At 35.2% G+C, this 288,358-nt stretch overlaps 13 protein-coding genes and 1 non-coding gene across 25 annotated transcripts in view; 9 read left to right on the top strand and 5 right to left on the bottom strand.

The window, feature by feature from the left end:
* LOC120635268 overlaps positions 1-37,268 on the top strand; it is a 44,207-nt gene extending 6,939 nt beyond the window's left edge. The window contains exons 1-6 of one of the 4 annotated variants that reach the window (XM_039906257.1): positions 22,922-23,287; positions 25,997-29,298; positions 29,377-29,544; positions 30,618-30,868; positions 31,931-32,124; positions 32,996-37,268. In XM_039906257.1, coding sequence (XP_039762191.1) covers positions 26,017-29,298; positions 29,377-29,544; positions 30,618-30,868; positions 31,931-32,124; positions 32,996-35,484 — 6,384 coding nt within the window. In that variant the 5' untranslated portion in view covers positions 22,922-23,287; positions 25,997-26,016 and the 3' untranslated portion in view covers positions 35,485-37,268. Of the gene's footprint in view, positions 1-22,921; positions 23,288-25,996; positions 29,299-29,376; positions 29,545-30,617; positions 30,869-31,918; positions 32,125-32,995 lie in introns of those variants that run through there. The other 3 variants (XM_039906249.1, XM_039906234.1, XM_039906240.1) reach the window with 3 other exon arrangements.
* Positions 37,269-39,809: 2,541 nt separating this feature from the next.
* Positions 39,810-43,475, bottom strand: LOC120632583 (DNA-directed RNA polymerases I, II, and III subunit RPABC4). Of its 2 annotated transcripts, none has more exons than XM_039902516.1 (4): positions 43,402-43,475; positions 42,963-43,056; positions 42,471-42,563; positions 39,810-39,945 (listed from the first exon to the last, which is right to left on the bottom strand). In XM_039902516.1, the coding sequence occupies exons 2-4, from the start codon at positions 43,027-43,029 to the stop codon at positions 39,923-39,925; spliced, it is 183 nt and encodes a 60-aa protein (XP_039758450.1). In that variant the 5' UTR covers positions 43,030-43,056; positions 43,402-43,475; the 3' UTR covers positions 39,810-39,922. The 2 variants fall into 2 exon arrangements, with proteins under 2 accessions (XP_039758450.1, XP_039758441.1); XM_039902507.1 differs by having other exon boundaries at positions 43,306-43,452.
* Positions 43,476-46,109: 2,634 nt separating this feature from the next.
* On the top strand, positions 46,110-47,139 carry LOC120631455 (ARL14 effector protein). The gene is made up of 3 exons (XM_039901054.1): positions 46,110-46,289; positions 46,376-46,537; positions 46,950-47,139. Exons 1-3 carry the CDS (start codon positions 46,210-46,212, stop codon positions 47,038-47,040), a joined length of 333 nt encoding a protein of 110 aa, XP_039756988.1. The 5' UTR covers positions 46,110-46,209; the 3' UTR covers positions 47,041-47,139.
* Positions 47,140-47,207: 68 nt separating this feature from the next.
* Positions 47,208-53,993, bottom strand: LOC120631448 (nucleoside diphosphate kinase 7-like). The gene is made up of 7 exons (XM_039901043.1): positions 53,942-53,993; positions 53,152-53,429; positions 51,996-52,157; positions 50,212-50,410; positions 48,624-48,869; positions 47,755-47,868; positions 47,208-47,507 (listed from the first exon to the last, which is right to left on the bottom strand). The coding sequence occupies exons 1-7, from the start codon at positions 53,942-53,944 to the stop codon at positions 47,364-47,366; spliced, it is 1,146 nt and encodes a 381-aa protein (XP_039756977.1). The 5' UTR covers positions 53,945-53,993; the 3' UTR covers positions 47,208-47,363.
* Positions 53,994-54,933: 940 nt separating this feature from the next.
* On the top strand, positions 54,934-60,735 carry LOC120631651 (nucleoside diphosphate kinase 7). Its single transcript, XM_039901319.1, has 7 exons — positions 54,934-55,084; positions 55,168-55,448; positions 55,895-56,056; positions 56,483-56,681; positions 58,604-58,849; positions 59,467-59,580; positions 60,523-60,735. Exons 1-7 carry the CDS (start codon positions 55,082-55,084, stop codon positions 60,661-60,663), a joined length of 1,146 nt encoding a protein of 381 aa, XP_039757253.1. The 5' UTR covers positions 54,934-55,081; the 3' UTR covers positions 60,664-60,735.
* A 6,999-nt stretch (positions 60,736-67,734) lies between these two features.
* Positions 67,735-97,548, top strand: LOC120633767. 2 transcript variants are annotated; one of them, XM_039904118.1, is made up of 11 exons: positions 67,735-67,921; positions 80,777-81,017; positions 81,782-81,936; positions 86,516-86,715; positions 87,191-87,719; positions 88,052-88,210; positions 92,886-93,082; positions 93,888-94,051; positions 94,893-95,096; positions 96,133-96,300; positions 97,014-97,548. In XM_039904118.1, the coding sequence occupies exons 2-11, from the start codon at positions 80,921-80,923 to the stop codon at positions 97,460-97,462; spliced, it is 2,322 nt and encodes a 773-aa protein (XP_039760052.1). In that variant the 5' UTR covers positions 67,735-67,921; positions 80,777-80,920; the 3' UTR covers positions 97,463-97,548. The 2 variants fall into 2 exon arrangements, with proteins under 2 accessions (XP_039760052.1, XP_039760044.1); XM_039904110.1 differs by having other exon boundaries at positions 80,773-81,017.
* A 1,190-nt stretch (positions 97,549-98,738) lies between these two features.
* On the top strand, positions 98,739-101,204 carry LOC120630667. The gene is made up of 2 exons (XM_039899936.1): positions 98,739-99,529; positions 99,656-101,204. Exons 1-2 carry the CDS (start codon positions 98,739-98,741, stop codon positions 101,202-101,204), a joined length of 2,340 nt encoding a protein of 779 aa, XP_039755870.1.
* A 5,300-nt stretch (positions 101,205-106,504) lies between these two features.
* Positions 106,505-116,379, top strand: LOC120635016. The gene is made up of 4 exons (XM_039905927.1): positions 106,505-106,665; positions 107,813-108,005; positions 110,070-110,264; positions 116,143-116,379. The coding sequence occupies exons 1-4, from the start codon at positions 106,505-106,507 to the stop codon at positions 116,377-116,379; spliced, it is 786 nt and encodes a 261-aa protein (XP_039761861.1).
* Positions 116,380-119,738: 3,359 nt separating this feature from the next.
* LOC120634571 lies at positions 119,739-195,950 on the top strand. 2 transcript variants are annotated; one of them, XM_039905285.1, is made up of 13 exons: positions 119,739-119,882; positions 143,330-143,521; positions 186,821-186,992; positions 187,275-187,509; positions 188,254-191,081; positions 191,173-191,379; positions 191,462-191,629; positions 191,712-191,847; positions 192,280-192,486; positions 193,269-193,403; positions 193,976-194,259; positions 194,667-194,836; positions 195,469-195,950. In XM_039905285.1, the coding sequence occupies exons 2-13, from the start codon at positions 143,408-143,410 to the stop codon at positions 195,847-195,849; spliced, it is 5,037 nt and encodes a 1,678-aa protein (XP_039761219.1). In that variant the 5' UTR covers positions 119,739-119,882; positions 143,330-143,407; the 3' UTR covers positions 195,850-195,950. The 2 variants fall into 2 exon arrangements, with proteins under 2 accessions (XP_039761219.1, XP_039761210.1); XM_039905276.1 differs by having other exon boundaries at positions 193,236-193,403.
* On the top strand, positions 179,943-180,014 carry Trnaq-cug. The gene has a single exon. It is a non-coding gene; the product is annotated as a tRNA-Gln (tRNA).
* A 1,379-nt stretch (positions 195,951-197,329) lies between the features above and the next one.
* On the bottom strand, positions 197,330-247,177 carry LOC120628688 (adenylyl cyclase-associated protein 2). Of its 4 annotated transcripts, none has more exons than XM_039897253.1 (9): positions 243,610-244,407; positions 229,137-229,393; positions 219,648-219,733; positions 218,792-219,174; positions 217,058-217,207; positions 214,307-214,485; positions 208,321-208,527; positions 201,086-201,229; positions 197,330-199,824 (listed from the first exon to the last, which is right to left on the bottom strand). In XM_039897253.1, the coding sequence occupies exons 1-9, from the start codon at positions 244,376-244,378 to the stop codon at positions 199,735-199,737; spliced, it is 2,265 nt and encodes a 754-aa protein (XP_039753187.1). In that variant the 5' UTR covers positions 244,379-244,407; the 3' UTR covers positions 197,330-199,734. The 4 variants fall into 4 exon arrangements, with proteins under 4 accessions (XP_039753187.1, XP_039753196.1, XP_039753212.1 ...); XM_039897262.1 differs by lacking the exon at positions 243,610-244,407 and adding an exon at positions 230,501-230,726 and having other exon boundaries at positions 197,333-199,824; XM_039897278.1 differs by lacking the exon at positions 243,610-244,407 and adding an exon at positions 247,040-247,177 and having other exon boundaries at positions 197,334-199,824.
* LOC120628712 lies at positions 202,948-205,905 on the top strand. Its single transcript, XM_039897291.1, has 6 exons — positions 202,948-203,271; positions 203,354-203,479; positions 203,684-203,894; positions 203,984-204,270; positions 204,783-205,046; positions 205,676-205,905. The coding sequence occupies exons 1-6, from the start codon at positions 203,098-203,100 to the stop codon at positions 205,853-205,855; spliced, it is 1,242 nt and encodes a 413-aa protein (XP_039753225.1). The 5' UTR covers positions 202,948-203,097; the 3' UTR covers positions 205,856-205,905.
* Positions 247,178-249,803: 2,626 nt separating the features above from the next.
* Positions 249,804-277,628, bottom strand: LOC120629622 (nicotinate phosphoribosyltransferase). Of its 3 annotated transcripts, none has more exons than XM_039898616.1 (11): positions 277,359-277,628; positions 276,977-277,147; positions 276,386-276,512; positions 272,729-272,812; positions 269,121-269,248; positions 265,512-265,974; positions 259,650-259,933; positions 255,928-256,046; positions 253,418-253,579; positions 252,021-252,149; positions 249,804-251,493 (listed from the first exon to the last, which is right to left on the bottom strand). In XM_039898616.1, the coding sequence occupies exons 1-11, from the start codon at positions 277,423-277,425 to the stop codon at positions 251,416-251,418; spliced, it is 1,812 nt and encodes a 603-aa protein (XP_039754550.1). In that variant the 5' UTR covers positions 277,426-277,628; the 3' UTR covers positions 249,804-251,415. The 3 variants fall into 3 exon arrangements, with proteins under 3 accessions (XP_039754550.1, XP_039754558.1, XP_039754565.1); XM_039898624.1 differs by having other exon boundaries at positions 259,650-259,915; XM_039898631.1 differs by having other exon boundaries at positions 259,650-259,915; positions 265,662-265,974.
* An 888-nt stretch (positions 277,629-278,516) lies between these two features.
* Positions 278,517-283,334, bottom strand: LOC120634231 (zinc finger protein 569-like). The gene is made up of 5 exons (XM_039904709.1): positions 282,895-283,334; positions 281,913-282,823; positions 280,594-280,792; positions 279,675-280,019; positions 278,517-278,938 (listed from the first exon to the last, which is right to left on the bottom strand). The coding sequence occupies exons 1-5, from the start codon at positions 283,030-283,032 to the stop codon at positions 278,780-278,782; spliced, it is 1,752 nt and encodes a 583-aa protein (XP_039760643.1). The 5' UTR covers positions 283,033-283,334; the 3' UTR covers positions 278,517-278,779.
* Between the last annotated feature and the right edge of the window lie 5,024 nt (positions 283,335-288,358).

Below are 288,358 nucleotides of genomic sequence, written 5' to 3'. Positions count from 1 at the left end.
TTCAAGCAAATCTTCAAATATTAACGATTTTCCTTCTCTTATTATTAAGAGTAAGTAGTCTAACAAGAATCCAATTCGGAATTGCATTGGTGGTTGCCTGAGCTATTTTATGTAGAAATGTTTAAAGCCTCAAAGCTGAAGCTATTTTTTTAGGTTTGTAATTCTTACTTCATAAAAAAATTACGTTAAAATGTTTGTAGTAAATCAGTCGATTAAGGAGGTTCATTTTCTGACTCAACCCTTCCACCATGTCTCGGAAAGCACTTAAGGTTGGTTTGGTCACGATAATAAATATCGAAAACACTAAAGTAGTGTAATAGTGCGACTCTAACAAAGCTCTACATTCTGTTATCCGCTATTTAACATTACCTTAGCTGACATGTCGTCAGCTGCACTTCATAAAAAGGCACTCACTACAATATTTTTATAACGAGTAAGAGAAGGTTTTGCCCATTTTCTTTTTTATGACATATCTTCATATATATATTTCTTAAGTGCGTGTGTATGTCACTGAACTCCTCCTAGACTTGAATGAATTTTTCGGCATGCGTTTGGGTGGCACCCTGGATGGTTTAGATTCACAAATCAGCCCGACAGATGGCGCTGGGGTCAGCTAGTTTTTATATATTTCATGACATCTTCCTGCTTTATGCCTACGCTGGTCAAAAACCCTGAGCACGCCACACTGCTGACAATGATCACGACAGTTTGAGACAGCAGAAGTCATACAATTCTTGAGCGTCTACCGCTTGCAGTGTTGTTTCTTATCGGAATTTGGTAACCATCGCAGGACACAGATTTTGGTACTTTCTAATTCTATCTACTCATATAATAAAGCTGAAGTTTTTTTAGAATGCGCTAATCTCTGAAGGTTTCCATTGGTTTTCATAAATCTGTAACGTATTTGGAACGTATTAACGTAAACGTTAAGGAACATTATAACTTCAGGAAATGAAATCCCGAAAATGAGAATATAACCGGGAAATTTCCCGTGGGATGGATTGTTTTGCAGAAGAGATCGAAATTTTTTTTTTTTTGCATAATGGTAGCGCAACTAGTGAGAAGCGGTGAATGCGCATTATGTACTTGACTTACTTTTCGTGGGGCCGAGTTCAAATCGCATCATGCACCTCCAACCTTTCAAAGTTATGTGCGTTTTAAGTAACTAAAACATCACTTGCTTCTACGGTGAAGGAAAACATCGTGCCTGACAGTTCTGCATAATGTTCTCAAAGTTGTGTGGAGTCCACCAATCAGCACCGGGCCAGCGTCGTGAACCACGGCCTTAACCCCTTCTCATTGTGGGAGATCAGTGCCCTAAAGTGGGCCGATATGATGATGATGATGAACTGTGAGAATGCTGTTTCCAAGTATTATAAGAATTGAAACAATGGGTACAAAATCTCACAGGCACATAAAATTTCAATTTCCTTTAACGTTTAGTTTGTTATACGGGAAACGTGAGACGGGACGGGCATATACGTGATTTTCGTCGGAGTTGGTGTGCCGACTAGTTTCCAAGAAGGTAAGTATTCAAGTAGGTAGGAAGTACCGAAGTATGCGCGATCAGGGCACCATCCTATTGACAAGGGTCACTATGGCAACGAACGCTAGGCCCGTGGGCGCCGCCCGTCCGGGAGGTCAATAGATACAACAATACCTAATCTTAAGTATATACCTACACTGTACACAAAGTATATCACGACAACTTCGATATATCTGCGGATCTATGTGACGTTCTTATTCGAGGTCCGTAGTTTTGGTCGAGTTGTAGGTCCGTACCTAAATATTTATTCCTGCTTTCATATTGTTAGATAAATCTATATTTAGGAATATTTGTACTTGGAATTACCTTTAGCAGTCTACCGAAATAAAATAATTGTTAAGAGGAGAATAAAAAATAATGAAAATATGTTTTTGTTATCATTAATTGTAACGAGTCTATCTAAAAATTGGTGCGAAATCTGTTTTAAATCTCTAAACTGAACTAAAATTATAGGTTTCAAAATAGTGTTGCGAGATACAATTTAAAAAGGACAGCACCATTATATAGCCTATTAATTTAGTAAAGTTAATGATTTCATAATCGGCATCAATTTATACCTACCCTAACCTAACCTACTTATGTTTTTTATGAGAAGCTTATTATGAAATTCTGTACTTAGTGTAACTTGGTCTCTCTTTAAAGCGTTTTGTAGCTTTATATAACAAAGAAAAATAAAAAATAAACCATCTAATAGACGTTAGTTTAAATAGGTAGGTACCTAATTTAGTATCTAGGTATTATGTAATTTTAACGCTTTCAAATAACGTTCAATACCTAACTAGTAAGTTTTCTTAAATGACTATATATAGCTGATATATCTATAAAGAGTAAGTTCAATTCATAAAATTAGTAAATTCTTCATCTGAAAATTTCTCGGTCAAGGAATGTTTAGTAATTATTCAGTTTATTGTAACGTCATTCGATCTTCTTATTCGATTCTCATATTCAGAAGTCCCGGGTTTTATTCTAAATTTCTCTGGTCTGATCTGGTGTGAGGGTTCGGCCATGGATTGTTAGCACCCTACAGACAAGACGTGCCGCCATGCGAATCGGCGTTCGAACAATTTTCCTGTCATGTGGTTTTCTGCCCGTGTGCGAATCTGCATCAGATTCGCACGTCCAAGTTGATTCATTTTAGATATAAGCACTTAGCATTTACTTAGCTAGGCATACCTACAAGGTGAAATCGGCGGAGCCTCAGGCAAAATCTAGTTTCTAATAGATGCAAAAGATGTACCTATAAATCCCCAGCTAGCTGGATTGCATAAGAAAACATTTGTACAAAACTAGGTACCTCCCTACTTACTGTCTACTTACTAAGTAAGATTAACTTAGTATTATGTACCGAGTGGGCATCAATCATTTAAATTGAGTTTTGTCTTAGAAGTGGTCTAGCTACCACGATATATTTTGAAGTTGTGGTAGCTTTTACATAGGTAGGAAGTAGACGGTTGAGAGAGACTACAAGTATCTAGGTAAGTACCGTACATTAAATTTTGTTGTGAATAGATATTCTCTATTGTTGATTAATTTTCTAATTTTCCTTCTCGAACAAAGTCTGACTATGAATTTAATTTTGTTCGAATTACATGCAAAGGGAAATAAAATGATCCTTCTTAATATCTATTCTTGGAAAATGATTAATGGCTTCCACGGAGAAGCATTTCTCATTATCTACGTGAACATTTTTGTTTCCATATAAAACCATGCGAATCGTTTTTTTTTTGTGCTTATAGTATAATAAGTAAGTGGAAAACCATCGCCTATAAACAGAGCAACACCTCACAGGGCATGCGAGGGGCACGTTCTGCAACATGCCGCCCTGTGTCCATCAATTTGAAGCGTAGTGGTTAAGCCTCATACACCGGCAACCACGCTCTTCAGAAGACCGACTAATTTTCACTTTATTTATTTATAATATTGGAATGGATTGTGGACCAAGAAAGTTGGACCAAGTGGACCAAGCAAAACCGACTATTTACGTAGACTACGTTGTAAGCAGTGGCGTGCATAGAGGGTATGCCACTAAAAAATATCTAAACTCTAAAGATTTACCTTAGAAATCACTCGCAGATATAAGACTAATGCTATACTACCAGTGGCGTGCACAGGATTTTTGACCAGGGTATGCACAAAGGAGGAAGATGCCATAAAATGGAAAAAATCTCCTTTGCATTTATGAGTTATACAGAAATTCTATGCAGGCAGAGCTTTTGTGCATATATGAAGTGCACGCCATTGTATACTTTACTATTTATCATTAATAATATTATGAAAAATATTATTAGTACAATTATCCATCCAACCATATAAAAGCGAAATTTGTATGGTTGGATGGATGGATGTATATTTTTTACGCTTTCACACAAAAATCCCAGACCGATTTGACTGCAATTTGATATGGAGATAGGTAGTTCATACCCTGGTTTAACACATAGGCCGGAATATACGGAAAACCCGCAGCAACTAGCGCTATTTTTAGATTTTAGTTTAGTTTAGAGACATCAGAGTTTAAACCATTATCTTTATTATTTTTCTAGCTGCGGATAACCACTAAAAGTACCTATTTTGGTAGACACCTTCTCTATGCGCCCCTACCTGGCTTTCGTGATCAGCCTCCGAAGTGTTTGATACCTATCAATTCATTCCAAATATTCAAGTACCTAGCTACATCTAAAATACCGATATGAAATAAAACTAGCTACTTAAAAAATACATCTCGAAAGGAATGACACTATTTACGCTGAAGTAGGTATAATACAAAATAACTGTGACACACGGGCAACCCACACAGTCATCACCTGTTTATACCTACTTGTAATAACAAGTTGTGAACGGCTGGTAGCATGCAGCTGCATCAGACATCAGTGCACATATTCCTTCTTAATGAGAACGCTCGGACGCGGTATCTACTTGTTTTATTTAGATATCTATTTGTAGCTTTTATACTTAGGTACTTACATGTCTTTGTTTTTGTTAAAGTTTTAGCGAAGATTCCTAAATTTGCCTTCCCGGTAAGGAGTAAAGTTGGTCACACCCAACCAAAATACTTCTAAGGGAAAAATATTGACCCTTAAGAGCCAAAGCTTTGCCTGTCTACAGATAGCAAGGTACAGGCAATCATTCCGATTCCAGTTTACCTAAATCTGTAAACTAAACTTAATTAACACAATACTTCCCGTAGTACACGTAGGGCTATACCTAGATCGAAATACATGAGAAGCAAAACTGCCGTTATAAAAAAAAAATGCATCAGTATTGTAAACATAATGCGTAATCTGTAATTGAGTTGTGAGTAATCGATGGTAGAATAAGACGGAAAGAGAAGGTTCATAATGAGTTACATATCCCGTAGTGAGAGATATACGATTCTACTTTAGAAGAAAACAATAATGCTTTTAGTTTAAGATTTATATACCTACTACATAATTGGCACTATTGATGTAACGATAACGTTAGTGGGTACAAAACGAGATAAGGCCACATCTCCACAGATATTAATAATACGGATTCCTGTTCGAAATAGATGCGGTAGTGGGAAGCGGAATAGGTTCTTGGAAATATCGGAATGGTAAATGTGAAAAAGTTTGTAACCTGAGGCAGCGGGCAGCGCGCGGTGCGGTGGCGCGTGCTCAGGGGGATTCCGAGAATCGTAATACCGGTTCACGGGCCACGCTGTGTCATTGTTTGTGACGATTGCGGTGCGAGAGAGTAACGCTCATAGTGCGTCCTTGTCTATTGACTTGTTTAGAAAATAATATAATGCACAAACAAAGACTTTCGTGTTTTGTGTTTGATACATGATAGTGAAAGATACCTCCCACCTGCTGGACACAGGTCTCCTCTTTCATAAGCGAGACGGTTTTAGTAGGTACTGATCAAAAGCGGGTAGGCGGGCTAACGATTATTATCATATGTTTTTTTTTTAATTTTTTTAAAACTCCATCTTCCTGGAGCGCTGATTTCCTCCGATGTGGTGGTCGGAGACCTTTTGTATCCTTTTAACATTTAATTAAGTATTTTTATTTGTTTATTTATGTATTATCATATGTTAGTGGTTATTTACCGTAGCTGATGGCTTAACGTGCTCTTTGAGGCACGGGCGTGGACATCGCTAATTATCTAACGCCCGGGCTAGTAGGTACTTACTGAGATTGGTTTTTAAAAGAAAGACCAATTACCGACGTATTTTTAGCGTGACCCGGAAATCAATCCCAGATTCTCATGATCTGTTACGACATGCTAACGAGGCACATATTATACAGCAGAACCTATATTTTATTTTACGCAATAAATATTATGATATGAAGCCTGGGTACGCCGTACGGTAGCAGCGCAGACGAAGACACTATTGTCCAGTTATTTCCACCAGACACTTGTGTGTGTCAAAAAGTGTTCAGTGCAGGTTATTAAATATTACCTATCAGTTTAAGACCAATGTATGATTTGTAAATTTGTGTTGGAGTCTTCACCGGCTGGCCTTGGCGTTCGGGGGTACAGGCCTCGGCAGGCTGAGCCTCCTTTCTAACCGTAACCTAAACACGGTGCCTTCGGTTGATCATTTCCATGCGAGTTAAGCACACTTTAGTCGTGTCGCACTCATGACGCGACATTTATCGCATAACTGACGAGAACAAGCATACAATCTAGTGTCCGAAACTAGGGTTGAGATAGTCGCCAATCATGTGTAGACGATGGTAATAGAGTGGTAGAGTCACTACAAACAGGCAGACGTGACGTTTCATAAGTGCTTAAAAAGTGGGCCTCCTTAAGATGAATGAATACGAATTTAACCCATTTTATTATCTTATACAGATAGGACGAGAAATCGGTAGACAAAATTATTCCGTGGAGCGCATGATAGCCGTACAGAATTAGCAACGGGCGACTATCCCCAGATGCTGTCGAACTAAAAGACAGCTACACCAGTTTCCTGTGTCCAGTGGCGGCAACAAAATGTGCCTACGTATGCGCAGCACCTAATTTCGCAAACTCAGGTTATTACATATTAGCATTTACGCAATATGTTCCTATATAATTAGATGGATGGATAAAGTCTTTATTGCATAAAATTACAAAACAAAAAAGTGACTACAAAATATGAAGTAAAGGAAATAATCAGAAAAAAGTGCGCAAATCTTATCCAAACTTAATGGAAGGACCGTGATAGGGAAATCAGGATACTGCAATAGTAAGACAAAATTTTGCAAGCATGAAGCAAGAAAATGGAAAAATCCTTCTCCAATGCGGGTTATATACATTTTATAGGTAGTATGCAGTTTTGTGAAATTCCTAACGACAAGGTTGTCCACTCAGCTCCGCTCTTACCTCTTGCAAGATAGGAAAATGATTGGTATATGTCGATTGGTATAACTTCCGAGTTTCTCGCCAGCTTCATCTTACCGTAGAGTCTGCCTTCCGAACCGGTGGTAGAGTCAATACAAACTGAGTACTGACAGACTTGTCGTTGCCTAGGCTATCATCATCATCATATTAACCCATTAGCAGCCTACTACAGATTAGGTCTCCTCCCAAATTAAAAAGAGTTTAGAACGTAGTCCACCACGCTTGCCCAGTGCGGATTTGTGGACTCCACACGTCCACAATACACGCCTGTAAGAACATTATGTAGAACTCCCAGATAGGCAGATTTCTTCACGAAGTTTTCCCTTCCTTCACCGTAGAAGAAAGTGATATTTGAATTGCTTAAAACGCTAATAACTTAGAAAGGTTAGAGGTCCGTGCGGGAATTCGAACTCGGCCCCGAGTAAATAAGCCGATTCCTAACCACAGCCTAAACTTCCTAGACTGACTTGAAATAAATCAATTTTTATTTATTTTTTTAGCTACATAGTGACTATTTGTTATAAGTATAATAATGATCATGATGGTATTATGTTTTAAAAGTACCTAACTACATTACTACAACTACAAGTACCATTTTACTTTATATACTTAGCTACCTGGTTACTTTGAACAAAACGTTTTTTACATAACAGGCAACAAACAAGCAAATAAAATAAAGCTTCAAAACATTTAACACAACAGGCTAACCATGGCTAACCGGTGTATAATTTTAAACTTCTCAGAATTACCTGATCTTTTTATGTCCTGAAACTTTTGTCATTCAAGTTGCGAACTTTTAATGAAATATGATTTTGTTCATAATAAGATTAAAAGCAAAACTTACCTATGCCTGCTTTGGTGGGTTTGCTACGTACCAAAACTTGCAGTTTTCACTGATTTTTTTTTTATAACGAGGAGTAAGATTTATTTGAAGTTGGGCACAAGCCCAACTTCAAATAAATCTTAGGTAATTTATAGTGAGACGGTGCACTCATGTCCGCAGATTTGGAGTAAAATAAAAAACATTAAATTGTCTAATTCAGAACCCTTTTTTATTTTACAAGTATCTAACTTGTGCAAAACAAACGCGACGAAATGTATGACTCCGTATAGGCACTGATAAAGTTTCTCACAAATTCTTGAATAGGCAGCCGGGCCTTCTCGAACTCTTTAGTATTTGACATATAGGCTGGAATTAATATTTCGCTATTTGCCGAAATTATTTTGATGTTGGTAATAATTTCGTAATTTTACATTCAGTTTAGGGAAACGTTTAAATTCAGTAAGTAAACAGTAGAACAGAAAATATTTGGAGTATTTTGTCATATCACTAGATTGAGTAAATTGACATGGTCACACACTTGCAGTGAGCATACAGTCTATACGTATTGTATCAATCATGTTAAGCATTACATGAATGAGACATACAATATACCTTACTGCCTACAAAGTTGTGACTAAATTATGAATCGAGTTACATGTTTGTTGACACGAATTCAATAATGGAATCGTAAATAATTTAGGATTTAGTCATCAATGAAGTTTTAACGGTCGTGGAACAATGAGTAAAACAGCAATTACGTAACATAGTCAGGATTGAAAATTAGATAATAGAAGCTGTCATCAATACAAATAAACAAAGCTGAAGCACTCGTTGGAATGATTTTGGTTTAACTGTCTTTTGGCCTAGTCAAGTGACAAGGATTATTTTTTTGTTTTTTATATTCCCTTAAGTTAGCCCTCGACTGCAATCTCACCTGGTGGTACGTGATGATGCATTCCAAGATGGTAGGCGGGCTAACCTGTCGGGAGTATGGCAGTTATATTAAACTCATATCCCTTATCGGTTTCTACATGACAAAATACCGAAACGCTAAATGGCTTCGCGGCACGTCTTTGTCGGTAGTGTGGTAACTAGCCATGACCGAAGCCTCTCACCAGAACAGACCAGCGAAAATTCAGAAGTTTTATATTCTATATATTCCCAAATCGCTCCTGCCGGGAATATAACCCGAGACCACCAACTTAAAATTACAGCGTTGACCGCTGCGCCACGACGAAACATTGCAAGCATATGGCATAGGTTCAGAAGAAGCTAATTACACGTAGTGGGAGAACCGATGGACGCTGGTTACGAATGGCAAAAGCCGGTGGCATTAGGAACTTTGGAACAAATTGAATAGAACTCTTTGGACCTATGTCCAGCAGTGCACGTCCATATGTTGACATGGTAATGATGATTAAATAGGTAACGAAAATAGCTCATAATATGGAAGACATTCCTATTTCTTCTATTTGGATTGTGTTGTTGTGAACCAGCCGATTTAGTTTAGGCTTTGAGCCTAAACTAAATCTGCTGGTTTAAAAGCGGTGCCATTCTTATAACATCAGCTTTATTATTACGCTTAATTCAGGAGCCACACAATTCGATCCAATCGACAAATGGTAATCACAGAAGCTATTTCCAGAACAATAGACCCAAATATCCAAATCCGTAAAAATACGAGTGATTCTTATGTCGTAACTCGCAAAAAATACATTGTAAAGAAATCATGTCGAAAGGTTGATTTAAACCTAGTTCGGCAGCAATATTAACAAAATACCTTACCCAATATGATGGATTCATCATCATCATCTCAACCGAAGAGCGTCCACTGCTGGACATTTTTTTTAGGATTAGGCGCTACGGTTTCATGCTTTTTATGTCGTCTGTCTTCCATGTGGAAGATTTGTGTTATGTTCATTCATTTTAAAAATATTAGGTATAAACTTTTCCGATCTGAGAAAAGAAACTCGCTACATTTGGACATAGGAAAAGACTTACTCGAGTACTTACTACAATTTAGCCAGTTGTGGTATGTGTATGGTGTCTGTAATTTTATGTAGGTAATAGTTTTTACCTACTTATTTTATCTCTAGAATCAGTTTAAATACTAATGTAAGATTAAAATTAAATGAAAAAAGCTAAAGGAAACATTCGTTTATTTAGACATTCGTTTGAGTCGAAGCTAGGAGGAGGCACAGATAGCTCTTAAGGATAAACAAATTACGTACGCACGATACCTTATCTATTTTTATATTACACTTGTTATCTTTTATATCTAGTTTTCATTATCAATGAGCGGTGTAGAGTTAGCAATATCGCAAAAACGTGTCATTTTCCTTTTAAGAAAGCAATTCGCACTTCTAAAGGGTATTTATGTAACTCTTGGTAATCTGTAACTGTATAACAAAAGCAGTGTTATTCGATTTGTGTACACAACTCCTACACAAAATGGCCAGACTTTCAAAAAATAAAAGTTATGCTGTCTGACCCTATGCCGCAGATACAAATGTCATCGTCATTTGAATGTCTGATATTCTTTTACCATGTATCATGGCAGACCATTAATTATGCTACGCACAAGCAGAATTTGAAATCACCATATTATCTACGGTGTTCCATCAAAATTACTGGAGAATAAACAAATTCCCTAATAGCCGACTAACATAGCAGAATCTCAGAAACTTTAAAGCTTTCACGCTTTATCCTCAAATAAATTCATAAAAAAAGAATAAATATAATCCTCAAATAAAATTATTAATCACGAATTTGTATTTCGTAAAACAACCCCTGCTATCCTAATGTTTGAAGTACCTTAGAAGAAGCGTCGGTTCAATCGTTTTTCCAAGTCCGTGGTAGAGTCACTAGTAACAATCAGACTTGGCTTTTAAAACTACACAATGTAAAATTAAACAAGTATCTACATACCTACGTATTATTTTATCGTTAATGCACCGTAGTTAGTAATAGTTTTATTTAAATAGCAACTTAGCGAAATATGATGACGAAAAAGAATGACCAACACTGTACGCATGTCATGGTCTGGTGTCTGGTTAATGTACCTAGTTTAATTCTGGTATTAAATAGGTGCATTAGTTAGAAGGCATTCGTAGGTCTGGTATTATTACAGTATGACCTTTTTAAGATCCCTACCTACCTACCTAACGTAATGGCAAAACGGAACCGATTAAATATGATGACTTTGTTGTTGACAACAACACATGGAAATAGTAAGTCACAGATAATTACAAGAATAATCAGCAGAAATTTATGTAAAAAAGCGCACAGGTTTTTTTTCGATTCCTAAGACTAATAAGGGTGCAGACCCGTACAAAATTGACATGCCTCAACCGATATTATAAAATTGTAATTGTACAGAATGTTATTCTGTAAAATTACAGGAGGAACAATTATTAACTTAAACTGTGTCTACCATTTTTATACACAATGAATAATTGTAAAGTCAACAGCTCCTGATGCGGATGAGATGGATACGGATGGATTCGGAGCGAAACGTACGTATAGGGTGCATTGCCGAAGATCTGTTTGGTGTGGAGTATAAAGATTGAAGAATTTATAAATTACGCCATACAGATTCTCCTGCTTTTTTGCGGAGTAGAGCAAATTAAGATTAATTTTCATAATGAAACCTAGTTAAATATAGGTAATGCTTTCTATATACATATAACTTGAAGTGAGGCCCTAATAAAACACGAGTGCGGCCGTTAATGTAAAATTCAACACGCGTGTATAATATCTTGTAAGCCTCACAGGCTTAAAACTTTGTAAACTGATGAAAAATACATTATTGAACGAAGACTGTAAGCGCCAATAATAGTAGATTGAGGAACTTCCTTATCGTCCTTAATATCTGAAGGATTATATTTTAGCGGTTGGTTTGTCTTTACTTGATTTTTGCAATCTCGTAATGGTAGAGTCGTTTTTTATTTATTTTTCGTTTTTTATTTTCGTTTGAGTGGAATGCTCCGAATTGATCGAGTCTCAAGGTTTAGTTTGTCTAAACTTCTACTGAAAAAATTGTAGTACGTCATAACATAGGTCTTCTCTTATCTTATGTTATTACAAGTATTCGTTTATGTTATAGGTGTGGTATCACATTCTAATCCTAATATATTATCAGACTAACTCTAGGCCTCTAACTTTAACTTTAATCTTAGCTGGAGTGCTCTACATCCAGTATCACAACCAAACAAAAAGGCACCGTGTTGTTCTGAATTCTGTGACTGCGCCAATAATTCGAAAATTACGCAATTCTAAATACCACGGGGGTTACTGGAGAATACATATTACTTACAATATTAAATCCAGGGGTCACAAACAAACTAGGCTCTACGCTGTGGCAATCGAATTACCCCACATCCCAAGTCTATGAAAATTTTCCAGACCTGGAAACGCTATCTTTTAACAAGGAGTTGATGTGCGAACACTTTGATAGGGTTATGAGCTTTATATAACGTGACCGTTTATTGTAACATAACAGGGTCGAAAAGCTAAGAATAAGATTGCTTAACATATTAGCTGAGTTAGTTACTTTGAGTAAAGACTTCAAATTAAAAAAAAAAAAAAAGGTATTGTGTACGCAAAACAATTCAGGTTTATAATATCGATTCTAGTTTTCAAGCTGGAATGCAACACATTAGACGATTTGCTAGACTTAAATCTTGGTAATCAAAATGGCTTTCAATGCCCCAAAACGTTAAAAACTTGACACTTTTCATTAATTTGAGCAAGTAAAAAAGTAAGCAAATAAGTGTTTAATATTCATTATCAGGACTACTGGAACGTTTTTGTTGTAGCTGGGGACAGCCGGACGGAAAGCCTGAGCGGGACTGTCCGCCCAATTTGGAACGTTGGCTTGTATCCACCTAATGATCGGGTAAATTTAAAGACAGATTGGACTTGGAAACGCTTGTTTCGACTTACATGTGGTACGTAATCACAAAAATATTTGTATTTATGTGTGTAGGTGTGAAGAATGTATCTCGGAAGCAGGAACACCCCACCAAACCTGTAATTTGGCAAACTACCAGACGTTGGTCTTAACTCGCTTGTGTCACATCGCTGTATTTGTGATGAAAGCCAAATCTATTTAGAGAACATAACATTTCGCTTGAATAAAAATTTAAGAACTTCAATATCAATAGGAATGTAATAAATTGTTTTAGGAATTAATGTGTATCTATGCTGTTACACATCTCTACAATAAAAGAGTGCTGTGAACTAGGTGTGGTGTGGAAGGTTGGGTTCTATGCTTGAACCGTGATAGTGACTGATAACAAAACAATACCCGTTTGAGTAGTGGGTTTCTTAATAAGCCGAAATGATGCATAATTAAATTATATAATAATTATATTACATTATAGCACATATTTTCAAGTTCCGATGGCCCGATACTTATTGAAATGCTTACCTACTCTAGTAACCTCAACGTTGATTAATTGCACGCCTCGCGTGAGGTGATGCTCTACTCTCGACATATCAAAAAAACCCAGTCTTTCAAAACTTAAATGATGTTTTTTTTATTAGTATAACACTTACAGGATAATATGAGTGCACTAACATCAAGTTAAATAATCTGTCTAGCACATAATATGATATATATTTTATAAGTAATTATTCTTGTTCAATATAGTAAATTATAATAAAACTAATCATTCTTGGACGTTCGTGTGTCTGTGTTTACGGATCCTTGTATCCTTGAAAAAATCCTTGCATGGCATTGCATGGCCGTGGCATCCTTGAAAATGGACGAAAAAATTATCTTTCCGGAATATTTTTTATTATATAAAGTAATGCACTGTGCTGATTCCTAGTTAATATTAGCGTTCTAAGTACTGTTGTTTAATTATAATTTATCAAACACGATTTTTTCTATATGCAAGAGTATGTGGAAAATCAAGATTCGCGCATGCGCTATGTAAATTTCGTCTCATAATATCGCGTGAGACATAAAGATATTAATTTTATTTGTTATTTCATTTTAAAAAACTTGAGTTTTTGTTTTAGGATTTTTTTTTTAAATGTGTATGACCGCTATGAGGCGTGCACTTTTGGATTTTTCAATTTTTTTATTAATACTTACGAGCCTTAGTTGAGGGCGCAGTTGAAATGATAGAGATGGTCAAATTTCTACGAGAAGAACCTTAGACGCCCATTTAACAAAGCATTATGAATGTAATTTTGTCGTAGTGTATCCATAGATACTATTCTGGACTACGATTGACCTGCGATTGGGAGTGTTTTCTGGAACAAAGAGTCAAGCACAAAGAGCATCAAAAGCTTCAAAGAGTCTTTGGGTGTTCTTATTCCAAATCCTCGATCTCTAGCACGTAACAATATGAACACTTATCACGCCTTATCCTATTTTAAATTTTATACTATATTTTTTGTATTCTTTTTGAGCCGGGTATGGGTGATAACAAGCATTTGAAGCTAGCATATAGATTGTAGGTACCTATAAATGTCTTAAGGAAAGACTAGCTAGCGCTAGCGACAGTAAATGGTTATTTATTTGGTCAAGTGGGACTTGGCTCCGCTGACTCACGATTATTATTACCACATTTCGCACATATGTATGAGTTGATGAAAATATAACGTCATATGTCTTTATACAGGTGTTTATACATTAACAATTGGTATTCAAACAACCATTATTTAAATCAGTAAGATTCCAGCCTACAATTCTTCACAGTAAATTCTGTTATGGTTATTTCAGACTTCAAAGTTTGAAATCGGTGCTAATTATTTTTTCATGAATGCAGTGTGTTTACACTGATGCCTTCAGCCGCGATGATTGATCTTTGGTAGGGGAAAAGTTAAAATATTATATACTTACTTACTGAAATAAAATATAGCCTGTCATTCGCATCGGTCCTCATGAAACTTTGTACACATATTCTTGGAAGTGCTAGAAGTAATATAGGATACTTGTTATCCCGACATTAAGTTCGGTTCCTTTGGGAGAGGGGATGAAAGTTTTTGACGATTTTACCACATAACTCCGACAAATTATAACCGATTTAAATAATTATTTTTGTACTATAGAGGTTTATACCTACTATATGTGTTTAATTTTGCCCAAACTTTATGTAGATCTGATGAATGTGGTTAGAGATAGAGGGCAGAACTCCTCAGCAGACAGTAGCAAACCCCTCATATAGCGATACTGAATACTTTAAATTTTTTTAGAACTACAACTGAATTGAATGCCACAACAAAAAACAAAATCATCAATAGCTAGTACACACTTAGTATCAATATAAAATACAAACATGTAATTTTTTTATATTATAGGTAATAAGAAGAATATATATAAAATTCGAAGTCCTGACTGACTGGTATATATATATATATACAACGAAAATGAAAACCGAAATAATACTTCACAGGCTTTAGAGGTAAATTATGTTCTGTTTTTCAGTCTTATCTGTGAAACCGAAAAGCTGTTTTTTCTGGAAAAAATCAGATACAGCCCTAACATCACATGCAAAATTAAAATCCTGTGACTTCTGTCACTTTGTTAGGAACGCGTCGCGTAGTGAAGCTACTATGCGCCTGTCGGTCTTTTATCTTCATTAGGGTTGTCATAAGTACACACTTAGCATTTTTTGAAATTGTTTGTATGGAAAAATAAATGTGGTTCTTTTGATTTTGTAATTTTACAGGGCTATTCCTTGTGAAATATACCTATGCATCTTTCAGTATTATTTCATAATTCAGTTACACGTTGCTTATATCAACGCACAGCCTTAATCGCTTAGAAACATGATGTTTTGACAGAAGTTTCCCTTTAGAACGTAACATAATATGAGAAAGGGATTTTTAATCCACACCTAGGAAGGAAATTAGGGGGTTGAAGAATGATTATGAATTCAAATATATCATTAGGCTGAGTGAATTTATATAATCAGTCTTAGGCATATAGTCGGATATGGGCGGGCGATGCAACGCGGTGGGTTGTGGAATGATAGTTTGTATGGGACTTAAAAAGTTGTGGGTATGCAGACGGAAGTTGCGGAGAACTGTTAGTACTTAGTAGAATAAATAAAGAAGTTATTTATAATAATAGTTAACTGGTCTGGTATATTCCAGAATAATCGGTTTAGGTCCAGCTTGTTTGGCCCATGACTCGCCCAACGAGTTAAGCGTTTCACATGTTTTCGTGTCATGTTTCAATATTTTTTTAACGAAGGTATTAAAATAGGTTTATAACTTAATGGACTAACCATATTGGTTGTGATCAAAAATAAAGAAACTTACTGGTCGTAGGTTAGGATTAGGATCTTATCTTAACAACGTAAAGAAATAATTTAATCGGATTATTGGCAAACAACGTGGCGCGATTCATTAATTAAACATTACGTGAATTCATTTCTAATCAGTGCGTATGACAAAGACTGACATAATAATAACTTTAATTTCATGTTAATATATAGACCTAGACAGTGGCGTGCAAGGGGTTTTGACCAGGGTAGGCATAAAGCGGGAATCAAATGACAAAAAAAAAACTTCTTCTGTACCAGTTATATTTAAATTTTAGGGTAGGCAGTGCTTTGCATGTATGAAGTGTCACTTTATCTTGGCCCGTGTATCTATCGTGATAACGGTTTAGAGTCCGTACAATGAGATTCTGCATCCCAGATAGTAAAGAACTAAACAAGTCATCAACGGTCAACCAAGCGAGTACTTCTTTCGCTTATCAATTAGATACGCGCGTTCCTAAAAATATTAAAACTGGTAATTTTTAAGCAACTTAAATAACTCTGTTGCTGTGGATGCGCCTGCGTCAAATATCGTAATTCAAAGACTAGTAATTATTGAATGAATGAATGAATATACTTTTATTGCACACCACAAAAAGTACATAAAAAAAGAAAAGTATAACAAAACATCGTATACAATTTGGCGGACATATCGCTTTGCGATTTCTTTCCGCCTAAAACTTAGGAAATACGCATGCCTACTAAAAAAGGCTTTTTCTTTGTAATTAGGACTCTTCAAATACTTGAGTATAAAAACTCGCTAGGTTTCCTTTTATGTATAGGTGTCATAATTTTGAGAATGCTATTTCATATACATATTCATATGGTGACATTTTGTATGTTTGTATGTAATGGGTAAACTCAAAAACTTCCTCTATACAATATACTAAACTATCTATTACACACAATAACACATTTTATGGCGAAAATAATTCAAAAATTGAACAGTGCTTAGTTTATTATCACGACAATCTTATGTTGATAAACCTTGCCCTTAACAGCTTGTTATCTGGCCACATAGTTTTGGAGATAATGAAAAATTAGACCTATCTCTTAAATATATACCACCATTTCTGTGGCTTATTTAGGGATATAATATGATATACTTATATATGGTTTCGCGGACTTTTTTATTACAATACGACCTCTCTGGTGTAAAACCGCGTAAAAAGCTGCGCTTTTTGATTTGTAGTGGCATTTCAAGCGATAGGATATATCTAAATATAGATAAAAACACACACTAAACTTTGATTACCTACTTATTATATAGACTGTTTTTTTACAATCCCCTATTTAGATTTCCTGACGTAGATATTACTTAGTTCGATGCTATTAAATGTTAGATAAAGATGTGTTAATTTATAATCGATTCTCACAAATTACTGCATTTCTGGATTATTTTCGACAACACATGACTATTGTAGAGTCCTCAGAATACGCCTTCTAATCTTCCATTTGCTTGAACTTTCATTAAATTCCTTTGCGTTTGCGTGCCATTCATTCGCTATCGATTAGCCCGAGTTGGTATAAATAAGGCGTTACGTAGCCAGTGTACACTGTACAGAACTCCTAACAAGGAGAACGGTGGCGGGGCGCGGTCACAGCACCGCGTCGTCAATTGGCATAGCGGTCAAGCCAGCCAGCCGATGACCTGGATCTGAGGGAAGCCCGACTAGGTGGGGGAATATATGCTCACTTTGAGGCTTTCTCAGTGCGTGTCGCACAAGCCTCATATAGACTTTCTTTATTAACATTTTAAAGATTTTACTTCGATCCATCCATAAATTACGTCGCAGGTTAACGGGGTGGGAGAGGGGGCAAAAAGGTGTGATGCCGTGTTGCACGAGAGCATAAGCTTGTGACGTCACGTCACGTGTCTTAACTACAAGCGGTCCCCCGCGACTTCGTCCGCGTATTGGTCAACGTTAAAAGATAATCATATGCTATCGCGGATAGGGACTTTTAAAGAGGAACAATTCCGTCATACATTGTTTTGGTGTAACTCATAACCCGCATAGGAAGTTCTCAAAAGGAATGTTTTTCCGTTTTTGCTCCGCTACTAATGGTCGTAGCGTGATGTTTTATAACCTATAGCCTTAATCGATAAATTGTTCAGCAGATCCAGAGATCAACAACTTCGCAAACTTTATCCCTTTACTTTAAATTTAAATTAATCTAATATCAATTACCTGCTAATTCTAAAATTAATTTAAAGTAGGTAGGTACCTATAATTAACTAATCAAGATTTGATTGTATATAAAATGTTAGAATTAGTGTGTAATAAACAGTTAGGTACATTTTGACTATTTTAAATTAATTTTAAATTAAGCAATCGAATCGGAATCGGATATGTTCGGCTGTTCCAGGTCTTATTTGTGGGATGTATTCTTTTATTATCATCATATCGGTGATAAAAAAATAATACAACTCACAAATTTTCTTTTATAATAGTGAGCAAATTTCTTAGTCTATATTTAAATCAGTATGGTAAAAAAGTAAACGAGAGCTACGTTACATATAGGTAAATATTGTGTGTTCATTTCAACGCTTGCCACCAAGACGGGTTTCCCGCCCACGCGACTTTATGGCGCCTGACCGGACCAACAATTTACTCAATAGCTACGTTTCCAACGATTCAACGTTTGATGTTATTATTATAGATCGGATGAATATATTATATCATTACCGCTATTATGACTGCTCACTTTTTACTCTATTTGCAATCAAGTAGCATCTAAGATTTTTTCAGAGTTTCTTTATACAAATTATAACTAGGCACCAAGAAGGCTTATTTATTACTGCTTTTTATAGATACTAATAACCCCAAATCGGTTGTCTATAAATACATAACTGAATAAAATGGTTAGGAGGTGTCATTCTTTACCCCATAATTTTCTTCTTTCTTGGAATTCAATACAAACTACCCTGTTACTGTAAGAACTACTGTATAGGTATATCACATAACTAGCTGTTGCCCTCGACTTCGTTCGCGTTTGAATTTGTTTTTAAAGCTTCTTGTAAAAAATAATTGTATCGTTTCTGTAAAAAGACGTATCTTTGTTTTGTTTAGGTGTTGTCCTTCCATTTTGTAAACTCGCCATAACTTCTATATTAAATGACCGATAGGAAAAAATTAAAAAGTATTTTGATGCTATATAAATACTCTTAAGGATATTAAATGAATAAAAGAATAAATAATACTGCGACACTAATGCAACCCACTTTTCGGCGATCGAATAAAATTTAAAACACAAAAGCTGTTATTGCGACTTAACTATGACAGTAAGATATATGCCCTCGTTGACTTTTTTGTATGTAATAATGAGTAGGTACTCGAATCATCATCAATGCATATTATTTATGTACTATCGATAGTTTTCTCAGGGCATGCGAAGTAATGAATTTAATTGGCAAAATTTTACTACTTTGGGTTACATTATTGTAATTAATTTACTTAAGGATCTCTAATTTATTTGAAAACATATTCTAGTCTATGTTACTTCGTGATAGTTTAGCTTTCTTTCCAGTACTTTCGGGATCTATATGGTACAAACAAACATACAAAAAAGTCTATCCTCTTCATAATATAATATAACAAATGTTGTGTAAATAAAGTTCTTATCATTCTGACTACTGTAATAACCTATCAGGTTGTATTCCCCAAAACACGCCTTTTATTTAACCCCAAAAGTCCATTGTTTTCAAATCATATGTTATTAAGATTAGAAACTCCATTTTGATTCGTTTTTTGTGATCACTTCAACCGGATCATTAAAGGATACGGTGGCGGATGATTTGGCTGCCGTTTTTTCTCTACAACTATTAATAAGTAGTAAGATTATGATAAAGGAATCCTTGGCTTTGGCAATGATCGAAATGACGTCACGATTACATAGCGGAAATGACTATCATATCAATATTCGGTATCAAATGCGAGATCTTCAAATTCATTAATTCTTTATGCAGTTCTGAAAAAAAATACCGTAAATTTATAGCTGGTTAATCATAAAAAGCTCTTCAAACTTACTAATATACTCTCTGACGGTAATGGCCATAGGGTTATGAAATGCTAGTCTACCCCCTTATAGCGTTGTCAAGGCCGTGATGTGACATAGCTGGCCAGCAACAGGCAAGAATGCCGACAAAACAACGCAACAAGTGCTCGCGCCCCCGCCTTACTGTCTGAATAACTTCTTCGAAGTGTTATATTTTTACGCGACAGAAGAGGGTAATGTCTTTCGGGTATATGAACGCCTAGTATCTCTATCTATGAATCTGAATACTAGCGCATGCCCGTGTCTTCGCATCAGTAGAGTTTCACGTGTGTTTATGTACTTTAAATACCAGAAGCGAGAATAGTATTTATTTTAATTACACTTTACTTAATACCTACTTTAAAATGAGCATTTAAAGCTCTAAACTTAAATAGTGCAGTATTTTGAAGACACGGCACATTCTTCATTCACCTCCAAACGGTTTATGCAGCGATATGCCAAGATAGCTCTCTAATGGCTTTTTTTAAAGATTTTTTTAAAGCTTGCTTGGTCATATATTTTTTTTTTTTGTTACAATATACTTATAAATTATAGCCTATGTTTTATTCGGATGTATACTAAAAGCTATATTATCAATGAATTTTATTAAAATCCATTCGACTTAGTTATCGCGTGAAAAGCTAACAAACATCCATACATTCTCACAATTTTTATGCGTTTATAATATTACTAGTGACCCGCCCCGGTTTCGCAGGGGCACAATGTAGATACCAATCGGTTTCGAGTGATAATAGTATTATGATTATGATTACTACAATACATGTATCACATTACATATCTTTCAATTTATTGGCACTCTTCTACTGTACTATTATGCGTTAAAACTACGTTTCGAAACTTCCTCTTGAAACACTAGTAGAGAAAACTAAAGTCTAAAATATCTAAGCGTACAAACGGCGAGAGAGATTTTATTTTTTAAGTACTATGAAAAGATAAGGAAGTGGGATAGTAGGATTTGGCGCAACTTGTCCATTTACCTAAACAGATTGATAGATTCAAAAGAATGAGGTGTCGTTGGATTTATCTTGGCTATGGGATTTGGAAATGTCACTGAATTGGTAACGTCACATATAATATATTACATAAAGCTCGCTTCGCTTTAAATGTAAATCCGAATATTTAACAATGATTTTAATTTTTATTATGATAATTTGCTAAGAGGATAGTTTAATATATGATTTTATTCGTTAATTTACCAATCAATTTCCATACTGCAGCATTTCCATACTCATATTATAAATGCGTGCGTCTGTTTGTTAGTAACCTATGTTTTTGTACGTTAATGATTTTTGACATAATTACCTTGCATTTTGGAGACGGACCTATGATACTTTTTATTCCAGAAAAGCACCAGGATAAGGTTTCCCGGGGATTTTAAAATACCCATTTTTTATATATAGCCTGCATTCTCAAGACAGATACTTTTATCTCGAGAACATTTACGGTTCTCGCGGCATATAAATAAAAACGAAACTGACGCGGTCGATTTCACGGGCAATAGTACATTCTGAAGTCCGTTGTAGTTATAAAATAGGCAAAGTGAGTGAGAGGGGTCGAAGATGGGAACAGCTTTTTCCCTCGCTCGTAAGACGTGACGTTGCGCCTTGCGTATTGCGTCCATTTGATAGAAAAGGACGCAATAATAATTTGACAATTATTATCCTTAATCCTATCATCTGTTTTGAAATGTGTTAAGCTTATTAATTTTTGATTGGCTTAACTTCTTGATTGATGTACTGAATATAAAAAAAAACAACCCCCCCTTCCGTGTTGGATCACAGGTTCTAGACCAACAATCGAACAACTTCGCCTTATCACATAGCGCGTGCGTCATCGCCTCCGCTCAACTGATAAGCGCCTTGAATTATCATTGCAAATAATATTATGTTTATACTTACTTTATTGGTACATTCTGACTCGAGTGTCGAGGAGTTTCTCCACTAGGAGTTATCATCTCACAGTTTACTGACTAAATAACAAGATATCCACAATGACGCGGCCTTTATTTGACATCGAGCGAAATAATAGGTAGGTAGGTATGTGCGTACAGAAATTCGATAAAGGGGTCTTAGCGATAGCGAGTTCACGCGATAAGTTAAATATAGGAAAATGCCACTAGGTACCTATGTTATGCCAGCTTCTTGGGAAAATAAGAACTTCAGTCAATAACAAATACCTACTAGGTATATTTTAGAACACAGTTAATGAACTGACACACAAATTACAAATAAAACGAATGTGTGAGGATAATGTTACTGGATTTGTGTATAGAATTTTAAATTATTAAATGATAGTGGCATGTATAGGCAATAATACCCGTTCTAGTCGAGCGCAACCGTTACGAAATCACTGCTGCATGAAAATTATACGATTCGAGCTACCGATAGTCAATAATAATTGCTCGATCCATGGTAGGTAGGTAGGTAACGATTATTACCGACGTAATTAACGTGAGGCTTCAGCAGAATATTAAATACAGCTACTAGGTAAGTACGTATATTATATACCATACAATAATTCATCATGTTTTGAGAGAAAATTATAAAGCAATGAATTCACAAGAACAGCCTGTTGTACCTATTTTTTTTGTATTCGTGTTGACTAAGCAGATATTTTGCATATTTTTATCGTAAATACGCAAAGATGGCACTGTAATCGCAGTGTTAAAGTCCGTGCATAGATACGTATAAATAGATTACGTCGGGCGACCGATCCGGTTGCGGTGAAGGAAGGAGATAGATAGAACGCGCCATGAATCACTTCTTCACAGGAGCGCACACTCGCACAATGCGAGAGCCACGCGGAGGGGTCGCGGGTAGCGCGGGGCAGGGAACTATAGCCGAACGGAACGAAACGATACGACAAAGTACAACTGAAAACAGTTGAACAGACAGCCGCGGCGCGTTAACGTGCGTCGCCCCTTTCTGGAATGTACGTTCAACCGAAATACATTCACGGTTCTTAGATAAAATAGGAAATTACTTACGTGTGAATAATTATCATATGCGAAAAAGAGAGTGGTATTTTTTTGTATAAGTGTAAGTGTGACGTTAACAGGAGTGTATACTAGTGTGTGTGTCGTGGCGTGGATCGTCGCGCAATTATTAACGATGATTCACTTGCGCGCGGGTGAAATGCAGCCTATCGGACTTGTTGACATATGTTCAGGAGGAGTAAACAAATGATATCAAGAATACTCCTAATATGGTGGATTGATTCATACTCCCGCGGCCGGTAAGACATCTTTATTAAAGTAATGATGTACTTATCTACATATTTATTAATCCGCTAGGTATTTATTGTGATTAGAGAGGCTGCCGTATGCCGAATCCGCTAGTCCTATTACCTACTCATTTAACATAATATATCGGTTGCTCACGCTTACAGTGATTTCACTCTTCTTTTTGTATATTTTTGGATGGTAAATAATCGTATTTATTGTTGTTTATTGTTACTTTTATAGCGAACATATGTTTAGTTAGCGATATGTGTTTGGAACTTAGTAATTAGCCTTCATATATTTTAGAGGAGGTCTAAGTTAAGAAAATATTTTGAGTTTGATTTTAATTAATTCTTCAAACCAAATTGTTATAATAAGGCTACATTTGGTTTCTTCGAAAGGTGATTAACTTATTGCGTACCTAACTATGAAAATATAACTACGACTCAAATAAAAATGTTAAATTAACTAGGTACCTACATGGGTAACTAAAACGTTAAGAGAAACGAATTCGCCGTTTTCTCTATAACTAAAAATATAAATTATACCGAATATGTAAATACATGGTAAATACAACAGACAATAAGATAGGATTCAATCATTTTCTCTTTAGGAAATACCTTTACGACTGATTTCACGCTTAGACCCTGAGGTTAAACCTAGTTACACAAATACCTAGATACCTAGTTACTACTATACATAATAAAGATAGGTAAAAGTGACGCTTTACTAAAGATAAATCTGCGTAGAAAATCTTTTATCGCCACATACCTAATATAAAAGTCCGTTAAGCTAAAACTCATTGGTATGGAAACTGCACATGTTTCGTGTCTTACTTAAGAACTTTCAAAGTTTTTGGGTAAAGGGGTTTAGTCTATATAATTACCATGACAGGTTCGATCAGTCTCAGGTAAAATTTACAACTTGCTGTCTATAGACCATTTAACACTATGTATAGATAAGTAGGGGCAAAACAGGCTGGCGGCGTGCTGGCGGCAGACACAGGCGTCGCCAGGGCCGCCTGGCTTGGCGCCAGGCCGGCGGGCGGCGGCCGATCATCGGGATTCCTTTGTCTCTAACACATCTTTACGTTTCTATAACACTATCAGAACGTGACTTTCCGGTCTTACACCTCAAACATGAACTATTATCAGAAACCTTAAACTCCTGGAGATTTTCTTCAAGTTCAAAGCAGGCTTTCTTTTAATATTGGTTATGAGAATAACGTGCATAGGCTCATACACAAAATAATACTTTTACTAGTCTCCAAAAATTGGCACGCTAGAAGGTAGAGCATTAAGCGGTTCAAGTATATATGAACAATCTACTACACTTGTGTGCGTAATGCGTACTGCGCTTATTTGCTCGTTCGTTATAAACGAGCGGAGCGGCTTGCTTGTCTCCGGTTCTCAGAAATTGTAACGCCTTCTTAGAACGTAGCAACGCAGCCCTCTACAAAATGCCTCGAGTGAGCGCAAACCGAGGTCGTCATTCGTACCACTACACGCGTTTGGATTGTATCTAGATAAGCACCCACACATGCAATCAAACATTCTTACATCTCGCTCGTTTTAAGTTTTGATGTATGTATACATAGTACCTAGGTACCTATATTTCGATGTTAAAATGCAATCTCTCCTACAGTATCATACATATTATTTTTCTTCAGTATATGCGAACATCAATATTTTCGATTTATTTAAGTAGGTAAGCCTTGTTATTTTCTTTTAATCTAATATTGAGGATAGACGTTATTATATTCATTAATTAGATATTAATATTGAAGATTAAGAAAATACTGTAGGAAAATACCTATGGGGATATCCTCGTATGTACAGCGCAAGCTTGAGCTTACGTCATGATGATGTCACTACGTACTATTAGACACATAGGTTAGACATAACTCAGAGTAGCACATGCGCCTTGCGTCAAAGAGTCGCCGCACCATGTTGTTGAAATGTTGTAGGATAACATACGCAATGAACGATGATACAGCTACTTTTTTTTAATTACACTGTTTAAGCCGTTTTACGATGTTTGTGACGTATATGGGATGAGTTTTTGCGAGTGGCATTGTAAGACAGCTACCCAGACCACTAAACCAAATAGATACGATATCGAGTTGCATTATTGTTTAAAAAATTATGGAAATAATGATTTTGATTTTTAGTCAGTTGCAATATTTTGTTCTTTAATTCTTAAAGGTTTCTACTGCGCCTAAATAATAAAAAGTTTCTATTTTTCTCCAATTTTTTGTAAAATTTAATTACCGAAAGTGATGTTATTTCATCCTTGAATGCATTATGTGTAAAGCGTTTAAAAGTCTACATGGCACTCTATGGGCAAATCTTTCTATTTTGGACATTTAGTGTGGCTGCTATATATGATGCTCCTGCCCAAAAACTCACTATCATTACCTTGATTTCAACCAACTTTTGACAAATATTATAACAGTTAGCTATTTGTCCAATATCTGCATGCAATACTTTAACAGGCTTCGATAAATAATTAACTTGATATGCTGGAAGCAGTCTATAACTGTCTCTAAAAAATACGATGCCTCCGATGAAAACTATTACCGGGAACCTTTTTTGCTTAGGAAACTTGAAAACTAACTTATTTTCAAACAATTATTTTTCTTTAAGATTGCGTATAGGATTGCACCTCTTACTGTTGAAAGATAGCAAGTTGTAGTTATGATTTATTTTTCCATTTTATTGCAGGTACAAAAGTCGCGTAAAAGATGCCGCTAACGCAAGAAAAACGTTTGGATAATAACTTCTCTAACAACAATGACCACAGCTATCTTCATAAGAAGTTCAAAAAAATGGCATCTACTATGTCAATGCTTCCGGGCAGTTCGATTAAAGCGGAAGAAAGTGGACATCAGGAAACCAGTCTTTTAAAAGTTACTAGTAGTTCTACTATTACCAACGGAAGTATTTCAGCAGCTCACCCAGAAATAGAAAAAATTAAAGATATTATATACGATAAACGCAGCATGGATGTGGAGAGAAATGTACAAACTAATTTTAACGATGAAAACTTTAGATTAAGTGATGTGAATAACTTTGTTCAAATACCTGGTAAAACCAGTTTTTCTGAAGAATTTTTAAATAAGACTGAAACACTTGAAAATGATTTTATAAAGGACACTTATAGTGGAGGTACCGGGCGATATATATGCCCTTATTGTAAAATATCATGTGCCAAGCCTTCAGTTCTACAAAAACATATCAGAGCTCATACAAATGAGAGACCGTATCCATGTATACCTTGTGGATTTGCTTTTAAGACAAAATCAAACTTATATAAACATCGGAGGTCAAGAACGCATGCTTTGCGATTACAAGGAGCAGATATTGCCACTGCAATTAACGATGATGACATGTCGGGTGATTCCGAAAGCGACACGTCAATACCGCCAACGTCCTTGTCAGGTTCAGATAGGGATCAGAGCTCGGATACTTCAATGGTTCGTTCAGAAAAGAGACCTAATGAATTTTCCTCACCAGAACTAACGAATGATAGTAACAATATTTTATTACACTCGATTTCTCATTTAAATGACAACAAATCAAAAGCAATTTACAAACCCAAGTTCAGAGCAGCTTTTTATCATGGAATGGATGATAAAGATAAGATAAAAAAGAGTATTTCACAGAATGCTGACTTTCTTACGGAACATATCTCTAAAATTATATCAGATAATGAGGCCATTGTTGATGTTATTGAAACTCCTTTACAGAAAAAGTATGGCAAAATTAAACAAATTGCGGAAAGTAAACAGTTTTTAAACGACTTAGAAATTACTCCAGATTTAACACCGTTAAATTTAACTAAAAGTTGTTATGACACGGACAATTTGATGAGAAAGAGATCTCACTCAGATAGTTTTGCTCAGACAGTTGAAGATCAAAAACACCCACTAAATCCTGAGGGTTCAATCATAAAAGATCTCCTACTTAAAACTAAAGCTAATGGACTTAATCCTGTGACAAGCGAACTTGTTGATGGGTTGGGACCACTTTATGTTTGTCCTTTATGTCAAATAGTATACAGAAGTGCTGATAACTTAGAAATTCACAGGTTGTATTATTGCAAAGGTGTCCTATCAAGCAATTCAACTGTAGTGAATAATGCTGTAAAAGAAACGAAGAGTGGAAGACCTGAAAATATATTTGTAAGAAGTAATTCCATTAATGTTCGGTTTCCTGAAAATGTGTTGACTCCAGTTTCAAGAACGAATATTTCAACCAAGTCGCCACCTTTAAAAAATAAGCCCGATAATCTTGTGATTTTAAAGTCAGATTGTAATGACTTTATCGCCCCGTTGCCATCTCCAGGACCATTACTTGGTAACACGAGACTTGTAGATACCAGAATACCATCATCTGAATTTAATAAAAAGACTGAGACATTTAAAATAAGGCCTAAAGAATCTAGTCCAAAGAGACGACTTGATAGTAGATCGGAAACATACAGCCCAAGACTCCTTGATAGCTCGTCACCTAGGTCTGCTGACTTATATTGTCAACCTAAAATGAGATGTATGGAAATAAACTCTTCTCTTAGAACAATTGAGGAAATGTCACCACATATTAGGCATAATTCTACATCTCTTCAAATGTTTGGAGGCGAAGTAAAAATAGTCGATCACTCTGGTAGTACTACGACCTTGCGTATTGAACCCAGTAAAAATCAATTATCTCCAATTTTAATACACCAAAATCTTTCACCTTCGAAGTACGCCAATGATTCAGAAGCAAGCAGCGTTGTGGTAAGATCAGGTCTTCATTCAGGAGGCACTATTGTCCACAACCCTCCTACACCAAAAGAAACTAGTAGCACGCCGCAAATACAAACTTCCAGAATATCAGTATCAACACCGACCGCTCAGAACTCAAACTTGCTAAATATTCATGACATAACTCATTTCCAATTTCCACCACTTAGTGCCATTACGGCGTATAACCCTTTGACACTGCCTCCACTCAGTCCATCCTCGTCACCTAACGGCGCTTCAACTATATTTCACGGTGGCAAGCTGATACCTCATGTCCCAGGAATACCCGGTCCAAACACCCCTGGCTTGCTGGTTGGAAACAATAGCTCGCAATTAAAAAACAATGATGTTTTGAAGAATGTGAAGTCAGAGAACATTTCAGACCATAAACCATTCATTATGCAAACTGGAAAAAGCATTACAAATTACGATAGAGTTTTTAATTCTAAAAGTCCAAATATCAAATCCCATTACGAAATAGAGAGGCATAATCAAACGAAAGATAATTACCATGCAGAATTACAAAGCATTTCCAGTGTGCCAATTATAAAAATTAAGCACGTAGACGAGCACGTCGTTGCTACACCTTTTCCAGCTAATAATAATATCAGAGTAGCTCTACGAACTGAAGGTGCCATTAAAAGAAATGCAGAAGGCTTTCCAAGAATGCCAGTATTGAAAGAGAATTCAAATTACCAATTAATTAAAAACAAAAATAAGGAATCTCAATTTCAACCTTCTAAAAATGTCGATAGTAAATCTGAAAATGAAATGAGAAATTTTAATTTCGAAAATCTGATAACTAAAGTAGAAATATACAACAATCAAATTCAAAGTTCTTCTGAGGTTCAGAACAATTTTAATACCCCAGAAGAATGCGCAACACCACTTCAAAACGAAAGGTCAGAAACATTGTACTTCCAAAAAAATTCGGCAGCAAAGTCACTTAGTGATGAAAGAAAACCGAAGTTTTTAAGACCATCGACATTGCCTCTAAAACCTGGCACATTTACTCCAAAGAAGCATCATGGTATAACACCTAATTCAAATACCATGCCATTAATATCTCCTGAAACTCCTCGGCCAGCAAAAGCTTATGGGCAGCTTTATCTTAATGGCAATGCTTATACGTACCTGGGCTTAAAATGCTCAACGAAAGTTTTTTACTGCACTATCAATCGCCCACAGCCAACGTATGTACCGAATCAACATTTCCTATCGATGTATAGTAATTGGCAGGTAATTACTATCGACGTTTTGAATGTAATGTGTAATTTGTTGGTCGATTGTGTGGTAAATAAGTGACTATATTTACAGTTATTATCTGAGCTGACGCCAGACCCGCTGGGACTGTCAGCATCGTCTGCTATGTCTCTGTATGACTCACGTCATCGACCGCAAAACGTTGCTGTCTCTGTGATTAAACAGGATCTTATATTGACTCATTCATCACAGTGGAATAAAAATTCGAAGGACAGCAAACAGGTATACAATCTTATATATTATTTGAGATCTAACTACTATATGTTTGAAAATTAACTGGAGAAGCGTCACACGCTTGTTATCTGGAAACCGCATTTGCGGGTCAACATGAATGAGCATAACATAATATGTTATATTATTTCATATTTAATTTTATCAAGAATCAATGTAGTTATTTTAATGGAAATATTCATCATCGTCATTAGCCTATTAAGTGCGCATTATGTGACACCCAAAGTCTCATAATAAAGAGGGTGTAAAACACACATCCACCACACTGCTTCAATGCAGCTTGGCGGTTATTATAACATGTTAGTGATAATAACCAGGACCGACATCTTAACCTGTTCTGCGCCCACGGGGTTGGACACCGCAATTTCCTTTCTCGGGGCTGGTACTGAAATATTTTAAAAGGACTTCGAGATTCGTAGTTGAACATGCTAACAACCAGATAAAAATGTTAATATAATTAATTGCTCAATAACCTTGCTCAGAATCGGATGTTGATATTTAAAATTGACCTAATATATTATGAAAAAATAATGCGGAAGTGGCCTAGTAGACGGCGCAAATCTGCCAAATACGTTGGTCAAGCGATTATGATTCAATTCGGCAACTTGACGAGTAGAAGAACGACTACGTACTACTACTGCTTGTGCACATTCCGCTTTGACCTATCGTCATGTCTAGTTTTAAGCTCGATCCCTTTCAGTATCAGTAACCGACCCTTATAATACGATAATAGCTACAAAACCAGAAATAGAGCAATGTATCTAATTTTTGTTGTCCTCTCTACAACTTTATGCCCAGCAGTAGGGTTATAATAAATATTATAAATGAGTACCTACATCTTGAATTTATAAAAGATCAAAACAGAGATTCGATTGCAAATTATTTGTGTTTACGCAAATAATAAATTAAAGTTCCGTTAGAATTTGAGCTTATTACCTGCTACTAATCGCGCATGCAGACAACACTATTCCCAGAAAAAAAAATTGGATTAAAATAACGAAGATACAATATAAAAATGATAATGTAAAGATTATTGTGATTTAACTGTTTTGATAAATTTCCAGATAATACCTTTTATGGATACGAAAAAGTCTGAGGAGTTAAGAAATATTGCTGATAACATCGCATCATCCAAAAAAGAGTTAACTGGTGGATTCGAAAGTAATGAAGAGTACACATACGTACGTGGTCGCGGCAGAGGACGGTACGTCTGTTCTGAATGTGGAATTCGTTGTAAAAAGCCTTCTATGCTGAAGAAACACATTCGAACTCATACTGATGTCCGACCTTACACATGTGTTCATTGCGTTTTTAGGTAAATATACCTACTATACAGGGTTACTGGTGAACGTCATCATCCTTTTATGGGATCTTATGAAAGGTTATTAGGGTCTATCGATAATTAAGTAACATCACACGAATTAATTTTTCTTGTCACTGGTTATCAAGTCCTAGGTGGGGCGACAAAAAGCTTGCAATTTAAAATATAGAAGAAATAATTAAACTTAAAACTGAACTTCCTAAATAGTTCTAAGTGCTAATCTTATACAAAAATATAAACCTGAAGTTTATTTGTTTGTTTACTTGAACGCGATGATTTGGGGACCTATTTGAAAAATTATTTCAGTGTTTGATAGCCCATTTATCGAAGAAAGCTTTAGGCTAAAGGCTATATATATCTTCACGATTAGACCAATAGGAGCATAGCCAATAATTAGGAAGTACAATGTGTAACTGTATACTACATGGATGAGGGCTGTTAAATTGCAAATAATATCACTAGTCTAAAATGGACCAATTTTAAGGTTTCATGATTGATCAATATGATCAATCATGAAACCTTTTTTATATATATTAACTATTTGCTCGGCTTTGTTCGCAATTTTAACACTGGCTTTGACACTTTTGTAATTTTTATTTGTGTAAGTCTAGGTCGATCTCGTAATCAGACGATGCGATATGGAGAGAAACCCTATTCGCCATCAGTAATAAGTGGCAAACGAATTATTTATGTTCTTGAAAAGTGGAACACAATAAGCCATGCGACTCAGTTGCATAATAATCTATATATTACAGATGTTTATTAGCTATTAAAATATTCTTAAAGTACGAAAAAAAATAAGTACGTGGACTATTCTTTATTGTTAAGTTTTAAAGTTTCTTTATAGCGACTTTCCAGAAAAGTGCCTAAGTATAGATCAACAATAATAACTCGTACATGCTCTCATTTTTTCTAACAGTATTATTGATCACTCGACACTTACCTCTCCTACAGCCCCTTAAAGGGATCATGACGTGTTACCAGTAACCCGGTATAAATGTTAATTTTATTTTTATAAAAATCATTTATTATTGTTAACAACAGCAGACATTTCAGCTTTAAAACGAAGGGAAACCTGACAAAACACATGAAAAGTAAGGCGCATTACAAAAAATGCTGCGAATTAGGAATAAATCCAAATGATGGCAATGATGCCGAAGGTGTCGAAATGGCACAGTGTTCAGGAGAAACTGATGACGATACTGATTCGGATGGCGATGAAGGAAACGAAGGAGAAACGGAATCTAGCGGTATGTAATTAAAATAATCTCTTTAGACCTTTCCGCATGCTAAAAAGAACATTTCACATTGCACTAAAGAATTAATAATAGATTCTTTAACAACGGCACCGGTAAAGCAATGTGTTACGTTTCGGACGCCGAGATGAATCACAAGCAAATGAGGGATTTTAGAGTAACTCTCGAGCGTAGCGAGGGTGTTGCATCTAGAATCCTGATTATAGCGAGGGTTTAAGAGGTACCCAAAACGAAGGCAGCTTTAAAATATCAGTTGAATACTTTGGCAATAAAATCGGTAAAAAAAAAACCCTCAAAACCAGGGTTTTTTTTACTATACTCTACTCTATGGTTCGCGCTTAACAGGCTCTGGTAAGTAACAGGGATGCGATATTAGACTGTATTAGAATGAACAGACTTAATTCAAATACGCCGTGCAAGATGTTCGTTATTCAAATCATAAAAGCCCGTAGGGAGTCCAGTAGAACATTACTTACCCACTAAGCCTATAGGATGTTTTAACGTACTTGACCTTTGAATACTAAGTAGTAAGGCATTGTCGAGCGAGTCTTGTGAAAAAGTTAATGAATATCCCAATAAGGTTGTGATCGAATTTTCTTTACGCTCATGTTAAATAATGAAAAACATAAAACAATTCTGAAATGCTGCCAAAATTATGTCATATGACTTCTTGGCAAAGACTAAAATAAATTTAATAAATTGATATGAACAACAAGAATGTTCCAATTTCTGGACTTCCTAGTCTAGTTCAAGAACAAGCTAGCCTGTATCGTGATAGTTTTTAAAGATCCTTATCATTATTTAACTGTGTATTGAAACAAACAACATATATCAAATTAATCCTAAGGTTTCAATAATTTTTCAGATACAGAGATTTGTAAATCTCGACTACCAGAACACGAAGCTGCCCACTGTTTGCTTTCTTTGGGTGGTTGTAGACCTGCTACATCGGCCACACCTGGCTTAATAACTAGTGCCAGGCCAACGACGTATCCTTATACACCTATCTCATTAGATAGTGAAGCAGATAATACTTTAGAGAAAGTACAAACTTCAAGGTCACCTATGTCAGATACAATAATGGATGTTGATAATGAGCCAATGGATCTCAGCAGAAATGAATTAAGACCATCTAATAATGCACCAGAAATATTAACTGCAAGAGAATCCAGTGTTTTAGCATCATTAGCTTCAAATACAGCTAAACTACCACAACATCACAGTCAATGGGTTAACGGAGAGCCCATGTTACACATGTATTTAACTGAACGGGCTCTATTAGACTCTAAAATAAAACAAAGTCAGCAAACATGTAATCCTAAAACAAGAAAAATTGATTTGGAGGACTCTATGTATCCTAATAAAGACTTTGAAAGAGGTAATAAAAAACCCTTGACTACTTCTTCAGTAAAAATAATTAGTCTTAACGAGATGAAGCGAGTTCCTGTTACTAAAAATGATAATACTATTGAGGAAATTACATTAAATTCTAATACTAACAATGAAATTAGAGCTAGAACACCTAGTAATCCCTGTGCAGAAAGCAAACACAGCGAATATCCACACGGCCGAATTCAACATTTGAAAACATTAGAAAACTCTCTTCAAAGTCATCCAGATGTAATATCAAGTGATGAAAGTAACGGATGTAAGATTTCCGTGGAGGGAAAAGCACGAACGGATGAGAATATTGAAGCCACTGAAATAAAACGCCCTGCATTAGAATATGATTGTGTGGCATCTATTGCAGTAACCGAAGGAACGGATTTCGATAGTATGCCTTATTCGTCTGAAAAACTAATGGAAGATGATAGGCGTGTGTGTTATTTTTGTAATGAAACATTCACTAAACCACCGAGACCCTTTAGATGTACTATATGTGCTGTTAGTTTTCGAACAAAGGGTCATCTATTGGTGCACGAACGATCAGCCTCTCATAATATTAAAATATCAATGTCCCCAAATTCGGATAACGCTAAACAAGTGGTATCAGACTATTTAAAACATTCCCGAATTAAATCTGTTGACGATTCCATACAAAATCATACTGATATTTCAAGTGACGAAAGCGAAGGGAGCAAGATAATTACTGAAGATCATTTGGACGGTGAGAGAATAAAATTGCCCTTATCAGAGTATGAGCCTGTAGCAACTAAAGAAGTTTCTGAAGAAAAAGATTTCGAGGTGGACGATGGATGGAAAGATTGTGATTTTTGTAACAAAATGTTCAAAGAGCCGGCGCAATTAAAGTTACATCTTAATATACATTACATGGAGAAACCGTTTAGATGCAGTGTCTGCGCTGTTAGCTACCGGACAAAGGGGTATCTACAAAAACATGAGCGCTCAGCCTATCATAGTAATAAAGCTACTAAGAAACCTAATTCAGAAAACGCTAAATATGTTGTTTCAGAATATTTAAAACATGCCCGTGTAAATCCCTTGCAAACTCTTGATGATTCTTTACAAAATCCCTCAGACATATCAAGTGACGACACAAATTTAAGTAATATTCCTTTGGAAGAAAAAGCGAGAATAGACGATAATTCGGAGAGTGACGGCATTAAATTACCCCCAACGGAATATGACTCAGTAGCGCCTAAAGTAGTAATTGGGGTTGGGGGTGTAGCATTCAAGGTGACCAAAGGAAAAGATTTTGAAGGAACTTCTTACTCTCCTGGGAAATTAATGGAAGATGGACGGAGAGTTTGCGATTTCTGTAACAAAACGTTTACAAAACCATCGCAATTAAGATTACATCTAAATATACACTACATGGAAAGACCGTTTCGATGCAGTATATGCGCTGTTAGTTTTCGAACTAGAGGTCATCTTCAGAAACATGAACGCTCAGCTTCTCATCATAATAAAGTTTCAATGACATCTACGTTCGGAGCAGCGACATCTTTTAATCCGCGACCTTTTCGTTGTTCCGATTGTAATATAGCATTTAGAATACACGGACATTTAGCTAAGCATCTTAGAAGTAAAATGCATGTGATGCGTCTAGAGTGTTTGTTTAAACTACCGTTCGGTACTTTTACCGAAATCGAGCGAGCTGGCCTCAGTTTAACGGATATTGACACCACAGATTGCGCAAGTTCGTTAGCCAGTCTTCAGACGCTCGCAAGAAAGCTGCATGAAAAAGACCCTACGAAGTTGGAATATCGAGAACCAAGCGGTTCGTTACCGACTCTGCCTGCAACTGGCAGGGACTCTTCAGAAGAAGAAGATTCTGGTGTGATTATAGAAAAGACGTGTGACAGTGTAAATGATAGTGAGATCATGACTATTGAAAATAATAAAGGTTACGATACCGAACTAAGAGTTAATTATAGTGCCACAGATAATTAGTGCCAAAATTAATTTAAGTAGAATATTTTAATGTGCAATTTTGTTTTTATTTTTAATTTAAAGTGTAATTATCTATACTGAGGTTTAACTCAGATACGTGTAAAAACAAAATGATGCGCTTTAACTATATCCATAACTGTATTTTATTTTAAATATGTATAGTTCTGGAGACTATCATGTAAATATCTCAAATTGAAGTAATTTTAATGTTGTTATATTTGCTTCCATACTAGGCTTAGTTATTGTTATAATATACAGCTCTAAATAAGAGAAATGATATTTTTTAAATGTTCTTGAATTTGAGGCAAGAAACAGATAACTTACAACACATTCAGTTTTTCAAAACTTAGTAATATGTGGTCCATGATTAATGTAAAGAATGCTTAAATATCATTGATACATATTACATATTGAAAAGTGTAGTATAGTTATTACTCTTTTATATATGTATTTTTATAAAATATATAACATAATGTATTTACACTGAAAAACGATTACTTCCAAAATACTTTTATAGTATGATAATGTAATTGGCATATCAACTTCCATAAACGAAATTTAGGTAAAGATGTTTGAAGAGTCTTCCATATCGAAAAATAGTAATTGTGCTAGATATTTGTTTTACACTAGTTACTCTTCAATTGGGTAAATATTTGACTTGTATGATTTTAAGCCTAATCGATAAAAATGACTTAGTGTATGTAGTCTTTTTTCTAAATTCCTGTTTAATGAATATAAATACTAGTGAGGATTAGTAAATTTAGGAATTTATATGAAGTAACTGTGAATTGCCGAAATAAATGGAATTTAGACTCCATTGATGGATTTTGAATCAATCAGAACTGAGTGTCTATAATTCGATTTTCCAAATATAATGCCTATTGTTATTACGTAATTGAAATCATAAAATCGAGTTGAAATGAGTCAAGTTGGAAACTTGGATTCAGAAAGGAAAATATGGATACAGCAGATTATTTGGTTATAGTGGCTATATAAAAGACTTGGTATATCTTAGAATCCACCGCAGTTCGTCTGTTCACAGGAAAGTTAATATAAATTGTCTACATAGTGGTTTATAAAAATCTTTTGAAGATTGTACCTACTTTTTTCACTAGAACTTAAAGTACTAGTTTAGTATTTTAAGAAATCAAAAATAGAAATACAGGATCAAGGAATGTTATCACTAATGTAACTTTTATGTCTATGAAATAACATGTTTTATGGTTCTTCAAGCATGCGGTTATAGGTCAATAGGTAGGTACGTGAAGTAGATCCTCTACACTCTACAGTACATAGGTAATAACCACGAGATAATGTTTATAGAGGAAAACATAATTTTAAGTTCGTAATTAATCATAGGAATTCGCAATTATAATAACGGTTTCCCTCATGTGAGTATCAATGTAACTACACGCCTAAGAACAATTCAAATTGGTTGTTGGCCTATTCGTGCAAATAGCTTCTTCACTTTTCTTTAATACTAACTCAATTCCCTAAGATAATATCTGAAATCCTACGGCTACAACGGTGTTTGTTAATTCAAGTTAGATGAATTTGATGAATGAATTAAAAGATTTTTTTTATTTAGTATACCATGGCACGCAGGTGTAAAGTAACATGAACTATGTGAAAAATATTCAGATTGATATTTGTTTTGATTAAAATAATAGAAGTATTTATTGAGTGGCTGCTATTACGAAATGTAGCCTTAGATTGATAAATTAGTCGAAAGATTTGTTTGGGTACCTTTATAATCTAAAACTTCTGTACTGTGTGTTATTTAATCCTAAGACTCCTTCTTATCTTAAGGAGAAGTTTAAATTTTTTGGAGTGCAGTCTGAACTTAGATCGAGTCGTGCGCTGACTTTGAGCATGCCGTTCCACAAAACGAAGTTTTATACGCATTCGTTCACTGTCAAAGCTACTGAATTGTGAAATGCACTCCCATTGAACATAAGACAGTCGAAGTCATTGGGCATATTTAAAAATGCTGTTAAGGCTCATTATCTCGCTCAGTAAAGACGACAATTATTATTTATTTATTTACTCAATGTATTAGTATATTTATTTTTTATATTTATCAATAGTATTTTTTTTTATTTGCCTAGTCTGGTTTATGTGTCAGTATGTAGATATTCGTATGTAGATATTCGTATGTATGTACTAAATAGTGTACCCCACCTATTTGTTTTCTTATTAGTTTTCCTAATCCTAAGGTTGCCTGGCAGAGATCGCTACTTAGCGATAAGGCCGCCTTTTGTATCCTGCTTCATTCTTCATGTGTTTGTTCTTTTTTTTGTCTCGTTTTTCTGAGTGGTGTACATATAAAGAGTATAAATAAATAATCTTCATATTATATACCTATATTCTATTCTATTGCCTAATTGGCGCTAGGCTTCAATTTTCACATATTGTCATTAGTAACTTATTAGATCAATGCATTGTATAATATTATTGTATTAAATAGATATATATTACATTCGAAGAACCATATTAATATTTTTTGAATTTAGGCTTCATATTGTCTGCCTTTCGTCACGTAACTTTATTACGTTGAATCTTATTTATTGACCTTGCGCAGACGGATCGTAGGTATATTCACAAAAGCTACGATGATAATAAAGCATACAGAACCACGTTAGCTTACCACAGAGGATGAACAAAAAGTAGCCCGTCAATCCGCAAATTCTCAGCGCTAAGAAAGAACATTACTTACTGACTGGTCTGACCGCATCAATGTAGGGGACCTATTTTCTTCGTCTTTGGATTTATCATTCGTCGTGGTCTTTGTGGCCGATGCAGCTTGTCCATGATACATTAACCTCTCCACCTTTGCTCTCTACCTACAGACAATCTTGAATCTAGTTCACTCTGGCAAGGGATTGCCGTCAATAGATTTGATTTGGTCAGCATGCCTTCTACCTTAACGGACAGAACAATGTCACTCGTTATTAAATGATTTTCTCGTCAGGTGATTGTTCGAAGAATTTCAGTCATCGGGTGCATGAAGGACGTTATTCTTGCAATCATCTTTTTAGTCTGCTTGTTATGTAGGTTCGGCACAACATGTCTTCCTCAAAGACAGCCTTCTTTTGGTATTTGCATATTTTTGCAAAAGGCCGCCTGTCTTACATCTCTTAATCGCAAAATCAGCCTGCATGTGCAAACGTATTATATAAGTTATTGTAAATAGAAAGTTCTCAGTGATCTTGATGCTATTCTGGTTCCATTCACTACGTCTAGCGTGAACAAGCCGATACGCAGACGTTGTTCTTGCATTTAGCAGTATTGAGACGTTAGTGCGAAATTCTGTCCTCAAGACGTGTAATTCTTTGGCGCAGCATCGATTTCTACCTTAACACAATACACGTTTTATAAAATGTAGAAAACCACTATTCGTAGTATTGTATCAGCTGGAACTTAGTATATTTAGGTGTAGGCGTACTGTATGCAGTAGAAACCGCTAGTAATATAAATGTACGTTTTGCCCTTAAGTACGCGCTCAGGGGAAAAACAATCATGCGCAGGACAAATGGCGCCCGTTATACGGAAGACTTGCGTAGGTGAACGTTGATGTCACGATTTTTTACATCACTGTTATCTGTTATAATGTAGGTAACCTTTGGAATTTTATTGTATACATATTTTTTAAACTTGGGTGAACAATATTTGCCTACTGCCCATTTTACTGTTTATTTAAAAATATTTTTTATTTGGAATTATTTAAATATATTTATTATCAGCGATGAGAATAGGTAGAGGATTTGAAAATGGATAAAGCTAGTGTTACTTTTAATCTTACATATGCTGTCTCTTACATGTAACGGTAACGACTCTTTTTTTAAAAGGTTCTCTTAAGAAAACGCGTCCCTAAAATACAAATACTTTAATACAAAAGGCTTGAATTACTTTCAATGTTCAAAGTTTGCTTAGTTAATGTAATTCATTGCTTTTAGTACATTAAATATACTTTAGGCTTATAATTATTTCAACTCATTAATTTCCGATATTATGTGTTGCGATTATATTCTAATCCTTTAAATTAATGAATTCTATCTCAATAGTATTTATTGGCAAATCTACTCCGATCCTTGTTTATATTCCTATGTAAGAAACTGTAATTGTTGGTTCTAATGTGAAATTTAACTATATCTATTTTGTTAAAATAAATATTTGTATAGCATTGAAAATGTAAGTAGTTAGTAATGTATAAAATATATTATTAATTATTGTATTTTTATACCACAAGATCTAAAAAATGGCAACTGGTATTATTTATGTTTTATGTATTTAATAATGGTAATAGGTAAATAAATACAAACATGTCAAATATTTGCCCATTTATTGTTTACTATACATACTATACATTATATAGATATTTTATAATGAATAGATTAAAGTAAATGTAAAATTAAATATATATTTTTTTATTTTCTTCTCATCGGGCGTCGAACACAACCACTGAAAACTTTATTAAGAAAATTGTTGATTGATATATTTTGTATAGAAATATTTACAAAAAATATAGAAAATGAATCTGCAAAAATAAAATAAAATTTGTTTGCATGCATCTACCCAAAAATTAAATTATTATAAAAATTGAAACTTTTCTGTTTAGTTTCTTTGCTTGTAGGTATAAAAGTCAAAAAAAAAATGAGCCTAGTGATAATAATTTAAATACCATCAGAATTAAAATAACAAATTACGGGGAAATAGACCTGAAAATAATTTGTTTCTTGTGAATTTGAATCTCTCACTATGTTCATGATTCTAACTTAGGTTTATTGTCATTGAGCAATAATTGCATAAGTGAAGTGGTCAAAGTCCAAACCATCATCATATAGGGGAAGAAAAACCACTGAGGGATTTGGTATGCTGCATAGAAACCATATATGGGATTCACAAGTTGAATGTGCATGCCCCACAAATAGGGTTGCCAGATACAGTCTTATATATTCCTGGACATTTCTGGAGTTACATGGTCACGATCGTAAAAATTGCAGCTATTTATTTTCTTAAAATATATTAGCACAAGCAAATTAACTCTAGCGAGAAAATATCAATAGTTTGATAGCACAATTTTCCGTAAGAAACACTTGGAGCGCCCGTAAGTTCCTTCGTAGCATATTTAGGTTTTTATAGGAAACACTGCATCTGATTTTAGAAAAGTTAGGGAGGTGCCAGACCACCTTGTACCCCACGTCCGCCGTGTTTAATTTGTCAACAATAAAAAAATCCAAACCAGTAAAATATATCAACTACACATATGTACGGAGCTATGTAGATGCGCTCAATTGCTATGCAATAGGACGATCTCCGTCCGAGCTGACACCCATGGTTGCTGATACTGATTGCTCGTGGACAGAGGTATGATTTTTGGAAATTCATCAACCCATTACCGTCCCACTATAGGGCACGGGTCGCCTCAGAATGAGAAGGGTTCAGGCCGTAGTCAACCAAACTGTCCAAGTGCGGATTGGTAGACTTGCAGAGACTTGCTTGAGAATGTTATGAAGAACTCTCAGGCATGCAGCTTTCCTCACGATTTTTTCCTTTACCGTTTACAGCAAGTGATATTTAAATTGCTTGAATTCAAAACGCACATAACTCCGAAAAGTCAGAAGTACGTGCCGGGGTCTCGAACTCTGTCTCCACGATAGGAAAGCCGAAGCCTTACCCACTAAGCTATCATCACTTCAAGTATATAATAGTGATCGAAAAATTTTAAAGCGGATTCAGCAGATTCTTGTGGCGCCCGCGCCACCTGGTTTGGTAACATGATATACCGGAACCACATACTATTCTGAGACTTTCCTGGATTTTCCGACCATCTGGCACCTCTACTTCCTTATACAAGATATTTTCTATACATTTTTGCAGCAGGGTATTACAGGAAAAGTCAAGTATGTGCCTAAATAGTGATTACGTTGGAAAGCAAATCCTACAGAGAAGCCATTAAGAAAACCACAGCTGCTTACTTTCATACATAAACATATTGAAATTAAGCAATCATTATTATACCATCTTAATGGAAAGCGGAGCAGCCAACTTCTAACACTTCTTACCCGTAAGAGATTAATTATCAATTGCTTAGCTTTGTTAATATGTTATAAACAAGTTGGAATACATTTTTTGAACTGATGCATTGTTACATCCAAAATCACTTTTTGAATCAATGTTATTAAAGGATATAAATACTTATCCCCACAAATGATTTCTGAAACTTTGGCAGACATTGTTCAGATGACACCAGTTTAAAAGTTTTTAGTAAGTTAATTGTTAAAATCCAGTTTTTGTTTATAAATAAAGAAACAATAATGGCAACTCAACAACAAGAACCTGTAGGATAGCTGTATGCAGAATAAAGCCTTGCTATTTACTTCAGTAAACTATAAAAGTTTCCTAATTTTATATAACCCTACTAAAACTTTCAATTTAAGTTGACTTCCAGAAAAGCTGTGGATTTCTCTAATTTTTGGAGGTTGTCCATTTATCAATACATCTTTTATATACACTGAACATAGAAGGAGATTGATAGTTGAGCGGTGTGAACTGTTATTACCCTTTGGGATCTACCACTCAGATAACGGGCAATCAAATTAAATGGCTATGTTATTAACGCTATAATAGTTTAGTTTAAATAACAAGGTCTTGTGTTCAATGCAATCAAATGCTTTGCATAGATAACAAAAAAACATCATTGCAAATGTTTCCAGGCATGTTTCATAAAGTTAGTCCCCACATTTTTTGTGCATGATCACATACTTGCCAATTTAATTCAAATTATTTATTTTAAAAGCCTATACTTAAGGTAAAATATTAGCGAAGCATTCTCAATTGTTAACATACTTTCAAAGAAAGTATTTGTACACATTGTGTTAAGAAAACATTTTGGAACAGTTGATGTATCATGACTTAAAATGAGGTGAGTTGCAATTGAATGCTATGTATAAAAAGGGAGTATGGTTTAACTTTATAAAGGATACATCTCTTTGTTCTCTTCTTGTACATAATGCGGTAACCACATTCTCTGCATCTGATTGGATCTCTAGGTTTGATCTCATTTTCCCTGTGGCATTCTGAAAAATATGATTATTATTGGATCTTTTAATTATGATGATATGGACATCAAATCAAAATGTAGTATTTCCTATGCCCAGCTTGCTTTTGTAGGTCACAAATTATATTTTTTTATTACACATTAATAAATTACACATTAATTAATAAAAAAAATATGTTTTATCATGGTATGGCATTTAATTTTCTAGAGACTTAAGAATATCATATATTTAATATTATTTTATTATACTTCTGGCAACTTCATTTGCCACATAAGTTGCCAGAAGTAGGAGTTATTGAATTTGAATTTAAAGAAAGGTTATAAAACTTTAAATTTTATCAATTTATAACAGTTCAGCCAAGTTACAACCCTCTCTTTCAATTACTATAAAGTATAAGAAACATATTGTATTAGTTACCTCCACAAACATATATCATAGGCACTTTTGCCACTGGTGCTTCTTTATTTGTACTTGTGTCAGCCATGGTTTAATTCAGGAGTAAAGTTACTTTCTGAAAAATTATTGTTACAATATAAAAACGGGAAAAAACAGACAACAAACAAAATTTAAGCATAACCCCCTAACGTTTCAGGAAGCTGAATGAACAAAATCAAATGGCCATCTGAACATTGAGCAATGTAGCCGTAAACGGTGCGGCAAATAGTAAATAAACAAATATTTTGTTTGTTCCATCGTTGCTACAAGTAAATGTAAAATGACTTATGGGTTTGATATAGGAAAGGAAGATTTAGTAACTTACTATGATTAAACACACTATCTGGAAAATCTTTAAACAATGGACACTGGCGCTTTTAAATTCTTTTATGATTATTGTAATAAAAAATAGAGTATTAACCCTGTAAATAAGGCCTTCTACTTTGCAACAAGTTTCAGATTCAAAACTCAGAAGCCATCTGATAATTTGACAGAAGTGACAGCCTGTGTTGGAATTAGAGTACCAAAAATTATTATCTATGGAAATTATTACTATACTATTTGGGAATGGTTTAGTCGTAGACTGAGTAATACAGGTGTAGTACTTGCTACATTCCGTTGATTTTGTGCTATTCTCAACAATTTAAATAAAAATAAGCAAAGAAATTGAAACTAAATTTGTTTTTTTTCTAATTACGTACGAACCAAAAGATTTTATAATTATTTCTGGTAAATTGTATGACAAAACAAATGAAATAGTTTATTTGTTCTTTACATTCTTATTCATGTTATAATAATTTATCAAAGTAACATATATTTAGTTTCCACAAAGTCTGTCGGTGTGCGGCGGCGCGGCATCCTTTGTCGACTCCATTTTGCTGAACAAATCTTTGCTTCAGCCTCTTCAAACTTGCGTGTAGGTCAATTTCACAGTTAGCATATTCTTCGCAGTGATAACCCTTTAGTTCAGACCTCTGCCTCCCATCAAAGGGTCGTGGGTTAGAATCCCCGTACAATGTGTACAATTCCCTTTTTAATAAGCATCAGAATAATAATCTTTTCTTGAAAGTTAGCGCTCAGCAAAGTAGATACTACAAACAAAGTATGTATATCAGCTCCGACGCACGACTGGAGTTTACTCCTTAATAACGATTGTCTAAACATACGCAAAAAGAGTTTATTTAACTGAAAAAAGATTAATACCATATGAAAGGGTAAATTAACAAATTAATGAAAATAAGTAACAAAATATGGTTATAAAAAGATTATTATGTCACAAAATCTTTTATGTACAATAATAAAGAGTACATAAAAAATATTTAAGTATGCTAAATAATAACTATCCAAAGAAAATGTTATAAAAACATTATTATAATCAAGAAATATTGTTGATTTTTCAGATAATTATTATAATATTTTAAAAAATTATTCATAAAATAAATAATAATAACCCGGAGGTATTTATAGACATCGAAAACAAAAATTTATTTTTGGTTAGGTTTGAAATTGTTTATTTTACGTGGATGCGCTTGATAATTCATATTGTATTAAATATCTCATTTTATGTGTTGTTCTCAAATATTTGTTCATACATCACATTACATCGATAATTATGCAATATAGAGATTCAGGTGGATGTAGAGTATCAGAACTATTAGGATTAATGTTAGGTATATTATTTAGTTTCCATGGTAACTAGAATAGGTAAAAAAATGTATAATGTTTTCTATCTCACTCTGTCCTATACATTTATGTGTTTGTTTGTTTATCTAGATATTATTCGGTTTCCTTGGTAACTTAAATAGGAAAAATAAGTTAATTAAAAGAAAGCGACGTTGCATGTTCGCGCATCACAGTTGCCGGGCATGCAACGTCGCAAAGCGAAAACGTAACGAGGTCATTCATCAGTAGATTTTACTTCTCACATTTTCCTCATACCGGGCGTCTTATATATGAAAATCGATTCTTAAGGAGTAAACTCCAAAACTTTAACTATTTTTGGTAAATCAATAATTGTAAAATATGTAAACCAGGAGGTAAGTACCTATTTTATCACGGATTGAAGAAATCGAGAGTGAAAGTACTATTAACCAGTTTGACTGTGTACGGTATAAGATGTTAAGCCCTTACTGCATGGAATTTTAAATCCGGGTTCAGGATCAGGTTTAGTTAAGGATCAGCTGTAAAAGGGTTAGTGCAAATTCTAGTAGAGTGCAGTCCTATATATATATATATATATATTATTTGTCTATGGTCGTAAAGACGATATTCCGATCAATACGTGAATTATTTGCACGAGACAATACTATCGATTTTATTTCCTAAAAACCATGCCCAGTGCTTGGAATAGAGACTAAAATTATAGATTATTATATTTATTTTAACTTGGTGGAACAGAGACTAAAATTGAAGACTTTGTTACGATAGTATTTTTTTCGGAACATCTCGGGACATCACTTATAACTACAGTAAAAGAATCGAATTCAGATTTCGTTCAAGTACCGGTATGAAAAAATTAACAAATACAGTTTTTTAGTTTCCATAAGATACGTTAGTACTCTCTTCAGTAGCTTACATTTTTTATTTCAGAATGTTATCACCATCGTCTCTCTACTATGCAAAGATTTATGCTTATTTTTTTACCGGATATACTTCGGTGAGTGTGCTCAGAAACTTCACAATCTTGTTCCCCCTTCCCCGTTTTACCACAGAACAGCGAGACACCGAGAGCGGTGGCATCCTTATGTGGTTGATATCCCATCAACACGCACGAAACGTTTTTTATCCACGTTTCTGATACGTGCCGCTAAGATGTGGAACGCCCTCCCGGTAACTGTGTTTCCTGCCACGTATAATTTAAGTACCTTCAAGGCTAGAGTGAATAGGCTTTTTCTAGGCAAGCGTGCTCCAACCTAGACCTCATCATTGCTTTCTAACGGGCATGATTGTCGTCAAACGCTGGCCTATCGTTAATAAAAAAAAAAAAAAAAAATATTATGTTGAAAAGAGATTTTTTGTAATTAACGATAGTATTGATAGTGTTGTCACGTGCAAAATGCATCGATAAACCTATTTTATAGACTATATTGAGTTTTCACAATCCTTTTTATGATCTGCGACTGTCACTTGTCACTGTATCATTCCGATTTCTGTACCCACCAATGAAGACCCGTGAATAAATAAACATTTTACATTGCCATTTACTGGTAGAAGTAAGATAAAATAGAAAATGAATTTCCTTCAAAACTTTGATCCTGAAACGTCAGCGCGTGAGCGTCGGAAACTAAATCGTAAAAGCTATTTTATGAAGTAAGTTCTGATTTATTATATTTTATTATGGATAGGATAGTACCAACTACATACCTTTTCATAAATTAATGGGGAATATGTTACAGTCGCACTAGTAGCACAAAATATGCAAGCAAGAAAATATACAATGAACGAGGTCTGCTGAAGGTTTCGGGAAAAGACTTTTGCGACTGCTTAGATGAAAAATGTCCTGGTTGCCACTATCCGTGTGTCCGATGTAGTTCAAATAAATGTGGACTTGATTGCAGGTATTTCATAAAGCTAACACTTTACATTAATTGAAGCGGTGATAGCCTAGGTTAGAGTTTCGTTCCTTTCGGGGGTACCGCGTTTTTAATTTAAGCCATTAAAATGTCACTTGCTTCAACAGTGAAGGAAAACATCATGAGGAGAGTTCTCTATAATTAAGCTCTCTAAGGTGTGTCTACCAATCTGCACTTGGCCAGCATGGTGGACAAAAGCCTACACCTTTCTTATTCTATAATACTCTAGAAACCTCCTTATTTAAGGAACATGGAAGAATCTTTTAAATTTTTTTCTTACATACCAAATTATAATGTAAGCAATCTTTTTCTTGCTAGAGTAAAGTATGTTAAAAGAAAAATATATACATATATCTTATTTATAGGTCCTTACTACATTTTTTATCGTGTGTTTTAGAGTCAATAGAAAATGGATGTATGACAAAATTGAAATAGAAGGAAATGATTTTGTCATCAAGAATGTGTATAGACACACTAATAAAATATGATTTTGCAATTGTCAATTCCTTAATGCAGCAGGTACTGGTATGTCATATTATGCAATATTCACTTTTAATTGAATAAAATGAAAAGGTTTAAATAGAAAACTGTAGTTTTATTTTAAGATAACTTTGCAATTTTCTGTAACTTTTGTGACAGCCTCTATATGATTATATCTAGACATATCAATATGATTTTTTTATGAGTTTTAGCACTGCTATTGTCAAATCTGTTTTGAATGCAAATGACAATTAATGTTGGTTGTCAGAAATGTTAAAGAGCTTATGAGCAGTTAGTATACTAACTAACTGCTCATGTTTCAGAATTACTTTCAATCATTAGCCAGCAACTTGAAAAAGTATTCCACTTCCAGCTCCCCATCTTCTTGAAGATCTGTGCAATGCACTGCATTATGTATTATATTTTTCCCATAGAGGGCTCTTATAGAATCTGGATACAGTTGACGGCTTAGATCCTGTAAGGAAGGAATGTTTCATTACCAATGCCATAATTTTCGTATTGAAATACGTAACACTTTCTGAAAAAATGTATGCATGTTAGATAAATTAAATAGCTCTACATATTTAAATTAAAACTTCAAAATAAATTGATTAAGTCTATGCAACAAGGCCTGGTAGCCAATAACCCTTAGGCAATTATATGCAGTGCAAAAAGAGTTGGTGTCAAAACAGTCAGGAAAATTAAATTGGTCATTCACTCACAGGATCCCTTGGTCCACATAATTTCCTAAATTCACATACGCAATTCACACTGGGGTTGTTGCATTTTACCTCCAGAGCAATACATTTTCCTTCTGTCAAATGAATACACATGTTCTGAAACAAAAAAATAATTTATATCAGGTTGTCAAAATGAGCACTTCTGTTTTGTCTATAATTTTATCAATGGTTAGGGAGGGAGGACTAAGTCTTGTTATTTTTACCTTATTTCAAATGAACTGGCAGATTTTCACATTTGCTGCAGAAGATATTTAAAATGTGCCAACCACACTAATGTAAGGATCTGATATAAGAAATTTTAAACCTCATCTGTTATTTATGAGTGCTAAGAAATAAATGATTGATAATAATATACCTACTAATGGACATATTTCGAATAAGTTGCTGTGATATATTGCGCGCGATTAATATTAATTTTTTAAATTAAATTTATTACATCTACTTCTCCCATCAGATATCTAAAAAAATCGTACATTAATTAGGAGAACACACCAAGCCGAATTGAAAAAGTAATTGTGTGCATTCGTCTCACTCTGCCCAACTGTGGAGTTGCCGGGTAGAAGCAGGTGAGTACCTAAATGTTATGAATATACTCACATTAGTTATTTAATCGTATGTTATATCAAATGAAAGCTTGTTTTATTTTGAACACAGTATTGCAAATGCGAAATTAGAATTCCACTCGTAGATCCTCCGCGCTGCTCCTATGTTCGCGCGGTTAATATGATTAAGTACATATTACCAACTGTTAGTGATTAGAACCGAGGCCTACGGCCTAATTTCCCTGTCCTTAGCAAGAAGGTGTATTATGCTAACTTCCTTATTCTGGATTTAAGTATAAATAAAATTACCTCATATTCTGGCAATACTCCTTTGTAAACTTCATAAAACTCCTTAGCATTGGAGATCTTCACAGAAAACATGGCTATAGCTGAAATATAAAAATTTGAAGAGGTTGCGATTTGTTCTAAGATTGCTCCAACATTGCCATCAATCATCACGTGTGGCTTAATAATACAACAGGTGCAGTTTTTGAGAGTCGCTCGAAAGGGGATTCTACGCAGTCCATTTTCATATCCAAAAAATTTGTCTAGCATCTATAAAGATGTTTTTTTTTTAACTTGTGTTCAATATTTATTTACTAAAAATAAGGATTATTCTTCAAAACAAAAGGTAATGTAATGGTCAAAAGGCCACCACCATGGACATTTTCGACGACTAGCTCTCCAAAGCAACGGCACACGTGGTTCTGTGGGTGGTCGCATGTTCGATTTACCTGCTATACGCGCTGTGGAAGATCGATGGATCTTGAGGACTTTTCAAACATAAGGATTTGGCTAATTGACGCGCTGCAGCCGGCGCTTTTGGAGGCCAATTCAAAAGTACACATAATTTTGACATTGTTCATCTCAATATCATGACTAAAGCCATATTAAAATATTAATAAATAAATAAATATAAATATACTACGACAATACACACATCGACATCTAGTCCCAAAGTAAGCGTAGCTTGTGTTATGAGTACTAAGATGTCTGATGAATATTTTTATGAATAGGATACATAAATACTTAAAATATACATATAAATACCCAGGCACTGAAAGACATTCATGTTCATCACACAAATATTTTGTAGTTGTGGGAATCGAACCCACGGTCTTGGACTCAGAAAGCAGGGTCGCTGCCCACTGCGCCACTCGGCCGCCGATGCCTCAAATTATCTTTAAAGGGTGTGAATAGAGGACTGACCAACGAAACGTCGCATCCTAACCGTTGGACTGCCGATGTCTGTTTAGATTGGTTTAGAAATATGTGCTTCAGCTGAATTTTTAGTAGTATTTTTTATTAGGTCTAAATTTTTATCTTTTAGTTTAGTTTATTTATAAAAGCGATTTTGATTCTTTCTTATACTTTTTGATTATTCTTTTTGGAGCAAAATTAATGGTTCATCATCAAATTTGTTAATATTAGTGAAATCGGCCAAAAATAATGGTCGGCAATTAAAATTAACATCATTCCTTCCTTATCGACTGAGATGATAATTGAAAAATGGAATAATCTTATGAAATTAGTGTATTGTCATCTGTCCTCGATGCATCTAAAAAGTTTGAATGAAATCAGACCGTTTGAAGAGGGTTAAAATCAAGTCCAAAGGAGTCGGTTACAAACAAACATACAGATGTACATCATCATCACATCAGCCCATTACGCCTCCTACAATGAGAAGGGGTTAAGGCCGTAGTCCAACACGCAGGCCCAGTTCGGATCGGTCAAACATAACAAGTAACATATTAACATATTTCGTACAGTGTATAATTAGTTTTAATGTAATTGGTGTTCATTAGTTTACTGATGTGTGGAAGCTGAAGAAAGTTTATTATTATTATTATGAAACTTCTAAAAAGCGTGTAAAAAAAAAAACGAATCCGCCACCAACCCTAGAGGCTTCTTCAAGAGTGACGCATCCATGTGCAACATTCTTGAGCTTATTTTCCCCATAGAGTCTTCGAAGCGTGCCGGGTGCTGCCGTCTCCGGGTCGGTGGTGCCTAGGACATCGCGCCATTTTTTCACTGCGTTGGGTGCAACCAACTCTAACCCGATGACTTCGCCAGTTGTTACGTAATTTATTATAATTCTGGAAAAAGCTAACGGTATTCAGTGATTTTATTACACTCCGAGTTAGCCCCTGACTGCAATCCCACATGCAGGGCTAGTACGGGAAGGAGACAATTATATACCCGGGGACAGGATATAAATTTACCTTCTCCCACAGCTTTATCAACTGTCAGACCACTGGCGCACAATTAGAAATAATCACTATATTATAAATATTATAAATGTCAATGTAAGTTTGTTTGTTACGCTTTCACGCAAAAACTACTTAACCGATCCTCATGAAACTTTGTACACATATTCTTGGAAGTGTTAAGCTCGGTTCCTTTGGAGGAGGGGATATGAGGATTTTACACCATAACTCCTACAAATTATAACCGATTTAAATAATTATTTTTTTTAATATTTTTTAGATTAGAATTTAATATTTTTTAGATCTACAACTAAATATTATATTTAGTTACACACATCAAAAAACAAATCAAACGCAGGCGAAGTCGCGGGCAACAGCTAGTATCCAAATAATATATGTGTGTAATAAACGAGGGTACACTTCTCCTATTCCATGTTCCAGTGATTTAGCAGGTAGTCACGTTAATTATATCCCCTGTCAGGAGATATAATCGGGGGATATAATTTTTATCTCTCGCCCGTGCTAGCCCTGCTGGTGTTAAGTGATGATCCACTCTAAGATGGTAGTGTTTATATGCTGCTTCACTTTCAGCCGAGTTCGAGTCCCTGCTCGCACCTCTAACATCCTCATGCTACAACAGTGAAGAAAAACATCGTGAGGATACCTGCATGCCTGAGAGTTCTAAATAATAAGTTCTAAAATAATATTCTTAAAGGTATGTGGAGTCCGCCAATCCGAACTGGGCCTGCGTGTTGGACTACGGCCCTAACCCCTTCTCATTGTAGGAGGGGTAATGGGTTGATATGATGATGATGATAGGGCGTGAAGGAAGTACATACAAACTTACAATAACACTTTCACGTTTATAATATTAGTTGGGATTTGACGGACCAAGACCAAGGTGGCTTATCAGATGGTAAGTTGAAACCAATCGCCTATAAACAGGTCAACACTTCGCAGAGCATATAACTATGCTGCCCAATAAACTGTGAAGGGCAAGATTTAAAATCTGTTTTCTTGATATTAATAAAAATAACATTACACGTTCCATAACATTTAGTTTATTCCAAGATATTTCGACGATTTCCCTGACGCAGCGGTGAACGCTGAGGTTTTAAGCCTGAGATTTCGGGTTCGATTTCCGGCAGGAGTTATTTGGGAATTTATAATTTCTGAATTTTTTTCGGTCTGATCTTGTCTTGTTGGAGGCTTCGGCTGTAGAGAATTACCATCCTATCGACAAAGACGTGCTGTTAAGCGATTTAGCATTCCGGTACGATGTCGTTTTTCTAAGCGACGTACCGGAATGTATAACTATTGGGGGTACGGTTAAAGTGTAACATGTACTCCCTAACAGGTTAGTCTGCTTAGACTGCTTCATCACTTACTATCAGGTGAGATTCCAGTCAAGGGCTAACTTGTAGAGAAATAAAAAAAATAAACCGAAGGTCGGTGTGTCAATAAAGTTTCTTACGGCAACATGTTACTCGAGGCGACATTCTGGTATAAATCCATAGCAAAATCTTTATCAATTTTTCCATTTTTCATACGTACGATACGGAATCCTTTTTTCATTATGAACGTTATGATCTTACCGTGGGCGCTTGGTGGGACTGGTTTTATCATTGCGAATGTGCTGAAATTTAAGTTCGATGTAAATAAGTTCAGCGCCTTTCTAGTAGAGGTGGACAAAACTCATACTGATAGTATTAGGTACCTATAGTTGTTAATCTCCATCTAATCTTTTTTAGTTTGTTTATGTGAACGCGCTAATTGGAACTAGGTAGGTACCAGTTTGATTTGTAAACGGTTTTTTCTTTAAAATTATATAGCCCACTTCTTGCTCCTTAAGACAAGCTTAACCGTTTATAAATTCCATTCCCAGGAGGTTCAAATAGGGGATGAAAGTTTGTAAGATAATCTGTCACTTAAAAAAGATATATCGATGAAAATTTGACAATTCAAATACATGTTTCAGGATTTATGAAACTTCATCCCCCACTTTGTTCTACCAAATAAACTTTCAGTTCAGTTCAGTTTGTTTGGCACCTATTTAACACGATACTCGGTAGATAACAAATCTTATTTTGCATTCGCTATAATACGCTACTACACTAAAGCGGGAGGGGCAACGTGGTTAGTCGGGGTATATCGTGAAACTGATATAAGTAATTGTACGTTGGGAGAGGCTAGATATATTTACTAGCCTTTCCCGGCTTAATTACCCGATTTATAAAGTTTTAAAGAATGTCAGTAACATAAATAATGGGACACTTTTTATGGGACTTTCTCTGTCCACAAAAAACTGGTAACCTTTTGTTAAAATGCCATAGATACTCGTAATACGGAGCATTAGGTACTATAGCCAAGAACAAATTAAAGCAGCTCAAGAATCAAGATGTTAGTTGTGTCTCCTGGAAGACCGGTGGTCAGACTCAAAAATCATCGTGAAGTGAGGGAGTCACATACACACAGAATTACGAAAATCTAGAAATCGTGTACTCGACTAATATTGAAGCAACAGAAACCAGTCCACTTGATTAGTCTTTCTCAAAAAGGTGGTTAGTCACTTGAGTCTATTTAGCAGTTGATAAAGTGGGAAAATGGAATGGAATGAATAAAATTTTTACCTTTGATCGTTTTGGCAAAGAATCTTTCGTGTCGCAGGTGCGCAATCTTTGATATATAACAATTTAGAAAATACATTGACGATATTTCCTACTTGCAGCATTTCCTGTTTTAACGGTGGAAGTTGAACTCGCTTAACTAAGTTGACACCTTTTTTGGGATCGACGATTTGTACTGAATTATCGAACGGGTAAAAATTTAACACCAACTCCCTCATATCATCCGTTTCTTCATCGAACATTTCACATAAGAAAGTATATTTGTCAAAATAATCGTTAACCTGGAAGTAAGGTGAATGGATTAGTTTTAAATACATTACTTCGGTATACTTAGTATAACGTGTTTGCAGCAAATTGCGTGTGTAGCAAAATAATATAAATTAATTTCACATAAAATGCCTTTAATTAATTCGGCATTAATTTTAGTCAACGAACTTAGAATTTTTTCAAGGTTTCCAAATACCTGATGGTAATTGGTAAACCATCGCGTATAAACAAAGCAACACTTCCCCTGAGAAGTGTTGCTTTGTTTATACGCGATGGTGGAAGGATCCCGTTCTGCAACGAGCCGCCCTGTGTCCATCAACCTGAGGCGTAGGTGTCAAGTGCTTGTAATTCCTGTAATTACACCGGCGTCAGCACTCTTTAGAACACTGGATTGAAACAATGCTGCTTAGCGGCAGGAATAAGCATTGTAACTGTGTAGTAGGTACCTACTTCCCCGGACGAGCTCGGCCACAAAAAGCTCTACCTACTGCTACTGAAAATTGATTTTAGTATTAAAGGTTCGTACCATTTCGATTTTGTAACCGTTGCCAATTTCAGAACGAATGCAAAAAATTGGTATTTAGACTAAGAATATTCTCAGCAAAAAATCTTGTAATAAGAACAGAAAATCTGAAACAAATCTTTATAAATCCTGAACGAGGTCTAAGCTGTTAAAGAATTCAAGCACGATTTACGATAAAAATTAAACACGCCTCACAAACACCACAAATCTGAGTCATAAATATTACGGTTTCAGCATAGAAATATTTTAAATATGTTTTTTATATAGAGATTTCAGATTGTACGACGTAAGTCACAGAAATCACAGATTGAAGTTGTGATTGTAATAATAAAGACAAATTCGTAAGGATTCATATGTCATGAGTTAAGCGTGTTCTAACAAATAAACTTTCATCCCCTATGGGTCTGTAATTTTGATAGATCGTGGGATATATAATTTACTATTTTAACTTTCAACCTTGGTACAAACTTGAACAAAATATGCACTTTCATAAACACATCCATCTCCTATTCAAACCCTCTAGGCTGAATATTATAATACTCTTTGCCACTGGGATACAAAGAGAACTTTATTTTAGGCGTTTCTTATGTAGATTCTTTTTATTTCCCGTAGGCCAAGGTAGAAACTTCGAAGAGAAAAAAACTAATCTCCATGTGTAATTATGGACCGTTGAGCTGTTTATGTTCTCGAAAAGCCAAGAAACATATTCACCATAAATAGTCCTTTTCAGTTAGCTTACAAATACAGAGCTTACAAACATATTATATCAATAGTGCTTGTATATTCATCGATATCCAATGCTAATTCAAATCTTTGTTATCACCTACCAAATCACAATACCAAAGTGAGTGTCAAAGCGTAGTGTTTGTACACTCTTTGACTAGGGCAGTACTAGTTTTTGACATTTAAATTTTTTACTTTAAATCTTGTTATCTATATCTAGTCTATGGTGATTCTAAATTCTAATTGGTTTGAATTTTGTAATGTTTGTTGTGACTTGTGTTGTTGCCTATTTTTTGTAATTAAATTTTGGAACACGGGTTTGATATTTTATTCAAACATAAGTTTTATAAGTAACTTTATAAACAATAGGATTACCTTGTGTTTTGGTTAACTTAAAAAGTTTCGTAGTAACTAGATAAAATGGTAATAAATCTTGTGTGCACATTATTATTTTTAAAAGTTCTGGTTCCTCGTTGGTGCAAACTATTACTTTTTTTGTTTGTCAGGAAGGTGCCTATAAAGATAAATATTCATTTATTGGGGAATGGTACGATAATCAAGCTAGTCTCATTCGCCGGTTCAATATTTTCTACTACCCTACTGACGACACGGTTGAAATGTACGACCTAAAGAATAGAAAGACTTTCCTGCGGAGAGTCAAAGTAAATGGTGTTACTCTAGACAGTTTTTTCATTGGATCCACATTTCCAATATTAGGGCGATTGGTAAAAATTGTTGACTTTGCATGTGAAGACACAAGAAAGAAATTATACAAGGATGTGCAAATGTAAGACATCTATTTCAGACTTATTATTTTATTTATTTGGCTATCAGAAGCTGACAGTTTCATCCTTGTAAACATGGGTCATAGTGCCATGTTTCTATGGCCTTAAACTTTCCTCAGATAATAGGCTTGCAGGATGGGCATGTTAATATTTACATAGCACTGGTTGCAGAAAGCATTATTATTAGTATGTAAATGTAGTATTAACTTACTAACTCCTTAGCTTCATAGATGGCAATTTAGATATTTATTAAAAGTCACCTGCTGATGATGGAAACATAATTAATTGCAAAAAGTAGTTGTTAATTCAGAAGATGGTCTATCCCCTTTTAATTTCATTTTCATTTTGTTCGGCCATATTTGCAGTTAAGCAAAAAATATCTTTACAAACTTTCTCTTTCTTTACTTAATATAGGAGTATTTGTAACAGAAAATTATTTGGATTCCAGAACATTTGCATTCATCAAACCAATGCCCACTAACATAGCTGGCAAGATTATAACGCATCTCCATGAGAAGGGCATGAAAATAACTAAGATGAAGAAAACAACCTTTGCTGTTGATGATATAAACTTTCTTTACCGTAAGCAGCTGACTGATGCAACATTTCCGTGAGTTATACATATTGTTTTGCTAATAATACAACAAATAAGATGGAAAAGATGGAACCCTTACAAAGTTACTGTATGTCTATGTCAGTGCTGGATTAACCATGTAGCAAGAGTAGCAATTGCTACAGGCCCCTTGTGAAAGTGGGTCTAGTATATTTAAACCCACTCACCACTGCCTAAGTATAATTTTTTGTCAACACTGCGTTGTCTGCTTGTTGAAGTGCATTGTCCGTATGGTGATGTGGTAGGATTAAACGCGATGCCAAGTTGTAGACTACTTAAAGATGCATTGTACACTTTAGTAACTCGATGACAGTGAATCGAAAATTTGAAAGGTGTTGAGTCTATAAGAGAGCTAGACACTAACATTGCAGTAAGTTACATAAAAATTTACGTTGAAGCTACTATAGAATAATTTATTTTCAGATTCCTTTTAGAATATCTGACTGGGCAGCAAGTGTATTGTTTAGAACTTGTGGGCAGAGAATCTGTGACTGCATGTATCAAAATCCTTGGACATAGGGACCCTTTGAAAGCAGAGCCTGGCTCTATCAGGGCATTGTATGGAACTGATGCTGTAAGAAATTGTGCACATGTTTCCCCCACTCCTGAGGCTGCAGTAGAGGTAATATTTGCATAGACAATTTTTGTTTTATTTAGTTAACTGAGATAGAAAGTGTTTGGTAAAACCATAAACTTTGGACTGCCTTACTAATTTGTTTGTAATGTATTGCTGCAAATTATTCCGCAAAAATATTGACAGCTTTAAAATTTCGACCATACTGTTTCCGCCCCTTTTTTAATAAGTTATTTTATACTGAAATAAAAATTTAACAAGCTTTATTTATAATGATTCCAAATTTTTTACATATTTATTAGTTACTGAATTATGAATTTTGGCAGATACACAAATTAGTATTATCAATATTATTACCATTTTGGTGCACAATATTAATAATGAAATGGATTCAGGAGCATTGTATTATTTAGGAACTAACCAATAGCAGAGGCAAGCGAAAAAAACTAGAGTTGTCAGCCTATAATTTGTAACAAAACATAGTTGATTCCATATAATATGATAAAACATTGATTCTTTGGACACTTTTCTATAATTTAATTTTAAAGGCCAATTATTTAATTAATGATTTATTATCTGCAGTTAAGGTCATAATCATAATTCACATTCTTATGAATTTTTAAGATGCAATATTATTCACTAATAAATGAATGGTTCAAAAAAACTAAAAAACACTGTTGATATAAAAAAACCAAACTAATATATATTTTTTTTTAAGCGTGATTTTTAGTTTTCTTAAACTATTATTTTACTAGAGCCAAATTAATCGGTAACCCATGCACCATCAAATTTGTTAATATTAGAGAAATCGGCTAAAGATTATGGTTGGAAATTAAAATAAACATCATTCCTGCCTTATCTACTATAGATGAAAATTATGTAAACATACAAAATATATTTTGCTAATTTAAAACCTTATCAAATGAATATTGAACTTTGTTTGAACGAAATCAGACCGTTTGTAGAGGGTCAAAATCAAGTCCAAAGGAGTTGGTTACAAACATACAAACATACAGGTGAAGCTAACAAAAATCGTGTAAAAATGTGTACAACATTCATCATATTTTATTGTTATGTGGATATTTTATTTGACTTTTTTCGACCATGACGCGGCGTTCGAACGGTCCTGTATGTAAATTCAGAATAAAGGGGAATTTTGATCTAGTGTGCATTGCGACAACGGCGGTCTCTCAAGGTCATTGAATCGTAATTTCTTTTCGTCAGAACTACTGTCTATTCTGTGTTATGGTCGTGGTCATCACGAAGATGCTGTTGTGTTACCTGGGTCGCCCAGAGCATTTTTACTTGATCAGGCCATCGCATGCGTAGGTGTGTTTTCCACCTTGCGTGCATAATAAGGTGGCCGTTTTTATCGCTAAGACATATGCCCGAAGAATTTCAGAATTAATCTTTGAACCAATCTCGAGAGAAGTGTCCCGGTAGGTACCGAGGTCTTTCAGTATATAGACGTTATGCGAAATCTTATCTACGTGACTCCAACCTTCATCCTGCAGCACAGCTTCATGGAATCAATCTGTTTAGAGTTTTGACTGTCACAAAGTCTTCGTCCCCGCCATAGAAATCTTAATAACAAGACATTAGGAAAGCCCTTCAGCACTTTAAGAATAGAAAACACTTGTCACCGAACGATGGCTCCCAGCGGCCGCACCATACCTCTAAGCGTAGGTGCACTCGCTGCGAGACATACATTTTTTTTCACAACCGGACCGCTTTTTACAGTAGTTGTTTTGAAGCGAAAGTCACTAACTGTATTTTCCCCGCAGTATCTTTATAAAAACCTTTGAAGCCTTGGTAACGTTCCTGACTTTAAGATACAATATATGTGTAGATCTATTAAACAATAAACCTTGTGGAGTTCATATTTGTGTGATTAATGTATTGCAAGTATCTCTTTACAGCAGGAATATAAATAAACATCGCGCATTATTATGCTAACTTTACTTTTTCAGGATTTGGATTACGTGTTTCCACCGCCCCCTTTATCTTCTATACGTCTTCGGTTGACAGCTACTCTGTCCAACTGCACCCTATGTATAGTGAAGCCACACGCAATACGCGAGGGAAAACTAGGGACAGCCTTGGAAGCCATTGACGAGGGGGGCTTCAATGTTACAGCGCTAAATATGTTTATGGTTGAGAATATCAATGCTGGGGAATTCTTTGAGGTGTACAAAGGCATCGTTCAAGAGTACCAGGTAATTCGGCTTAGACAAAATTGTTCATTAATGCAGGCTGCAGCGGCCAGCAAAAGAGGCATTGATAGACGATCGTGTAAATGTATGGGCTCGGCTTCGACTCGACCCACATTAACAAGTTCGCCTATCAATTAATGCGTGCAAATTTAAGTTAAGTACCCACCCAACACATGCAGTACGTTTTATTTAAGAATACAAGATAAAATAAGTTCATCACTCTTATTTTGTGGTTAATTTAAATTTCATAAATTTATTTTATACTCTAAATTACTGTCTTAGACGTTATTCCGTACATTACGACACGAAAATGTTATTGACCCTAACTTGACACACTTTTTACATCTTTCTGACTCCCATCACATAATGTGATATTACATAGTCAAATTGTTGAAGATGAACTTCAGATTTATAACTGTGACGTCCTGTAAGCTAAGCTTATAAATTCTTCCCCTCTTTTCACACGATGTCATAGTATTAACTCCCCACTTCTTCACGTTTAATATGCGACGTTATCTATGGAAGGCCCCTACTTTCAGCCTTCAGTATTCGAATATGACTAACAGGTAGGCAGGTTTTAGCTAGCAGCAGGTATGGTTATTTAAATTTATTTTTTTCAGGGTATGGTGGAAGAGTTGGCCAGTGGTCCCTGTGTTGCCATGGAACTCGTTGCCAAAGACAAGAACCTTAACACAGCTGTGGAATTTAGGAAATTGGTCGGACCTACAGACCCGGTATGTTATCAGGGTTTGAGAATATCTTTCTGTAATATAAGCTAATTTCACTTCCACAGTCTATTAGTGTTCTGCTGAGGTCTCCTAAATCGTAGGAGAGAGGGATTTATATATAAGTACCTGCACTTACCCCAAATCAGCTTAGTTACTATAAGAAGGATTGGGTAATTAACGTTTTTCAGGCATGGTGTGGTAATATGCTTTCTTAGGTTCTAGTAAATTTTTATCAGAATCGTTAATAGGAAGTCTCAAATCTTAAGTCTGAATTCATAGTTCACCAACAATTTTATTTGAGTTAAATAATATATTAAAAGTCATTATATGCCCGTTAGCAATATTCTTATCCAAAATCATTAGATAGAAGATTTTTCATCATCATCATATCCGCCCGTTACCGGACCACTTCAGGGAAAGAGTCTCTACCCACAATGAGAAGGGGTGAAGGCCGTAGTCCACCATACTGACCCAGTGGACCAAGATTTTTAGTATCTTGTCGAAAAGGATGGTTCTTTAGTGGTAGTAAAGCTTTTTGTGAAAGAGCACGTCCGGGGAATCAATACCGCTATGCCTATATCTGTGGGACCATTCCGCAAAATACCCCTTACGAATAAGCAAAACAATTTTGCAAATCCGTCTATATATGACGGAGTAATGCCCGAACATACCTACCTAAAAAAATAAATTTCGAATCGTTTACCTTATTGAAGTCGGTTAAATAATGGGCACCAATGTGAGACTTGACAGCTGTCAAGTTGATCTATACTGTAATATCAAAAAGCTGAGATTGTTGGTACGCGCAAATGACAAGCGCGATATTAGAGTACGATTTGATAAAATAATTTTACATTAGATCACCCGTTTATTGAGAAAGATTCCTAGTTCATGTAACACAACAACTCATAATTTATTTATTTTATATATATATTGAAATATTATTTGCAGGAAATTGCCAGGTTACTACGCCCTCACACCTTAAGAGCGAAGCTGGGAAAAACGAAAGTGCAAAACGCAATCCACTGCAGTGATTTGGCCGAGGATGGTTTGCTAGAAGTTGAATATTTCTTCAAGATTTTAAATCTTTGAAAGCCTGATTAGTCTCTGAGACTTATCCGTGAAACCGAAAACCTAATAGTCTTTGAGTAAACCACTGCCATAGTTTTTACTGAAAGAAATCAGATATAGCCCTAACGTGAAAAGCAAAATTAAAATCACGTGACTCCTGTCAGTTTATTAGGTACGCGTCGCGTAGGGTAGGTACTATGCGCGTGTCGGTATTTTATCTTCAATAGGGTTGTCAAAAGAAAAAACTTAGAATGTTTTGAATTAGTTTGTATGTAATAGTAAATATGCTTCTTTTGATTTAATATCTTTACAGGGTGATTTCTTATGAAATATACTTCTGCACTCTTCAACATTATTTCGTAATTCGGTTTAAATTGAATATTGCCAGTGGCACGCACTTGGGCATTGTTCAACCTGGGCATAGAACTCGCAAAATAGGTAGGTCCAAAGTGACATAACGTCGGAATAGTTGAGCAGAGTTTTTGCACGTTCTGAAAATATAAAGGTGCTTTCAATTAAAGTGTGGCACAACCAATGATTAAGGATTATTAACAACGGCCCTAAACATGTAGCTTAGGCGTGCCCATTCGCTATTCAAATATCTACACTTAAAGTGTTTTTTATTTCATTGCTCATCAGAATTTAAAGAGTTATTTTGTTTATGATGTTTTATAAAAACTAATTTGCGTAATGCATTAGCGGAAGTCGCCATTTAAGTATCGTTTTTATTCTCTATGAGTACGCTTTTTTAAATTTTGTGGCCAATGTGCCACATGTGCTATACGAGTGTCTGTGGAATTTTAATAGAGGTTCTTTGAAATCCAAGTTTTAGTAACATGGATACTCGTTTAGCAGCGTTACACGTTTAACACCAAAATAGCGTAAATAACCATCAATAGCCTTTAAGTTGCACAGAGGATTTTACTCCCCGTTCTCCATTTTATTCCCTTTGTCTCTTATGACTCCTGTGGGAAGAGAAGGAGTGGTAACAACTTCATTCTAATCTGCCGTCACCACACGTCTATAAATGGTAGATGAAAACAGATTGGCAGCAGCCTGTGCAGTGATAAAATGATTTATGAGGTTGCGACCCAAGATGTACTGATCCTTGACGATGTTCTATTATTGTGTTCCTAGTCATATTTATCTATACAGTCTTTCCTACGATTATATGTAGCCCCGCAGTACGATAAAATCGGGCTGTATGCACTTTGGCTTATCTAAGTGTCATAAACATATGAGTTGGCATTATATGAGTCGTGCGGGTACCCTTACTCGTAGACGTAAACTGCCCTTCCGTAAATAAATAAAACAGTTCTTACAATATGATTATATTTTATTTAATAATAGTTTACAAAGACATTATCGTGCACACATTAGGATCCGCATTACAATATAAGCAGTGCGTTCTTCGTTTTGTTCATTCTCATACAACTGACGAGACACCTCGCTTCCTAAACACAAATACAGCAAGAGCGACTTTTGCACCTCACATCATCGCATCAGGTATGCACCAGATATATAAAAGTCTTAAAAATTGTAAATAATCTTGTCTACGTTTAAAATATTGGAATGGACGTTCCAATGTAAAAAAAAAAAAAAAGTGGAAAAAGTATCCTATCCTTATATCTCTTAGTATGAACTCAAGTCGTGCATAGTTTCATTTGAATTCATGTAGTAGTTTAAGCGTGTTGCGCGACCAGACAAATACACGAATTAAAAAAAAATACAGTTTTGGGTCAATATCGGTTATAGAGGCCTTAAAAAAAATCGTACCGTTGAGTATATATACAGGGGCGTGCAAAGGGTTTTTGACAAGGGTATGCATTAAAAAAGCAACAATATAAAACAACGAACAAAAACACTACGGGTTTTACAAAATGTTTAGGTGAAGCAATGTTCTATTACACCCATCAAATACACATAGGTACATCGCTGCTGCTTAGTCGTGAATCGGTATCGTAGTGTTGGATTCTGATTAAAAACCCTAATAAGCTCTGAGGGTAGGGTATGCAGTGCCTTTATGCATGTATGCAGTGCACGCCACCGGATATATATGAGATTCTATTAACATATTTGGAGGTATTAAGGTTTTGGTGGTCTTTTGTGTGTGTGGTGGTTGATAATAGCAAATAACTCTTAAATAATTCAATAAGCAAGATAACTTATTACCGCACATAATAACAGGAAGTACGTTTTATTTATTTTTAAAACCTATTATGTAAAATTACCAAGGTTACTTACGATACACCTGAAATCCTAATAGGTATTGATTTCGCATTAGCTCGGACCGTTTCAAATAATTGATAATTGATTACCATTTCAAAACCAGTAGGTAAGTGTCAAACACTGAATGCTTTGATTAATTTCGTATACATTGCATGCGAAAACATCTAGCTAATACTATTTTAAATATTCGAGATATAGATCACGTCACGTAAAAATACCGCTGCCTCTTTATGTAATTATTTACTACTTATTAAGTGTAATTAATATTAAATGTAGGTTGTGTAATAACAGGTAGTCCAGGGGCATAGGAAGAGGATAAATAAATAAATATATTTATTGACGTACTTCTCTGCCAATATCCTAATGTTAGGTAACAACATTTAGGTATGTAATTATATACAAGAGATACGAAACCGGGAATGTCGCAACGGCTGAGCCTAGCGGAAACCACGCCAATATCCTAACTCCGGGTAGGTACTATAGCAAACCGAATTCATTTGGTCCAACGCGCGATGCGACTATTGGATTGGGGATCTTGTGAACCGGAGTCAACCATGTTAAACTAAAGAAGCAATCGTTATATAACATAATAAAAACAAGAGGCAAGCATTTATTCTCACGCATTGTGTAAATCTTTTGATTACGAGTAAAGTAGTTAGATGCAACGTCACATAAAAAGAGCGCTGGTAATCTCGCGGTGTTGTAGCCAATTTTTACATTTATGGGTAATGTAACGGTCAGCACTCTTTAGTTATACATGACGCGAGTTACAGATATTTACTATTCATAAATAATTGCACGTATTTGTTTTTAGTTAAGTTTTGAAAATATTACGCACAAAAACTTACTGTAAATAAGTAACTTACTTATACATAAATCAATCTCTTACATAAGAATAAGTAAGAGATTGATTTATGTATCAAATGAACGAATATTGTTAGTAGGTATATAGTATAAAGATGCATTTTTACAAATTTGAAGACTGATGAATGTTAATCAAATATTAAAAAGCGATTTTACTAAATTATTATTTTGTTTTATTAAGCATTTATTTATTTATTTATTCCCAATCTTACATTATTGTCATTACAGGAAAAAGTTATCCTAATAGGACAATGCAATATAAATTTTAATAATAAATATAACTATAATGTATATGTAAAAATTCAAATCGCTATATTTGTGAGTTCACTAAGAGTGCAACAAAATAAATCCGTCTTCTCGGCTATCCCATTGAGGGTACGAAGTGCGCGCGTCAGTGGCGCCTCCTTCAGTAGCTTGGTGCCCCCGTTCGCATGCATCCATTTTAAATTAAACACGCGAATCAAAAGTTAATTTAAACTGACAGTCTTATTTAAAAGGATGGCTATGGTTTTAGAACGGTAAAATTACTATTTTTGATTTTTTATAAATAAATTAAATTCAAATTATTTCGTTCACTTAAATTATACTAAATTGACATCGATAGATCTATTAACAGTGCTTACTTCTTCTACAAATAACGTAGTGAGGATGGCGCATTGACCGATGATCCAGATACCGTAATTGTATAAATTGCCCACTACGCAGGTCGACCTTCAGTGTTATTTTTATGTGACACCTACTTTATCAGGAAGGGAGGTGTTCACTTGTAAGTATAATATCCACGTGCCTTACGATCCGTTTTTGTGATATTTATATTCAGGTATTAGATACAATTTGTTATTCTCTTGCGTTTGTTATTTTAATTACGAGATTGAGATCTCACCTGACAATGCTACGGCGCCAGACCACGCTAAGCTTGGACCAGATAAGTTTTTCCGAGACAGTCAGAGATCACAGTAAGAAAAGTACTAATCTATATCGGTAGGTATATCAGAGTTTTAATCCATAGAAATTCGCTCCATATAGAGCATCTTACTGGAACGCTATAACAGTTGGCGGTACGACTTTGTCAGTACGGTAAAATTAGCCACGGCTGGAGCCATCCATCAACAAGAAACTGGACCTCGCCAGGAATCAAACCCACGACCGTCTAATTTATTAAGCTGCAGCTAACATGTTTTTTGTTAGTAAATAATTATTTTTATAATGACGTAGTTAGTAATTATGTATTCGTTTTTGAATATTTAAGTAGTTAGCTAAAGATAGTTCCTTAATTTGCCACAATTATTGGTACTTAGGTAAATAAATGATGGTAAATAATGAATGCATTAAATGATAAAATAGTATTACCCAAGGGTCTAAAAGTCCGTGTGTCTTGTGAATTAGTACTTAAACATAGTATATTAAAATAAGTAAACCATTTCAAAAGTTATTGGTTATAATCTATTAATTAAACTATTGGAAAGTTTTTACGCGCTATTTTGGTCGGCGCATGCTCGACTAATTTCGAACCTGTCCGCGATCGGTACATCAAAAGCATTGCCTTAAATATATAGTTCTCAGAAATAGGTAATTGAGATCATTTAGTAAAGCCCTCACAACCTTGTTTGCCTTTCTAGGTCATCATGTATGAATATTAGATTACTATTTTCTTCCCAAGCAATGCTCCGGACCTTTTTCTCTACAAAGACGTGCCGCTAAGCGATTTAGTGTTCCGGTGCGATGTCGCGTGGAACCAATTACGGGAATGACTACCTTACTCCCTAACAGGTTAGCCCGCTACCATTTTAGACTGCATCATCACTTACCACCAGGTGAGATGGCAGTCAAGGGCTAACTTGTAGTGGATAAAAAGAAGCCTTTCCAGGTTCCTCGCAGATGAGATCAGTCTATTCAACCATTTTTTTAAATTGTTTATAACTGGCAAATTGGTTGCTACAGCCTTACTGTGTGTGGGATGAGAGGATGAGGCGAAGAAATAGGGGGAACATCCTTCTAAGGGCGCCTGCTTCGAAACTTGTAACACTTAAGGTGCCTTTAGGATCATAGGGATGGTTGGACTAAATAAAATGTACCCTGAAACTGACTTTACGTCATCTTGACATTGGAGCTACTTTCGGATGACGTAAAGTCGGGACCTTTATCTGGACTGTTCAAGACGCTGCGCTGAGGATGCAATTGTGCACTGCCCTCGAATCTTCCGCGATATTTTTTGGCTGACCTAAAGTTAGTTACGAGTTTATGTGAATTCAATAGAAGACTGCGGTGAGTTAGCATGGTAGGTGGAGGTGCAAACGTCTCGGAGGGCCACCTTACATCCCGCCAAGTAAGTTTGTAGATACTGTAGGTATAGAACCTACCAGGTAAAATCCGAGCCCTTAACCGTGTTGGGATAATTTGTTGTTCGTCGTGAGCACTGCTACAAATAGTTTAGACCTGCGATGGCTAACAGCCTAGACATTATAGGCGTAGCTTTGATGAGAAGCATAAAGAAACTATTGCTCGAACGCATGGACATAGAATTTTGCATAAGTTAGCGCTGCAATCTTTTTTTTATAGTATTATTGGCGGACCAAGTATATGGCCAACCTGATCGTGGCACACTTCACAGGGCATGCAAATACCATACCGTGTCCATAAATTTGAACCGAAAGTTTTAAGCCTCATGTGGCTGTAATTACACCGGCAACCGAGCCATTCAGATAGGAAAACAGCCGAAATAAGCATGGCGACGTTTCTTTGCCGTAGGGTGGTTTTACATCCATAATCAGTTCTAATATTAGTCATTACAGCAGCTTTTTAGGGACAAGTTTGCCTATGTTTAAACCATCGGGGATCGCAGGTGTTCTTTTTGTAGCATCGAAATTTTAATGTTTGTATTCGTGATAGTTTATTTTAGTCACGAATTCGCACTGTCCTTTCCCGTTGTCTAGCCATTGAACATAAGAATGTGGAATGAATATGTTCGCTGGTAACGCGATCTTCTCCGCACGGTCTTGCGACATTAGCGGACGTATCGACACGTATGGATTATAGATTGTCCATTCAATGCTATAAACAGGCACACTTAATCACATACATTGGATCATGCATGTTGGCAACAATGACATTGTTTGTGATTTGCACTTCACGGTTTGCGCCGCTTTAAATGACCGGACCGGAATCAAGTTAGTAGGTATAGTCACAGTATTTGTCCCAAAAAAAGCATGCGTATTGCCATTTTTAAATGGCCTTCCAAAACGAGGTTTTCCAAGCGTTATTAACGATATCATTGGCGATGATCCTCTACAAATCCGCTTTGACTCCGACAACTCTGAAACGATAATGTTGATTTAGTGAAGTAGGTAGACAATAAAGGGCTGGTGTGATCCACCTAGCAGGAATACATACAAGAGCATCTGTAATAATCATGTGAGGGACCTTTCTCTGCCCCGTGCGAGATGCCATGAGATTTTGTTAATATGCATTTTGTTAATGCATTTAACGGGTTAACGGATTTATTAAAAAAAACTTGTAATAATTATTTTTATTTATAACTGCTTACCTACTAAATTAAGCCCAGATTTAATACGATACATCCTAACGTTAAAGATTTTATTATGAAGAAGATTACTTTGTTTGATAAAATTTGATATATTCAACTTATTTATCTTAGTTACGTCCAGTCGGATTTGTATTGTTATTGATACCTGTTTACTAAGGAAAGTTATAACTATATTGTATAATATCACGTAGCGTAAGACATCGGGGCTCAGCTATGGCTAGGTACGAGTACATATTAAGCGGCAAAACGAATAAAAAAACAATAGCTTTAGGTCACTGTACGCACAAGAAACTATTGCGGTCGGTATGTTTCATGCTTTCACTGCTATAAACTTTGGCGATGCTTTGGTACGATATGCCTGTGAATGATTTCATGCTTCGTAGTACGAATGCCGCTTGACGTCAACTATGATGGTGGGAAGTGCACGGGGTTGCGGGTGCGACAGTGTCGCGTAAATCTCCTCGCAACGGGCACGCGTGCAAAAAGTAACGCAAGCGCGCGTTCCGTACTCTACATAGAGACAGTTTAAAAAAAAAAACACTTTTGATAGCCGAACAGTGAATGTTTTGATAGAAAATTTGCAATTTATTGAAAAGTGAAGTTAATTATTTCGATAAGGCTTATTTTCTATTTGCGAATGCGGTAAGTGTGATTTAAAAAGGTTTTTTTTATGATTTCCTGTAATCGAAATTGATAAGATTTTTTCAGCGACTTTTAACTTTATACTTAAATATGTAGCTGCAACTAATACAGTGTGATATTTTTTCATTTTAAAATATTTAATTAAGGGAGCTTTTATAAACAAAACATAAAGTCGATGCGTTACTCTAGCAAGTTTTATTACTTTTGTAAACATTATATGTACATTGTAGTATTTACATTGCATTTTCCTAAATTCTTCTTTCTCATAGAGTCAAACAATGATACTACTATAACTTAAATAAGGTTATCTAGGTCCGTCCGTAACTTTTTTAATACGAATAGCTTTACTTAAACGCTTAGTAGAGATTTTTATAACGATACGATGCTGTTAATAACGATACCTACCTTTACTACCTTACGGTTGTAAATAAATTCATATGTAGTTTTTCCGGATTGTAACTATGTTTCAAGCTGATTTAAAGTATACAAAGCATATAAATAAATAAACATATACAACATATCAATAATGCAGTTAAGCATAAGTAGTTTCAATGTCAATTCAGTATTATTTTCTAAATAAATTATGCTAAAATGTTAATTAAACATTGGGAAAATGTTAAGGCTGTAACCTTAGCTCTGTTAGAATGGCTTGAGAAAAGATTGCTAAGTTGCTAAGGTGTTTACGGTAGGTAATCTTGAAGATCAGGCAAATTTATTATCTAATATTTTAAACCTCATTAAAATGCTAATTCAAAAATTCTGTATTTATGGAAGCCTATTAGAGGCACTTATGAAGCGATCATACAAATATGTTTCTAATAATGTGACCTGAGGTTAATTAATAGAAACATATTTGTAGGTACTACATTCGTTAAATGAAACCTAAGAGCTCACAAAAAACTAATCCGGTATTTTTTTGTTATAACCATCTCACACTTCACAGCAATTAATATTCAGCTATGAAGTTAGTGCTATTCATACACAAGCATTTTTACTGTTTTTGCAATCCTCTATAATATAATAGGATTTTTCCAGAAATTTACATTTTATATAAACTTATTGAAAACATCTCAAGGAATTAAGTTTGTATACCTAGAATTTAAGAATAAAAACATAGCTGGGACACAGTAAATATGTAAACTTTAATATATTTACTGAGCCCGGGATTATTATTATTATTAGTAGTACAAAATACAAAGAAACACATTTATAAATAAAAATCTAGTTTAGGTGTGCAAAGGCGGTCTTATCGCTAAAGCGATCTCTCCCAGACAACCTTTGGCGATAGTAGTTTTTCGGATCGCACGGGATCTACATACCTATTATCAAAACACACACCTTTTAAGGTCTGCTCCTGAGTAGGTACTTATTTATACTATGATTACTATGTCGAGAGTTGCCCATAAAAGGGATACCGGTGTAGCTCGGTACTGACTCTTGTAAACAATTTTCCAATTTCCTTTAACTTAGGCGTTTCATCGAAAGCAAAGAAAAATTAAAGTATCTTTTTAAAGTGGAACTTTTTAGGCTTGGCGGAGAATAGTGTAGGAAGGGAAAATTGTTTAAGCGTAGTAAGGGTAAATATTAACATGAGCCGAAAGGCTAACCTTGAGTAAATTTACTATATCAGCGCACCAACATATGAAAATAAACCAAAGAAGTTTCACCAGTATCGCGTGTTTACACTTACGGCTCCTGTATACCTAGATACCTACAAACTTAGTTTTTGTTTTACAATATTTTCTAGAGGTTTCCGTTAAATACGTAGGTATATTGAAATAATAAAAACTATGCCGTTTTTAATTTTAAACAGCTCACGTTTTTATATGTGGCATTTTTACTGTAAAGTCATCTACTTAATTTATTTTCTACTATAGCACAATTGAACGACTATTTACTAGTAGTTACAATGATAAATAACTAGCTCTAAAGTTGAATATTTGTAGATAATTTAAAAGAAGTTTTTCTTGAAATCAGGCAGCAAAAGTATAAGTAGTTAGACACATGATTTTCTATAAGTAGTTAGACACTTAACTACGATTTTTATTTTAAAATTAGGTACCTAGCTACTTTACTAAATAATTTGAAACGCGTAATTTAACGAGTATTTAGCGAGAAGGTACAGTGATTAATAGCCAGCTCTAAAGTAACTTAAGTTAGACATTATCTAATTGATTCTTTCAAAATAGGTTTTCAACGAACGACAATTGGTAAAAGCTTTAATTATTGGAACAGAGATATTTTTCAAATTATAGGTAACATAAATAATAATTCGGCAGCATCGATTTTTTTTTTTCGAGTAGGTAAGGTAGGATAAGGTTAACTAGGATTTTCATTTTGTAATTACCTTCTTACTTACCTAACTGATTAATTTACTACGATAGAGTAATTTAACGACTATTTATGAGTAGGTACAACGTACATACAGCCCATACAGTTGGAATCGAGTTGGAAATGAATCGCTGATTTATAAATAGATTTCATCAACAATCTTGATTTGATAAACTTTTCATCCGTGCCTTGTTTGAATAAAAATAACGTTTTAATTAGTTTTTTTTAAATTAAAAGTCACATTTAACATCACTAGGGAGATATGTAACTGACGCGTGTGTGCGTGTTGCGTAGGTAAAGGTCGTGAGATGTTCAGGTCTCTACAAAATATGCAATCCTTATTTAAATTATAAATGCGAAAGTGTGTTTGTTGGTTTGTTTGTCTTTCCTTAACGCCCTGTCTTACTTAGCAACCACTTGATTTTTGGCATAGAGTTAGTTGAAAGGATGTAAAGTAACACAGGTTTTTTATCCCTGGATTTGTAAAAACCATATTCAAAGCGGACAATGATCGCGCGCAACAGCGCTCAGGTTTTACTTATTAGCAACTAGTTTTCTAGAAAAGGCCTAGAATATAATAGAAAAAAACTTTATTGCAACAAAACAGAAGGAAAAACACAAAGAACGGCGGCCGTATCACAAATAGTGATATTTTAAAGGCAACCTGAGCGTGCGAAGCCCATGTAAAGGTGCAAAATGGGTAAAGTAAAAAAAAATATATATATAGGTACATAAAATAAATTTACATGAACATACATACTATATTTTCGTACTAACTACAAGAAAAATTTATATTTGTAGTACATATATGTTATCATAAAGTTACACAATACTAAACTACATACTCGTAGATACGTAATAATTTTTAAGCGATGTTTGAAAAGGTGAATTTACTCGGAATGACGAATTTTCCTGGGGACTGGGTTCCACAATGTTACAGCTTTAACAATGAATGAATCGAGGTCTATGTTTGATGCGTGGTTCCCTCGCTGCGTTAAATAAGGTTGCACTCCCGAACGAAAATGGAGAACTGTACCTACTCAAGAAGCAGAAGCGTGCTTTCTTCATTTATTTTTTCTTCTTTTGTTTTTTTTTAATTTGCAGGATATCTTCTGGTAATATTCTCTAGATAGATCACGCTATTGGGGATGGCACATCCCCAATAGCGTGATCTATCTTAAAACGATTACCCATTAAAACGATAGGGTCGTTAAAAACCATCAAAACATATTGGAATTTCATTACTTTGGTACCTACTTAGTTTTCATTTTCTGTTAAATAGGCGTTTCTATTAACAGCTATTATTAAGTGGGCCCTAATTCTCTTTTTAATTCTAGTCGTTACTCACGTTTACAGTTTACGACGTATAAATTGACAAACTTTTTGCAGGTTACAGTCAAAGTTGACGATATTTTTCGCTGCGCTGCTCTTTGCGCTGTTTTCTTTTCATTACATTAGGCTATCGGAGCTACCTACTGAATCATGAATAGAATTCGAAGCTTGCACAGTAGTGACCTGGTAAGCGCAGTGGTCTTACGAATGAGAGGTTCCGAGCGCAAGGTCTATTTGGGTATAATTTCTGAATTTGCTCTGATCTGGTCCTAATTCTACCTCCATACCGGTAAAAGCGTGCCACCAAGCGACGATGCTAAGTAGAAACCAAATAGGGGTATAACTGCCATTACCCTACCAGCTATTACTTGTAGAAGAATAAGAATAAATACTAAGTTCCTTAATATAATTTGATACAGGTCCATCTTTTTTTTTTTTTTTTTTTTTTAACAAAAGTGATTTAGTAACACTATCATGGGAAGATAAAACTAAATTAACAATCACAGGTTTTTTCATTGTTGTCTTTACGAAATTTAATATCACATTCTATGTGTGCAGTGTGTCTAGCAACTGTTGTCTACCTACTTATTCTGCGTTTAGATTCTATGCCTTTAGGGCAGTCGCACTAATCACTATTCGAGTGCGTTGGCAAACCTGTCCTGTAACTGAATCTAGCATTCAAATACAGGACAGTCATACTATACAGGCTTAGGTACATACAGGCTTCGGCCTACCTACCTGAATTCATTTATATCAAGTAGACCAAGTATATAAGCTCTTTTAAAACGTCAAGTCTCTGTTTGTGACTCTAACACCGGCTCGGAAGGTAGATTCTACCGATTAGTGCCGGCATGAAACTCAGCAGATTGCTGTTTATTTAACATCATTTACAGTTACTATCTTTGTAATTATTCTATCTTGTAGGAGATGAGAGCGGGGCGACCTGCTTCCAAACAAAATTGTTTTTGAAACTTAGGTAAAGGTAGATCCTATATTTAATCAATACTCCTAGTCCAGTGGTATTGCTGTGATCAATAATATTTACCTTTAAGGTCATATTGCAAATTAGCTAAAATGGGGGTTTATTATGTCAACTCATGGCGTCCATACACGGGCAATCAGTCACATAGCAATCTGTCGCAAGCGACAACGTAAGCAATGGATTGCACATGTAGCCCATAAACCAATATTACAAGCGATTTCGAAGATTGCATGCATATGGCGCACTTCCAGCTTTGAGTAAACTCGCGTAAGTCTTACTAACTCTTGCAGAGTTCCTTGCTATATGTTTAGATATCTGGTAAAAAATTGCAAGACTGATAGAGGTATTATATTTATAATGCGTTTGTAATTGCTATAATTTTAGTTTGAATTAGCTAAAGTTAATAGGGTATTTCATTCTCACGAACCTTCTGTATTGCCGAGTCCCGTTGCAAACGAGGCATATCGATCGATCGTTGTATTGGATCCCCGTGAATGGGGTCCTTTAGGCAAGGTCCTTGCCCGCTATTTAATGCCAATAGCCGCACAACTAATAATTTTATTGTTTTTATTTCGTAGCTTGTGACCATTACCATAATAATTAAATGTCAGTTTACATAATAGTTAAATGGTTAATGGGGGTAGGTATATAAGACATACTTGATATAATATTGAAAAAAAAATCCCACTCACTTTCATACGTACCTACTCACTTAAACGTGTAACTTTTCAAATCATTACAATGAGATTTATCAATTTTTAGGCTTTTTTGTATATTATATATTATATAATTATTTCTTTAAATCGAGTACAAGGATATTGTTAACTATCGATATTAATTATTATTCCAAGTACCCTCTTTCCAACTAGCTTTATATTATAAACGACTTATGAAAATCAACTTGAAGATCAAACCATAAAGATTTCTTGGGTCATTAATCCAGATTTGTTACTACATAATGATAAAAAACAGTTTGAAAACACAATTGGACTACCAAGTCCAAAAATGGAGAAAAAGAAAGAAAAGAAAGAAAGAATGAAAAGTAGCGCCACGTACCAACGTGGCGCTACTTTTCGGGCAGGATAACGTATGTCGGGTCCGCGAATTATTGCTATGTGTCATATAAATGAGTTGGACACCCGAAAATAAGATTTTTCATATATTTTACCTAAAAGGCAGCTTGCCGATTGCGTATCAATAAAATTTAACGCTTTGGTAGTTGCGAGGTATTCATCACGTTTGGAGATGAACGTATAAATTCAATTGGTAAGTAATTATTTGGTTGTTTCAATATTCAATAGCACTTAGGAAACCTTTACCGCAGAGGAGAACGTAAGTTTGCGCAACATCGTGCCGCGCTCGTAACGATTCGAACGCAATTGTTAGACGGACATTTTCTCATCGTTATTTTATTGAAATGTTTTCATATTAATATTGGCGTCTGAATGTAATAATATATTAAGTCATAATATTATTATGATTCGTGATATTAGTTAAACTCAGGTTACTTGAGGTACTGTATCTTTGGTCTAGTGGCGAGCAAGTTCGACTGAACATATTGAAGTCTCGGGTAACGGGTTTCATACCATGGTCAGGCCAATAAATAGTATTGGGTTTTTTCTATCAAGTCTGAACAGCAGCCCGGAGTTTGGAAATTGGCGGTAATTCACCCCGTGCTTTGAAGAGCACGTTATGCTGTTGGTTATGCGACTTATCTCTTCCTGGTCGTGTCGAAGCTGCTGACTGGACTATAAGAGCGAGGGTATAGAGACTGCATCTGTGTTTGCACTTGTTAATATCTCCTGGAAAATCTCTCTGGAGATTGGCCATCATGGCCGATATCGGTTAGGGAAATACTCGGTGTGTTATATACTTAGGTTATACCTACTTACCTATTTCATGGCCCTGATTATCTGTGAGGTTAAAGTCACACATTGCATTATTGGCGTCTAATTTGGTGTCTCAAAAAGCAGTTACTAGTCGTCAGATCTAGATATCATAGATAGAAGTATCTAGATATAATTGTTGTTATTATATCTAGATACTTTATTTAATTTACTTGACGGCCAACTGGCGCAGTGGGTAGCGACCTTGCTTTCTGAGTCCAAGGCAGTGGGTTCAGTGGCAACTGAAAAATGTTTGTGTGATGAACATAAATGTTTTTCAGTGTCTGTTTATCTGTATATTAAGAGTATTTATGTAAATTATTTATAAAAATATTCATCAGTCCCATAGTACCCATAACACAAGCTACGTTTACTTTGAGGCTAGGTGGCGATGTGTGTATTGTCGTAAATGTGATAGTTATATTCTGTTTTCCATCCCTAGGTGGTGGTGAGTCTAGCTCTAGAACCCTTTATCATATTAAAAGTGGAGGCCTTTGCGACATGACATTAATAGGCTGGGTATTATATAGGTCGGTACCTATTCGAACCATTATAATTAATTCTTGTGGTAGAGCTTTTTGTGACATAGCTTGTTCGTGGAAGTAATACCGACATGCTTAGTTCTGCCGCCAAGTGCATGCATGTTTAGATTCTATGCCCCTAGGGCAGTTGCACTAATCATTCTTCGAGTGCGTCGGCAAACCTGTCCTGTAACTGAATCTAGCTTTAAATACAGGACAGTCATACTATACAGGCTTAGATACATACAGGCTTCGGCCTACATACCTGAATTCATTTATTTCAAGTAGACCTAGTTTATAAGCTCTTTTAAAACGTCAAGTCTCTGTTTGTGACTCTACCACCGGCTCAGAAGGTAGATTCTACCGATTAGAGCCGGAATGAAACTCGGCGGATTGGTCCTTTTTTAACATAATTTTTTAACAGTTTAACTATTTTTTTTTTTTAATATTAATAGCGGGCAACAAAGGAGCCACCGATGCGTTGCCAGCTTTTAAGGAATTTGTTTATCCGCCTCTTGAATAACCCTAGATTTTATTTTTGAGGAAACACATCAGATGGGAGATTGTTCCATAATTTGCAAGTGCGCGGTAGAAATGATCTGGTATTACGAACAGTAGAAGAATACTAGGCATCCAGATGATGAGGGTGGAATTTATTTCTACGACGTGAGGTGCGGTCATAGAACAGGGAAGGAGGTATCAACGCAAACGACTCTTCGGAACACTCTCCATTATAGAGTCGATAGAACACACAAAGGGGGCTAACATCTCTTCGGTGCCCCAGGGACTCCAAACTGCAAGTCAATTTGGGATTGTCAACAAGTCGAACTGCCCGCTTTTGTATCCGATCAAATGGAAGGAGTTAGTAAAGAGGTGCCCCAGCCCAAAGATGCGAGCTGTACTCCATGTGAGGTTGTGCTTTATAGAGCTATTTTTGTAATTTTTCTATCTTGTAAGAGATGAGAGCGGGGCGGCCGGCTTCCAAACAAAATTGTATACGGCCTGAAGGGCGTGGTTGTCGGGTTAATAACAGGCGCATGAGGCTCAACAAGTACTTAACTGAGTTTCTTGTCGGCTCTTCTTGGTAGAATCTGCTTTCCGAACCGGTGGTAGAGTCATTACAAACATACATACTTGACGTTTCAAAAGTGCTTATAAAGTAGGACCACTTGAAATAAATGAATTTAGAATTTAGAATTTTCAAGAAGCCCACAACAAACTTAGCCGGTTGTTAATTTTTTTTTGATATCACCACCATATATAATATATATTAAACCATTTGCTTGATTAGGCAATAATTAGTACAATTTATTTTTTTCGATATGTGAATAGAATTAGAATTCTGTTTTAAATTCACATAATGCCTTGTGCACAGTGTACAAACTCTTAATTTATGAAAAGCGAGAATTTTTTTTTATCTATCTGTTTACGTTGCGCACTGAGGTTGCTTCACAAGACTGTAGATAGGCATAACACAGTGTTCCATATAAATATTTATTTTGATGATTACATAATTTTTATTTAATATTAATATCAAGTTTGTCATGTTATATTTACTATCACTTTGTTTACTTGAAGTTTGTAAGTATTGATAAATAGCACACGAAGAGGCAATGCAACCAAATACTCACAGCGTTCTATTTAGATTGAATATATATTTCAACTATGATATACGAGTAGGGAGGTTAAAAGATCTTGAAAATAATTTTAACCATCAAAATAAAAAGTTTATCACTTAATAATTCTACCCTGGAAGCATAACCATAGTTATATAGAGGGCCAACTGTCTCATCATCGTCATCATCATATCAACCCATTACCGGCCCACTACAGGGCACGTGTCTCCTCCCACAATGAGAAGGGGTTAAGGCCGTAGTACATCACGCTAGCCCAGTGTGGATTGGTGGACTTTACACATCTTTCAGAACATTATGGAGAACTCTCAGGTATGCAGGTTTACTCGCAATGTTTTCCTTCACCGTTGAAGCAAGTGATATTTTAATTGCCTGATACGCACATAACTTAGAAAAGTTAGAGGTGCGTGCTACGAATTCGAATTCAAAATTCGAACTCGCCCCCCCGAAATTGAAGTCGAAGTCTACTTACTGGGCTATCACCGCTTCCAATTGTCACCGCACCGTTGCCAAATAATTTCACCAAAAATTTCTAAAGAGTAACTTTGAGTTTTGGTACCTAGTTGTCTAAAATATAACATGTATCTCTCAAATTTATAGGTCATAGTCATAGTTATAGAATTGCAGTTCACGTTGCGTTAAAATACTCTAGATGTAATCCAGCCGCTGAGAGAATGCGGTTCTTACGTCTATCAGGCGGTCATCACATAAAAATACTATAACGTTGATATATCTATGAAAGCGCAGTATAAATAAAAATGCATTAAAATTTTTTTTTTATCATTTATTAACAAACAAAAAAAACTGTAAGTTGATATTAATTACACAGTTTTCTATGATAATACAATAATTAGTGGGGTAAATACATAAAATATTTTTAACGTAAATCAACGCCACTTCAGAGATCTGGCAAGATCGCTGTTCAACGGACGAACTACACTAGAGCTATAGTCCACAGCCCATGTTTTATATAATTGAGGCGTCGTGACAAGCGTTCCAACAATCAGTGCCGGCAGCCGAACCCATACTTCCTGCCACAGGTTACTATTACTAGCAATGCCAACACGCACCCTCCTGCTGATCATAGGTACCTGGTACCTATGATCAGTGCTAACTACGTCGTTTTAAGTGACAATGTGAGTGTAGTACACTCTTGTACTTCTTATACATTGAAGTGTCCGTTATGTCAAAACAGCTTTTTTGTAAGTAAATGCAATATGAATTATTGTATTTACTTAAGAACCCGTTTCCAAAAGTTATAGGTATCAAAACGCACTAATCCTTATGGTGCGCACTCATATACCTATACCGTTCGGTTGCGTTAAAATTCAAAGCGAAAATGCAGTGAAAGCCTAGTGGTAAGAAATACGGCCTCCCTTTCGGGGGAACTGAGTTCGCACGCCGACGCACACCTTTAACTTCTAAAAGCTATGTGCGTTTTTAATTTATACTATTATTTATATTATTTATTTATACTAACCGTGCAGTTTTTCTAAAAAGAGTTCTCCACACTAGTACCAAAGGTGTTTGAAGTTTACCAATTCGCACTTGGCCAGTGTGGTGGACGACGGCCTAAACCCTTTCCTATCTGTTTTGGGTTAATAATGATTTGGAAAGGGGTTATTGGGTCATTATATAGGTCTGGTATCCCTGATCCAATTCGGAGATTATCCACAGCGTCCCATATGCCTCGCAATCATTGTAGAGTCGTTTTGGAATGTCAAAAAACTTTAACGTTAGAGCAAAATTAAACATTTTTTGAAAGTTCAAATTCTTGCACAATGCTATAGCCAGCGCTCTTGGGTTAAAGCTCAGCTTACACTACAGTTTGTTTTATACTAAAAACCGAGTAACGTTAGGAACGTGTGAATCTTATACTTTTGTGTTCAAATTCAAATTATTTTATTTGCATAAAACATTGTAGGTATACATGTTTAGTCATAATATATGACATGCAAATCTTAATTTAAACAAATTCATTTATGTAATAACTAGAAAAGACATCAAAATAAACAAAATCAAAATAATCTGTCATAATCTGTCATAATCTGTCATAATCTGTCATAATCTGTCATGTGTGTGTTACAGGATGTCTATGACAAACTGTGGGCCCCTAGGAATTAAAATCCTTAATGTGCTATTTTGGTAATAAATAAAACGACACTGCGTAAGGCATTGAACAAAGCTTATAACCTTTAAAGGTTATAAAGGTTATAAGCTTTGTTCTACGCTTACAAAGCATAAAATACAAACATTAAAGGTGGTATTAGGTCTACCTATCTATCTACTGAATCTGTGTTTCTATTGAATTCCATTGAAATGTGAAAGTAGACTTTTTACTGTAGGTAGGTAATGAGGTAAGTAGGTAGGTATTACCTAATTTATAAGTTACCTGAATAAAAAGATCGTAATCGGTTATGACCATATAATCTATTGTATAACATGGCCACTAACATGACCACACGACACTATAACAAAGCATTGCCGGTTAGAACGCGTATTGTCTCATTGCGATTGTTAATGAGTAAATATTTTAAAATATTCAGACCAGTTTTAATTGGTATCAACCGGCAACATGGGTATAAGCAGCACGATTTGTGTAGCAAACTTAATTGGGAGTGGTGCTTTGAGAGCTTCTGACTTCATGCTATACAATATCCCTCTATGTATTTAATTTATCCGTAATACAGTTTTTTGTGAGAGAACTCGTCCGGAAAGTCCTACCACCATGCTCGTTTCTGATGCCAGCCAGCATTGCTATATTTCGGTCAGAAGGGCGTGCTTAACGGTGTCGTTACAGGCACTTAAGGCTTAACAAAGGTATTAAACTTAGGATGATGGATGTATCTTATATGCCCTGCAAAGCGTTGACCAATTTATAGGCCACCTTATTAAATGGAACACCATTGCGTGGTACGTTTATTATATATATAAAAAAAAAAAACATTTTAATCATGTCTAAAAAAAATCGCGTATTATAATATAATTGCGAGAAAAAGTTTCAAATAAAAAGGTACGACTACATTCAGTAATCGGTGCATGGTGATTGTTGACTGTAAATCGCGCCCTAACCGGTTAAGGCGCGTACCACCTACTGTGATTTAAAATATATTAGGTTTTTATTAACATTTGAAGATACGTAATTTAGCGGGCCTTCCTGTGCAAGAGAATAGCTAATAGTTACTTACAACAATGTTAGCAAACAACGTTTAACTTTGACTGACCGTATATCCGGCATTAAACGATGATAACGAGTACTAATATTGCCATTATTAGATAATTCACCTGTAAAAACCTCAGCACATTGCAAACATTACCTACTTGTCTAAAATGTTAACGGAAAAATACCAATGACAATGTAGTTAATAGATAGACTTACCTACGATTAGATATTATAGTATGTATGTTGACCTACCACTTAAATAAAAATGATCAATAATTCAATATTTATAAATTAGATTGCGTACCTGACCGAGTGATTGGATTGACTTAATTATATGTCTATGAAGATAGAAAAAATGTGATAGAAAATTAGGTACCTATAATATTACTAATATTAGGTGTTAATTCTTGTAGGATTTGAGGCTGTATTTTTTGTAGTATTAATTGACAAACCAAGCAGATGAACCAACCGGTGGTATATGAAAATTTAGCGCCTATAAATACAAAAAGTCCTACAAAGTGGCGCCCTGGGTTTACCTACCCTGGGGTGTAGGTTTTAAGCTTTATTTGCCTGTAATTATACCTAAATATTGGACAGAAATAGAAACTTATCGCGGAGCATAGCAAATTGAGCGTAATTGTCATAGTATGTAATCATACCAGCAACCACACCCTTTAGACCGGAACGCAGAATTTCAACAATGTTGCTTTGCGGCAGAAATAAGCATGGCTTTAGGCTTTATGGCTTTACAGCCTCGGACGAGCTTTGTCACAAAAAGCTCTGCTGACGGTGAACGGTGCAAACTTTGCACTTTCACGGTATTCAAATCAAAATGTAGACCTATCACAGGCACTTATGAAGCTTTTAATACATATATGTTTATATCATTGTGAGGTTATTGTGATAACTACATTCGTTACATAAATTAAAACTAAAGCTAGGATTTCCAAACGCACCCTGAAATAATGCTTTGCGCAATTCTAATCGGATTTTCTTTTTCAGGTAGATCCCCACGTAACACATTTCCATGCATCAAGAACACCAACCAGTGAGACTATATGCGGGGGATTGGATAACTAAACATTTTCCCACGTAGGACCGGCCTTCGTGTGGATACAGATTTTTAGACTGCGTTCGTACTACAAGCAAAATGCAGTTCATACGCGCCTTTTTCAAAAGGATCACAGATGATCTGAAGCAAAAAAAGCTAATACCTCTTAAAATACTTTTTTTCGTTCACGCTTCTAGTAAGTATGACTTGGATTCAAAAGTTTTCTTTAGCAATTAATAATAATAATAATAAAGATAGTTGACTCTATACCTTCATATTTTATTTAATATTTAAAGAATAAAGTTTTCTGGAGAAATTCAACTTTAAAATTTATATTACGAATGCAAGAAATTATACATTAACATTCAGGTATTTGGTTCTTTATTATTTTACGAAAGTACATGTAGTAGAGTAGTTGAAAATGGAAAAAATAGAGATACTACTGCTCTTTGGATCCGGTATGACGTCTAGAAAAATGTGCCAAAGACAAATTATTATAAACAAAGTATAAATATTTATTAAAATTTTATGGCACTTGTTAAATATGTATGTAAGAAAGACTACGAAGCGAACATTTTCTACAACTATTATTTAAAAAATTTTTTTCACATACAATTAAGTCAATTCAAGTTCGAGAAAATTTTGTTAGTTAACAATTGTTTTAACTTATTGAAAAATTAACTTTATGTAAAATTTCGAATTCAAATATTGTAAAATTTTTTATAATGTTCAGAACACACCATGATTTTTTCACTTAGACCATTGAACCTCAGAACGTACCAATTTTTAAATACTATGGCAAGCAATGTGAATGTAATTATATCAATAGTTAAAAGATGGGATATCCTTTTACTTTTAAAATAATTAAATTTTTTACATTATTTGTCATAATAAAAAGAAACAGAGATATTCTGTAAAGGATAAAGTGTAGTTTGTTTGTCAAAATTGGGTATTTTTCAGCTTTGTTCGTCTTGTACCCGTACCTGACAATACACATGCGTGAGCTGGGCATCAATGTGGAAGAGACGGCCATCATGTCAGCCGTAACTCCGGTCGTCTCTATAGTGATGCCCCCACTCGCCGGCATGCTGGCTGACAAGATAGGAAACTTCAGGGTTAGTTAATAGGTATAACATAATACAACTCGATTCTATAGAAGGTTAACTACCTACTACCGTCTACAAGCTTCTTGTGTTTTGTGGTTTACTTTGTAAGGATGATTTGTGCATAATTTATCGACAGACGAAATTACAGTGGGATTTATAATTTAAAGCGGTAAGCACCTCTATCTTTTCAGAGTTATGCGCGTTTTTAGTCACCTGCTTTAACTCAGAGTTCCCCTTGTGGGCTCAAGGCTGTGTGAAGTCTACCAATACGCACCTGGCCAACGGGGTGGAGAACGGCCTAAACCCTTCTAATTCTGAGAGCCCTGTAGAGCAGTAGATATATTGCTCCCCGGATAAAGGACAACTCGTTATCTTCTCCCTCTTGCGCACAGGTGGTCACTTCCAAATAATAATGTAATAATAAACAGGGTTACCTAAACTTCTCATATTCCCCGTTTGCTTTGTGAAATTGACACGTTAATTTTATCCCTAGGTATAATTTGAGGATATCATTTTATGTGTCCTGCATAAGCCGTGTTGTAGCGCAATTTGTCGATAATGATGTTGATTATATTTTGTGCCTTTGCCATAGTTGTTGATAAATAGGTAGATCGCGGTTCTTCCATAAATCTACGTTTGAAACAGTCTAATTAAACGAGGCTAATCCTCAATGACAGGGAATAATGTCCGATTCTGATGACAATGGCCATTACCTTGTATTGTGTTCGTATGATGGCAATGTCAAATGTCGATGTTGCCCCGCTCCTATGTATCTGTAGCCTTAGTACAAGTTTCGCTGGTTCGCAATCGAGGAGTCGGTTACGCATATCAAACTCACCGTAAAATTAAATGGGCCTTATTCCACTCGTTTTAGAGTCTCAACTCCTGTACTTCTGATTTTTTTTTTATTTTACAAATGCCACACAGCCCTAGCATCAGAATTTCAGGCAAGTTAGAGCCTTAAGTTAAATTAACAAGATCTATTTTAATCTGTTGTTCAAGTGAAAAAAGTAACAAAAACGACTCCTCAATTGCGAAAGAGCAAATCTTGTACTAAGGGCTCTGTACATCACGGGCCGGCAAATCGACGGCAACGCGACGCGACGACGCGCTTGCGTCACACGACCATTGCCGGAAGCGACACTGACTTTTATTGGCGTATGCCTACATTGGCCAGGGATCATTGCTTTTGTGAGCTCGGTACTTTATAACAATAAGTCTTAGTAAGGCTGGTTACAGAGCAATTCGTTTTGTCCGTACGGACTGTCGGAATACGATCCTTTCGCACACATCTCGTAGTTGTAACTTGTAGTAAAGCTTTTTGTGACAGAGCTAGTCCAGGGAAGCACTAAAACATGCTTATTTCTATCGCTAAGCAGCATTGTTACAATGCTGTGTTCCGATATGTAGTGCGTGGTTGATGTACACAGATTGGCACGTTGCAGGACATGTTTCTTGCATGCATTGTGAGGATCTCCCCTTTTATGGGCAATGGTTCTCAATATGCAATCAGGTGGACCATATCCTTGGGTTGTCAATTTTTACTATAAAAAACAAAACGTATCGCTGAGTCCGTATTGTACATTGCCTCAAAACCACTGTAAAGTTTGCTGTGTAAATGCTATACGCGGGGACGGATTCCGTACTGAGCTATTCGCATCAATGCTATATGATCTCTTCACTTGTATCCCGTTCAGGAGGTCCGAGCGTTCTATAGATATAGAGCATATACATTGCTCTGAAAGCAGCCTTATTTCAATGTATTGTCTGCACAATTATATAATAATACGTCGTTAGGTGCATAGTAACGATTTCGTAATTAGCTATTTGCTGCCTATGTTTGCTTTAACAATACTTTATGCTTTTTACTTATTGTTATATGTGCTGATAAATAAGCTATACTATCATATTGCAAGTAACAAAGATTTGTAGGACACTACTTGGGGCTTACCATTATCGCTAAAAGCAGTATTATTTAAACTGAAGGTGTTGACGTATCAAAAATAAATGCAATCGGACCTAACTCGAAATAGGCTTGCATGTTTATTACTAGCCATTTCTCTCACTTTGCTTCTTAGCAGTCATTGAGATATAGTAATATACTTTCGTACTATTAATGACCATGTGTGTCCGTAGCCTTACAAAGTAGGTACTTTTTTAAGAATCTATTGCAGCTATTGTACAATTTTTATTAATAAGTTCTCGCAATTATAATCTTATTGCGTAATGACACACGGCACGCAATTAATGTTTTTCCGTGAAACACGGTGTTTGCTGCTGCGTCTGTATTCACGGTTGTCATTTGTGGACAATTGTAGCCTTAGTACAAGATTTGGTCGCTCGCAATCGAGTCGTTTTCGCACATCAAAATCTGAATCGTCAAAGAAAAATCACTCGTTTTAGGTATTAGATAGAAGCAGACGTTACTAAGTCGAATTCCATGATATTCAATGAATAGGTGCTAAGAAGCAATTACCTATTCATTGTTAAGTCAATCTCTCCTAATATATGTCAGAGCGAAACGTGCGTAGAGCATTGCATTTGCAGTGCATTGCCAAGGATCTTTTTGGTGTGGAGTGTAAGGATTGAAGAAGTTGTCCTGGATTTGGCGGAGTGTAGCAAATTGAGCCTAATTTTAATAGTACTCGTTTTAGGGAATCCTGATCTTCTGTTTTTTTTACAAACGTTCTGTCAACAGCCCGAGCTAAAGAGTTGTAGGTAAATTGGAGTTTTAATTCTAAGCAAATAAGACCCATTTTTGTCGGATGTTCAACATCCGAGAAAAATTTATGTATTCCATACTTGAAAACGACTCCACGATTGCGAGCGAGCAAATATTGTACTAAGGTAACTGCAATTGCAGCCGGCTCGATCGTTTACGCTGATCGTTCATCTTAAATACTCCATCCTGTTATTCGTTTAGTAGTTAAACGAATAACACGTTCGCTGTTTTATTTACTGAAATATATTTTGGTTTTCAGGGTTCCATACCCATAGGGTAAAATGTGAATCTATTACTAAGACTCCGCTGCCGTCCGCCTGTCTGTCTATCTGTCTGGCTGTATTATGAACCGTTATAGTTAGACAGTAAATTTTTTTACAGATGATGTGTTTCTGCTGCCGCTATAGCAACAAATCGTAAAAATTTAGGGAGCTCTCATACAGTACAAATGATTTTTTGCCGTTTTTATAGACCCTAGAACCATTCTTGCGCGAGTCCGACTCGAACTTTGCCGGTTTTTGTTCTATAATTGATATTATTTATAAAATGTATAAACGTGGAAGTAAAAAAATTGCATTATTGTTTAATCCACCTGGGGCCAGTTTTTCCAAAAAACCTGTTTTTAAGCGATTTAGCAAGACAGGTACTTAATCCGTGTATTTAAACAAAATCACTTTATGTAAACAGTCTACAAATTATTACAGAGTGCTTGAATAATAAGAAAAACAAGCTTTTTAAGGTAAAAAAAATAGATATTCTTCGTGTACCTACTTATGTAGGTACATTTTTAATTATTTTGTAATCATACTTTACTGATTAAGTGTAAAGTATGATGAACTATACCTATATAGATTTTAATGATGTCAACTATTTATAGAGCTAGGTGCTCTATAAATAGGTTATGAATATTTTTACAAACAGTTAGGTTAGTTCTTCTTTGACGTGTATATTTCTGTTTTTTACGGATTAAGTAGCAAGGTTATTACTTCATGATAGGACGCGATGCCCTCGCTAACTCAAACATATTAATCTATTAAATAAATAAACTAACTATTATCAAGCAAATTTTTTTTTATGTAAAGATTCCATGTTGAAAAAGATTATTTAATTTACTTGAAATAAAAAAGGCGACATCCGACAGTCTTTTAATGGATCTCATGGTCTTTTACATTTTGGTATCGAAATATCTGATAACCTTTAGTTTTTCCGTTCCTAGTGCAATCAATATAGAATGTAGGATGTTATTTGCTTTGTGACTACACATTAGTCGAGCTGTTAGCATGTTCCATTCGGTCCTGGGTTACATTCCTAGGTCGGCTAACAATTATAAGATATTGGGGTTTTCTGTCAAGATCATCTCAGAAGCAGCCTAGAGTTTATCGCAGTCTTTTAACACCCCAATTCTGGGACCAGGCCTGCTCTCTCATAGGAGAGACGGTTGCAGAGCATAGACCCACCACACTGTTCCAATGCGGGTTAGTGGGTTATAACCACTTACGTGCATTCCGAGCAGAAGCCGATGCTTCTCTTACTGTAATTCCTTTAACAGAAAGTACACAATACCTAATAATGGCCGACCCGGGATTCGGATCCAAGATCTCGTGACCCGTAGTTGAACAGGCCGTGGGTTCGATTCCTACTACTAGAAAATGTTTGTGTGATGAGCATGACTGTTTTTGGTGTCTGGGTGTTTATTTGTTTATTCTAAGTACTTATGTATATTATTCATAAACATATTCATTAGTAGTGTATTGTCGTAGTATATTTATATTTATTTATACTTTATCTTTAACCTACAGAGAGGAGACCTGTATCATGATGACTATGAAAATATAATGTGCTTATTGAATGTTTTTTTTTCTATAGTTACTCTTAGCGGTATCCTCTGCACTTGGCGGGGCATCAGCTCTGTTGCTGCTGGCTGTTCCAGTGGGACGCATCACTGTAACCTTCCCCTCTGATGTTGACCTGCTGGCATCCTGTGATAGTGGTGCACTACGTCTGCAACAAGTTCGGGATTACCCTTGTAGCCCTCTTCATCCTTTTGCGTATGATGTAAACCTAACGTGAGTATTTTGACTTATAATGTATTTTTAGAAGGAACCTTCTACAAATACATTCTTTTCATTGATTACTTACTATAAAACTAAAAAGGACATACACAATTTTTAATATATAGTACATACTTATTGTAACATAAGAAACATCCTATAACGAGTGCCAGCGGCACGGTATATAATCATTCCGGTTATTCTTAATGCTAGCGAAAAAAATATTCGTTTATGCATTAAATCTGATCAAGTTTTTAAACCTTTTTATATTTTTATTTTTTATAAAGTAACACATCTCATTTTAAATATTTAGGGATGGCCAATGTAGTAGTTACGATAAAAATTGCACAATGAACTAAAAATGTTTTATGCAATAAAAATGCTTTTCAGTTTCAGTCCTAAAAAGATAATTTGAGTAAATAAAATAGTTGATACAAACTAACTTGGTAGTTTTAACTGCTTAACGTGTCATATCTTAATGTTTTCACAGAGTGTTATCGTGTGGTTTTGTTTGCGAATTGCCGCATGAAGTTTCTTCGGAAGAAACAGAGGCTATTGTCCATGCAAATTCCTACGACGTGCATTTGAAATCACAAACTGAGTCACAGCGCCTTGTGTACCGCAACACGGTTTCCTCATTGTTAGCTCAGAAAGAAAGGCCGATAAGAGACCACAGCACTTCGCGGATCATGACTAACGATCCATATTTTAACTCCACCGCTACTAAAGTGGCTGGTAATAGAATATTCTTTCCGTCACCCCAACTTTATCGAATAGATTGTTCCCATGACGGAAACAATGCGACATGTTTATTTGGAAGAAAGAATTACATCAATGACTCTATCGAAGAGGTAAAAGAGATGACGACTTTCCGCATACGAATCACTCACGACGCCCAGAAAAATGCTGCGGAAGTGCGTAATTATTGGGTGAATGCTATATCTCTTAGCAACGAAACTAAATTAGAGGAGGATTATGAGGAAATTGATCCAATAATGTGCAAGAATAGTTTTGATGAGGTACCTATATTACTTTGAGCAATTTTGTAACGTACTTGAATTAAATTGTAGTTAGTGTTGAGTTGATTATGAATGTAGAGCTAAGCTCAAAACGGTCATATTGGATCATGTATTAATAATTTGTCAGAGGTTTTTGTATTTTTAATTTATACAATTAAATATCACTTCCTTCAACGGTGAAGGGAAACATCGTGAGCAAACCTGCACGTCTGGACTTTCTCTATAATTTCTCAGTCAGCCTAGTAGACCTTCTCATTCTGAGTGAAGACCCTTACCCTGTAGTGGGACAGTAATGGGTTGATAATGGTTATAAAGATGAAGATTTATTACAGGAGCTCAATGGCGACATAGTATGGGTTAATGCTGCCTCAAAAACCTTGAACCAGTGTTCGGTAGCATGCGCTGCCACTGCACCTAGAAAAAGCCTTTGCGACAATCGGCAACAGCAGATTGAATTGGACCCATCGTTTACCTTCTGGGCGTACTTGGCTGTAGGTTAATTCAACTGTTATATTTTTAATATAAGTAGTTAATAAGTTCACCTATCACCTTTTTTTACTGGTAATAGATTAACATATTGTTTGTTACTGGTGATAGATTAAAATATCCTGGGATAAGCAATATATGGATGCATTAGCTTTATTCGTCTTCAATAATGCATAAGCTGCAATCAAATACTACCTACATAAATCTTTACTAACATACGAGTATGTATAATGGAACGTGCTGGGGAAATAAACGTGTCTGTCTAATTAATTTTATAAATAAATATATACATAATAGAAGAAGCTATGTACCTACTGAAAAGTGGTAAACAAAGTATTGTAATAAATAATAGAAACTGATAAATAATATTAAAAAAAATAAATATCTTTACTTGGAACAGTTACAATGGTAGTTAAAATACTGGCAAGGGTGGTATTCCAAAAATAAAAACTGTGCTGCACGTAGAATATTAATTAATTGTTATTAAAATCTACAATCTAGTTGATTGTAGATTTTAATAACAATAGTCTTAAGTTTCGGTTTTTTAAAATCTCGCGGGTATCTTTTATTTTCTCGGGATAAACACCTTTAGACCGGAGTATTACATACTTAAACACATATACACAAACACTTTTATATCTAAATATTAGTAAGGATGCTTGAAAGTTTGGTAGAGCACCGCCTTGTACAGATTGGGAAGCGGATATCTTGATAGGAAGATTGCCGGCTAATCGACAGTAACTGCGTAATCGCGAACTTGATACTCAGTCGGCTTGCGGCCTGACCCATTGCCACTGTCCCCATTCTATCTCTATCGTCTGCGGTTTAACGGTGTTCCGCGACGTTGAATAGGCCAAATATAGCGCGGCGAAAACATATGAGGGGCGGCGGGTAGCTATTGGGCTGGCTACCCGTCACCATACGCCGACTCTATACTGTCTGAGGGGGGGGGGGGGGGGGGGGGGGTTCAAGATGGGCTGACCTCGTCTCGTCAGCGCGGGAGCCCCAGCGATCGGTTGGGGTTGTTTTACAGACGTCTCGGAAGTAAACAACGGTTTCCCCGGGCGTCTAACAAAACCAAAAAGAGGAACGTATACCCGTTTAGTATAGGGGGGAGTCCAACATAACCTCCGTCCTCCCCAACGGTTGAAGGTAAAGTAAAGCTTTCCACCACGCCAAAATAAGTATACCATTCGAAGAAATGGCATAACGACTAATTTTGAGAAACTGTCCTAATGAAAATGTTCGGATGTATCTATTAAACCAAAAAAATATCACATTTTTGCAGAAATTTAAGGTTTTGCTGATATCAATTGCACACTATATTAAAAAAAAAAATCATGGCCTTACCTTTTCGTGACGTCGCGTCATACGCAACTTAGAGCTTATATCGTTAGTCCTTGTTCTATAACTAAAGATTATTGATTTTCGTATTGATAGCAAAAAACTTAGCAATTTCTAGTTTGAAATAACAAAATACGTACGCAGCGATTTTCCAAGTTCAAGCCTTGTTCAAGCGGTATGTTTATATATATGTGACGTCATAATTTTGAATTCAGCGTCTCACCTGCCCGGATGGCTAGATTTTGCAATTTTATTTATTGAAAATAAAAACCAATCGCACTTCGAATATAAATAAAAATATGTTTTTATAATGCATGAATTTAAATCTATCATTAGTTAAATACAATATTTTAGACATTCTTTGGTACTGTCATCACATCTGTTACAGCACAAGGGCAATGGGTACAAAAAGAAACCAAAAGTCAACCATGTTTACTATGTCTGTTGTTTTAAACTATTGACTAGTCAACGTCATTGTATACGTCATACACTGCTTGCGGCACAGGATTCCTCTTTTATAGGAGAGATAATTTTATTATCTTAGTGTTATGAGTATCACGCTAAGATAATAAACGGGACCGAGGACTTAACGTGCTCTCCATGGCTGCTGTTAGGATATTTTCTACAGAAAAACCCTATAGGTTTTCTATTAATTCCGACTCGGGAATCGAACCCGTGTTATCCGCTCTTGACCATGGCAGTAACAAACAGCATATAAGTGAACAGACTTATCAGTGATTATTGTTTCTTGTTAGTAGGTTAGGTACCTACTTAATCAATCAGTGTCATTAACGAAATGAAACAAAGAGCGCTATTGAATTTCAATAGGTTTTTGAGTTGCGGACCTTGAAGTAAAGGTCTGAAAATACATGTAAATATATTTAGGTATACCTATTTATATGACAATGATTAAACTTGTGTAATGTGTATCAAGTATTGTGATGGAGGCGTGTTTTGGCACGTAGTTTTGCATAAAGTCACTTTTAAGATATTGGAATTTATACTATGTAAAGATAATAAAAAGCTTTAGACCCAATTCTGTAATCCAGGCAGACAAGTTCGTTGGCAGAAGCTAGTAACTTATATTTGAAGAAACCTGTCGTTTGGAGGGCTGGTGGCGGATTTTGGAAAAGCTTAATTTTATATTAATTTAATTTGATTTAATTTTCATTGAATTACATTTTTTTCGGGACATATTCATATCTTCTAAGTTAATCTATTTATCTTGATTTTATTTCATGAAATTTGTAAAATGGTTTTATTAATGTTTATGGGTGAAGCCTGAAAAAAATGACTATTATAGTATTATTAGTAGCACGACCTCAGGCTAAAATGATGTTGATGATTACAATAAAGATATTTTTGTGATTTTTGGGAGTTGAGTTCTTTCGGCTGAACTACGTCCATATACTTAGACCTGTTCAGTAGTTTACTATATTATGCATTATATTACTAAAATCATGGCGTAGTTTCGTTCTCGGTTTCGTTGACGGCTTGTTCACACTATGTTATGGTTAGATAAAACTACTCGTACTTATTTGAAAAGAGTTGTAGGTACCTACTTAGTTCACGATAAAAAGCCAACATCTTACGACAGTCCAATTGCTTAATTAGTGGGACATGTTTACCCAGTTTTTTTTTACATTTTATTTTTAATCGGTTTCACTGGTTATTATTTAACTTGTTGCGAAATATTCAATGTAATGGTGTATCACTGTATGTGTAAGCTCACACGAGCTAAAGGCCGCACATAAGTACTCTTATTTTAGCTGTTTCATAATTGTATAGACGAGACGTGATCTACGTCGACCTTGTCCCCGATGTATGAGAGCTTGAGTCTGGGTTTGTAATGAATAGGACCATATACATTCTAAGTTTCTGCATTTACAATCACAGCCGTTAAATTTCCTTAAATTAAGATATCGTGACTCGGAGAGCATGTAGTCTCCCGAAACAAAGGTCGTTTTTTTTTCTGCAGAAAGAGACTTAGCCATATCCATGCATTATTTATCCATCTCCAGCCTTTTTATGTTCCCCGTGTCAGAGAACTATAGTACTGTAAGACAGAGCTTGAATCCTGGCGGGCCGTAAGAAAATATCGCATGCTATTGATAAGAGCTTGGACCCCCTGGATTTCGGGTAGGAATTTCCTAGCAGAAAAGCATGAATCCGAAAAAAAGAAGGTTATCAACCTTGGCCCGAGTCATGGAATGTTTACCTATTTATTGATTCTTCCTGACGAATGAGTTCCCCGTTGATCTAAACCAGAAACGTGAGAATCTTATAGCTACTTGTTTATCTTATCAGATTTTCCAGCATAAGGTACTTACTTTTTCTTAGTTTAATATACCTATAGGCGACTTGAAAATGAACAGAAATATGTTTTTCAATTTGGTATAAAGTTATACCATTGCAAAATTGATTGATCTTAACGCTCTCCCACGTTCAGTGAACTAACAATGTTATTGTGTATTCATCTTATAATATGGCGGTCGATAGCGAGGTGTACCAACGTGTGCCTACACTACATACAATACCTACAACAGCTAGAAACGATTTATCACAATAAAATATTTCTGAATGTTATTACGCATTATGTTAACTAAGTTAACTAACTACTTAAATATTATATTAATATTTAATATATTAAATATTATAACTTAAACTCTCTTTAGTATTACTTAGTGGTCATAATTCATAGGTCAGCTTCAATAAAAGTGTTAATTCAAGTTAAAAGAATGATTTTAGGTATCATATTATTTGAATCAAAATGCAATAAAAAAGTGCTTTAAGTTCATTCACTTTGCCTGTATGTCTGTCTGCCTATCCATGTGTCGTTTAAACGGCACGAAATAGCGATGACGATGCAGTTTTTTAAATTACTTATTAGGTAGGTACTTCTCGGCGAATTTATTACATACCTATATTTTACAGAGGCGCTGCAATCAAGTTTAGTTCTAAATCTATCCTATAATTTTTCTGTAAAACTTGTTTAATTTTTAAGTAGGTACGACATAATTAAACCAAAGATGCTTATCCGCAAGTTTGTTTACATCTAAGTTTTTTTACTTTTTTTTTTACTCAATATTTGTAACAAAAATGAGGTTTACTCCATTTATGTTATCGTCAGTTATATTGCAACCATGTTATAATAAGCGTTTAAGAACATCATTTCGCATTTGAGCAGTGTAAAAGGTCTGCTCTAAATCCCTTACCCCTGTGGGAAAGGCGTAAGGGCATTTGCTGATGATTTGCTTATGATCTATGTACGCGAGATTATGAAGTAGGTATATGAAATTATTTGATTAATAAACATTTGCAAACTTTGTGTTGCAGGTTCGTGTGTTTATCGGAATTATCGGAGGCACAGCGTTCGCAATGTTCGAGGGAGCAGTGATTGCAATCGTGAGGGATCAGAGGGCAGATTATGGCCTTCAGAGAGTCTACGGCAGTATAGGCGGCATGATTTCATCGCCGCTCTCCGGATTACTTATTGACTATGCCAGTAGAGGGAAAGGCTATACTGATTTCAGGTAGGAACTTTAGGATTATAATTACTTATTGTTGAATAATTAACGATTATTTTTTTATTCATCATCATCATATCGACCCATTACCAGCCCACTACAGGGCACGGGTCTCCTCCCACAATAAGAAGGGGGTTAAGGACGTAGTCCACCACGCTGGCCCAGTGCGTATTGGTGGACTCCACATACCATAAAGAACATTATGTAGAACTCTCAGGCATGCAGGTTTCCTCACGATATTTTCCTTCACCGAGGGTCCTCCAGTTCGAGGGAAGCCAATTGCCAAGGTCCAAGCTGGTTTAAGTTGGCGGCCTCAATCAGATGAGACTCATAAAGAGTTTATCCTCTCCATGCTCATTCCACATACACTGACGCATTCGAATTTTTTTTGCACACAACTAAAAGTACCTACAGCAAAAAGAAAAGTATAACAAAACAGCGTATTCAATTTTGCGGCCTTATCGCTTCATAGCGACTTCTTCCAGGCAACCAATGGCGAATAAAAACAAATACAGAAAAATATTTCATAAAAATATTTAATGTATAGGTAACCCTATATTGGAAGAAAAATTCAATCGTTTCTCGTTAGTCTAGTAACCCGGATTTTTTGGAATACGCTATTAAATAAATAAAAAACTTTATATTAGTTATATAGGTAAATATTATGAAAGTATATTTCTGGATATTCATTAATTATATAATAATGCATATTGCACAATATAGCATATCGGTTACTCAATATCTTACTTGTATTTACCCTAAAGAGTTTCAAAATGTATCAGATTTAAAAAATTACGTGTTTTCATTTCAGACCGGCTTTTTACCTGTACGCAGTTCTGAAGGTGCTCTCCGGTGTTCTGATGCTGAGTATCGATCTTGAATTCAAACAGCCAGCACAAAATCTCCTGGAGGATGTTATTACAGTATTTCGGAATGTTGAAATTGTGGCGCTCTTCATTGCTTGCTTCGTTATGGGTAAGAATTTGTTTTTTTAGACATTCATTTATCTTAAATTCTTCAGAACATTGTTCCGTGAATTGTTGAGGTACTCTGAGGACTGAGTATATTGAATAACCTTTATTTCAATATTCGCAGAGTACCACTATAGTATATTATATTAATATCATGCATTTTATAATGTTTAAATGTCATCTTTCATTAATTTGTGTTATAGTTATCTACAAATCATGTAGTTCCATCTAGTTATTTTTAGTTGCCCTGCCGTATTAACAAGGTGTTATAATAAATAAATAAATTTATTTGACACCCAGTCCCACAGACACTATGCATCCAATGGCTTAATGTGATTTGGATTTTTTTGGAATATGCTATAAAATAAATAAAAGACTGTATAATATTTCGTTATTCAAATAGGCAAAAAGATGGCACTGGTCTAAGAAGAAGCCCAAAGCAGACTTAGTCGGGTTTTTTTTTGTTATCACCATCTTCAATTGTAATTTGAAAATATTTAAGAAGCAACCTGGTTAGAGCAATTGTTCACACCCAAGCTTTTTTATCGTTCCGTTATCCTTTACATTATGAGAAATATAGGGATTTTTAGACTACTAACTAGTACTAAAATATTTAACAAAGTAACCTTTGCACTAAAATAAAATTTAAAAAGTACAATAAAGGATAGGTTAGGGATGCATAAATTTTAGGTTAGGAACGACAAAAAATTTAAATTGTGAATAAAATAGTGATATGGATGATGCGGCCACATAGAATTTAAGGTTGCGCTTAAGTTTGCAACGTCATGGCATCAACCGGTCATATCACGTTCTTAAGTATAGTATGCATGTATTCTTAATTCCAGGTACCGCGTGGGGTTACATCGAGAGCTTCCTGTTTTGGTTGCTGCAGGACCTGGGCGCTTCCCGTTCCCTGATGGGCATCACCATCACGGTTGGCGGCGTAGCTGGGTTGCCTCTTCTTGTGCTCTCGGGGCCCATCATTAAAAAGCTTGGGCATGCCAACGTTCTGTTTATAGGGTTCCTCTTTTATGCTATCAGACTTCTTGGTAAGTGAAATTTTAGTTCATTGAGCGAGATAGAGTTTAGATGTTTAATTTTTATGTGCCCATATGTGTAACTTCAAATTGAGGTAAAGCCGAAAATCTTATACTAATAAATAAAGCTGGAAGCGATGATCTCAGAAAATATTGGTCGGGTTGAAAATTTCTTTCGGTTGGATATTATCAGTTGGATTTATCGAAGAAGGCTTTATATCATCACGCTGAGACCAATAGGAGCAAAGCACCAATGAAGAATGTTTCGAAATCGGGGATTTTCTTCCTTTTGTTATCTTCCCCTGCGTGTCTAGTTCTAAAGAAAGTCTAAGTTCTAAGTTCTAAAAAAAGTCTGCCACAGCACATGTCTATCTTTTAAGGTTGACTAATACGCGAAGGCCCGCTTTTAAAATTATAAGTAGGTAATACAAAAACGTAAGGGAGGAAAAATTTAAATGCCCACTATAGGTTACACTAAAAATTGAGTTAATCTTACTTATTTTACTTTTACTTTTACTTTTAACTTAAATTTACTTACTATTAGGATTAATTTACTTTTAACTTAAAATAGCAATGTTGGATGTACGCTAAATAATATACTTACCTACCTACTGATAATAGATGAGTTTAATATATCATCTACCATTCCGTGTTCCTACTTCACAAAGACGCATTTTCTTTATTTTACATTAAGGTATGTTTATTGTATATTTCCTGACTAAAATAAATCGATGTGTGATACATATGAACTGTGTCTTACATATATGAAACTTAACTGGCTACGAATAAAAGAGTAAACGAAAATGTGTGCTCGCATCTCTCAGCAGTAAATGCAGTAATATATGAAACTTGACTCTCTCTCTCTATCTTCACTAACTTATATCTCCCTCTGAACTTTCGTTCGCCTCGCCCGATCACACATTACGTAACGCCTCGTCACGCACTCACCAGCCACGCACTCGAAAGTCGAAGTTTTACATTAAAAATGATAACTTATTTTTGGCTAGCCCAACTTCTATACGGCGTTGAACCTTATGAATTACAACAGGTTACTCGCTGATCTACAACCCATGGCTGTGTCTGGTATTCGAGGCGTTAGAGTCAGTGACGTCATCGCTGTCGTTCACGGCTGCCGTCACGTACGCGGCTCGCCTTTCTTCCACCACCACTGACACCTCCGTACAAGGACTACTGGGAGGAATTTATTATGGAGTTGGTAAGTTCAACTACTTAACACTTTCATCAGTGAGATGTGTAACCTGTTAAAGTATAATTCCCATAGGTCTGGTTTCGATTAAATAGCCCGCCAAGCAGTATTTGGAGCATTGGTGTATTGTAGACCCTCAACGCTACTAAGTTCTTGTTGTCTGGAGTAGATCAGCTATTTTTGAGATTAGATTAGGCGATGAGTTCGCCTTTGCGCACATATGACTATATACCAAGTATTACCGTTTGTTTGTTAACCTTGTTTTCTTTCTGTATGTGCAAAAGAAATAGTAATAGAACAAAAATATATTAAGCGCAAATGCGGTCTTATAGCTTTAAAAGATCTCCTCCAGGCAGCCCTTAATGAAATAAGCAAATAAATGATTATGGAGATGCAAAATGTTAAAAATATGACATTTAGCTGTTCTGGAAATTATCTCTCACGGAAAAACTGACGGACGACAATAAATATAAAGTAATAATTATTTAATTAACATTATAACATTTATAAGTGGCACTTTGGAATCTTACACATACATTTTATTTATTTGTGTTGATAGGAATGCCGATTAAAAATATGAAATCATATTTTCATTTGAACTGCGCAAAAATTTGAATTTAGTTTTATTGGAAATTAGATAGGTACTATAATAGTACCTACCTAAAGATCTAATAACTTGCTATTTATCTCTGAGTAAAATTTCTTTCCTATTTATTTTCCAGGCAAAGGTTCCGGTAGTCTTATCGGAGGTTATTTGATGAAATTCTTCGGTACGAGACCTACGTATCAACTTTTCGCAGCTGCGATGTTTGTCACCGGTTGTATCTACTACCTCTTTAACCAGTTTTATATCCGAAAGAGAACTAAACTCGATAATAGCGACATCTGTAAAAAGAAGCCTTCGTTAGACATCGAAAGTCGCGACACAAGCCACGAAGTTACGAATAAGGAGTCCGAAAAAGCAAATACCCCGCTAGATGTCGCTAGTAAGAATGAAGTTATAAAGAATTGTAACAATGAAACAATTGAAGACTCAAATAAGCTGACAGGCCCGACGCTTTTATTAGTCCCTGAAGCCACAGATGGCAGTAGCGACTCTGGATTCGATAATCCTGCGTATAACGAAAATGATACCGAAAATGGTGCGAGAAAGATCGAGAAACCTATATAGTATTTGAAATCATGTGATAATATTGTTTTAATTTAAGACTACGATTAAATAAGCTTGAGTTATTTCTTAGGTCTTTGTAAATTACTGTATAAATTGAATAATGTCAGTTATTTATTATTAAAGAACTTTATACCATTCGTGATTGATTTTTTAAAAACCTAAAACTTAATAGTATGGCTTTCACCATGCCTTGTGAAAAAAAGTTGAATAGAGAGTTTTCCGTCTCCGGGCATTGTATTAAAATTTCTGATGCTGTTATACCAAATCTTTAAAAAAAAACTAATATCATCAAATACCTATAAAAGCCCATTGTCGGACTGAAGGCCTCTCTCAAGGAGTTTCTCCCGTCTCTCGCATTTTACGCTGGGCAGACGAGTTGGAAATCACAGTAGTAGTAGTAGTAGTACAGAGCACATTGCTGCCCATCCTCCTTATATTCCCTTAGTCACTCCATACGACTCCTGCGGGTAGTGGCCAAAATTCTGATGTGGCGACATCACATGGCAAAACTAAATTGGCAGGTCTAAAGAAGTGCTGTTTTTTTACTCAATATCTCCTGGATTGCGTTTTTGGTTATTATCAAGTGTGATTTTTAACTATTTAGGGTTTCGTACCTAGGATAGAAACTATACAACATTAAAAAATATATAAAGTTTTTTGGACAGTATTACACATAATAGTTTGTAAAGTATTATCTACTGCTGATTTTTAAAAACTTTGGTAGTTAGTTCGTATTAATTCGTAGTTAATTTTTACGTTTTGGTTAGAATACTTATGTATTATTTAGTATATATAGTAATTTTTATGTTTAGTGAGAAATGAACAACTATTTATTTGTAATCTGTGTTAACCTTATATACCTACACCTATCTCAAGCTTTTTCTAATGCCGTAACGTTATAGGGTTCTGAACCGCATTTGTTTAAAGGGTCACGATAAAATTTTTTTATGAAATAGGTATGGCTTATTACCCTTTTCGGACACGAACATTAAATAGCTTATACAAATAAGTGAAACTTTCTACACAGACGTGGTCGCGAGTGACATTGATTATCCCGCTAATAGTGTAAATTTTACCCAGACTTGGGTCATCTAAATCGTGCTTCAGGCGTTCTACATACTGCAGTACCGCTATAAATTATCACAATTTTGTACCGACTTGTCAATTCAAAAACTAACTCGTGCGAGTGCTTTTAGTAACACCAAACATTTTCAAATTAGACTTCGAGTGGAACACTTGGGACAAGTGCGGTTCAAATGCATAAATAATATTTAAGATGAAATCGAAAATAGTTATTGCTACTTTATGTGTTTTTCTATGTGAATACAGTGTTAGCGCTTTAAGTTTTCCCGGACCTCGAGTGTATGTAGTTACACCATCAACGCGAATTCTGAAAAAAGATGAAGGGAAGCCAACTCCATTTTACTATCATAATTGGATGAGAAGGATGGATACAGGGCCAGACACTACAACAAGTACAACCACAGAGCCCGCAAAGGTGAAGACTCCTGATTTAATATTTGCAGAATTTGAGTCTGATGGCTCTCAGCAGAAGTCAATAAGAAAATTACTGGAAAATGAAAGAACCTATCCAAAGAAAAGTACCATGAGTCCCATATATGTACCTGATGATGAAGAAAACAAAGTCACACGTGTTGTTAATTATGGGTTGCCGGTTAAAACAATTAACCAAAATGATAGCTCCACCGAAAATAATAGTTATATTTTAATGTCACACGATGAATATAATAATAATTTTCCCGATCCAGAGTATGTAACAGCTTCGCAACCGACTTTACCAACGACAGCAAAAATAACGACAACTACTCAATCACCAATCAATATTCAGAATATATGGCATGTGATTGACAGTGAAAAAGCTGATAAGTATTTGAATAAATGGGAAGAAATATCATTTGATCCTAAAACTGGAGAAAATACCAATATCGCGGCTACCGACCATGGTAGTGGGAATGAGAAAAATCACCGACCAGTTACCGATGAAGTTTTCAAACAAGAATATGACGATGACGATGTAAAGATTGATGACAATTTTGCATTACCAGGGTAAATAATAAACATTTGATAGTATATTGCACCAAACTATAACTTGGGAATTTTGCGACTTTTCAGTTAATTAACTTCTTTAAAGTTTATAAATATGTAGTTCTTAAATTGCTTTTTTATTTGCAGATTTGTCACAAATCCTGGAAATGGAGCCGAAAATGAATCTAGAGCTATACGGACGGAACAAAATATACGATTTCCGTACGTTAATCTTAAACCATTCCAAATGAAGCCATCAAAGAAACCTTTACTTAACAATATATCAAATGGTAAAAAGAGTAATTTATTTACATCTTTAGATAACTTCTACGATTTAAAAAGTCCCGTAAGAGGAGAAGCTCAAGATATCGTCCCTACAGCTCCCATTGACCGTTACAATCCAGCCCAACCATACTTACCGCAGCAGAAATATGGCAGCAATTTGTCAAAACAGTCAAGCCCAGGAAAAGCAACTGCTAGCTTAGTGCCCCCGCCTCCACCTCAACCAAGCCCAACTGGTATTGATTTTCCAGATCCAATTAGTTATGAATCTTTTCCCCCCTATGCACCATCTGGTCCTGATTTCGGACCAGCGCCTGCACCTGCACCCCCTGTTTCTGTATCGATAGCACCTTCAAATACTGTAGATTTCGACGCATCGGTTCCAAATCCCAGTGATGATGGTCCTATAATGGATACAATTTATCGTTATAAACCTTCATCTGCCATTGGCGATAGTGATAATACTGCTCCTATGATGAACACAGGATACAACTACAAACCACCATCCGCCCCCACACCTCAATTCTATCCTACGCCTGTACCACCGAGTAAACCGTTTCAAGGCTATTCATACAATAAACCCAGCATGACTTCTGATACCTCTCCTATGACAGTGGCTGATAAGCCTGAATTTCAGGGATATCATTATAGTAAGCCAGTTTATCATAAACCGCCTGTCGCTGACATGCCACCGCACTATGGGTCCCACCCTACCTACGGTCACGACGGTTTCCCACCTGTTACATATGAACATGACGATTCACCTCCTCATATTTATGGACACGATGATGCTCCTCCACATATTGATGAAGACGACTATTCTCCACCTCATAGTCATCATTCTGATGACGATATGACTTACAGTAGTAAACCATACGGCGATGTTAAAGGGGGAGATGATATGAATGGTCATGATATGGGTATGAAGCCACCAGCACCACCGTCACTTAATACTGATGTTAAACCAGGCGCTTACGGACCTTCACCGGATGATCATGGATTTCCAAGCGATTTTCCGACGGACTTCAAATTCCCTCCAGATTTTAATGATCATTATCATGATCATGAACACGAACATTACCATATCGTTGAACATCCGACAACAACTACGGAAACGCCTCGAGTCAATCGATTTAGTTACTATTACTTAGGAAAGAAATTGTATTATCTACCATTGTATTTTAGTGTGTACTTTATAATTTATGTAGGTGCTTTAATCATAAAGGCTGTATTGAGACACAAAATTGTATACCCTAATAGTTGGAGACCAAATACTACGACATCCACTTTCTTTTCAAAAAGATCAGTTGATCAATATCTTTCTCATGAAAATCTTCATGACTTAACAAAAAAAGTTACTCATGCCATCTCTACAGCCGCAGAAAAGTATATGGATAATAAAAACTACGAATAACTATAGAGACATAAATAATTATAAGGTAAGAATGTATATAAAATCATAGGTTAATAAGAATTATGAAATAAATGTGCGTTAAGAACTGGACATATTTAAATGCACGTTAAGCATTTGCTTGTTATATTTATTTAACATTTGAATATTTGTTCATTATCTTAACGTTTGGTTAGTTTGACATACATGATTTATTAAATAAAGTATTGATTTTTATTTCTAATGTTCCCTTTCCTTTTTTATAACTCTCCCTTCGTGCTATAATTAACACCTTATACTATAAATCCGCCATATAATATAACCAAACAGTGGTAAAGTTTTTTATAATTTTCTCCTATTCCTGTTTTGTGGTGTAAAAATAAAGATTATAAATATTAAATAATATTTTCATTGTATTACAAGATAATCTTCTAAATAAATAGGTCTACATAGGTGGCATTTAAAAAAAATCTATTTGAATAGTTATTAAGTTAACTTAAATATTATATAGTGTAGATATTTTTTTTATCTGCTTTGACATAGCTAGTAGGTACCAGTACTTCTGTTGTGAAATCCGGACCTATACTAAACTAGGGTCTAGTTTAATATAGGTAATGATTTTTTGTATAACAGAATGAAAAGCACAAAACTACTCTCGGTTTAAAAACCTGTTAATTATAATTAACACTTTATTTTATTAACAATAATTGTTTTGGTTATTTTAATATCAACTTTTTGATTATATATATGTAATTAATCGTTAGCTGTAGGTGTTCTTTATTTTGTATCAGTTAACCGTCTGTACCGTAATTTATTGCGTGCTGCGGAGGTTAGTAATCAATAGCTCCTTAGTTACATCTGTTTACTTGAAAAGTCACATCCAATTAGCTTGAGCAGATGATGGTGTCACATAACCTAGGCCAGGTTGGACCTGTTGCCTGGTCCTGGGGTAGGTTATTGACCGAGCGAAGCAAGTTGTTCTGTTTTACTTGTCTTAATAGAAAACGTCTTAAGTAACTTGGTATTCAAAAATATATACTTAATATAATATTTACCCTATTTTGATAGCTTATTGGCAGCAAGGTTACATAGCTTTATAGAGAACATTAGTGAAAAATTACAAAAAGTCACTATGCCCGAAGTTTTTAAAGTGAAAAATCTAAAATAAACGTTGTTGTTTCGGTTTTATGTAGATACTTAATTATAATATAAATCATGTCTTTCGGGCAGTTTTTAAGTTCAGTAATAATTATTGACATGAAGACTCGTTGTTATCGAATCAGTCCAAATATCTATTTACATGTTTAGTTCCAAGGTGCACACTTGTTGCGCGAGTCGAAGTCTATTTTTATAAGCTAGTTAAGTGTGGTCGGAAGAAACATTTTAAACCGACCACTAGAATATTTTTTTTTAGAATAATTAACTGACAAAATTCGTTATTCAAAATTAATTTATTTCAAGTACTCCTAGTTTATGAGCACTTTTGAAACGTCAAGTCAGTCTGTTTGTTGTGACTCTACCATCTGTTCGTAAGGCAGATTCCACCGAGAAGAGCCGGCAAGAAATTCAGCAGATTGCTCTTTTCCAACATTATTTTATAGTGTAACATTCTCTAGATTTTTTTTATTGTGAGAGATGAGAGCGGAGTGGCTTCCAAGCAGCCTTGTCGTTAAGGAATTCATCAGTCGTGTAATAACCACGATTGATTAAAAGTATTTTAATATAATTGTTTAAACTTAGCTAAAGGTAGATCTAATATAACCTTTTTTCTTCTTATAAAAGATTTCTGTGCCTTTGTCAGACGATATGCAGATATCACTAAATTATGTCAGTTTGGATGAGTTCATATGGATTTTTTTTATAATGTTATACTAATGTGTTGTTACATGGTGTATAAACATACTAAATGTGACGTCAACTACGTAAAACCACATATTGCGTAAGTATATTTTAAGGAGACTTATTACTAGGGGTGCAGAAGCCTAAAATAATAAAATAACGTAGGTAAAGGAAAAGGTTACCAATTATACAAACTTTTCATATCATACCTGTATTATCCTGCGGCAAGCTTTCAGTGTTTTTTAATTCCCTAGTTAGGTATATTACAAATGTACTATTTTTTCAAACCTTTTAAATATTTATGGCGATTTTAGAGCTCTTCTGCCTCGAAGTATAAATATCTATTGTATGCGACTTCCGTCAGGTATTCTTCGTGGTTTTGGATTTGCCGCAGAAAATAACTATTTTCCGGGCTAACAAGTATCCCATGTTCCATGATCATCACCAGGCTGCATGTTGTCCCTCGAAAAAATTAGTCAATATCGCCGTAGCTGTTAAATCTTGCATAGTTTTTTACTTATGTTTCGTTTTTTGGAAAGATTTCCTGGAAATTTTTCGGGAAAGTATCATCTGTGCCTACTGGTCTTAAAGATATCTTTAAACCAAATTTCATCAATATCGATGTAGCAGTTGAGGAGAACATTGGTAACAAACAAAGAAGGAAATATACAAGCAGCCACAATCTTGCATGTAGGGTATCAGTATAGAAGCCATCATTTAATAAGTTAACGATACAGTTTGAAAGTGTAAGTAAGAAAGATAACTATCGACACTATGATTTATGAAGCACGAATTTGATGCCCCATACTAACTTTTTGGTTTCACAATGTTAAAACTTTTTCTGCAAACCACATAATAGCGCTGGGTAGCCAACGTTGACCTAAGGAGATAAATAGGTGGCCTGACTTTGGAAATTTGGAAGATAAAATTTGATATTCAGTTATTTTTTTAATAAATACACGTAATATATAAGTATAAAATATACATAATATATATAAATTATAAATATATAATATAAATATATAAAGCTAATTCTTAAATCGGTTTGAATTTGCCGGAGTTCGTTTGCAATGTTTCACAACATCCTGTGAAAACATGCTTGCCTGTGAGGAGACATAATATTCCCTGAGGAGTGTGGAGTTTACCAATTCGCACTTGGCCAGCGTGGTGGTCTACGGCCTAAGTATATCATCATCATATCAACCCATAATCGAACCACTACAAGACGCGGGTCTCCTCCCACAATGAGAAAGGTATAAGACCGTAGTCCACCACGCTGGCCTAGTGATGATTGATCGACTCCACACACACGCCTTTGAGTATATTATGGAGAAACTCTCAGACATGCAGGTTTCTTCACGTGTGCCCGAAGTGGGCCGGTAATTTCTTGACAATGAAGAATATTGAATGAATGCTGATATCGAAACTATATTTATATTGCAGAAAAGAGCTGTACGGTCAATATATAAACTTAAATCACGCGAATCCCTCCGTGAGAAGTTTAAAGAAATAGGCATACTTACTGTAGCTTCACAATATATTTATAACAATATAGTATTTGTAAGACAACAATTAGTCTAATTATTAGTCTTTATAAACAAAAAGTGGACATAAACAGTCGACTTACAAGAAATGGTCACAAATTAGTGTCATCTGCATATCGTCTGCGTAAGGTACAGGGATCATTTGTGGGATTGAGTATACGCTTTTATAATATGATTCCTAAGGTGATTTTGGACCTGCCAATGCACAAGTTTAAAGAATTTGTTAAAACACATTTATTACAGCGAGGTTACTATACAATTGATGAATTTTTTAATGACAAGGTTGCTTGGAAGCATCCGGCTCCGCTTTCAGCTCTCACAAGATAGAAAAATGAATGCTAAAATGCAAAATGTAAATTGTTGATGTTGGAAAAGAGCAACTGCTGAGTTTCTTGCCGGCTTCTTCTCGGTAGAATCTGCCTTCCGAACCGGTGGTAGAATCACTACAAACAGACAGACTTGACGTTTCAAAAGTGCTTATATTAGGCCTAATTAAAATAAATGAATTTAGAATTTTGAATTTTGAATGAATGAATGAACATACTTTTATTGCACACCACAAAAAGTACATTGAACAAAAAGAAAAGTATAACAAAACAACGTATACAATTTATACAATTTGGCGGCCTTATCGCTACATAGCGATTTCTTCCAGGCAACCAATGGCGATGATAAAAAACAGTTCCAGAATAAAGTTAGGTGGTGCATAAATACATATACCCCTAAAATACATATTTCATAAAATAAATATTCCAAGATTGCATCGTAGAAATTATTGGCTAATAGAGAGTTTTTATATACTTAGCCAGTTCCATAATATAAATATGTATTTACTAATAAACTTCAATTGACTCGAACTCTAGCGTCTCTAGCATAACTTATAGTTAACTTTCTGCTTTGCCTTAAAGCATTTCTTAAAGTCTTTGAGACCTTCTTGTTAATTTAAGTTTGTATTTACTATTCTGTAGAGTAGCAAATACTTAATCACAAGCCGTACATCACTAATATTATAAATGCGAAGGTGTGTCTGCTTGTGTTTTATTTATTTATTTCTTGATAGAATTAAGCACATACGAGTATAAAGAATGTACCCTGGAAATACACATAGGACGAAATTTCATCCCAGACAATAATTATTTATTAAAAAAAATACGTGAATGAAAATCTACTGAGTATAATAAAATTCTACATAATTGCAAATATTTCATCTGAATCGATTGAGATGAATCATAAAATTAAGTAATCAGTCAGAATTATGAATACTTATTTTCTGCTTCAGATACATACAATTTAATCCTCTAGACTGTGAGAGGGATACCTGCGCCCAGCAGTCAGACACTGGTCTTAGGGTGGTGATTATCATATAATGTAATTTAAAGCTAAAAAGCTGTATTAACCGTAAATCTACCAATCATTTTGAAAACTCGAGTCCGTTTGAAACAAAATCGTCGTGAATAGGCCATAACAAACTGAACTAACAGGTGCATCTTACGTCTATATTAGCAATTAAATTAACTTTCTTTTTTTCATAAAACATTTATCACGGAGTCTCCAATCCTGTAAATTTAATTTACACACCACTTAGAGGCACCATGCGCATCGTGTATTTACAGAACTCATATTTCAGTCTCGCCCTACAATCGGTTAACTTAGACGATTCATTTTGAACCAGTCAGTCTGTTCGACATCATTCAGTACAGTACATCCTGTAGACAATCTTTATTGAGATTTAAAAAAGTGATAACGCGTTCAGGAATGAAAAGTTTAAAGCTTGGTGGTACTGAAGGAAGAATTTAATTTCGGTTCTAAACTAGTATCTTGCTCGTTCGATATTCGAAATTTAGTCGGAATGAAGTGGTAAAAACTCATTTAAAGTGAGCGTTCCAAATTTAAGATATTCTAGTTTATGTTAAGGCTATAGACATTACGGTGTTTATTGATATGGCCAGGGGTTTGATAGCAATGTCGTTGCACGGGCTTGTGATAACGGGGGCTGTTGCGTTAGCGCTTTGGGCGTCAGGGGTGGCCGCGGGTGCTGCGCGCTACGATACTGCGACACCGCACACGCCGCCCGCCGCAAAGTACAAGTACATTCCTTTGCAGTAAGTTACTTTCATTATTTTTATGTGATTTTTTATAATAGAGTTCAAAAACTCCTGCGGAAACTGATTAAATTCTCGATTAAGATCCGTCACCAGGATGCATCTTTCTTTCTTTTATCTTTATGCATAATTTCACTAAGATCCAAAAGCTAGTTATTAATATTGATAAGAAATAAATATTAATAATTTAAAAAACTGTTCCCCGCATTCTTCGGCCGCATTTATTACGGTCGTTTAAAAATTAGCTCAATGCCAAAACTTAAGTTGAGTTTAGTTGCGCATTTTCAGTATTAGTAAGGATTGTATCTTCACATTATGTCTCCAATAGAAACGCAATATTTTTATTTCATCAAAATTGATGATAAATTATGAAAATGAAGCTTTAATTATTTAGTATTAAAAAAGTGCATATATTAGCTGCAGTTAAGGTTCTCGTGTACAAGCAGTAGCGTGTATATAGGGTTATGAACTATGCGGCAGATGAATCTAAAAAATCTGCAGTACGAATTATAAAAAGTTAAGGGTCGGTATTGTATGAGTTATTAAACGCCACGATTTTTTCCATTTTATATCATCTTCCCACTTATTGGATACTCTGTAAGTACGTAGTACGTACACTGTATGAACACACATGCTTACAGTTACGCGTTCGCTCATTTTGAAAATCGAATTGAAGACGCTGGATTGCGTACAAGAAGCTAGTGAACAAGGCTATAAGGCATACAAATCAAAAAGAGTTATAGCTCTACATTTTATAGTAATAATAATTGATTGACCAAGCAGATGGCACACCTGATAGTAAGTGGAAAACCATCGTCCATAAACACTTCACAGAGCATGTAAAGAGCACGTCCTACAACATGCCGTTAAGTGTCCATCAATTTGAGGTGCAGGTGACTGTAATAACAACGGCAACCACGCGCTTCAAACAGGAACACAGTTTTGCAACATTGCTGTTTAGCGGCAGAAATAAGCATAGCAGTAGAACTTCCCCGGACAAGCTCTATCATTAGAAACTCTACTACTACTTATTTTAGGATATGTTAGAGTTAACACTCTATGTGCTAGTTGGTTTAACCGATAATTTGCGGTTAAAAGATAATGATAGAGATAGGAAAAACACGTGAATATATGGTTTTATTTGAAGTTCCAGTGACAATGGTTTAGAAGAAATACCCGACGGAGATGAAACAGAGGATGATACTACAAGTTCGGGAATGCCAACGTCTGAGCTGATCCTAACACTATTCCGTACAGCCTTAGATGTTGTCAGAAAGATTAACAAAAATCGTGCCACATCAGCCTTGCCTACGACCGCTAGCAACAATACCGCCATTCAGGTTTGTAATATTCATTATTAAAATATTAGCAATTTTTCGCTTCTTAGTAACTTAACTTTTTCTTAAATTCTTAAATTTAAAAATAAAAATCTGAATAATTAAAAATTAATGCCTGTTTTACATAGGTGCCTCTAGCTTTGGATTTTCTAGTTAAGTACAAAAGTAAGTTATATCTTTATAACTTACTTTTGTATACAAATATTCTTCTTCTCTCTATACATTATTTTTATATCTATTTATCTATATAAAAACGAATATATGTTCGTGCGTGCCTCTCAAACATTCGAAATAAAATAGAATAGGGGTAGGTTCAAAAGAGATAATTAGAAAAATAACTGAAAATACCACCAAATCTCTTGAATATGAATTCTTGATTCGGATTAGTGAATATAATGAAGCTCTCGTGGTACGTTCACCGAGTTATCAAGTATTAAATAAAATCTTATGTTCGAAGCGAGAGAAATTTGGTACATTATGTCCGATCATAGAAAACGTAACTGCATTCGATTATTTCATAATTTTTAGGAGAAGATTGGCTTACACCTCCGAAAACACGTCGCAAAAGACTATTAGAAGAAGAAGAAGATAGATCTAGATAGATCTGGGAAATAATCAAAACCCATAACCTATTGGTTAAATAACGAGCATGAAAGATAGAGATTACAGAAAAAAAAGAAAAAAAAAAGAAAAGATAATTAAAAATAATGAATTAATTAATTTAATTGAAATTATTTAGAATCTTTTTGAGAAGGCCGTAGTGCCGTTCTTGAATATGATAGCCATAGTAATACATTAGCTAGTGGCGTGCACTTCATATATAGATAAAAGCACTAGGTACTATACTAGTATATAGTACGGTCGCTGAATGTATTTCTTGACGGGATTTTACTGAATTGACGATGTAACTTTGTTGTTTTGCATTGCTTAAGAAGTTAAGAGATAAAAATATTTGTATTGTTTATTTAATATTTGTTTTTAACTAATGTAGACGCACGGTTACAACCTTAAATGTCTGTTATTGTTTCATAAATGACCATTGAATGAATGACGTCTACCAATTGATAGACGTCCGGACGAATTCTTTCAGAGTTTAACTATTAGGAAAATAGATATTACGATGTCGTCTTTAGATTAGAAAATACATTTTATTAATGCATCAAATATTTACTTATTATGCTAGGACTTAAATCTGATAATACATCTAGTTTATTGCAAATTTGAAAATATATTTAGAAAATGTTTATCTAATAAAGTTGTACAGGCGGTAAGAATAGTAACCAACCATGAAAGAGGGGCATGCTAACGGCACTGTCTGAACTAGGTGACCGGGTGTCAACGCTAATTGTTCACGTTAGACGGTCAGGCCGGAACCCTTGTTTAGACATGCAATTGTAACCTTCAGCTTTGCCTTGAGTAGCGTGCGATGTGTATACACACATTTTTTGGAGAGAACAATTTGACCAACAACTATTTGATCGAGAACTATTTGATCTTATGTGCTCTCAGCTACTTAAAATAAAAAAGCGATGCATTCAAAGGTTCTGCATCGTCATGTAGTCAATATACTAGCTCTAACTTCATAGCTCAACATTAACTCGACTGTGAGATGGTTATAAAAAAAAAAAAACCTGGCTAAGTTTGTTGTGGGCTCTTCTTAGACCAGAGCGCGTTTGGAACCCTCCTAGCTTTAGTTTTAAGTTAATGAATGCAGTTCACTAACATTAATGTTACATGTTAAATGTATAAACGCTTCAACGTGCCTGTGATAAGGTCTACATGAATAAAACATTTTTCAATCTGAATTTGATCTGGAAAGCCCTTTCGGCTTCTGTTTTCCCTTAAGTAGCTCCAAATCATGATCAAATAGGTATAATCTAAGTAAAAAGATCTTTATTATCTTGGATCATAAGGATCATTATGGTAAAATCAGCCGTGATTTTATTAATAAAACTAGTAAATAGTTGGAGCTATATTAATTTTATTCATTACTTATTTTGTGTATGGGTGTGATACACAATGAATCATGTCGCAAGGATTAAACATTGTCCCATCCCATTGTTGTAGTTGCACCGAAAAACCGCTGGAAATGGCACATCAGGCTCAGGAAGAGGATTTGAGGACTACTACGATGAGCATCATTATCATGAGACCACGACCACTGAGAAACCATTGAAGCAGGGAAGATACACTGACCCCTGGGCTGGATACTACGACTGGATCATCAACGAGGGCTCCTTCAAGTTCTGGAGCGTCTTTCAGGTGAGATCAACATCATATCAACCTATTCCCGGCCCACTTCAGGGCACGGGTCTCCTCCCACAATAAGAAGGGGTTACGGCAGTAGTCCACCACGCTGGCCCAGTGCAGATTGATGGACTCCACACACCTTTGAGAGAACATTATTTAGAACTCATAGGCATGCAGGTTTCCTCACGATGTTTTCCTACACTATTGAAGCAAGTGATATTTGAATTACTTAAAACGCACATAACTTAGAAAAATTAGAGGTGTGTGCTGGAATTAGAACTCGGCCCCCGAAAGTAAAGTCGATCTCCTACCCACTGGGCTATCACCGCTTTTAACAGGTGAGATGATTAATTGTAAAAATAGTTTTTAGTGGTAAATTACCATTGCTCATTATTTTGACAACATTTGAAAATTTTCGGAGCTGACAGGATTTGAACCTGCGACTCTCTGGCAATCGCGGCCTGAGTGCTTTCCATATAAAGCTATGTTTATATGCATTTTAAAAGTTATAAAAATTGATAATTCCTCCACGTGTAGGTACAACTTTAATAAAAATTATAAAATCATTTGAAATCCTGGTTATTAGCTATTAATGTTGTTTATTAAACTTACACTTTTTTAACAGTTAGGATCGCCTAGTTATTAAATTTAAATCATAGGAATCAAACACGGTTGTGACAGTCCGTTACAGTCACAACCGTAGTGTCCAGGGTTCTTTTTTACCGTTACTCACAAAATCATCAGCATATATTGAGGGAGTTCCAAAATCAACAATCATGGGCCGCTCGGATCACAGCAAATTTTGAATTTCGGGTGGTAACCATTTACCATAATTACCACACTTGTGAGATAACTACAAAGTGTTTTTTTAAGAATTCTACGTAATCTGTTTATTTAGCTGTCATAAACATAATTTTCTAAGATTGTCACAAAAATGTTAGGTGAGCAAATAATTCCGACCTTAAATAATTCATTGTAGCGCATCGTACCGAAAAATTATCATTAGCCCTGTTTGTTATTTACCGCAAAAACAGTAATTCCGTTGTTTTATGGTTTACTTACCTAAGACAAGTAGAAGTCTATGGCTTTAGCAATGACATAGTTGTAATACGACGACCGTAAGTGGGTACATTACATTATGATGTATGGGAGGAAGTATTTTATGGCGACCTTGCGGCTTGCACGTCCCAACATTGTCACCAATTTGTTTGCTTCTGAATAAGTGCTTTAATATAAAGGACGGATTTATGTAAGTATAGTTAAACTTCATTTTCCCGTGTAGTTTTATTTTCTGAGATTATATTTTGCCTTTATATCGGAAACACGTCTTTAATGTTACGTTCGTCGGGAGCGTGATATAATTTTCACGGTCATATTTTAAGTGTTTCTTCTTTGTGTCTTCAAGCGTTTCCTGATATTTTTTACAACCAGCAAAGTGGTGTTAAATTAGCATGATGTGTTTTTTCCTGTACCAGCCCGGAGCCAGAAAATTGGCACTGACTCTGGTGTCCCGAAGAGCATGTAAAGCCGTCAGGTCCCGATTATTGTCACTTGTTATGTTTTTTATTTATCAATAGCCTATAACAGTCCACTGTAAGAGTTTGCCACGCTGGACAGATGCTGCTGCGCGTTCTCCGTTATATCCACTTAGTCACCTCGCACGACACCCCCCCACCCCCGAAAAGAGGAGGAGTGGTGACTGTAGTCTAATATGCCATTTACCACACAGACACCATCTTCTTGAAGGTCAATTTAGTTAAAGTCAGTTTATCATACTTTTTCTTGTCCAAGGCTAAATTGGATAATTCTCCGGCCGTCTGATTTCAATCAACTCCCCTATACTTCATAGGCAGGATTATTTTCGTCTGCCAATCCCTCGGTATCCTGCAATCTTCCCAGTTACAATGGCTTATAACAGTCGATAGCTATCATGATATGACCGAGGTATAGGAACTCTGTTTGATGGCTTCGATCAACTCGGCGTTGTTCTGGATGTACCCACTTACGGAAGCTTCCGACAATAATCATCTTCTAAATTTCTTGCCAAGTGGAAAATACGTTCCGAACCGGTATTGAGAAATATACAACTGACTGAATTGGTTCTACAAAAGAAAGCCTGTAAGGTGCTTACTTGAAATAAGGAATAACTTTGACATCTAATTTATCATAACCTACGTGATACATTTTTCCTTAATATCGTTGATGGATGTTAGGGAACAGTAGATTATTGGTAGCCAATGTGTACTTAACTTAAAGGTACTTACCATAATATTATTTTGTATTACAAGTGTATAAATCTTATATACATACGATTTGCTTAACGCTTGAGGCACTTAGGCACTTAAGATGCGTGATGTTATAATGCAAATAGACGTTTCAAGTTATCCCATTAATCTTTCGCTCATGAGCATATTATTTCCGTATCGATATAAAAGTTTATCTTCTTGAGAAGTCAAAAAAGTGTTGTTTCCGAAAGAGGCTGCACAGCGAACACGTATGAGTGACTCAGAGCGTGCGGGTCGTGGTATTGAACTTCACGCGCAGCCTGTTTCACTCGCGCAGATAAAAACTCAGCGTACACGTCATAGAGTAAATACTTAAACATACCATAGATTTATAGAAGTTAGCATGTTTTTTTTATAGTAATTTATAATTAACGGATCAAGCTGCTGGCCCGCGTCGTAAGTGGATAGCCACCGCCAGAGCAACATCCCGCTGGGCTTCCTAAAAAGTACTGCCCTCTCTACCTGATCCGAAGGTGTGAAGCCTCATGATTTACATCGCAACAACGCTCTTAAGACCGGAATACAGCAATGCTGCTTGGCAGCAGAAATAAGCATGGCAGTAATACATCCCCGGACGAATTTTGTCACAAAAACCTCTACTATCCACTAATAAAAAGCAACTATGGATATAGAGGTTGCATGTTAGATTCCCGAGTCGGTTGTAAATGTATAAAAATAGATCTAACTAGGAAATTTGTGTAAACAACTCCGCGAGCCTCGGAGAGCACGTTAAACAGTTGGGTCCGGTCGAACATGTGATGATATTCATTAAAACCCGCTACATTGAAACAGTATCCAAACTGCTACTACGAGAGAGGAGGTCTCTGCCAAGAACAAGCGCAATAATAGTATAGGATTTTAGTAGTAGCTAGTTAGAGCTTTTCGTGTCTAAGATCGTCCGGGACTCCTACTACTACTACAATTACTATCGCTATGATTGCTTCTGCAGCAAAGCAGCATTGCTGAGCTTCGGTCTGAAGGGCGTGGATCTGGAGTAATGTAATTGCCGACATTCGATCTGTCTCTGGTCGATGGACACAAGGCGGCATTTTGACGGACGTTTTCCTAGCATGCCCTGCGAAGTGTTGCTCATGGCTCATTGGCTCAAGTGTAGGTGTAGGTTTTCCACCATACTATCAGATAGTTTTGCTTGATTCGTCGAATTATGTCTGTTAAAAAGGTGTGATTAAGTCATGATCCCATGCTACCTTGAAGTAAATAATCCTAGGTTCTACTCAGTGGCGTGCACAGGGTATCAATGAAGACGATATAAATGAAGAAAATACCCAGTACGAGTTATAAATACTTAAGGGTTGGTTTTTAAAACTCTCTCCTTAAGTTTGTTTAAACTCTTACGGGAGATTTCCTTCATTTTATATCATCTGCATACCCTGTGCATACCCTCTATACACGCCACTGGTTCCAATTCCGGTCACTTTAATAGTTAAAAGAATCTCTTAGTCCAGGAAAACTCACGTTACATAATAAGCAAGCGTTTCTCACGTGTCTATGTCATCAAATGGGAATTCATGGGAAACAGAATATGTGTGACAAAGTGTGTTTATTGCAAAATCTTGTGAAAAGTTATAATTTGCTGCGTAGATAGTGGAAAATACCGCAACACACTATAAATTATTTATTAATGATCTTTCTAATGAGATATATCGACTTAGATAGTATTCGTAGCATTGGATTCGATAAGATAAAGTTTATGTTATGATACCTCTTTATAATTATTAATTAGTCGTAGGTAATATGTATTTTGGTATTTTTTTTATTGTTTATAAAAAATAAAAGGACTTTTTTAATATGTTATATCTATAATTTATGATTTTACATTAATTAAATATTTTAAGGTATTTACATGTACAAATACGCGTGGACACATCAAAAAATCTATAAAGATTGAAACAGCGATTTATAAGTCTATCAGTCGTTTGAACGGTACAAAAATCAGAAGTAGCAAAAAAAAATTTCCCATGTTATTCTTATGGAAATTAAACAAATGCGACGAAGATAATCTTAATATAAATAGTAAGGGCTCACATTTTCACAGAAATTTTTTTACACCGTAAAGATACTTTTGAAATTTTTTTTTGGATCACCCTAATATATACTATGACAATACACACCTTTTCATCTAACCCCAAAGTAAGCGTAGCTTTTGGTGTGGGAACTAAGATGACTGATAAATATTTACTAGAATAACATACATTATTACTTATAATATACAGATTAACACCCAGCCATTGAGAAACATTTTGTTTACCACAGGAGCATTTTCCAATTGTGGGAATCGAACCCACAGCCTCGGATTCAGAAAGCAGGGTTGTTGGCCAATCGGCCGTCAATAGACCAGTCGGTGTCGAATCTGTCAAGTTCACGTCTCTAGGTCAGACAAGTTTACGTACATAAGCGAGTTACAATAACAATTACATAAGCCAGGCAGAGATCGCTGGTAATTATTATATACACGATGTGGTAGTTAAATTATTAAAGATTGCTAGATGATTTATTCACATAATTATGCAAGTTTGCAATGACAATGAAATCATTAGATTTCGCAATTGTTTATTGCTGTTTATATCACAAAAAATATGCTAACCGAATATATATAAAAAAAATACCGGATCAAAATTTTTGTTTTATTCCACTACAAGTTAGCCCACGCAATCACACCTGGTAGTAAGTAATGTAGCAGTCTAAGATGGTAACGGGCTAATCTGTAAGAGGGTATGGCAGTTCTATTAAATCTAACCCCTAATCGGTTTATACGTGATATATGACCAGAACGCTAAATCGCTTTGCGTAACGTGTTTGTTGGCAGCCACGGCCAGACCAGACCAGAAAAAAATTATAAATTTCCAACTTGTCCCTGCAGGCAATCGAAGCCGGGACTTCCCTCTTAAAACTATAGCGCGTAACCGCTGCGCCAACATCAAAACTCAATACTTGCCTATACAATAAATATGGGGGAAGTTAACTAAGAGATAGCTAATAAGCTCTGGTTGCAACAACGGGAATTCGTCGATTGCGCGCGCTTAGGAATGTTGACTCAAGTCGATAAATGGGTCACCGACTTTAGAAGTCCGAATTTAGCCTCCGTGTCTCGTAGAGCAAGTTACGCCATCGGTCACGTTTCGATACCTATTAACATTTCTTTATATATATAAATGTCAACGGTTTTTGACTTAGTGCCGCCAACCTGTTAAAGAAATAGATCAGCGTGGTGGGTCTTAGTTCTATATCACACTAGTGGTGTAACGTTAACTCGCTAATAACGATGATTAAATATATAAATGTCATCTTCAATATAGTTGTTCAAATAGCAACCTGTAAATTTTATATATGTGTATAACTAATGGTGCCAATTATTTTATTGTTCATAAATCATTATATCTATCTGGACTGATTTGACATATATTAAAATATTGCTATCCTTTTCCAGGACATACATTTTGATAAGGACATCATTATTTTTGGCCAGTTCATTTAGGTGTAGAGATTCTCAATTCAGTTACATAGCAATCTCTTCCATGCAGCGTAACAGTAATAGCGATAAAGGTTTATATTTTCATGGATTTATATTTGTTTTTCCTTTTCAGCTCTTCACAGCGGCGGTGCTTCTCTACGCGTGCTTATCTGCCATCTATTACGCCAAATTCAATCCTATCATTCCGGATTACAGTTTAGAGTACGATGACTATTTCCTAGAACGTAATTCAGGTAGAAAAGCTAGAAGTATAGACCCCTCAAATACCCTTTCAGGGCTAAGTTGGATAAATCCAATAACGTTTCAGTTCATTCTGGACGCGATATCGAACCATTATGAAAATCAATGACAATACATTAAAATAAAAAAATAACTTAACGTAAGTCATTCCAATAATATACCACTGCTGGGCACTTGAAGTAAAAAAAAAAGTTACACCTAAAGAGTAAATTTTTCATGATTATAAAATAGTTAACAAATGACGTGACTTAGTATATGGCTGGATTTAATACCGTTAACGAATTCAGGCAGCCGTACAGCGTTTCAAACTTGGAACGCTTTGGGGTTTTAATACCGACCCGACCTTCAGCGACAGTTCGGAGGCTGTCAAAATTAAATCCCTTTTTACTTCTCGGGTCTGGGATTAATAGGTAGAGGTTTTAATGTTAAATTTAAATAAAGTTCCGTTCTATATAGGTAAACGACAGCAATAGCTTAGATTAGATAGTCGAATGTAAGAAGCTTTTGTTAACCTGTATTAAACTGATCCGATTCTATGGAACTTTGGGAAAGCTCCCTGTGATCACTTATTGTTACTTTAAGATTATTTTATATTTACCTAGATAAGTAGTATAGTGTGTAGTCAAAAATATGCTCAATTACGTAGATCTTCTAATTAGGTAAATAATTCATTGCATGCTCAAATCTAGTTCCTAGGTTTTTTCCTTCTTTATAACTAAGCTACGCTAAGATAAATTGTTTATTTCAAGACCGGAATAAAATCCAAGTTTTTTTATTTACACGTAGTTTTTTTTCTGTTAAGCAAATTGCAACATAACGAGATTGTGCGTATTAAAAACTTTAATTTACATATACGTGGAGTGAGTTATTTGGTAGATTAAACTAACATAAGACGAGGTTGTGAGTTTAATGCATGACTAGCTAATATTGTTCCTATGTATGGAGCAGGAAGCATAAAACAGGACCGATAAGGAATTCCAGTTTCTTTGAACGTGTTTATTTGTGCTGTTTGTGTTGTGCAAAGAAATTTTACGACTTCTTTAAAGACTTGGTGAAGTTACTTGAAATATCTTCGGAATGTTTCTTAATATGTTTCGAGTCTTACCTGCTTTAAGAAATATAACGAAATGGTAGTTTCTCTGAAAGACCGAAATTTTAAACTATTCGAAAGAAAAAAAATCCCGAAAAAGTTATAAAATTATTAAACTGGCAGATTTTGTAATCTTAAAAATTTAATTTTAGATTTATTTTACAACGACTTGTAAACAACAAAATTCATGCCTCAGTTAAAGGTACGAAAGTTGTAAAATACGGACTAAAAGCATTTTGTGACGTAAATAAGGATCCCCAATTTTAACACTAACAATTTAAAATAATATAATTTAACATTAATAATGGTATCAATGTAGAATAAAGTAGAGCAAAAAAATTAGAAGATACCTTAAAGCATAATACACAGTGGACAATATGTTCGCAAAATAAAGACATAATATCAACAAATGTTTGATGGTTCACATATAATAATGATACCCATTTACGCTTGTGTAAATACGTAGAAACTCTAATTTGCTAAAGTATGTAATACATACTACATTATTTTACGTTATACATACATGCTTTTTCAGCAGCACTAATATATTGCTTGATTTTCATAGCCAAATAAGCTTATCTCTAGACAATGCGCGTCAATACGATGAAAATAATGCGCTTCTTTTGGCGGAATACACACACGTACATCGCAACGCGACCTGGCATCTATCTGGTGGAAAGGCAGCTTTAAGGCTGGCAGTGGTCGACCCAGGGTTCGACGGCCGGTCGCTCGGACTACTCTAGGATATTCACAGGATGTCGCTAACACCGCCAGGCAGCGTGCAACGTAAAATTACTGAGCATTGTTATATTTACGTTTTCTTCTAACTGTATGACTTATGACTCATCTTTTTTTATCTCCATCTTAATATATATAAATCTCCTGTCACGATGTTTGTCTGCGATGGACTCCTAAACTACTTAACTGATTTGAAATTAAATTGGCACACCGTGAGCAGTATGGTCCAACTTAAGAGATAGGATAGCATAGATCTTTAATTATAGTCGCAATTTTATTTTATTGCAAATTATTTGTCTATAATTAATTTACAGTCACATGTTTTATATATATACTACTATACTCATTTAAGGCTTAGCGATACTGAATACTTTACAAACTAAATCAAACGCAGACGAAGTCGCGGGTAAGAGCTAGTATAATATAAATAAGTACAGTTTCCAACGCAAATAATTTATTGTTATACATACTAACGTTTATGTTTAAAGTTTTATTAGGCTTTTATGAAGATACTTACTACTTGTAACTTATTGTTAAGTAATCTATTTTATTAACGGAAAAGGTCATAGCTATCATCGCAGTGTAATGAACTTATTTCATAAAAGTTTGCTACAATGACAATTTATTTGTATACACATAGTAGCAAAACCCAGCTTCTTAATACACTTTATACTTTTTATACGTAACGTAAATTTTGACAGTATTTGTCTACAATGTACTAATAATTTTAAGTCACAAATTGTGCTTGTGTATAGATATCACATATTAGAGATTACGTAATAGGGAGTCAGGGCCGAACACATTTATTACTTATCTTAGCAAATAAATAAACCCTGCCTCATTCTCAATTACCTAAGACAAGCGAATACCCCAGACAAACAGACTGACAAAAAAAAAACGTATAAAGACGTTTAAACGTTCTAAAGACGTTATGTTATAAATTGACGGCCGATTGGCGCAGTTTGCAGTCCTTTCTGAGTCCAAGGCCGTGGGTTCGATTCCCACAAATGGAAAAGTTTTGTGCGATGAGCATGAATGTTTTCCAGTGTCTGGGTGTTTATATGTATATAATAAGTATTTATGTATATTATTCATGAAAATATTCATCAGTCATCTCAGTACCCATAACACAAGCTACGCTTACTTTGGGGCTAGATGGCGATGTGTGCGTTGTCGTAGTAAATAAATTATAAATTAGTATATAAATTATAAATTATTAAATTATAAATTATTAAATTATAAATTATTTCAAATAATAATGATTATGAGCTTAATTAAGACACTTAATTTTTATTTATTTCTATTGACAAGTTAAGATAAAAAAAATACAAATCTGTTATCAGTTCAGAACTCGGCCAACAGATAACGTTTCGCATCGCGGGCGATTATCGAGCGAGAGAATATCAATTAGGCTATCTCACGCTTCAGCGGTAAACCACAACAGTTTCCGTACTTATGCGGTTCCCTATCGCTTTGCGTGCGCTTCTCTTAGCTGACGCGACACCGTTACGTCCGAGAGTTGGGTATTGCTGTGGTAGAGTTGAGGTTGTTAGTGCATTTTGCTTTGGACGGGTTGCCGCGCCAGTTCAACGCTCAAGCGATGCGCAAACGCACAGCCTTTAAGGCAGTTATACCGCGCGGTTGTCTTGCATTCGTTCAAACAGTACCCTAACGCGATTAACGGGCACACAGTTGTTTTACGAACAAATAAACGAAGTAAGTGAAACAGTGTTTGTTTAGTAACAAAAAACTTCCTGGGAGTGCTGAGCTGCTCTATTTTATGGGTAAGTCATTCCGAATTATTTTTAAACCTTAGACATAACAGTCCGACATTTACTAGGTCAAAAATAAACACATACTAGTATGTGACAAATCTTCATATCCATTTAAACTAAAATGGATAACTGACATTGAGCAGAAACACTTAAGTTTTTGTATGTTAATAATAAATAAATTATTAATTGCTGTACATGATGGATAATTAAAACAACAATTAACTGCTAAAGGTTCAAATATGTGGATAATCCAATCATCACGTAGGTATTAATTAATGTTAACGTAATTCGTGAGTATAAAACAGTTCATGGTGTTAATGAACTTTAAAAACCTTTACGTAGTGTAAACCTGTAGGTAGTTATATATATTTGAACATAACCTTTAGCAAGTTTTTCGTACTGGCAAAAATACCCTGCCTAACTAATCAACTATCCCGATTTTAAGAAGTGACCTAAGCTTTAGGTTATAAGGTTTTATCTAGACTGTATTTATGTCGATAAAATTTATGATTATCCTTCCTATAGGTGTGATCGAATCAGGTGAAGCTTGACAATATAAAATAAAATTAATCAACATAACAAAAACATAAAACATAAAATAAGTTAAACTTTACTACATATTACTACTATTTATTTTCATAATCTACATACAACAATATAGTGGTATGGATGACGCCTGACTGTATCTGGTTAAGGTTACCGTATGATTTATGCAATTGCAGTTTCATTAAACTTCATGTCCATCATACAAGTGGGAGTAACATAAATATTTACTTTATGATCGTAATGCCTATATCAGTTGAGAGTAAAGTGTGATATAAAAATATAAAAAAAAGAAATACAGTAATAAGCAAAAACATTAAATATACAATAATTACAAGTTAGAAATATCTGACTCCATGCAGCTCGACATGTAGTTGTTGTATATATAGAGCTTGTAGATTGGAGAGTCGTATCTATCCATCAACGCCTTCAGAATATTGTTACTGCTTACCTATGCTCTTTTCATCAAGGATGCTATTCGTTTCCTTCTGATCAAAAAAGTCATCGGTATAAGCTCTCGCGAACATTACAGAAACACTCCAATAACGCGGTATATACTCATAGTATATTTATGAATAAACTTACCTGTAACTACGAAGTAGAAGGCCTATACTCTCAGCACGGCTATCCGAGGCAGTAGACAAAAATTTTTCCCTCGATTATATCCACTCATGCTAAAGCACGGCATCACGGGAAAGTCTATTATTATAATAAAATAAGTTTATGATTTGCGTATTATTTTCACCTATGCGCCCATGCTCGGAAAGTGAATTAAGTTACGGCAGGGGATACATTTGGTCCTTTTCAACTGGGAAAATGCTCTGCCCCCGTGCATGTGTGAGACGGTGATGATAAGATACCATTATGCATAAAAGTGAAATTATAAATTAAATAATAAATACACGCGTTGTATAATTTCCCTTGAAAAGACATCAACGAACCTATTGCTCCGTGCATGCGGTAAAACTTGATATCGATACATTACTGTGATGTCAAACAGGTTTGCTTGTATGTATATGTATAATATATTTACACTCTTCATCATAATTATTCATATTATCACAGTTATATCGTAATTTATCAATCGTATAATATGTAAAACTGGCAGCTACGATGTTGTGCTCGCAGTTTTTTTTCTGTTTTACCGTTTCTCGCGATAGACAAGCATTAAGAATGTAGCCTAAAACATTCCTTGCGAAGCCTTCCTCCTGATTTTAAGGTAAAAAAAATCGTCTGTATTTTCGTTGTCTTTTTGCGGTCTCTGATTTGAATCTTGTACAGATTCTTTTATAAAAAAAACTGTCGTCATCATCAACATTCTTCTCAGATTAGGTCGCGTTTGGATTCTCCCCGTTACTTTAGTCTTTTAAGACCAAAACCAATTATCACCGCCTCCAAAACCAATTATGATGCATGGAACCTCTCTCAAGGAAGATCTAAACATGATTGTCTCGATTTCTTTGCACTGAACCATTCCATACAAAAGTGGCAATTATTTTAAGTACCTGATACTAGATATTTGTATGGAAAAGTATCTATAATCTTAGGCTATCCAAATCCTGACTGCTACAGTAGTAAAACGCTAAATGTATTTTTCAACTCGTAATAGGTAAAAGTACGAGTATAGTGATGAGTGATGATTGTTCCTGAATAATCCATGAATAGATGAACGTTAGTAAATTTAATGGATGGACGTTGCTGGATCCCGACGCGGTGGATGGATGACATTAAGCGAGTCGCAGGGAGCCCCGGTGGACCCGATTAGTGGCACGAAACCGCGGTATTTGGAACTCCCTACAAAATACCTATGTCCAGCAGTGGACGTCCTTTGGATGACATGATGATGATGATGAGATTGGACGTGTTCATACGGTATCTTGTAGGGAATTGCACGATTTTGTGCCTTGAACTATATGAAACTTTTGAAGACAAAATATAAACGATTACTTGCTACTTACTCACTTGTTGTGATTTGAATTCTGTTCTGATCAGTCCCGTATCAGCATTTTGGGACCACAACGTTCATATCGGCTTACTTCCGACAGCCGTGTCTGCTTTGCGATTCGCTGATAGTCGGTGATGCTATTTTGCCTGAAAAATATAGCAAAAAACCTGCTACTGAAACTGAAATACAAATAGGTACACCGTATTCAAGTCAAGAACTAAAATACTTTATAAAATTTATACCTTTTAGAAATCTTGATTGAGAATCCTCAAGCACTACTTGCCCTTTTAAAACAAATTTTAAGGTTTTTTTCACTTAACGATAACAAGTTAGCGAATAACCATGATATAACCTGATGGTAAGTGGCAACTTTTTACGGTAATGGAAAAGCCCTATATTTCAGTTACATTAAGTTGAATTCCCTAATTGGTGTAGAGGAGAATGCCCGGATGTGTCTATAACGAGGATCAAGGCAATGCTTAAAGAAGTAAAGCCTAATCTAAGGAGATTCCGAGGCATACATCAAGCGTTCCACAATAGTTATCACCTAAGAGTTGGTGTAATGTTTTTTTATATGAACATCGAATGATTTACATTAGGTATTTGATATAGGCGAAGTTTAGTGAAAACGGGCCAATTATACCTAGAACGCCTTGTTGTATAGCTTAGCTGGTAGAGTGGTAAACTATAGCCACAGTTTAAGCAAAGAGGTAAAATAAATCGTACAGAGTTCTGACGAAGTCTGCTAGACAAAGCAATTGTTTGGTAACCGGCTAGAGAGGAAAGAACCCTTACTGGCCTCAGTAGTACGTGTCCTTTATTTACAAAGCCTCTACATATTACTCTACATGCTGACCTGACACTGCCTAGATGATGTCGTTATTTACGGCAAATATAAAGCTACGTCAAGCTGCTGAATCCCTTCTTTAATTATACCAGACCGGATGTAGGATATTTAGATATTAAAATACTAATCAAATCCATGACCCTACATGTATAAAACCAACGCGCACGCCACTGGGTCACAGTCGTTATAAAATAAAACACGTTTAAATAGGAGATAAAATGTAATCCAGCTAAATATAAGCACAAGAATATAGAAGTGCCGTTATAAAACAGCCAGCACGTTACAATAATTAAAGACCGGTTAAATTTATTTCATCCGGTGACTCATTCTATTGCAGGTTTTATTCTAAAGAAGGCACATCGTATATACACAAACAATTAATCTTAAAATAAATAACTACTCTAAGAAACAAATTGTTTGTTATTGTTAGGTTTTTTTAATTTGATTAGCTAGTTGGTACCTAGTTAATGGTTTGAGGTTAACAATTTAGTTTAATAGTTAATCAAATAGACTTAAATACCTAGAGTTAAACAGCGTCGACTTGCATTGTTTAATTTAGTTGCTGATGCTGGTTGTATATAAACATACTCCTCCATCAGTATAATATAACAATTATGAGAATTCGATCTCAGGAGATGTTCTGTCTGTTCTGGAGATGTCTGATATTATTCTAAAGAATTTAAAACACTTGTACCATGCTGCCACAATGTTTGTCTGCTGGTTTAGCTAACGTACTGCAACTCTCATGCCAGTTTTCACCAACGACGAACAAAGTTATTCCTAAGTAAGCAATGCCTAATCAAAGAAGATTCCTAGGCATACATTTACCGTTCCCCAATCGATTTTCTAAAGTTGTCGCCAGGTTATTTTAACTTAGGTAACCTCCTATCGTTTTATCTTCGTAAGAAATATATATACATATATACTCAATAGTTATGATAGAGTTAGGGTTTTAGGGCATACAATCGATACACAAATGTTTATACCGACAACAATTTGAAATTGACGAATTGATGGAATGACATGTTGCTTATTTTGTCTTTATTGAAGTTATCTATACAATTTTATGCATACAAGCGCGTCGTAAGGAAATCCTGTGATCAGTCAAGTCCGGAAAACGTAACTACTATACCATACATTATTAAGATATCATCTAACTGCTCTTATATACTTGGTGACAAATGCACATATATTAACTTAGAATATTTGTAGCGTGTTCAAGGAATCTGTTTACGTTCCATATCGGCCACTTGAACAAACCCAAATATAAATATTAGTTGCTATAAATGTACCACAGATGAGGGACGGTCACACAAGGTTTTGCAAGTGTACGGCAATAACGAGCTGGTAAAACGCATGGTGCCGTGTGGTGACCGATCAGAATACATTTGTAACCACTCCTCCTCTTCCCGCCTAACGTTCGAGGTGACTAAGGATTATAATGGAAAACGGGCTGCAGCGTGTATTATTATTATTATGCTTAAATTATTTATTGCACACACAAAAGCAAAATACAAAGAAAACACAATAGATAAAATAAAAAAAAAATCTGTGCAATTTATTCACACACGGCGGAAGTGTAACTTCTGAAAAGTAGCCTACGAAAGATTGAGGTGGATGTAGAGTATCAGAACTAATAGGATAAATGTAAGGTTTATTATTTAGTTAATAGGTAAAAAAATGTTTAATGTTTTCTATCTGTCTGTCCTATACATTTATGTGTATGTTTCTTTATCTAGATATTATTCGGTTTCCTTGGTAACTTAAACAGATAAAATAGTATGAATGTTTCGGTCTCATTCTTTGCCGGCTTCATCCTACACATTTTTGTAATTGTATCGTACCTGTCGTTTTATCTAAAGAAAATATTCTAAAGAAGTTTCACCTTAAAAAAGTAATAAAAAAAACTAGTTTAGGTGTACCAAGGCGGTCTTATCGCTAAAGCGAACTATCCCAGACAACCTTTGGCGTGTACTACTACCGTCTACTGCGATCAACCGTCTGCCCAGGTGATTATGCGAAAATTCTACCCTTTCAGAGTGTGTGCAGTGGACTGTTAAAGGCTATTAATGAACGCATGGTAGAGGAATACCAGGCATCGAGATGATGGGGACGAAATCTGTTTCTTTCGTATGTTTATTCACTAAGCCACAAAGCGACTTTCGTTTCTTTTTAGGTCACAATATTATCTATACTTATAATAAAACTGTAACAGGAAGCTTTCTGTACATTTAATATATTTTGAAAATTTTGACCGGGGGATTCCTTATAATCGATATTTTTGTCTGTCTGTCTGTCTGTCTATCTGTGTGTACTACTAAATGAACTACTAAATGGATTTAAATAAAATTTGGTATAGTGGTAGCTTATATTCCAGGTCACCATATAGGATACTTTTTATCCCAATATACAATAAGTTCCTCCGGGTACACGGAATCACGCGAAAGCGTGATGCCCGGACAGTGAACTACTAAATGAAGTACTAAATTGATTTAAATAAAATTTGGTATAGTGGTAGCTTATATTCCAGGTCACCATATAGGATACTTTTTATCCCAATATACAATAATTCCTCCGGGAAATGGGAAGAAAATTTTTCTAAGATTGAGAAGTTGCGCGGGTCAACTAGTTTTATGAATAAACAGACTGATACAATTATCGCTTAAAACAACAAATTACTAATATGGAAACAAAACCAGATATATCTATGTAACTATTATGTAGATAGCTAAATAACGGTCATTTCCCGTTGGAATACTCTTTTGTGTTGACGATGAGAAAAGGCTTCCGGTGTTGAGAACAAATATTTCGAAATAAATAGCATTGTTGAAAAATCCGCGAAATTGATATTATTGATTAAGATTTCCGTATTTCATTTATTTAGAGGCAGTTCTGTAGGGAAATATAAAAATTTACATTTGTAATCGGGTCGTATTAAGTGAGTTTGATAGAATCAGTCACACCTCGTATTACGCAAACATAATGAATATAGGTCGTATACAAGGTAACACGCTAATATCCCAGATGTAATATTTAATTAGGCAGGTAATAAAGGAAGTAGTTAAATATTAAATGTAGATGATGATTCTACATCTACATTCGGCAGTTCTATCATCCCAGTATATAAATGTTTGTTGGATTATATCCGTAATTTTGGTAATTTATTAAAACAGCAGATCACAAAAACGATTTATGTTGCTTGAATCATTATTATCACGACAAAATATACGGAAAGATTTTACCGTCTCACTGGATTTCTGACCAAAGTTAAATATCGAGAAATGAGAATAGATGGTAAACACAAGTAGGTATATAATATTCTTCTGAGTAGGAATATATTATCCGTACATTTTTAAAGTAGTAGTAAGATAACACTAAGATATTAATGTATAATACAACCCACCAACCTGCATTGGAGCAGCGTGGTGGGTCTATGCTATAACTCTTTTCTGTGAGAGACGGGCCCTGTGCCCAGCAGTGGGACGTTAATAGGCTGTGGATGATGATAGAATAACTCTCAGTGTGCATGGCCTTGATTCTTATATTAGAATGTAAAAGTTTTTCACAAAATTCTGTGACTTAAAAATTGAAGACGTATCATAAGATTCATCACATGAATCATTTCGTGCGTAGTGCTATGGGAAATAAGGGCCCTGTATAATAATTATCCACCCTTTTAGCTCTTTGATACCACATCAACACATAAAAATGTAATCAAGCACAACGATCCCCAAAAAAAAAATTGAACTACATGATCCTCTTACTTTTTTTTTATTGCATTATTTGTCAAAAGTTTCTAACGCGAAACGCACTCCAAATATAAATGACTGGTACAAATGTATCACTTAGAACGCAATCTAATCTCCGAGGCACGTATTCGAAAAAAGGGTTAATTTAATGTTTAATCAACTGGTCCCATTCAAATGTCTCATCCAATATAGAAACAGAATAAGTAACCAACGTTTCATCGGCTCGTTTTATCGCCGACCTTGACGAGAGAAATTCTTAAGCTTTTTTCATTTGTTTTTGCGATGCGAAATGAACCATTTTTTTTAATTTTTGTTTGTAAATGACACGAAGATGTTTTACGGAATGTTTTATGTAACGTTTTTATCTGTAACAAGCGTCTTGACTTTATACCTACTACAGGACTGTAGTGTCTTTATCCTCTATGCCTACAAGCATAGCTTGGTATTTGTTAGTTAGATTGTAATTTTACCAACTGTTTAGAAAGCTTTTAAGAGCACGTTTGGGACCTAAATGAATATAAAAAACCGTCACGAAGTTATGAACGGAAGTTGATTCACAGCGTGTATTTTTTTAATTAAATTCTATTTGTAATGGTTGAATAATTCGCCGTACTTGTACATAACATTTTTTGGTTATCATGTGATATAATGTAACATCTAAACCACTTTTTTTTAACCTTTTTGTAAAAAAGACATAATATCAAATACAAGATATTATCTCTTTTTTACATACTTATGAAGACGAATAGGTACAGGTCTCAAATGGTGATTTAATTTCTTTTTATTTTGCGCCCCATAGCGAAATTTCAAAAAAGAGCCACAAACATGAATTAAATTAATATATAAATAAGAAGTGTTTTATTTGGTTTTTGTTAATTATCGAATCGCAGAAAGCATCTCTAACTTATCCAAGTAAAGTAATATTTTAATTGCTTTAATGGTAAAGAACGTTCTCCAAAATGTTGCAACAGGCATGTGAAACCCACAAATCTGCACTGAGTCAACGTGGTTGACTACGGCTTCGTAGTGGGCCGTTAATGGGTTGATATGATGATGATAAAATCTTATTGGTTGAACAATTTAGTATCTTTGCATAAACCAACTTCAGCGCAGACTTTATAATATTACTACCATACTAAGCTTAGAAGTTGGTCTACTCTTAGCTTAGTACGGCCAACTAGACAAAGGTCTCAATACAAACAATAACAAACCAACGATGATAATCGTTATACGTTTATTAATTTGTAATAGGTATTTTACACATTAGGCACGCTATGTTAATGACAGTCATTTAAATGTCCCTGGTTTACCGTGAGCACTACTAAATGGAGATCAGTATCCGTTCAGTCCTTGTTATAGATTTTATGTTAATAACACAATAACATAGCTTACATATGGATATTTAGTAAATAGGCACTCAATCATCATACTCATCGATATTAAAATTTTTAGTTTGCCTTGACCGGAGTTTTAGTGCAGTTTTAGTAAAATTTAATCGAATCTAAGTGTTTTGCAGTATGAACAATGATTTCTACGTGATCAGAACTAACGAGATCCCTAGAAGAACCAGTGTTATTGACATAGCTAAGCGAGTCGCGAATCTGAAGTGGTAATGGGCGGGCAAATAGCTCGGTCAATGAACTTTGGGATCTTAGGGGGCTAGAATGACGACCCGCATCGGTCAGCGCAGCGTTGTCGGCCCCTAATAAGGTGGACAGATGACATAAAGCCGCCCAGGACCGTGGATTTTGTAACTCCCCACAAAATACCTATATCAAGCAGTGGACGTCGATGGTTGAAGTGATGATGATGATGGAGACGTGTTGTTGTATTCCTCATGATATTTAATTGCAATCTAATTTCTTCGGGCTTGCTTTATTAATACTATAATTTCTTTTCTCATTAAATATATCCCTCAATACTTCCTGTCAGGGGATATAATAATCGTGCCCACCTGCTATATGTAAAGCATGGGAACAGGGAATAGGAGAAGTTTACTCCGGTTTGTTATTACACACTTTTTTAATTGGATATTAATTCCACTTGTGCGCCAGGACTCTGAGAGTTGATAAAGCTGTGGGGGAACATAATTTTTTTATCCTTTCCCCGGGGACATAATTGTCTGCTGCCCATGCTAGCCGCGCTGAAATAGAAACATTCATAAAAGTAACATTCGATGTATCTGAAATAATAAGATTTAGTCTGAGAATGGTTTCGCAAAGCAAGCCAGAAGATAAACACAACCAAACGAAAGCAGTTTTGTAAAGTTTTTTGTTTGCATGCGGTTAAAGTCTGTATGCGCTGTCTAAATACTTCGGCTGGCCAAGTGCGCATTGGTAGACTTCACTGTGTTTTGAGAATGTCGTAGGGAACACTCAGGCATACAGGTTTCCCCGCTATGTTTTCCCTTAACCGTTACAGCAAGTGATATTTTAATTTTTTAAATGAAAAACACAATATAATATTATATACTAAAAAATATTGGTTTATAGTAATCGAAAGAAACTCCTTGCGTTAGCATTCTGTGCTTTGATGCTTAAGGTCCCACGGGAATTAGTACCAAACTGGGCCATTGCATAGCGTGGTCGGGCACAGTTTTAAATATTCTAATAATTTTATTTAGAACCGTGAGTGAGTCGTCGATCAAAAGAAGCACCTAGTAAGTCAATTTGTTGAGTTAACTTGTTATCAAAACTTTAATTGATTCCTTTAGTGAATGAATTACTCTAAATGTCAAGATTATATGCGCTAAAATTGGGTAGATAACATGAGTAGATACATTTTATTTACGTTTCCGAAAAAACTTAGAAGTGAGGTCATAAAGATATACGAAATATTTATATTTTAATTGTAGATGCGTTAATAAGGAAGTTCATCTACTTAGATCGCTTCGTGACTTAAGTAATTCCGGAGGATTCCCTTCTCACTTGCCTTTTATAATACATTCAAATAACAATCGTATTCTTAGCTCGATCTAAGAATTAAGAAATCATTGTCATATTTCTGCGTCATGATTCAGTTTACTTCCTGCCTGGTCGAGGCATGGGCATGTTCAACTACGAATCCTGATTTCTATTACAGGTCAGACCAAAGAATGCAATTCTTAAAAAAAATGGTAGTACAACTAGCCTATACTTAAGAAAATGGTGATATACAGTCAATTAAAAACCTACCAACCTTTGAACCTAGGAGCTAGCTGGTGGTCTATGCCGTAAAATCCTCCCTCTTTTAAGACAAAAGACGTATGCCGAACATTGGGACATAGAAATAAGATTATACAACGTGTAAATGAAAACCGAAATAAAACTTCAGAGGCTTTAGAGGTACATTAACTACTGTATCTAAGAATTATCTGTGAAACCGAAACGCTGATCAGTTTGAGTAAACCATGCCATAGTTTTTACTGAAAGTACCTAATCAGACGCAGCCTTACATCACATGCAAAAGTAAAATCAAGACTCCCGTCATCTTATTAGGTACGCGTCGCGTAGCGTAGGTACTATGCACGTGCCGGTCTTTTATCTTCAATAGGGTTTTCATATTTAAACACTTAGAATGATTTTAATAAGTCTATATGGAAAAATAAAAATGTTTCTTTTGATTTAATATAGTTACTCAGAGTGATTTCTTATGAAATGTACTTATGCAGCCTTCAACAGTATTTTGTAATTCCGTTACACGTTGTATAATAATATCTATTATAAAACATGATACAAGAAATATAACGAAATTCAAATCCGTATATACAGTTTGAAGTTTTATTATTGCATTATTATTAGATACTATTTTAATTATTTCTAAACAAAGATATGAGATTTTAACGCACCTAATAGGTTACTAACGCCCTAATACTTAATTCTATACAAATATAACATGCATGAGAAAGAAATAGATTTTTCCTCTAGATACTCTAAATTGTACAACTTATTAGAAAATATTGTCCATTATTTTATTTTTTCGAAACGAACTAAACTGAACCTTGTGAAATCAATAACATATCCGTCTTTTGCACTATAGCAAAGCGAAGTTCAAATAATGTTACTTATTATCACAGATCTATTCAATGTTAATGTCAATGTACCATGATATTCCACTTTACAGCGATACTTTGTAATCATTACTTTTTCTCTTACGTCATGGGTACCTTATTGAATGGATCATAATGTACAGTTAGTGGGCATCGAGCAATTTGTCACGTCATTGCTGTGATGAATATGGTTTTGTATGGTTGTCAAATAGTTTCTTGACACGTAATACTTGAAATGTCTTGGCTTACAACTCTGGAAATGTGTATTCATAAAAATATTCGATATGCAATAATATATATATAATCAACTAGCCGTTTCCCGCCCGCTTCGCTGGGCGAATTGAAAAAAGGAAATAAATTACATTTTATGTTTCATTTTTTTTTTTTTTTCATATTTTTATTATTCTCCTTTTTTTTTATTTTTGTATGAACATAAATAGGCCCCGCGGATAGAACTGTAAGCATCGATATTGTTTAGACTTACTCAAATTCCAAATTCCATCGATTTAGCCTGTATCTTTCATCCAGGTGATTTTTCTCACTAATATTCATTGTAACTTTCAATGTGCAATCATTATAACATTTCCGTGCCTTAACACCCACCCCCGCGAACCTTATTGGAGGTGATTTTCAGAAGACCATTTTCATTATATATATATAGATAGAAGAAGAAGAAGAGATAGATAGAAGACAAATTCTATAAACAAAAATGTTCATAAACATATTCGTATATTTATTTCATTTGTAATTTTATTGCCATGTCTAGATTGTTTACGGATTGTTATGAGTTATATGTTTATTACCTCAGCGAACAGAGAATGTAAGGGTGCATTTTTTATTACATATATAAACATATATAGAGTTATTATCACTCGTTAAAGCTCACTACCGCATTGGAGAAACGTGGGTCTTTGCTCTAAAACCATCTCTCTTATGGCGGAGACCTGTGATGGGACGAGGATAGGCAGCAGACAAATAATGAACCCTTTTTGGACTTCAGATTATTTATACTTAGCTGTAAAAACTTTTATCATTTTAACTGTATATTTTCTGTTAAGTACTCGCTGTAATTTTTCCTTGTTCAATAATATAATATATAATAATAATAATTACTCAGTCACACGGTTAGAATACTCATAGACGTAATTATAATCTGAGCACAATTTATTTAACATTTAAAGGAAACAGTTTGAATACTAAATATTTCTCACATATTTTACGTAACTTAAATCAACAATGCATTCGCGTCAATTTAAAAATAAACATTAAAAAAATTATAATATAATAAAATTAATATAATATTAAAATGGCGCTGTTTAAAAGTAGGACGAATATATGTTTTGTTAAATGTAACTAACATTTACTTGTATTTATCGTTATAGGTATATAATAATTAATAAAATATGTCTTAACTGTTCGGCTTTACAAGTTAAACCTATAAAAAGCTCCTTAATTGATTAGATGATTGCTAGGCTTAATATGTTTCGTATTCAGGCTTGTTTAAAAAACAGAAATGCACTTTAGTTTTATAAAACTCTGTACCTGCATAATTAAGTTGAAAACGTAATTTAATGTTAAAAACGCTCGTGTAGCCAAGGCATGCGGTAAACACAGTGTAGTTACATCACTTTGTAATTGACATAACAACCTGCATGCTAGAATTACAGCCGTGACGTCATTGCCAAGGTCTATCAGCGTCTTGAGCCACCGTACGGATGCTGAAGGCTTCGATATCAGTACCTACCGATTCGTGACCGAGAAACGAGGAAATGTATATGATAACCGTTCAGAACTGAGACACTCAAAAACCTTAGTGCGAAAGAATAATATAATTCGTTTCGTAGTAACGGACAATTGTAGCTATATCTGTTAACCAATTAAAAACTAGGACATCAGTTTGCGGATCGCTCAGGACTAGTTTATTTACTTAATCAGGATTAAGAAAGAAAAAATGTTCGAAAAAGATATATTATTTTAAATTGAAAAGCTCTTCCTTATTTCATTTTTCAAACCTTAGTTATTTAACATTTAACTAAGCTTCCGACTTTGAAACTTAATTAAATGAAAATAAATAATAAATAAATATTGTAAAGTTGTTTCACTTATTATGTAGAGTGGTATCACCAATCAACCATTGATATTGAGTTCTATACGCAATGAGATCTATCTCATTAGGCACTATTATAAATAAATATTGTAAAGTTGTTTCATTATATATACATTTTTAACCCACAATTTATTTTATTTTATTTTTTTATTTGTAAATGTGTTTCTTTGTATTTTGTTTTTGTGTGTGCAATAAAGAATTTAATAATAATAATTCAGCAAAATTGTATGAAAGCACTGACCTCATAGAGTAACAGTCTGATTTGATAACTTATTTTTACTTTTTTTAATTAGCTAGGTATTTTAGAATTCGATATTTGAATTAGGTATCAGAAAACATTGTTAGAAACCAGCATGCCTAAGACCGTTGCAATCTGACCAGCGTGGTACACTACGGTCTAAACTTTTTAATTCTAAAAGGAGACCCGTGTCCTTTATGGACTAATCTATGTTATAAAATACCTTAGGCGGCTATCACCCTTGTGGGAGAAGACCCGTGCCCTGTAGTAGGCCGGTATTTGGTTGATATGATGATGAAGGCGGCTGTACTTTTTTTAATAATGTGAATTCGTACACAAGTGAAACAGCCGCGGGTGAAGTATGGTTATCAGAAAATTTTGATGACGATGATATTAGGTAGGTACCCAAAAAGCAGTATAATATAGAGTTATAACCATAGTCATTATAACAGCTCTGCTAACGTTTTAAGTTTTTAATTCTTTTTAGTATGCTTTTCGTTCCAGTTGGGTACCTATGTACCTACTTATATAATTACCAACAGTCTAATATTAATGAGGGACTAGCGGTTGTGCACGACATCATCCACGTATGTATAAGTAAATTTTTCCCGATACACATACTTGAGATTTATGTACTAAGCGAATGAATTTCATTTCGTGTAATTTCGTCTGCTATTTTGCACAATATGAACCGGCGCGTCCCACCGCCCGCCCGCGCTTTTGTTATTCACTCCGTTTTCGCTAAGCGTTCTTTCCGACTTTCTTTTGTTTAGTGCCCAAGGGTCGTTGGCGTGACGAAATAGCTTATACACCTAATTCGAAAATAGTGTAGGATTGGGTAAAAGATTTTTTAAATACGACGTGTAGTTTCAACGGTTAGTGCGATCAAATAAAAATTAAAACAAACAAACTCTTTAGCTTTGTTATATAAGTATAGATAATATTCTGTGGTTTTTGTGCTGAATGTAACTGGCCAAAGTTCCTCTTGTTATATGTGTCGGCGCAGATTACTTGGCGATTATGTTTTATGCTTCACGGTGGTTGCTCGTGCCGTTCTTTGTTATACTTACATTATTATGTCGTACGACGTAACGACTCCACGACGCTTTGTTTTGATTCGTATTTATTGCAACCAGTATCGCCATACGTTCTATTTAACAACCTAACTACCCACGTATACGATCACAATCTGGACCCTAGCTTATCCGGCACCCCCTTTAACACGACATGTCTGTAAATATTTTTTTGGCAATCTTCGCTAATGTAGATAATGAATGATTTAACAAGATATAAGAATCATCTTATCATAGGATCTTTAATTTGTAGATCTACAAGGAACTAGTAAAAAAACAGGATTATAAGTAGTCTGAAGCAATACTCTATAATCTGACAAATTCGTCAATTCGAAAGTGCCCTGAAAAAATGTTTTATAATCGAATTAATGTTACCGAAGGTCCCCTGTATTACTACTTTACTTTTTACTGTGACAGTTTGGTTTATAGTACATCCCGCGGGAACTGTAATTTTTTACAGCATAAAAGTATAATATGTGTCTTAAATTTTTAATCCAGGGTATAATCTATCTCCATTCCAAATTCAAGTCAAATTGGTTTTTTAGTTTTCGCGTCAAAGAGTAGCAAACATCTATCCATCCATACAAACTATGATATTTAAAGTATTAGTAGGATACATACGAATGTGGGTTTGTCCCAACGTTGCGGCCGGCCTCCCCTGACAGGAGATGATAGGATTAACGTGTCCACCTGCTAAAGCACGAGAATATGGAATAGAAGAAGTTTACCGCCGTTTATTATTACACTATGTTATTTGGATATCATTTCCAGTCGTGCGCCGAGGCTCTAAGAGTTGATAAAACTGTAAGTGAATATAAGTTTTTTATTCTTACTCCGGGGAGATAATAGTCTCCTGCCCATGCTAGCTGTGCTGTGTTAGGTCGTTCAATGCTAGTACGTGTAAAAAAATCGTTTTACTGACAAGAAACTCTGGGTACTAGGTCGGAGTAAGTAATTTGGCTCTCCTCCCGTTCCTTGGAGAGAGCACTTAAAGTGAGAGAACGTTTGATAAAACTTTTCAGAATAAAGCGTAGGCTTTAGCGAGCTTTGCATCCCTCTCTCAATCTCAATGTGAAACCAGCATCTGTGCCCAGCAAGACACTTATGTTGATGATGATGGCGAGCTAATAGGAAGGCAGGCTGCCCTCTTGCCTCCCACTCAAACTGTTCTCTCTCTGTACTCCCACTGAAATCAACCGGGGTCGATTTAATGAATGAATTAATGTTCATTCATAAATTCGATTTAATGAATGAATTAATTAAAATCGATTTAATGTTCAATAATCGGCTCCGCGTAAAATTAAATAAAATATATATCAGGTTATCCTGCTATCTCAGACTGCAACAACACTTATCCCCACAGGTGAGATTTGAAGCAAGGATTAATTTGTTGTGGAATTTGCTTTAATCTGTGGTAATGAAATCGGTGACAGCAAAGCCACTTTACGAGCGAAAGTATTAATAAGTACTTAACTATGCCTAATGATACTAGTTTTTGTCTAGTGCGACTATTTAGATTTAGAGGCCAAGACTCGTGCACCAAAACTTTCTATCATATAGTTTTTACACAATGAATATTATTAACATGCAAATTTTTATCCGTCTATGTTATCATTTACTCCATTACTAATGCTCCCACATGCTTTAAGCACCGTAGTGGTCCGAATTCCGCAAGAATTCGCGTTACTTCACCTACATAGATTTATTTATACGCCACGGATCAACACTTAGCCGCGGTTACCAAGCCTGACCTACTTAGCCGATGTATGCAAATATGATGGAAAAGTTGTAAAACTATGAAAGACATAAAGTTCATTGATCTATGTATGAATAAACGAATGGTTTAGGTTTATTTTTTAGATCTACGAACTTACATATAATATATCAAAAAGTCTTTCATATGAACTTTCTGTATCCGCCAAAATATATCAAAGCGATATGTTTTTTTCATAATTGCTGAATATAGCTAACTGAACATACAAACGGTTTAGGTTTATTTTTTAGATCCACGAACTTACATATCCTACTAAATAATATATCAAAAAGTCTTTCATATGCATTTTCTGAATTGGCCAAAATATATCAAAGCGTGATGTTTTTTTCCTAATTGCTGAATATAGCTAACTGAACATACAAACCGTTTAGGTTTATTTTTTAGATCCACGAACTTACATATACTAAATAATATATCAAAAAGTCTTTCATATGCATTTTCTGAATTGGCCAAAATTTATTAAAGCGTGATGTTTTTTTCATAATTGCTGAACATAGCTAACTGAACATACAAACCGTTTAGGTTTATTTTTTAGATCCACGAACTTACATATACTAAATAATATATTAAAAAGTCTTACATATGCATTTTCTGTATTCGCCAAAATATATCAAAGCGTAATGTTTTTTTCATGATTGCTGAATATAGCTAACCGAACGTACAAACGAACAGGCACACTTTCGCATTTATAATATAAGAATGGATAATCGTTATCATCTAAGATGTCCTATTTGATTAAACCAATTTTACACAAAGAACATTAAAGTAATTTATTTACTTTTATTAAGTTTTTTTAGATTATATAATGCACTTTCTTCATTATCATCATATCAAACCATTACCGGCCCTCTAAATAGAGTACAATTCTCCTCGCACAATAAAGAGGGTTTAGGCACCGTAGTCCTACACGCTGGCCCAGTGCGGATTGGAAGACTTCACACGCATTTGAGAACATTTTGGAGAACTCTCAGGCATGCAGGCTTCTCACGATGTTTTCCTTCAACTTTAAAGCAAATGATATTTAAATTGCGTAAAACACACATAACTTAGAAAAGTCCTTACCACTAGGCTATCAACGCTTTCAATGCCTTTTTTTAGGCAGTTAGTTTGTTAACACAGTAATAATTCAATATGTTACAATAAATATTCCTTTTGGGCGTTTTCATAACAGAACACATTGATTCACACTGACATTGAACGAGCTACAAGATCTACGGTTTCAAAATCTTTGAACTCTGTAGGTTACCAGCAGCGCTTTGATAGTATTTCGTTATAGAACAACGTGAAAACACATGGTCAGTTGGAAAGGAGATACCTACTAAGAACTAACTATAAAAAGTATCAAATATACTATACTAGCTTTTGCTTGGGGCTTCGCTCGCGATAAGTTCCATTTTTGATTTGGTAAATTTTACTTACAAACGGGCAGACAGGCGTGCCGGCAGGCGGGTAGACAGGCGGGTAGACAAGCGAAACGAACATCAAACAATCAGGAACTTTCATATAAATTTTCAATCCCTATTTAATGTCTTTGGGGGTGGAATCTTTAAACACGTATTTCTTTATATTAAGATGTAACTGGAGAAATAAATTGATAAATGAAAGATTTTTTATAAACTTTCATCCCCCCTTTTACCCTCTTAGGGTTGAAATTTTCAGAAATCCTTTCTTAGCGGATGCCACGTTGTGTATCTGAATACTATCTGTGTGAAAACTTCAGCCCGATCCGACAAGTGGTTAGAGCTGTGTGTTGATAGATCAGTCAGTAAGTCAGTCAGTCAGTTTGCCTTTGCGTTTTATATATATAGAAGATGCAGAGAAATTATTCTGTTTTTAAGTACAAGTAACGTATATTCAAGTTTTCATAAAAAAGTAGGAAACCAAAAAATTAAATCTTAGTTTTTTAGATAATAACGTAAGCTTAACAATGCTTACCGTGGGTACTTTTAAACATTTTGTTCAAATGCTATCAAACTTCGGTAACCGGAGACAAGACCAGACAGAAAAATACTAGTAAGATACGTACTCTTTGGTCTCTACCAGCAGTGGCATAGAGGGTATGCACAGGGTATGCATAGATGATATAAAATAAAGGAAATCTCCAGTACGAATTATAAAAAAGTTATGGATAGGCATTGTAAGAGTTATAAAAGGCCTACCCTTAAGTATTTATAACTCGTACTGGAGATTTCTCTGTGCACGCCACTGAGTTTCTGCAGATGCAGGTCAAGTCCAATATCTCACGTTTGCACACGGCAGCAGGTTGCCCTGCAGATTCAAGTCACTTATCATTTCAAAAAATATTAAATCACTAGTAACGAACCAAAACGCAAGCATTTATTCCACGATTACATTTAACATGGACCAATTAAGCTCCTTGGTTATTAAAGAAGTTGAGATATTTTAATTATTTGTAATCTGTTTTGTTGCGCAAGTGTTTATATAATATTCTGTCGCACGATAATTATTTAAAAGAACTGAGTTTTTGCGAAAAACTTGGACGATTGTAACGGAGTTGCAATACTTATGTATTTATTAGATGTACCTAAGCTTATCTGCCAATTATTATCGGTTCCTTCGCTATCATGTCTATCAAATAAAGCATATTTGCCTATTATAATTTTCCTTTCCTTTATCATCATGTGAAATGTAGCTATAACTTCGTAGACAAAATATATACCTTAGTAGACAGAAAAATATAATAGATGTGAAATGATGGGGCTGAATTTTTGAATTGATACCGCTCAGAAATTCGAAACTTAATAAATGGAATAGAGATTTTGAAGTCAGCAATGTTGCCACTGGTGACGTATCAATTAATGTAGGAACTATGTAGTAAGTACATATCCTCTGTACCAAGTCGCGAAGGTCTGATAGACAATCAGCGTTTATTCTCACGGTGCGTGAGTCAAGAAGTCTATAAGTTGCTAACTCATTGCCCAGAGCAAGGTTCCGTCTGCTTGAGTAACGATACGTGCTAACGATGCAAACTACCCGCCATAATCATTACTTTGTAAGGGCGTTATACTTTGAATTTAGAACTTTGAATAACTTTGTCACTTGTTCGTTGCGGTCGGAAAATTTAACGTTCCTTTCTCCAATCAACCAACGTATATCGCTTGACTACATGATCTGTTTTTGTGGTAAAAGCTGATCTAAAATTTGGTAGATAAACTCATACCCCTAATTTAGTTCTACGTTCTTTGCGGCATGGGATCAGTATGGTACACTACTTTGCCTATAACGGTCCACTGCTGGATTGACGCCTCTCCAGGTAGGAGGTATTCACTATAATCCCTACGCTGAGTCGTGCAGAGGGGTTGGTGGTCATAGCAGCATAAAGATCGCTGCTGCCCGTTCCCGGTTATATTCCTTTAAGCGCCTCGTACGACACCCTCGGAAAGAGGAGTCGTGGTGACATATATTATGTTCTGCCACATGCTAAATTTAATCATCATCATCATCAAATTCTTAGCATTTTTACACACACTCAGGCTCCTCCTCTCTTATGAAGGGAGAGATTTACAGCTCAAATGCTGCTCCAATGCCGGACTTCACATATATATATAGAGGTACATTCCGAAACTGACCTGTGACGTTTAGCCATTTCAAATTCAGTTTGATAACATTGACTTTCCATATCAGCTAACCCACGTTATTGTTAATCTATGGGTCAGGTTTTAGTCTGGGCATTTAATATGCAGGAACGAAAATCTAAATTCGACAGATTTACTTTACTCCTCAGTTTAGTTTGTTTACTTGGCACTGGCTCAGAAATAGTATAAAATCATCATAATATAGTTAGGCAATCTTATTTTATTGATACTTTAATACGCAATCAGCATAAACTGATATTGCTATGATCCAATAACCTCAACGTGCCTTCCTGATAGCAATCAACAATTAATTTGTACATAAGTTTTTATGTCCATTTAATAAATAAAAGAGACTTTTTCGACAATGATTTGTCGAAAAAACATCTATTGAAATGCCATTGAAACGTTATCGGCTTTAATAGAAAAAATTGGCCGTGAATATATATTGAGGTCGAAATATATTTAGTATGGTCTGTCTTTATTTGTAAGGAAATTATCAAAAAACGGTTAAAATATCGAATTCTAATTGTTGGTAATTTGTGTTATTTTTCAACCCTGGGGAAAATAAGTAATAATTTGACTTCTTAGTCACTCAATCTGTCCGTGTCTTATGAGAATATATATCAAATGTTGCGTAATTTTGCAGCAATAGGACCCGAGTTTAAATTTGTTTAAGACCATATCAAATGTTCCGTAATTTACAGCAATCATAATTTCAGGTTCTCATAAGTTTTAAGGGATTACTGAGCAATGCCCCGATTATCTATGGTATTGAAATCTTCTGTTCTTATGGTATTGAAATCTAAAGCTTCTGTTGATTTTGACCCTGGTAAGCTGTTCCTGAGCAGGAGAAGAGTCCAAAACTGTCCACCTATCGAAAAAAGGGGTCACGTGTTCAATCCCCGGTAGAAAATTTGTGAATTTATAATTTCACAGTGTTTCTTGTTTGGTCTGGTGGGTCGTCGTTTGTGGCTAGTTACCACCCTACTAACAAATACCTGTTGAGCGTTCTGATATGATGCCACGTAGAAACTGATAATGCCTTATAAGGTTAATCCACTATCTTTATACCTTACACAGCATTATGTTTATGATGATGCCTAAAGTAATATTGACGTCTAGATGAGGTCGCTAACTTACAGTAGCTCTTAACGTCTTTTAACAAGGTACTGGCAATTTATGGGTCACAAATAGCAATCTTAGTATAAAAAGAATTTAAAGAAGAACGAGCAAAAAGTGCTGATCGCCTAGTGGTCGGCCTCTCTTACGGTGGTACTGATTTCGTTCCCCGGTTTAAGCGTAGGTAGCACCATTAACGAGGCAGATAATAGCATATGGTATCACCCTTAGCCTATTTACGTCCAACAGCTGGGTAAAGGTCTCCTCTCAGACACCTGACATTGGCTAATCTCTGTAAAGCCAGAAGAGAAAAAAAAAAAAAAAAAAAAGGTCTCCTCTCTCATAGGAGCGAGGCACGCATCATACCTGTTTTTTTATTTCCATACTTCCCTGCTTGTTATTTCAATTGTGGATTTAAAACTCATTACCAACTAAGCAGCGTACATGATAAACGTATAACTACTAAGTCACTTCAAAGCTGTTAAGTACAGTTATCCACTTGTAAAAGCGTCCTTGTTACTCGTATTTTATTAGCGCGGGGTTTACGACCGATCAAATCGAAACCGGTTATCAAGCTTCGATTGTTACTTATTTATGTAAATGAAACAAATAGGGGGACAACCGGATTAACTGGGTCTAAGATGGGACCCGTTAGATGTCGCGGTATCAATTTTACCTATTCAAATCGTTTTGAAATTTATATGTTTTTAAAACAAAATTCTACTGCTTCTGAGTAAACTTTCACTTTTTCTTTAACAGTATATTTACAGGACTTCTGATACATAAAATTAAGCTGTGTTTTTTTGACTTGTGTTATTACGTAAACAAATGTTTAGTTTTTTAAGTAAAGCATGTTTTAAAGATAGAATAAAAGCAGTGTGTTAAAATAAATAAAAACAAATAATTTAAAAAGATGTTTTTTCAAATTAACCAGAGTTAGGAAGTTTATTGAAGTCGAAGTTTGGATATTATAATAATTGTAAAAACCCACGAAAGTTGAGCAGCACGGCTAGCCTGCGCAGGAGACAATTATATCCTTGGGGAAAGGATATAGATCTTCTCCCACAGCTTTATCAACTCTCAGAGCACTGGCACACAAGTGGAAATAATATCCAAATAATATATGTGTAATAATAAACGGGGGTAAACTTCTCCTATTCCATGTGCTTTAGCAGGTGGACACGTTAATTATATCCCTTGTCATGGGATATATTTTTTGTCTCCTGCCCGTGCTAGCCCTGATGTAGTAGAGCTTTTTGTGACAAAGCTCTTCCGGGGAAGCATACCGCCATTCTTATTTTAATAATAAAATATTAAGTATTGCTTTGTTTACTGCTTTTCCGCTTACTAGCAGGTGGGCCATCTGCTTGGTCCAACTATTAGAATGGAGGAATTGAGCTCTAAATCTCTTTATCCTACTAGAAAGGAGGCTTAAGTGGAAACAGATTTTAGTCAGGCTATTGCCGATAAGATTTAAAAGTTACTGTCATAGGCACATAGGTTTATAATTAACACAAGTGCACACATGCACCTTACCGGAAAGTCGTTTCGTGCTCAAGGAATGTTTTATTTCACATCCATTTATTGACAATGCTAAAATACAATTTTTCTGATGCACCACACGTCCTCCATTCATATTAACAATGCGAGGCATGGGTCTGTGCCCACGAACAGGGATAAACTGGCAATTACTTGCAACGTTATTGTAATAACATAAAGTTATGTTATGAAAATGTAATTTTTTTATGACATTCTGGTAGTATTTTAGCATTACACACAAAAAAGTATCCTGATGCGTAAAACTCCAGTGTCCCCTCCCTTTAACTTTTCGGAGCTACGTGCGTTTTATAGTTAAATGACACTTGCTTAAAGTCGTAGGAAACATTATGATGAAAGTTGCAAATTCAAGTTCTTAATAGTGTTATCAAAGCCGTATGAAGTCTAGCATCCGAACTTTGCCAGCATAGTGCCCAGAACGGCACCATAGGCAGCAGACAAAAATAAGATCCCTGTATTAGTTCCCCTGACAAGGGATAAAATTAACGTGTCCTACCAAATTACGGCAACAGGGAACGGGAGAATTTTAACCCCGTTTATTATTGCACGTATATTACTTGGATTTTATTTCCGTGCGAAATTTTAATATGATTCTACTTTTTCAAAATGTAAAATATAAAGGTCATTAAAGCTGATGTAGAATCTGCTTCCATAAATAAGTTTAAAGACAACTACCTAAATAGCACCTGAAAAAATGTGTACCTCAGTACGGTTTGCTCATATTGGTCATCATCACCATATCAACCCAACATCGGTCCACTACAGAGCACGGGTCTCCTTCCATAATGAGGAGGGGTTTAGAACGTAGTCCACCAGCTGGATGGATGGATGAGAATTTATTTTTAATAAACATACTAAACCAACTTTTTTTCTTGTTTCAGTTAAAAATACCATGTGACGAAATAGTTTCCACATGTAGTTCACACTAGGGAGTGAGGTGATGGACTAGTGAGTTCAAAATGCATACGATGGACACTTTGGGCTACGGCCATAAGAAATACCGGCCTCCGCTCTCGCCCACCAATTTCTACCACCATGATTACTATTCCCGGCACACTACTCTTCGACCGCAGGTAAGTCCTTTTTCAAACTTAAATGTCTTCAAATAGACGTCTATGTTAATATGGCCGGTAATTTATCCTCCATACCATACTCATACCTTATAATAAACAGAGTGATAAACAATGAAGTTTATTCAGGTACATTTGTAAAACAATATAAATAATACCTATTGCTTTGATACATTTTGATAACAAAACACTGCGGCTAAAACAAGAATATTGCAATTTAGTTGATGTGGCGGTCGCACATTATCTATAGATTAACTATTTACTTTAATAATTTATTGTTGTTTTATATAAAATTTATCCTTCACTAGAAAAAAGTACCTAACCCACTAAAACGATGAACTATTCTTATTCTTCAGACTTTTTAATTTTAAAACCATAAGCTCACTCTGACATCTATGAGTAAATACTTACTTTGATAAGGAAGTAGATACTTTAAATCTTCGAAGATGATAATTTTAAAAAGCGAATTCCATCGATATAAATTCGGTCTGGCGTTGAGTTGATAGTATATGTATATTCTTTTTGAAATAAGATGTTCGCCTGCACTGTTTGAATACCGCTTTAAATATTTGCAAATCACTTCTGTTTATTACGTCGTCAACTTACAAGTTCGATGAACTGATGATTTCGAATAAGAATGAGAACATGGTAGAATGTTTATTTAAAGCTACCTTTGCTAAGCAAAGCTATAATTGATATTTTAACTTAATAAACCTACTGAGAATGTTCTCCTCAGATTAAATTACATCGAAAAAATCTTTTCGGCTGTTATATCGATTAAAAAACGTTTTGGCTAGACATATAAACTATACAAATTTGGACAGTTGTGAAGTATGTCTAGCCAACATCCAATTCCATTAATTGTTTTAATGCCCAAACTGATTTTACGAGATAGGTAGAGGAATTTGTAAGTAGTTTTCTTAAGTACCTACTTTTAATAGCGGAAAAAACTAAATCATCACGACTCATTTTTTCCGTTAGTATAAAGAGGGCTTTGCAAGGAATGTTATTGGCTTGCTTATATCGAGGGAAACATGAAAACGAATGAAGTAGCGGGTAACTGGAAAAGTCTTGGTTCCTGTCTTATGTCGTACCCGTCCTACTTTGTCGTATAAAATAGATAAAAAAAATGACATTTAATTTTGTTAGTCACTTTTACGAACCCTTTCTCAGTAAGCTAATCGCCGACCGGACAAATTCCTGACATATCTACCAAACCGTAGTCTTTATTTGTTTATCATAACCATATTTTTTGTTTTAATTATTGCCATATGCATTGTTAGATATTTTTTGAAGAATTATATTTTACTTGCTCCAAATATTAAATCGCTTCTTTACATATTTAAGGGTTTGTATATATTAAAGGAAATGGTAATTGACGAATGTTAAACTTAATCAAAGCATCTTACGAGAACTTAAGAAGCCGTGTGCAAAAGCTACTTTTTAACGAATTAGCCAAAACAAGCTCACTTAATAAAATAAAATTGGAGTAAGTACCTGCCATGCGTTCATATTATGGGAAGTGTTTCAAATAGATTTCGTGTTCAACGTTAGGGCCGTTGGGACGGTCCCGTTAAAAGAACGGTATCCAACAATAATGTTAAACTGAATAGAGCCACTAAACCACTTCCGAAAGAGAATAAAACTTTAGATATTTTATCAATGAAATAAGATAATAATAGTAACTTAATTTTGATCTATTTCAATAATGACGCAAGTAATGTTTCTAACTTCGGTGAGAGTTGTAGGGTGCCTGTTACATACAGAAAGTAAATAACTAATCACTACAAGAACATACATAAAACTATTGGTATAATAATAAAAAAATGCACCGTTCAGCTTTTTATAACTTGAGGAAAAACGGTAATATTCACGCGCCAGTGATCTATATCATTTCATATGAAGATTTTTAACCGCTATACTGGCATCGTGATATAACGTACCTGGTGCTTACAGAAATAATACCTAAGAACTATCTAGACGGTATGGATGATAGTTGGATGGTATTGTTAAATCAATGCACTGTTTAAAATTGATAGTTAATTTCTGGGTTCACTAATACTTCGTCATAAATCGGTAGTCGTCCTAATATTGAAGTTAACAATACATAATGAATTGCCAGATTCCGAACCTTCCAAATCGAAAATTATAAGACCACGTATTATCTTCAGGCCATTGCGGCCAGAGCGGTTATATGCCAATCAAAGTTCGACAATTTTGTTAAGCATAAATATAAAAAACTCTTCAATTTATGTGTACCCAAATATTGTACTTTTTCAATATGTATATATACTATTAATATAATTATACCTTTTGTTATAGTTTTATAAACTGCATTTTTTAAACCTGCATAGCTAATTGTTGATTGTATATCCTCAGACTCAACATTGTAAGACCTCTTATTTAAAATATATAAAAATCACACCTACCTGTGTGGAAGAGTTTTTTTGACAGTTATTAAAATAATAAATTGTTAACAAGAGGCTTATTCAGAATAATTTATGTAAAAAGAAGAATTCTAACTATACATTTCCTTATTACCAGCAATCTTGAGTGTTATGACGAATTCGTGAATAATTTCGGTAGTAATGACCATAATACAGCCTACGATTACTCAGCCTCTCTTAAAACAGATTTTATTAATTCAATTCTATTCGCAAATATATAACTTGCAAAATGTAGATGAAACAAGAGCTAAGCAAAAATCATGGTTTTCACGAAAAATATTGTCATTATTTTTTGGTTTTGCTTTCCAAATTCAAAATTAAAAAGCTTGATCTGCAAGACTTGACCCTCGAGTTGCGTTTCATTTGAACTCTGGATAATTAAAATATTTTTTAAGTAAAGTTTTGGATTTAAGCTGACATTTGTACCCATTTGCATTGTTGTAATTTATGTTTTGATAGTATCCATTCTATTCATATTTTAGTTCGCTTTATTTCACAATCATCTTCCGAATAATATCCCTCTGCTGGTCACTGGCTGCCTCTCTCATCGGAGGAGGTATTTAGAGCTTAGGCCCATAACGCTGTTTTAATTTAATAATAATAATAATAAATACACTACGACAATACACACATCGCCATCTAGCCCCAAAGTAAGCGCAGCTTGTGTTTTTGGTACTAAGATAGCTGATGAATATTTTTTTTATGAATACACTTAAATAAACAGCAATTATAGCAAAGTAAACATTGGTACCTAGTAACAATAATAGACGACAATAGATTTGCCATTGCTACGATCTATCATCTACGACGATCTCAATTTAAAAACAATACCTAGATAAATACATTTTTACAGATGATTACAATTATATGGTTAATAAACGATACAGTTACAAAACAATTAAAATCATGGAGCGAGGCCAAGTGTACGCTATACGACGTAGAAAATAAGCAAAACATGAGTGATGTAATATAAAAATGAGATGCATTAAAGCATTAAGGGGCTGCCGCGAAAATAATTTCAACCAATGAGAATTATATGTTTATTATACCGCAGCGTACCGTCGGAACCTTACATGGAAAACTTTACTAATCATTATCGTCAAACTGGACGACTTCGTGGGTACAAATCCTTACTAATATTATAATAAATAATAAACTGTCGTCGTTTTCTTTTTGTTTGTTTGTGCTCCTTTCACGCCCTAACTTAATCACCAAATAACTTGAGTTTTGGAATAGAGTTAGTTGATAGGACGGAGAGGACCTATATATTACTCTCCCGGCTACTTTTTATCCCAGGAAAATAAACGGTTCCCGCAAGATTTGTGTATAAACGCAGATGAATAACGTGGGAAACAGTAATCTGATTGCTCAGCACCAACAAATTGACATATTTAACATAAGTTTAGCTAGGTTCATAAATTATATTCGGACAAATTCATTGATATTTTCTGTAATGTACATCTGTAAGTGACTGAGTATACGTTTTGTCTAGCTGTAAGTTTACTGAGGATATAAATAAATAAATAAATAAATAACCAGCTAGTCAGATTTATAATAAACAAGCAGTTGCCCGCGTTCTTCGTTCGTTGCTTAGTAAGGGAGTGAAGAGACATACTATACAGGACAAACAGACATACTATAGCATTTATAATATTAGTATGTTTTATTTATCGGCGCCGCCGCGCCGCCTTAAGTGCGCGCAAGCGTTTCTGGGCGTCACGCGATGATGCGGCCAGGCTCGGATCCGCAGCTAAAAACCCAGGAAGCCTGCCTCGTGCCCGTGATGCTGCTAATGAATATAATGAATAATGCTCTTCCGCGTGTTTTACTAATTAAACAACGATAACACAACGTATGGCCCGCGCGAATATGCGATCCATAGCGCGACTGACCGTAAAGGCTCGAGCTTTTAATGGTGCTCTGCTGTAATTATATTGCAATTCAATGCGATTAGTAAGCGGAGATTATTCGAGAAAAACTCGTGTACTTTATTATACATAGCGGTTTATTGAGTGCATGTTGTTAATATGTGGTATTTAATTCATTTTGATTTTAATTATGTGATTGCTACACCTTTTAACGCTGGGCACAGAATTCCTCTCATAGGAGAGAGAGTTTCACAGCATAGCATAGTATAAAACCCAAGCGTTGTCTGTGCTATAACTACCATGTACTGTGATCACCAACCCGTATTCCCAGCGTGGTGATTACGAGCAAACTGCCGTTGAAAGAGGCCTTTATTCCAGGGGTGGACTTTTATAGGCTGTTGATGATGATAGGTAAAACCCACCCTGCTGTGGTGGGTTAATGGGCTTGAACGACTATTATCACAAGTAAGTAATAATAACCGGGACCCACGCTTAACATGCTCTCTAAGACACGGGGGTTTATACTGCAAATTTCAAACTCCAGGCTAGTACTTATTGAGAATTCTTTAACATAAGAACCCAATATGCATTCAACAATAACTTTGAACAATAAAAAAACGCTAACTTAAAGTTGCAGTAAGTAAAAAGTATGTTAAGCCGCACTGGAGTTGCCTTAATTATAATTATACCTACCTCTGTTTTAGATACCTACCTCTATATAAATGATAAGGTCTAGCAAAGCACAGGATTACTTACCAGGCTCTAAGTTCTACGTGCAAAAGAATCGGATGATGATTTAAAGTTATAATTACCGCGTGATCGACTATCGGCTTAACAAGGCAATGAATAATTTGATATGTTAATTGACGATTGATTAAAGTTTTTATAGAGCCGTTAGAAAAAAAAAAGATCATAATCTAAGTTTTTTTTTTTATATATCTCGATGGTATATATAATTTCAATGATTAAACTGTCTACTTAAACTAAATAACGACTGCTGCAAATCGGCGGGCAGCAAGACTAGGCAAGTCGTGCCAGAAACACGTCCTGCAAACTGTGTTAAGCCTAACTTGTGTGTGTTACCACTGGCATCCACGCACTTTAGACTAAAAACATAGCATTGCAAAAATGCTGGTTAGCAGCAGATATAAGCATGGCCGTTATACTACTCCGGATTAGTTATGACACAAAAAGCTCAAAATACCTACAGCTTCTTAAGCTATCACAATCAGAAAGCACAGTTATGCCGATTTTCAATGTTCAATCCATCCGTAATCTCTAGATTTATTACTTAGCAACGTTGTTATTCCCAAAAATAATCCATATAATTTTTAAAAAATAACAAATTTGCTAAGCAACTATCAGCAGATTACAGATAAATTGATTATAGAAAACGGACGTTAGAAGGTTTCTCTGTAGTCCTTTCTCTAGTTTATTTTTTTGTAAAAGTATTATCTTACTCCTACAAAAAAGATTAACATCATTGTTGGTGACACACTAAGAATAGTAGGAAAAGCTTTGTCGAAACCAAAGACGCTAGGGTCAAGGGTCACGGAACGGTAAACCTGAACAAACGAGGTGTTTTGCAAGTTAATTAATTTTTCTCCTATATCTAACGGGCTTAGTTTAGGTACCAGTCGGGCAGCGGTAATAATAAAGTTGCGTTAAAAGAGACTGTTAGTGGAAACGGGTGTTAGATTCGACTTTCATTATGGTCATAAAAATAAGAAATACTGGTAACATGAACGAAAATAGTGGTTTCGGGCGATAGGTAGTTTATAAAGAAAAATACATTCTTTTTGGTAGGCTAACTTGGGTATTCTTTGGGTTGTAAAGATTAGGTTAGGTTATAACGTTACGCTGTTCTTTTACTCCTCCGCCACTCCACATCCACTCACCTGGTGGTAAGTGATGATGTAGTCCAAGATAATAGCGGGCTAAGCTGTTAGGTTAGTTATATATGTTTTTAATACCACTACAAGTTAGCCTTTGACTTATAGCCTTAGATTGTAACAAGTGAACCTGTTAGGGCTATAGCAGTTATATTAAAACCATACCCTTATTTCGGTTTCTACGCGTCATCGTACCGGAACGCTTAATCGTTAGGGCGGTAACTAACCATTGTCAAAGCCTCCCATCCGACCGGACCAGAGGAAATTCAAATCTCAATTTTTATTCCGCCGGGGATCAACTCGCACCTCCCATATAGCTATAAGTTAAGATAGCGTAATTATATTGTACTGTGAATATATTTGAAGTAGACGTCCTTTTTTGCCATAAAAGTACAAGTAGACTTAATTCAACACAAATAAAAAACGAAATCTTATCTGTTATTCAGATATAAAAACATATTAACAACTACAGCAAGTTTATTGCATTATATCATGATGATTGGTATGATTTATCAGAGGTAGTCGATCTGAATTTGTTCTTGTGCTTTTCTCCGGTGCCGCCAATGTTCACGGTAACCATCACTAACTATCATCTGGCAATGATCTTTACCTAAGTGCCAGATATAGAGAGAGATTAAAGTAGCGTCATAGGTTTAAACTCTATATAACTCTATGTTGTAGCTACGGGTACTTTTAAAGCGTGGTATATATTAATACGCTTTAATGAGGGCGATTCATGTCATACACGAGCTTTTAAGATTATCAGTCGACTGCTGACCTTAGCAAGTGCATAAAATTATTCTGAAATGCAAATCAACTCTAATCAAAGTATGAAAAATAAAACGGGGCACGCGATTTAACAAACTGCGCCTTCATTTAAAAAATCCTCGAACGCGAGCTCATATAAACGCGAGCTTATAAGAAAAAAATATTTTAAAGCTAACAAGCACGAGAAATGCACTTGTAAGTTGTAGCTACGGGTTCTTTTGAAGCGTGGTCTATTTTTACACACGCGATACGTGTAAGATTATAAGCGAGGTTGGGCCTAGCTTTTGTAATCGCAATGCAGTATTACGTGCGCCGTCCAGGTTTGCCTTGCACTTGGAGCGTCTTCAGTGCAATAGCCGCTGTGGCCGTGGCGGCGACGGAGCCGGTCTCGCCGTGAAACGAGTCGACCCGCTCGAGGCTGTGTGGCTGGCATTTACGAGAGATCTTACCCGCTTTGTTTACAATAATTTAGAGCTACATTCATGCATCTGTACTTACTATTATAAAACTGTTGTTAGTCTATGTTCTTCTGTTGCTTTGGTAGTTGTTTTTTTTTGGATTATCTATGTCTGCTTACCATTACACTGATTTAACAACGTCATCGAGGAGTGGGGCGAGGGGCATTGATCTGGTGGAAAGCTCCGGCCGTGCCTAGTTAACACCCTACCGAAAAGTTTCGGTAACAAATATGGGTATGTTTTTAATAAAACTGACATACCGCAACCTAACCTAACATAACCTAACCTAACCTAACAGGCTAGCCCACTACCATCGAAGACTGTATAAAACTTAAGTACATTTAAGTAACAGTAAGGTGTAATTTCAGTCAAGGGCTTGTGGAACGGAATTAAAAAAATAAGAAAATAGGAAAATAGGATTTCAGCCCCATGGCTTGACAACACCGGGGGAACATCAACCTAATGGCAGTCCTTGACTTGAACTGAGGATGACGTTGATTAATCATCGTTCGTTAGACTAGGGATACACCTCTGAGAGAACGTATAGGTCCCAGCTATACTATCACTGTGATAATAACGGCGTGATTAGGTTTTTTGGCACACGAAAATAATGGATTTATTTTGTAGACCTTGACTGCACATACAATCTCTGATGAGTGCAACCGCTTGCCTAAGTGTCTTAGGAGATGAAACTTAACCATGTATTGGCCTGCAACCTGGCAAAACATATAAACTCGATCTATAACTGAAAATAAATAATAGGAATTGTTTAACATTAAATATAAAACAAGCTCATTTTATTAGTACTTATATATACTTGTATAACTACAACTCGGTGGTTACCGAACCGGTAAAAAGACTTCATATACACTAGAAAATACCTTATCTGCCTCAAATCACCATATTCTAGATATTTGCTAGAATGAAAATGTTAGTTCGCAAACAATAGCCTTAGATTTAATAGAAGTTAGAATAAGTTATCATGAAAACTTACGTCCCATCCAAGATAAAGTGAATTTGTCATTTTGCATAGACAGATATATTTTGCCTACTTAAACTATAGTAGCTTCGTCAACTCAGTACTTAAAGGTTTAGTTTGAAGTAACACTTGGGTTGCAGATAAATTGGCTGGGTTGTGTTTGTGTGCTAAAGCGTTCCCGTGACCTAGTCACCAGGCGATGAGTTGAACACCGTGGGGTCTTGGTCGTTAAGAGTATCTACTGCATAACCACTGCACCTCCCCGTGGTGTGGTGGTATCCATAAGATCAAAAGGGGATACAGATGGTAACAGATAGTTTAAGAAACCAACAGCAACCTAACATTAATATACCCTCTTGTTATACAGTTGTCAAATGATGACATTTGGTCGTCACATATAAATGTCGTTCCTTCCAAGTTGTTTCGTTCACTCACCTTAAAGAGTCTACACACCGAAGGTTTCGTCAGCGGCGAGTTTGCCGGCGGCATCACGTTACAAGTTATAAAACTTCCGAAATCGCCGAGCAAATGAGAGCGTAAATAATTAAATATCGCACTTTATAACAAAACTGTTTGAACTCAAAACAACCCATATTTAAAATTAAAAAAAAAATCACTGGCTTCAGTCACTAAAAAATAATACGCTACGAAATTTTTCGTTTTACGTTGCTGTGGCGGATAAGCTTACAAAGAAAAGTTCTAATATAGTATTATTCTCATATAAACTTATGAATCAGGGAAATGAGGCTACTTCATAACTCAAAAACGTGCCTTAGATGCACGTTTTTGAGTTATGAAGTAGGGGTGCAATATGTTGCCACAAGTTGCCAGGAATCGCGGGCGCTAGCTGACAAAAGATTCTCATATAACAAAGTCACCGACATCAAGCCTCGGGGCTGCGACGGACGGGTCGGCTACTTCGGTGTGCAGACACCTTTAGGTTTCGCCAAAAATTGCACAGCAAGTTTGTTAAATTATGGGATCCTTTTCCAATATAATTTCACGTACAGATTTTCGGTAGATAACAATTTAAAATGCCAAACATTTTTTTGCTTTATTCGTTAAATAAAATCACAACCATCCTCTCAAGATACGTGCTCAGGAACTTTGATTCCTCTTATAATTATCATGTGTGCATCGTACAAAGTAAACATCGGGGCATGTTATTTTAAAAATATTTAAAAGTTGCAATTCCCCGGACTGGTTCAGGAGTGTCCAGTTAAGATCACTGGGCCCTTTTTTTTTTTTTTTTTAAATAAATAAATAAATAAATATACTACGACAATACACACATCGCCATCTAGCCCCGAAGTAAGCGTAGCTTGTGTTATGGGTACTGAGATAGCTGATGAATATTTTTTTTATGAATATAATACACATAAATACTTATAATATACAGATGAACACCCAGACACTGAAAAACATTCATGTTCATCACACAAACACTCTCCAGTTGTGGGAATCGGGACGGCCTTGGACTCAGAAAGCAGGGTCGCTGCCCACTGCGCCACTCGGCCGTCCCTAAATGGATGATGAGAATATTTGCTTTTTTTACTTTTGCTACTGTTCAAAGAGCTGCTGAACGCAAATATTTAACGATATATTTTAATACTGTACTGGCTTTGGTTATGGGATAAACACCTAAGTTGTGACTATCACATTGTAATTAAGTAACACAATATTGGATAGAAGCAGGCGTTAGTTTGCGGAATTCCATGATATATTATGAAAATTAAGCTTATTTTGCTATACTCCGCGAAAGCAGGAGAATCTGTAAGATGTATCTAATTTATAATTTCTTCAATCTTTATACTCCACTCCAAACAGATCTTCAGCTATGAACCCTCTACGCACAACGCTTAACAATTATTCATTGTAAAGTCAACGGTACATCATGCCCAAGGTCGGTTTGTGTTGAGTATAAAGATTGAAGAAATTATAAAATACACCATACAGATTCCCTGCTTTTTGCGGAATATAGCAAATTAAGCTCAATTTTCATAACGCGATATTGTATTGTATTGTTATTAACGGAATTTCGTTAGTTACAAACCTACCAACTCTCGTTCGAACTGCATATTCTAACCAGTAGTGGATAAGTTCAGCTAAAGCAAGAAAAAAAAGCAAACGATTGAAGAATTCTCTAATAAATTGTAACTATGCGCACGACTGACTGACGACAGACCGAGGTGATAGTTACTCTAAATAAAAGCTCTAATGTGTCAAATAAATTGGCTAGTTCCCTAATAATGAATTAGGGTGATAACAAAACAATGTATCTTCGTCATTAGCGAGTACTTCCTAACAATGGTCATAAGGAAAGTGATCTCTAAGTGTGTTAGTGGGTCCTACCTTTCTCTTTGCAAACTTAGATTCGAAAAAAAAAAAATTCAAGCTGAACTAGTGATACAGATAATTTGTTTGATACTTTTTTTTACTCTGTAACAATTTAGCGTTTGAGTGCGATCTTGCTTGATGATAAGAGACGATACAGTCTTAAATGAACTCACGTTAAGGGCTTGGACTTTTTTATGAAAACCATGATCCTTATCCGCTTTCTACGACTGAAACTTGATTTAGACTTCCTCTCTTGCGCTGCTATATGTTTGAGTGGAAAGTCTTGCGATCGATGTGCGGCGAGCGAGAGCTATTTGGAAATTTTTAATAACTGAATTTCCTCTGATCTGGTCTGGTGGGTGGTTTCAGCCGTGGCTGCTGCGAAAGCCAAGGACTAATACGTGCCGGTACAATGCCGCGTGGACATTGATTATATTGTATGGGTCTAATATAACTGCCCCACCACGTGAGATTGGAGTCAAAGGCTAACTTGTAGTACTAAAAAGTCGGTAATTCGCTCGGCAGGGTTGCAACTATCAGCCGAAATGTTTCCGTTTCTGACAGTTTCTTGCCAAGAATTTCATAAGCGATGAAGTTACAACGACCTGTCAACTCCATTGATTTAGTATGTTATTGGTCATCTCCTTATAGAATTTGTTTCGTTAGGTAAATATACCTACAACGGTTGCTGTCAAATTATTAGTTTTATGTAAAGACGACCGGTTGACAAACTGTTTGAAAAATACTAAATGAAATTACTGGACTACCGTTGCACCCATAACGGGGACATAACCTTCGTCCTGCCCAAGGGACAGAGATAGTCATAAAGATTTTCCGCCACGACAATAAAAAAGATAGTAATAGGAATTACCAAGGAATGAAAAGTGATTTTCCAATTTGCAGATGAAAGTAACCAATCCGATCGGCTTAAACAAAAAAGATGGATACTACTTCTACTTTTGATATTTTTGCTATACCTCCTGACATTTTCTTGGTAGAATCTACTTTCCCGCCTGCTGCAGTAGCTAAAAGTTAATAAAAAATTAAGTCGCAGACATATAATTTTTAAATATAAAAGTACCTACCTACCTATACGCTTATACTGACCTGAAATAAACTTGAAATGAGTGTATCAAATATGTTTTATTTCACTTTGAAACGTAATATCCAGACAACAGACATAAAAAGTGCGAATAAAAGAAAATTGCAAGAAAGGGAGTTAGGACCACAGACAGCCATAAAGTTGAGAAATAAAATGTATAAGAAGCAAATAATAATGAGCGTGCAGAGCACAGGCAGTGCGAGGCTTTGACCGATCTGGGTTCAATGGTCGCAGATAGACCCAGATCACGTTAATTAAAGTGTCCGCTCTCGGGAATTTTCTGCGAATGCATAGAACAATATGTATGCATCGGCCATCGAAAACTATACAGTAAATACAGATGGGTAAACAATTCAAGTGGTGATAGCCAAGTGGGTAGGATTTCGAGCTCAGCGCATCTTTTCTAAGTTAAAAAAACATGCCTGAGAGTTATATATCTCCATAATGTTCTCAAAGGCGATTGAGTATCTTAGGAGAGCATCCTATGCACCCTTCTAAAAAATTTTCTAAATTGGTCTGGGCTTCTTTTCCTCAAGGTACAACCTAGTACGAGAATTAGGCTTTGGAAAGACTTATGAAAGACCTCTACGTACTGCGGGAAAATATCTCGACCAATCAAAAATTGCTCGTGGACAAAGTCGCGTGCATTTTCAGTAGTAAAATAAATTTCGAATGTTATATAGCAATTTTATAAGTGTCAACATGTTTATCGCCCTAGAGGGAGAAATAAGACCTTTATGTAATTGCCAAAAAATATTAGGAACCGAAATTCCCGTGCTACCTATCCATTATATCAACCCCTTTGTATTTTCTTCAAAAAGGGTGCGAGTTTTCAATATATTTTTTATATAACAAAAGTTAAGTTGGTCTTTGCTTAAATTATATCAAAAACTTAAAAAACTATCTCAGGTTTAATGAGTCAGGTGCAGATAGCTTTATATAAAAACAAAATGTTATGTAGATAACGAACATAATTCAACCAAAATATTTGTCAGGTTTAAAAGAAAGAACCTTTTTATATATGCTTTTTAATGATCTACAACTTCTTGCCGTTTTGCTGGAGATAGCATACACTCTGAATTAACACAAACTTCTTTCTCCCAGAAAATTAAAAAGTTCCCGCAGGAATAACGTCAATTTGATTATAACTGTCGCACTTCTTTTTTTTCTGGACTCATTCTGAAGTCTTCGCGACGAAGTCGAAGACAGAAACTATTAAATGAATAACCACGTAGTTGTGCGCATAGTATTATAACTCACAGGTGCATATTCGAAGAGCTTTGTATGGAACGTGTAATTTGCGCTAATAAAGAATATAATCAGCATCTCATTGTTTATTTATTGATTGTATGAAACAATTATTATTCTTGATCTTTTACAAATCTATTGAACATAATATTATGAAACGTATTAGGGCAATTCGAATCGCAAAGTAAACAGTTTTATTTCCATGAAAAAGTGTTTTTTACTTCGTTCTGTAGAATAGTTTGCCCGCTTTGAGAGCTGACGCCCGCGTATACCCGGGCTTTGGATGTCGGCTTTTAAATGCAGGATTCTTACTGAGCAAATTGTAAGGTATACTTATAATTATTACCACAATATATATTAGGATTAAGGACAAATAGAGGGTTACATATATTATTCATTTACGAAGGGATAAATAATTTACTAAACTATACCATATCAGAATTTCCTTGCGGCCTAGAAATACTGACGGCCCTTGTTAACTTCTAAAATATGTATACTAAATAATTTTCAAAAATTGTATGTATTCGTATAAAAAATGTAAATAATTACATCATGAATATAATTCGAAACGAAATCTTTTGTACGTATCATGTGGGAGTTACCGACACGACAGCGTGAGAATTTCGATTTTACGTGGGTCAGATTTGGTTTTATCGTTGTATATTACTGTAAACCTTTTGGTTGGTCTTAAACTTCCGCCTTTGCCACGCTGATACTGACCATTATGAAACGTTATGTTTTATGAAAACGGGAACTTTTGAGTAAAAATTATTTTTCTCAAAGAGCCTCTAAATTATTTTATCAAGATTAATATCATCATTGACTGCTGATATACTAAAATTGTATTCGAATATTGTATTGAATAAAACAGTGCGTACACAAATGTAGTTAAAACGCAGAGCACTCTAGCTACTTTTATAGAATTTTCTCATACGCCGTTTAGGTACCATATTCTGAAAAAAATTACCGAACGATAAGTCTCCGAGCTATAACAGTGGCCTATTGTCATTTCACTAAAGTTTCGCATCTAGTTCATCTCTTAGATATAGATATTTTAAGCAGTTTCCTTAAGAGATGGTTACAATACATAATTGTATAGCTACCTATGGGTCTTTATTTTTTTATTCCGTATGTAGCTACCTACAAGTAGAGACCTAAGTAGGTACCTACATATCGTATGAAAGATCGAATTGCAATGTCTTTCGTAATTTACTTCGGTAATATCCGGTTTAGGTATTTTTCTTCGTAATAACATGCCAACTTTGAGCCGCCATTCATCTTTCAAAAAACGAGCTACAAAATAAAATGTTGGAACGCAAATCGAATTCATTTTTGCCCTTTTTGTTAAGGGTATAAAATGATGCTTCACACAATAGGTCGTAAATTTTCATTAGGCACCACATTATTGTATTCGGACATTCCAAATTTTATTTCATATTTTATATTTTGTTTGTGTGTCTGTCATTTTAATTGTCACTTATCAAATATATTTCATCTCCCGCTTAGCGGAATTACATGGATCGTTTTTTTGATGTTATCAATTTTGTTATGTCACGATAATTTTTATGGCAAACTATTACTTTGGTTAAAAGCTAGGACAGCCTAGTGGGTAAGGCTTCGGCTTCCCTTTCGGATGACCCGAGTTTACTCACTGGCACATATCTCTAACTTATCAGAGCAATGTGCGTTTTAAACAATCACTTGTATCACTTGCTTCAACATTGAAGGAAAACAGTGTGAGGAATCATAATAAAGAAGCTTGTAAAAATCACAGCAGCATTTGGATTCAATTCAATATTTTAGAAATTTATACCGACCATTCACCCTGGGTTTGATTACTTCCTGCCTTATTCGTTCTTAGCAACCTCACCAAAATGCTCCAAAAAGAACAAAAATCCTGTGGGCGGACGCGAGGTCAATGACCGAGTCCTTGACCTACACACGCTCGACCAAGGGCTCTCTTGAGGTCGTTTTTTGTGCTCAAGAAGTATTAGATTTTTTTCCGATATCTATTGATAACCTTTTTTACTCTTTCACATTCATAAATCTTCTATATCAATCTTTTTACACCAATACAAATGGGATAGAATCGTATTGAAATAACAAATACGATAAATTTTTCGTTCAGTTTTTAGTACTAGTATTTGTAGTTAGGTACGTAGGTAGGTTTTTATCGTTTCACTACTGGAGAAAAATCTTTAATAAAAATAGACTCGCATACTGAGAGTATCGTTAATTGGAAGACATGTTATAATTCGAACTTATAATTATAATCCTTTCTCGAAATTAAATAACAAGTGACTATTGTTTATAGCTGGTCTTCTATCACACACAAAATAGTGGAAGAGCTTTTTTTGATAGAGCTCGTCCGGGGAAGTAGGCACTACCGCCATGCTTATTTCTTTTTCTTTTTAATCCACTACAAGTTAGCCCTTGACTGCAATCTCACCTGGTGGTTAAGTGATGATACAGTCTAAGATGGTAGCGGGCTAACCGGGAGTATGTTAGTCATACCCCTAATAGTTCTCTACGCGACATCGCACCGCAACACTAAATCGATTAGCGGCACGTCTTTGTCGTTAGGCTTGTAACTAGCCACGGCCAGCCTGCCACCAGACCAGACAAGAGAAAATTCAGAAATTATAGATAAATTAAAAATAGCCCGTACCGTCCTACATAAATTCACAGCGCTCACCGTTGCGCCATGGTGGTCGTCAATTTCTTCCGCAAAGCAGCATCGTTGCACGTGCGTCTTGACATCTAGCCTCAGGTTGATGAACACAGGCTGGCACGTAACAGGTTGTGCTTATTCCCTGCAAAGTGTTCTGTATATAGGGGATGGATTTACAATCAATTAGAACTGTCAAAGTCAAAGTCAAATATTTCTTTATTCAATTAGGCACATAGATGGCACTTTTGATGCGTTATTACAAAATGTGTACATAGCAGTGAGTAGTGATGCCGATAACTACAATCGTAAACTTAAAACTAAAGCTACGAGGGTTCCAATCGCGCCCTGGTCTAAGAAGAAGCCCACAACAAACTTAGTCGGGTGTTCTTTTTGTTATCACCATCTCACATTGTCATTAGAAAATGTTTAAGAAGCAACCTGGTTAGAGCAATTGTTTACACCCAAGCTTTTTTATCGTTTACGTAATCCTTTATACTATAATAGGACTTTTCTATAAGCTTTCGCTTAATACAAACTTTGAACTTCTTTAGTGACATCCCCAAGATATCAACCGGTAATTTATTGTAAAATTGTACACAATTTCCTTTAAATGAATTGCTTATTTTGTGTAGTCTAGTGTACTGCACTGCAAGTTTATTTTTGCTTCTAACGTTCAAATTATTGCAGTCACATTTTCTTTTAAATTTTGATACATTTTTGTGAACAAACATTAAATTCTCAACTATTTATTGGCTATAGAGTGTCATTATTTTAACATCTTTGAATTTATCTCTCAATGACTCTCTCGGACCCATTTTATAGATCGCACGAACAGCCTTCTTCTGCAGCACGAAAATAGTGCCAATATCAGCAGCATTACCCCGTAGTAAAATTCCATATGACATAATGCTGTGAAAGTAACTAAAATAGACTAGCCTAGCAGTTTCTATGTCTGTCAGGTGGCGTATCTTCTTTACTGCATAGGCAGCAGAACTAAGCCTGTTCGATAAATTATTTACATGAGGGCCCCATTGAAGTTTAGCATCTAGCGTTATTCCTAGAAATACTGTTGTATCCACCGGATTCAATTCCTCATTATTAAGTAGTATAGTGGTTTTGATTAACATTTGGTATTGTGAACTTTATGCACTTAGTTTTATTTCCATTTATTAGCTTCAAACCATTGTACTACTTTAAAAAATCACCTTTTAGAAATGACCATGTTTAAGGAGTTTCCACTAAGAGGTATGATATACCATTTCAATAATAGTCCTCTGCGATGGATACACGTACACGGTAGCCTGTGATGATGATGCTGACCGAATTTCGGAGACAATAAGTCTGTGTGGTAATTGTTCGTACATTTCTCGGTTTGAGCATTTGAGACGACTCGTTGACGTCACTACTCTCGACGCCTTATGCGTATGGAGGTGACCCACATTTTATACCTAAATTGTTTATGGGTGACTTGGCGATTGGCGGAGAAAGTGGCCGGATGAATGAAAGTCTATATTCGTCTACCTATAAAGTCTGAATACTTCTTAGGTATATACGTATGTCGTTTACAACTGTGATTGTTAGAACCGTAGAGAGTCTATCGTCATCGTGTTCAAAAATATACAATTATTATTAGATATCAAACAACTTTCTTCGTTAAAGACGTTTTAGTAAACATTCTGTTCTTTGTAGGTAAACAAACTCGTTAGACAGAACAAGTGTGAATACAGGGCATTAAGCATACCTACATACTAGGGGATTGCTAAGTTAGAAATTAATTACTTGTGTCCTAAACCAAGTACTCACCGAATACTGATTCCCGATACAAACTGTAATCATAAGCCTTAAATAAATATACCACAGTTAACACAGAAGGATAAAATCGTGAGGATATCTGAATGCCTGAGAAAATGGTACAGAAGTAATTTCTAGAATTGAATATTCGCTTATATAGTATGATTCCTAAAGACCTACCAATCCATAAGTTTAAACAAAATGTCAAAATACATCTATTACAGCGAGGTTACTATAAAATAAATGAATTTCTTAACGACAAGGTTGCTTTAAAGCACCTGGCTCTGTTTTCATATCTCACAAGATAGACAAATGAATGTTAAGATGTTAATTTTTGATGTTAGAAAAGAGCAAATTTTGAGTTTCTAGGCGGCTTTTTCTATATACAATCGTCCTACGAAACTGTGGTAGACTCACTACAGACAGACGGATTTGTCGGTTCAAAAGTGCTTATGTAGGTAAGCCTACTTGAAATTAATGTTATTTTTTTAATGTAATATAATTTATTTTCGAAGGTTGTGTGTTGTGAAGTCCGCATTTCGCTATCGCGCGTCGCGATAAAATACGGCCAAAAGCCTGTTCATTTTCAGAGGAAAACGCAGGAAAGAAAATCTGAGGATTATTAATATAAAAGATAAGCTCTTAACATTGTGGTAGTGGCGGTGGTACCAGCAGTGGCTCGGACGTACGGCACGGCACGGCGCGGCGCGGTGTGACGCTTCGATGCGGCGACGAGCATTCCCCGTTACTTGACACACTGTCGGCTGGCTCACAGCCAAAGCCTTTAGCCGGAGGCAGCCAACGACTGCAAATCGCTATACAGGACGTACTTGCAATAAAAAACCTTGTCACTGTAATGGTTTATGTCCGAAGTTAATCCTTACTCACGTTATAAATTCGAAATAAAATAAATAAATAAATATACAACGACAATAGACACATCGCCATTGTTTTTGTAATTTTTGTAATTATTAATATGTATGTATATTCTTAGAGTTTTGCGCACCGCTATAAGGATTCATATGTGAGCCAATTCTTCATAATGGTTGCCTGGAAGAAATCACTATAAGTGATAAGGCCGCCTTTGTTACACAAATTTAATTGTACCTTTGTTGTTATTGTCTCTTTTATTTATTTTTTCTTGTGTGCAATAAAGTATTTTTGATTGATTGATTGATCGCCATCTAGCCTCAAAGTAAGAATAGCTTATGTTATGGGCGCGAAGATGATTCATGAATATTTTTATGATTAATATACGTAAATACTTATAATATACTCGTAGGTACAGATAAACAGCTAGACACTAAAAAACATATCATCATCACATAAGTACTTTACAGTTGTGGGAATCAAACCCACAGCCTTGGACTCAGAAGGCAGGGTTGCTGCCCACTACGCCAATCAGCCATTAAAAAGTGTGTGTTTGTCCTTCCTTTACACCGTAACTAAGCTACCAATTGATTTGATTTTCGGTATAGAGTTAGTTGAAAGGAAGGAAAATAACATACTTTTATTGCAGGAAAATAAACGATTCCCAAGTAGGTAATTTGTTAAAAGCGTAACAAACGCGGACAAGAGGCGGGCTAGTAAATACTACAATAAATCTAACTCAAAATATTTACAGCTCAAAAGATTATCCAATGGAGCAACCGAATGTATCTTTGTGAAATTTAGAAGCTCAGTATTTGAATCTGTCTTTAAGAAGCTCCAAAGATAAGAAGGCAGGTAACTACGAAGTTGTAGCAAGAAACTAATTTAATGAAAATAATATTTAGTTTATTAATTATCATCATAAGTGTTTCCCACCTTTGCCTCTTTAAGCTGTCAGTCCTGCGTCGTGTCGGACCCGTCCTATAAAAGGACTATGAAAGAAAAAACAGAGAGTGCATCTGTGTCCAGTACTCACTGCACAGCTAGCATGGGCAGCAGGGCTAGCACGGGCGGGAGATAAAAATTATATCCCCCGATTATATCCCCTGACGAGGGATATAATTAACGTGTCTACCTGCTAAATCACAGAAACATGGAATAAGAGAAGTTTACCCCTGTTTATTAATACACATATGTTGTTTGGATATTATTTCCACTTGTGCGTCAATGCTTCGAGAGTTGATAAAGCTGTGGGAGAAGGTAAACTTTTATCCTTTCCCCGGGGAATTGTCTCCTGCCCATGCTAGCCGTGCAGGAGACAATTATATCCCCGCGGAAAGGATAAATATTCATTTTCTCCCACAGCTTTATCAACTCAACTGTGTAGCAATCAATGCAACATATAAGATGGCGTAATATAGCTTTGCAATTGTTAGCGTGTTCTAACTAGGAGAACTAAAAATTTTATAAAATATTGATATATTTTATTAAATTTTTAGTTCTCCTGATATAAGAATCTTGATCTAACTTTATGATCATTAATAAAGCTGAAGACTTGGTTTGAATCTATAGGACTGGTAATACCGATTAGATTGTATGTAGTAGTAAGCACTGGCGCACAAGTTGAAATAATATCCAAATACTATATGAGTAATAGTAATAGGGGGTAAACTTCTCCTATTCCATATTCCCTTGATGAACCTGCTAAAGGTGGACACGTTAATTATATCCCTTGTCAGGGGATATAATCGGGGGATATAAATTTTTGTCTCCCGCCCGCGCTAGCCGTGCTGATGCACTTTAATATCCCCCGCGCAGTATGATCTCTGGAGATTGCCCACAGTGACTGCAATCGATCAGGGAAACTGTTTGTTTTCTATTAATAAAATAGTAGGAATAATTATAATGAACTATTAAGAAGTGATAGCATAGAGTTAAGGGCATCGGTTTCACTTTTAGGGTGACGAGTTCGGATCCCTGCACGAACTTCTAACGGTTCTAAGTTAGGTGCGTTTTAAGCAATTCAAATATCACTTGGCTTCAAGGTAGACATCGTGAGGAAACCTGCATGCCTGAGGGTTATCTAAAATGTTCTCAAAAAGCGTGTGCAGTCCTCCAATCTGCACTGGGCCAGCGTGGTGGACTACGGCCTAAACCCTTTTCATTGTGGGAGGTGACTTGTGCCCTGTGGTGGGCCGGTAATGGATTCATATGTTGGGCAGGGGGGTGCCCGTTCACACGAAGTTAGGTAAATGAAGGCTTGCGTATGGCTAGCTAGCCATTCACGCAGCAATCGGATGTTGTGTTAACTACGTCTACTACGGACGTCAGTCTTTATAAACACGTATACGTACAACAGTTAATCCCACAAATTTCCACTCATTGCAAGCAAGAGGTATCGGATACTTTTATTAAGGTAGGTACCCACTTACCTTATTAAAATTACCGTAACAAGAACAATATACGTAAGTAAAGTATAATGAACTTAAAATTTACTGATTAAAAAAATAGTTCTCTTTAATGCACCTACACAAACAAAACATTTTAAAACTTCAAGGCGCGAGCTACACTGATTTTTTTTTGCTTCAATATTATACATAAAGTTTTAATTAAAATAATTAATTACGGTGTCATGAAATACCCCTTTTTTAAGAATTTTTGGAAATAAATAAAATAAACATTAATATTATACGTGAGCGAGACGTGGCGCGGACGTGACACGCACACCTTGATGTTTTTCATTAAAATTTTGTACTTAAATTACGTACATGAAAGTAAGACACATTTTAAAACACATCAAAAGGCGCGAACTTGACCCCCATCTGTTTCGCGACCTCTTCTTTGTCATAATCCTCACAAATATTATAATTGTGAAAGTGTGTTTGTATGTTGTTTTGTTCTCTCTTAACGCCCTATCTAAGCAAACAATAAACTTGCTTTATGGCATAGAGTTAGTTGAAAGGAAGTAGAGTAACATAGTCTACCATATATTTATACTTTGCACGCCAATCTTGGCTGAATATGTAGATCACGAATTACGCATAACATCTATGTTTTTTGTACCATGTTCATAAAAAAAAATTAATGAATAATAAATATATCTCAGGAAAACAAAAGGTTTCCAAAAAAACCCGGGCGATGTGTGCGGGCAACAGCAAGTGAACGATATTTTCATATATTCTACATGGACACATTTGTGCCGTGTGGTTGTGTGGCTCGCGCCTAAAGTCAGCTCGCCTTCGTAGGCGTTTCATTATTGGTAATGGAATGGATGGAAATGTACAATAATCTATCATCTACAAAATGTTACAGAACAGAATTTTGTGTATACATCGGACATTTATGGATACATCGGTGTGGAACATCAAATTGGATACGTCAACTATTATAAACAGTTAGGATACAGTTAGATCATAACAATAGACAGAAAATATGAAGCTAAACTAAATATTGCGTAGAATAAAACGACGCAGAGCTCTAGAATTATTGGTACAGTTACTGCAAGTGCTCAGTCAATGGATATAAAGCACATGAAGTTATAATCTGTCAGGAATGTGGATGCGAAGAAATAGTCACGTCATTATAGTAATCAATGTGCTATCTTCAATGGCTTGATGGAGTGGCCGTTGTGCTGCATTCCACATTTTTATGCACCTACATTCCTCGCGGGTGACAACCGTTGTATACAGATGGTGTTAATGGTGTCGAACACCATACTTTACATTTATTGGAATAGATTTCCAGATTGGAAATACTAAGGCTGGCATTCCATCATAGATGTGCTAGGATACTTACGAATAGCAAAGGAAAATTAGACTAACTAAAAGAAAAGTTTCATTTTCATATTCAATAAAAAAATATATAACGTTAATTAACTTCAAGCACTCAATGAGCACTTTTAAAACGTCAGGTATGTGTGTTTGTAGTGATGCTAACGAGAAGAAGCAGGCAAGAACCTCAGCAGTTGCTCATTTCTGACATCATAATATTATCTTGTGGAAGATAAGAGTGTCGCTAATTGTTTCGCCTTGGTTAAGCGAAGCTGATAGGATGAATTGCTAAAATGAACTTATTAAATAGTTCCTAGTATTTGACCAATGTTATAAATGCGTAAATCTCTGCGCAAAATAACAGACAGACTTAAATTACTTTTATTTTTAGTTGTATAACTAAAGATTTGCCATCGCATAGTTTAGCTACCTCGCAAGTCCTTGGTGGAAACCCAGCCTAAAGGTAGTGGATGTGTGTGCTATGGATCACATAATATTATGTAATTATAATAGTACTACGATGGTATATAGAGTACCTAATACTCGTATGGACAATTTTACTATATAGGAGGCTTCCCTCATATTAGAAAAAACTTTTTTTTTTTTTTAATTATTGAAAAGGAAAAATACAAGGTAAATAAATTATTTTATTATAATGCTATTTTCAAATTATTTTGATCTGTCTAAACTATAATTAAATCCATCCAAATTCGATCCAGCCGTTTGGGAGTTAGGTGACTAACAAATGTTAAGAAGAATTATTTAAAAATATTAACATTTTATTTTGATAAAGACAGTAATTATATTAATTAATCAATTATATTACACAGTCAGGACTGTGCCATATTGACATATGCAAGAATATTGATATATATGAAAAGGAAAACGCCAGTCTTATTGTTAAAGAAATTTTAATTTTAATCTGTAACATCGTGCATCGGTGTGAACACAACTCTTAAATAAGACCACACCACCCTACCGATGACCATGAATGTATGAGGCCTTTACTAAGGTGTTTATTTCGCTGGACCTTCTAAGACTGCCCTTTTAGAAACGACAAAAGTAAGTGGTAAGTGGTGCTTATGACGAAACGATTCTTTGCGGTACTTTAGAATATTCTTATGTTTCAAAATACCTTTACTATAGACCTTTTGAAGGGTATTACTCTCTCCGTCTCTCTCGCTGGCAATATTGACCCGTTGTCAATTGTTATGCGCACGATCGGAGTTTTCCTGGAGTAAACCAGTGGTTGACTATGGAACGCAGCAGATCTTTCTGGTAAAATGCCGATATTTGAATTTAGTGTGCATATTTTTGTTTCTTCATTAGAAATATCAATGACATCTGCAAATATGTTAACATTGTAATTTGTATTCGTATTAAAGATACAGTAGGTACGTATAAATATAACGTAAGTATATATATATAATGTAGCAGAATCCATCCTTACTTCCTTACTAATATTATAAATGCGAAAATGTGTTTTTTTGTGCTCACTTTACGCCCCAACTGAGCAATCAATCGACATGATTTTTAGGCATTGAGTTATTTGAAAGGCCGGAACGTAACATAACACATGAAAACAAACAGATTTCCACTGGATTTGTAAAAAACCGTAAAAAAACAACAGTAGTTTTAAATAAATTGTAATATTCAACATGAACATCATGACAGGCTGTCATTGAGCTGGTTCGAAGTGCTTAGTCATTCCGTAATCTGGTAGCGTCGAGTGCGAATGACTGTCCAACAAAAAGAAAATAAAAGATTAAAACCAGATAAGAAGTTACACCAGACAAATTACCAGACAAATCATGCTAAGATGAACAAAATAATATGTAAAAAGAATAATTTCACTGTTTCTTGGTTCAGCGTTCTTTATATATTGTACGAACAAAAAAACCTTTGCAATTCACGGCAGATGTGAAGCTTTTGAAAAGTAGCCTAAGATTTAGAATGAGGTGGATATAGAGTATACTTCTGGTATGAGGATTTTTTTTAATACCGTATATATGCTTAGCATCATTACTTCGTTAGCCTGTAGGATCATTGCTTGAAACTGACCTTCTCTATTAGATGATTCAAATTCAAGACCATCTACGCTGCTCCTATACAAAATGTCGGTCTGTTGGTGAGAATAATGGCACGGGGGTGAAACAACACTTTTACCCTTAGTCCTACTAATTTAACCCTAATCAGTTTCGTATTAATTGATAGAAAAACCCATGTACTCATGTCTCTCATCGCACTAAAGCTATAAAAAACATAAGACATATATTACTTATAATTCAGTTTCCACGAAATGTGTAGGTACGTATTGTGTCATTCTCCCAGTATCTTAAATGCGTTTGTTTTTTTATCGTTACCCATTATCAACTATTCTAAAGAAGCTTCACTTCAAAAAGTGTAGTTACGACCAACAGTTTTATATAAACCAATATAAAAGTGATTGTTCAAAAGAAGTTTCACTCAAAAAGTGTACTTAGTTACGATCAACAGTTTTATATAAACCAATATAAAACTAATTATTCATAAGAAGTTTCACTTCAAAAAGTGTAGTTACGACCAACAGTTTTATATAAACCAATATAAAACTAATTATTCATAAGAAGTTTCACTTCAAAAAGTGTAGTTACGACCAACAGTTTTATAAAGACCAATAGAATGTGTCGTAGAGAATATACCCTGGGTAAACGCGTACCTACTAATTGACAGTGTTGACTTGACGTTGAGTGATCGTTTGGTCACATCAACTATTTTGGTACACTGCAACTTTGTATTAGTTACGTAGCATATAATGTGTTCACCTCGCAGAATATAAAGGTTGAGTGGGACATAGGTAACAAACAAAGTAGCAGACACACTTTTGCATTTACAGTAATTAAAAGAGATTAATTGTGATTAAGAAGGGATAAAAGTATTACGGATTAATACCTTTATCCCTTCTTACTTACTTAAACCAGAAAAATAATTTACTATTTATTGCCTTTTTCCCGCCTCTAAAAATTATCACTGTCCTCTGAATTACTGATTCAGCTACTCTGAACAAGCATCTGAAAAATACTAAAATCTTTTCCGACATATATCTTTTTTAATATTATAGTTTTTTCGATATCCAATGCAACCCTAGCAAATAAATATTCATGTTTTTACCTAATCTAACAAAAGCGCATTGCACATCACACTAAAACTATAGAAAATAACTTGAAATATTTAGTTAGTAGGTACCTATTGATAAAAAAGACGAACTAGTTTATTAGAAGTTGCGGAGGAATACGATGAGGTGGGGGGGGGGAAAGTGCGGAGGGGTTTTAGTGGTTAAGAATCCCACACAATCCGAGCAACCCAAAAGAACCCAATTCAAAATTGAAGAGTTCATTCAAGGAAAATCTAAAAGTTGTTATTATGAACCGAAACACAGATACTTACCAAGGGTTCAAGATTGGGCTTCTGTAAGTGTATGCTAGCCAAGGATAATAGCTTCGTAGTTTTATCACCATTAAATTTAACGTTAGCCTTGATATGGTTCAAAGGCTCGGTCATGTGAATTACACTTTTTGTTATGGTTAATTATATCTATCTACGGATGACAGACAATCAAATATAAAGTTTTTATCAAAGTACAATTATTTATACCAACGAATGTATTATGTTATGCTTTTTGTATTCTGTAGTTATTTAGGTTCCAAAAGATTATTACCCTTTTGTTGAAGATATAGGGAACTAATCTTTGTCTATGTTTCATTACCTACTCATATTTTGTAGAGGAAAGATTTATTTGTTTGTTTGTTTTTATTCGATAAAGAACTGAATCGATTTAGATACATCCTTCACCTACGGTAGGGAAGTTTACGTCTATGAGTAAATAAGTTTTAAAATAGTATTTCGTTACGACCGGACCTTTACTTAACATGGGCAACAGCTAGTACAAGACAATTTAGCAAAAAGTCCATAAGTTGGATACAGACTTGTGAAAATTTTCCAAACTAGCAGGCTTGTCGTCCGACATGAAATGCTTATCGCAGCACCATATGGGCATCACTGTAATATCTATTATAATCAATACTATTATAGTATTGCTGACTTTTAAGATATTTTACTTACCCGCCCAATAAATAAACAAAAATTATAGAACAGGGTGTACAGGTTAAATGAGGAATTCAAACTGGAGGAAACGACAGTTTTTCTAGGAATAACGTTAGATTCTAAACTTCAATGGGGCCCTCATGTAAATACGTTATCGAACAGGCTTAGTTCTGCTGCCTATGCGGTAAAGAAGATACGCCAAATGACCGACGTAGAAACTGCTAGATATATTTTTGTTACTTTCACAGCTTTAATATGGAATTTTACTTTGGGGTAATGCTGCTGATATTAGCACTATTTTCGTGCTGCAGAAGAGGGTTGTTCGTTCTATCTACAAAATGAGTCCGAGAGAGTCATTGAGAGATAAATTTAAAGATTTTTAAATAATGACAGTGTATAGTCAGTACATATTTGAAAATTTAATGTACGTTCATAAAAACATTTCTAAATTTAAGAAAAAATGTGACTGCAATAATTTAAACATTAGAAGTAAGAATAAACTTACAGTGCAATATACTAGGTTACATAAAATTCATAATTCGTTTAAAGGAAATTGCATACAATTCTACAATAAACTACCAATTGACATCTTGGAGATGTCTCTTAAGCTTATAGAAAAGTCCTATTATAGTATAAAGGACTACGTAATCGATAAAAAAGCTTGGGTGTAAAAGCTCTAACCAGGTTGCTCTTCTAATAATTTTAAATGACATTGTGAGATGGTGATAAAAAATACACCCGGCTAAGTTTGTTGTGGGCTTCTTGTTAGATCAGGATTCAGGACGCGTTTGGAACCCTCGTAGCTTTAGTTTTAAGTTTACGAATGCGGTTATCGCCATCATCTCACTACCGTGTAATTCTTATGTACTTATTCATATGGGCCTACTTGAATAAAGATATTTTTGACTTTGACTTTGACTTTGGTTAAATATTTGCGACAGGAATATCTGGACTAGCGATAGAATACCAGGCGTCCAGATGCTGTGGATAAAATTGTATAATATAAACGAGCGAAGGAAGGCAAATCTTTAGATTAAGATTGGATATAGTATAACATTTTTTTGTATTAATCAAAAACGAGCAAAGAATGATTTGTAAGACCTCCTATTTTTCTGTTAAGTGATAAGGATAAAGCTCATTGTTAATGCTACACAAAAGGTATGCTATGATTCATTAGATTCCCATGCTCATTCGCCGATCGTTGTTTTTGCTCCACAAAAAATAACTGTTATCAAAAGTATTTGCATTGTTCTTTCTGGATATTTCTAGTATGTCTCGTGTTTTGTTTTTATATGTGGCACATTTTAGTGCAGTAGATACTAAATGGATAGGTATAAGAGTATTGATTTAGTATGTTACTGTCAAGCACACTGTGTAAAAGGAATTAGAGAAGTTGGAACTAGTTCACCCAAAGACGAGGTTATAATTGATTAATTAAAAGGCGTTTATACCTTAAGTATTACAAAAATGATATACGCCCACGTTTTTGTTCTGCATATGTGTCCAAGTCGCTGCGACTCGATTGATAATCCGCCAAGTTGCAGTCTAAATGGCGGTTTTCCGTGGATTTTCCGGTGCGGGATCGGCACTCCAGCATGTTCGGAGATTTTATCTTAACTTCCAATTCGGTCTTCTGAGCTATTAGCTCCGTCCAATATCTTTTCAACAGCGCAACTTCTGTTTTTGGTTTAGGATTGCCCGTCGACAATTATTTTTTAAAGTGTTCGCCTGTTAAGATGGACTTCAGTTTGGTAAATACATAAATAAATGTATAGGTTATTATAATTAAAATATAGGTGTGTTACATAAGAGTAAGCTGTACTTCCATTGTACACTTCATGTATCGTATGTTCACAATCATAATTTATGGTACATTAATAATAAATAAATAAATAACATACCTATATTGTTATTATAATAACTAGTAATTTTAATTATAATAAATAGGAAGTAAAACAATTCAAAAATACCTCGCACATCAAAGCAGTCTCTATTTTTAAAGAAAAGTATGATGCACCCAAAAAATATACAATATACTTTTTGTGGAAAAAAAAAAACTAATAAAAAATTTTTTTTTGTTTTTTTTGTTTTTAGGCTTGTCTTTGATTTAACCTTCTCCCGCACTAGTGTGGATTGGAACGTTAAAGAGAGAGACCCCTGAGCCGCTATTACTCTGAAGCTTCTGTCTACATTTAAATAAGTAAGATACTTTATCAGATGGATATCGTAAGTGACTATCTGAAGAATTTCTTATGTTCCACTAATATTACTAGACAACGCAATTTCATATAAAATATTTCGACTTCTGGAGTAGCAAAAGAAAAACTGACCGCCATCTTAAAGGTTTGGGTTACTAAGCCTATTGCTTTCAAAATCAATACCTGAGCACCACCACAAGCGCGCGAGAATATTTACGAAGCAAGACGAGTTAATTGTAAGACGCGATGGGGACATTACAAAATATTTCAGCATTTTATATCTTATGAAATGTTTGTTTTTCGATAATTAATTCGTATCCTACTGTTTTTTTTTTAGATAAATCAATATGGTATTAGTCTCTGTTATCTGTTAGTCGGTCGATATAGGAACTAAAAGTTCATATATATAATTATACCTACTTACGGAGTTAGAAGAAGATAAGTCCTGTCATAAAAAATACTTTAAGATTATTGTCTACACTGATAAACATGCCCCGGAAGCGCAGGTTATCACGACATCCATTAAAATTTTCTATACTCAATTCATTTCAAAATTAGTCGTCTTTGTATTTTGATATCAGCATCAGACATGTAACAAATTAAAACTAATTATGATTCCGTGTACTGAGTTGCATGCTGGGTTTTCCAAGCGTTTTAATTCCACAGTACAAGTCCTAAATTATTATGATTGGATATCATTTGAAGGCGGATTCTTTGGCCCAAAAATGCCGATTCGACCCTTTCCGAACCATTACTCTGAACAAGTGACTCTGAACAAGCAGAATTTTTGGTACTCCTCAATAAAAGTGTATTTGATAGAGAATCTTTTCAACCTTTGATAAAAATTAGAAGAGAAACGTGCAGCGCATTTGATAGAAGCTTATCAAGCACACCCGCGTAAAGTGCAAGTTACTCCATGGTACTTATCCCTACTTACTTATATTATAATGCAATAGTGCGTTTCTATGCTTTTTATTAACTTTAGAGTTAATAAAAAGCATAGAAAAAAAAAGAAAAACAAAAAAGAAAAACATAAAATAAATCATAAAAGAAAAACATTCCTCGCCTTCAAAGCCATCCACATAGTTTTGCCTTAATTTTCTATTACTGAAGGTCATCACTTAGATCTATCACTGTTTTATAGTTCGGGCATATTCAGAGTTCGTCTGTATTCAGGCTAAGTGTAATGCCCACCTAGCTATTTAACCTATGCCAAACATTCCTAAACATGTTTGCATAATATAATAAATAATACTAAATATATATCTACACACACCACCATCTAACCCCAAAATACGCGTAACTTGTGTTATGGGTACTAAGGTGAATGATAAATATTTTTATGAATAATATTTATAAATAGTAATAATATACAGATGAATACCCAAACGCTGAAAAACATTCCTTTACCAGTTTTAGAAATCGAACCCACATTCTTTGACTTAGAAAGCAGGGTGACTGCCCACTGCGCCAATCAGCCATGGAATCAGAAGGATTTGGACCGTAGTCCACCACGCTGGTAGACTAGAAAAGTCTCAAGCATGAAGATTTCTTCATGATGTTTTCATTGTCAGCTAAAGCAAGTGGCATCGATTATTGATTTGCCTAAAATGCACATAACTCTGAAAAGTACGAGTAAAAGGTTGCCGGATTTAAAACTTTAAACGCGTTCTCGCTTTAAATGGAAGCTAAAGTCCCACTAGACCATTGCCACTCTTAAGAATATTAATAAAATCAAAACTCGTTTTAAAAAGATTAAATTATCTAATATGGTAACCCTGTAAATGATGTATCTCCTCGATGAAACAATTTTCAATGATACCATGACTAACGTGTTAGTTGCCGCGTCAAAACTATTACGTGCTCACCCATGACCTGGACCAAGATGCGAAGAAACCTTGCTCAATAATTGCAGGTGTAAACATAGTTTTAATTGACGAGAACTCATTAAGAATTCGCGGGTTAAACAGCGTTTGAATAAGCTAACACCTCGTTGAACATCTAGGAGAAACTTTTAAAGTCTGCTAAAAGCTTTTCACGCTTCTTTCGAAACTTAGCAACACTTCCTTAGTTTACGTCGTGCAATCATCTATTAGTAATCAGAATTTGATTTTGGTTAAAAGACAATGATTATGTGACAATCGTTATGGCGGTTGAAGGGAGATTTTTAAAAATGTTTGTCATCAATGATTATACATACGGGTGACAACATTAATATTTCAAGACCAGGTTAGGTTCAATAACAAAGTAAAAAAACAAAGGCGATAGATATCATTAAGTTGCAAAGTCGATCTTTATAAAGCTAAGTAGGTCTTTTGGTTGCCAAATAGCTGTCGTGTTTTCAAAGAACAATTTTTTTCCTGGTGATCTGTAGCCTTTTAGAATCAACCTCGAAAACCTGTAAAGGCAGTATATATAGGGCACTGAATACGTGGTATAGGGATTATTTCTCTACTCAGAATGCTAAATCGAATAAGCGAGTTACTTAGTCCGGATATAGATAAGGGTGGTCTCGGTCATTGGACATTAGGTAGCTGCAACGAGGTCCTGCGTGAGGTTACATACCGCAAGGCCACCCGCCTGTTATACACAAGTAGGTATTATGCGCATCTTGAAATAACTAGCATAATGTTATGCAGGGATATAAGGGCTTCGTTGTAAGGGAATTTAGATAGATAAGTATTTACTCCTTCATATCTAAATCGAACCTGAATTATTACGTTCTACTTTATGAATACGTACACATAAGAATACATACGTATACATATACGTAAGTATATACGTTCGTATACATATGTTCATAGGTAGTAGTTCATAGTTCATTTTCCCCATTTTATGGTAAACGTTTAGAATATAACAGGTTAAATAATTACTGTCAACTGCTAAATGGAATTAAGTTGCTAACTGTCTGTTCGAGAAACACTTCTAAAGTGGAGTGGTTTTCGATGCTTCAATATGAGTCATGTACAAGGTTTCTATATGTTCTTAATTCTGTGATTTCAGTTTTTATTTAGTTAAGTTTTTCTGTGTAATTTTTAACGTTTTACAAGAAGAAGAAACACTTGCACGTATAACATACAGGAAAAGAAACAGTAAGGAGTATACAGTTCACAATGTAGACATGCAAAGGCAGCCTTAGTGCCAAGAGTGTTAATAGAGACTGCCGTGCATACAGGGTATGCACAGGGTATGCACTAAGCGGGCATATGGTATAACATTTAAAAAATCTACAGTAGGAGTTATACAAAATGTTGTAAAAAGCTTACCCTAAAGTTTTTATAACTCGTGCTAGAGAGTTTCTTCACTTTATATCAAATTCAAATTCAAAATTCAAAATTTCTTTATTCATGTAGGCCTATCACAGGCACTTATGAAGCGTTCATACATAATTGTTTACATAATTGTAACGGGATGGTGATAACTTCGTTCGCCAACTTAAATCTAAAGCTACGAGGGTTCCAAACGCGCCCTGGTCTAAGAAGAGCCCACAACAAACTTAGCCGGGTAAATTTATTTTTTTGTTATCACCATCTTCCAGTAAATTTAAATTAAGCTATGAAGCTAGAGCAATTCACACCCAAGCTTTTTTATCGTTTAAATAATCCTTAATGTTATAATAGGATTTTTCTGTAAGCTTACGTTTTATATAAACTTTGAACTTATTGAGAGACAACTCAAAGATTTCATTTGGTAATTTGTTATAAAATAATATACAACTGCCCTTGAATGAATTTGCAATTTTGTGTAGCCTAGTAAACTGCACAACGAGTTTATTTTTGCTTCTAATATTTATATTGTTACAGTGCATTTTCTTTTTAAATTTTGATATATTTTTATGGACATAAATTAAATTTTCATATATGTACTGACTATGCACCGTCATTATTTTAACTTCTTTAAATTTATCCCTTAATGACTCTCTTGGGCCCATTTTATATATCGCACGAACAGCCCTTTTCTGCAGGACGAAAATAGAATCTATATCAGAAGCATTACTCCATAATAAAATGCCATAGGACATAATGCTGTGAAAATAACTAAAATAAACAAGCCTAGCAGTTTCTATGTTTGTCATATGACGAATCTTTTTTACCGCGTATACTGCAGAACTAAGTCTGTTCGCTAAATTATTTATATGTGGGCCCCATTGAAGCTTAGCATCTAAAGTTATTCCTAAAAAGATTGTCGTATCCACCAAATCCAACTCCTCATTATTAAGTTGTACAATGGTTTTTACTTGTTTAACATTCGGTAGTGTGAATTTAATACTCTTCGTTTTTTTTCCGTTAAGAGCTAAGTTATTAGCCACAAACCATTGTACTACTTTAGCGAGACATATGTTTACATCGTCAAGATTTTTTTCACGACGTTTAATTTTAAACATCAATGATGTATCATCAGCAAACAATACTATCCCGTGATTGTCCTCAGCTAGGTAAGGAAGGTCATTCATGTAAATGAGGAATAGGAAGGGTCCTAATATAGATCCCTGGGGGACACCAATTTGCACAAATGACCCGTTAGACCGCTTTCCGTTCACGTCAACTTTTTGAATTCTATCATTAAGATAGGAAATCATTAAATCTAGAGCTATGCCCCGAATTCCATAGTGGTGTAGTTTCCTGATTAATGTTTCATGTTGTACACAATCGAAAGCCTTGGACAAGTCACAGAAGACGCCAAGTGCGTCCCGTGACTTCTCCCAGGCTTCAAATATATTTTTTACTAACTCAACACCAGCATCGGTTGTTGAGCGACCCCGTGTAAAACCAAATTGCTGCCCGTGCAATAGATCGTTCTTATTAAAAAAGTGAAGTAATTGATTTAATATAAGTTTTTCAAAGATTTTACTGAGAGTAGGTAGTACAGATATTGGTCTAAAGTTAGAGGGGTCGGTAGTACTACCCGATTTGAACAACGGAACTAGTTTGCTATGTTTCATTAAATCAGGAAACACACCACAGTCTATACAATTATTAAATATGAATGATAGGTCAGGTGCAATTATATCAATCAAAGACTTTACAACGTTAACGGAAATGCCCGACAAGTCATTTGTTTTCTTATTATTTAATAATTTAAATGCATACCCTGCTTTAAATGCATATCATCTGCATACCCTGTGCATACCCTCTATGCACGCCACTGTTGATAGATTTACATGAATACCAAAATGTAAAGATACAAATACATATATTATTTAAATAAATATACGTAATATGTAAATATAAAATATGCATAATATATAACAAACATTGTTAAAAAAAACATTGTAAAACATTGTTAATTGTATGTTATTAATCTTCTTATATATATAAGAAGATTTTAACATACAATTTAAAAGAAAGAAGGTAGTTAAGTTTGGACAAGGTTAGTCTAGCAGTTTGTTAATAAACAGGGAGAAGCTTGAAGCAGTATTAGGTATGTAAGTTGGTAGATTGTATCGTTTGCATAAGTAAATTGAGCTAGGAGGTGGACAATGGACCCAAGAGTCAAGTTACTAGAACACAACACAAGAGCATACAAATAGGGCCTGTACAATGTAAATAGCTAACAAGTGCAGAGTAATTATACTAGCTGTGGCCGTTTAAATAAGTAATACATAATTAATCATGTATGCCTAGATTAGGTACATAGTACCCAAGTTTGCTTTTTAGTGCACACCTATAAACGATGCGTTAATAGTAGATTGTTAAACGAGACGGAAAACACTTTATTGACGAATGGGGTTTGTTCCAGAGTTGAACATTTATATCAATCGCGGGGAAAAAGAATAATAGGAAAAAACGAGAAATATTTCTGAAAAAGATTTCATCTTTTTTTAATCATACTTCAGAATGATTTGTTGTTTTTTGATGGCTTCAGAACAGACAAAGATCACTACTCTTACAAATTAAATCTTAATATATATTATAAACTAATTCTTATTTATAATATTTATTAATGAATTTTGAATTTTTGAATTTTTTGAATTTTATAGCATAAATTAAACCAAAAAGTTCGTTCATGTGCCAACATCATCGGACTACATAATATTCATAGATACCTACTTCTTTGGCACTGACCTCTATTATAGTCTAGGTTTTGCGTGTCCTGAAGGGAAGCAATTTTAAGCTAAACTGTAATATTTTTTGAAAGGCCTTAAAGGACTTAAATCCATGGCTGTAAAATAAATTAAAAAAAAAGGAGAGGAGCAATCAAAAAACAACAACTTAAAAAAATAGTAAAGTATGAGATGAGACGCTGTTCCGACTGTTCTCTTTTTGAATTACTTTACCATGCGTGGAAGAGTAATGAAGTGTGTTCCGCCCGAAGTTTAGACAAACGACGCCAATTTTCCGAACATGAGATATGAAAAACATATTTATTGTAACATTGAAATCTAATCAAAGCACGAAATATATATATTTGAGAACGACAATGTTCTTTACGATAACCATGCCGTAGCCAGAAAGTCAAAGTGGTAAATACATTTACTACTTTGACTTTCTTGGATCTTCACTTTATTTTTGAGAGGATATACAAAAGGGCTTCCAATTTTAGTACAGTTAAGTCCTCATGTGATACAGATTATACCCAGTTGCGTGCACTGGGTTTCTTACCAGGGTATGCATACAGCAGGAAAATTGCATAAGACGGCAATAATCCTCCCTCCCTCCTATAAATTAAATAAATAAATAAATATACTACGACAATACACACATCGCCATCTAGCCCCAAAGTAAGCGTAGGTAGCTTGTGTTATGGGTACTAAGATGACTGATGAATATTTTGATGAATAATATACATAAATACTTAGAATATACATATAACACCCAGACACTGAAAAACATTCATGCTCGTCACACAAACATTTTCCAGTAGTGGGAATCGAACCCACGGCCTTGGACTCAGAAAGCAGGGTCGCTGCAAACTGCGCCAATCGGCCGTCATCAAATTTTAGGGTAGCCTATACCTACCAAGTAGCTATAGGTAATGTGGTTATTTTGGTGGCCTACCTGAGCACCTACAGTCTTAAAAAGAGCGGACGAGTTGGCACGATGCCAGAAGTAAACGTAGGTACAAGACGTATCTACTGTAATGAAATAAATTAAAAAAAATCTATAACAGCTGGCAAGGGGTAGAAACTAGTAAAGTAAAATATTAATTAAGCCTACCCACCATCCTCAGCCCATTTATGTCTTGGAGTATTTACCCACCACGCTGCTCCAATGCGGTTTGGAAGTGTTTAATGATTAATTATCTTATTATAATTACCTTGACGGGGTTAGACAACTTCCTAATGTGGTCTGATACTGGAAATTACTCGACAGAAAAACACAATAACCACCAATCAAACCGGCCCGGTTGAATCCAGGACCTCGTAATGCAAAGTCGAACACACTGAGTAGGTTATTTTGTCCACGAGATCAAAGAATGTACCGAATTAGATGAGTAGGTAATTTTTTTTATTAGCTATTTTAATCTGTTCGACTATTTTGTCATGATGTGATATGCCAGTCGCCGGAATACCTAGAGTCTCCAGCTTACTGTTTTACAAAAAATATTTTAAGCCTTGAATGTGGTCAACCCTGTTATTTGCATTCAAAGGTCACTGTGATATTATACTTGCATAATAGAACATGTTGTTGACTAAACAAAAGATTTCGAAACAATCATTGATGCGGATTATAGGTATAATAAAAATAAAAATAAAAAATAAAAATAAATTATAGGTATGTCACGCTAAAATTTCAGCTCGATCGGTGCAGAACTTTTTGAGTTTTTGAAGCGTACACAAACCAACATAACATTTTAATATACATATATTGATTCTACCTAATACGCAGTGCGTAACATTAAGTATCTGAAAATATTTTGGCGTGGCCCAACCATCTCCCATTTTAGCTCGTATTTTAGCAAGTATTAATATTTATTCCTGTTATTCGTCACATGCTGCAACGGTTCCATGGTGTAATGGTTAGCACTCTGGACTCTGAATCCAGCGATCCGAGTTCAAATCTCGGTGGGACCTTCCTTTTTTTCATGTTTTTATTTAAATTCCAAAATTATTTGGCTCAGACCAAAACATTTAAAGCAATTACTACCACAACTTAAAGCGTAATCAAACAGAGCAAAGATTTAGTAATCAAAACTTTAAATAGGTAATAAAACTGAATAAAAATTCAAAATGTTACGTTAAATGTTACATTTCTTGCACTTAGTTATTAACTATATAATTATAACTATCTAAATGTAAGTATAAATAACTTAAATTTTTACTAAGGAATGCATCGAAGTATTATTTATAGAACCCTATTTTTGATGTATTGTTTAATTATTACCACGTCGAAACCGATTAGAGTATTGGTTTAATATAAGTGCTATTACCCATTCCCCAACAGATTAGCCCTAAGATCTTAATCTACATTATCACTCGCTACCGGTGAGATTGAAGTCAAGGTCAACCTAGTGGAATAAAAAATAATCATTATTTTACATATTGGTATGAGCTTTCAAATTTCATGTCGCTTAATACAGAATAGCTTAAGGTGTTACGACTTACGATTTACCATAGCTTAATTCTACATTCAAACATTGCTAGTCCAAACTCCAAAGGTCTAAACTTAGTTACCAACTTAAAGTCAAACTCAAGTTTAATACACTTTGCAAGTTCATTGACATATACCTAGATGTAGTAAGAATAAGTAGCAATGTACCTATTTGTAAATAGAAAGACTCCACTCTTAGAGCTGAAAGGCTTTTTGCTGAATGAAATTTGAGCCTTTTGACCTTATATTATGACACAGATTTCTTTAAGTTGTTATCGTAGATGTGACTGTCTACAATCGAAATACATCTATCATCAGTCTAAACGTGATCAGATATTCTAATTAGGAACTCTCTTTAGTATAGATTGATTAGACCACATAACGACGCCGGTTCGATAATATACGCATGTGGTACATTTCAAAACGAAATTTTTGCAACATATTGGTTGATTGTTTTTAAAGATTGTTTTTAGATGAGATAAATTATTTATTTGTGTACAGAAATGCTTGCAATCATATGAAGTAATTATCGGCCTCCTACAAGGCACAGGTAAGAGACCTGTGCCTCGTAGGACCCACAATGAGTAAGGTTTAGGCCGTAGTCCACCACGTTGGCCGAGCATGAATTGGTGGACTACACATGAGTTAACACGATATTGTGGAGACCTCTCAGGCAGTTTTTCCCAAGTAATTTTTCTTCACCGTTAAAGCAAGTAATAAATTTATAGATAAATATACTAAGACAATTCACACATCGCGACCTAGCCCCAAAGTAAGCGTAGCTTGTGTTATGGGTACTAAGATGACTGATGAATATTTTTTTATGAATAATATACATAAATACTTAGAATATACGTATAAACACCCAGGACCTGAAAAAAATTCATGCTCATCACACAAACATTTCCCAGTAGTGGGAATCGAACCTACGGCCTTGGGCTCAGAAAGTAGGGTCGCTTCAAACTGCGCCAATCGACCGTCGAAATATTTATTTTAATTGCTTAAAATGCACATAAATGATTACAATACAAAAATATAGCTAACCTGGGTTCTGATTCACTATCAGAACCTATAAACTTTTGATCTCAAAAATAAATCACGGAACTAAAAGATGAAAATCGTATCTTTTTAGTTTTAGCTTTGTTATAGTTTACATAGCTAAAACTAAAAAAGCTACGATTTCAATTCAGGTCAATACTAACCACAAATTCAACTGGAATCGATATTATGTAGATACCTACGTTAGACAAACTTTAACACTCAACACTTCTTCCAATCCATCAAAGCATTTGCGCCTGGTGTTTTATAACTTATATTAAAGGAGAATTGTTAAATATTAGTGGTTTCCACACAAACACATGATTTGATATCGGCAGTTCAAACTTTAACACTCAACACTTCTTCCAATCCATCAAAGCATTTGCGCCTGGTGTTTTATAACTTATATTAAAGGAGAATTGTTAAATATTAGTGGTTTCCACACAAACACATGATTTGATATCGGCAGTTCAAACTTTAACACTCAACACTTCTTCCAATCCATCAAAGCATTTGCGCCTGGTGTTTTATAACTTATATTAAAGGAGAATTGTTAAATATTAGTGGTTTCCACACAAACACATGATTTGATATCGGCAGTTCTACTCAATGTTGTTACAAATGTTGAATGAAGATGACAGGACATTGGCAGAAATTGAAAATACGAGGGCAGGGTCTCTTAACTGGTTGTCAAAAATAATTTTATCGTAAATATTATATTGACACATGATAATTATATTACGTGATTTCCCAATAATCTAATTGGACCGCACGGCTACGGTTCGCTCTCGTCTCCCCTTCAGCGGAATTAACGCACGTCTCAATATAATTTACTGTCTTAAAGGTGAATGCCCTTATTATATAATACTTTCGTGTGAGGTACAATTATCCAGAGGATATCGGTAGTGTCTTCGAAAAAAGTAATTGTTATAATTACATAAGTAACGCGCCTCCTTTTATAATGAGACGTTTAAAAATTTAACAAGTTTTAATTTGAGTATCTATTTAAATAATGTCAATAATAATAATTATTTACACTCCCATGTTCAATTGAATCATGAATAAAAAATATGTGTTATTAATTTATTAAGAATAGTGTGTACTGAGGTTAAAAACACAATAACTGACACTGCGGTTGCTTGATCTTATGGTCTGTTTGGCAAAGAAAAAATTAAAACGTATAAGCTGTACTGGAAACCTGCATGCCTGAAAGGATAACATAATATTCTTGAAAATAATATGAAGTACAGGTTTGCACTAATTTAGCGTGCTAGACTACGACCTAGACCGGTATTATGGGAGGAGACCCGTGCTCTGTAGTGGGCTGATAAAGAATTTAAAATGATGATGACTATTATGATGATGATGATGAGCTGTGTACACAAAATATCTATTATACAGATTTGCGAGTAAAACAATTGATTTTGTAAAATTAAATATTAGTAGAGATTATCACGATTTCTGTTAAAGATGTTATGGAAACATAAATATTGATTTTTCACATTTACCAATAAAGGCTAATTGTTGACCCAGTTATTAATTATACATACGCAAGTAGGCGTTTTTTTTTCAGTATCATAATAGTGACACAATTTCCCTGCCTTTTCCACATGCCTCCTTTTCGTGCCTGGCCAAGTTAAAAATCCTGAACACTATATTATTTCTCAGAGATGGTACTTATAATTTTCATAAATCTGAAAACAAGAACTAATGAGCACCTCCTCTGTTACTTTGTTACCTCTGACGTGAAGGTATCCTCTCTTGTGCATTATCCTGTTCCCACAAAAACGCTAAACGTCTCTAATGGACATCGTGTAATTATTCCAAATAAAAACCAAACAGCCCCAAATATTTGTCTCATCGTAATTCTGGCCTTGTTCTTATTATGTTACGGTGCTCTACCAAAAACTATAGGAATGCAAAAGTATTGCAAGCACGTCAAATCGGCTTCACTCTTTATGTACCTAATTCGCTAATTAAGTTAAGTATGTCTGTCCGAACCGACTGTTCTTTTCTTTTTATTTTTACCCAATTGCGAGGGTATGGATGGAAATATCTGCCCGTCTGTTTGTGTCATATTTAATTCAGAAACCCTGTTTATTTCTGATAAAACCTTATATAATCCCTTAATATTTCAGTGTTTAGTCAGTGACCTTTCGGTTTTATAATGATATATGTACAGAATTGCGATAACGTACCTCTCTAGTTTTGATGATAAACGGCATTAAACGACAGACATGATGAGTGGTTAGGGAAATACCACAATGGATGGCCCACCGTCGGCGATTCCCAGAGCGTAGCGACACGGGTACGCTATTCTTGTTCCCATCGGCCTGGCACGGTAATGACCGAGCGAAACTCAGGCAATTTTCGACGCCGGTATTTGACGAGGCCAAATTTAAGCGTTTCAAGATTTACTACGAACCTCCTAAATTATCTTCTAAAATATGTCCGCGCTATAACTTGATAAAGTACCTGTTCTTTGAATATATAACTTACGTGAAATAAGTTTTACTGCTTTGTTGTGTGTGTCCTTTACCACGAGAGCAGTGGCGTGCATACAGGGTATTCACAGGGTACACTTAGTGAGCAGATGATATAAAATGGAAAAAATCTCGAGTAAGAATTAGAAAAAACTTAAGGCATTCATGAGTAAAAAGAGCCTACCCATAAGTTTTTATGACTCTAATTATAACTCTATTAAATTTTATATCATCAGCCATGTTAGTGCATACCCTATATGCATGCCACTGCATGAGAGAGGAGGACGTGTGAGTGGGACAATAATGGATATTTAAGGGTCCAGAGGCGATTAGAACTTTCCAGTTTCTGCAATGTTTGAAGAGCTTTAACTAATAAGTACCTATATATATTAGCTATCTAGGTTAGGGCGCGGCGGGCGCCTTGACAAATTTCTTGACTTGTAAGTGCGTCGTCGCGCTGGCTTAATAAGGTTGGGAACCTGTGGACTATCACATTACACTGCTGAATTTAAAGGCCTGAGCCGGGAATCCTTAGACCAGTGCCTGATTAAAGGATAAAGATTTTGCTACGAGGCCCGCAGCAAAATCTTTAAAAGAGCCCTTGATCTGCTATGGGTTCCTAAATACAATAAGTATTCGCTATCTATAGGTTACAATTTTGTGGGTAATTAATAGTGTAGTTAATTTCTATAGGCGTTGCTGTGCGCGTGTGCGTGTGTGTGTGCGTGTGCGTGGCTGTCAGTCAGGCAGAGATCAGCGGCATTCAATATGCAGGGCCCCCTTTCGCGCGGGGCCCGTAGCAATTGCTACTCATGCTACGTGGTTAATCCGGCACTGCATAAGACGAACACACTAGAGCATTTACCTCAAAGGCAGTTGAAGGAATTTCAATGGTACCTACGTTGATTATCACCGGATGTTTGTAGTACGTTGGTTTATCACTCTAGTTAAATAGGTATGGCAGTGGCAGGCCAGTGGTTCACAAATGGATAACATATTTGAACTAAAAATAAATACGAACAGAGCCATTTATGAAGTCTTGTAAAAACCGTAACGAATGAATGATTAATGATTATAGAAAACGATAGTAATTCGCGTAGGCTGTTGTTATTAATTTATCTATTAATTAATCCTAAGTCTCTACACGTTATTATATAAATCAGCTTTTTTGTTATACAACCTAATAATAAAGGACATAAATGGAGTGCGAGAGACGATGTATTAACATAAATTTGCAATTTATTTTATTTTACAACTGTATCGGTTGTCGCTACTCATTTTTTTCAAAGGTCGCTTACTGATTCAATATGCTTTTATTAAAATTATTTAGATATACAATATTTTAACAACACTTTATTTCTATATAATCAGTAGTAATTCAGTTAGGATAAACTTTTTAATATGCCATGATGTTAATACTCAATGGGCTGTTTCTATAATCGTTTTTTTGCGTACAGTTGGAAGTTCTGGAAGTTCTGGAACTTGGTACTTCTTCCATAACAGGACTAGTTTTTTTTACAAATTGAAGTCAAAAGTGAGAATGAATACCCGAGAACCCTCTATAATTTTCTGAAAGGCGTGTGAAGTCTAGTCGGCCACTTTAGGGCCGACTGGTGGACTACGTCCTTAACCATTCGCAATCTGAAAGAAGTCACGTGCCGTGGCTGGTAATGGATTTATGGGAGGTTCAATTACTTTTAGTGATAAGGCCGCCTTTGCACCCTAGCACTAAGTACTATTACTGTCTTCCTTGTATTTTTCCTAATGTGTTGTGTCGCAATAAAGTTTTTCTATTCCATTCTATTCTATAACTATTTTAAAATGATAAAGTTAATCTGACATTGGTAAATTGACTTCCTATAGCGCCGACAATATTAAAATCTTTGCGATCGTGATAAGTTCGGTTTTGTTCAACAGAAAATCGGTCTTACTTTTCACAGAAATTACTTATAGCTTGGCAGATTTTTGTAAATATTATAGTAAGGGAGAAATCGTGATAGCCCAGTGGGTAGGACTTCTTTGCTTCAACAGTGAAGGTAAACATCGTGACTAAACCTGCATGCTTGAGAGTTCTTGATAAAGTTCTCAAAGGTGGGTGGAGTGCATCCGCACTGGGCCAGCGTGGGACTACGGCCTTATTACCTTCACATTGTAGGAAGAGACCCGTGCCCGGTAATGGGTTGATATGATGATGATGATTATACTAACTATAATAGTACGTAGGTTATTTATGTTTGTAGTTATTTTAATTTACTGTCATTATTTAGCTATAACAATTAGCTTCGAATAAACAAATAAACCTCAATATTCTTTTTCCTTTTCTTTATGACAAGACCAATGTGGCTTCCACATTTCAAAAGAAGCTTTACCAGCCATTTACAATTTCAAAATAGGTTTTACTCTTCAATTAAACATTATTAAAAACTAAAAGGACCACTGAGGTGTCCTTTACAACCGTCCACCAAAAGTTATAATTTACAATACAAATGTTAGATTTTTTATTATAGTAATATTGTTTCTTTTAAATATAAATATAACCTTAAATAAACTATTTAAAACTAAATAAAATCTAAAACGTCCTCGAAACCACCGCAGCGAGGCACAGTTCCTAAGATGCTGGCAGCATTGCCCCTCTGGATGGCCAAACTAATTCGTTGGCCAAGGTAACTGCCCGCTCTAGGATCACCGGTAGACTCTTGCCTCCGGACCTCACGGTCCCAAAGTCTCTACTCCAAATAATTAGCTTAGAATTTTTTTTTTGTTTTCAGAGCGAATATCGGTTTGCCGGCGGGGGTTACTCGCGCGCACCGAGTAGCGGACGTAGCAGCAGCCTCTGCTCCGCTGCGCTGGTGGGCGGAGCGTTGCTGGCTGCTGTTGCTGTTCTCGCGGTTGCTGCGCTCGCCTTTTATATGGGAGCGTTACGACCAGATAACGGTGAACGTAAGTTATAATATTATATGCTCATACTTTCTGCATCTAATAATAGTATTTGTAGACTTATTGATCAGTACTTTAGCTCACCAACGATAGTAGTAGACAATGTATCCTCGTCGTCCATAGGATACATTTGGTTGTGGGGAAATAAAGGGTTCCTGCAGGATTTCTAGCAACATCCCGCCGGTGAGACGTGCGCGGGGCGGTTTTCGCGGTTTTTGGACATAATGCCCTTCATAAATAATGGCTAAATGAGGATCCTTTATGTTCTTTATTCAACGCTTACAGCAATAATGACGTTCGAGGGAACGTTTCGAGTGACGCGAGGGGACGTGTACGGCGGAGCACCCGACAGCCCGGCGTGGAGGGAGCGAGCTCGCCGCTATGGAGCGGCGCTACGGCAAGCCTTCGCTGGGCCTTCCCCCCTTCGACAAGCCTTCGCAGGAGCTCTCGTCACAGGCTTTGGAGAACGACGTTTAGATGTTAACTTCAAATTGTATTTGGATAGGCGAAAAATACCCAGGTAATTTTATAAACGATGACTTTTTTACGTCGACTGACACAAAGCTCCTCAAGCATTCTCTCATGGGAGTACCCAGCTTTTGGTTTAGGTAACATAATCCGCGGCCATTTTGTTTTCATTTTTTTTTAGAGTGCCCTCTCATGCAATACCTACCGACAGTCAGAGATGCGGTATGACAGTGGTAGTATCAATTCAATCAATTGAGGTCGTTTCGTGCAGCAGATTTTTTTTCTTATAGTTACAGAAAGTATCGCTGTAATAGTTTCAGCTGTTTCGAAGATTATCCCGAAAAACTTGGACATACAGACTTACTGACAGAAATGAAGCGGGACTAAAACGCTATTAACAAACAGTCTCCCAGAACCTTTGAAAACATGAACATTAATATCCCCGATAATTTGTACTCACAAGTTCACGGTAATCTAAAACCCGAAAATAACCTTATTAGACTCTAATCGTATTCTAAGATAGTGACATTAAACTCAACACCCTGTCTAAAAGATATGTCCTAAAGTACATTTTGTTCGCAGTTTAGATATTAAAGCCATAGAATCAATCTTTACTAGAATTTCATTTTTTTTTTAAATCCTCTTAGGTAGATCAATAAGAACTCTACAGAAGCTCTACATTTTATCGTACGTTGATTTAAAACTATTATTAGTATAGATTAAAAATTACTTAGATAAATATTTAATTGGGATTATTAATAAGAATACTTGAAATGTATTTTTTTTATATTTACAGTTCCGTAACAAATATAGAAGAAACTTTAAAAAATACACTAATTCAGGACTTGATATCAAAGCATCCAGCGTTCGGACAAATTAAGATAGATACGACTAGTATTGTGATAAAAAGGGACTTAGAACATACTTACCACTCAGAACAATATGTAAAGGAAGCTTTAAATGAAAGTATGGCAACCAATAACGCCAAAATTTCAAGTTCTCAAAATGCAAAAGACAAAACTTTAGAAAGTAGAATAGGTGTAGTCCGCAAAACTACAGTTAAACCAAATAGACCTATGAAAAAAGACGATTCAGATGAACCTGATATTGACACTGATAATATACCAGTTTTACAAGGTTCCTTTCAAATAACTAAAACAGAAGCAGATATAACAGAAAATAAACATAACTTGAATCCAACCCGGATTGAAGAAAAAAATAATCACAAGCAAATTACGACTGTAAGAACTACAACCACTAAACCTCCTATCACTAAATTATCAACAGTTAGAACGACAAGTACTAGAAAAACTTCCACAACAACACAGAAAAGTCGACCACTTACTATAAAATCTATATTAAATATAAAACCAAAGACTGATACGACCAATAATAAAGAAAAAGGTACAACTACCCGCAAAACTGTTATTACCACACCTACAACTGTTAGAAGTAGCTTTGCAACTAAACCTACAGTGACATCAACTACAAATATAGGCACAACAACGAAAAACGTATCTCAAATTTTATTTGATCTTCTTACTAACGAAAACCACGATAAAGATTTACCAAAAATCGATACGCTGTTTACAGTTCCTCATGTAATGGACAATGAACCGTGGAGACCTATAACAAGGCCATACTACGAAACATCGAGTGAACAACCGGTATTACCTGATGAAGAAAATGTCGAACAAGGTGCAGAAGATAGAATAGGAGTGGCCGAAGTAGTTGAAGATGTATCCTTATTAGAAAGTATGCTAAGCTCCCCAACACCTGCAAAAAATAGAGAGAAAAGTACTCGTCGACCTGGAGGGCTTTTTAATATAGACCCTCATTTAGCTGCTGATGTATATATCCCTAGTCCAGTATACACAAGTTTTACAGTTCCTACTTATGCACCACCCGTAAAAAATATGGAAACTCTAGGTTCTAGTTATCCCAAAGCACACCCATTACCTGTGGATAAAATTAGTGGTGCAGTGGAGGTTATACCAGAAACAGTTTCTAAAACAGATGACAACGATGGTAAGCCTTTTGAAAGGCCTCCAAAAGATAAGAAAACATCTGTGACCATTAATGTACTACAATTTGATCAACTTGATAATAGTACGGAAGAAGTATCTATAGATGGTGCTTCGATAGTAAAGAAGCATAATACATCATCTGTAAAAAAATCGTCACAGCTAAGTACTACAACAGAAAGTGTAAAAGTAACTACCACTTCAAGTGTTCCTATGATAGAGATTTCCACAAGACTACCAGTTAAAAATAAGACAAGTGAACAAGAGAATAAGAGAGAAAACACTACAAAGCGCCCAAACAATAAGGTGTCAATTATACCAGCAACTGGCCTACCACATCATACTTGGGAACTTGTGAATACTTCAACAAGTAATAATGGTACATTGCATAGAGTTTCTCCACAGAAATACTATAACGATACTTTACAAGCTATAATCACACAAAATGATGCTACCTCTCCAAAGACAACTCCAAAATTCCCTAGCAAGTCTTCCATACTGCGAAATTTAACAGATATAATTAAGCGATATTCACAAAATACGACAGAGAAGCATACAGAAATTTCTACAGAACGTACTACTTTGAAGCCAAATATGACATCAAAGAATACAGAAGACGAATATCGTCAAACTCGTAATGAAATGACTGGATCAGTCGAAGTAGTTTCCGATGAAGAACTTGAAATTACAACCGCTAGAATAATAACGTTAATGCCAGCAAAGTCTAATTTAGGAGTAAATCGGCCCCTCCGACCAAGACCAAAATTTGAATCACAAATGAATAAAGAAAGTAAAAGGAGTTTTACAAGTACCAAAATGAATTCTGAAAAATTCAGTATAAACGAAAACATTGATGAAATAATATATAATTTAACGGAAATTATACCAGAGGCTTCAGAAATCGTAACAACCGCTACTAACATTGATGATGATGGAACCAAATATCGTAGACCAGCAAATATTGCTGAAAGTTTAAATCATGACGATGAAACAAAATATATTAGGCCAGTGAATGTTGGTGAAAATTTAAAAATCCCCTTCAGTGCTGTAGAAGGACCTGTATACAGCCCATCTAGTGGTAATAGGCTGCCTAAGTCAAATGAGGATTACTCATCTGTTGATCGTAACTTCAAGATATCAAATAAATCACATATTCCAGAAGGTACATATCGAGTTTCGTACCATGTTACTGGAAGCGTTAGCAGTAAACAGGCGGACAAAACAAAAGATCTACCTGCATATGAGCTAGCATTGGAGCCTGATGTAATATTAGAAATACCTGCTAATCAAACGAGTACTTTGACTGTAGATAAATTAAAACAGCTGGCTAGTCTAGCTACCATCTCGGATTATAGTAATAATAGTTTCGAGCCATTTCGAGCCCCGGCAGGCGTCATTTCGACTAAAGCAATTCCATCAAGTTATACTTTGAATCAAGCAGGATTTAAAATATTAACCAAAACATATAATAAGGCACAATCTCCGAAACAAGAGGAAAATAGTTTCGACGTACCAGATAAAATATACAGTAAGCCAGAAACGACTAAGTACACGAAACCTAAGAAAGAAAAAGAAATCAAAGACACCAAGGTGGTTATTGGTAAGCCTTTTTTCGAATATATTACACATGCAAGTCCCTAATTTGCAATAATTTTATTTAATGCTACCTATTAATCTATATCTATTACCAGATGACTGTAACAACTCCACATCATTTTTATGTGCTAGTGGTGCATGTATTCCCATGACATCACGTTGTAATAAATTACTGGACTGTCCGGGAGGAGATGATGAGCTCGCATGCTCCTGCGCAGATTATCTACGTGCTGAGTTTTCGCAATCAAAAATATGTGATGGTTTCGTTGACTGTTGGGACTACTCTGACGAAATTAAGTGTGGTAAGTACTTTAGTTAAATTTCCCCTGTAATCAGTGTTCATTTCACGATTAAAGTACAGATTTAAGTTCAAAAAATTTTTAGACTGGTGTGCTGAAGGTCAATTTGTGTGTGCAAATGCTAGGCAATGCGTAGAAATGACCAAAGTCTGCGACGGGACGCCTGATTGTCCCCTGGGCGATGATGAAAAAAGCTGTGTTGCTTTGGGCGATAATATAGAAGACAACGAAGTGATTCCTTATAATGAAGAAGGTATTTGAATAAAAATTAACTCTGGTCTGAATAGCTAATAGTAAAATACGTGGGTTTATTTAAAAGTATACGCTTCTTACAGGTTTTGTAATGGTGCGAAAACGTGGCGTGTGGGGCAGGTTGTGTGTAGAAAGCTTCAATGACGTAGTTGCGCAAGCGCACAGCACTCTTAAACTACCTGATTTAGGGAGGGCTGTGTGTCGAGCTATGACTTTCCAGTAAGTTCCCATTTATTCCCTAGTCTGTCAACGCACAATATGACTTATCTCATACTTATCGTCCTTGCAAACGTTTGATATTATTAAGTTAAGCTACATAAGCCTATTTGGAAGAAAAATCTTAGTATGGATCTACACTCTGCTTGGTCGAAACGTGAGGCTATGAGGAATATACTCTTCCACATTACATTTGTTCAGTTTACCGCTAAGCATCGCCTCGTTTCTTTTGGTTTCTGACAAAAAACAGAGGTGTATCGAAGGTGCGGTCCTCAGTAATTTATTCAAGTCTCCCTCATAGTATCTTGTGGAGTGTGAATCCGTGGTAATAATCTCAATCTGTCCAGTTCTAGTTATCCCGAATATATCCTATCTATGAATTTCCTGATAACTAGAGCTAGAGCTTCATATTAAACACGATCTTAATGTTTCCAGCGATTCACCTTGGGTGCGTGAGGCGCGTGAAGGTCGGAAAGTGAGTACGATGGGCTACTGGGAAGTGTCGCACAATGCTCACGCGCGGGCAGCTGACACACGTCTTACTTTCCGTCGCTCATCGTGTGCCCGCCACCGAGCATTGAGGATTCGCTGCAAAGACTTGGATTGTGGTATACGACCGCACGCTGATGCTCAGCAACCAAGGTATTTTCCTTAGGCATGTTTTTTTTACATAAACTTACAAGAGTGTGCTGTAGCCATTAGAACCGTCGTCATTTAAAAATAAAACTGGATGATGATAATTTTGACTCGTAAGTACTTGAAGCTATGCTGGTTTGTTATCCTAGTAAAGTAAGCAAAGATTATATTAAAACTTCTATTGTTTCAAAGCTTAAAGCTACGTTTTACACTGGTCGCTCTCTTGTCTTTACATAATGTAATCTATATAACCCTTAGGATATGATAGGTACAATCAGTGATGGCGAGGTACGTTCTGTTTGAAACGGTGTAGGGCTGATTTTCTTCTCAAGTTTATCGTCGGCGCCGATAGGTCAGTGAGTAGGTATTGAACTAACCGTTGAAATGCCACCCTTTTGCAGGTTGCTATGTTACTGGTTGGTGAGACTGCGCATGATAAACCAGTAGTGTAACTATGTAAGGTTATTAGTGGATAAGGGGGGGGGGGCCCAGGCGTGGATTGTTCAGGGTACATAAAATTAATCCGGTACTGGATGAAGCTGACGCTTGTCGGAGCTTGACTACGTGACGTGCGTGAATACCGCGCTGACCGTCATCTCTGTCGGTCCGCGTGAGAAGAAAACCAGGCTTGTAGGGCTAGCACCGCGGGCGAATTATCTCTGCCCTTACTCATATATTTTGCATTGAGATAGACGAGGTATGGGTAGAGATAACTCTTTCGTGGCGCGCATGCTAGCCCTATTGGTGTTGGTTAGGGCAGTAACTCACGAGCGCGTGCGGTGGGGCAGGGTGGTGGGCGGCGGCGGAGCGGCGGCAGGCGCGTGGCCATGGCAGGCGGCGCTGTACCGCGACGGCGACTTCCAGTGCGGCGCTACGCTAATCGCGACGCAATGGCTGCTGTCTGCTAGCCACTGCTTTTACGAGTGAGTTTTTCTATTTTTTTAGAGGGAACAATGCGGGATAGTGATAACAAAAATATTAATCAGCCGGCTTAATTCAGTGCTTAGTAGCTTTTGTTGTAGCTTTACAATTTTTTGTACAAAATAAAATATCTATCTACCTATGAAATAAAAGTTATAGATATTTAGATAAAGATTGCTAAGAATTTGATTTATATCGAAACCAAATAAAAAAATATTTATTCAATTTCCTAAAAAACCTCTTTTAATTAAAATTTTAGATATGCAATAGGTCCTTATCTAAAAAGAAGCTCACAACAAACTCTGTATTTGAGGTTTGCCATAGAAGATAAGTTTATATAGAAGAGAATCTAGAAAGGGATCTACCTACTTATATTTATCTCTTGTAATCAATCAGCTTTCTTACCGGTTCACTATATTTTCCAACAATTGCTAAGATGACAACTCCCACAATCAAAGTATGCGTTTTGTTTGAAGACGAGTTGGCAACTTGTTGGAAAACTCAGTAAATGAGTTATTGCACTCCGACATACATACTTAGATAAGTCTAAAGGTCGGTATTCAATTATTTTCAGAGCCACAGAAGCTCACTGGGTTGCGCGTCTTGGAGCTCTGCGCCGTGGCGCGTGGCCAAGAGGGCCATGGGAGCGGATAACGCGTGTGCGTCAAATCGTTTTGCACCCGCGATACGCACCGCGCGGCTTCAGAAACGACATCGCGTTGCTGCGCGTGGAACCCCTGCCGTTGCACGCTCGTCTGCGGCCGGCCTGTCTGCCGCCACTGCGCGCACAACCGCCCGCCGGACATCATTGCACGGTCGTCGGTTGGGGACAGCTATATGAACATGAACGGGTGTTCCGTGAGTTCTTATTTTCGTATTATAAAGTTTTGGTGGGCTCGTAAGGATTATTCCTATCTGTCCCCCTGTCCTTTCACAGGCAGGAAACAAAAAATATATCCCCTCAGATAAAGTTAATATGTCCACCTGGCAGGTGGCAGGGAAAATGAATAAATAGTTTACCCTCGTTTATAGTTTGTTGCATATGTGCGCCATTTCTCAGAGCTGATAAAGCTGTGAGAGAAGATAAAATAATAGAATCCTTGTCGCGGGGAGAAAAATGTCTTCTGCCCATGCAGGAATAAAAAGTTCGATCTGCCCCCCTGGTTTCATAGTTAAAGTCAGCTCTACAGATCTCATCCTTTAACTCTCTTTTTAATGAGGAGAAACATGGGATATAGCATTCATTTGAAAATTTCGTGTTACAGCGGATACATTACAAGAAGTGGAGTTGCCGGTGATATCAACAGCGGAATGCCGTAGACGCACGAGACTGTTACCCCTGTACCGCGTCACCGACGACATGTTCTGCGCAGGGTACGAGCGCGGAGGTCGAGACGCCTGCCTCGGAGACTCTGGTGGACCGCTGATGTGTCAAGTGAGAAACACCTCCACACCATATTATTATTTATTTATAGCTGTTGCCAGCTTCTTCATCCGCGTTAATTAAAAATCTCATGGGAACCATTGGTTTCACTGGGATAAAAAAAAGCCTTTGTTAGGTAATGTCCGTTCATTCAACTAACTCTATGCCAAAAATCAAGTTGGTGTTTTGCTTAGTTAGGGCGTAAAGCAAAGAGAAACAAACAAACATACTTTCGCGTTTATAAACATAGTATGCACTACAAGGTAGCCCTTAACTGGAATCTCACCTGATATCAAAGGATTATGCAGTCGAAGATGGTGGCGCTGTTAGGATCATCTTAGTAGCAATAAACTAGAAATGTTGTGTACGCGTCAATATCAATTTGGCGCCGCGAACCTGGTTTGGAGCACAACCATTATTGTTACCCATTTGCAACAGTTAGAACCTTTATTGTAGGTTTTAAACTACATTGCCTCTTACGCTCTTAAACAACCAAGTATACGCTGTTTTGCACTGCATCATCCATCCATACCACCAGGTGTCATTACATTGCAATTGCAGATTATGCTTGATTCTTAAAATAGCAGTAGGTACTATAACAAAAATATGTTTCTTTTAATAATACAATGCAAATATATTTCCAGGAGGCAGACAGATGGTACATTTATGGCGTCACCAGTAACGGGTACGGCTGTGCTCGCGCCAACCGACCTGGCGTTTACACGAAAGTATCGCACTACATTGAATGGATTGACAGTATGATGGACACTTACACTCCCAAACATAACGACACCTTACCGTCGTCCGATGAGGAATCCAACGAAGACTTTTACACGGACTTGGAGGCAGCGGAGAACAAGAGAATACACAAACCATACGATGCGTGTCGAGGCTTCCGGTGCCCACTCGGCGAATGTTTACCTGCATCTAGTATTTGTAATGGATTTCTAGAATGTTCCGACGGTAGTGACGAGTGGAAATGCAGTGGTCTTGTTACGAATTCAACTAGATTTAACCCGGACTAAATTACATTTATCATCGTAGCTTTCATAATTATAATTATAAGCCAGTAATGCTAGATTAACTTCGATTTCGACTGATACTATATAAGTAGATATAAGTAATGATATTTTAATTGTCGAAGGTGAATTTTGAACTTTTCTATAATTTTCTTTATTTAATACTTTCTATGCCATAATTAAAATTGGGCTTTGTACATATAGCTTTTAAATATCTTTAGCCCAAATTTGTATTGAGTACGGCTATTATAAATTATTTATTAAATACATGGACTACCTTTTTCGTTTGAACCTTTCATTATAATTTTAAATGGACGATGTAGACCATGTTTTGAAATAAAATCGTGAAAATATTAACCGTTTATTATTGAACATAATAACCTCATCGAGTTCCAATTGTGCCGGCAGATATAGCTCGCTAGTGATTGCTTTGGCAATAAGCAACGCCTGATTAGGCACGTACCTAGGTACACATATTGATTTTAACTCCTTTGTACTCGTAAGCAAATTTCTAGACTAGACTACAATAACAGATCTAAAAGTATTATCCTTTTTTGCAAAGTTTTTACCTGTGCAAATAATAGATTTGCTATCTGATATTTTATTTTAGTGTTATTTAGATATTTCTGTAGGTACAAAAGAATCAATATTTGTAAAAAAAACATTTTTCTCATCATCACGGTCGGGCGTTGGCTTTTTTTTTACTAAATGTGGCCAGGTCATGACCTTGTGGCTTCCACTCTCATAGATAAGAAAGTTTATTAATTATTTATTTACAAAACTTAATTTTTATTAGAATTATTTTATATTAGAATGATTAATTACAACACCTCTGTCCTCACCTCTCTCGCAGCAAAATGAAACCTCCTCGCGGCGTACAACGAAAAACAAAAAAGAAAAGACTTCACATCCGCTTTATTAGCCTCGGAAGGCAGAATGAGTGCTAGCCGTAAAGGGGTACCGTGTGCGTTCTGTGCGGAGTCGCTTGTTGTTATACACGGCCGGCAAACTACGAGCACTATACTACACTACACTACAATATTACTTGATTCGTAAAAAGCACTAAAAAAAAAACAATAATAGATATATTATATATATATAGAAATCAGCTGACACATTTATAATTGAAGATTATGTTATAGGAGTATAATCCTATTACATACTCTTCCCCGCCACTATTAATAATAAATGTAATGTAATATTATTTTTTCATCAATAGCTAATGTCTTAAGTACTTACTTTTCACAACCGTTTTATATTTCTTCATGCACCCACACTTCTACACCCATTCGCAAATCACATCAAACTCAAAATTTACCTCTCAACTAAATACCAGTCTGCGCTACGACTTGGCAGGACATAACATAGGATAAAGTAACACTTAAACCTGAAAATCATGGAACGAAATTGGAAAGGGTTGGTGAAATAAAAAACGCCTACGCTTAAAAATTATTTTAATCAGACAAAATAAATTAAAATCTCCAAAATAAGAATGGCATAATAAATAATTACAATTCTTATTAGCGAAGTCACAATTTGACGAAATACAAACGATACTGAATAACAATATTTTTTTTCCTATTACAATACTTCGATTAATACAATTATTATTAATAATTATTACGATATTCAAATTATAAATGTCCTAATATAAAATATGCACTTAGAACAATCGCATAAAATCTTCGATGGAAACCCTAATTGGCGATACCACAAACAAATATTTGTTGGAATACTTATATGAATCAGGTAATAAACACTGCTCATTATTATAAATGTATCCTTATGTTAAATTGTTAAAATGTAAATTATGAAGATATAAAAATTTTTGACGCCTATTTTCAGCCAGGTAACTAGCTCAAACATTTTTTTTAAACATTTGCTTATGAAGTGGCTCATAACACCATTTTTAGAACTTTAAATCGCAAATGAACTTTACAGCAGTCAGCGCAAACACATTTTTATCGTAGTCTACCTAAACAGTCTACTAGTGTGTTTTTACTATTCAGATTTCGCAAGGGGTATTTTCATATTAACACAATTAAATGAAACGCGGTTTTACAAGAGAATGTTAAACGAACTCTCGGCTCTATTAAAACCCACACCAACAACTTGCGCTGCAAAATTTACGCTTCTATCGACTTTGATTAAAAACTTCAAGCGCTTATATCGTAAATTACGATGCAAACAAAAACAATAAAGTTCTATGTGGTTCAGTTAACAAGACGTTTCATCGAAAATATTATGGAAATATTTAAATAAGTAAAGTTAGAGAAAGCTCTTACACGGTCGACGAATCGGGGGTTTTAGAATCACTCTATTTAAGTTACAAATAGCCACATTGAAAATGCAAACTTACGACATAATTTCGAGACACACACACCTTAACATCGAGGGACCGAATATTTAACGCAACAAAACGACAAACAGACGCCGTAAGAGCTATATGTGATATGTAATATTGACCATTTACATGTTTAGATCAACGAAGAAGTTTTATTATTATATTTAAATAATGTTGAATTTCATATCACTAAGCTTTACCATCGCCTTGAAATAAATATAAAAAATACTGTTTAATATTATTTTAATTTATAGTACCAACAAAATTAAATCTTCGAATGAAGTACACAAAATATAATTAAACTGAACAGTCTCCTTTGTTTCCAATTACGTTGTATCCCAGTTTAGTATTAAGTAGGCTTCAACTGTATGAAACAAGTTAGTGTCCAGAAGTAGCTAGATGCAATAATTGTTTTTTTGTTGGATAAATGATTCAGAGAGGGTTAAACTGGAGGGTTAAACATTGAATTATAAAAGCTCAGAGATCATCATTATAATTATGTATTTTTAAAGGCTAAATAGCAATTAGAATCATACAAGAGAACGTTAAAAACTGTTAAAGCACTGTACTTATTAAACACCTGCTATAAACACGGTAATGTATGTAACTAAATAAGGTGTTCTTATTCGGTCCCTGGGCGCTTACACCTAATCTTACGCTATATTAATTCCCCGTACCAAACGGTACTCCGAGCTATTTCACATGTGACGTCTAAAAAAATATCAAATACACGAATAAGGAACATCTTTACATTCACATAAAGGCCAATAAATACTTGAATGATAGTTATTTCTACGTCATATTGATTTATGTATACCTTAAACTCTAGGATCGAGTGTAATGAGCAAGAAATTATTATTTATGATAGAACTCGTATGAAGGAATTTAGACTGATTATTTATGATTATCATTGATGCGTCGGGAACTTTATAGCATTATTTTTTACACAATTTATCATAATAAAATTGGTGTGCATAGATCTTTAGACGAGATACTCGTGACTCGTGAACTTATTGATCTAATCGGTGCAAAATATACGAAATATTTTCCTATAAAATGTTCTATTACACTTCTAGGTTTCTGCCCACTTTACAAGACCATTTAATAACCGTTTAGACTCATAAAAGTAATACAATGTTAGACACAAATTACTGAGTAACTGTTTGCTTTGGGCTGTTGGTTTTTTTTTTGTAACTGAAAAGGATTTTCCTGTTTTGAAAGTTCTTAAAGTCCATTCTTTTAGCATAAGTTAAAAGTATGGACTTTAAAATATTTTCAAAACACATAATTTTTTATTTCAGTCCTAAAACAGTCACAGGAGTTTGCGAATACAAACTTAACATTTAAAAATAAAATAAAATAAAAATAAAATGTATTTATTTATTTTACTACAAAAATAATGACGTTCACATAAAAAGTGTCCTTTATAAAAAAATAAAGTTTTAACTTCTAGGTCACGGTCAGTGGATAAAAACCTTTAAGTTAGATATAAATGTATAAAATAAAGTATATTGAGTTCCCGACCGAGGATGAAGGGTCGTCGAGATCTAGCCCTTGCACTCGACGGGCGTCGTGGACAGGCCAGTGGGCGGCTTGTTCAGCACAGTCTTGAATTGCTCCGGTATGGGATGCTCCGCCTACAAATAAATTGCTTTGTGTGCAAAAAGAACGTCTTCAACCGCACAGAACGATATTTTGTCGCTGTACTGAAATGTCATAGGTCTTTTAAATGGAAACATTAAAGATATTGTAAACTTAGTAGGTTCAAAACGTGTTTTATTTAATATCTTATTTAAAGGATTTTGTTATCAACACTCTGAAATAGCCAGTAGCTCTTAATATACTACAAAGGAAAAAATAAACTGCTTTGTGTCACTTGCCAAGAATAAAATCGTTTGAATAGTTTTTTTATGATGAAATATACAAAGGGTGACACAATTTTTTTTATTCCACTACAAGTTAGCCCTTTTGTACAATCTTAACTTGATGGTAAGTTAGGATACATTCTAGGAATGTAGCGTGCTAACCTGTATGATAGTTATACTAAATCCATACGGTACGGTAAACGCTACGGTTTCTACACGGGATCGTACCGAATCGCTATATAGCCTTTGTCAGTAGGGCGATGTCTAACTATAGGGAGCTGGCTTTCGAGAACAGCTGGGCTAGGCAGGAAACAAATTATATCCCCCGATTATATCCCCTAATATATCCCATATTTGACGTGTCTGCTAAAGCACGGGAACAAGGAATAGGAGAAGTTTACACCCGTTTAACATGACACATATATATTATTTGGATATTAATTCCATTGGTGCGGCAGTGCTGTGAGAGTTGATAAAGCTGTGGGAGAAGATAATTTTTTATCCTTTCTCGGGGATATAATAGTCTCCTGCCCACTGCTCCTGCTAGCCGTGCTGACTCGAGAAAATTAAAAAAACAATAAATTTCCAAAATGCCCCCGCCGGGAATCGAACCACGGACCACCCACTCATAAGACCACAGCGCTTACCACTGCGGCATAAACTGTCAGTGTGTGATACTTCATTAGGTTTTAGCTACCTGTTATTATAATATGATTGAGCTGTGTCATTTATGACAATGCAATAATGTGATTATCTTAAAAAAGGTTAATGTTTCCTTAGGACTACTTTAGTGTACCTACTATCCAAACTACGGTTCGGTTATAGATTTGCATCTCCGGAAAAAAAAAGCTATCCTTTACCCATATTAAAATGTGCCAAATTTCATCAAACAGGAAACAAACAAACAAACAAACATACGTACGTAAAATATGGATAATCGATCACATTTCCACTAATCAACGGACACTATTAATAAAAATAGTGTAATTTGATTAGCCGCAAGTAATATAAACAAGTGATATATGCTACTCACGTAGTCGCCATTAGCTTTTGGCACGAGCACATTCATCTCCGAGGACTTAGATGACACGATCTCCACATCCAGCGAATCCTTGGAGAGATAGATCTGGCACCCGTCGGTCTTATCGATCGACACCGTGGGCACCTTGCCTAGTACCTGCATAAAAATCATTCATCAACATCATCATCCTCTTTTTGACTCACCCCTGCTGGTCACAGGTCTCCTCACCAAAGAAGGGAGTTACTTTTAGCTGAGATTCTCCAAATAGTTAAAAAAATAAATAAATTACGACAATACACACACGTCGCCATTCTAGCCCCAAAGTAAGCGTAGCTTGGTTATGTGTACTAAGATAACTGATAAATAATTTAGGAATAATATACATAAATACTTATAATATATTAACCACCCAGGTACTAAAAACGTTCATCACACAAACACCTTTCAATTGTAGGTTGTACCCACAGTCTTCGACTCAGAAAGCAGGTATACTGCTCTCTGCGCCAATCGGTCGTCGAATCCGTCGAATATCCGATTTTGGAGATGATAATAGCCAGGACCGATATTTTATGGGGTGGAATCGCTGAGTATAGAAAATTAAGCCTAATTTTCATAATTTAACACCTCCATCGTACGCCAAACTATATAATAGCTCGCAAAAAATGACGATATGCGTCGCACCGCATTGCGAATATCGTCTTTTCATTGCTTTAGTTCCATTTATATGGATCAACACACATACAGTCGAAGAGCACTGGACCCGAAAGAAATAATTAGGTTAGGCCATGCAAAAGACACTGCTGTGGCACTCTATTCAACGCCTGAACTCTATTCATCCTATTCTATACACCGCGTACACAGTTCCATGTACCTGAGTTGGTAATATCAAAATTCAAAAATTCAAAATTCAAAATTCATTTATTTCAAGTAGCCTAATACAAGCACTTTTGAAACGTCAAGTCTGTCCGTGTGTAGTGACTCTACCACCGGTTCGGAAGGCAGATTCTACCGAGAAGAAGCCGGCAAGAAACTCAGCAGCAGTTGCTCTTTTCCAACATCAAAAATTTACATTTTACATTTTAACATTAAATTTTTTATCTTGTGAGAGATGAAAGCGGAGCCGGATGCTTCCAAGGAACCTTGTCATTAAGAAACATCATCATAATCAATTGTGTAATAACCTCGCTGTAATAAATGTGTTTTAACACATTCTTTAAACTTATGCATTGGTAGGTCCAAAATTACCTTAGGAATCATATTATAAAAGCGTATACTCAATCCCACAAATGACTTCTGCACCTTTCGCAGACGATGCAGATGTCACTAATAAAAAAGTAGTGCACCTATTATTATGGCCGTAATCTACTTTTGAAAGGGATTAACTTAAAAAAAAAAATCACAATTCGAAATGTATCTACGGGCACAGTATACGGGTACAGTCATTGAAATAAAGTATGCTGCGCTAACTTTAACTCACCGAGTTTCTAGAAACTGTAAGAATATTTAATTAAATTCCAGAGACGGACCTCCGTTTACTTACATAACAAAATTTCAGTCAACACGCTAAGATTAACCTCAAGATTTGCGCTTAAACCTAATCTTAACTTGCAATCTAACATAATAATAGAAGCCTTATGAAATTAGAAATTCGCAAGATCAGTGACCGTTCCAACGTTAAATGAAGAACGTATATTTCCATTTGATCTTTTTAAGCTCAAATGAAAATATAAAGCAATTTTGACTAAAGTAACTATAAGAATAATCCTGGACACCTTAAATTATAGTAGGAGAGAAATAGACAAAAAATAATAAAACAACCTCTTTTTTTAAGATGCAGAACTTTGATGGATAATTTAAAAAGAATAACGTCTCTGTACATATTATCTGTCATGATTTGATATATTTTCTTTTCAGAGATTTCGAGCTGTTTTTATTAATTAAAAATCCGATGTACCACACAAGAAATAGTATCTGTAGCTATTCTCTTAAAGGTTTTATCGGTACTATAGCTTGTAACTTAAACAATGTGCGCAGAAAATATTCAACAAGTTACCTTGAATAACGAGATAACAAATGGCGCTAAGTCTACATTCGTAAAGAACTGGGAGTACGTTTTAGATCATTACGGGATACCGTATTGTCAATATGCCATTAAAATGTTTTATGCAATTTATACACACTACACTTTTTTAAATGTTGTACGTATTAATAATTTAAAAATACAGAGTGATAAATCTTAACTACTTCAAATTCGATGATATCTTTACCATTTCTACACAGGTGTTATTTCTTGTTAAATGTATTCCGACGGTAATCTTCATGCACAGATTTATAAAAACCATTTACACAAGTTGTCAAGAAAGAATGAAATTAAAGCAATTGGAGTATGAAGAGTTACAGCTTCAGGTCATTAGCAAATATTTTTGTAACTTCATAAGTACCTACCGTTTATTTTTATATGGATTACTAGTTTCTAAGATTGGTTTTTAATAATGGATTTATACGCGTTTAATTTTTTCTGCTGTTCTGATTTAAAATCTAACTCTGTTTGCTAAATTTGCAGCATGATTGAGTAACAAAAGTGCTATAGAGCAAACTGATTGTCTACAGATTCAAATAGTGCAAACTAAATTATGTGTACGCGACGCGGAGTTTGCAGAGCGCGGAGAGTTGTTACGAAGAAAAGCAGAAAATCTTCGCAAGGTCCGTGCACGAGTTCAAGAGATTATTGCCGATGATAAAGAATTCAGAAACGCTATTAATGGCAATGCGTTGTGGGATGAAAATGTTTTTCCCAACAACACTTTAGCATACGAAGAAGGTATATAACGATATCAGCTTTGTTTAGTAATGTAACTAATGCATAAAAAATAAGGTTTATATAAATTTGTTTTGCAATATCTCTTCCAGCGAGCACAGAGAGCAAATTTATAATGGAATTGCTAAAGGAACTGAAGTACGATCACGTTGTAGTACCAGGGTTGGATTCGGAAATGCTAAGTTGCGGAGATCCTTCGCGCGAGATAGTCTCTGCTGAGAACAGTGTCTACTCTTCGGCGGACGAAGCAGATTGCAAACAAGACTGCCACGTGAAGATAGTCAAAGTGACTAATGTCTATAGAGTAGCGTATCTACGGCACTTTATCAAACAAAAGCGATTGCGCCGCGCGAATAGACAGGCACTTTTGAGAAAAAAGGTTTTTATAGTGCGAGTTTCTTTTATTTTATATTATTTATTTGTCCTAGACAAATCTAGCACTTTTACTTAAATATAACTTAATTACTATAGGCAAGCAATGCTCGACATAATTCCTACATATTGGCACAAATCCAACATATAACTTTCGCCACTTTAAGAGTCTGTTGCTCCACATATCAGAGTCAGTTTTCCCGGATCCGGAATCGTAAGATCCGTTAGGAACATGTTATTAGATACAGCGGTTCACACAGCAAATTAAACGTGTTCTCTCAAATATTGGACGAAGCTTAGCGGAAACAAAAATGGGACAGCACTCAGTGAGAATTTAGTTGGGGCAGGCTGCGAATCATTAAATGTACATACCCTACATTCTGATACAGATAATAAATAAACGGATTATGTAGGGCATTATCGAATTTACAGTGTGTGTGGTACAAATATTTGCGCACTGCCGAGGCACTCACTGATATGACATGTAAATTACTTAAATACAATAAAATGCATTTTCAGATGGACAGTATCAAGAAAATTTTGGATGACTGGCAAAAAACATTAAGCATGGTGATAAATAGTAACCTATCATTGGTAAATAATTCGCCGCAAGTTGAATTGGCGTCCCAGGAAGCAATGGGCGATTGTTCGAAGCCCAATATATACAATACTTCCGACTCTGATAGTGATTTCATCAACAGCACCGACAATTTCCATGATAACTACAGTCTTAGCTGGACACAGAATCAATACTCGCCCATATATGCTTACAACAGCTACGATGTAAGTATAACATTTCTCGCTATGTATTTTACGAATTATTAGAAAATTTAAAAAAAAAAAAAACTAAATTCAAAATTCATTTATTTCAAGTAGGCGTACCTTATAAACAGTTTTGAAACGTCAAATTAGGTATTTGAAAGTCATTAGGGTGTTTAACTACGGAGCACAAGGTCCTGGAACCCGGGAACTATCCTGTATCGGTCCAAAAATTGTTAAGTATTGTGATAAAGAGTTTTCATTACCAGCCCGGAATTAGGAAATTAGCAGTGGCCACCCTTGTGCCTCGGAGAGTATGTAAAGCTGTCGGTCTCGGTTATTATCATTAACTTGTGAAAAAAGCCCACCAACCCGCTTGCAGTAGCGTGGTAGTTCTATGCTCTATAACCGTCTCTCCTATGAGAGAGATGACCTGTGCCCAGTAGTGGGACGTTTATAGACTACGGATGATTTAAGCATATTCAGAGTTGTTTCAGTAAATGTCTTCGTGCATGTGAAATTTGCGTCGGCTCTCATGAATTAATAGCGACGCAGCCGGAACCTTCCACGTTGCGTTTGTCCCAAACCATTCATAAATTAAATTTCTAGATGGGTACGCTGCGCTTAGTGAAATTAAAATTGATTTATTTCAGGAGTTCACTGGTGAAACACAGAATGTCGCCAGAGAATATTACGATATTCGGGACTACGAAATAAGTAAATGTCAAGAAGAACAACATGACTTCAACAAAGGCACGGGAGTACTGTACCTAGTCCCGGAAGAAACGAGTAGTCAGATGGAAATCAAGGAAATACAGAGCGATGCCGAATAAATGACGAAACGACATGGTTTACAGGATTTTAAAATGTGTTATTTATGTGATTCCCGATAAAATCAAAATTAAACGTGTCAATCAACGTATCAACGTAATCAATTATTATTTATTACGATACATGCAATATTAACGTAGTAGGTAGGTATCTATTTTTTGTAAATAAGTCTGATATAAGTTTGGGCAATACTACTATCTATATATTTTATTGTAAGTTTGTTATATGTATATACTATATTTGTATATATAGGTTTATGCATATTTATTTGCAACACAGTACAGTTAAATGCACCACCTACCTCTCTTCTTGAGCTGTTTTTAACGCCTTTGGTTGCCTGGAAGAGATCGCTATGTAGCGATAAGGCCGCCAAATTGTATACTTTTTGTTAAATTTTTACTTTTAATTTGTGTACAATAAAAGTGTATTCATTCATTCATTCATTCATTCATTCATTCATTCAATACTAGACCAGACCCAGTTTTATATCATATTCATCATCAGCATCATCATATCAACCCATTACCGGCCCAGTGCGGATTGGTTGTAGAGTCCCAACACGCATTTAAGAACATTATGTAGAACTTTCAGGCATGCAGGAAACCTATATCACGATGTTTTTCTTAACCGTTGGAGCAAGTGATATTTTTATTAAAACGCACATAACCTAGAAAAGTTAGAGGTTCGTGCTGGATTCGAACTCGGCCCCCCAAAATTGAATCCAAAGTCCTAACCACTGAGCTATCACCGCTACACCGCGAGTTCTATATCACCAAAACCTTATCCGAATAATACTATGTATTGTTGAAAACTTGAATGAAATCCGAGGGGTCTTTGTGATAAGTACTACAAAGGGGCAGCTTATAGAAACTTTTCTCCAAGAGATATCCGTTCCGTTATTCTTGAGAACGCTTTTAAATATATAAACTCAGAGGCTCTACTTTGCTAGTGATATTGGAGTGATTTTTCAACAATGGGTCACCATTCGACGCGACGCATGTGTCATGACGTGATGGTAACATTGTAATTATAGCGATAGTATTCCATAACGTCTCAAAATAGTGGAAATTGGAAAACCTACACGACACGGGGCAGCACTTAATATTTTAGATGAAAGACCGTTAGTACTATTTAATTCATTCTCAAAATTGCTTGGTGTTTGATGGTTTACATCCATCCATTCTTCTGGATTATTTGCTTGCCTCGTTGCTCTAGTGATTAGCAAGTCAGATTGCAGATCACGAGGTCCTGTGTTCGATCCCCCGGTCGGGCCAATGAAAAGTATTGGGATTTTGTTTCAAGAGATCTTAGTACAGAAGTTTGGCGATGATTCACCCTCGTGTGTGGGAGAGCACGTTAGGAAACTGTCGATCCTGAGTACACTATAATATCTCCCGCGTGGTTAAAAATCTCTCTGGATATTAACCACCGTGGCGGAAATTGGTAAGGGAAACTGTGACGTATAATTCGCTTGCCAAAAGATGATTCCTAACGGCTGAACGCTCATCTCGCGAAATTATTTCATCCAATTGTCAGCGAAGGCGCTGTATCCGCATATAATTAACATTCTAATTAGAGTATATACTGAATTCGTCTAAAACGCCACACATTACATTTACTGACGCAACCTGCCCTTAGCTGCCATCCCACTAGATCGGCGAAGTCTGCGAGTTCAAGGTGAGTGGCCTTTCCTAATGGATAACAGGATTTTAAGGACGATTTATAATTAGGTCACTGTTTTTTTTTCAGTAGTTGGTAATATTTGACAGGCAAGCAGATGGCCCAGCTGATGGAAACCCACCGCCTATAAACACAGCAGCACCTCGCCGGTCATGCAAGGAACATGTCCTAAAAAATGCCACTTTGAGCACATCAATCTGAGGCGGAGGTCAATCACACCGGCAACCACGAAAACCGTTTGCTTTAACCGCCACAACCATGTTCCATGATGAGATTTACCGCTGAACTAACGCAAACAAAGAGTAATTGTGATATCTATTTTACATGGGAGTACCAAAGGTAATCATGATCACTTTAATCACACGCTTTATGTCTTTCGAAGGAAGTTCCAAAATCAGCTGTCCCAGGCCTCTTGCTTTCTGGCGGCTCCCAGCGGATCGTTTAATGTCGTCTCCGTCTGTCCACCTCGTTGGGTTCCGCCAACGCTACGTTTACCGGTGCGGGGTCGCATTCCAACACCTTGGGTCCATCAGTTCTCCGATCTATGTTCCCTGCCCATTGCCATATCAGCATCGCGACTCGTTTAGCTATGTAATAGTTTCTCTACGGATCTCCTCATTTCTGATCACGTGGAGACACTCCTAACATAGCTCTATCCATCGGCCGCTGAGTGACCCCTCTTATGAGGCCCATGAAAAGCAACCACGTTTCCGTTTCAGACTAACAAATTGTAATTGGTATACCTACCTATTGTACATGGAAGCGCCATTAGTAGTCAAAGACTTACCTGCATTTGCACCGACTGGCAGTTGACGAACTCCACGCTAGAGACGAGGTTGTCGAACACGACCGCGCACTTGGTGCATGAGTCCAGTACCACGCCGTTGATCTTCCCGCGCACGGTCAACGCAGAGTCGCGGCATCGGAACATGTACACCACGTTGTTCATCTCGGCGTTCTCGACCACGAGGTTCGAATTGCCCTTTTGGTATTCCTGAAAACAATGTGTTTATTTAGAGGCATAATTATAAAAGGCCCGTTTTCATTAAACCTAGGAATCGCCTTAATCGGAGGCCTAGTGAAAGTGATTCCTAGAGAAAAGAGTTTACCAACTCTTTATGTGATGTCTAACGACTTTAGGCGCCGTCTAAAGCTATAACACCGATTCGACGGATCGAAGCTTACAGATGACAGATGAAAAATATAAATTAGTTTTTTTTAATAACCTTATAGTTTTTTATGGACTATACAAAAATGAATAGTATGATAATAAAAACACAAAATAACACACCTTGTGGCAAGGACCAGTTAGGTTATTTAACCTCATTTTAGTTGCCTAGTGGTGAAAGGTAAAATATCTGCCTAGGAATTTTCTTTAATCAGGCGTTACTTACTTAGGCATTGCTTTGTCCGTCGTTTGTGAAAACGCGCATTAGTGTACAAGTACCTACTCCAATTAGATTTTTCGGTAGAGGAATATAATATGTAGGATCTAATTTCCCAGAAGATGAATATTTAACTAAAAATCATACTATTCGACAAGCTAAAAAAGAACAGGTTCTCAGTTCTTGGCCATCTATACTTAAAACCGTACTTAATAGGTAGGTACTTATGCCCAATTGGAGCGAGGGCTATAATATAACCTTTAACCTTTATAACCTTCTATATACCTTTGACTTGTATTATTTTAAGACTTCTATTGAATCTTTTTTACTACACGCAATGAAAAGAGTCAATATTATCAATCTGCGCAAGAGTCAATATTCTAGTATGAGTATTTGTCAATATTATAGTATTAATATTAAGATGTTTTATTAAAGTAATGATTTTATAAATAAAGGTACAAATATTTCGTAGCGAACCCGGTAGGCAGACATTGGCTTGTCTAAGGTTAAAGGTTATTTTAAAGCCCTCGCTCCAATTGGGCATAAGAACCTACCTATTAAGTACGTTTTTAAGTATAGATGGCCAAGAATTGACAACCTGTTCTTAGCTTGTCGAATGGTATGATTTTTAGAATAGAATAGAATAGAAAAACTTTATTGCAACACAACACAATAGGAAAAATAAATTTAAATTTTAGTTAAATATTCGTCTTCTCGGAAATTAGATCCTACATATTTCAAACTATTCATACTATACCTTCAAAAGAAGTTTTAGTTCGTTAGTTTGTAAAGAGGAAATCGAGCACCAAGAACGACCCATATAAATCAAAAACTCAAAGGGAACCTGTCTAAATAAAAACTTTGACGTTATAACACACTGACCTAATATGAAAAATGTTATAGCATCATATATTTTGTTTGCATAGCAGATATACCGAAAGTATAACCTACTTTCGTAGATTATTATTATTATTATTTAATAGCTAGTACGATGATTAATTTCATTTCGGACTTTTTAATACTACAAGATAAATACTCTCGAAATCCACTTGGATATCTCACAACCGGCTAAGTGCAAGTTCGACATGCACAAGAAGGGTTCCGTGAAATTGCGCTAAATAGTATTAAAATTATTAAGATCGTGGCGTAATTCGGTAATTACATGTTGACTGAAGTTACAGGTCCGCGAAATTTGGCATTTATATTTTATCCATGTCACGTAAAGCACGTAAATCAGTAGTTCCCAGTTGATATCAGTAGCACCTGATATTAAGTAGTTTATATGTTTAAGCGCACGGCCTACATTAAAGATTTTCGGTCTGTCTTGAATCGTAAAAGGTAACATTTCGAAACCTACCGCCATGCCTAATATATGGAGTTGCTCACTTAAGCTTGCTTCACGTTAGAGAAACATCGTGGGTCTATGCTCCAGATCCCTCAGTCCTGAGGGATTTGACATTAAATAGACAAATGTTGAAAGTTTACTACATTTTTTTTGACACATTATAAATTTTACACTGTAAGTAAGAAACATACATAAATACTTATTTTAAAAGCTTTACTTACTAAAAAGAGGGTGTGGCATAGTTCGACGCAAAGAAAGCTTCTTACTTTCGTGAATTTTCGATGGAAATATGTGAGATATGGCACACAGTAGACTTACACTAGGTCACCCGTACACCATAGGCGTGCGGATAAGCGATGCGAGAGATCGAAGTAAACTTAGATAAGATACTGAAGCGATCATGTTAGTAGGATAACTACAATACATAAATAGTAAGCAATGGCGTTGACTAATTTGAGTCGTCTAGACCTCTAAAAGTTACCGTTCTTGGTATGGCACACCAAGAACAACAATAATGAGAAACAATATCAACTTGTTTTGAAAACACTACGATTAACGTCAACACGCGAATTATGATTGGAAATTTATATTATAAGCGCTGTTTGCCTAAATAAAAATAAAAAAATACCCCATTGGATCGCCACAAAAACATTTGCACACAATTTTAGCTCATATTTCATAAAATTTACTTGAATTCGCTAGCTAGTCATCTGTACGAGCTTCAACTCGCAATCTTGCATTTTACGTCCATACGAAATTATTAAATAAAATAGATTGTCTCTGCTAAATAAATTAAAATTTCTATGAGTGAAAGCAGTAAGAAAAAAAACCCTTATAAGCCGATGAGTGTGAGCAAGACAAGGTGAGAGAACTTTGTACACGATCGTGATATTTCGGCGCGGCGCATAATGTCATTCTATCGCGTTCGGCTCGTTGCTATCACAAAGTCTACCTGCAAGAGTATACAAGCACTACGTAGTACAACTAGTGCTTGTATACTCTTCGTCAATACATTATTAAGCAAAACTTAAAACATTGTATTTGTTCCCTCATTGCTATCAATTATAAATTATTTTATGAATTGCATTTCAAAACAATTAGGCAAGCAAAATTAGAAAGAGATATTTATTACTAAGCAAGCCCGGCTTTTGACTTCTATGGTAGTAGAATCTCCTCTAGGCTCTGATCATAAGATAATCTAGTGATTAGGGCTCCGGCTGCCTATGGGGGGTCCCCTGAGAGTCGTCATGCCTGAGAGTCCTCCTGTCTGATCTGTTGGGAGGCTTCTGCCATGGCTAGTTACCACCGTACCGACAAAGACGTACCGCTAAGTCATTTACCGATCCGATACGAGTTTACATAGAAACGAAAAAAGGAATTATTTTTATTTAACTGCCATAACAGGCTAGCCCTTTACAATCTTAGACTGCATCATCACTTGCTGCAGGTGAGAATGCATTCAAGGGCTAGCGTGCATAATATAGCACAAAAAAACTAGTCAAAGTTGTTCATGCGCCATTCAACCGGGATCGTACAAGTTTCGTTTTTGTATGGCCGTCGCAAATCCTGTTGAAAATGAAATAGCATTTAATGTTTTCTACATTTGTATACAAATAAACGAGTAAAAGTAGCCGTTTGTCCAATTTTGTTGAGACCACCGGTTTATGGACAGGTTTCAAGTATTGGACACAAATAGCTAGGTGCTGTCTGACGGACCTTTCACTGTTTTCAATGACGCTGCGAAAGAATCTAACAGGTTCAACTTTTCCCACAAAACTTTTTATAATATTAATAACAATAATTTATTTTATTTACTTGGTTTTAGCGGCGATAACCCAGTGGGTAGGAGCCCGAGGTCACTTTTGGGGGGGCATAGTTCGAATCCCAGCACGCACCTCTTATTTTTTTAATATGTGCGTTTTAAGCATTTAAAATATCACTTGCTTCAAAACACCATAATATTCCCAAAGGTGTGTGGATTCCACCAATCCGTACTAGGCCAGCGTGGTAGACTGCGGCCTTAACCCCTTCTGATTGTGGGAGAAGACCAGAAAACCCTGTAGTGGGCCGGTAATCGGTTGAAGTGGTGATTATAATGACTGGATTGTAAAACAGTTCGAGATAACACCTATTATATAATAATAACTTTAAGGAATAAAAGAAAACTGATAACACTTTTTCGCATTAGGAGTAAAAAATCGAACTTATTCTAATCGAACAGTAGCCAAAATCTAGTCTTAAAAAAAGTTTTAAAGTACCTCTAACGCCCGTTTTCACTAACGACGAACAAGGCAATACCTAAATAAGGAACGATTAATCTAAGGAGATTCCTAGGCATAGATCAACCCCGCTCACGAATAGTTATCACCTAAGAGTTGATAAAACATTTCTTTACTATAGACATCGCCTTAATCGATAGGCACTCGATTAAGGCGATGCCTAGATTTAGTTAAAATACTTTTGTTGTACAAAATACTTTTTTTTTTGTACCTCTAATACTATTTGGGTAGAGACAAGTAGTAAAGATAGTAATCGCGGAATTTAGAGCAAAACATTTTTAAAAACCCGTAGCGTAGTCACAATGACCCATTTCTAGTCATCTCACGCTAATACGGGCGGCATGTCGAGTGCCGACGCCTCCGGTTTCGCTGTTATAAACGGCGCGATGCTCCGTCCGTCACAGCTGCGGGTTTTAAAAGATATTGCGAAAACCTTTACACTGAAACTACGATGTTCTACTAAAGGTTTTTTTCCAACCACTCGCTCGACTATGCCTTATTACAAGACCTGTTACTTAATACATACATCGTAATTTTTAGAATGTCGAACATCCACAGCCCTTTAAAATGTCCGATCCATAGTAACTCTAGGAAATATTCAAATAATTGAAGTTTACTATATCACTTATATAGAATTAAAACATTCATACTTTCAAATTTGTAAGCAGCTAATCAAATTCAATACCGATGCATTTTCTTGAAACAAACGCAATCGATTCAAGAGATATCGTTGTAGCACCATGGCGCTGACACTCGATATTGGATGTTTCTTAAACAGCAAACTATTAATTTAATTTGTTATAGCAATGAATAGTAGACTTTGGTCTATGTGTAGGCTCCATTATTTCTAAGTTGTCTTGTAATTCAAATAATCATTTCTATACATTTTAAAATAAATAATAAATAAATAAATATAAATATACTACGACGATACACACATCGCCATCTAGCCCCGAAGTAAGCGTAGCTTGTGTTATGGGTACTAAGGTAGCTGTTGAATATTATAATGAATATAATACACATAAATACTTACAATATACAGATAAACACCCAGACACTGAAAAACAATCATGTTCATCACACAAACATTTTCCACTTGTGGGAATCGAACCAACGGCCAATGACTTAGAAAGCTTGGTCGCTGCCCACTGCGCCAGTTTTTCACTTACATAAACCAACTAACTATAGTGTTTGTTTATGTAAGTGTAGTGTTTTCGTTATGTTTTATTTATTATTACAATTTGAAATTAACATTAGATTAAAAATTAACAAACAGTTTGTTTATAACATTATAAATATTTTAAAAAAAAGGCTATACAACATGTAACGAAATTATAAAATACTGTCGAAGGGTGCATAAGTATATTATATATCATAAGGTATACTCTGAAAAATATGCAATCAAAAGAAGCATATTTGTTTTTCCATACAAACTAATTCAAAATAATCTAATCGTGTGTACTTATGGCAACGCTATTGAAGATAAAAGACCGACACGCGCATAGTACCTCCGCTACGCGACACATACCTAATTACGTGATAGGAGCCACTTGGTTTACTTTTGCATGTTATGTTAGGGCTGTATCAGATTTATTTCAGTAAAAACTATGGCAATGGTTTACTCAAAAACTATTATCGTTTCGGTGTCACGGATAAGTCTCAGAGACAGTAAATCATGTACCTGTAAAGCCGCTGAAGTATTATTTCGGTTATCATTTACACTTTGTATATTGGCAAATACATAGATCGCAAAAGTGTACTTACAATGACCCACTTCTTGCCGTCTCTCGCGAAAACAGGTGGTTTGTCCAGTTTGCCGGCTCCAGGCGTCGGTAGCGCCTTAGACGGCACCGTTGAGTTTGCTGCTGCCTTGAAAGGCGCGGGACCTTGACGCAGTTGAGGGTTCTTGTGTGTTTGCATGTCCGACGTCACTTTGCGTAGTGCTGGGGAACATTGGGACACTTGAAAATGACATCAAACTAATCTAGTTCATACTGGGTGTTTGAACTAAATGTTCTAATATCACAAAGTATCTGTTTGTTTTTACGACATCTGTAGCGTAGAGTAACCGGTACGGTCTTATGAGGTCCGGCAGGGTGATTACGTATCTCGCGACAGCAATGCAACAGGCGTAAATCTTGCAATCACTGCTGTCAAACGTCACTTTTCCATACAATAAATAAACAAAAGTGACGTTTGACAACAGTGATTGCAAAATTTACGCCTGTCGCATTGCTGTCGCGAGATACGTAATCACCCTGCCGGATTGGTCCCCCTAGCAGGGGAAATTTGTGAATATTACATTTCTGAATTTTCTCTTATCTTGCCTGGTCTGATGGTATAAAGACCGCAAGGCGATTTAGCATGCCACGTAGAAACCGATTAGGGATATGATCATACCCCAAACAGGTTAGCCTAGCCCGCTACCTTCTTAGGCTCTTAGTGGGATTCTAATGCGATTTTGCATATAAATAGCCCCAATAAAAAACAGATACGAACGTAGACGATGTTGTAGGCATCAACTAGTGTTACTATCATCAGGTTTTGGTTTTTAAATAATACTTGGCTATAATGTTGACAATTTGCATAAAAACGGGTACGTTATAACACATTGGCATATACAACACAAACAAACATTTTCCTTTTGCTGTGTACCCTCATTAGGTGCCTGCCTACCCGCATTAGAGCAGCATGGTGACTCGAAGCCCCAATTTCTATCATAAATCATATTAAATTATCTATTTTTTATATATTAATAGATTTCACCAAGATAGCAGGAACAGAACAGCTAGATATCGACAAGATTGAAAAAGGTGGGAGGAGTCTTTCACCGCTCATGGCGTTTCACAAATACAACATGAAGGAAAACAAAACACCATTAAAATAACACATATTACATATATATTTAAGTTACTAGTTTCAGAGCATATAATTTTACAATACGTACGTAATATTAAGTTAATTTCAACTATCACAAAATTTGTGATTGGAAAAAAAAGCTATTTTATTTATTAATTTTGGCAAGGTTCTCAATAATTTGATTCATTTTATTTTAAATTAATTACAACTGAATGTTTGAATATAAAAAAAATAACTAAATAACCTCACTAGTGAAAAAACGTGAAAGCTTTTAACGCGATGAAATTGCTCGCAAAACAAAATAGTACCTACCCAAATTTATTTTTCGTTACTGGCAAGGCAAGTTTTTACGTGAGTGGAATAAACGAGTTGATTCCCTCTCGAACGTATAAATCGAATAACAACATTCTGCATAAAAATGTATATGGATTGGAAAGCAACGTAAAATACGAAATTTAACATTTAGTTAACTTTTCCATTACTTTTAATCTATCTGCAAGGCTAGAGTGGGCAGGAGACAATTATCTCCCCGGGGAAAGGATATAAATTTACCTTCTCCCACAGCTTTCTCAACTCTCAAAGCACTGGCGCACAAGTGGAAATAATATCCAAATAATATATGTGTATTAATAAACGGGGGTAAACTTCTCCTATTCTATGTTCCCGTGATTTAGCAGGTGGACACGTTAATTATATACCTTGTCAGGGGATAAATCGGGGGGACATAATTTTTATCTCCTGCCCGTGCTAGCCCCGCTGTGATAGCTTATTGTTAAAGGAAAAACAACGCGAAAATTAATAACAAAAGTTACCTAAACTAACTCCATACTGACCACCAAACCGTACTGGGCCAGCGTGGTGGACTACGTCCTAAACCTTCTCACTTTGGGACGAGACCCGTGCCCTGCAGTGGGTTGATATGATGATGATGATGACTTCTAATTGATCACCTTAGTAATACGATCGTTATTCATCTATGTACTCCAAATACAATTGGAATTGTGGTTTAACAAAACCATACTTAATATACATGTACATAAGGCCGCCTTTTGTATCCTGCTTCATTCTTCATGTCTTTGTTCTTTTTTTTTGTCTCGTTCTTCAGAGTGGTGTACAAATAAAGAGTATAAATAAATAAATAAATAAATACTTTTTAAGCAATCATAATGAATGAGATTTGCTTAAACTTACGCCGCTCCTTATGGTGGTGAAAGACAATTCAGTCTTATATGGTAGCTAAGTTAGGGCAATAATATTAATCTTTGCGACACTTTTTTATCGGTAGGTTGGTAACTAGCCACGGCAGAAGTATCTAACTTGAAAAAACCCGGATAAAAATCACAAATCTCCCCTCTGCGGAGCGTCGAACCCAGGACCTCTCATTTATAAGACCAAAGCGCCCACCACTGCGCCAAGAAGATCGTGAGATACACAATTAAATAAAAAAAACTAATTTAAAAAAAAAAACACGCACTCTTTATATAAAAACGACAATTGCATACATAATTCAATTATTCGATCTTAAGTCAACAAAATAAATAAGAAAAAATACGCTAATTTTCAAAAGCAACAGATCCTTGGTGCTGCAATTATTGCACGCACGACAAACAAGAATTGCAAGAACGGCTTATAAGCAGTGGATAAAGAGATACTCACTGTTTGTAATGGCTTCACCCTTGTTGATTTCGGCGAAAAGAGCGCTTCTGTCATCAGCTGTCATGTTGGCGAAGTCCACTTCGGGCAACGCGGGCGGCGGGGGTGGCATGCCGCCGAGGGGGGGTGGAGGGGGGGCGCCAGCACCCTTGCCTGCGGGCAATGACTTCGTTAATCGAGACTAGCAACCGTTAAAGGCTTAAACAATTTGTATGTAATTAATTTATGTAAATACAGCAATGGTTTATTCATTTACTGTATTTAATCGACGGAACCTTTTTTTCTTATTTAATGTTTCGAGCTCCGTGCCTAAACTGAAAATGTTAAACTCGTATTGGAGAAGGTTTTATCCATTATAACTGACATCCTCAACTAGCTAACTGCCACGTTGACCGCAATATTTTAATAATAATATAAGTATTCATTGTAAGAAAAAAAACTCTTTATAACAGAAAGCTGATAATTAATAAATAAATATATTATGACTGATGAATATTTTTATCAGTAATATACATAAATACTTATAATATACATTATATATAAGACACTGAAAACATTCATGTTCATCACATAGAGATTTTCCAGTTGTGGGAATCGAACCCACGGCCTTAGCAGGTTCGCTGCACACTGCGCCAATCGGCCGTCTAAATACCTACCACCAATCGACGGACTGGGAACGGACATAAATTAGCGACATCTGCATATCATCTGTAAAAGTGCGAAAGGTTGGGACGTTTTTATAACATGATTCCTTAGGTAATTCTGGACCTACCAATACCAATGGATAAGTTCAAACAGTTCGTACAGCTTTAAGAGACTTTTACTACTAGGTTTTAATGCTAATTAAATTGTACGAACTTTATGACGTACCTAACCTATTTTTTTAAGGTTAATTGCTTGGTGTATTGATGTTGATAGCGTGTCTATTACAATTTGACAAATTATTTTTTTATCTTATTCATCAATTTTAATTGGATTGGTCTATTTTTTTCATCTTAACTGACCAAGCTATCGAATATATTCGCATAAAGTTTAGAGAAAACATTTTCCTTTATCCATTGACGGTCATATAAAACTTCCAATTTACGAGCAATAACCACAGTTTATTACTACGTCGATGACTTTCGATCCTTTAGTAAACATGCTCTTATTAAGAATTGGATCTGAAGTAGTTTAGGAGTTTTGTAAAGTATAGCATGATATTAGTTGTACGAATGAAACCAAAATAGTTTACTTTCTACGCGATTTTTTGATAAATCTAGTGTCTTACAACAAATTTCATATAACCTTAGCAATTAAAACACTCATGTTGAATTTACTTGAAACGCATGAAACTTTTATTTTTTTTAATTCTCTGCAAGCTTTTGACTGCAATCTCACCTGTCGGAAAGTGGTGATGCAGTTGAAAATGGCAACGGGCCATGTGTGTGCATGTTAAGGGTGTGGTAGTTATATTAAACCCATACAAATAATCGGTTTTTACGCGACATCGTACCGGAACGCTAAATCGCTTAGCGGCACTCTCACAATCGCTTAGTCGGTAGGGTGGTTACTAGCCACGGCTGAAGCCACTAGACCAGACCAGGGAAAATTCAGAAATTATAATTCCCAAATTGACCCTGCCGGGAATCGAACCCGGGACCTCCCACTTATAACCAAACTGCTTACCGCTGCACCAGGGGGTCGTCCGAAGACAACGAACAAGTTTCGTAATGTAAATCCGACTTTGAAACTTACCAGACCAAACGAGTCCAGTAGTATGGTACTGCTTCACATACGCCTGCAACTCAGACAAAAGTTGCACCCATGCGCGACACCATTCAACGTGGGTCTTGTCTTTCTCTTTCCACTCTTTGAGCACACGGTTCGTGTAGAACTGGCCAGCATCGTTCATCTCCTTCACGTAAGGTGCTGGGGTGGGTGCCACCGCGACCCAACCGAGAGCGGGCACGCTTTCGGATATAGCGGAGAGATGGTTGAAGAAGTTCGAGGCGCGGTTCTTTTCGCGATATTGTTGGATTGCGGAGATCTTATCGCTGGTCGACTTGAGGAGTTGAACCTGTTCGCCATCTGATGGTTTGGACCGGGATGCTGCCAGCTGAATGTAGCGGAGCTGTTCCCTATAACAACGTGTTAAGGTTAATAAAATGATAGGTTGCCTGCAAATTCCTTTTTTTAACAAACAAATAAAAAGCAGCCAAGTTTAATAATATTAGTATGGATACAAAATATTATACATTACAGCCCGACCTAAAATAACAGGCTTGATAAATGACGGCTGAGAAATACTTCCGAAGTGAATGGAAAATTAGATTTCCACCGAGAATTTTATACTTTTCTTTACTTTACAAATTAATTCATGAAACAGAGGTCTAATTCATATTAAACTCATGAAAACGTCCAGAGCGTATTGGAAGGTTTATAAATAGTATTTTTAATTTTTATCAAAAAATGTAAGCGTTAGTATGATTAAAGTAATGCTTACCCCCTTTACTTTTGCCTCTTTTAAGAGGCGATTGAATTTTTGAGAAAATGAAGCAATTTTCGATTCGTGGTATAAAAGATTTTATGTTATGAGTTATCAATATCTTACTGAAAAGCGTCGTTGACCAGGTTGGCGTGTGTAGCGATGTCTCCGCCGAGTTGCTTCGACAACTGCAAATAAGTCTGCAGGGGACCCTACAACAATAGAGAAATTTAACATTAGTACTATTACATATATATATATTAATGAAAATGAAAAAATATCTATTAACGAAAAAAAGAACTTAACAACTAATGATATATCCGTTGGTATTCAACACTAGGTAATCCTGTATTGTGGTCGCATGTTAAGCATTTAACAATAAGAACTACAGTTGTAGCCAGGAACGCGTTGCTCTGTTTATTAGCGATGGATTTCCATCAGCTAATCCCATTGCTTAGGTATGAGAAATACCCATAAATAAACACCCAAGTTACCAAAAACTAGTCCATGTTATCGTTAAAGTATAGTGGACATTATGATGAAAGATCCATCACGTAATTTATCACGGGGGCATAAAAGCCTTTGGAGCGAATACGCGACACTTGAAATGGTTTTCACAACGTTAACAATAGCCCTATTTGACTTTAATACTTTCAGTATTCGGCTACAGAAATATCACGCTAATCTAAGTTAAACTCTAGATACTAAGACAAATCTAAAAAAAAAGCTTTTTATAAGTGGCAGTTTCATAAAAATTGGAATTACCTCTTACACGTTGTAAAGTTATTGAGAAAAGATAGAGAGAAAAAATTGTTAAACTAGCTAAACAACGTTTATTGGGACGGCACTGTAAAGGAATACTATAAAATTAATGCTTAAACACGTTTTTCGCATTCCTTTCTAAGTTTATTGCCAACATCTTAAGTGAGATTAGGTTAGGTTAGAACATAAATACTCATTTAGGTTTTATAGGAAAATAGCTCGGAGGTTTCTACTGTCTTAGTTTCCAATTATCAGCTCCTTTTTTTTCGAAAGTATATATAAATTAAACCGCAAGTATAAGTCTGTTTTTTCATAGAATCTCCACTTCAGCAGTGCCAAAATATATATTGAATTGATAATATTATTACCTACTTATTACCTACCTATTGGTTAGGTAAAATTTTTTAATGCTTTTAAAGGATTCAGAGTTCCGTTTTACGAGATAAGAACATTAAAAATGTATGTATTAATAGAGTTTGAGTTTAAAAAGCAACTTTTTTTATATTGGCATAGCTTGGCTGACATAAAATATCAATACCAATATAGGGATTCAACAAGTATCACAATTAATTCACAATTAAAATTAAGTTGTCATACTTATAACACCACTTTGTTAGCGTCAATGGTTAAAAGGGTACACAAGCACATTTTACTAAGGTTAAGTTAAGGACACAATCAAATACAATATTGTATTTAGGTCACTAAGTCCCTCTAAGTAATAAAATATGCAATTAGTGTTGTGCGAAGAAAAAAAACCGATTATTATTATGGTCAAAGTTACAAGCTTTTGAATAAGTATGGCCTTGTTATATAAATGCAAATCCGTAATTGCACAATGTACTTTTGTAATACATACTTGTAATTTTCTCTCTGACACATACATATTTTGACTTTGCGAAAGTGGCAGCATTGACCATGCACTTAATAGCCCTACTGAGACTGGTGTTTTATGCTACATTCATAAGCTTTTTGTTACATAATCAATTTATTTTTTACATGAATTGTTTTAATCTATTTTCGAAATTAAAAATAAGTAAAACAAACAATAACTTCATATAAAAGCTTCACTAGTCGCCATCGTGTCCAAATGTCCAAGAAAGCCTAACCATTGTAGATAAAATCAATCGGCGCAATGCTTTCCGCAGTTAAACAAGGCGCCTCATAAAACAAGTGAAAAACATTTCCACATCGCTTGCGAATGTTTCAAAGTGAGCCGTAATAAAATTTGCAAGGCGCTCACTCCGTTTGGCGGCTATATAGCTTTTCAGATGACGTGGTAATGTATACGAATTGTGTAAACAGGGGTCGGCTATTGCGGATGAAAATGGCTTAGCCGGATACTTTTTGCACACAACAACAGTCACCTAATGAATAAAATTAATCAGTGACTTTCACGAATTATTAATATAAATATTTCTGAGTAAGACAGTAAATAAAGTAAACACATTATCTAAGCAAGGGCGCTTGTTTTATTGGCTATGGGGATTATGGATCAACCCGTATTTTTGTATTTTTTGTATTTGCACCCCCCATTTTTGTATTTTCATTATTTGTCAATGTTTAAAAGTAAAACATTATAATATAGTAAAACACATTCCATTTGGCGGCTATATATCGTTACCGAACGCGAAGTAATTGCGTAAACAAGGGTGACTATTGCAGATATTAATTGATCGGCGCAATATTTTTTGCACACAGAAACAGGCTTCTGTTAAGTAATAACACATGACTAAGAAGGCATTGATGATTAGGAAGAAAGTAAAGCCTTCTGAAAATATTCAAATTTTGTTCCGCTAGGTGGCTATCAAAACAAATAAAAACTGAATGTATGGATTGGTTTGGATTTTTTGACGATCTCCCGTCGACAAAGACGTGGTTTCAATAGGAGGTCCCGGGTTCTATTACTGGGAGGCTACGGCCGCGGCTAGTCACCACCCTACCGACAGAGACGTGCCGCTAAGCGTTTTAGCGTTCCGGTACGATGTCGCGTAGAAACCGATTAGGTGCATGGGTTTAATATAACTGACATAAGTACCTATCCCTATACTTACAGGTTAGCCCATCTTAGACTATATCATCACACCACCAGGTGAGAATGCAGTAAAGGGTTAACTTATATATAGTGAAAAAAAGATTAGTAAATATTCCAAATAAACTCAATCCGTTAGCTATATCAAGTTACAAAACCCATATAGACGAACTAGTAATGTAAACAGGGGCGGCTATTGCCTCTGGAAATGGATTGCCTCGATACTTTTTGCAAACACAAACTGGCGCCTACCAACCTATATATTTTATACCTAAAAAATTTACATAATATCACATCATTAGTGAATGTTTCAAAGTGAGAAACAATTATAAAAGTTCGCTTTGTTTTGCGGCTATATCACGTTACAGACGAAATAGAAAGCAAACAAATTGGCGATTTAATTTGATTGGCGGGATAATTTCTACATAAAACGCTTTAGAAAGATTGATAATTATTCCTCAATTTTTCAAACAAAATCTACTATCTAAAAACAGTAACATCCGATCTAAACATTTTCAACAAAACACGTTGTGCAATATTTATAGAAATGGTTGCAAAAGGCAAAACTTCTACTCCATCCGATGTTATTTCCATTATGATATGACCAAAAACTAAACTTTTGACTAAGTACCAATATTGATTGTTTTATACTTAATTGTATGTTTATTTTCTTGTGACAAACACACACTGATTCTCCAAAATATGTTCTCTCCGCACGTTTCGGCCCGATTACGAAGTATCCTCGAGAGATGTTGACTCTTCTTATTTTATCTCCAGATTTAATAGAATAGGATATTTTATATGAATATTTTACGGTTGGTGGTGAGTTGGGCAAAAAGAAATACTATTAAACGTTATGAAATAAGTAAAGCTCGTAACGCTCTATTCGAAAATTGCGTGTTGCCACACTTATGCATCATAAACATGATTGCTAACTATTGGGCTCATAAAGTCCAGAAGCTAGCTATGAAGAAATGAGGAGAGCCTGTACCAAAGCGTAGCTAAGCGAAGCTAAAGTGGCAGTGGGAGGAGCACATAGCTTGGACCAATGGATGTCGGAGTCTCACGGTGCTGGGTTGGCGACTGCACACCAGAACTGCAGAGTTGGTATACCGCCCAAAAGGAGGACAAACGGTATAAAAAGATTCCGAGGGAGTCGATGTATACAATCAGCATAAAAACGTGGCGAAAGAACTCCTTTCCTGCAGTTGAGATCGATGATTATAGCGCTCCATAGCAACTGCTATAGACAACATCGTAAAGTAAACCAACAAGGGTGGTTATTTCCGATACCAATTGATTATTGTGGCGACACTTCTAAGTACATAAACAAGGCGCCTCATCGCAAATGAACGATTTTCTTTTCCTTGTTTTACTAGTGAAATTCATACATAAATACATAGTTTATTATCACTTGCGAACTGCGGACCTATTTTCTTTGTAATGTTAATTGTAGGCCAAAGCGTTTTTTGAGACCGACATAGATAACTGAAGAAAAAAAATATCTCACTTGAAAATTAATTTACGCAGGCTATGTCGTAGGCTATGTCGTGACTAGGATGATTATGCAAGTAAAAATAATGCTTATTGCAGAAGTTTAATTAGTAATATGTGTGTAAGTAGTTACTAAACTATTCCGCCATTGGGACTACTAATGGCAGTACATTAATTAAGATAATTAGATTTCCCAGTGTGTGCCCGCCCATTAATTAGCATTATTAATTTACTAAAATACATTGGCAATTTTTACATTTTCCAATATATGAATCCGTGGCTTTTTAAATATTTTTTCACAAAATTTAATAGAAGATCATCATTAAATCACTATAAACTATAAGAAAAAAAAAATTACATGCAATTTGATGTAAATTGTATGTAATGTATGCCTGGCTGTGCAGCGCGGAAATGTTCGCGGGTAGACCATTACAGTAATTCGTTTAGTTAAAGTAATATTATTAATGAAAAACTTATAAATATTAATTAATAAATATAATTATCTAATAAATATATTAATCTTCGAATCCTGATTAAGTTATAAATTAACGAATAAATAAAAACCCGCTTAAGTTATTGATGTTATGTTACAATCAAACGACGGATATATGATGTTAAGTTGATGTTGTGTTACAAAAACTACAACATGGGATTGGCTACTTCTGTAATGATCTGCAACCAGTAGTATAAAATATAAGTAGAGGTAATGCTATTTACAAGCATCGATTTTCCTATCGCTATAGCACAATGATTTCATGATACAGCTCTATGTTCTATGATACCATAGAACTCATTTCACAGAATACATTTGCATTACTATTTTCCAAAATGTGCTTTAATCATAATAACAAAATGAAAGATAAAGGAATGAAATAAAAATTAATAACTTTTTAGTTAACGATTAGTGAACGTCATAAAAGGCTACAAAAGATAAATCAAAATTCAAATATACTATTATTTTGTACCTACTTATCATTTATTATAATTTTTTTTATAAAAACAACATTTAAAGTTACGGATTATTTCCAAAATGAGCTTAGTCTTTTAACAAACTGTGCCAAGTCCACTAAGCACACGCAGGAATATACTAACTCAAAACAAAATACATAAATGAAGATACTATGAATAGGTGCGATTTTTTTTTAAAGTTAATATACCTATTGAAACAACAAAAATATGAAAGAAACCGCTTTTTGCCATAGACAAAAAATCAACAAAAATATTAAAAAGTAAATAATACATTTTGGAATTGAACTCTTAATATAGCAACTAAATCTATGCGCACGCGTATGGGTATGATTACGTAGGTGAGAAATGAAAATAGTATAGATCTTCAAATGATATCAGCAGATAACGAATTAAAACAAAGCCTTGACTTATTGTTGAGTCTATTGGCTTGACTTTGTACCCGCTTTTTTATTACGAACTGGCTACGGAACAATTAAAGGAAAAGTAAAAGTAAAAGTTCGTAAGAAAATAAATGTTTAAACTGTTATGCATCGGTTTTTACGCAAAATCGTACCAGAAAGCTAAATCGCTTGGCAGTACCTACGTCTTTGCGTGAAGGCTAGTTAGTAACTAGCAACTGTCGCAGCCACCCACCAAAATTAAAGATTCCTAAATTGGCCCTCCCGGGAAACGAACCTAGAACCTGGCACTTATAAAAACTATGCTCAACACTGAATCAGGAGGTCGATGAAACATATATTTTTTATAGATAAACATTGATTTAAATTATTGTTACTTGTATGAAACTTTTCGCTCCTTCACAGTAGCTAGATCCGTTTCCGATACAATTTCCTTCTTCTACAACTTCCGTTTCATCTCAGCGGTTCTTTTCTCATAAATACCTTTGATATATAGACATTCTACTACACAGTATAAGAAATAAGAGGCTTACTTTGGTATATTCTGCAAGATAACAGGGAGCTACGAATGTTGGGGGCTATACTACTTTTGGGTCCCTACTGAAAATTACCGTTGCAGTATTCCTTAGCAGGTTTCTACTGCTATCCATGGTATCGTATGGTATGGCAGAGGTAGGGAGATGACCCATTGACCTCAATGACGCAACCTTTAGAATTATTTTAGGAGTTTTTTTTCTCTTTTTTATATTAGTACGTTGCTGTAATATTTATTGTAGTTTATAAAGCATATTAATATTAAAACTCTGCCTTTTCATACAACCTGATGTATTCTTACAATACGATACTATGTTGGCACCTACTTTCTGTCAAAATAAAAAAAAACTGTTACAGTAATTCCGTTAAGGAGGTGAGTAATTGAATTTCGGATAACTATAATTTGTTTTGCCAGATAATTTACTAAATTGAATAGCATTTTAACGAAAGTGTAAGTATAACGAAGGTATTTTGATATAAATATGGGTGCATTTTCGATACACTTCAGAATTGCATGAGACTCAGACGATACAAAGTTACCTAAAAACCTAATGTATACGCGTTCGCGCAGCTCAGAAGACTGAGAATACAGTACTTACGCGCAATCTAAGATGATCCGACTGAAATATTACACGAGTAGGTACGCGGATAGTTTCTGTAATTCAATGGCATGTACCTACGTGGAAATGCAAAACTCTCAGAAAAACTACTTCAGGTAGTCTTAAATGCGATAAAGAATTTAAAAAAATAGCACTTACTATTTGCAGTATGCAAATATGGGACGAACAAGTACTCAAGAACACAAATACTATCAAGTTTCTACAAATAAAGCAAGAAATAAATTGAACAAGACATTTTCTACATTTTCAAGTATTCCACAGTTGAAAAGTGTTCTCCAGTCGACATTGGATAACGTGAAATTGGATAATTTAAAATAATAAAAAGCTTCGAGGAAATGTCGGATTTCAACTTGGATAACAGAACTCTACGACGGAAAGTTTCAAGTACGAGTACCTAGCACAAGAGAATATCTCAGGAAAAAAATTGTTTTGTGTAATTTTAATGAGAAAAATTTGCAAGATATTATTTTCAGCATATAATAAGCAATTAATCAATATTATTCAAGTCGGATATATATATAAAAACTAGCTGTTGTCCGCGACTTCGTCCGCTTTTGTCTTTGTTTTTCGAAAGACATGTGCGTCATAAATGTGGCAGCAATTTATGTATTTAGGATAGCTAAGCCTGGTGTAAAATCGTCAAAAACTTTCGTCCCCTCTCCCGAAAGAACTGAGCTTAACCCAGATAAGCCTACTGTCCTATATTTAGGACAGTAGAAATAAAAAAAAATATCAGAATACCCTCTTTATCTAAGATTATTTAGTCTTATGATTTGCAGTAAGAAACGTGTCAGCTTTATTAGAAAAAATAAAAAGACAGTTATTTTAACAGTTTTTACCTTATATTTTACCTTATAAGTGTGTAATAAAAGTGCGTTGCAGACATGGCAAATGACAGGTATGTATAAAAAGTTATATTTTACTCGTAAGTTGTTTTTTTCTGTGTTAATATCTAGTTGATAACCTTAACTTTTGTACTAAATAAATATTCTAGCAAAATAATATAAATAAATTACGTATAACTTGTTACAAATACTAGCGTACTATATATAGGACAGTAGGATAATATACATGATTTTAGTACAATAATACAACTTTTTCTTTACAGACCGTTAGCTGCGCATGAAATTTTAGATGCTTTAGAAAATGTTTCTGATAATGAAGAAGATTATAGAGAACGACTGATATGTATTCTACCTCCTCCTGTTGATCCTGACTGTCTCACTGACGAAGATTCGGGTGAAGAAGATAATGTAACTTTGAATAATTTGCCACGAAACATTCTGCTTCAACCGGCTGAAGTAATGATTCAAGGGCAGATTATGGTGAGTGATACAGAAGAAGAACCTTCTGATTCTACAGGTCGAACTAAACGTAGGCGTACCTACGAATGGAGAAAACGGGACTTGGCAAAAAATCCCGTGAATTGGCCAGATGTTCAAGGCGCTTGCCAAGATAAGCGCCCAATTGAGTGGTTTGAATTTTGATTACAGAACGACACATGACAACACGTTCATTATTGCTAAATGGCATGACAATAATATATTCAGTATTGCTTCTAATGCTGTAGGAAAAAATCCTAAACAATCTGTCAAACGCTTGTCACAAAGTGAAAAGAGAAACATTGTCATAGAAGAACCACATATGGTGTCCATCTATAACAAATATATGGGAGGAGTGGATCGGTCTGATGAAAATATTTCACATTACCGAATTGGTATACGAGGTAAGAAATGGTACATGCCGTTGCACACATGATTGATCTTGCCGAACATAATGCATGGCAGTTATATAAAATAAATCATGGAAAATTGGATCATCTTGGCTTTCGCAGAAGGGTAGCAATTGCTTTGATTGAATCAAACAGAAAAAATGCCAAAAGAGGGCCTAGCCGACCCTCCCATCATGAACATGCTGATAGTCGTAAAGACCAAATGAATCATCTGGTTATTCCTCAATCGAAGCAAACACACTGTCGTCAATGTCACAAAAAATGCTTGACACGTTGCAAGAAATGTGATGTTGGAGTGTGTGTCAAGTGTTTTGAAACATATCATTCATAAATAGTGTTAATCTAGTAAATTACATATAACAATGGGTAATATAATCAATAGTTATCTAATAAACTACACTTTTTGATTACATTCTGTTTTGTCATAAATGGTCTTTTATTTCCTCTTATTATCCTACTGTCCTACATATAGGACGGCTGTTTCCCTGAAAGCCTTACACTTAATTTTTTTTTCATAATTTTTTTTATGTTGCATAAGATCTAATAAACTAAATAATGTAACTTTTTTCAAAATTTTCAGAAAATTTTAGTTTCAGGCTTATCTGGGTTAATTTCGAGATCAAAAACATTCTATATTACTTCTAATACCTTCAGGAATATGTGTACAAAGTTTCGTGATGATCGGTTTAGTAATTTTTGCGTGAAAACGTAACAAACAAACTTACATTCACATTTATTATATTAGTAGGAAGTAGGATTTGCCATAAGTCTTTTAAATTATAAGGGCCGTACCGTTTTTGACAATCACGTCCCATATTGCGCTACATATCCCGTTACTGCGGGTATTGGGAAAATCCGGGCAATATACCCACAATAAAGCCAAAGTACCTACAGTATTAGCCCAGTGTTAGAAAAAAAGGCGCTACCTACCTCCGTACCTCAGAGCGCATGTTAAGCCGTCAGTTCCTGCTATAATCACTAACATGTCATTAATAATCGTTTAAGCTTGTTAACCCTCAATGAAGCAGCAAGGTATAGGAGGCCGTTGCCCAGTGGAACATTAAAATTATATCTAACCTGCATCAAATCCTGGTATCCGTTGATACTCATATTGTCAGTGACGATAATCTCAACTGTCAGTGGTAGTGGCGGAGGAGGCGGCGGGGTGGCGACGCCGGCGGGTGATGGTGCGGGGGAGCGGGGCGGGGTCGGCGTGTGTTCTCGCAGCACAGGCAGACGCTCCAAGCGCAAAGTCACTAGCTCCAACCGCTCTATCAGAGCCTCGAGATCTGCTGCCGGGCTTTGAACCGCAGCTGTGTGTTCCACTTCACTTCCTAGACAACGAAACAGAAAATAAGATATAACTGTATGTACTAAAACAGATTCATTGAGCGATAAGAAAGTCGTGTAATGGGTGGTTATAGCGCAGGTTTGAGATGCGCTGTAAAGTGTGATAATCGCCTAGAATATCTCGCCTACTATACTTCTAAATATAATATTATATTATATTGGAGTACTTGCATAGATCTAACTTTCGTTACGAGAACGAAGCGTGAGACAAAAAACGTTACAAATAACGAGTACGAAAATCACGTTACAAAACTTTAGGGTGTAAAATTAACAAAAACATGTTGATTCAAGAGTCCTGAAAAATCTAAAATGTGATCATAGTAGTATTTCAAAATTATTAAAAGTATAGGTATTCTTATCACTTTCTGATATTTAAAGTACACAAACTTGGTCAAACAAAAGTAATTAGGACATATAGTTTGAAAGTTTTCTCTACAACAGGTCGGCTAACATAGATACTACAGAGCGCAAGGTGGCAGGGCCCGGCCCTGAGACTGCATATGACGCTGCAAAACACTTCTCACTCAACTCACTTCAAGAAATCAGTTACCAACGCGACAAAGGGAGAGAGGGATTAAATAAAGTAAAAAAAAAGTGTAAATGCATCGTAGGTGGAAGTGTCGTAGGTTATAAAGCATAAATTTAACGCTAAACAGAAGAAACAAAAACTAAGAAACTATTACTGTCCGTTAAAATTAAGAAGAGTAATTGTGGAACAAAAAAACTTGGTAATAGAAGGTAATAGGTATGGTCCCAGTGCATCTGTTAATTTGCTGTAAAACATTACGGTATTTTTTCTGTTATGAATCAAACGCATATAAACAGTTGGTTGTCGCGCCTGGGAAACTCCGTCAATTAGACAAGACGCGTTCAGCATCCGTAACGTTAATTTCTATAGAATCAGTTTACGTTTTTGCTCATAAAAAGTAAGTCGATTTTAGAGAGGACTAGGCTATCGATAAAGCTATCAAAGATATATTGCTTATTGGCCTATATCTTACCGAATACGTTATCAAGAACGTCGTTAATTTCAGAAGTCAAAAACTACGATCATAGTATAAATAGTATCACAATTACATTAGTGTTCATACCAATAACACTTTCATCTATATCCAAGTGCTTTTCATTAGCTTCGACGACTACTTCATTGACCGCACCCTCTTCATCCACCGTGTTTCTACGCGTTTCAAACATCTCTATCAAATTTCTCATACTCTTTTCACTGTTGTCTGCCATTGTAATAACAAAATACCACTTATTACGACAAAATAACTAAAAATATTATTAATTTACTGCAGTTAGTTTTATGTATCTTCAACGGACACACACACTATCTAATGACTAAGCTGCAGATATGCTGCGATAATAAAACCGGGTACTGACAAAAACGATGATAAAGCAAAGTTAAACGATACATTAACAAATAATGCTCTCAAACTGAAAGGGACGGAAAATGATTAGTTCGTCATACACAAACAAGTACTAAATAACGAATGTTATCAAACTTATACTATAAATACGAATGGGTGTTTGTTTGTCAGTCTGTCCCTCTTTCGCGCATCAATGGATCGACGTGATTTATTGCATGGATAAGTTCCTAAAGCATCGGAAAGGAATAACATAGTAACGCGAGCCAGTATTATATAATATTATGCACATATGTTTTAAGTTACATTTGTAGTTTTATATTTTAAGGGATAGAACAACTATATCGTATTACGAGCATATAAGATCGATTGACCTGTTATCGTCAGAATAAAATAAATGACTACTCAATCTCTGCTAACTCACGAAAAATAAGAAATCAGAGAGACATTACATCAGAGCCAAGATAGTTACTAACGTAATCTACTATAATCTGTTGGCAAACTGTCAAGTCTTGTTTGGTTACCTCCTTGATAATAATATGTTTACGGCCTTCTTCTCAATGAAGTTGTATATTAAAACGTGGATATATTTTTTACATCATGCAGGTTACACTGCTATTAATATAAAGATAATAATCGTCACACGTTAATTTGTTTAACTTTTTATACTGGTAAAGTTCAGAATTCACTTCAAATATGACAATCAAGTACGAAGTAATAGGCCTCAGAGATAGCACGATATTTACAGGATTTGAGCCCATCTAATACTGAACATTAAATTAAACATACACGTAGCTTTGGAGTTCTTTTTTCAACAGAATTAGTGCCACAGTAGGTTTGCCACAGATTTAAGAATGCAACGAAGGCGAATTCACTGGTATAAGTTAGTTATAAATGTAGCAATATTCAACGAAGCGATTTCCTGAAATTCGTCAATGCTCGAGTCACAAATGAAGTTATTGTTAAATTGTAATTGAAATGATTCATTAGCACATACAGTCAAAGTATGAGCTAAATGAAGTCGATGATGATTATTTTTTACTCTCTGATACTTAATTAGATAAATATCTCTATAATGCAAATCTATAGAAGTATATTTACTTCTATAGATTTGCATTATAGAGAAATCCGTGATGAAAATATTTTTTCACCAAACTAGCCACTTAACTCTGTAGTTATAAATGCTAATGCATTAACCGCATACGGATCGCAATGTTGACTTTACAGATAATGTGACAAGAGAATCAATAGTTAAGTACTTTATTAAAGTCATAGTATTGTTTACTTCCATGTTCTGCAATTCTAGCTAGTGACAAGACCTAACTTCATCAACAAGGTTTGCAGTTTTCTGGCAATATGAAATATCACAATCAGCCTTATTAATGAAAAAGTACCACTGCAAAGCCACAAACCCTCTCGCCTGTATAAGATAAAGAACTGCTCGCTGCTCCAATGCGGATTATTGATCGTGAGTATAATTGCAATTAAATTAAATATTATGAAAATTAAGTTTAATTTGCTTATATTCCGCGAGAAGCAGGAGAATCTGTATGGTTCAATTTATAACTCCTTCAATCTTTATACTCCACACCAAACAGACTTTCGGCAATGTACCCTCTACGCACGTTTCGCTCCAAAACCATGATCGTCATCCTCAGATGTTGACTTTACAATGAATAATTGTTAAGTAACTTAACAATATAATGGTATTCCGCAAAGTAACGCCTGCTTCTTTTCAATTCAACTAAGGATTTAATTAATACTTAGTTGAATTGAGATGTTTGTGCTTCCTATTTTATCTTTAAACATAGATCTGCTAATCTTGTTAGTCCTCATGGTGTTATGATTTGATAAAACTTATTGGCTGATTATTTTATGGTTAATGGCTCTGACTATTCTTTATTATACATAATACATTATTTCCGTTGCATTAAACTAAGGCTTTGGGGAATACGCCTCGAAGAAGGATAATAGTTTTATTATGTAGTATCCGGATCGATACATGTGGGTCGCTACTCGCTGGCTCATGTCCCGTTACTTGTGAATTATTAACTTTACTCAGACTTTATTGAGGTTGCCATCACTATAAGCGTCCGTATTTATAAATAAATTCACGTTTATTATATCTTTAAATAATAAAAAATAATTTAAAATGCATTAATTTCAAGTAAGCCTATTTTATAAACACTTTTGTTTACTTGATTGTTGCTATCAATAACTATAAACATTTACATCGATACACTTTAGCCTGATTGAAAGACAACCTGCAACCCAAACGGCTGAACGTTCGAATTCGAATCTGTTCGAAGTTCTGATTCGAATTTTTGGGAAAATATTCTTTGAGCACCTTAGATTCTACTCCCAATGAGGTTCAATAGGGGGTGAAGGTTAGTATGAAAGTTTTTCCTTCTTTGTTTCCATTAAACATGGTTTTTTGGTTTTCAAAATTTTTGAAGTTCAACGCGGTTTTCGGAATTCTTTACATTGGATATAGAGACAGACCGGTTTGAAACATGTTGAAAACGTAACCGAGTCGAACAGCTGGTTAGGACAACGATATAAACAAGTGAACAATAAAAATAGCACATAAACCAGAAGCTTTAAAACAAAATCGAAGCTAATTTAACACTAGACCGTGTTCCCGAAGCGACGTGCAAAAGGTAAAATCTGGTGTTATTTTCGTATCGCTGCACGGCCAAGGCCAGTTTAAAATGACTAACGCGTAACGCTCTTACGTAATTTTGTATACGAATGTAGAACAAGATCAATCCCCTATAGAATTATATCAGATTTTCTAGTTATATTAATTAGCTAGGATTCGTTCCTAACTAATATTATAAACACAACCACACTCACAACACACTCCACAACACACAACTCCTGATAGACAAAATCTACATCGACGCTAGTAAAGTCGCGACAAAAGCTAGTAATATTATAGCATCGAGTGCGGAGTGAGGCAATTGACGAATTCGCCGAATGTGGCTCGAAATTCCTGTGGAGTTAAACACCCGATCGATAGCGTTTTGACAACATGATACATAACTGGAGCTAAGCTACTTCATGTGTAGGCATAGAGGGTAAATAACTACGTACTTAGTACCTAATATTATAATCTATACTTACTCTTTGCTATAAAGTTGGTGTCAATTGTCAACTGGTGGCTTTTACTCCGTGAAGGACAGTTTTTTCGTATTTTTTTTAAATACAGAACTCGATTGTTGTTTCCGAAATTAAAGAAGAATTTATTTTATTTCGGTTAATTATCAGGATGCTAATATATAGGATGATAAAATCGGTTTAACTCTTTCGCCATGCGCTTGTAACAAAAGTTAGTTTTATAAACCCCACGGGGACTTTTCCTTTTATTTTCCGTTAAAGAATATACAATAAAGGGACTTGTCAGCCCTGGAAAACACGATAAAAATTCAGAAGAAACACAGACGAAGTCGCAGAACACATCCTATAAACATTGCAATAAGTAGTTATTCCGTGTTTTGTCACACTCTGACATTTAAAAGGTGCTGTAAGTTGAATTGTGACAAAACACATAAAAACTATTCCTTTTTTTTTCAGTTTATTTGTAAGGACTCTAGTCTTTATATATATATAAAAAATCAGATGTCGTAGGAACATAAGTGTCCCCAAAACCTAAAACAACAAATTACAATCTATATATAATACTTAGCAATAATATAAATTCATTAATTGCTTTTATAAATATATTTGCAAAGGAGATAATATATTGCATCCTCTAGGATACATTTTATACCGGAGAATTATTGTTTGCACTCCGATTTCGCTGGCATCAGTACTATATCTAAGTGTTATATATAAATTTTGTCTGAAAACGCGAAATTCTAACGAAATAATTAATATCAAACTGAGACACATCAAAACGTTGCTTGGGGTTTAACTAGTAGGTACCTACCAAATTATAATAATTACAGACGCTGCGTACATTAGCTATTTACTCTATTTCCGAATTATTTCAAACATCAAACATTAAATATATAAATAAGCGAACGTTTTATTACAGAGGGTATTGAGAGGAAATGGTTGGTTGATATTGGTACTTAGATAAAAGAAATGCTCCGCGGAAATCCAGGCTTCTATACAAAGGCCGAGAAGAAAGCCTTATTGATCGCGATTCAAGGACAGGTCGCTCTTAAAAATGATATGCTGCCGATTTATAACTAGTTAAACTGAACCAGTCTGACGGTTTTCAAAAGAGATATTATTGAATGTTTACAAAAGTATTTGTGGAATGTACCTGTTCTCGTTTATAATGGATACCTAGTTATCAATTGAATTTAGTTTAAAAGTTAAAATTTTAATATGAAACCTCAGTTAGTCATAATCACGTTTCTTATCTGTCTGTCTATCTGTCCACCGGTTACCAGGCTGCATCTCAAGAACCGTGATAGTAACACAGATGAAATTTTCACGGATGATGTATACTAAGAAACAGGATATTAGGAAAATTAATTTTTAAGAGGGCTCTTGTACAACAGACATGATTTATTTTACCGTTATAGATATTGGTACCGAATGCTTCGCCTCGCAAATGGCTGGTTTTTCTTAATTTACAATAATAAACCTCGACCATGGGCAGTGGCAATAGCCCAGGGGGTAGGACTTCGACTTCACTTTCGGGAGGCGAGTTCGAATCCTAGCATGTATCTCTAAATTTTCTATGTGATGTGCGTTTTAAGCAATTAAAATATCACTTGCTTAAACGATGAACAATAACATCGTGTGGAAACCTGCATGCCTGAGAGTTCTCCATAAAGTTCCCAAAGGCGCTGCAGAAATTTCATATCATTCATCAATATTATTTATGAATGAATATTAAAAATAAATAATACATATTATTATGAGCTATGAAAACATTCGAAAAGGCCCCATAAAACCCTCGTCTTATTGCTCTTCACGAATGACAAAGAAATAAGTGTATTAGGAAAGGCGTTAAACTCGATAAAATGTAATTTTACGAGTACAATGCTTTCACACCTACTTTACTGTGACTATACAAAATGTACCTATGTATGTTACTATTATTACCTACTCTCTCATATCTGTATCCTTGACCTAGCATTTTTATGTTAATACTGAAAGATTGTTTCTCGAACAACAAACAAAACAAACAAAAGAAACATACTCAAATTCGCATTTAAAAAAATAGTAAGGAAATTAGCTATGGTTTTTATTCCTGACGGATGCTTTCTTAGATGGTAGAGCTAATCGGTTTATACTAAATTCATATATTAGTAACCTCTTTCTGTGATCTTTTTACCTACACATAATATTTAAAAACATGATAATCTCTTTGTTTCGGAATAAACTTTGTTGCCTATACCATCATAACAAATAGATTCTCAAATTACAAGTTGTGGGTTGATTGAAATAACACAACTCGTCTAAAAGCTTGCACAATATAAAATCAATACTAACCGCGTAGCCAATTACAAACCGCAAACACACGTATTTGTGACTGTAACGTAATAATTGTGAGGAAATCGTAAAGGTTGGCGCTAAATACTATACAGAACGAACCCCTAAAGCTCTAAGTGGCTCTAACATTTAATTTACTAACTTACCAGACTTGGAAGATAAATAAATATTACTTAATGCCCTATGTTTCAGTTTTCGTTCAGCAGAATCAGCTAATAGCTTAATTAAGTAAACGAAAAGAAAAGCTTTACAGGACTCTCCAATGTCAGTCAACGTTTAATTAAAGAAACTTACTAAATATTACGTCAGTCTCCTCGTTAAACGATATTTTTCTTCTTTGCCACAGTAGGTATGTACTTAAAGAAGTACTTATAGCAAATTTCCGCCGTACTAGAAAATAACATAATTTCCCTCTCTCTTTAAACGCTTACATGTAAGCTGATATCAGCTTTTATATTTTAGATAAATACAAATACTGAATACCTATAATATGTGTTTTTATCTTTTGGTTAAATTATACTTTAAATCTCTTTTTAATACAATTTTACTTAAAAACTGTTATATGGATTGATTTTAGTAACATTAAATTAACTAATGTCTGTATATAATGAACCTATTCTCGCATACTTTATAGACTCTCTGCTACTTAGAAATATAAAGGACTTTTATATTCTCTTACAATACACTCATTTTCATTCAATAATCACCCTTAACGTACTATTTCTGTAATTAAAAGTAGCCTTTATAAATCTTTGTATCAATCAAGGCATCCTGCCTGTCAAAATTAATTGAACTGTCCTAAACTTAGATTCTTAACATTGATTTAATATGTTAGTACTATGTGTAAGCTCAATGGTTCTAAACATTAGACAACCAGGAAAAAAATAATTTTAAAATTTAGGTATAGACATGTGAATGGCATTAAATAATCATATTATAAGGTTAATTATAGGCAGTTATTACGAAATTATGGATATACGCTGCTGGTTCTCGCTCATGTTGTCCTAATCCTATGGTTGCCTGGCAGAGATTGCTACGAAGCGATAAGGCCGCCTCTTGTATTCTACTTGTAGTGTAGAAATAAAAAGTATCCACAAAAAAACGCTTTTTCCGTATACATATAGGTGATGTACATGTCTAGATGTGAATACGTAGTCGTATGAAGAACATGCGTGCACGGACTACATAATAATAAGTTAAAGTGGGAAACATCTGTTCATGATTGTGTGCCATGTGTTGTGGCATAGCTATATTAGGAATTCAGACTTTAATTAATTTAAGTTTGACTATTTGACTAAACGTGTCACGCTTGACCTGCGCACACGCCTTTGTTAAGAGCGGCCATTTTGGCCGGTTCATTTGCTTCCGCTTGTCACTATCCAACGCTACGTGAACTCGGCAAAACATTTTTTCCATTATATCTAACGTCACCTCACTCCACTGTTTTTAGAAGCACATGCTATTTTACAATCCAGTTATCCCTTTTCTGGTCTACTTCTTAGTCCCACGTAAATATTTAATATTCTTCCGGACACATGATTTTCTTCCTCAGCATTGAACAGGTACCGAATTTCTTTAAATAACGTTAAACTTCTTGGCCTGACCTAGGAATCCCCAGGACCTCGGGAGCAACACTTGAACATACGTATATTATAGCTAGTCTACGCGCTCATATACTCGTATGTCTATGGTCCATCCAATCCCATTTTTTATTTTCCTTTTAAAGACCTTTTTACTGACGAAGGTGGGTCATATGTTTTTAACGACGTAACGTAACGTGGCATTACCTCATGTACGTCCAAGAGGTAATGTCATATATTGTTTTATTGGAATACTGGTGAAACATTGCGTGAACTAGGCACATCTATAAGTATATAATAAAAATATAGACATTTTAATTAGGATAAAGTAGGTACCTACTTACTTTATCCATTGGCATTTTCATTAGAAGCCACGTGACCTTGGTCGCTCAGTTGTGCCTACCGAGTATCAAGAGTCAAACTGCCTCTAGCTAATTACGTGCCTCTGGGGACGGGGGATGTGTTTTATGTCCATAATAAATCTTTTCAAAGAGAATTTCAGTTTTATAAAATACATCAACCGTGTTTGCGTCGGTTTTTTAATCTGGGATTTAAAGTTGTATTCAAGGGCTATCTTGTAGTGGAATAAAAAACACACTCATCATGCTAACGGCTAGGCCAACTGCCTCGTTGGTCTAGTGCTAGTATATAGTAGTATGTTTAACTACGGATCACAAGGATTTGTAAGGAATTTAATTTTTATATTTAAAATGTTAAATTTCCTTTAGATCTTTAAACAGACTGTGCGTTGTGACGCAAAGTAGGACACGTTGATGGGATTATAGTTAGTTCATCCTCCTTCATCATAATCATAATTTCAACCAATAGACGTCCCCTTCTGGACACTGTTCTTTTGTAGGGAGTTCCAAATATCACATCGAGCAGTTCCCTGCGACTTGATATGCCATGTGTCCACCTCGTCGGACACTTAACAAAGCCGCTTTTATCGGTGCCTGGTAACCATTCCAACACCTTGAGACCCCAATAAATTGGTTCCTTGAGCTAAGCAAGCCCCCCATTCCATGACGGCACCGAATTTTTAAAAAAAAGATGGAGGATCAAGCGCGCCACAACACTAACACGCGAAAACAATACATCCTTTAACCTCTCAATGTTTTAGAAGTTATTTTAGTATAATTCAGAGTTTATTTTACTATCTATTCAATGGGACAGCTGCCAGCCAGGTCAGAGAATATTACTGCCGACTCACCGCATAAATTTGTTTCATAGAATTAAATATAAGCATATTTTATGCTGGTAAGTAGATGTGGGTAATGTTTCCAATTTAAGCTTCCAATTTTTTTATACTTTATTCTACAAGTTAGCCCTTGACTGCAATTCCATCCGGTGGTAAGTGATTATGCAGTTATTTATGGTAACAGGCTTATCTGTAAAACGGTATGGCAGTTCTATTAAAACCATATCCTAAATCGGTATCTACGCGACCACTTAGCTGAAGTAGTCTCATAATGAAACGAAAATAAAATGGCTTTTAATCACAGTCAATTTCATTGATTAGGTATCTACAAAATATATATACTAGGATAGAATCTATATAGGATTTTTTCGTATTCCTTCGGTATAGAATAAGAATCGTTGCATTATAAATAAGAATGCATATAAAATAATTAACTTTTTCGTATACTAATCCGGACCTCATTAAACTACTCAAATTAATTAGCTAGTTAAGTTCGTTAACTATAAGTTAATGTGAAATTCTGTGAAACGTGACGATATTACCTACTCAAAACATACTTAATTCATAATTACCAAATTGGTGGTGTTAATGAAATCTCTTCTCAAAATAGTGATGACTAACAAGAAACCACAAAAAATTTAAGGAATGATTCAAATTATTAAATTATATCCTATTAACTCTAGACAAACTAAATAAATAATCATTAGGTACCAAAGTCAAAAACCGAGAGATATTCGTAGAAAATGTATAGGTTGGACACATTATTATTTAGCTCAAATACCTAACCCAAAACCGGATCGCAACTATGTTATTTTAATAAGTACTGTATGTAAAAATAAAATATGTCATAAAGTTTGCCGAACGCTGCCCATCCGAGTTGTATTCGACGGTTCAGGTCTTTTACGAAATTGGACCTACCTAACTGGATCGTATATCCTAGATGTATACTGTATATACTTACAATTTTGAGTGCAGAGCTAGGAACTATTATGGGGTGGAGAGGAAAAATAATGTAATTTTGAGTTAACCACAGTCCAAGTAATACAAATACCTAGTACAAGATAATGTTGTATATTAAAGTAATAAAAGCTACATTAAATTAAGAAAAACTTGAAGAAATAACATAATTTTACCACAAATACTTATACCCTTACTCTAGTCCAACAAAATATTAGTGAGTCTATTTCAATGTTAACGTAGGCGTCAATTGGTTAGGACCGACGTAGACCGCAGGGGAAAATTCGCTTGAATGCTCAAGCACTTTTCTCATTACTAAAATTAAATATCCATTATTATCGCAAGATAACTAACCTGTCTAATAAAAAGGAGATATTCATAAGCATAAAAAAACCACTCTCAAAACATCTAAAGATCCAAAGTTTCTGGCGATTGCTAGTTCGGCCCTGAAAGAGATAACCTTATCTCGCTGCATTTTAACAACAATATACCTAGCGTTCTTAAATGTATATATTTAAATTTGATAACATGAATTGAATAATATCAACAATATCAAAACTTAACATCAAGATTGTCTTTTGAGAAGTGAACATCACATAAGACGCTCCAGCGACTGATTTATAAATTCATTATCAGCATGATCAAGCCATGCCCACTAGGCTATCACCACTAAATTCAATTTTATAATTGAACATAGTTAAATAATGTTGATGGAAATCTATGATATTTGAAGTTGCACGAACCAATTTCTATAACAGATCCTATATTTAGTGTGCCGTTGGGCCTGCGGTAACCCTTAAATATAATCAGAATGATGTCAGACGAATAATAAGGCCAAATACAGATAAATTACTCACACTTTTAAAGGGTGATTAATTAAGTTATTGAAATATATCGCTATTAGGTTTATTGGTTGTGTATATGCATTATTTATAGCATAAATGAAAACAGGAAATGTTTTGAAACCTGTTACTCATTCCAGTAGCATAAACAATGAATATCAGACAATAATAATCACGAGCACGATCCTAGTTGAAAGACGAGAGGCGAATAAATAGCGAGCTGAGTTGTACCGCTCCGCCCGTATCGAATTTAGGGAAAACAGTATCTCAGTAAGAGTCTTTACAAATTACTTATATTATTAGTTATTACATTAAAATATACAAAATCGTGAAGGTGTATGGTTTATGGTTAAAGAGGTTATTATATGCTGAGGGTTTTAGTACCAGAGTTATTCGTGGGACCAATTAAACAGATCACAACATCTGCTTACCAAAATTTCACGATCCAAAGCAAATAACTCCACAGAAAACACAACGTAGTGACACCGAACTGTATTTTCACGCACTGATAAAATAGCACTAATCGGCGTAGGCGTGCGCGTACGCTGTCGACCGTCTAACACTGACTCCAGCAAGTTCGTGGACGGATGTTGCTGTGATTCAGATCGACCGACCGCTTTGCCGTCACCCGTTCTCTAGAAACTCTACGGGCAAAGGCCGACGCCACAATTCTGCACTCGCCTCGCCCGTTTTGGTACATCGATAATGAGTCACTTATTGTGGTGACGTACTACGCGTGACACGTTATAAACCTATAACCTCTAGAGCTGGCCGCGGCAACGGCCAGCGTGAACAGTTTAACCTGACAGATGTCCAGCTCAAGGTTAAATCACTTGTATGCCCGCCTGATTCTTGAGGTCTGGAATGGTATTTACCAAAGTAATATAAAAATATTACGGCCATAAAATTTTAAAATTTTCGCAGACCCCATTATTGGCCTTAAAACTACTTTGATGATATCTAAGGCAAAGTGGAAAACAATGTAAAAGCCGAAATTATAGTTGTTTATATTTAAATATCTCGAAAATTGAAAATACTACTTTTACAGTATTTTAAGTTAATTGTTTTACACGTACAAGGACTCATCAGGTAGTTTTAACTTTAATTTTATAAGTATATTAAGCCTTAGATGCCTTTATAATTATTAATTGGGAATGATTTATATAGCGCAATATAAAGCTGCTTTCCAGCAGTGACTATTCCTTCAGGTGGTTATTGCATAGACCCAATGAGTTAATCGAATTACTACATGCACACTATAGAATGCAAAGTGACGGCAATTAAATTCTAACGAGGTAAACAGATGTTTCAATATCTCCAAACATTGAAAAATCTGTATGCGTATCACGTGCAACATAGTTTTTTCGCGTAACTGCTAAGATGTTAAATATACGAGGTGTCTTTACAAAAATAAACAGAGATAAAAAACAAAGATAAAAACTGAGAAATTAAAAATAAACAGTAGTAGCGTACAGTAAAGTTACCATAACAAAAAGAATAACAATTCAACTAGTCAGAGATAGCAAAACATTCTCAACTTTAATGTGCTACATAAATGTTGCTTACTAGGAATCTGACCGAAAAAACCACAACCCTTGCTAACATTATAAACGCGAAAGAGTGTTTGTTTGTTTCTTTGTCCTCCTTTCACGCCCTGACCGATCAACTTGGCATAGAGTTAGTTGAAAGAACGGTGAGTAACATTGGCTAGTTTTATCTCAGAAGAACAAACGGTTCTCACAGAATTCGTGAAAAAAATAATAAACGCCAAAGAAGAACGCGGGCCAAAACTAGTAATTATTTAAGTTCTTTTTTTATATTTTATATTAAGTAAACGAAAACCGCGTCTGCGTCTGTGCTAACCCGGCTTATCCCGCCTAATCAAGTACTTGGTGTAAAGCGAAAATATAGCGAGAAATGCGATTTCGATTATGATTACAGTTATAATACTCGTTGCAAATGTTGAGACCTAAATGTTACGGTACACCGACAACTTTCAAAGTTGAAAAAGCTGTAAGACAAATAAAATGTTGCATTTTAACTCGAGATATAAATGGACATACAAAATATACGGTAAAGGGAATATACATTTTAATTTGGATATATTTAGAAATAATCCAACCGCGCGCTATTTTTGTCAATGACATCATTTGTGTGACTTGTATTAAGATTATCTCGGTAGATTATCTCCTGGTAGAAGATAATATCTAAGATAATGGTGCCATTACAAGTTACAACTCTGAATTTATAATGCTTTAAAAGTGTAGTATAAAATGCACAAAATATTTTTAACATAGATAAACCATTCGTAGGCATCAAGTTTTACGCTCGCCATAAATCGCCTATGTTGGCGATATTATACGCAAGGCTCATAGCCTTTAAAAGACCTTTCGGTCGAATAACAGCGTGTTTCATATCGAATGCGTTCAAAAAATTTGTTTTTATACAGAAGTAATTTTCTTTTTGATCAGTAAATAAAATATGGTTATTCACCTACCAAATACAGCCCAAGTTATTTTATCGCAGCAAATTCATAAAATTATGACTGTTTAAAGTTGAAATACTTTTGTATTTAAGATTAAACTGAGTTTGGATATACGAATAATTGACAGCGGAGGACTCGCTTGGGCAACAGCCAACCGCATTGATTTTCACCGACCCTAAAACTATAAAATCTACGTCGTGCAAAGGGGAGATTCTGCTAAGTGTTTTACAACGATGATTAATATCATCATTATCATACTACGTATTTTCCACACCATGGTTATTAAATGTCTAGTAGCATATTGTGGTTATTTGTACCTGAATCAGCCACAACGGGTCCCAGAGGATCAAATCGTACGCGATGTTCGACCGCAGCTCTGGCTGCACACACTAAATCGGAAAAGAACCTGTGTCTCCGTAATGCCAACTCGTCACGGCCTACCGGTGTAGCCGGGGGTTCTCCCGGTCCTTCGCTTTCATTTGTAGCTGCATCTTTTTCAAATACATCATCATCATCTGAACACGATTCGTGCCTCATTTTGGATAGTTTTTCACCAATTTCTCCACTGTCGGACGTAGATTTCAATATTCCAGAAGATTTACGTCTGCTTAAACGTACATCTAGATTTTTCCGAGCTAATTCCTTCTCTAAATTGACGAGTTCTTCTAAAGTTGCAACATTCCTACTACAGTCAACGGAAAATCTCTTGAAATCTGAACGAGTTTTCTTGAAATCAACTGAATATCGCTTTTTCGCAAAATCTGGCTTTATGAAAACATCATCTGTATCTTCTTCTCTCTTAACATCTTCGCAAATGTTATCTTTACTAAGTTCGTTCACTTTCTGCTCTTCTGGAATGTTATCAGTTACGAGAATATTATCAACTCTGATTTCAACATTATCCAAGTTGACACATTCTTTGGATAAATCACTCGCACTTTCTGTCTCATCCTTTTTTTCTGAGTCGCTATTGGTCTCAATTTTTTCTTTACATTGCACGTTATCCGTGGGAGACTCCATGATATCAGATTTGGATTTGCTTTTGTTTATTTTTTTACTCGGCCGTGCACAACAACTTTTGAACATAATTTCAAATAACAAAAGTGTAAAATATAAATTCTTTAACTAGAAACATACGTTAAACTTTCATGAATAATAAATAACATTCAATATGAAGACTAAGTTATAGTTTCATTTGTTGATAACATTTAACGAGTTCAGTAACGTTAATATATCGCATTTCCGTGTGATAATTGCGTGTACCGCATAACAAAGTATTGTGCGATGTAAGCGTCGTTGTGATCGGCGGCCGGCCGTGCGCACGGCGGCGGGCGACTGGCGGCACTGACGCAGGGCGGATGCGCCGGCAGCCTAGCGCATCCTGCCACCCGCGCCCATACTCAGCTTTTAAGGAACCCGCAGAGCTTTGTACACATGCGTTATGTGCACTTCGATGGGCAATATTTCCCGTAATGTATCTGGGTGCAATACCTTCAGGCTAAATTAAGATTTGTTATTTTAATACTATAACCATCACAAAGTTACAAAACTATTAAGATCATTCATTACAACACTGTTTTCTTGTTTGGCCTTTTTTTCTGATGTTCGTGATCATAGAGGTTCGGCGCTCTGCAAGTAACAGCTCACGATTACGAAAAAGAATTTGCGTAAAAACGGGAACATAGTATTTCCTTTCTAGAACCAGTATATATTCAGTCCAAATTTTGTTTATAAAAAAACAAATCCTCATGTTTTTATCCTATAAAAACGCGTTTACAATGGGCGCTTATGGGCGTCTATTCAATGAAAAGAAAATATATAAAAACAAACTCCACCTTCGTTATATAATTACAGATAAGAACTTGAAATCCAACCCACTTCCTTCTTTCTACTAAATACAACCTAAACATGACCCCTGGGTGGTGCCAAATGACCAGTAACACAGGCTGTCAGGTAGGTATTGCTGTTTGCAGAGAACAGTAATCATCGTTACCCATCACTGGCCCACTACAAGATGCAGGTCTCCTCTCAGAATGAGAAGGGTTTAGGCTGTAGACTAACCAAGTGTGGATTGGTTTACTTCACCCAGCTCCGAGACATTATGTTTTCCTTCCCTATAAAGTTTGCTGCCAAGTTAACTTGTTATGAAGCGGTGATAGGCCACTGGGTAGGAGCTTGAGGTTACTTTAGTGAGACCGAGTTTGAATCCCAGCATAAACCTCTAACTTTTCTAAGTCATGTGCGTTTTTAAGTAACATGCAACAGTAAAGGAAAACATTGTGAGGAAACCGACATGCCTGAGAGTTCTACATAATGTGTATTGAGTCCATCGATCCACACTGGGCCAGTGTGGTAGACTATGGCTTTGACCCCTTCTCATTGTGGGAGGAGACCTGTGCCCTGTAGTGGACAGTTAATGGGTTGATATGATGAAACTTGTTATTAAGAAATTCATCAATAAATTATATAAGCCCAGACTCAACTCAAAAATTGCCTTGTCAAAGAATTACTATTTTGGTTTAGATATATTGTAAACCTAATATAATCATTCCTAAGCTTGTAAACAGTACATTGAAAACCTTAGAGTTGTTAGGCCTAATCTCTTTCAGAGTTCCCATCCAAACACAGTGTATCACTTTTAACTCGCCGATTTTGTAGAACTAATCTTGGTCACCACTCTTTGATCCCCAGATTAAGCAGTTCATTCAAATATTTTATAGTAAAGGTTAAGTCAATTGACATATTTAAAGACTAACTTCCCAACTTCAAAAATAGACTACTACAAATACTTGGCTAGTCAGATTTTGTTTATTTAGTGCATTAATATTGTTCTCTCTATCGTTTTTCTTCTTTCTTTACGTTTGCTTTTTCCTTTTGTATAATTTTTTGTATAGTGGTATAGTGTTATAGTGTCCATCTGCATTAAGCCTCAACTTGAATAGTTATTAAGCATATTGTAGCTACCTATAAGTTGAATCATAGGTGTTTCCATTACCTTGGGGAACAGTTTGACGTACAATACTGGGCTTTTATGAAAACTTATGCTGATAGCAGCCCAGTAAAGAAAAAGTAGGTCTATGTAACGAAAATTATTGTATTTCATCGATGACCATACGTTAATTCAGCAGAATTCTAGGGAGAAAGAGAAAAAAAAGGAAGGCTGCTTTTTTTTGACTGAAAGATTGTGCACAGCCATTTACACGCCACATAAGGTTCTTACTAAAGAGCGTAACGTTTAAGATTGAGCAGTAACAATAAAACCCTGGCAAAAATACGCTAAAACGCGAGATGATGACACTGTGGGAGAAATAAACCGGCATGGCTTGTTTTCATTCAATAAAAGTTGATAATAAAATATATTAATGGGTTTAATAAGAGATGAGGCGGAATTGCACTATCGAGGCGATTTTCTAATGGATAATTCTCTCAAACAATAATCAAGTACCAGTAACAAACATAAATTAATTAATTACCTGTATTCATTTTTCTTTCTATGTGATTTTACACGTAATAAATTTACCGTTACAAATGTTAGAACAGAACGGTAATGTGGCAATACGGTATGAAATTATCACACAAATTAATTTAAAAATACATGCGGAAATGATGTTAGATAGATATTTTAGCATCTGAAACACTAATTCATAAGGAAATGCATCCATAAAAAGTAATGCAGCTAAAAACAAACTACTTTGCTATGCTTACATTACGATTCACTTAATAACCAAACCAATAAATAATACTTACGGCTTCGTTTACGACGAAATCAGCAACTCCTAATAAATTCAGTAATAAGTATTCACTTAATTTTACTTTTTTGGTACAAAATAATATAAAATCAGTCTTTTCTTTTAGATTCAAAAGGTTACTTGTCAAATACTACAAAACATACAGACCACGAAAAAAACAGTGATGTTACCTGACTTTATGCTACTGCAATTATACCACAGAGCATGAAGTCGACTACACTACAATCAATCCCAGTCTATTTTCCATTTTATTAAGAATTCCATTCCATTTTATTAAATATTGTTGGTAAATTATTATGATATAATAAAAGTAAACTCTAACAATTTTACTTTTCAAATAATATAATAACTGTAACGATAATAAAAATTCTAATGCTATTTCACTAACCTCTATGCCAAAGAGGCCTTAGTTGGAAGGGCAGGTGTCCGAATCTCGACGTACCAAAGGAATGTACATATTAGGAAACAGCATCAAGACCGGAAGCCGCAGACTCTCTAATAGGGAGTTACATATTTGCTGTTTGCCGTGGAGCCCTTAGGGCCACGGAGTTTAAGTGCGGTTGATTGCCCCATCTGATGGCAGAAGGGCTGGCTCATTTTTGTGCAAAGAATGAGCCTGGCTGTTCAGCTCAGAAATGTAGCCAGCATACTTGACACCATTCCACGCGGATATGGCCTTTACAGTAATTAGTTATGAGTTTTATTGTAACATTATTAACCAAAAGGAAAAAAAAGTCAAAAGGCAATCTAAACATTTTTTATTGAGTACAAAGTACAACCGAAATTCGAAAAATTGTTTAAAAAAGAAAAATTGTGTCGTAAAAAAGGGCTGAGTATAAAAAAAAAGACAATATTTTAATGTGGTTTTTTTTTATTTCACTTCTTGAAGGTAATTTGAAAGTTGTGGTAAAGCTTGCTTATTAACTAATGTTAATAAGTGCAAAATATTATATTGCATTGAAAGCATACAAAACTTACTAAAGGCCTACTGTGCCTTTTAAATATATCAATAAAATTATAATCATTTGCATTTCTTGTGCAATATATAAAGGTACTCGGCTAATTCGGCTACATTACTACGAAATCATATTATTTTTACGATATTCTCAGTGGATTATGGAAATGGAAAGCTCTACGGTTTATTCATACGCATACGATATGAATAAACAGCCGAATTCGCAGATTCTATAGTAGTTTTTTTCCTACTCCTTTATTAAGTACCTAAAAAATCTATTCATTACTTTTAGTGAAAAGTATGATTTATTTATATTGATTGATGTGAATTATCTATTTGCGCGTCTTGGCAGTGAAAACAACCTTTACGCAAAACGCATGACGCTCACTCATGACATTTAAAAACATGAAATTTAAATTATTTTGTTCTAAAACCTATGGAGGGTAGAGGTAAGGAGAGTCATCTTATATGGGAGAAAAGTTGAAAAAGTGTCCAGTTGTATGCGCTAAATAACAGTTCACAGGGTATGGTATGAATGTAGCAATCGTAGATGAATTGAAGTATGCCGAGTTAAAAAATTTAATGTCATTATCGACTAAAGTAGTTAATTATTGAGAATTTCAACAACTTACGTTGTACAAAATATTGTGGTAAATATAACCTTACTTCCTTGTTTATTTTTCAAGCCTACGCTAACAATATTTATATTTGGCGCTTCTTTTAAGAGTTACCTTGATGCAAATGTGGCGCCATCCTAATTTAATACATTTTGACGACACTTTTTCATATACACAGATGATCCTCCTTACCTCTACCCTCCATACTAAAACCTAATGAAAAGATTGTTTAGGTATTTAATAAAAGAGTAGGAAAAAAACTAGACAAGTTAGAAAAAAGAGTAGCTATAATTTATGTGATAGGTATGTTATTTCGTCTTACGATTATAATTTTCATGAATTTTATTCATATTTATAATTTTCATGAATATAATTTCATGAAAAATACAAAAAATCTATATCTTAATAATCACCATTATGAAATCAATTGAATACAACTAAATTAAACAAAAATTTGGTTCTTGATACTAAAAAAAATATTTTACTTACCTTACCACATTCAACTATAATGTATTATGCATTATTATTTGTTCTTTTCTGTTTAAATGATAATAGCAAAGGACTTCTCTAACAGATTATTTTTCCTTATTTAAAATAAATAATATTTTGAAAAGATTTTGTGCACGATACAGTCAACTCTTTATTATAGATATTTATATATTATAATAAAAATAGCATATTCTTTCACCGTATATTATTAATAAAACTTACTATGTGCTCAAATAGTTATAAATTTTTTTACAAATTAGATTTATAGCTTAAAGTATTTCTATATCTACAGCAAATCCTGCTGTACTTAAAAAATGCGGACTGTTATCTATTTTCATATATTTATCAACTAAATATATTATCTTAGTGTAGTTTTAAGTAGGCACTTGATTTTGCAGTTGTGTATAGTATTGTTTATTTTCATTTTAAATTCATTAATCTTTTATGATCCCAAAGTATAAAAAAGCACAGATATATTTGATAAAGTGGCTTAGTCAAGAATATCTGGACACTTTTTATTTATATGATGTATCAGAAAATATAAATAATATTTTAAGATCGTGATGATCACGAAAAGATTCATTCATTCATGTTATATTTACAATTGTGACGTGAAATATGTATACAATCTTTTTTTTCCTGTAATAAAATGCTTTTTGTTCATATAAAATACAAATCCTCAGTACTAAGATGCCATTTTAAAATATAAACTCAATTACTATTATTATTATTACTTACTCCTTAGCTAAACACTTACATAATATATCTTAGATTAGATTGTATTTTGTACCAAGAATTAAATGTATTAGGCATTAAATTATTGTTACAAAGTAAAATATAACGCCTTTGGCGATGCAAACATAATATTTTACATATACATAAAAAAGTAAAAGCTATTTAGTCTTAATGAAACTTAATTATTATTTATTGCGAACGCGGTGCAGTGGTTGCGTGAAAGATAATTTAAATTATCTATGATGATTTCAATACCTAATTAATTGTTTAAAAAAAAACTGGAAGAATTCCTACGTTACACTGGTTTCAATGTTATTAAGTTAGATACCGTTTTTTTAATCAAATACACTCCTAAAAGAGTACCTATTACAGTCTAATTGCGGTGGAATAATTTCAAAACCCTTCGCGTCGCCGCCCGTCACGTCGGACGTAATAAATTATAACTTTTAGACCACAAACATATTTTTTTATCAAATCTATAAACTACTGAGGTTTAGGAATGCTCATAACGATTAACAAGCTAGCGAAATTTATAAATAATTTTGACTAGTTACTGCTTCTTGTAGAAAAATGTTGTTTGGATATCTATCACAGATTCTGTTAAAACTGGGTTTTATTTTTCTCTCAACAAATGACACCAGCGACTCAATTTTTGTATGAATATTGATTATATTTAAAGATTCGATACTTCTGAGCTTCTGAGCCAACATGCAATCATTATTCAAATCCAAAAATCCTTTATACATGACTGAGACTTGTAATAAGTCGGATACCCAGCATAAATTTTAAATTATCCAATAGTAGGTACGAGTAAAATACGCTTAAAACGTGTTCTATTGTAATAAAACTTTTAGCACACGGGTTATAAAACGCCTAAATGCAAACAATTCACCCAATATAAGCACGATTTCTCTGGTATTTTATAACTACTACGTGTCTTTTAAAACATTGCAATACTTTCTAACACAATGATATAATATGTTTTTTTTAATATTTGGAAATGGGATAATAATAGATCAGTACCTCAAACAAGATTAAAGATTACAATAGAAATAAATATTATTGAATTTCATTGTCATGTAAGTGACTTAAGATAGATTAAACGCTAAAAATGTTTAAAAATGTTGCCTAAGAAACTTGTTGTAGGAAATGAAATTCATAATGTATCTAAAATACAAAAATTATATATCTTTTGGAATAATAATAACTTTTACACACAATACCAGATGAAGATGAATTATAGATTACGTACGGTCTACCGTATCAAACATTTACAAACATGTGGATATGCGAATTTGCTACTAAACAAGAGTTGGAATAAAACCTTGTTTTACAAATACAGCATTTGTTTCATTGCTCCACCGAATTCATTTTCATAAACCTAGGCGAATATGTGAAGTAGAAATCTAAAAATTCGTGTAGGCAGAACTAACACGTTACATCTCTAGCAGTGTTACAAACACATAACTAACTTAATTTGTTTTCCTGGAATAAGCCTATTTATTATCTCCCGTAGGATATGGCTTAGAATTTGAACGCACCGATTTTTAGCCAAGATCAATTCATTGTCTACGTATCTCATGATAATTCACCAATGGGCGCATTTTGAAGCCACAATTCATGTATGAACGTGTATAGATTATCGCTGACGGCCACCTGAAAGTAAATATACTTATGAATTAGTCACATTAAATAATATATCGATAAGTATTGAGTAAAAGGAATAGTTTTGTGCTATATTTATTAGGAGTCTATATTTAGTTTTATAATTTGATTACATACCATCTTTATTAAACGGATGATTTATGTACGATAGAGAACTAATACTTTCGCACCAAAAAAATGTCTGTCTATCTGTTGCTACAGAGCATCACGCACTAAAAGATATTTGAATTCAATTTGCTATACTTGAACTTTCATATATTTTCTATCCCGGAAATTTGATAATATTTTTTTTAACAGAAATAAGATTTTGTCTCCGATAAATTGATCGAAGTATAGGAAATAACGTAATCCTAAGGTCGTCTTCTGGTCCGCTTGGCCATTAATGTGTGACGTGTGGCCGCGTCATGTTGTGTGTTAATAACGTTTAGGATATACAACAAACAAAGTACATGGTTTTCTTACAAGATTTTTATTATTTATGGCCTAAAATTATTTATTTAAGAATCCGTAAATCTGACCTTGTACGGAGTGGGGTTCAGGTTTCTCTTTATATCCTGTCGTAAAGTACGCAGGGATGACTGCACTCTCTCTCGCACCTCAACTAGCGGCTTAGGGTAGATACATATTCGTCCCTCCGTCCAGTACACCTGGAATTAAAAGAAAAGACATTAAAAAAACTTTTTATTTATTTATTAGTAATCCAACAGCGTTACAAATTATTTTGGTTAAGGGTTTATAAGTACAATATATACAAAACAATCAGTTACGATATTCACAACAGCATGAATGAGTGTGAGTGTGCGTAAGTGTGTGCGTGTGTGTATAAGTGTGCTTGGATGCGTGTGTGTCTTGTGTGTTTTAAAGGAAAAGTCTAATTTTTATTGCTAAAAATGATCCATTATTACAAAGTAAAAGTACGCGTAGTTCAGGGCCTTAGAAAGAGTAGCCTGCAAACTTTTTGGTCGCCCTGAAATGCCCTTGTGTACTTCTGGGCAGCAAAAAATATTGGAGACTACAGTGAATAGCAGATAAAATTTATTTTTTTACAACACGATACCCTGCTTTTTTTATATGAACAAAATACTGTACGTACAATGTTTCATAATCATAAAATATTATGCCATAACTACAAGTTTCGCAAGACGTGTTTTTAGCATACACGCCAAAGTGTTACTCTATTTTAGACGGCCGATTGGCGCAGTTTGCAGCGACCCTTCTTTCTGAGTCCAAGGCTGTGGGTTAGATTACCACTGCTGGAAAAATGTTTGTGTGATGAGCATGAATGTTTTTCAGTGTCTGGGTGTTTATATATATATATATTGCTATTTATTTATGTATGTTATTCATAAAAATATTCGGCCGATTGGCGCAGTTTGCAGCGACCCTGCTTTCTGAGTCCAAGGCTGTGGGTTAGATTACCACTGCTGGAAAAATGTTTGTGTGATGAGCATGAATGTTTTTCAGTGTCTGGGTGTTTATATATATATATATTGCTATTTATTTATGTATGTTATTCATAAAAATATTCGGCCGATTGGCGCAGTTTGCAGCGACCCTGCTTTCTGAGTCCAAGGCTGTGGGTTAGATTACCACTGCTGGAAAAATGTTTGTGTGATGAGCATGAATGTTTTTCAGTGTCTGGGTGTTTATATATGTATATTGCTATTTATTTATGTATGTTATTCATAAAAATATTCATCAGTCATCGTAGTACCCATAGCACAAGCTACGCTTACTTTGGGGCTAGGTGGCGTTGTGTATATTGTCGTAGTATATTTATTTATTTTTAGACAATGGTTTTCCACTTGTAGTTATCACGAGGTTGGCAATTTGCATTGTAATAGAATGTAACTTTATTAAAATAGACCTGTTTTTTAATTACGGCATTTATTGGTTGGAAATATTGATGAGTTACCTTATAAAGATGTTCCACTTTGCTCGGTATAACATAAGCTCTCTTCGACTCTTGGAACGGATGCCGACATAGAACTTTCTGCCCCACCTCTGGCGCAGGCTCCGTAGAACGTTGGAGCAAGTCTATCAATGCGTGCCCATCTGCACCGAACAGCCTGTACGCCTGAAATATATTTTATTATTAGCATTAAAGTGTATACAACGTGTGAATGATAACCGAAAAAATACTTCACAGACTTTAGTGGCACATTATGTACTGTCTGTGTGACTTATCTGTGGAACCGAAAGCCTATTAGTTTTTAGTGAACTACTGCCATAGTATTTATTAAACGAAATCAGATAATAACATAACGTGCAAAATGAAAATCATGCGACTCAGTCACTTTATTAGATACGCTTCGCGTAGTGCAGGAACTATGCACGTGTCGGTCTTTTATCTTCAATAGGGTTGTCATAAGTAAACACTTAGAATGTTTTGAATTCGTTTGTATGGAAAAATATATATGCTTCTTTTGATTTAATATTTGTACAGGGTGATTCCTTACAAAATAAACTTATGGATAAAATTATTTCGTAATTAGTTGTATAAGCGGTGATAACCTAGTGGTTGCAGCTTCGGAGTCACATACTGGGGTTCGAGTTTGAATCCCAGCAGGCACCTCTAACTTTTCTAAGTTATGTGCGTTTTAAGCAATATATCACTTTCTTAGACGGTGAAGGAAAACATCGTGAGGAAACTGCAATGTTTCCTACTAGATTGCTCGATAAGACTGGTATAAAGGCACATACTAATTTCGGCATCGGCGGCATGAGAGCCGTAGCTTAGTTGGTTAACGCGCTTAGGTCGCGATTGCCAGAGAGTCGCAGGTTCAAATCCTGGCGCTTTCGATTTTTTTATATGCATTTTGAATTTTTAAATTCGTGGGGCAACCTGCTTGCCTGAGAGTTCTCCACAATGTTCTCAAAGAGGTGTGGAGCCCGTACCGGGCCAGAGTGATAGACTAAACCCTTCTCATTATGGAAGGAGACCCGTGGCCTGAAGTAAGCCGGTAATGTGTTGATTATTAGGGTGTAATTAATAATAATATTAATATAATAAAATAATATAATAAATAAATATATAATAATGAAAATGTGTAAGTATGTATGTAATAATAAAACGTACATCCTAACCATTTGGTTTTCTTTCGATTTTCCTAACCCTAAAGTTGTCTGGAAGAGGGAGTCTGGCAATTGACATGCCTTTAACTGTCCAATTTGAAAAAAATCGTAATTAGTAATAACATTATCCGAAGTACCTATATAGTTAAGATCAATAAAACTAAAGCTACAAACAAAGATAAATATATCAATAAATATAATTTATGATAAGAGACTAGATTGATAAATACTTGTAAAACTAAAAATACGGTCATGTTAATAAAGACGAAATATTGATTTATTATTGGAATAATTTAACAAGTAATAAAAAAATAATTCTGCAAACAAAAATATACTCGGTTAAATAATATATAAATCGCTCAGAGTGCCAAGTGTGAGTTTTTCGACCTATATCTATTGGATCGCGTGAAGGGTAACTACGATTTGTATAGAATCGAAAGAGTGCCATCTTGTGACAATACTGGGAAAACCCATGACGTAAAAACAGTCGAGACTTGTGTCTGTCGCACCTCAGCTCCCAAGCGAATGCACCGCACCTATTTTGGTGTGATTTTCCTTTTCCGCTGACGCGATTCATGAAGACCTGTTGAAGCGTTTGAAGACCTTCAGCTCATTTTTTAGTAGACAGAAAAGTCTTACTAACTTACAGATCGTGATAGCCTAGTGATTAGGAATTCGGGTTCACTTTCGGGGGCCTCTGACTTTTCTAAGTTGCGTGTGTTTTAACTTTTAAGTAATTATAATATCACTTGCTTCGTCGGTGAAGGAAAACATCATAACGAAACCTGCGAGCCAGAGAGTACTCCATAATGCCCTCAAATGCGTGTGAAGTCCACCATGCCATGCCATTTTGATGTGTTATGCCTTCTCTGGTCACATTGCATTGTAGCGTTAAAAAAAGAATTAATCGTCAGCTATTTTAAGGGAACCATACCCGAAAGGTGCCAATCGGATTCTACTACTAAGCCTTTCTTGCCAGCAGGCTGTTTATCATGAACTGTATCTAATAAAAAGAGTTGTTTTAAAGTGTTTTTTCTGCCCTTATAACATAAAACAACAAAAATTGGAAAAAAAACTAGAAAATTAAATAGAACGTTAATTATTCTCTATACAATAAAAATGATTTTGGTATTCTTGGCTTTATTTCTAGCTCATGTCGCATCATGTCAGTTGTATTTTTTTTTATTTTCGACATACAAAAGTGAACCAGTTTTTTTTAGACTTACTAATAATATAATCGACGCAAGCTACGCTTTCTTTATGGCTAGATTGCGATGAGTATATTGTCGTAGTATATTTATTTATACACTAAAAAAAAAAGACAATTAAACGTGATAGTTAATCACCCACCTCTTTATGGCCAGGTATCGTTACTTTGCCCACATCCTGACTCAATTTGATCCGGGGCTGTCCATTTATCTCCACTAGTTTGTACACACATCCTAAAGCTGGTTGGCGTTGGCAAGTCACTGTAAATTTATAAATATTAATTAATTGCTTATAATATAAAGCGGTGATAGCCCAGTGGCCATGACTTTGGCTTCACTCTTGAGGGGCCAAGTTCGAAACCCAACACGCACCTCTAAGTTTTTTAAGTTTTGAATGGAGACCCGTGCCCTGTAGTGGGCCAGTACTGGGTTTGATAATGATGAATAATATAGATAAGGTAAAGCTACTTTGAAGCCTTTATAAATTCAATGTCACCTCTGATTTAGTTTTTGTTTAATCTTTTTTTATATAGAGATAATTTATTTATTATTATTATTATTATTGTAACTCTATATTTGTACACCACATTAAGAATTATACAAGAAAAAAAGAAACATAAAATAGATGTAGAATACAAAAGGCGGCCTTATCGCTTAATAGCGATCTCTGCCAGGCAACCTTAGAATTAGGAAAAAAAAGAGAAGTAACTGCAGGTGGTACAAAATATAAAATAAATACATACGAATAACTAAATACTAATACATAAACTAATATACACAAATACATCTAGTATATAATAAATATTAAAAAAAAAACTAATAATAAACTATATACCATATAATAAATACTTAGATAAAAGTAAATAAATACTATTAAACATCGCCTTCAGTTGGACAAATAATAAAACTTTTTGGGTTTTTTAAATATCGCCAGTGACTTTGACTGCCGTATGTTCATAGGAAGCGCATTCCACAATTGGATAGCTAGTACGGTAAATGAATGTTTATAAAATTTTTATATAAGATTTTTTTAGAAAAAGGCGGTATTCATACGATCTTTGTATTATTTCTGAAAGTTTACTGAATCGCGTACATACAGCGGATAAAAATACGGTCAAGAATTACAAATCTTTTTTTATCACTGTGCTAACTTCACGAACGAGATAACTTCATTTATTTAATAATTAACTCAATTGCGTAAAAAAATTGTTATCAGAATACTACTATACTATATAAGATAGATACTACACAAAGTTAGATAATCCTAATGTTCATCGATTTAGTAACAGATACTAGGTACTTCTTTAGTTCTCCGTACAATGCAATATAACATTTTTAGATTAATATTTTGATTTTGTACTTAATATTTTCCCGTCATTTTCTATGCCAATTTTTTCTATTTTAGATAAGTTTTACGGGGATTGTCTCTTGTTTATGGCAATAGACAGTAAATGAGAGCTATAGTCGTAAAAATGTAATAGGCCCGTTTTGAGATTTGTGCAAGACCATAGAATGTAAGTTGGAACGAAACTGAAAGAAACAATAAAATAAAAATCAATTACATACAGTGTTTTAAAAAATACGTAAATTTTTTTGGGACGTTAAATAATATGAAAGAATATATCGCTAATATTCTTTTTGCGCTTACTTTATAGTAGCATGAAATTTATAATTGTTGCGAAACGTTCCGAAAACAGTTACGTTCTCAGTCTATTTTTTTTTTTATACTAGAGCTGTAACCATTTTTTTACAGAATATCGAAATTAAATATTGTGTAGTTATCTTTACTGCAAAGAATGAGCTTGGTTCTCAAAATGGGTTCTAAATAATGAGTCTGAGTTGATGTATCTGACCAAGCGGCACATGACTAAAGCGTCCCGCGCGCACTGCGCAGTTTTTCGTTCCTCAAGTTGACTGGGCGCTCGTTTAAGTTTGACATACATATATTGTTTACTATTACGTTTACTATTATAGCTCTTCTATTTTGGACATTAATTTAAACATAGTGATTTAACTCGATTTTTGTGTTTGTTGTTATATAGTACTAACTCTGTTTCAACATGTTGAAAAGTGGACGTATAATCAACAGCCAGTCACGCGTATTGGTTGTGAAGTTAAAGGAATACTTTGAACGAACGAACACTTTACAATACATAATAATATCAATCAAGTACTGATACAAACTTGAATTGATTTATCGTGAGTATCGAGTCCCGAGTCTTATGGTTCCATAACTAGTTACGTCGCGATGACAAATGTCAAAACGGGCCTATTACATTTTTACGACTATAGTTAGCTTATGAGAGTTAGAGAAACTTTGAACCCAGAAATAACAATTTTAAGAAAAATTACAATCAGTAAAAATATTTTCCTCTCCATACAAGTATGAATTCGATAAACAAAAATAGTAATAATGGCATGACATTCAAAATATTTATTTTCCGTAATATCATTTTAAGTATAGGCATCGTTTCTAGGGTTCCGTAACAAAATTATAAAAAGTGCGTCTGTTTGCGTCCTCTGTCATATTACGATTTCTTGAAATTTTAAAAGCTTTTTAAACATAAGTTTTTAGCTCATTGGTGCCATTTTTGGTGTACAAAAATCTATAGACCAAACTAAATTGGCAAGTCTAGTCTTGGGCAAATAGTGTTATCCTTTTCTTTTTTTTTATCTATCTATATAGTTAGGAGAGAGTATCTACAAGCGAGTTGACATTACTATGAAGCATTCCTAAATATCAAACTAAACCTTTCCTAGGTACGGAAACCCCAGTGAGCGAGTTTGGCTCGCACGTGGCCTGTATTTTAGGCTCCCACTTCTATCCGATAAGATAATGAGACTGATACGTATTTGATGAAATAGGTATGATAGTAGGTATTTTACATATAGCTATCTAGATCCTATACTAAATAATGAGTTTTTTGGACGATACAAATATAAATATTTTTTATCATAAGTTACCGAGGTTGCTCTGAAACGTCAATTCGGTCTGTCTGTTTGTTAGTTGTTAGCCTAAACGCCTGCAACTCTCTACATAATATGTTTCTTATTTTATTTGTAGTAATAACAGTAACAATTTAATTGCAAGCTAAGTGAGCGCCAATCGTTGGTTTCATTTCAGAGAATATTACCGGTTTTTCCGAAAAATACTTGCACCGGTTAGAAAAACCGAACCTACGCGCTGTTTAAGAAAGTTCCTGATTCCTTCCTCTTCCAGACTGTCAGACTTTTTTTGTAATAATAAGGTACCGTATATACTTTCATATGCATTTTTAAAAGGGGTAGTTTTGAAATCAAAACCAGACACTTCAATTTTATTTGTTTTTATAGATATTCATGTCTCTTTCTTTCTCTCTTTGGACATAATCGAGCTAGAGTTTAGAACAGAAAACTGTACCGGAATACTTATGAGTTTCCCTACACTGAGATTACCGGTTTTTCCGAAAAATACTTGCACCGGTTAGAAAAACCGAACCTACGCGCTGTTTAAGAAAGTTCCTGATTCCTTCCTCTTCCAGACTGTCAGACTTTTTTTGTAATAATAAGGTACCGTATATACTTTCATATGCATTTTTAAAAGGGGTAGTTTTGAAATCAAAACCAGACACTTCAATTTTATTTGTTTTTATAGATATTCATGTCTCTTTCTTTCTCTCTTTGGACATAATCGAGCTAGAGTTTAGAACAGAAAACTGTACCGGAATACTTATGAGTTATGATATTCCCTACACTGAGATTAAGTTAAACTAAATCAACCAGGAATCAAATCAATATCCTTTACGTTACAAGGCTGATGTTGTTTTGCAAATTTCTGTTGAGTTGCTAAAACTACGTGTGCTAGAGAAAAAAACAAATTCTTACCCAAATGGGTTCCAATTCCGAAACAGTCAATCGCATGACCTTGTTCGTGTAGACTGAGTATGGTCTCTTCGTTGATATCATTCGATGCCACAATAGTCAGATTCGTGAACCAGGGCAACTGGAATTTCTCCGCAACCTGGTGGAAAGTGTCTCGAGCAAGTACGGACAAGTACGCCAGGTCGCCACTGTCTATGCGGATCCCAACTGCTTTATATCCACAGTCGTTCAACGCAAGCGCTACGGCGCAAAAGTTCAATAGACCACTCCTGTTAAGAAACGCGTAGCTGTAAATTGTATTGCGTGGAAGGACGAATACAAAACATGTTTTTTTATAACAGTATTAGTATTTTATGACCAATTCACATTAGTCGTGATTGCATTAGAATGCCAACTGGAACCAAGCAGTTTATACAAAATTGGATCTTCGCTGCATCACGACAATCCTTAATTATCTATTACTTTTATTTTAGACGAATGGTAAAAAAATATAGCCGGAAATACAGTTACCTCCATGTCGGAGATGTCTGACAATCTTTTGCAACAATAAAAAATAACAAAACAAAATATCTAATCCAGGTTAACTCTGGATTCAGGCAGGTAATTTTTTTACCCTGCCTGAGAAAATAAATAGCTCCCAACACTAAAAAAACCTAATCAAACGTGTGGATACTTTTTTGCGGGCAACAGCTATTATACACGTAAAATGATTGGCTCCATCTTCTAATGCAATATGACAAAACCTTATTCTGCGGGGAAAATGCATATCATAATTTCAGAACCGGCTGGTTTTGAAGCACTATTTCAAGCTTAAGTGGTAACGTCACTGTTAATTGTAACAATTATACGTTTTTTTGCTAGTAATCTGACATATAATACTACGGTTCACCTACATGTCGAATCCGAAATTTCGGTATGCATATTTGGCAGTCATACGCTAGAAAATAATATTCAATGCAATCCAAAATCTGACCAAAGGTTAAATTGAATAGTGCTATTTTTGTCCTATTCTTCACTGTCAATAAGGACGTCTCTGCTTTCTTTATTAATAATAATTGATGTAAAGATTTTGGATTACATGGGTTATTAGATTTGAGCGTAAGGAATTCTACAAATACTGGGTAAAATAAATCTGTTTTATTTTATTGTTAGTGTGGTGTTTTGTTTTCTCGTTTTAGATTTAATTAATCTACAATTACTTCAATAATTATTCCTCTATACGTGTGGTTGAAATAATTTATTGTATAAATATATTAGGTACGATGGACCATGACTGCAAGATATTTTATCTAAGAGCGTTTTACACATAAAGGCATGGTTATTACTATGTTTTCCTTTATTTAACAAAATCTAGTAACTAAAATATTTTTTTATGTGCCTACTGCATGAAGTCTAGAGAGTAATCTTTGCGTTTGAATTTTGCTCAGACATAAAAAAGGGGAAAAAATATACAAAGTTATGCTAGACATTAATACATCGTAACATTCATTCCTCGCGTTAGATGGGTTATTATTGTATCGTAAGTGTCCGAAACGACAGATCGTGATGAGACATCAACTAATTGATGACAAATTATCCTATCAAAGTCAAAGTCAAAGTCAAAAATATCTTTATTCAAGTAGGCCCACAGGTGGCACTTTTGATGCGTACATAAGAATTACACGGTAGTGAGATGATGGCGATAACCACATTCGTAAACTTAAAACTAAAGCTACGAGGGTTCCAAACGCGTCCCGGTCTAAGAAGAAGCCCACAACAAACTTAGCCGGGTGTTTTTTTTTTTTTTTTTGTTATCGCCATCTCACAATGTAATTTTAAATTATTAGAAGAGCAACCTGGTTAGAGCAATAATTTACACCCAAGCTTTTTTATCGTTTACGTAGTCCTTTATACTATAATAGGACTTTTCTATAAGCTTACGTTTAATACAAACTTTGAACTTATTAAGAGACATCTCCAAGATGTCAATTGGTAGTTTATTGTAGAATTGTATGCAATTTCCTTTAAACGAATTATGAATTTTATGTAACCTAGTATATTGCACTGTAAGTTTATTCTTACTTCTAATGTTTAAATTATTGCAGTCACATTTCATCATCATCGGGTTACGTTGCTAAATAGGTAGGTTAAATAATAAGATGTAATTTCAGAATATCCCGTTGGTGTGCATCCAAAAATGCTATCATACGGAACCCTGGACTCTGTTACAAAGCCTCCGCTTTCTGTCCGTCTGTACGTCTATCACAGTTATACAGCTTCAATTTGCTATTGCAATAGATAATTTTTATTTACAGGCCTAATACATTTTTCCATTTTCCAAGGGCCTTTATCAAGGAAAATAACAACATTGGTATGAAATTTGTATGTGTTTTAATTAAACATTAGAGTCATCGAGTTTAACCGTGTCACACATATCATATCTAAGTGAATAATTATAGGTATTGATAAAAACGTGTTTTCACTTTTAATCAATTAAGCTAATTTCGGTGAAAATAAGTTAAAATAGATATTAACTCCGTAAAAGTACTTTTATTTGGGCCAACTGATTTCAATAAATATTTATGCTCTAGAAATTTGGTAGTTATTTGGATTCAAATCACATTAGAAGCTAATGTAAATCTTCAAAGATTTGTACTTTATGGGCTCATTGACATGACGGTTGGTCATGAAAAAAAATTGTCGTGCAAACAATGGGTTCGATGATGAAGCCAAAAAGAGGGTCACAGTGATTTTGATCATAGGTTTTAAAATAATACTTCGTGTTTTAACTTTACACTTTTAGAACGTTTTGTCGTAGAGTCTAACTGTCTTGCCTTTATTTCACCTTGGTCTCATTTACACTATCTTTGTCTATCATAATGATATAGAAATTACAACCGCAACAAAAACATTATGTAAGCGAATATAACACAGAGTTGTCGGGGTCTGGATATAACTTATGTAATATAATGTAAACATAAGAGATAACGGGGCTTACACGAAGAAATACTTTATCAACCTCAATTTACTATAGCACAAATCATTGAAACTATACCGTATACTAAACTATTGTTGTTCCTCTGATCTAACCTAACAATGGGTGTTTTTTTTAAGGGGTCCATCTCCGAAGATTATCATCAAATTATCTACAAATTTATATGGGACCATTGTCTGTGAAAAGTCAATGTATAACTTAGGTACCTTTATAGCAAGAGAGATTAGGCATTTTTAGGCTAGCTCCAAACTAGACCTCTTTTAACAGGCATAATTGTCAATAAGTGTTAGTCTATCGTTATTAAAAAAACTATCATTGGAATCAGTAAGTCCAATTAAACACAACGAATTAAGGTAAAAACTTTGTTAACAAAATGCGAGCAAACTTGACTAACTACGACTAACGACTAGTAAAATTAGCAAGTCGATTCAAAGCATCCGACGTAGTGACAAAACAATTCACCGATCGTTATTTTTTAATAATTTGCATGCTATTTAGAAATCTCTTTTACCCCGAATAGGTTACCTATCGGGGCGCATTTTCATTTCTCACGGAGTTTTCTGTTGAGATGTTATTTCCATTTATTTATGCAAGTTACCAGACAGAGTCAAACTGGGACGTGTCACCTACTCGTTAATTTATAGCCACACTACAGGCGACATCAAAATAATAATATAGTAAGAGCCAACAAGAGGAATCGAGATAACGAACGTAAACAAACTTTGACGTCATTACATGCTATGCAAATGGAAATACTATATGGAGTTATAAAAATGTTTTTTTCTCGCACGCTAGAAAACGCAAAAAAAGATTCGAATAAAAAGATTCGACAAAATTTGGCCCTTTTTAGTGCTGGTTTCCGAGAGTAATTTAAAAATCGCAGGCATATTATATCGATGACTTTCTCTGCATGCTGTGTATCTTTCGATTAATTTATTAGTCACTATTAAAGTCAAAATTCATTTATTGCAAGTAGCTTACTCTAAAAGAACTTTTGAAACGAAAGTCGGTCTTTTTGTAGTGACTCTACCACCGGTTCGGAAGATACAATATCGAAAAGATGCCAGCAAGCAACTCAGCAGTTGCTCTTTTCCGACATTAACAATATCCAATTCAACAATTATTATCCTATCTTGTGCGAGATGAAAGCGGAACCGGATGCTTCCAAGCAACCTTATGAACTCCACGTCTACCGAATTATCGACTGATGAAAATACATCCTATCTCGACCATCTCGACCATCCTACCACTGTCCTCAATTTAATGTATAGTATAATTTCTGTTTGTGGATCGGATTTGTTTTTTTATATACACAGTTCTAAAGATATATAAAAATGGATAGCGTGAATGCCGTCTAGTAAGGAGCAGTAATCGTACCGAAGGCTTTAAGTAGGTATTTCAGTGTCTTCGGTAAGCGTGCGGACAAAGTAGCAAGTAGGTAAACGTTTTTTGAGTAAAAAACGTATCTTAATCAATGAATACTAAAGCCATGGCTAGAATACCGGTTCGTTTTGCGTACTTGTTTTATTAAATTTTAAAAATTAATAACATCTGCTGCGTTTATAAATGGTTTGCTTTTAGTGGACATAATTTAAAATCGGAATCAGTAAACGAAATCTATTAACCGGTTAGTGAGCGGTTTTCCTTGTGTGAACGTTGACTGGGTTGATTGACCGCTAACTCTTGAAATTTCGAGGCGGGAATTACTTAGTTTTTTGGCCCAGTGTCCACGTGCTATTAACCGGTTCACAGATCTGATATACTGTTCCCAAATGATTTTCAACATTTACGGTATAAATGTATAACATAACCTTAAAAACGGTTATTTCTAAACCGATTTCGAGCTCTGACTAAAACGCTGCGTCGCACAGACATGCAACTAGCTTGTTGGCTTCGCTCTGTAGATTGTTGAATTCATGTGGCATTACCCATAGCTACGCACGGACACGCTACGAACGCATGCACGGTTTTCTATGTATCGTGACATCACACGTGACTAGCGTGACCGTGCGACACTGTGGCCCAGCGGTTTAAGAAAAGGTAAGACTATAAAACTAATATGCCATGTAATGAATATCATGCAATAATATTAAAAGTAGTAACTGTGAATGTGTGCAATCCCTATACAATGCAACTGTGCCCAATGATTAAAATTGTCCCTATTATTGGTCTTTAATGTTCTAGGACAATACGTCACACTGAAGCAAAATGTAAAGTCCTTGACGGACGTGTACTGGTAAATGTAGTATGTACATTCAATTGGCTAATGAAACGCGACGTCCACTTGCGCTTCACGGTAAATGCTATGTCTCAAAACTAGTAAAAGCGGTACCGCCAGGCACCGTATTATGTAGATACATGTGCTCTCGCATTGTTAATACCCAACCTAAGGCAATGTATACCCTTACCAAAATGAATGTATGAGTGTGATCTGGACAACCGCCAGGTTTAATCAACGGATATCCACATTACAAATGAACCACAAACGAGCGATGCAAAACAATAATAGCACCCGTATCCAAACATCACTATTCAATCTCACATTCTATCAGAACGCAGTCTAAATTCAGCCAATCAGATGATCACTGAAATATCACGCGGTATTAAAGAAATTTACTCTGATTGGCGGAACTTGCACTGTACATTCCGATGGAATTTCAGACTTTATAGTAGTATTTCTGAGTACGGATGTAAGTTTATATCAGGACCCGTATAACCTAAGATATTGGAATCACAACAGGCTCGCAACCATCAATTGTAACGTCAATTTGGACAAGTACGGAGTGTCAAAAGTACGTCACAAAATGCGTATCGTGCGTAGTCGTGATCCCAACGTCATAGACAATCAGGCCCCCAGACACCAAATGTCAATAGCTGTCTTGCATGTTTACCTCAGTGTGCGTTCGACCGTGCTATATCCACACGTACTACGTATAGTCGAGTTTCGAACTCTACGACCATTGGATCCACAGTTGCTATTGTAGCCGGAATGCCCATTCGTATGCTGTCTGTGTCGTGACGGTAAGCCTTGAAAATTATACCTCTTCACATCGTAAGTGTCCACTAATGCCAAGAACCCCGAGGGGAAAGCTTGGGCGTAGGATATCAAGGCGGCCAGTTCACCATCGCTCGCCTCTTCTGGGGACACGTCAATGACTGCCGATAGTTGCCTCCGCCAGTCTACGGCCAGTTCGAGGAGGTTGCATTGTTTTTGTGTCTCTGCGTGTCTGAGTATGACTGTATGTAGGTCGTCGAGGGTGCTGAATGAGGTCACGAACGAGTGTGCGTGAGTCCCTTTGACAGGTATGTGAAACATCTTCCCGGCAAGAACATTGCTGGTCCCGTCGAATCCACCTGTAAACATTTAATTTGATAAGCCGGTTCATCCTTACCAAAATTATAAATGCGATGGGGTGTTTGTTTGTTTGTTTTTTTTTCCTTCACGGCCTAGCTAAGCAACCAATAAACTTTATTGTTGGCATAGTTGAAAGGACGGAGAGCAAAATGTGCTAATTTTTATTAAGCGGTTCCCATTTTTAAAAAACCGTACTAAACGCAGACGACGCGGGGAACAGCTAGCTTTACAACAGCTATTTTTACGCTGTGGATGACACAATCTCAAAACGTATGTGTTTTAAGTTAATTCCAGATTTTTGTAAGAGGCACAACAGAAGAGTCTCGAAGGACGCGAAAGATTCGTAAGAATCTATAAAGTCACAAAAGGCATATGAGGCAGGAGGAATAGTTCTAAGAGACCGAAAAGTCACGAAAAGGCCTAAGTGTCTTAAGAGGAAGACTTACAAGAAGCGTAAGTGTCACAAAAGGCGTAAGTGTCACAAAAAACGCAAGGGTCGATAAAGGCAAGCAACGTATCTTTTAACAAGTACGTACTGAAAACGGCATTGTTTACTAAGACTGCATCGATCAATTAGAATTTCTCTTCCCGTCTCTCCTCGTGCTAATGACATATATTCTTTAGAAGCGAACATGCGTTACGGTCCACGCGTCAGAGCCTATCCATTTTATTTCAATAGACACAGCCCTATACTTAGTAATAGGGATATACGTACTTCGTAGAAGTAGAACTTTTTGTGACAGACCTCGTACGGGGAAGTACTACCACCATGCTTATTTCTGCCGCTAAGCAGCATTGTTGCGTTCCCGTGCTACGGACTGATGGGTGCCAATGTAATTACAGGCGAATGAGGCTTAAAACCTACGCCTCAAGATGGCATAGGGCGGCGTGTTTTTTGCATACCCTGCAGTGTTGCTCTATCTTCAGGTCTGCTTGGTCTGTCAATTATTACTACGTAACAGAAATATAGTATCAAGGTTCCATAGTCTTGAACTTACATAAGTTAGACACATGATACTAACGTATAGACTTGACGTGTTAGAGTAGGTAGAAACATAACCAAGGTTTCAGAATGCCTACCGACCTGCCAACAAAAGTTGCCTAAGAAGTTGGAAACTTCATATACCCATGAGTAATGGGCGAAGTATTCAATGCCAAGGTGCTTGCATGATACCACCAAATTAAAGAAACTTATTTGTTATTCGGGGCTCCTTGTGAGTCAAGGCGCCGGGCGTGTTATGTACGAGCGCCGGCCGTGCCTGGTACCAAGCGGTTTGGTTTCACGGCATTAAGCTGCAGGATTACGCTAATAATATAATCAATATTACAGACAAACAAAGGTTTTCTTTTTTTTACGTGAAAATGATTTATCTTTCATTACCTGATACCCAAATTACATAGAAGTTCAATCTACCATAGAACACTCATAGTACCTAAAGTAATCATAGATAAAGGTATTTAAAACAAATTACTTACAAACCGCTACTTTTGATGTTCAAACCAAAATCACGTAGCTTTTATTTTTATTTTTTATCCCACTACATGTTAGCCTTTAACTGCTTCTTGAACCTAGTTATAAGTGGTGCATTCTGAGATGGTAGCGGGCTAACCTGCTAGCGGTATGGCAGTTACATACATACCAATAATCACCCATAATCATTTTCTATGCGGTACCGGAACGCTAAACCGCTTGGCAACACTCCTTTGACGGTAGGATGGTAACTAACCATAGCGGTAGACTTCAGAAATTATAAAATTCCTACTTGGCCCTACCGGGGACTGAATATACACCACCTTAAGGCCATAGCGCTCACCGGTGCGCCACAGAAGATATTCAGTAAACAGTTGAGGTTTTAAATGTTAATGGTTAAAAATGTAGGCTTTTATTAAAGCGAGCGTTCTTAGCGGTGTTTTAACGTTCTGCGTGCGGCCAATCACAACACTGCTGCAACGCACGCTTCTTGTCATTGGTCGATCGCTTGACGCAATCTTGGACGTCGTTGAGGACGCAGGTTGGACAGTGGAAACCACTGTTTAGCCTTTCATTAGACTGTATGGAACTGGATCTAAAGAAAAATGTGACAGCACTTCACAAAAAAAGGCTTACTAAGGTCACGTTATGCGGTAACTATATTTTTTTCCAAATTTTAGAAAAATCGATTTAGTGCTTGTAATTTATAGTACATACAACTTAAAGGAAACAGCCATTCTTGTTATTTGAAAAGATTAAATAGGTCATTTGGTTATTTGATAGGGTCATTCTTTTAAGGCTAGCCAAACGTTTAATTATTCCACTACCAAGCGTTGTAGAACCAATATTCAATTGATGATAGTAATTTTCCCTGACCCTGCTTTCTAAGTCCCACGCCGTGGGTTCGAATCCCACAACTGGAAAATGTTTGTGCGATGAACATTAATGTTTTCAGAGTCTGCGTGTTTATCTGTATATAATTATTTATGTTTATTATATTCATAAAAAGATTCATGAGCTATCTTAGTATCCATAACACAAGCTACGCTTACTTTGGGGCTCGATCGCGATGAGTGTATTTTCGTAGTTTATTTATAAGTATAATAATTTATTTTAATCAGGTGAGATCTCTTTTAAGCGCTAATTCGCATCATAACAATTTTGTGTACTAGTTTTAACCAGCTATTTAAACAAACGTATAGACATAACTAGCAATAGAAACATTTAGGTACAAACATACTTATTCGGTTTATGTAATGCGATACCTTTATTTATTTAAATCAGGTGAGATCTCTTTTAAGCGCTAATTCGCATCATAACAATTTTGTGTACTAGTTTTAACCAGCTATTTAAACAAACGTATAGACATAACTAGCAATAGAAACATTTAGGTACAAACATACTTATTCGGTTTATGTAATGCGATACCTTTGAACGAATTACGCAATGTTTCGTAGGTATATGATTTAACGCTTGAATCATGTTTTACTAGTTAAGAAAACAACATTTCCGCTGAATGCCTACGCTACTTTGTTACATTTCATCAGCTTAATCAATGCCTTTCGGCTCGGCACAAACCTCTAGTAGATCCCACCACTTTATTAACAAGCGGGTTGTTGGGCTAATAAAAAACGAACTATTACGTTTAACAATAGTAGAAAAATAATAACTAACCGATATAAGAATATTTAGACGCAGAGAGTCCTCCATCTGGACCTTGTGCTCTTCTCAATCCAAACTCGAGTAAAGACACATTCTTTCCCGCTACCATTCGATATCGGGCGGCGTTTGTGGCCATTAAACTGAAAACAAAATGTTCTGTAAGCATCACCATACCCAGTTTGTGTTAATGATTGATATATCAATTATTTATAGTCTTATTATAGTCACCAGCTGTAGAGAATACGAAGAGCTTGGGTTTTCGGTGATTTCAATTTTTAATATTAAGTAGCACAAACTATTCGTAAAATTAAAAATCTGGGTGGGAATATATCTAGCGGTGGCCAATATAACATTACATTACGACCTTCATGTTACGCGGGTGAAACCGCTGGGTACAGCTAGTAAACAATAATAATTATAATGTAATAATAATAAAAAGAATTTGGAATAGAATAAATTCAGTACAGTATGTATAAAATAAACCGTGGTAACTGCATTAAGTAGTGAAAACTGTGTTGCAACAATCAGGCCATCATTTTGTTAGTTCCAATATTTAATTAACGGAGAAGTTCCAGCAGCAATTAATGGACGTCTACTGTTAGTTATGCACATTTAAGAGATTTTTATACGATCTTGCACCGCTTTCAGCGACTTCCTTTCCACCTGCTTAATGCAGTCTCATCATCGAGTGGGGGAAAAGGGGGGAAGACCCTACCTAGGCTAAGTTGCGCGATGCGGGTCGCCACACTATCAACTCCAACCTAACGTCCTACGGTCCACTCAGCTATCTGCCCTGTCCATAGACGCAACCTCATTGGATTGGTTTTGATGATAATTTTGTTTGGAGCATAGTTCCATCCATACATCGCCCGCTTTTATCACTCGCTAGTATGTTTTGATAATTTCAGAATTTGATTTTTTTTTATTGTCGAACCACGACAGTCCCTTTAATCTATCAGATATACAGTAAACTCGAAGCAATATTCAAAATATTCCCCGCGGCCGTTCGTTATAGGATTCCTCTTATACACCAAACTATTATTTTAATTTTGCCAATGCATAATATACATCGGTCTGAGTCACTGATGTAGAACGTTAAAAACGTCACCATGTCGTTAAAGATATTCCATGCATATAAAAAAAAAAGTTCGTTTCTATTATGAGTTGTCTATGTTTATAAATCTTCAGATTTATTATTAAAAACATTATAAAGTATTTATTACTTTTAATTAAGTAGAATATTATAGTTAATATCAATAAATATCTCAACTTTATAGACTTGAACCTTAGAAGTTCAAGTATTTATTATGTACTTACGTATATATTTATTTTGTACTACATATAATGTGGCTGCCCGCGACTTTACACGCGGAAACACGTCAAAATGACTTCGATTATTTTTTATTTGTCAACTAAATGTCAGCCCAGGTTTATCAAAATAAATCAGTGCAATACCTAATTGCATCAAATATGCGCATGATGTCCGCGTAAACAAAGGCACCAAAGAACGAAGATTTTATTATATGAATAAATAAGTAACATTGTTTTTATACTAAAGTAAACACGACTAAGTACTATAGATAGTTGCAAGGGTATTACAGGCAAATTGCTGCAATTAATTCACCCAGCAAAGCTTGACTGATAAAATTAGATAGCACCAAGTAAAAACAAACAGAGCTTAACTGGGCTAATACAGAGTACAATAGGCAAAAGTTAAACGGAACAAATTAGAATAGGTTCTCTTAATGGAGTACAAATCAGCTGGAAAACGATTATTAAAAAAAACAGTAAGCGGAAAACAGTTAGTTTGTAGATAAAATGTGTGCTGATTCATTGAAATTTATCATATTAACTAAATTTGCTTATTATTATTATCCACTCTATCATTTATTGATTTTCATTCACCACTATGAAGTTAGGAAAATAAACAAAACTACAATAGAAATACGACAGAAGTTAGAATACAAAAGGCGGCAACTTTTTTCTTAACAATGCTTAAATAATTTATAAGAAAAACATCCACCCTCCGCTTGCGGGGCTCCGGCGGTCAGGGCTCAAGTGTGAGGAACCTCCTCACAATACGCGCTGTATCAAGGATTACTGCCTTCTGTATCCGACAACCAAGCGAAAGCTTCTTAAGATGTTCGAGCCAAGACCATTGATTGAAACGACGATCGAAACAATAACGGTCGACCTACACCACCACATGGCGGTAATCTCGTGAGCAAGGTCCAAGTATATAGATACTTTTTCCTTTTCAGCTTATTATTGTCTGCAATCTCACTTCATGATTAGTAATGAAGCTGTAACATGGTAGCGGGCTAACCTGTAAGGGGTATGTCTAAGCGATAACCGTAATGGGTTTCTAGCCATCATACCGGAACGCTAAATCGCTTCACAAGATAGAAAATTTAAAATATTGTTAACTGTAAAATGATTTTGAAAAAGAGCAATCTGCTGAGTTCCTTGCTGGCTCTTCTTGGTGGAATCAACCTTCCGAACCGGTGGTAGTCACTACAAACAGACTGACTGATTTGACATTTCAAAAGTAGTTGTTTAAAGAATGTGTTAAAACACATTTATTACAGCGAGGTTATTATACAATTGATGAGTTTCTTAATGACAAGGTTGCTTGGAAGCATCCGGCTCCGCTTTCATCTCTCACAAGATAGAAAAATGAATGTTAAAATATAAAATGTAAATTTTTGATGTTGGAAAAGAGCAACTGCTGAGTTTCTTGCCGGCTTCTTCTCGGTAGAATCTGCCTTCCGAACCGGTGGTAGAGTCACTACACACGGACAGACTTGACGTTTCAAAAGTGCTTGTATTAGGCCTACTTGAAATAAATGAATTTTGAATTTTTTGAATTTTGAATTTTTTTTGAAAAGTGCTTATAAACCGAGCCTACTTAAAATAAATGAATTTTGTTTTTTTTTATTATTTAATGCCGGTAGGGTGGTAACTAGCCACGGCCGCAACCTTCCGCCAAACAAAATTGTGATTTATTAGCACATTTATTTGTAAAAATATTTGAATGAAAAACGTAAAATTTGTTTTTTTGTTGGATTTCCTAAGTCGACGGTAATGGTACGATGCAATATGGTTTTTAAATAGCTATATTGTACATGAACATCAACAAAACATTCGTGTCGCCTACGTCTTAAATTATAAATCTAAGGGCCTCTCCACACTACGTTTTTCAAACGTGCCGTTGACACGCTTTGTAGAAATGTGCGTCGAAGGCGCAGGGCTTTTTTCCTACAGAACAGTTTGTTGCCGTATTATCGATACACACGCGCGTTAGCATCACGTTTGTATTGACTCAAACGCGTGTCAGTAGCCACCCACAGACGCCATCTTGCCACTGTTAAGCTTAAAACGCAATATGCCACCGCGTTTGCATCGCGTCTGTATCGCGTACCACACGCGCGTCTGTCCCGATTCGTGTTTGAATTTCTACAGGTGTGCAAAGGTCTTCTGCTGGCTGCATCTGACGGACATTGCCTGTGTATCTCGAATGTACCGCTATAAACGGGCGTCGCGCGTCGACGACGGCGCGTTTAAAAAACGTGGTGTGCACAGGCCCTAAGGTGTCATGCACTAGCGAAATAGTAGCTTACCTTGCGAAGTTAACTAAAGTCAATAAGGTCGTCTCCAGCAATTGCGTAATTATTAGGGGGCCTTCAACTCTCAATAGGGGGACTCTGAAATAAAAGTACAATTTAATACACGAACGTGCTTTATTGTTCGCATACGCATAAAGAAAGGGTGATATAAAATTAAGTCTTGTGTGTGTTCTTACGCTCAAACGGATGGACTGATTGAAATTAGTGTCTTTTACTCGAAAAGTTTAATCGCAATGGGTGTTTATCATAAACGATTTTCAAAGATCAAATGTATTTTACCTGAGGAGTTATTAAAATTAGTACGGTAAATCTGACTTATTCTTTCTTCAGGTAAGATTAATATTATAAATTAATCGGAAATAATAATAAGATAAACTTTAAACGTGGCTGATTCACAAATGCTATCATTCGTTGAATGACTTTTAGTGATAAAAGATTACATTTACTGCATTGTAAAAAATAATGATATATTTTATATCTGCCTGCTTTCTGGGTCTTAGGCCGTGGGTTCGTTTCCCACAACTGGAAAAATGAATGTGTGATGAACATGAATGTTTTACAGTGCCTGGGTGTTTATGTTACATTATAAGTATTTATGTATATTATTCATTATAACTGATCGGTCATCTTAGTACCCATAACACAAGCTTCGCTTACTTTGGGGCTAGTTACCTATGTATGTATTGTATAGTCCATAAATGTTCATTTATATAAATCATCTAAAATTTTGAGTGGATATCATTTCAGCCGTTATACAGTTGCCAGCTCTTTCGTAAGTTGATCAAATTTTCTGGTATAGTAGTGTAAGAGTTAGCATATTATTGATCGAAGTTTAGAGGGAAGGTCAATTAACCCGCGTAAACGGTAGAATGGTTTTCGAAAAACTGTTTAGGAAACCTCATAATGATTTTACGTCGGGTACAAAGTATTTTTTTATCTACTTTCTCATTTCCTCAAAATGAATCACACAACTCGTTCGAAAATTTAATTGCCTTAGGGCCTGTTTCTGTCAAGTCGGATAGCCTCAATGTAAATTTTGTCTCTGCCTTATTCTATGACAAGTGACAAAGACAAACATTTTTAATAATCTAACCGACACTTCTCCGTAGTTATGAAACGGGCCCTTAGGGTTACTAGTAACAGAATATCTTGCATATAAATACGTATCAAATTGATACAGTCCTCCTTTTTTTAAGGTTCGTTAAAATGATCGATTACGCAAGTGTGTTTTCCGCACTTTGAAGGCTAGATATCTAAGTATTACAATCGCAGATTTTTTCATGTTACGAGCTCGCAAAACATAAACCTACCTACCTTTGTTCTATCTTTTCCACTAGACACGCGATGGCCTAGACAATGTACCCTGAACCTTTAGTACGACACAACCTGACATTAAAAATACCGAAAAATGCGTTTATTATTTTTTTTTGTTCAAGGCTCATAATCGATCAAACATCTACAGCGAGCTCGAAATCGGGAGAAAAATTAGATAGAAAGTTCGACTTAAAAACAAAGAATGTGTGTAGTTAGAATTTATGAGTTAGTTGTTTATTATATTTATTTTGAATATATACACATATATATTTTAAACTTAAATTGCTGCACCAACCCGATCCTTCGTTATCCCTAACGTCAAAGTTTCTTCTGTATATGTTTTTACTTTGTATAAAATGTGTGTGTGCAATAAAGATTTTAAACAAACAAACATTAAGTCTATTTCACGGTTGATTGTATTGATACTCTTAAACCGAAGTTTGCGAAGCAATTTCGTACTAAAGGGGTAACTTTCCTTCCTGGCGGAAACATTTGACAGACCAAGCAGGCGGCCTACCTAATGGTAATAAGAAAACCATCTATAAACAGAACAATACATCGCGTGGCATGCAATGAACAGGTCTACTAAATGCCGCCCTGTAGGTATGTATCAAACTGAGGCATATATTATACGCCACAAGTGTATGTTAATATACGGGTAAAAAAATCTAAATAGGCAATTACCGACAACTTTAAAACGAGGCAGATTGAGACCATATTAGGTACTATGACATTATAGTGTATCGAACAGTAATCAACGTTTCGTACTAAGGATACTGGGTCATTCTAATATGTCAGCTAAACTATGATCAAGCTCATCACGACCTATTTAAATACGATACCAATGACGTAACTTGCATCGTATGAATTACTGATCGGCCTAACATAGGCCAACCATGTGAATGCCCCTAGTCTAAAATTAGTACAGAATAACGAACAGAGCCAATCAAGAAAATATAATTAGACGTCATAAACATTATATAACTAAGTACTGTTTACTACCATTGTTTTTTCGTTTACTATCCTCATTTACACGTCCTTTTCTTAAAATATGTTTTATTTTTCAACACATGCACGTTGTCTCTTATTCTAGGTGTAAGTATTACGGTCAGCTGAGGTAATAGTTTCCCTACAATCTATAATAATGCATGATAGAATTATTGTTGTTTCGATAGGATTTTACTAAAAATATATTATAAAGCGCATGTTTAACATTTTCGCATAATCACAATATAAGCGAAGTTAGACTCCCCTACGATTCGTACTTAAACTTTGTGCACTTGTATAATGTATTAATTGCTTAAAACCCACTTGGTGCGTGCTGGAGACCGAACTTAGTCCTCCCGAATAGGAGTCTGAAGTCCTAACCATCAGGCTATCACTCCTTTTTTATATTCCGCTAGAAATATTACGAATTTTCAAAGCATGTTCTCCCGCTCAGCTTAGGCCAAGCCGAAAATGTCTCACTTATACAGCACATGATCTATGAAACAAACTCGTTTTGAGTGTGCCAGTTTTGGACTGTTCTAAATTACAGAAGATCACATCTCAGAAAATTAAGCTCGTTGGATCACACGCTAATATGGATATAGGCTGTGTTGTTTACTAGTGTGACAATACTCCAAAGTGGGACCCACTATTCTGTTACTAACTCCAGTTAACGTTGCTAACTGGGCGCAATTGACTATTTTTCACTGCTGATACTGCCAAACATCTCTCAAATAAACTGTTCCTACGGAATGCTTTGAAAACAATACAAACGCGGACGAAGTCGCAACCTCTAGTTATTTATAATTAGAAAATAACATTTTAAAATTGATAATAAAATCTTGAATTCAGGTAGAAGATTTTTTTTTCTATGGTAACATTTTGACCTCTAAAACTAAATTATCCTGTTCTATAAAGCAAATTTTCATAAACACACCAACTTTAGAAGTTATTTAATAAAAAAACTTTTATTAGTGTTACAGCCAGGCATTATTAACTAAAATTCATTGTAGTCATTTTTACACACAATATAATGCAGGAGTTTATATATTGGATGTGATTGAAGTTTAGTAATGGTATGGTAGAAAATGGTATTTTCCTTAAACTAGAATTAAACATGCAATAGATAGATTTTAAATGTGGTTTTCATTCCATAGGTTTTCCTACATGAACATAAAGGTGAGGCTAAAATTGTAAAAAAAAAATATACTGAATGTGATATTTTAACTTTGCCAATCAATTTTAGGATACATCTTTTTGTAACACATGGAGAAAGTTTTCTAAACAAGTCTGTCTCGCCTAAGCATGTGGTATTTGGGAGTATCAACAATTCAAGAAAAATACACATACCTTGGAAAAACCACAGATCCTTCCTCAATTGCACTTAATTTGATATCCTTGCATGTCAAATCCTTTAGATATTCAAAAAACTCAGGCTCAATGTCAGCAGGCAGTGTTTGAACTAAATATTCAATGTCTGAAAAAACAATGTATATAAAAAACTCAATTCTTCCCAATTTACATAACTAGTTACTGCCTTTACTGATTGTTCATCTGTTTGTGTGGAATTTCTTTTTTTCTATTGAACTTCATATTTTCTCAGGATAAAAAATATTTTATATTTCAATTCCAAATATTATTGAGGATTACATATAAAAGCAATAGGAACGAAAATCCCTAATGTTTCATTTTATGGGGCTTTTTATTGATATTGTGGCTTCTTTTGGTTATTATAGAGAATGTTCAAATTTTAGACCCGAAGGGTTACAATAGAGGATAAAAGTTGGTATAAAAGTATTTCATATTTGATACTTATATCCATAGGTATTTTGAGTTGTACTTGATTTAAGCTTTGCGTGTAGCTTGCTATATGCTGCGGGCATAGCCAGGGAAAAAATAATATTTTGTAATGTTATAATATATTGCATAAACATAACATACCACTGTCAGAGTAATGAAAGTTTTCTAAGAACTTGAGACATTCTTCAAGTCCGGCAAAAATAGTAAACTCTCCTTGAAATGGATTAGCGCGAAAAAATAAATCAAAGACTGCAGTATCAGCAACTTTTCCCGATTTCCAATATGCATAAGCCATAGTTATTTGGTATAAATCTGAAAAATGGTTATAATTATAAACTTCCTAAAGTTAAAATTAGTTTTTTCATAAAAATATTTCAGAACTTTTGAATTCGTAATACTTGTCATTTATTTCTCAATAATAGAAAAAACTTAATAGAAAATTAACATTTGAATTTTCGCACCAAAATAATTGAACCTAATACCTAAGGAATACTTCCCACTTAATTTAAAGCAAAGCACTTACCAGTTAGCAAAGGTTGAACAATACCGTTCTGCCGAGCCATTTCTTTATTATTTATCAAATACGACATTTCAGAATGGAGATAGATACACAGTCGCAGTGTAGTGGTGTTTAACGTGGGAAATGAACGATAACTGACGACTGACTAATGAAAGAAGTAATTTCATCGTGATCAAGCAACCTCGTATTATCAGCGCGCCAAACACTGTTTGACGGAATTCTACTTACGCATGCGCATTTAATTTTCTATTGACTGTTCAACCTTGAGGTCATTTGTAAAGGTCGATCAAATCGCCAGCTGACAGACGTGATAACGTCAGTGTCAAATCAAGTGATTTCGTTTTTCCATTAAATGTTGCATGTTTCAATTTAACTTAGCGCCCAAAAAATTAGGGACATTATAGGTTGGTTTTTTTTGAGGATGAGCTAAACAATTTGTCACTATTAATGGTACTAATATATTAACCTGCAGCATTGAGCAAGTAAAAACACTGCAAAGATTACACATTTGGTGGAAAAAGCAAAAACAAAAAAATTATATTTTATGACTTGCAAAAAAAAATTCTTAAAATAAATCAAAAAGTAAGTTACTGTGATGGTATATATATTTACACTTCCGCGCGATTATATTTTTTTCGTTGATATAGTGAGCTGTTAAACCTTTTTATTTTCATGATGCATATTAAAGTATTAGATATCTATATAAGAAAACGCGACATTACACTAAACAATTATATAATCCATAATTTTTGGGACTGCATTAATATTTAATCTTGCAATACTGAATGCTTCACTACTGCCAGCCTGTTCACGAGTCTATTAAAGATGAACGGCAAATTGACGTAATACTAATTCATCTTAGCTTGACGTGTGAACTGATTGGTAAAACTGGGGCATCCACTGTTTGTTTATATTAAATTCGTTTCGGCTTTTCCTTACGATTAATAATAAAGAAAAAAGAATAGTTTTTTACGGATACAGGGTTTGTTTTCATTTTTCTTGCACACAAAAAGTCATAATGATAGATTTTAATGTGGTTACGGAATGGTAACGAAAAGGAAACATCATCTCCTAGTTTCACAATAGTCTGTGATGAAAATATTTTAGAACACAGAATGAAAAAAACAAATAACTGCTATGTTTTTATTTCCATTTATCACATTATTATCTACACAAATTGCCTTAAAATATTTATAAAAATCTACCAATGCTAGTTGAATGGGAACAACTTTTCCAGATTCAAATAAGCTATTTCCAAGAGGGGGCTCTTGATGACTGATGAAGAATAAACTGACAGCCTGAATATTAACATTTACACTTTATTTACATACTTTAATATAAACACTGTTTATCCATATGCACAGTATAGCTTTCATAAATCTGGATTATGCTTGTGATGGCGGTTGTTAGATTTCAACTCATTGTTACTTGAGCAATGCATTTCGGGATAGTAAAGAAAGTGGCCGGTTGTTCTCTGGATGTTTCTTGTCATGGTGAATTAAAACTCCTCGTCTGGTTACAAACTTTTCACTGCATAATGAACAACTAAATGGCTTCTCACCTGTATGTTGGAACATGTGGTACTGAAAAAAATATATATAATGAATATTCTTTGTTATATTTAACTTGCTACACCCAGTAAATCACCCATCCATTTACTCACATCTGCTACTAGGCCCCACATCTCTTGATTATTAATAGACATTTGTGATAGTAAATGAAATATATAATCGGTAAGTGTATGTGTTGGTTATCTATGTTTGGCTCAACCTTCTTAGATCTTGATTAAACATAGCTCAGAGATAGCTTGCATCTTGGAGAATTCTTTGTAAAGCACAGGGGTGCAGTTCCACATAAGACAAATTTTTTACTTTATAAAATATATTATTAAATTTAATATCCAACTTATAGTTTCTAAGATTAGTGTATCCAACAAACAAAACCAAACTCCTTAGTTTGATTTATAAGTGTAGGTTGAAATATCACCCTTATTGTTAAAAACTGTTAAAAATAAAAATTCTTATGACCTTGATCTTGATCTACAAATAAGGGCTTCTACTCACTCACTTGATGTGTTTTATTTTTCTATAACCTATATGCCAGTTAACCTGTTTAGCAGTTTTGTGCCAGGATGCTAGATTGCTTGGCAAGTGTTTACTTACCATCAGACAAGACCAGAGAATACTAAGAAACAATAAAATTCCAAATTGTACTTGCCCAGGGTCTTACGTGTGCATCTGAGCATCAACACTGTGCGGGGCCAGGTGGTGCTCAAATAAATGAAAAAATCCATTTTAATATAAATTGCTTTCAACTTACATTGTAATTGTCTCTTTTCAGGAAACTATGTTCACACACATTGCACTGGTATTTCAAGGCTCCTTTTACAATAGTATAAGAAGGTTTAGGTGCTATAGGCCGAAATTGCATAGATTGAATGTCCTTATCTTTAGCATCTATTTTTTTGATAATTCCTTGACGCATTGCTTGTATTTTTCTTATTTTGGCTTCATCTGTTACTCCAGTTACTGGTTTCTTTCGATCGAAAAATCTGCCTGGATGCATACGGCTCTTGTGTGAGTAGCAATTGCCAGAACTAGCAAAGGTTTTGTCGCAGAATGGACATTTATATGGTTTTTCTCCAGTATGTTGATTAATATGGAACTACAAGGACAGAATATTATAGTAACAAAAAGTCAATTTTTCTTTTTCTTAGTTTATTCATAAAGAGATAAGATTAGGTAGGTGCTACTCTTATCCCTTTATGAATAATCATTTAACATTGTAAAAATTATGCTGTGTTTTGTCACACTAAAACTTACAGCAACTTTGAAATGTCAGATGTCAAAAAACACTGCCCAACTATATGCAACGTTTATCAATACCCTTCATTAATGTGGCATTCTCCGAAATGGTTATTAAATAACATTACATACTTAATTATAATCTATATTCACATGGATAACAAGACGCCAATTTCATTCCATGTTCGGACAAATAATTCTATCAATAAATTATTAGTTAGAGTCTAGAGTTAGGAGATTAGAATTGTAGGGCTGGTGTTGTCATGTGATAGTAAAACCTATGAAAGCTCACCAAACTACATTGGAGCAATGGATTGAGTTGGATTCTCTCTCTACTATGGGAGGTGATATTTTGTCTTGTTTTATGTCTAGCAGTAAGACATTAATGGACTAAAAAATATATGACATCTGCAAAAAATATGATTGTTAAGTACCTTTAAATCTTGATTTCGTTTGAAGCATTTATTGCAATATGGACACACATATGGCCTTTCGTTACTATGGGTTACACTGTGAGTTTTCAAATTGCTGCTTGTGTTGTATGAACGTCCACACACTTTGCATGTATGTGATTTGCTAGTGGTTGAAAAATGTGAATCCATGTGTGATTTTAAATTGGATTCTGTCCTAAACCTAGAAATTTTAACATAACAATTTGTGGTTAAATTATAAAAATATAGATTGCTAAAATCACACTATATAATTATAGTCTACTATCAAGTATTGCTGCTCTGAACATGTGCCAAACACAATATGAGTGAAACTAGGATAGCAACAAATTCAAATTCAAAATTGTTTTATTCATGTAGACCTTATCATAAGGCACTTATGAAGCGTTCATACATTTAATATGTTACACTAATGTTAGTGATGGTGATAACTGTATATGTTAACTTAAAACTAAAGCTAGGTCTAAGAAGAGCCCAAATCAAATTTAGCCAGATTTTTTTTTTGTTAGCACCATCACACAATCGATTTAATGTATAGCTATGAAGTTTCAGCAATTCATACCAGAGCTTTTAAACATGTAATCCTTAATATTATAATAGGATTTACTTCAACTTTAACTTATGTTTTTTATAAACTTTGAACTTATTGAGAGACATCTCAGAGATTTCATCTGGTAATTTGTTATATATAAACTGATATACAATTACCCCTAAATGAATTACTAATTTTATGGAACTTAGTAACTGCAAGTTAATTTTTACTTCTTATATTAATATTGTTACAGTCCACTTTCTTTTAAATTTTGTAATATTTTTATGTACATAAATTAAATTTACAAATATGATAACCCAACATCATAAGATTAGTTTCTTTAAATTTATCTCAGACTCTTTTGGGCCTATTTTATATTAATTGCACAAACAGCCGTCTTTTGAAGTACAAAAATAGAATCAATATCAGCAGCGTTACCCCATAATAATATGTTGTAGGAAATAATACTGTGAAAGTAACTAAAATACACAAGCATGGCAGTTTCTATATCTGTCATAGTATGTATCTTTTTAACCGTGTATGATGCAGAGCTTAGTTGTTCAATAAATTATTTATTTATATACAACAAGAACAGAAAAGTTTAGTGTTAACTTGCAGTGATAGAAAGGTAGGTAAAACTTTTTCCTTTTCCCCTTTTACAGGGGAATGAGTTAAATCCCTGCATGCACCTTTTAAGAGATATGTACATATTAAGGAATTAAATATGACTTGCTTTAGCAGTAAAGGCTCAGAATCAAACTACAATGCTCACCTCCTTCCACATACTTGGCACATTCCAGGTGTACTGTGCCATTTTAAATGACTCAAATATTCTGTTTTATGGTCAAACTGGTCCTTACAATAACCACATTTATATTGTTTGTCTTTAACAACATTTACATTTTGATGAACCCATAAATGGCCTCTCAAAGCTATCTCTGTATGAAAAGCTCGATGGCATGTAAGACACGGGAAAGGTTTTTCAACCTCATTTTTTGAATTTGAGTCATCTGTCTTATCACCCCTTTTAATCAGTTTTATTGTAACATCTTCCCCATCTACCGCATGGAGATAGGTAACATCTTCACCATCATCTTCATCTAAATGAGTTACATCTTCCACATCAGCACCATGTACATTACTTACTTTAAGACTTTCAACACCATGTAGATGACCTACATCTTCTGTATCAACCCTGTGGTGAAAAGTAACATCGTCCCCATCAACCTCATGTGAATCAATTACATCTTCCCCATCAAGCCCGTGTAGATGAGTTAAATCTTCCCCATGTAGGTAAGATTCATCTTCCCCATGTAGATAGGTTAAATCTTCCACATTAATCCTATGTTGGTAAGCAACATCTTGTTCATCATTTTCACTATTTTCTGCAGGGTTAGATGATAGGGAATCTTCCGAGTTTTGTAGAATCATCAAAGGATCAACACTAATTTCCATGGTTGTAAATTTAGAATCACTATCAGGTTCATACATAACTTCATCTTCAGGTTCCTGCTTTATTACATGGTAAGTTTCTATTGGCTCTTTGTTAGGGCACAAAACAATGCTGCGCTTGTTTAATATCTCCTGCGCTTTGACAGCTTGATCAATAAAATCGCATACTAATTGTAATTTCGAACAACATTTGATGCAAATATTTTTTGGTAATTTATCATCTTCTTCAACCTACAAAATGAATAATATTATTATATTTTAGAATAAAACTATTTATTAATTTTAGAATTTCTAATATTCACCTCTATCAACAAGTATTTATTTAACTTTTTGGTCAGAAGCATTGCTTCTGCCTCCTCACTGAATAATTTTATCGTCACATCTTGTTCTTCGGCACAAAGTCGACAACATCTTTCAAAACTGTTTATCGATACAGACATGGTCAATTACCAACAAGCGGTAGCATAACAAGCCTACGGTACTTTAAATATTTTAAAACACTTGAGTATGTTACGTGGATATTGTGTAGCGATTCTTTTGCAGTCGGCTGGGCACTTATAACGCATGCGCATTTTAAATATAGCGATTATGAGCCCTGTAATGTATAGTGAAGTATTGATATTTAAAGGTTAGGTACTGATGTTCCAGTGCGCAAACTCAAACACTATAGAAAACAAACGACATTATGCCATCAGAACAATATTACTTGGTTTTAGCCCGAAAAAATCTAACACAACCGATGACAACAATTCATAATACCAATTGTCTGTGTAAAGACTATTTTTAGCACCTATTGTAATTTGAAGTCTTTGATAACAAGTCTTTCATTCTGTGGTTATATTGTCATTTATGTATTGGATGATAGTAACAAATCAATGTGTACCTATTGGCAGTGTGAATTGGTGTAAAATTTTGATATTTACTAATTTTTCTCGGAAATCGGAGTAAAACGCAACAACTAATTTAGCAAATCAAAGACACTGAATATGAATTAATTAGGATTGCACATCGCAATAAGTACTATATAAACGACAAGTTCGCGACTTGTTTTTGTTTTTATAAAGCAAACTGTACCTAGGAACAGTTTATTTGGGAGATGTGTTTCATTCAATTAAGGCGTAGTTCTACAGATATTTTAAAGTTCTTGTTATCTGTTTAGTATATTATATGATCTATTAATCGGATGTAGTTTTTTACACCTGGTAACCTGCTGCCACCCACTCACGCAACGGCGGATCCAGGGGGGGGGGGTCTTGGGGGTCATGACCCCCACCTAAGCTGGTTCCAGGACTCAGGTGGACTACTAATTGTACATAATGATTTTATTTAAATATTTCGTCACCATACAGATTTTATGTATATTCAAACCTTCTTTTGTTAAATAACTTTGTATGGTGCCAAACGTTTGAGAATGAACGAACGGAAATTTGAATTCTCTCGACTACGTAACGTCTAGCTTGACCTAACCTCAATCGGAATTGGAACGACTAAATTTCAACATATCATAACATAGTTCTCAGTTAAAAAACTTAAATCTCTTTCTACCCATAAGTGTACCGTTACAAGTATTCTTAAAATTTATTGCTGCAAATTCACAAATTACAGGAAATGGATAGTAATCAATTTTTCATTTTTCAAGTGCGTGTATTTTAACTTAAATTTTATTTTTATTACTTCTCTAAATTATTTTATTTCTTATTGTTACGCAATTGAACTTATACTAGTATACTAAACCTACTTTAAAATTATGTTGTTGCTTTGTTAATATTTTATGCTACGAGTATATACCGTTTATACTAAGTTATAAAAACTTAGTTTATGCACTACACACTTGTTGAACCCACCTCTTCACTCTTGCGGAGTTTTGCGTCATACCCCTCGACATACCTCTAGCTGTTATGGCAAATCATTCACCACGGTTATAGAATATAAATAGGCTGCCTCATTCCGTGAGTGATAGTTCTTCTCTGGATGTCTTCAAGAGAAGATGGCATTATGTACGTGTATATGTACAAGTTATTTAGGTTAACTTTTTCAAGTGTACAATAAAGAATAAAAATTTTAAGTACAGTACTTAGGTACATTAATAAAATACCTACTTTTTACTTCTATCTGTTGTCATCAAAATTAAATTATAAGTTCTCGACTTGACCACGGCTATGTGACCCCCTCCTGGCGCCAAAGCTGGATCCGCCCTTGCACTCACGTTTCCAACAAGTAATCAACTAACTGCATATTTTGTATGGGGATAACATGTGGCCACCACTTAGCAACTGATGGAAAAATTATTAAATTGGTCAGTTGAACCGTGGAATTCGCGGGCACACAAAAAATGCTATTTTTAGATGTAAGAATGTCTTAAATTCTTACATAAACGGCTTAGCGTATAAAAAACCAAGATAGGTTCAATAAAATAATGAGATTCTTGAAAATCCCTTACGAATTCTTTAAAGTCTAAAATTTTTATGAAAAGTAATGCAAATAGCAAAGAGCGTATGTATTATGCTTCTGTGGTCTGGCTTCTATAATGTTGGCAGACATTCATTCCTGCCAATGTCAAAAACAATGTCAATCAATCGGAACCTAACGCATAGATTGAGCATCATAATATTTGTGTATTTATAATATAATTCAATCAATCTAAAACTGAGCAGACAAATACATGATATACATTTAATTGCCCAGTTTTTCAGGAAGCCTATAGGCTATATAAATTTTTCTACCCTAAGGAGGTTAAATAGGATATCATAGTATGAATTCAGGTTGACCATTAATATATTAAACACTTTCAGGATTTATTAAAATGTACCATTATACGTTAGTGGTAGTAAGTTAAGAGATAAAAGATAATTAGTTAGAATGCGCATAATTCAGTAAATATGAGTCTGTTTTAAAAATCTTATTTTAATCTGATAACCTCTTGGATAAATATTAAAAATAACTCTGGGGAACTAGGAAAACGTAGCAAAAGCGCAGGCCGGCAATTCGAGGCGGTGGGTCAGGGTATATTGTGTATAATAGAATAATGTGTGAAAAAATGTTTATATGCAAAAATCAGATGTTGTAGACCTTACGCGGACCTTAGGGCTATCTAGTATCCTATTAGGACTTTTTCGGTATGCCAGTATCAATACGATTGTAGGTAACTATCAAATTGAAAGTACATATTTTTATTTTATTATTATTGGCTTTAATATGTGGCCCACTCAGATGCTCCACATGACAGAGGACTGTATGCTTCAGGCTCAGATAAGAACCTATGCCTATATCTGAGCCTGCCAATATAGTTAGTGAAATATTGTGCTGAAAGTAGATAGTAAGTAATAAGTATTGTTTCTATTTAGATACCAGGAGCAGTTTACATAATGTTAACAAGCCTGAAATAGGCTCTTGGGGATATTCCTTCATGCACCACATAGGCACTCATTATTGTCATGTAGGTACAATGCCACCATTGCATTCCTAAAAACTTGTTATCTGCTTAACCATTTATTACAGTCTGCCTAAATTTGGTGCAATACTGAAAAACATCATATAGGTAATTTTCTTGCATCAAACAAAGCAAATTCATATTATTATGACCTTACTTTACCATTCAATAAGGGAACTAACAGCCCCTAGTTTTACTTAAAGCCTTTACCAAGTTTTCATTCAAAATTCCTCAATGGCTTAAGTCCAAAGTCATAATTTAAGGCTTTAAACATAGTAAAAAAAAAGCTTCTCGTGTTATATTAAAAGCCAATGCAAAATTTTCATACAAAATTCGTCAATAGATTAAGATCAAAGCTTATAATTTATGGCTTTAAAACATAAACAAAAAGACTCTTGTGCTATACTAATAGCCAATACCAAATTTTTATCCAAAATTCTTCAATGTGTCAGTGGCCAACATCATAATTTATGGCTTTTGAAACACAATGAAAAGCCCAAATGAGAGTATATGCTTAAAGTAGGTATCTCTATAAGATCAAATTGAAATTCATAATGAATATATTTTTTTATCATTGAACCAAAGTTACCTACCAACATAGCTTAACAAGAAGTGAGTTGCAGCTGCAATGTGTCAGGCTCTTTGCATTGATCATAATTTATTACCGAACATTTATTGCCCAAGCTATAAGTTTGACTGACTATGGCAAAATAGTTCCTAGGAGTGGATGGTGACAAGCGGCACCAGACCAGACAGTTGTATTTAAAAGAAAAATACTAATAGTCTAGCTAGTCCATCGGTTTCTACAATATCAGATCAGTTTGGTGTTGCATAATACAGCTAAAGTTTTTATAGAAACTTTTTATAAATAGAAGATGAGTGTTACTTTGTTTATTCAATTCCAATATTGTAAATAAGAGACATTTCTTTTTTTTAGACATAATCAATAAACTATTACACAGCTGAACCAATTTTATTTAATTCTTTCACTATTAGAAACCTTTTTTCTCCCGATATATGTAGTTTATTTAATTCCAGAAAAAATATGATTTCAGCCTGAAATTAAGTATTTGTAAACCAAGCATGAAGAAAAGGCGCTAACGTGTTGGTTTATCCGCGTGCGCTGACTAAATGATTCGTCGTACGTAAGTACGAAGTACCACCTAAATATTGTCTGTCTTGTATCTTCAGTAGATGTAAGTAGATGTACGTATGATCATCATATTAATTCTTAATGTTCTCAAAGGCGTGTAGAGTCCTCCAATCCGCAGCGTGGTAGACTATGGTCTAACTCCTGGACCCTTCTCATTGTGGGAGAGATCCGAGCCGTATAGTAGTTTAGGTTAAACAAAGGGTATTAAACATTACACTATTACCTTAAGGCGGGTGGGGCGACGCGGTGGGTCGGAGTATTTGTTAAACATACAATAATCTAAAATACCTCACTCGTCTGCGTCGAGGGTCTAATCAGCTGAGAGAGAGCGGACTGTACTTGGTTCAGTCCACTCTCTCTCAGCTGCTAAATTGAATTTTTCGCAGGCTTTTTATTATTAAATACTTAGGTAACTATTCAAATTTTTAACAACTCTTACTCTGCAATATAGAGTCTACACTCTACGTCATGGGTTTTGTAACTTATTTCGCCCACCACCCACAATTGAGTACATATTACGATTACGCTCAGTTAAAAATTAACATTACTAACAACTGGAGTTATCAAGTTCTACGTGGGTACCCATTATGATGTATCACGTTATTTCTGTGAGAGTCTTGCTATTTCTGTAAAGTTACAAGGCATATGTTAACGGATGAAGAACCTTCTTTGCGATCTTTTTTAAAATACTTATATTTTTAGCATTTCCAATCAGGTATCCCCTCGAAATTAATATGTAGGGTTCATTAAGGAGTTTGATAAAGAATTTCCTTAAAAGTTGGAAATGCATTCGCGGCTCCTCTGGTCCTGCATTAGGTCAGGGGTTCAAGGGCACCGGTCACCGGTAGTCAGTTCAACGCTTGTAGTAAAATAGAGCTAATTTAAAAAACTTGACTTTGACACAAAAGTTCTTCTTCCTCGCCTGCTCGCTCATTTCACTTGTTTTAGGTTTCTATCCAAAACTTGCGTTTTGGATAGAAGCTTAGTTTCAACATCGCGTTCTTGAATGTGAAAACGTTAGCATGATTTGGTTCAATTCTTCTACTTCTGGCGCCTCTCCAAACAGAAACATTCTGCCACGAATTTCTTCTTCTACCGAAGCTTCTCTCAATTGTGGACATCATGATGAAATCCGTTTCAGCTTGCTGCTGAAAAACAGGACTTCAGTTATCAGTTTCTTCTT

This window comes from Pararge aegeria, chromosome 2 (genome assembly GCF_905163445.1).
Source record: "Pararge aegeria chromosome 2, ilParAegt1.1, whole genome shotgun sequence".
Taxonomy (NCBI): Eukaryota; Metazoa; Arthropoda; class Insecta; order Lepidoptera; family Nymphalidae; genus Pararge; species Pararge aegeria.
The sequence above is the reverse complement of the archived record's forward strand: the minus strand, read 5'-3'. Positions and strand labels throughout refer to the sequence as shown.

Coding starts and splice junctions, on each gene's coding strand:
- LOC120631448 (XM_039901043.1), bottom strand. Junction 48,870..50,211: donor CTCTTGAAGAAGCCTCTAGG/GTTGGTGGCGGA, acceptor ACATCTTTATAG/ATGCTAGACAAATTTTTTGG. Junction 47,869..48,623: donor GAGTATTGCCAGAATATGAG/GTAATTTTATTT, acceptor TTTTTGTTTCAG/AACATGTGTATTCATTTGAC.
- LOC120634231 (XM_039904709.1), bottom strand. CDS start 283,032: ATGTCTGTATCGATAAACAGTTTTGAAAGATGTTGTCGACTTTGTGCC. Junction 282,824..282,894: donor ATAAATACTTGTTGATAGAG/GTGAATATTAGA, acceptor TTCATTTTGTAG/GTTGAAGAAGATGATAAATT. Junction 280,020..280,593: donor AACGAAATCAAGATTTAAAG/GTACTTAACAAT, acceptor CTGTCCTTGTAG/TTCCATATTAATCAACATAC.
- LOC120630667 (XM_039899936.1), top strand. CDS start 98,739: ATGAAATCGAAAATAGTTATTGCTACTTTATGTGTTTTTCTATGTGAA. Junction 99,530..99,655: donor GACAATTTTGCATTACCAGG/GTAAATAATAAA, acceptor TTTTATTTGCAG/ATTTGTCACAAATCCTGGAA.
- LOC120628688 (XM_039897253.1), bottom strand. CDS start 244,378: ATGTTCAAAAGTTGTTGTGCACGGCCGAGTAAAAAAATAAACAAAAGC. Junction 214,486..217,057: donor GGGTGAAGCCATTACAAACA/GTGAGTATCTCT, acceptor AATGTTCCCCAG/CACTACGCAAAGTGACGTCG. Junction 201,230..208,320: donor GCCAGTCGGTGCAAATGCAG/GTAAGTCTTTGA, acceptor ATTTTTATGCAG/GTACTAGGCAAGGTGCCCAC.
- LOC120631651 (XM_039901319.1), top strand. Junction 56,057..56,482: donor CTGACTGATGCAACATTTCC/GTGAGTTATACA, acceptor ATTTATTTTCAG/ATTCCTTTTAGAATATCTGA. Junction 59,581..60,522: donor TGGTCGGACCTACAGACCCG/GTATGTTATCAG, acceptor TATTATTTGCAG/GAAATTGCCAGGTTACTACG.
- LOC120635016 (XM_039905927.1), top strand. CDS start 106,505: ATGGCCAGGGGTTTGATAGCAATGTCGTTGCACGGGCTTGTGATAACG. Junction 106,666..107,812: donor TACAAGTACATTCCTTTGCA/GTAAGTTACTTT, acceptor TTTTATTTGAAG/TTCCAGTGACAATGGTTTAG. Junction 108,006..110,069: donor GCAACAATACCGCCATTCAG/GTTTGTAATATT, acceptor CCATTGTTGTAG/TTGCACCGAAAAACCGCTGG.
- LOC120631455 (XM_039901054.1), top strand. CDS start 46,210: ATGAATTTCCTTCAAAACTTTGATCCTGAAACGTCAGCGCGTGAGCGT. Junction 46,290..46,375: donor CGTAAAAGCTATTTTATGAA/GTAAGTTCTGAT, acceptor AATATGTTACAG/TCGCACTAGTAGCACAAAAT. Junction 46,538..46,949: donor AAATGTGGACTTGATTGCAG/GTATTTCATAAA, acceptor CGTGTGTTTTAG/AGTCAATAGAAAATGGATGT.
- LOC120632583 (XM_039902516.1), bottom strand. CDS start 43,029: ATGGCTGACACAAGTACAAATAAAGAAGCACCAGTGGCAAAAGTGCCT. Junction 42,564..42,962: donor TATGATATATGTTTGTGGAG/GTAACTAATACA, acceptor CATATTTTTCAG/AATGCCACAGGGAAAATGAG. Junction 39,946..42,470: donor CAAGAAGAGAACAAAGAGAT/GTATCCTTTATA, acceptor TAAAGTTTTCAG/TGGTTGTGTTCGACGCCCGA.
- LOC120634571 (XM_039905276.1), top strand. CDS start 143,408: ATGCATACGATGGACACTTTGGGCTACGGCCATAAGAAATACCGGCCT. Junction 187,510..188,253: donor GATAGGCGAAAAATACCCAG/GTAATTTTATAA, acceptor TTATATTTACAG/TTCCGTAACAAATATAGAAG. Junction 194,260..194,666: donor TGAACATGAACGGGTGTTCC/GTGAGTTCTTAT, acceptor TTCGTGTTACAG/CGGATACATTACAAGAAGTG.
- LOC120633767 (XM_039904118.1), top strand. CDS start 80,921: ATGCAGTTCATACGCGCCTTTTTCAAAAGGATCACAGATGATCTGAAG. Junction 81,937..86,515: donor ACAAGATAGGAAACTTCAGG/GTTAGTTAATAG, acceptor TTTTTTCTATAG/TTACTCTTAGCGGTATCCTC. Junction 88,211..92,885: donor CCTTCTGGGCGTACTTGGCT/GTAGGTTAATTC, acceptor TTTGTGTTGCAG/GTTCGTGTGTTTATCGGAAT.
- LOC120628712 (XM_039897291.1), top strand. CDS start 203,098: ATGTGCGCAGAAAATATTCAACAAGTTACCTTGAATAACGAGATAACA. Junction 203,272..203,353: donor ACTACACTTTTTTAAATGTT/GTACGTATTAAT, acceptor ATTTCTACACAG/GTGTTATTTCTTGTTAAATG. Junction 203,895..203,983: donor CACTTTAGCATACGAAGAAG/GTATATAACGAT, acceptor TATCTCTTCCAG/CGAGCACAGAGAGCAAATTT.
- LOC120629622 (XM_039898616.1), bottom strand. CDS start 277,425: ATGTCGTATTTGATAAATAATAAAGAAATGGCTCGGCAGAACGGTATT. Junction 276,513..276,976: donor CTTTCATTACTCTGACAGTG/GTATGTTATGTT, acceptor TTGTTTTTTCAG/ACATTGAATATTTAGTTCAA. Junction 272,813..276,385: donor GGATCTGTGGTTTTTCCAAG/GTATGTGTATTT, acceptor CTTTTATTTCAG/AGTCCCCCTATTGAGAGTTG.